Source organism: Eschscholzia californica, unplaced genomic scaffold (assembly GCF_041429995.1).
Source record: "Eschscholzia californica isolate CP2 unplaced genomic scaffold, dmEscCali1.0.p SCAF_3, whole genome shotgun sequence".
In the NCBI taxonomy this organism is placed as follows: Eukaryota; Viridiplantae; Streptophyta; class Magnoliopsida; order Ranunculales; family Papaveraceae; genus Eschscholzia; species Eschscholzia californica.
The window spans coordinates 32,448,736-32,733,787 of record NW_028238420.1 but is presented as its reverse complement, the minus strand read 5'-3'; the positions used below and the strand labels follow the sequence as shown (position 1 = coordinate 32,733,787).

At 36.5% G+C, this 285,052-nt stretch overlaps 27 protein-coding genes, 1 long non-coding RNA gene, 2 other non-coding genes and 6 pseudogenes across 53 annotated transcripts; 17 read left to right on the top strand and 19 right to left on the bottom strand.

Moving 5' to 3' along the window:
- Positions 1–11,180: 11,180 nt before the first annotated feature.
- LOC147549632 (formin-like protein 3) lies at positions 11,181–15,904 on the bottom strand. The gene is made up of 7 exons (XM_086668864.1): positions 15,243–15,904; positions 13,814–14,627; positions 13,286–13,697; positions 12,980–13,179; positions 12,667–12,902; positions 11,615–12,498; positions 11,181–11,523 (listed from the first exon to the last, which is right to left on the bottom strand). Exons 1-6 carry the CDS (start codon positions 15,384–15,386, stop codon positions 11,638–11,640), a joined length of 2,667 nt encoding a protein of 888 aa, XP_086524990.1. The 5' UTR covers positions 15,387–15,904; the 3' UTR covers positions 11,181–11,523; positions 11,615–11,637.
- A 5,138-nt stretch (positions 15,905–21,042) lies between these two features.
- On the top strand, positions 21,043–26,529 carry LOC147549631 (eukaryotic translation initiation factor 2 subunit gamma-like). Its single transcript, XM_086667897.1, has 9 exons — positions 21,043–21,553; positions 21,846–21,982; positions 22,082–22,143; positions 22,715–22,827; positions 22,913–23,015; positions 24,051–24,278; positions 24,419–24,637; positions 25,338–25,598; positions 26,060–26,529. The coding sequence occupies exons 2-9, from the start codon at positions 21,877–21,879 to the stop codon at positions 26,360–26,362; spliced, it is 1,395 nt and encodes a 464-aa protein (XP_086524023.1). The 5' UTR covers positions 21,043–21,553; positions 21,846–21,876; the 3' UTR covers positions 26,363–26,529.
- A 2,378-nt stretch (positions 26,530–28,907) lies between these two features.
- Positions 28,908–29,064, bottom strand: LOC147549630 (U4 spliceosomal RNA). Its single transcript, XR_015239016.1, has one exon. It is a non-coding gene; the product is annotated as a U4 spliceosomal RNA (small nuclear RNA).
- A 1,051-nt stretch (positions 29,065–30,115) lies between these two features.
- LOC147549629 (U4 spliceosomal RNA) lies at positions 30,116–30,273 on the bottom strand. Its single transcript, XR_015239018.1, has one exon. It is a non-coding gene; the product is annotated as a U4 spliceosomal RNA (small nuclear RNA).
- Positions 30,274–34,150: 3,877 nt separating this feature from the next.
- LOC147549628 (transcription factor ILR3-like) lies at positions 34,151–36,486 on the top strand. Its single transcript, XM_086666422.1, has 5 exons — positions 34,151–34,470; positions 35,348–35,410; positions 35,535–35,612; positions 35,704–35,866; positions 36,036–36,486. Exons 1-5 carry the CDS (start codon positions 34,331–34,333, stop codon positions 36,294–36,296), a joined length of 705 nt encoding a protein of 234 aa, XP_086522548.1. The 5' UTR covers positions 34,151–34,330; the 3' UTR covers positions 36,297–36,486.
- A 231-nt stretch (positions 36,487–36,717) lies between these two features.
- Positions 36,718–41,605, bottom strand: LOC147549627 (cysteine-rich receptor-like protein kinase 15). Its single transcript, XM_086666419.1, has 7 exons — positions 40,421–41,605; positions 39,374–39,505; positions 38,895–39,016; positions 38,592–38,802; positions 38,211–38,448; positions 37,790–37,940; positions 36,718–37,238 (listed from the first exon to the last, which is right to left on the bottom strand). Exons 1-7 carry the CDS (start codon positions 41,223–41,225, stop codon positions 36,903–36,905), a joined length of 1,995 nt encoding a protein of 664 aa, XP_086522545.1. The 5' UTR covers positions 41,226–41,605; the 3' UTR covers positions 36,718–36,902.
- A 3,410-nt stretch (positions 41,606–45,015) lies between these two features.
- LOC147549626 (cysteine-rich receptor-like protein kinase 10) lies at positions 45,016–51,103 on the bottom strand. 2 transcript variants are annotated; one of them, XR_015237009.1, is made up of 7 exons: positions 49,935–51,056; positions 47,882–48,013; positions 47,450–47,571; positions 47,147–47,357; positions 46,907–47,001; positions 46,352–46,502; positions 45,016–45,761 (listed from the first exon to the last, which is right to left on the bottom strand). XR_015237009.1 is itself a non-coding variant. In XM_086666420.1 (7 exons), the coding sequence occupies exons 1-7, from the start codon at positions 50,764–50,766 to the stop codon at positions 45,456–45,458; spliced, it is 1,992 nt and encodes a 663-aa protein (XP_086522546.1). In that variant the 5' UTR covers positions 50,767–51,103; the 3' UTR covers positions 45,016–45,455. The 2 variants fall into 2 exon arrangements, 1 of the variants encoding a protein (XP_086522546.1); XM_086666420.1 differs by having other exon boundaries at positions 46,764–47,001; positions 49,935–51,103.
- Positions 51,104–52,877: 1,774 nt separating this feature from the next.
- Positions 52,878–59,247, bottom strand: LOC147549624 (mitogen-activated protein kinase kinase kinase 20-like). The gene is made up of 2 exons (XM_086668357.1): positions 59,052–59,247; positions 52,878–53,419 (listed from the first exon to the last, which is right to left on the bottom strand). Exons 1-2 carry the CDS (start codon positions 59,245–59,247, stop codon positions 52,878–52,880), a joined length of 738 nt encoding a protein of 245 aa, XP_086524483.1.
- LOC147549625 (uncharacterized) lies at positions 56,825–58,852 on the bottom strand. Its single transcript, XM_086666421.1, has 2 exons — positions 57,367–58,852; positions 56,825–57,064 (listed from the first exon to the last, which is right to left on the bottom strand). Exons 1-2 carry the CDS (start codon positions 58,451–58,453, stop codon positions 57,030–57,032), a joined length of 1,122 nt encoding a protein of 373 aa, XP_086522547.1. The 5' UTR covers positions 58,454–58,852; the 3' UTR covers positions 56,825–57,029.
- A 2,249-nt stretch (positions 59,248–61,496) lies between the features above and the next one.
- Positions 61,497–62,505, top strand: LOC147549623 (L10-interacting MYB domain-containing protein-like). Its single transcript, XM_086668356.1, has 2 exons — positions 61,497–61,853; positions 61,939–62,505. The coding sequence occupies exons 1-2, from the start codon at positions 61,497–61,499 to the stop codon at positions 62,503–62,505; spliced, it is 924 nt and encodes a 307-aa protein (XP_086524482.1).
- Positions 62,506–68,309: 5,804 nt separating this feature from the next.
- LOC147549622 (uncharacterized) lies at positions 68,310–77,510 on the bottom strand. Its single transcript, XM_086668355.1, has 14 exons — positions 76,476–77,510; positions 76,206–76,390; positions 75,834–76,041; positions 75,462–75,699; positions 75,199–75,349; positions 74,810–75,100; positions 73,310–73,682; positions 71,447–72,322; positions 70,204–70,326; positions 69,946–70,115; positions 69,660–69,870; positions 69,329–69,566; positions 68,799–68,952; positions 68,310–68,714 (listed from the first exon to the last, which is right to left on the bottom strand). The coding sequence occupies exons 1-14, from the start codon at positions 77,368–77,370 to the stop codon at positions 68,412–68,414; spliced, it is 4,416 nt and encodes a 1,471-aa protein (XP_086524481.1). The 5' UTR covers positions 77,371–77,510; the 3' UTR covers positions 68,310–68,411.
- Positions 77,511–101,608: 24,098 nt separating this feature from the next.
- LOC147549621 (uncharacterized) lies at positions 101,609–106,834 on the bottom strand. Its single transcript, XM_086669776.1, has 3 exons — positions 106,008–106,834; positions 102,216–102,755; positions 101,609–102,132 (listed from the first exon to the last, which is right to left on the bottom strand). Exons 1-3 carry the CDS (start codon positions 106,785–106,787, stop codon positions 102,022–102,024), a joined length of 1,431 nt encoding a protein of 476 aa, XP_086525902.1. The 5' UTR covers positions 106,788–106,834; the 3' UTR covers positions 101,609–102,021.
- A 915-nt stretch (positions 106,835–107,749) lies between these two features.
- On the bottom strand, positions 107,750–109,751 carry LOC147549620 (uncharacterized). Its single transcript, XM_086668354.1, has 3 exons — positions 108,978–109,751; positions 108,014–108,625; positions 107,750–107,857 (listed from the first exon to the last, which is right to left on the bottom strand). Exons 1-3 carry the CDS (start codon positions 109,749–109,751, stop codon positions 107,750–107,752), a joined length of 1,494 nt encoding a protein of 497 aa, XP_086524480.1.
- A 421-nt stretch (positions 109,752–110,172) lies between these two features.
- Positions 110,173–113,432, bottom strand: LOC147549619 (uncharacterized). 2 transcript variants are annotated; one of them, XR_015237615.1, is made up of 4 exons: positions 112,363–113,260; positions 110,956–111,486; positions 110,649–110,866; positions 110,173–110,408 (listed from the first exon to the last, which is right to left on the bottom strand). XR_015237615.1 is itself a non-coding variant. In XM_086669208.1 (3 exons), the coding sequence occupies exons 1-3, from the start codon at positions 113,143–113,145 to the stop codon at positions 110,750–110,752; spliced, it is 1,431 nt and encodes a 476-aa protein (XP_086525334.1). In that variant the 5' UTR covers positions 113,146–113,432; the 3' UTR covers positions 110,173–110,749. The 2 variants fall into 2 exon arrangements, 1 of the variants encoding a protein (XP_086525334.1); XM_086669208.1 differs by having other exon boundaries at positions 110,173–110,866; positions 112,363–113,432.
- Positions 113,433–115,776: 2,344 nt separating this feature from the next.
- On the top strand, positions 115,777–118,505 carry LOC147549618 (uncharacterized). The gene is made up of 4 exons (XR_015238956.1): positions 115,777–115,947; positions 116,033–116,080; positions 116,942–117,022; positions 118,244–118,505. It is a non-coding gene; the product is annotated as an uncharacterized LOC147549618 (long non-coding RNA).
- A 12,677-nt stretch (positions 118,506–131,182) lies between these two features.
- On the bottom strand, positions 131,183–137,246 carry LOC147549617 (autophagy-related protein 18f-like). Of its 3 annotated transcripts, none has more exons than XR_015237121.1 (8): positions 136,549–137,246; positions 135,428–135,862; positions 134,716–135,138; positions 133,817–134,044; positions 132,831–133,640; positions 132,559–132,725; positions 131,711–132,208; positions 131,419–131,625 (listed from the first exon to the last, which is right to left on the bottom strand). XR_015237121.1 is itself a non-coding variant. In XM_086666852.1 (8 exons), exons 1-7 carry the CDS (start codon positions 136,723–136,725, stop codon positions 131,878–131,880), a joined length of 2,571 nt encoding a protein of 856 aa, XP_086522978.1. In that variant the 5' UTR covers positions 136,726–137,246; the 3' UTR covers positions 131,419–131,625; positions 131,848–131,877. The 3 variants fall into 3 exon arrangements, 2 of the variants coding, with proteins under 2 accessions (XP_086522979.1, XP_086522978.1); XM_086666852.1 differs by having other exon boundaries at positions 131,848–132,208; XM_086666853.1 differs by lacking the exons at positions 131,419–131,625; positions 131,711–132,208 and adding an exon at positions 131,183–131,264 and having other exon boundaries at positions 132,524–132,725.
- A 3,477-nt stretch (positions 137,247–140,723) lies between these two features.
- On the top strand, positions 140,724–143,978 carry LOC147549616 (uncharacterized). Its single transcript, XM_086668353.1, has 3 exons — positions 140,724–143,231; positions 143,326–143,416; positions 143,550–143,978. The coding sequence occupies exons 1-3, from the start codon at positions 140,740–140,742 to the stop codon at positions 143,976–143,978; spliced, it is 3,012 nt and encodes a 1,003-aa protein (XP_086524479.1). The 5' UTR covers positions 140,724–140,739.
- Positions 143,979–145,277: 1,299 nt separating this feature from the next.
- LOC147549615 (zinc transporter 2 pseudogene) lies at positions 145,278–147,926 on the top strand (annotated as a pseudogene). The gene is made up of 3 exons (XR_015237414.1): positions 145,278–145,283; positions 146,940–147,312; positions 147,682–147,926. The product of XR_015237414.1 is annotated as a zinc transporter 2 pseudogene (transcript).
- A 6,011-nt stretch (positions 147,927–153,937) lies between these two features.
- LOC147549614 (uncharacterized) lies at positions 153,938–156,526 on the top strand. The gene is made up of 6 exons (XM_086669451.1): positions 153,938–154,207; positions 154,357–154,524; positions 154,647–154,833; positions 155,416–155,581; positions 155,721–156,268; positions 156,450–156,526. Exons 1-5 carry the CDS (start codon positions 154,193–154,195, stop codon positions 155,806–155,808), a joined length of 624 nt encoding a protein of 207 aa, XP_086525577.1. The 5' UTR covers positions 153,938–154,192; the 3' UTR covers positions 155,809–156,268; positions 156,450–156,526.
- A 330-nt stretch (positions 156,527–156,856) lies between these two features.
- On the bottom strand, positions 156,857–161,834 carry LOC147549613 (notchless protein homolog). The gene is made up of 13 exons (XM_086669450.1): positions 161,551–161,834; positions 160,954–161,035; positions 160,720–160,809; positions 159,997–160,122; positions 159,666–159,793; positions 159,069–159,268; positions 158,449–158,512; positions 158,195–158,305; positions 157,961–158,098; positions 157,664–157,806; positions 157,524–157,578; positions 157,342–157,398; positions 156,857–157,253 (listed from the first exon to the last, which is right to left on the bottom strand). The coding sequence occupies exons 1-13, from the start codon at positions 161,704–161,706 to the stop codon at positions 157,173–157,175; spliced, it is 1,431 nt and encodes a 476-aa protein (XP_086525576.1). The 5' UTR covers positions 161,707–161,834; the 3' UTR covers positions 156,857–157,172.
- Positions 161,835–162,693: 859 nt separating this feature from the next.
- LOC147549612 (secreted RxLR effector protein 161 pseudogene) lies at positions 162,694–163,446 on the bottom strand (annotated as a pseudogene).
- A 22,003-nt stretch (positions 163,447–185,449) lies between these two features.
- Positions 185,450–189,354, top strand: LOC147549611 (Chaperone DnaJ-domain superfamily protein). Its single transcript, XM_086668933.1, has 10 exons — positions 185,450–185,743; positions 185,839–185,901; positions 185,991–186,057; positions 186,304–186,363; positions 186,877–186,927; positions 187,033–187,113; positions 188,148–188,266; positions 188,520–188,637; positions 188,813–188,939; positions 189,019–189,354. The coding sequence occupies exons 1-10, from the start codon at positions 185,625–185,627 to the stop codon at positions 189,120–189,122; spliced, it is 909 nt and encodes a 302-aa protein (XP_086525059.1). The 5' UTR covers positions 185,450–185,624; the 3' UTR covers positions 189,123–189,354.
- A 784-nt stretch (positions 189,355–190,138) lies between these two features.
- Positions 190,139–190,573, top strand: LOC147549610 (2S sulfur-rich seed storage protein 2-like). The gene has a single exon (XM_086668352.1). It carries the CDS (start codon positions 190,139–190,141, stop codon positions 190,571–190,573), a length of 435 nt encoding a protein of 144 aa, XP_086524478.1.
- Positions 190,574–190,823: 250 nt separating this feature from the next.
- Positions 190,824–195,404, top strand: LOC147549608 (pentatricopeptide repeat-containing protein At2g42920, chloroplastic pseudogene; annotated as a pseudogene). 10 transcript variants are annotated; one of them, XR_015238178.1, is made up of 3 exons: positions 190,824–192,912; positions 193,863–193,998; positions 194,652–195,404. The product of XR_015238178.1 is annotated as a pentatricopeptide repeat-containing protein At2g42920, chloroplastic pseudogene, transcript variant X8 (transcript). The 10 variants fall into 10 exon arrangements; XR_015238175.1 differs by having other exon boundaries at positions 194,353–195,404; XR_015238172.1 differs by having other exon boundaries at positions 190,824–193,131.
- Positions 194,773–195,207, top strand: LOC147549609 (2S seed storage albumin protein-like). The gene has a single exon (XM_086668351.1). The coding sequence runs from the start codon at positions 194,773–194,775 to the stop codon at positions 195,205–195,207; it is 435 nt and encodes a 144-aa protein (XP_086524477.1).
- A 500-nt stretch (positions 195,405–195,904) lies between the features above and the next one.
- Positions 195,905–208,510, top strand: LOC147549605 (pentatricopeptide repeat-containing protein At5g66520 pseudogene; annotated as a pseudogene). 4 transcript variants are annotated; one of them, XR_015238181.1, is made up of 4 exons: positions 195,905–196,195; positions 204,673–206,231; positions 206,946–207,082; positions 207,444–208,510. The product of XR_015238181.1 is annotated as a pentatricopeptide repeat-containing protein At5g66520 pseudogene, transcript variant X1 (transcript). The 4 variants fall into 4 exon arrangements; XR_015238183.1 differs by having other exon boundaries at positions 195,923–196,195; positions 207,739–208,510; XR_015238182.1 differs by lacking the exon at positions 195,905–196,195 and having other exon boundaries at positions 204,644–206,231.
- Positions 202,014–204,602, top strand: LOC147549607 (polyubiquitin-like). The gene is made up of 2 exons (XM_086670802.1): positions 202,014–202,420; positions 202,775–204,602. Exon 2 carries the CDS (start codon positions 202,775–202,777, stop codon positions 204,374–204,376), a length of 1,602 nt encoding a protein of 533 aa, XP_086526928.1. The 5' UTR covers positions 202,014–202,420; the 3' UTR covers positions 204,377–204,602.
- On the top strand, positions 207,865–208,299 carry LOC147549606 (2S seed storage albumin protein-like). The gene has a single exon (XM_086668350.1). The coding sequence runs from the start codon at positions 207,865–207,867 to the stop codon at positions 208,297–208,299; it is 435 nt and encodes a 144-aa protein (XP_086524476.1).
- A 1,969-nt stretch (positions 208,511–210,479) lies between the features above and the next one.
- LOC147549604 (2S seed storage albumin protein pseudogene) lies at positions 210,480–210,914 on the top strand (annotated as a pseudogene).
- A 2,990-nt stretch (positions 210,915–213,904) lies between these two features.
- Positions 213,905–218,911, top strand: LOC147549603 (succinate dehydrogenase assembly factor 2, mitochondrial-like). Of its 5 annotated transcripts, none has more exons than XM_086670799.1 (7): positions 213,905–213,944; positions 214,727–214,882; positions 216,878–217,191; positions 217,288–217,383; positions 217,462–217,588; positions 218,381–218,449; positions 218,560–218,911. In XM_086670799.1, the coding sequence occupies exons 3-7, from the start codon at positions 217,076–217,078 to the stop codon at positions 218,704–218,706; spliced, it is 555 nt and encodes a 184-aa protein (XP_086526925.1). In that variant the 5' UTR covers positions 213,905–213,944; positions 214,727–214,882; positions 216,878–217,075; the 3' UTR covers positions 218,707–218,911. The 5 variants fall into 5 exon arrangements, with proteins under 5 accessions (XP_086526925.1, XP_086526926.1, XP_086526923.1 ...); XM_086670800.1 differs by having other exon boundaries at positions 213,913–213,944; positions 216,913–217,191; XM_086670797.1 differs by lacking the exon at positions 213,905–213,944 and adding an exon at positions 215,232–216,183 and having other exon boundaries at positions 214,779–214,882; positions 216,326–217,191.
- Positions 218,912–219,151: 240 nt separating this feature from the next.
- Positions 219,152–219,892, bottom strand: LOC147549602 (uncharacterized protein At4g14100 pseudogene; annotated as a pseudogene).
- A 213-nt stretch (positions 219,893–220,105) lies between these two features.
- On the bottom strand, positions 220,106–223,275 carry LOC147549601 (uncharacterized). The gene is made up of 5 exons (XM_086670795.1): positions 223,018–223,275; positions 221,436–222,255; positions 221,026–221,184; positions 220,491–220,736; positions 220,106–220,347 (listed from the first exon to the last, which is right to left on the bottom strand). Exons 2-5 carry the CDS (start codon positions 222,249–222,251, stop codon positions 220,129–220,131), a joined length of 1,440 nt encoding a protein of 479 aa, XP_086526921.1. The 5' UTR covers positions 222,252–222,255; positions 223,018–223,275; the 3' UTR covers positions 220,106–220,128.
- A 9,452-nt stretch (positions 223,276–232,727) lies between these two features.
- LOC147549600 (2S seed storage albumin protein-like) lies at positions 232,728–233,177 on the top strand. Its single transcript, XM_086668349.1, has one exon. The coding sequence runs from the start codon at positions 232,728–232,730 to the stop codon at positions 233,175–233,177; it is 450 nt and encodes a 149-aa protein (XP_086524475.1).
- A 27,194-nt stretch (positions 233,178–260,371) lies between these two features.
- LOC147549599 (protein FAR1-RELATED SEQUENCE 4-like) lies at positions 260,372–262,450 on the bottom strand. The gene is made up of 4 exons (XM_086668348.1): positions 262,327–262,450; positions 261,678–261,982; positions 261,463–261,591; positions 260,372–260,590 (listed from the first exon to the last, which is right to left on the bottom strand). The coding sequence occupies exons 1-4, from the start codon at positions 262,448–262,450 to the stop codon at positions 260,372–260,374; spliced, it is 777 nt and encodes a 258-aa protein (XP_086524474.1).
- An 846-nt stretch (positions 262,451–263,296) lies between these two features.
- On the bottom strand, positions 263,297–263,692 carry LOC147549598 (2S albumin-like cysteine protease inhibitor). Its single transcript, XM_086668347.1, has one exon. It carries the CDS (start codon positions 263,690–263,692, stop codon positions 263,297–263,299), a length of 396 nt encoding a protein of 131 aa, XP_086524473.1.
- A 6,239-nt stretch (positions 263,693–269,931) lies between these two features.
- LOC147549597 (2S albumin-like cysteine protease inhibitor) lies at positions 269,932–270,327 on the bottom strand. Its single transcript, XM_086668346.1, has one exon. The coding sequence runs from the start codon at positions 270,325–270,327 to the stop codon at positions 269,932–269,934; it is 396 nt and encodes a 131-aa protein (XP_086524472.1).
- Between the last annotated feature and the right edge of the window lie 14,725 nt (positions 270,328–285,052).

Below are 285,052 nucleotides of genomic sequence, written 5' to 3'. Positions count from 1 at the left end.
CCCGGTCAATTATAAAGGTGTTTATTGGTTCCTAGGTATTGTGCACCTTTTAGAAAGAAAGGTTGTTATCTACCACTCAAAGCGTGGAGATGGAAGATGACAAAGCAGGGGTATGACTTATTTAAAGTATATGTTGCCATATTTAATGGAAAAGTTTGAGGGCATCTATATGTCCTGCTTGTCAAATGGAATGACATTTATGTGTCCTGCTTGTCAAATGGAAGGACATTTATTGACCGGTTGTCGGTGGAACTATTCTGTATGTTAACACGGTTGCAAGGGATTCATGTTATTAATATTTACTCGTGACAGTAGAGGAAATGGTTTCTTCTTATTATGCGGAAATAATGAGTGTAACGTTTTTGAATAGTTGTGTGATGCGACGAGGAAAGAAACAACGGTAAGTATGTTTAATTTCACTAACAAATTTATATTCCTGCAAGAATACTAATTTTTCACATGTTATGATATGTAGGATGAAATATGTTGCTTATGTTATGAGTGGGACCATAATCTACACAGTTTTCCGTCGGGATTAGCTTCATGAGAATGCACGTGCGACGAGATTTGCTGGGGCAAGGATATTGCTTAGTGTTCTTGTACGAATTTATACCTTTTGATGTTACGTTTTATATATGTACAATTTATTCACAACTTTATGTCGGGGGTAAATTGAAAATAAAAGTTCAGTTCACCTAAGAAAAGATACATATTGGCACATATGCCTATCACTAACTGCTAATCGTACTAATGAACCAAACACATTTCCATATAGAGAAACAATTAATCACCAAGTACATAGGGGATTCTTAAACATCACTATCAGACGAATTTTCTATGAGATTAGGATCGTCTTCGTTGTCAGAACCAACGGTATAAATATCCATATTGGTTCCCAACATAGTTCGGACATAATCCGAAAATGGTCTGTCTCGTTGCACATTGAGTACGGAGAAGACAAATGGTCGACATCTAAATTATCACGCAAATGACCACGACGAAGTAGTCTTAGTCTCAGTCTCATTCGCTCATTATCTTCCGTTATATATAGTAAATCACGATTATAGTCCGTAGCATTGTTTCGAAGATGGACATCTTCACGGAAAATTGGTACCCTAACTCTTAAACAAATGCATTGCTCATGTAGTTCAATCCTAATTCGAATCTCTAAATCAAACACCGTCAATCTATTTTGTCGCCCAATCCCGTTACAAAAAAATTCTTCTTCTTCTTGCAATCTTCGCGCCATTTGCCGTAATTGGAATCTGCGTCTATTCAACACGGTCGGATCGTTCAAGTTGTTATTACCAGAATCCATTATGGATTTGAATTGTTAGTTTCCTTAAATTATTTTACTATATAGTTAAGTAGATGAAGTGGGTAATTGGCTAATGAAATGGCAACGTATATAATCTGAAGATCTACACACAAAATCTTTCACTAAGAAGACAATTCATAGATGTCTATCTGTCAATCAACCTTTTTATGATATGGATAAAATAAAGTTTCAATGGGTAATGCAACAATCAAGTGCCATAAAATAAAATTTGAAGTGATTTGAGTTACCTTTCTCAATGTCACATATGGTACCTGGATTACTCCGACACAACTCATTTGAGTAGTTGCTCGATACATCATACACTTCATCATAAGACCCCCTTACCAAATCAATCGCACGTTCTTTTGACCACCAAGCAACATCGTAACTGATGGTAACGCCAATATCGTTTTGTATGTCCGCCACAATGTCTATGTTTTCGTTTCACTCCTACAAACTTGTGTCTTATTAACTCTCCAATAACTCGAGAAGTTGCTTGTCTATGCACACGGTGGAGGTTGCCAATCTTGCTGCAAGTATGAGTGTCGTCACACTTAGACACCCTAAAAAAATTAGATTCACCAATTTTAATTGCTCGTAAACTCCACTTGCAACCTTCAACTGCACAAGCTATTGGTTATAAACTCTTTGTTGATTTCTTTACTCAAGACTCGAATTTTTCACTGAGAACCCATAAACTCATCTTATCTTTTAATTCACTCTTGCATTTAAATACCTCATACACTTTCACACCCAAGTCTTTCTTTCCTGAACCTGACCCTTCGTCTTTATCTTCATATATGTTACACATAGATTCAAAACTACTCGGAAGTGGTGGTAGATCATGTAAAGGAGGAACAATTATAGGCATGCACCCCAACATCTTCCACAACAAAGTCTTCTAATGACTCCTTACCTTTAACTTTTTCCTGCTCGCAACCAACTCTACCAAATGGATTTTCACTAAGTACTTCAACATCATTAGATGATCCATCCCCTACATCCAAATTAACTTCATCAGAGTATTCCCAAATCTCAGAACAACTCAAATCAAACAAATAATCTTCTTGTTCTGCAGAACAAAAGTCTGGTTTTAACTCTTCTGCGACTTCTTCCTTTACACCGGGAGAACTCAAATCTATCACATAATCTTCTTCATCGACATAATAATGGTCATGTCTAAAATCTTCGGGTTCTTCTCCTCTACCTACCTCAACATTTTTTCGGATCATGGGTTCTTCTGTAACTGTTCTGTTGGTGACGTGGTCGGATAACTAGTGTAGGGAATGTTCAAATCTATCGAGCACACTTTTTCTCTTTGAGGAACTACCTTTGGGATTAGGTATTCATTTTCTACATTTGTAGAGTGTGAACCACCTTCCACAGTAACATACAATGGAATACACTTAGAGAAATTACCTTTGAGAAGTGTCCAGAAAAATGTGAAGTCACGCTCAACCTGAATTTCCATAGGTGAAGTACTCTGAATCGTCCCCGGAACCATAAAGCTCAATTTTGGCAAACTTGTCGTGCTATCTTCACATACTATTTAATTAACAACTTCACGAAGTTCTTTAAGTGTAGTCCCGCCCATGATAGAACTATTCCGGCTTGTTTACCACCAATATACTTTATTTCGTTATTCACATTTTCTAATCTACCACCATGAAATAACCAAATGCTCACGGATTCCATTACAAATTACCCTACAAAATAAAGATAAATTCATTATGTGTACGTACTAAAATTACCACCAACTTCCAAAATACATATAAACATGAGATGAATTTAACATGTAAATTGAAAACACATAAGATAAATTCAACATGATAAATGACAATCAAGCAATACATAAGATGTAATAATGAAAATGAAGTAAGACCAAACTTCATAAAACATGAACAATAATTTGATTCATTGAGGATTATTAACAAACACATGGTGAACATGATTTATGATGTTCTTAGGTCAAATGTTAGTACCTGTTTTAAGAAACAATAGATTGGTAAAAACGTAAAATTCCATAATGAAAATGACGCTTAGTATGAAACTTATTGCTAACAAAACTTCATAACGTCAAAGATAAACAACTTCTAACTACATGGATTCTTTTTACATCAATGGTTTGTTCTCAATGAAAATATAGTGTACTAAAGCGATAAGTCAAAGTAGGCTAGTTCAATTGACATATGTCTCGACACTCGGGTAGGCTCGGATTCTGTAATCAAAGGGTGAATGTATTGGCGCAAAATAAATCGAAAAAAAAAAGAAATAAAGAAACACATATTGCATATTAGAGAAACACAAACAAGTAAAGCAAATAAATTCTAACAAGTGAACTTCTACATGGGTACAGGAGGTAAACTCATATTTCAACCTATAAAGATCAACAATTCCATATCCTTGGACTTCTATTGCAAACATATATATAAGGATTCAATTCCATATGTTACTGATAGATTGTCTATTCATAGTTGATCTAGTATAAATGACCAAGGAAAATTGTAGCGAGAAAAGATCACCAAGTTCAATTTTGGTCTGGTTATGTGATCACCTAGATTAAGAATTAAGGAGCTCAACAAACCCTCAACAAGTCTTCTGTTCACATCAAAATCCAAAGAAATAATTTGGTTGAGGATGAAAAATGGAAAAACACTAATTTCTTCATAAAAGTTACTACAATAATGAATATTATGACAACAACTTCTAATTACCCATATGGGTGTTAATGATTTAATAACCTTCGACTCATATATGCACTCTAACAAACAACAGTAAATTGTTCAACAAAAAAAAAAACCAACAGTTAATGATGAGACATGAAAATGTCCCATCTGAGTCTCTTAATTCAGGTAAGTTAGTCCAGTTCGAGCGGTTACTCTGATAATTTGTTTGATTTTCTGTTCCCAGGTGTCTTTTATGGAGTTCGGCGCGAAAAACAGTTAAGATTGGGAGAAAGACACACACGAGGGGCATTATGGTCATTTGCTGATTCTGGTATTTTGACCGACATTGATGATCAGATGAGAAGTGGGGTCCATGAAGAGTCCGTAGGCGAAACCGGAAGTGAAATCGGAGTTCGGGTTAGAGAAATAGAGGAGGTCAAAGATTGGGGTCAAAATCATTTTACCAAAACACCTAGAGCCACGTGGCGCAGATCTATCAGGAGGACACGAAGCAATCTGACGGTAACAGGAGTTCGTGGTATACTTTCGGGAAGTTTGGTGGGTCTCTCAGGTGTTTTCGGGATGACGTATAGGCTCTGATTCAGTGCATCGCGCTCCGCGTTACTTGGGTGCTTCCTTACACGTGATCTTCTCATCTAACGGCAGGCGCTCATCAAGTTTGATCTCGCGATCCAGAGGCCACCGTCCTACCTGCTTCTTAACTGGCCGCGAAAGACTGGATCATTTTGATCCCTCCTCATCAGTACGTGAAATTTGAAGCTGCTATTATCTTCTCCGTTCTTTCTTGCCAAAACGAAGATACTCTTGAGAAGAGATAAGACCCGAGAGAGAAGGATTGAAGAATAAGGTTGGTTAAGATTGTAGAGAGAGAGAGAAAGCTCGTGGTTAAAACAAAAAGTCGAATTAGAGAGGGAAACCGAGAGAGAATAATGTGAAGATCTTAGAAAAAAAATCAAAACCGAATGGAGGAAGAGATAAGACCGAGAGAGAGAAGGTGAGTGGAATTCGAATTTAAACCGAGAGGAGGAGGGGATAGAGAGGCTGGCGAGTTTATCTCGGAATTGGTTAGAGGAGAGATCTCGATTGGCGTTATTTTGGTCTATAAAACACGGTTTTGAGGAAGAAAACAGGGAGGTTTTTCAGAGAGCAAAAAGAAGAGTAGAGAGAGATAGAACAGTAGAGAGAGAGAGAGAAGGATTATCATCAATTGTCTTTGAGTTTTACTTTTCTTTATCTTGTAATCTATTTCTTAGTGAGAGAGGGATAGATTGTAGAGAGAAGGATAGTACAGAAATAGAGAAAGAAACAGAGCGGTCGGTTTTTGAATAAATCAATATACTCATCTTGTTTTTGATTTATCTTCTTTGCTTTCTGTTTTCTTGGTGAGAGAGAGATAGAATACATAATAGATAAAGAATTTATAGAGAGTTATTACCCAATTAGAGAGAGAAACAGACAGTTAGAGAGAGAAAGTAAGTTGAAGAAAATGAGAAAATAATTTCCTCAGAGAGGAAAATATTTCCGGAAGACGAGAAAATCGTTTTCCCTAGGGGTGCGTTTGGCAGAATTCTCTGAAAATCAGAAGGAAATCACTTCCTTAGGCTTTGTTTGGTGGGAAGATCGCAGAAAAGTTAAGTTTCTTTCTTCTTTTTCTTATACTAATTCAAATATTTATCGTTTCTAGCATGAGTAGCTAAATCTTTTCTATCTAGGGTTTTAGATGAAGTCATAATAATTATTTTCTCGATAAATTTATTAAAGTTTTTACTATTTTAACGAGAAAATCTTCCGGGTTTTTAGACCGTTCTTGGACTAAAACCTGAGTTATATAAAGAACTCTCTAATTAGATCAGAATTAAATTGTCGTTAGAATTGTTAGGAAGACGGATTCGAAAACCCTAGGTTTTTTTTTCTAAATACCGACTTATTTCTTTATTTATTTTTGAGTTTTATATTTTATTTTTATTTTACCACCATCAAACCATTTTTAAATCTCAATAGTTTTAAGGTTAGAATTTAGTTTAACTTAGTCTCTGAGGAACGAACCGGTCTTACCGAGAAATTACACTTGACACCCGTGCACTTGCGGGTGTAGACCTATTTAGGGTAACCTTTTAGGCCCATCAGTTAACTCCTAAACCCTAACTTAACAAATAACCATATCATCACAAATGGCCGAAAAATCAAGAAGAAGAGGACATAATCGATCAAGATCAACACAACAGTTTGCCCCACTATTTAATCCGATGATGGAACTGGCGTTTAGAAGAGAAACAAAAGGTTTCTCGTTTTCTACAAGCTGTCTACAAATTCATCCTTTTATAATGAGGATCAAATATGGAAGTTTATGGCGAAAATAGGATCATTTGGTCAATACTTGGAAATGTAGGTCATTCCAACAAAGTCCACTCAGTCAAGGGTTATTCCACCCAAATTCCCTAAATATGACTCTCACTACTCTTTTACATGTTTTTTCTCAGTCAGTTTTTATAGTTGTTTTCTCTTTATCTATTACTATTTTTCTCAAGATTATCTCCCTCCCAGTTCTTTGTCTCTTTAATCCATATACGCAGGGACGTGTCCATTAATAGGCCAGGAGGAGCCATCACCCCCCCCCCCCCCCCCCCCCCCCCCCCGGCCTTTAAAGAATCTTCTCTACTGCCTTATTGATGGGGCCTTAAACTCTCTCCCTTCAAGTACTTTGGGCCCCCTTTAACACAACTCAGTTTTTAAACCCTATCATCTAGTAAGTTCTAACCACGAGGAGGGAAGTGCTTATTATTCCAATAAAATGTTTTAACTATTGCCTTTTAATTAAAAAAAAAATTTTGATCTCCTCTTAGAACAATCCAAAGCTATCTTATCCACCCATCAACTTATGTACCCAACCTAATTTCTTTTCATTTCTACGGCCACAATTCTAACTTAACCTGATCTCCTTTATTTGAAACGCCCAATTCCCATTGACTCCATTAATAATCGAATTGCCTACCACATTTCCTTCCCACAAAGTGAGTGATCTAATCTAATTACCTTCACTTCTGAGTTCCAACACCCACATCTACAAGTACTCTAAATTTTTATAGGAGTACTATTATTCTTATTAAGAAGTAAATTTATTGGAGATCTTTTTTTTTGTTCTTTGTGTCTATCTCCCTCTCCCTTTAAATGTCTTTGTCTCTCTATCTCTATATATGTTTATATATATTTTCCGTAACTAATGTCAAAAAAATTGTTTTAACTGGAGACAACGTTTCATTTGGCTAGCGAGTGCAATCAAACTATTACATAATCCAAAAATGACATCGAAAAAGTGAATTTTCTGTAAGAGAAAAAACAACAGTTTTTCAAGAGAAAATATTACAGACTAAAAAATCTCCTACAATCAATCATTTTTTAAGAGAAAAATTGTGATGGGACAAAAGAAGTTTCAACTTCTAATACTAAAGATCTAACTGTAGGTGCAACTCTCGATCACATTTTCAAGAGTGGACTAGAATATTTCGGCCCCTCCCCAACAAAAATTCTGGTTCCGTCCCTGCTTATATGTAAATGGTTGTCGCCGGAGATGGTTAAACTATGGTTTTGGTTTCAAATCAATTGATCGAATCTATGTAAAACAGTGTTGTAATAACACATCAATGATCGTGGTTTTGAAATTCACATCTAAGAAGATGTACGAAAGCATTTCCTATAAGAAATTATGTTAAGCTTCACGTGGATACTTCCCTAAGTACATAAAAAGTTATAAAGTTCTATACCACCGCAAATCTAGTTGTGAATACCTACCAAACTCTTCAACCTACTCAAAAAGGAAAAGGGAAAATAATAAATTAAATCATCAACCAAGTATTTCCTACACAGAATAAATTTGTCAGAACTGTGGTTCTTTCAGATCGAGATTACATTTCTCTATCTTCATTCCTTCCTATATTTGATAGTTGATCACATAACCAAAGATGTACGAAAATGACTGCTATATTCGAAAGGCGCAAACTTCCTAGTACTCTCTTGGTCGGTTCATCATCTCGATCCAGGGCCGGCCCTGAGTTTTTGGTGGCCCGAAGCGAGATTAAAAAATGTGGCCCCTTCGAATATAGCAAATCGTAAAATTATATAACAAAAACTTATTAATGCGTATATAATCACTTGAACATTGTTCTTCTTACATTTTTAGATGCAAAATTGTTGAACAATCAAGTGCATCGCCTATATCTTTCTCGATAGACAAAATAGGCAACCCATTAAACTTTTCTTGCAGTGGACCAATTATCTTTCAAATAATTCAACACTTCAATTGGTTTTCTAATCTCCTTTGGCATAAGGCTCCAATTCCAAAATACCATACTCCGGTGGACCTTCAACCTAAAATATTCTTCATTCTGTATTGGAGTTATTGCAATATTCACACATCGAATGACTAGTAATATGTGTTTTTCGTGACTTGAATCGGGAATGCAATGAAGTATAACTGAGAAGTGCTAAACATCTTTAGTTTTTTCACAATAAAATTTTTAGTCTCAAAACCAACTTCAATATCGATTCATTTTGAATTTTGTGACTAAGGTTATGGTAATGCATTTCACCATGTTAGATACGACGAAGGTGCAATTGTAGTACCTCATCAAATTTGACAATTCATTCAATTGTAAAATGTTGATCACTTAATTGTTGAGTGAGAAAAGAGATATGTAGAATGTTGATTACTATGATTGTTAAATATTGAGTGAGAAAAGAGAATTTGATTATAGTGATTTGGATATAAAGATTACAATTTTTTTTGTTGAAGTGATATAAAAATTACATAACAATTGGAAAGATAAAAAACTGATTAAGGATTTGAATTTTGAAGCTAAAAAATAGTAATGACTTTTTTATTTGTGAAGTTGAAGCACGGATAGATTAGAAGGTTAGGGATTTTAGGTAGAAGTAATTTGGGAAAATGAGTTTCTTGAACTTATTAGTTTAGGTTAAAAATAAAAAGGTCTGGTGGGGAAGAATAAACAAAAAAAGGGTTTAATTAAATAGAAAAAGTCAAGAAGGTAGTTGGTGGACCCAAATTGGTTTTAAGACCGTGGCTGCTCGTAAAACTAGTTTTAACACCTAATAGAAATGGAGTGGCCTCAAATTTGATAGCCCAACACGAGCAGGTAACTCATTTAACAGTGGGTGCTTTCAAAATATTTACTTTAAAATAAAAGAGCTCGGTGGCCCCCAAAATTTGGTGGCTCAAAGCGAGGCTTTGCTCGCTTTGGGCCAGGGCCGGCTCTGTCTCGATCTCAACCCACAAATGAGGTCCTAACACTATATGAAGAGAACTCATTTTTTTACTAATTCATTTAATTCCATTATACTAAAAAGAGTAACACTATAGGAAAATGTAGTTTGGTGATGCCTTGAAACAACTTGGCTTTTGGGACTTTAATGGAGTTTTTTTTTCTCATGCTCACCATGTAGTACTGTCATAAAAAATCCAATCATTCTAAAATCTTCAACCTGTAGATTCATAACCGAAGAGTAAAATGGATCGTTCTATCATCATTCCATTTCAACTAGTTTGTTGTTGGCCCCCCTTTTTACAAGGTAAAGTATTTCAGAATGAATTGATTTCTTTTGAGTCACGTACACATTGTCGATAGCATTCGGGTGTCATCTACAAGCATATTAGGGGTGAGCAGCGGTCGGTTTTTTTCGGTTTTTGTTCGAGCCAGAGTCGAACCAATAAGTGGCGGTTTGACTAAATCATCGGCCGAAGTCGAGCCGATCATTCGGCCGGCCGACAAGGTTCGGCCCGGTTTGGTTCGACTCGGTTGAGTTCGGTTGATCGGTTGAACCGAACACAATTTAGAGAGAATGCCAAACTCATGTTGTTCATTTCATTGGATACGCGGAAAATAAAAATTAAGAGTCCATCGTACTTTTCCACCTTACATGTACGGAAAATAAAAATTAAAAATTCATCGTACTTTTCCACCATTACAAAAAAAAAATAGAAGTGCGAATGCAATATCTACATTTTTAAGTTACTAACTAAGAATGAGTTGTGGTACATAGAACATTAATGAAGACTTACCTCTAAAAACCTTTTAATCAAATTGAATAGGTTGTGGTTCACGAAGCCGACAACAACAACTAGGAAAGAAGACAAATTTAGACTTGGAAGATTTGATTATGGTTTTCCTAAATTTTTTCCTTATTAACAAAATTATTATTTCCTCTTTCCAAAGAGTTCGGTCGGTTCGGTTTGGGCGGTTTCTAGAAACCCAAGCCAAGGCCAAACCAAGTCGATTTGGGTTGTTCGGTTTTTCGGCCGAACCGAGTCGAACGGTGATCGGTTCGGTCCAAAAATCAACCGGTGCGGTTCGACTTGGTTTGGTTTGACCGATTGGTTCGGTTTTTGCTCACCCCTAAAGCATATGAGTAATCAAATAACTAAGAAAAGATACTAAAAATGAGTATCCATGTAGTTGAATATAAATATATACAATTTGATCCTCACAATAACATCTCTTCGACTTGTCTCTAATTTACTCATCTACTACATCACTGGTCTTGTTAGCTTCAGACTAGCATCTTGTAACGCCCCAAGCCTTAGCAGTTGCCGATATTGTCCCCGCTTTAACCACCCAGGCCCAAGTCCACACGGGTACGGGGTTTTGTTCTTAGCGAAGGCACCACAAGCCCACCCAAAAGGCCTCGGTACTTACTAAGCTTGAGCTTACACATATAGCCCAGTCTCTGGACACTCTTGTGAGCAATGTGGGACTATTACACGTCTTGTATCGATAAACTAAGTCGGCCAAAAGCAAAATAAAATATTAATTGTTTTTTTCTTATTTCAAATCGAGGATCATTCACCGTTGTAGTATAGAAAAATATTTGAGTCTAAAGCGAGTAGTTTCAGCAGCAGTGGCAGCAGACAAGACAGGGGTAGAAGTTGAAACAGGATCAGAAGCACCAAGAAAGGGTATGCGCAAGAGCGGAACTTAATGCTCATTAGTGTACAATAGAAATGTAGAGCACGGGTGACACCTAGTAATTCTGTAAACGAAAAAACCCTTTCCCAAGCAACACCAAAATAGAAGTTTCGACTTTTGAGGAAGATGTGTTTATTCTGATAGATTTAATAGTAAAAGAAGATGTGAAGAACTTAGTTGCTGCTGACAGCCCTAAGGTGATGACACCATTAGAAAAAAAAATCAGTTATGAGTATGTAATCATTCATATACAAACATTTCATATATTACACTATTTTAAAGAAATCATGGATATTCCTTTGAAGAACAATCTTTGAGTTTCTACAGGTTTTTCTTTCGACGAAGCTTTGAATTCACAAGCTTGGCTTTGCCAAATCAAACCAAGGTATATCATGATTACAACGAAATTCCATCTTAGTACTTGGTTCTTATAAACCTCTCTTTGCAGGTCGGAGTTAGGTAAAGACAGTCAGACAAATAGACATTCATACATCCAAGCAGTATCCAGCCAATTTATAACCGACCGAATTTGTGAAGTCACCTGAGCGATGCCAACACAAAAACAAAATGAATCAAGTTACTAGTCATGAGTTTTTGTGAAATTAAAACGTATTAAAAAGAATCGTATATACCTTTGTGTTTATAGTTAAGGAGATTAGCTTTCCTCATCATCGGAACTAAAATCATCCACTCTCCGCTCAGCGATTGCAGGAAAAATACGCTGGCGAAAATCTGGAGAAGTGGGTTGATGTTGATCTGTAGAACGGGAACCTCCTGTAGATTCCTTAGTTTTCGGAATTGGTGTTTGGGTTTTCATTGATTGTCTTACTTCATTACAAACCTTGTCTAAAATTATTAAGAAATCACGAACAACCACAAACATATGTAAGGCTTCTTCTTTCCCTGAATTCCCATAAAAGTAATCTCCTGTGCTCTTTACTAAGTCAGATATTCTCTTTTCTTCCTCGAGAATCAATGTGATATCGCTCTCAGCTCGCTCTACAAAGCTCTTGAGTGTTCGATGAAATCCACTGTCTTCTTCTAGCTCTTTCATTTCTTTGTTCAGAAACTCCTTACTCTTTACTAATGAATGGCCTAATTTGGATATTGTACTTCTTAAACCGTCAAGATCCACCACTGATGCTTTTCTAACGCTTATGAGCTCTTCACTCAAGCCTGAAACCACCTGAAGCCCAATTCTGCGGTAGTCTTCCCCTGATTCCTGGGCCGTGTCTTCAACAAGGTCCTCTGACCTCACACTACAATTGCTATGGTTTTCTCTGGCAGCACGGGTAGCCCGTAGGCCCTCGGACCGGATTATCTCTTGGACAACAAAATGTAGAAGTGTTGTTTTTCCATCAGCCCCTTTCACATCCACTAACTTCAAGAGTGTGTCAAGCTTGAATGCTTGTGCACCACCTCGAAATGTACCATCGTTCATTCGGTTGCCAGTTTTTAGAACTGCTTCTAAGAGTTTAAGGAACAATCGGTTGTTTCTAACTTCCTTACACGCCACCTGCCACGTGAAAACGGAAAACAATTAGGAATTATAAGTGAAGAAAATGAGCTCAAAGGCATGCCAAGAAGATGGATGTCTTTAATATCAATTTCTCATTTACAAAAATGCGTATGAGATAAAATACATAATCTAACATGATACTCAAGTCATACATCAAAGTTTTACCTCTAAAGTTGCTAATGACTCTTTGCTACCCGACATTTCTTCTTGAAGAGAATTCATGAAAAGCAGTGAATCCATACGCTTAAAAGCAAAAGGTATCTCAACCAAGACTTTTAGGAAGCGCTCGGCAGGTCCTAGTGTCGACAGTTCATCATTGTATAGCCTAAGCTTCAATTCCTCATCTACTGTTGGTGCCATCTTCAATAATGTTTGTAACAATTCCGTAGGAAGCTCACTTCCTGGAATTTTAGTAATTAGCTATATCCATAAGAAATTGAAACAAAAATCTTAGCATGGACAATGAACAAGAAAGAACCTTCTTGGATTGCATCAGTGACCTCTTCTGTCGTAAGGTTCAGTGCTCGTAGAAGAATTGATAGATTTTGCGCCTTTTTGGGATCTATGATCTTAACATATCTTGAAGAGGGATCTTGAGACCACTCTTTCTTCTGGTCTGATTTGTTTTTATCAGGAGCGGCATAACCAAAAAGATTTTCAATCATCGCCTCGTCGCACCTGTAACGATTTGCATAGACATTTTTTTACTGAAACAAATCCATCTTCGTGGGAAATTGATAAACACAATATCACAAACAATCTTGAAATAGTTTTAGAGCCTTACTGGAACGAGCCTGCTTTTATCTGATGCCAGACCATTGACTGGTCAGGGTTTGCAAGAAGTTTGTCCCAGAAGAACGGCTTTAACTTAGTTTTGGGGCCTCCATCTTCATCATTTCCATCCTCACCAGCAGCTGTATTTCCGGAGCTGTTTGGAGGAACCTTCGGCTTTTGAGGACGAGGCGGGACCAAGGAGCCCTTTGGAGGTGGTGGCGGGCGTGCACGTGGTGGTGGAGGTGGTGGCGGTCCAGGAGGGGGAGGAGCAGCCCTTCCAGGGGGAGGTGGTAGTGATGCAGATATGTTGGTGCCTCCGCTAGATGAGTCAGTAGCTCCGGAAGGGTTCTGGCCGCCAGAGTTTTGGGTTGGTAAACCGTGCAACTTATCACTGTTAACTGAATTTTTCAAAGCAGATGAATCTGATAAACACGCAATTAAGGAGAATTAGGATCAGATATGCACATAACTTTTGCACAATTTTTCAGATATGCAGATGAAATATATAAAACAAAATCGAAAAGAGTAAAACACGTACCACCAGAAAAATTGCTAGTTAAATTTAAAAGAGGCTTATCATCCTTTTGTACACTTCCCACAGCATTTCTTTTTCTACATTTAAGAATGCAAAGGAGAACTATAGCAAATAAGAAAGTTCCAGCGACAGATAGACCGATAGCAACAGAAACTTGTTTCTTATTATCATGCTTCTTAGATGGAACATGTGAAGAAGCAGCCGGAGAAGAAGCTTTTTTTGGAACCTTAGCGTGGACATGAGGATTGGGCTTTTTAGAATGGGTAGGTGCTACACGAGGAGACGGCTTTGGAGTATAATTAGGTGACTGAACAGGAGAGGGAGTAGAAGCAGGAGCATGAGAAGGTGTTGGTGACATATCTTGAATCAACTTAGTGTTGAGAACGACGGGGGATGGAGCGGGAGACGATATTGATGACTTAGCACCCAAGGCGAACGGAGAGGGAGCAGGAGCACGAGAAGAAGCAGGAGAAAGTGCTTCTGACGAGTCCTGAGACAACTTAACACCCAGATATCGTCGTGAAGAACCCTGACCAAAACGAGACCCGGAATATATGGAGTACCAAATCTTAGAGACATCTTCTGCTTCAGACAATCGAAATGGAGTATAATCCTCTTCTAAGCAATCAAAAAGAGTTTTCTTTGTTTTAGGAGGCAAGGAATTGAGAGCTTTCTGCATATTCATTTTTGCATCTAGCCATGCCTTCGGGTTAAATTCCTTGGAGGCAACGGCAATGTCCTCCAGGACATGATCAAAACCCACGGTTTCTTTAATCAAAATGGAATCCAGCCTACATTTGATCCACAACTTCTCAACCTGCAGTCGGAAGATAACATCAAATTTACCACTAAAATAGAACAAAATAAAATAGATACCAATGTAGTTCCGAACTTCCGATATGTAACTCGCGGAGATGAAAATCAGGATCAATTCATACATGTAAAAAAGGATCTTATATAAAACAATGGGGGTCCACCAGAGCTACAATCTTTGAATAGCTAAATGAATGCAAGTCGTGTGATATAAAGCAAATTAACGGTGAAGAGCTAAAGTCTAGTAACGCGGAAAAATAAATGGGTTTTTCATAAACATAATGATAGATGGTCATAGCACATTAATAACCTATTAATCATCAAATTAGCAAGCATTTTAACTATAAAAATGAACAATGCTCATATTTACAAACCATATACGGAATTCTGCAATCTATACAATCGGGATTTTGTTTTCTCTTCTCCCTGTTAAACTAGCAATAAAACCCTTCGACTTGTTAGTTTGTAAAAAAAATCCCAAAATGAAAAGAAACACAAATTATAATCCAAATCTAATTTTGTCTAACCTAAAGAATAACCTAAAGAACAAAAATTAGGTCCTTGATAAACAAAAAAAAAAAAAAAACTTTTAACAATGAAAAGAATTGAGGTTTCATACCATTTCATCATCAATTTCGAGAGAAGCCCCATGACTATCTGCATAAAATACATCTAATTTTCTGATAACTTTCACCCTTCCAATTGCGAAAGTAGAATGTAATATAAAAAATAAAATAATAAAACTTGATCGTCTCATCTTCATTCAAAACTTCCTCTTCTCATTTATACATCTCTTTTTTCTTTCACAGGCACTTATAAATCAAAGTGCCTCCTAAATAACCAATTCAAGATTCAAAATTCAATCCTCCCCAAATCAAGAAATTAAAAATATTACGTATTTGAATTCCCCAAATCAATGAAAATATGTAAGGGTGGATGAATTAAAAGGGACAATCTTGTATGGGTTGGAAGATCTATTGAGAATTTAGTAGTAACAAAAAAAAGGAGAATGATTTATTAGAAGGAAGATGTGGAATTCGAGAAGGTGATTAAGGGGCCGGCGGGGGAGAGATTGGGATGACGATCTGGAAGGCAATATTTGATGTCGGAGAATGTCGTGATCTCCAGACGCTTTTGCCGATTAAATTTTTTATTTTGATTTTTGGGTGTGATGAGGGAGGGGGTTGTTTGTGGTGGTTTCACGCGGCAAAAGAGAGAAGAAGGTTTTAGGAGGCTGACCTGTTTGTTTATTTTATCCAATTATATACTGCCAAGTGTAATCACTATTTAGTGCTTTTTCCGTTGTTAAAAAAAGGTCATCTTTTCCATTAGATACTCTTTAACGGAAATTTTATGGTGATACTATTATCGCCCACAATTACTGCTATAGGCACTTCAATCCACATAAATTTTTAACAATTTTTGCTTGCCTAGGGGGTGTATCTAGCACTATCATAGGTCGCTCGTAGCAACATCATACGGTGTCTATAGACTATATAGCACTTCCCTTGTTTCTTGACAAATGGACTGCAAGAGTCATCATTACACATGGGACCGAGGGAAAATCGCGACCGAACCAAACCTAGTCGAACCGGACCGATCAGTTTTTAAGCGAACGATCAATGTTTGACTCGGTTCGGTCAGAAAACCGAACAACCCAAACTGATTTGGTTTGACCTGGCTTCGTTTGGATTTCTAGAAACTGCCTAAACCGAACTGACCGAACCCTACAAACTTTATCATAATAAAATATATTAGTGGTATCTAGTATAGAATGATTTTCTATTTGCATCTATATTTTATAGGATTTTTGAGTGAGAGGCCCAAAAAATGGAGGGTAAATAAGTATTACCCCCAGCCTAAAACAAAAATGAGAACCCAGTCCAAATTGTCAGGACAGCTCACACTTTTCTGGTTTTTATTTTATTTATCCCTCTTTTACCCCTTTACGGGAAATTTCCGTGTTTTTTGACAATCTGACGGATGACAGCGAAGCAATTAATTCTCCGTACATGACGTAATGTCAGAGAAACATTCAGATTTTTTGAAAATTCAAAAATGGCGCCATTTTTTGACGAAATTTCAGGCAATTTTTTTGGATCCTGCCCACTGTATTTTCTGTTCTTTCTCTCATTATTTTTGAAAACATTCACATTTTATCTTCTTCATCTCTTTCAATCTCCAAGAACATAAATTTTCTGTTCTTTCTCTCTCTAAAAGTTTTATGTTCTTATTTTTGGATGTTCATCATTCTTATTTTGCTTCACATTTTATCTTCTTCATCTCTTTCAATCTCTAAAAACATCAAAGTTTCCTGTGTTTCTCTCTCTAAAAGTTTTATGTTCTTATTTTTCTTCTTCATCATTCTTATTTGTTTCACATTTTATCTTCTTCATCTCTAAAAACATCAAAGTACATAACAAAATGGTCAGTGCACAGAACCATTCCCGGTACAGAAGAAAATTTCCAGTTCAAAAGTGTCCAGTATTCAACCAAATGGCCAGTACACGGAACAATTTTCGGTGCACAAGAAAATTCCCAGTACAAAATTGTCTAGTACATACCCGAATGGCGAGTACACAGAACAATTCCCGGTAGACAAGAAAATTCTCAATACAAAAATGTCTAGTACATAACCAAATGACCAGCACACAGAACAATTCCTGGTACACAAGAAAATTCCCAGTACAAAAATGTATAGTACATATCCAAAAAATGGCCAATACACTAAATAATTCCCGGTACACAAGATAATTTCCTTGTACAAATTCAAGAAAAACTACCAAAAATGAAGAAATTTGTTGAGATTGGAAAGATATAAGAAATAAATCTGGAAAAAAGAACGAAATTTGTTGAGATTGGAGAGAGAATTTAAAAAGATTGGAGAGATAAATATGTGTGGGAGAAAATAAAAAAGAAATAAGAAATAAATCTGGAAAAAAGAACGAAAATGGCAAGTTGGTAAATTTTGTAATGGCAATTCTGTAAATTCGTGGGCAGTACAAGGTTTAATGTCAGGTGCGTCAGACTATTTTTCAAAAATTTTCGCATTTCCCGGGAATTTTTCGGTGGCAATTTTGTAAATTTATGGAAAGTACACTGTATGATGGGAGGCGTGTCAGATTATTTCTCAGAAATTTGAGAGTTTCCCGGAAATTTTTCAATGGTCGTTTCGTAAATTTCGAAAAGAAGAAGGGTGTTTCGGAAATTTCACCCCCACCACCTGACCATTGGACCTGCCCCTTATTCTTTTCCTGCAGTGGACCTGCTTCTTGTTTTGGATCAAGGATTGGGCCTTTTGCCCAACCCCTCTATTTTATATCCCCGAGTACAGTTACCAAATTTTTAGTATCACAGACAATAAAGTGAAATTTTATTTGAATAAGTTGCCGATTTAAACTTGCTTTTGCGTTACTGTAATATACAAATTCAACTATCAACTATAAAGAGTACTACTCTCAACAAAAAAAAAAGAAAAAAAACTATAAAGAGTACTATATGTACCTATTAATGGTCTTTAGTTGTCAAGTCAGTAATTGTGTTGGGGAATACATAATAGAACTGGTTAGAGAAAAATAATCAAACTGTATACAAATCCGGCTAAAAGGAAATTTAATATTTCACTTTAACATTTTCTCTTAATTGTGTTCGGTTAAACCGATCAATCGAACTCAACTGATCCGAACCAAATCGGGCCAATCATGTCGGGCTTCGACCGATGATTTAGTCAAACCGGCACTTATTGGTTTGGCTTCGGCCCGAACCAAAACCGAAAAAAAAATCGACGGTCCTCACCCCTAATTACAAGACATTGATGCATCATGAAAAGATAATATAAAGATGCATCCAGATTCATGAACTGAATATGCACTACAACTGCCTGATTGATCCCGAAAGGCCATACACATCTGCCTTAAAGGTCATCTTAAGGGGCCTAAAGCCCATCTAATCTGCCTCTATTTTACTTACATCAAAGTTCAATACATCATGAATTTGCACTTTTATGGGACAAATCTTGAGACTTTCGTGATGCGGAGTAGGTGTCCGTCCACTACACTCCAGTGCACTAATAAGTAGTGTAGTGGACTTCCCAAAATTTATTGACCCTTTAGAAAAACAAAATTATTGACACGCCTGTACACCTCTTCAGGGACTGGTTCCAGGGTCTAACACTATTTGACGTTGCCCCCTCTCGAGATGTGTACATAGAGTTACACCCATCTCTGCATATCTTGTATCGGTCCATCATGATATTAAACTAATGACCTTAGATACAAAAAGAGTCTCAAAAATATTATAATAACAGAAAAAACCAAAATAATATAATCTAATCGTAGTTTAGGCCATCAAATGAGCAGTTTCTGTCGAAAATTTTATTTACCCATCGAGTAATTTTAACATTTTTCTAATGGTCGGTGTTAGGGGAAATAAAGAAACTTTCCAGGTGAAGTTTTGGGTGGAACAAAAAAAAAATTAGAACATTTTGTCTCCCCCAAACAACCAAATCTTTATACTTTTCAACTTCTTCTTCCTTTGACCTACCCACCACCATCTCCGGCGACTTTCACCATTTCCGGCGAACTGCCACCATTTCCGGCGACACCTTTTTTTTTCTTCTCTCCATCTCCGACGAAGGGAAGGAGGGAGCCCCTTCGCTGGAACTCTGATTTCCAGACGAAACCAGATTTGGTTCCGTCTTGAAACCAAAACAGACGAGCTCCTCCCCTTCGCCGGAGACAGAGAGAAGAAAGAGAGAAAAAGAGAAGAGAGAGAAGAAAGAGAAACAAAAGAGAGAGAGAGGCAGAAGAGAAAGAAAAGAGAGAGAGATAGAAGATGATGAAGTCGCCGGCCGACGACTTATGAGGTGCGTTTGGTTCGAGTTTTTTGGGTTTTTCATCGTCTTCTCCGGAAGCTTTTCTACTTTCCCCAAAACGGTGGCCTTTCTAATAATGATAAGTTGCGCTTCTGTTGTGCACATAAAAATAGGTCACTCTGTGCATATGTTGTATCACTTCGGGAGTAGTTGTCCTAGTTTATGCTAAATGTGGTTTAGCTATCAATATAATAGGAGTTTGTAATAGACTTTAAAGTATGGTCTGATGTTGGATGGGTAATTCTGTTATTTGTGGTGACCTAATTTTTTTGTTGTTGAGGTACACGAAAAGAAAAGAACTAGCTAATACTATTATACAGATCTTCAGGGAGATCAGAGGTAGAAAGCCACAACCAGTTTCCCGCGTTCATACGATCCCATTTCGCCAACTGATCTGCTTTATTGTTGCCTTCTTTGGGGATGTACGTATAGATCACTTTTATGAAATTTCCTTCCAGCTGGTGGACCACTTTTATGAGCTTTTCTGTCTGTCAGGAGACCAAGGAATATTCTTTATTTAGTTTCTGTACAATATTTAGGTTATCACTTTCGATATGTAGATAGTCGATTTTCTTTTTAGCAGACCACTCGAGAGCTTTGATGATAGCCCCACATTCGCATTCTTCTGCATTTTGACCCCGAATATTGAATGCCGCTGCCGCTAAAAATTGTGCTTGGTTGTCGAACATGATACATCCAATTCCTGCTAATTCATTCACTGCTATAAAAGAAGCGTCCACATTAATTTTAACAAAAGGGTTGTCGGTGGTGACCATAAAATAATATTGTCCCTCTGTTGCTTTGACCGATGTTGGTTGATGATATTAGGAGAACATTTAATCCTATCTATGATCAGCATCGGGTGGATGTTAACCGACGAAAAGCATTTATCATACCGAGCTTTCCAGATTTGCCAAAGAATTGTCGCAAACAGGCTTCCTAACTCTTCATCTATATCTCTCCATGAAGTAATCCAATCTTGAAGATTAATGATGTTAACCGAAAGAACATTAAAATGTAACCGAATAGCTATCGCCAAATCACAATGTAAGAGGACATGTATCATCGTTTCTGGTTCTAAACAAAATTCACATGCATAGTTGTTTCTAATATACTTACCAATTTTATCCCTGACCGGTAAACTGTTAGTATAACATTTCCATAAAAATAGTTTGATTTTGGGAGTAACTGACATGTGCCAAATGAAAGTCCATTCCTTAGTATCGTAAGGATATTGCTCAGTCCGCAAATAGTAATACATGGATTTAATTGTGAATTTACCTGATTTGGTTAATGACCATCTGACCGTATCTTCCTGCTGTGCCTGTATATTAATACTCAAAATAGCATTGCATAGTTCATTGTTAAAACATTGAATTAAAATATTCGTATCCCAGTTGTTATTGCTGATAAGCTGAGCCACTACAGACAGATGGCTATTATTAGTATTGCTTAACGGAGGTGGATGGTTTGGTATCCAGTAGTCATGCCAAATATTGATGTTGGTACCCTTGTTAATATCCCAAAAAGTAAGGTTGGATACTTTATCGACATGTTTGGATATGGATTTCCAGAGCCACGAATGATGATTTTTCGCCTCTTTAGGTTTTTGATATTTGTTGAAGTACTTAGCTTTAAGGATAAAGGCCCAAGGGGAGCGAGGATCTTTGATGATACGCCAAATAAGTTTACTCAAAGAAGGCTTGATTATCCAGATTAGGAAAGCGAAAGCCAAGCCCGTCCAATTTTTTGGGGAGAGTTGATGGTGTGAATAGATTTGGGGTTTCCCCAATTTGTGGTGACCTAATTGAAAAATTGAAACATTTACCCTATCTATTTGGTCCACTTAGAGAGAAACAGGTCAATCAATTGAGTTTCTCACTTTCAGGCTTCCAGCTCTTTGCTTGGCGACTCCAGATCACGCATAGAACCAGTAAGCAGCACTAAACCACCCACTAGAAGGCGAAAACTTCCCTTCAGGCCTCAAGCTCAGGCAGCAGCAGTAAAGCTGGTGTTCTTCCGTCTCTCAGGCGCCCTATATAGTTGCCCTAAAAAAGGTGTCTCTCTTTCTTCCCTGATTCATTTGAATTGCATCCTCCATGTTTTAGGTTTTTAGAAACTCTTATTACAGATGGGTATTCTGTAGTTCGTCCTTTTTATTATGATTCACTTTCATTTTGTAGCTTGAAACCTTCTTGTTTTACTTAACGCTTTGATTGATTCATTTGAAACTTCAAACCTGATATTCAACAAAGAAAATATTGAAAATCCCAAAACCCTATTATTTTATCTACTCAATTTGTGGTCATCTTGTCAGTTTAGCCTTGTTTTGATTATATGTGTTTACAGTTGGTAAAAGAAATCAATTGAGACATTCAAGATGGCTAGGAAAGGATTGATGGAGCAGGATTTAACTAAACTCGATGTCACGAAATTGCATCCTCTCTCACCGGAAGTAATTTCTCGCCAAGCAACGATAAATATTGGTAACCCTTGATGCTTTACTTCTTGATGGAGTGAATTGTTTGTTTCTGTCATATGTCATTATAGGGGCTGGGGTTTAATGTGTTTGTGTTAATTATTAGGCACTATTGGTCACGTCGCTCATGGAAAGTCTACTGTTGTTAAAGCAATATCTGGTGTTCAGGTAAACGGTAAACCCTTTTGTTCTATTTAGGAGTGTTTGTTTCGTTTCAGTGAGAATATTCATTGTAGTTTTGTCAATCTTGTTATGAAACTAAAGTCATTGAGTGAGCCAGTTGTTAAGTGAGGAAACCGAACACAGCTAATGCTAAGACGAGGGTTCAATTTTGTTGTGGTTAAGCTGATCTTTAATACTCTTAAACATTTATTTACAAGTTTGTGTTTGTCTAGATTCAAATAACTAAAAGTTTAGAATGTATGCTTCAGGTTGTGAATGACCGACAAATGAAACATTACAATGTACTCATTAATATCTATGGGCAAGCATTAGAAACTTATTTCCATTAGGTCAAAAAGCTTATATTATGATGTCCTTGATACTTGATAGAAATAAACTAATAAAATAGTAGACAGGGTTTCACTAGAGTAGCATTACCTTAGTAGCAACTGTTTGTAGGTTTGAGGTTCTCATTCACTGATTTGTCCAATTCCGCTCATGCATCAATTTGTTTAGTTATTCTACAAGTATCGATTATATAAATATGTAGATATAAATTTTTGGGTTATTTGTACAGACTGTGCGGTTCAAAAATGAGTTGGAGCGTAACATCACCATCAAGCTTGGGTATGCCAATGCTAAAATATACAAATGTGAAGATGAGAAATGCCCTCGGCCTTCTTGCTACAAGTATGATTATTACCACTATCTACTATTTCTATTCTGTATATATTTATCCAGATGTTTCATCATCTTTTCGAAAATTTGCTTGTAGAGCTTATGGCAGTGGAAAAGAAGACAGTCCTCTCTGTGATGTCCCAGGGTTTGAAAGTGCAAGAATGAAGCTATTGAGACATGTCTCTTTTGTGGATTGTCCGGTAAGTTACTTTACCTCAGAAACTCATAATACAAAGGTGAAGTGAATAGATATATCTTCTGATAAGGACCATAATGCTGATATCACTAAGTTGCCTTTCTAAATTGTAACTGTATAAGTTCACGAGTGTTGGTTCTGCGCAAGGAATAAAATGTCGACATATTTCGTTCGAAATGACCGAAACATGTCCTAAATTCACAGCACCGAAACGAAATTTCCACCGAAATCTGACACGAAATTTCGAACAGAGATTTAGGTTTAGGGTTTCGAAAGATTCTAAAATCATAACTCATATAATACCTTAGTCGTTTATCTTCTACCTTTCTGTTAATTTGTTCCATCTTTCTTGACTACTTCTCAAATCTTTTGTTCTTCAAGAGATTCTTCTCTTCTTTAGGTGATCTTTAACTTCAGATTTCGATTTGAGAGAGAGAGAGGAAGAGGGAACAGTCGGTTTCGGCTGAGAAGTCTTAGAAATAGGGATTAAGGGGAAAACAATTTTTACTACAAAACAAGTATGTTATGTTTTATTTTTGGTTAGCCCCCTAACTACTACTACTATTATAGCAGATTGGACCCTAAACTAACTGTTTTAGGTTTACATCTGATAAATAATTCAATGTACCCCCTAAACTAACTGTTTAATTGCAGATAAACACCTAACTTAACTGTTTTAGTACTAATAGAGTTAAATAACTCAATTTATCCCCTAAACTAATTGTTTTATTGCAGATTAGTACCGAACTTAATTGTTTTAGAACTGTTTTATCATTCCGCAAATTTGTTAACTTTCCACACAGACCGAAACGTTTCCACGAAACGTGTCCACTTTTGGACCGATCGAAATTTCATTCCTTGGTTCTGCGATCCTTAAAACCGTGATCGGATAGATAATATGCTCGTGGTAGTCACTTCTATTTTCCTTATTTTTCTAAAATGTACTTCGGCAGATGGAAACACTTTCAATTGTTGTTCATATATGTGGCCTCCGTTCATTTCTAAACAGAGCAGTTACATTCCTTTTCTTTTCTAACAGGGTCACGATATTCTTATGGCTACTATGCTGAATGGAGCAGCAATCATGGACGGGGCACTACTTTTAATAGCTGCAAATGAGAGCTGTCCTCAACCTCAGACTTCTGAGCATCTGGCTGCAGTTGAAATCATGCGCCTCCAACACATAATCATTCTTCAAAATAAAGTTGATCTTATTCAAGAAAATGTAGCTATCAATCAACATGAGTCTATTCAGAAGTTTATTCAGGTCAGTTTTCTTTTTTGATTAATTCAAAGTGCTAAAAATAAAAAGTTCAGGGCAGTTTTCAGATACTACTGTATCATATATTTCACAAACTTGTACCAACACAAGTTCTATGAGTTTCTAAACTTCTTTTTTTTGTGCAGAAAACTGTTGCTGATGGGGCACCAATCGTACCAATATCTGCTCAGTTAAAATACAATATTGATGTGGTTTGTGAATATATAGTGAAAAAGATCCCAATCCCTGAAAGAAACTTCATCTCACCACCAAATATGATTGTAATCCGATCTTTTGATGTCAATAAGCCTGGATCCGAGGTTGATGAAATAAAGGGTGGTGTAGCTGGTGGAAGTATACTCAGAGTATGTTTATCTGTTTTTTATTGAGAATCCTGAAGTTTTTTACCTTGGGTTCACAGTTCATCATTTTCTTTTTAAACTTTGATTGAATTAAATTGAAAAAAAAGCAATTATGTACAAAAAATCACTTCTGACTCAGAACTCAGAAGTGTTTAAAGGCTATAACGTTACATATTCTGAACTGTAGCCTCTAACTTAAAAATAAAACTATTACTGTATAAGTTTTGAACTTTGCCCATGGCTGGATTCTCTACTCCAGTGAAACAGGAGTGCTTTATAGCCATGATAGTCTCCTCAGTGGTTCAGTTTATCACACTAATAAAGCACACTGGTAGATAATCATGGATATCATACTAATAATGCATAAACCGATAAATATCTTGGACACCCAGGTGTTTCATAATTCATGGTTGACATATATGATTACTTCAAAAATATATTTTACATGCGTCTCTTACTTTATTGTACTTATCTGTTTGCCCCAAGAAATTTAGTTCATTTCATTGTTAAAATATCCTACCTGGTATATTTGGTTTCTGAAGACCTCTTTGGGCCCCTCTGGGTAGCCTATCTGGTTCTTCTTAATGGGCTAATCCCCATTCTTCTAGAGATAAATTTTTTTTACCATTTAAGTTCCTCGTAATATCCTCTTTTAATTTTGTAATCACCAATTAATAAGGGTTTACCATTTTGTATGATTCAGGGTGTTTTGAAGGTAAATCAATTCATTGAAGTCCGGCCTGGGATTGTAGTAAAAGATGAAACTGGTAACATTAAGTGTACTCCAATATACTCGAGGATAGTTTCACTATATGCTGAACAAAATGAACTCCAATTTGCTGTACCTGGTGGTCTCATTGGGGTTGGTACCACCATGGACCCCACTTTGACACGTGCTGATAGGCTTGTGGGTCAGGTTCTTGGGGAGGTTGGCTCCCTTCCTGATGTTTTTGTCGAGCTCGAGGTAAGCAGAAATTTATTTAAACAGTTACTCTTAAAGATCATTTGCATTTGAATCGTTGTCTTTTTTGGAGATGACACCCTTCCAGTTTTGGCGATCACTTTACATGCCTCATCTGTACGATCTATTATGCTGCTAGTGCTTACCACTTTTTTCATACTTCCCCGTGCTCTTTTATTGTGTTGTTCTTGTTCTGTATGGTGCTATAATTGTTTGGTTATCATTGAATTTAGTTGGTTAGCTGACAAAGACAGTAGTGATCAATGGACACAGCTTATTCATACCACTTAAGTATATCAATTTGGTACTTCAAAAGTGCAGACCTTTTATCTAGGAGCTGCACCGAAACTCTTACTCTTAAAACCGAAATATCAAGAAGCATAAAATGTTACTGTCTGGAAGTCTCATAGTGGCATGTTAATAGTAGAGAATTTCAAAATGAAACTGTTTTTGTTCTTTTACAGGTGAACTTCTTTCTTCTTCGACGGCTTCTAGGAGTGAGAACAAAGGGTACAGAGAGGCAAGAAAAAGTGTCAAAGCTAGCAAAGGCTGAGATTTTGATGTTGAATATTGGTTCTATGTCAACAGGAGCTCGAGTACTCGCCGTGAAGAATGATCTGGCTAAGCTACAACTCACTTCCCCTGTGTGCACTAGCAAAGGAGAGAAAGTTGCCCTCAGTCGACGAGTTGAGAAACATTGGCGTCTTATTGGGTGGGGACAGATTCAAGCTGGAACTACCCTTGAAGTCCCACCTTGTCCTATCTGAATAAAACTTTAACACGCAGCGAAAGACCAACAAAAGGATACAGAGTAAAAGATGTGAGAAGTGAGATGTCGGGAACAATTTTTGTAAGATGGAGAGTAAAAACAGAGATGGATGGTGTTGATCTTGTTTTGTTTTTCTTCTACGATTTAAATGAATTTTTGGAGTTCCTTGAGAGTTTTTAACATTTTTATTGGCAGTTTTGGTTTGCATTGTGGAGTTTAAGGGATCATGGAGTTTCCAGCATCCAATTCAGAGTGTATCTTTGATAATGGCCAGAGTTTGGGTTCTTTAGGCTAGTTATCTTGGACTTATTGTGCTCATTCCAAGCAAGGGATTTTTTTCTCATCCAAATACACTCTGCTTGAGGAGATCTCTTGATCTTTGAAGCATTTTCTGGCGGAATCAACGATATCGTAGTGAGACCACAAATAAAGTCGATGAACATATAGAGTATTACTACCTTAATTATCTACCAGAAGAGTACGAAGATCATCTTTGTTAGTCCCACATCGGGAGGAGATATAAAAGCCACAACTCTTTTCTCAATGATATGTTTTTGGGCAACCCAACTTTGCCAATCCTATAGGGGTCTGGCCAGTGACCATGGCGCCACCTGTCTCCCATTGTGGCCATTGTTGGGAAACACTTAATTCTCCACTGAACAATCCACTTGAGACCTATCGTGATGATAAACGACCCGTATACATGAATAACCACCTAATAAAAACAAGACTTGACACTTGTCGTAATGATAAAGGTCCAGTATACATGAATAACCACCTAATAAAAAACAAGACTACATTAAATGGGGTTATGAAAGATTAAGAAAAAGTCAGATTAGTCTTTGTTTCATTAGGTTTTACCACTTCTAACTTAACTTGTTAAATTTAAATTTGGTATTAGATTCTACTAGTTCTTGAATGACTTGAAGACTCGTCGTAGTAGACTAGTATTTGTGAGAATAGTTCCACATGGAAGAAGGGGTAACTAGCAACCAAAAATATAATGTATATGTCCTCTCTACTCATTACCAATTTGTTTTAAGTTGGATGACCACAAACTTAGCAGTAGTCATTGACGGATCTTAGACTTACCCTGAGACGGTGCTAAAACATAAGATAAATTTATACTAAAATTGATAAGCCAAACCCTAATTTATAGATAAACGAAGGAGAGAAAAAATTGAAATTGCAAACCAACTTTGACTTGATAACATTTACAAAGTTAAATTGTTGTCAAGATAAAGAACTAAAGAAAAAAATGAAATATGGCAAAAAATTCACTAGTGGTATTGAGCTATGAGATAACTAATCATGAGCATATGTCGGTGGAGATAACGTATCTGAAGTTCCTGAAGACGGAATAATGCAAGGGGTTTAAGTTGCCGAAGGGATAAATTTTTATGGCCTTGTTACAAACGAAACCAAGTGTTCGTGGCGGCTCACTTGTAGTAGGGGATTTCTTTCTTACGATCGATCAACCGGAATTTTTTCCACCACCACCACTTCCACCAGTTTTGACTTTTTGTATTTTGAATGTGCAGGGAGTCCAAGCCACTGATGAATGAACAAAAGAACCAACATTCATCAAGCTCACATATCTTCTCCAGTTATATACTTAAATCTGGTTTGACTCTCTTTAGACTTAGCTCACATATCTTCTCCATGTATACCCTTAAATCGAGTTTGACTCTCTTTGTCCATTTCAAAACTTAGCTCCCTCTGATTATTCGAGCAAATATAAATCTTATATGTTTGCAGGTGTAGTTTACTTAGTTTTCTCAAAGGATGAGGCCTATTTTGGTTGTCGAAACTATCCGTATTAGAGGGCTACCTACCCTGTCTGTGAGATCCACTCATATAATACATTATATGAATTGTCAAAGGATATAATATTGGCAATTTTCGTTCCACCTTACAAGTTGTATTCCTAAACCAATATCTCAATTTTTTTGGTTCTACCTCCTTGGTTGCTTGCTGTTCTTTGATATGGTTTTAAATGCTTTTGTTGCTTGATATCATTGAAGTTCGATTATTCTGTATATGCTTAATTTACATTTTCTTTTTTGAATGAATCAGCCTTGCTTTGGTGCTGGTGGAGATTCAAGGACTTCCATATTTGTGAATATTTCGCCTGACCCATCATCCTCTGTGGCCGAATCCCATTGCTCGCTTAGGTTTGCAGCGAGAGTACGTAAATGCTTGTGAGATAGGCATTCCTTGACAACAAACCAACACGAAACTTTAGACTCTCGTTTGAGTTCTGGCTGAGGAAATTAATGACGATGCAGGTTTCTACCTATTTTTTATTTCGATGATTTATACTTATAAAAGCAAGGGGAGGCATATATGTAACTTTGCCTATTCGATAAGTTTGTAACTTTTTTCCCAACTGTTAATAGCATACCTTGAGTTTTTCATCAAAAAAAATACCTTTAGTTCATAAGTGAAGAATGTGGGACTAAACAAGCCATTATGCAAATCCCATTGTAAATGGGATGCCATGAAATTGATGTAACCAAAATTTTAAAGTTTGACAATTGTAGAGCTTTACCCTTGTTAAAGGGAGCTCTTCCAGAAATTCTCGACGGCTCTAGGCAGAACCCAAAGCCGAGGAGGGGGTTTGGAAATAGTTTTCAACCAGCAATTGACGCGCCTCGGTTATTACCTCACTAGCTGCGTCATTGCCCCAAGCGCAAAGATAAATTTTATTCCTCAATCATAGTCCATTTTTATATCACACATCCTTCACTCTTTTCTCACGCTAACCGATGTGGGACAATATTTTAATTTCCATTTGCTATCGTCTTTTTGAACGGCCAATACTGGAATCCAACACATTAGTAAAGTTATGGCCAGCAAAATTGTGTATCCCACAGGCAATAACCTAAGGGAAGTCCTAAAAGCATCCAAGTTAGACTTGGCAAAAGTCAATAGCATCTATTTTCAATTTTTAGGGTTGATGGACATTGGTCATTTGGTTGGTAGTTGTGAAAAAATGTAATTATTTTTCGTAAGATAACTTTAATTAGCATTATCCATAGGACAAAATATAGTTAATTTTTCAGAATTGTTAGGAAACAGATTTAAACAACTGAAAGTTTAATCATATTCTCAAAGTAAGCCGTTCTTAAGTTAATAGTGTAAATTATGTTTTTTAGTCTTTCATTTTATTTATGTTGTTATTTGAACATAAACCATTTTTTAGATAAGTAGCAAAATCTTTTGGTGTTTCCTCACCAATGGTTGAGATTTACAAAATTCAAACACACAGGTTTTTATTGTTACCAACTGACTAACAACAAAGAAAAATATCTTTCTAATTTGTAACCGGCTTAACAAAATCACCGGTGTTGGAGGCATAAACTATACTTTTGAAACAAACAATTTTAATTTCAGACACAAGTTGACTAAATAAATTTTTAATGTTTAAGATGTTAATCATAAACAAGGTAAATTTTGTTAAAAAATGGTATTAACACTTCAATGCAAATGTTCAACTAAATCCGTGTTTGTAAGTATCAGAAGTTAAAATAACGCTGACAAACCTAATCAACATTTAAAAACGACCATTATAACCAAAATAATGAGTGTAGTTCATTTATAATGATGATCTATCCCCTTGGTGGTTCATAATACAGTCCTACCAAAAAGGCTTTTGGCCCTATATTTTTTTAACTAATGAAATTCCATGCCATGGAAAGCCTCGTACAACCCACGTGTGACAAGCAAAATATAGAATTAAGAATTGTAGGACTTTACCCTTTGTTAGAGGGAGCCCTTCCAGAAATTCTCGACGGCTCTGGGCAGAACCCAAAGCCGAGGAGGGGGTTTGGAAATAGTTTTCAACCAGCAATTGACGCGCCTCGGTTATTACCTCACTAGCTGCGTCATTGCCCCAAGCGCAAAGATAAATTCTAATCATCCATCATAGTCCATTTTTATTTACTCACTTTTTGTTACATTCTTAACATTAACCAATGTGGGACAATCACGAAATCATATATAGCCAACAAAATGGAAGCCACTGCCTTGTATCTCTCCTATCTTTATATTTTAGCATCTTATCTTTAACAGTGAGGATCTCCATTGATCGAGGTTCTAAAAAAATCAAAGATTTCCTAAGTAGCCTTCGCATTTATGGATGAATTTTATGAACTCGGTAAAGTTAGAATTGAAGTAAAAGTCCTTTCAATTTACGTGAAAAAACTTGGATGTTCTAAAATAATTTTATTCCCATGTGAAGGAAACCCCATTTTTTCTCATGGAAAGTGTAAATGTTTGGGTCTGGTAAGGTTTGAGAAATCAAACTCTAGTCTTCTACATAAACTCAAAGTTTGGGGAGAGGGGAAAACTGAGCGAGGAAAAAATATGAGTAAATGGCCTAAAAATATCAGCATAAACATCAATTACCCTCTTAACGGATGTTAAGTTTGCAGTCATCCAACAGAAAACCAATTGGCTATCAGTAGAGAGGACCTAGACATTATATTCTTGGTTGCTAGATACTTATTCTCTCATGTGGGACTATTCTCACATCTATGAATGTTATGAATTTAAAGTTTAAAGATATCCTTGTGAAATCTTGATGACCCCATCTAACAATACCTTATCAAAACAAAAATATAAACAAATAAAAACTAACATAATATGTTATATATAACATTCTTTTTTATGACATGAAATACAAGAGTCATTACAATGCATTGTTACATTATGAAGAGATACAAAGATATAGCAAGATTCACATATGCAATAAACACTATTACAACTTGATATTTAAGACATCGCGAAAGATCATATATCAACTCTTAAGAGTCATTATAAGAGCATTTCCAATGCAACACTCAATCTTAAAAACTTTGAGTGTCACATATGATTTTTAGAGTTATTTCTTAAAAACTCTCTCAAATGCAACACTCTATTTTAATCTCTAAGATAACGTGTCGAGGGGGAAAAATAGATATCTCAAGAAGACACTTTATTTCTAGAATGTCTTCTGTATTTTATAAATAACTAATTATTTATTTACAAAAATAACCATGCTACATAAGTAAATAAGATAAGTTTAGAATTTTGAATTGGAAAAAGATTTTGAAGATATCTATTTTCGCCACCTAAGAGTGAGAATCTCAATTGAAACTTGACATATAAGATACATAAAGATTTTTTTTGAGTTTTGCACTGGAGATGCTCTAAGGGGCGTAAAACTCATCGTTTTATTTATACCCTAGTTCAATAAATCATAGACCACAACCTCCTAGTTGCAGATTGGGTGTCCAACCACTACACCAAGACGTGGTGGACTAAATATAACATTTTTGATACCTTTGCAACATCATCTCCATTAAGAGAAGTCTTTAAATTTTTATCTTGCAAATTGTGTCATGCACGAGAAGATTTGAAAACGACTACTAATTTTTTTTATGTAGTTCACTATTGCTTCTTCGATTATGAGCATAATCGAGTAGTTTTTACCTAATTCTATCGCTATGCCTGCTTTCTTCTTTCAATAAGAATCTTTTTCTTCATCAATTAGCGGCCACTTGGTTACTTGATTGTATTTCTTATTAGTTAAACCCTAACAGAAGAGACTGAAAAAAATTAAGTTGTGGTTTGTCGTTTATTAAATTTTGTATTAGAGAAAACATTATAAAACACAAGTTAAAGGGTTGAGCAATGGCACCACTTTAATCGTCATAAGCATATGAATGTGCGCTCTCAACCAATTTCTTATGGTCAGCCAAATCCTTGTTTACTGCAACTTTTCTCATCCAATACCTCATCTTAAATTTGTTAATCCCATTAATACTTTTTGTCCTATATGTCATTCTAGCAATGAAACTCTGAATCATTCAATGTCAGAATGTGTTGTTTGCACTTAGATTTCTTTATAATACTTTGGGAGAGTGCTTTGTAAAAGGTTGGATGATGAAGGTCAACAAACTAGAAACAGACGTGCAAAATAGTAGTTTAGTTTGGTTTCATCTCAAAAAGATCAATGTTTTGAGAAAATAAGAAAAAATTTCGGAGAATAAAATATCAAAGAGTGGAAAACTAAAAATGTTCCCCCATACACACCCTCAATTTTAAGTCGGCGGTATAATCGGCGGCGAAACTTGCCGGAATCTCATCTTTCTACTCTATGTCTTCTCTATCTCCGACCAAAGGGGCCCCGGAGCTTGTCTGGTTTTCAAATCAGACGTGAATCTGGTTCGAAATCGGACGGGAACGAGACCTGATGTCGGCTCCGGCTAGGGGCTCCTCTCCTTCACTGGAGATAGAGAAAAAGAAAAAAAAAGAAAAAAAAGGAGGAAAAAAGAGGAAGATGAGAGAAGTAAAGTGTCACCGGAGATGGTGGAGTTTTTGCCGGAATTCGTGCGGGAGGTCGCTGGAGTTGATGGTGATAGTGGGAAAAGAAGAAGAGGGAAGAAGCTGAAAAATATAAGGTTTGGGTGTTTGGAGGAAATAAAAAGTCCAAAACTACTTTTGTTTCTACCTAAAATTTTGCATCCCGAAAAATTTGTTTATTTCGCCGTTACACCGACCCTCAAAAATTATTATCCTAGTAATGGTACTCGAGAGATGTCTAGGGAAATTTTAAAAGCCCATCACATTTCTTTTCTTCTTCAAAAGGAGGCGGGCAAGGTAATGATTGTAAGACAAAGCAATAATAAAAGAAAAATATGAGAACTTTCAGAACATTTTTTGTCCTTCAATTGGTCGCGCAAAAGTATCATTTAGTTTAAACATATAGAATCACACTTGTGTTAAAAGTCATAGTAAAATTAGGCCGCGACTTTGGGGCACAAAAAATAATCTCTGAGAATAAATTCTCTAGGGAATTCATGTTTTTCTGTACATTCTCGAAAAAAATTTATTTTTTAACCCAAAATTTAACTTAATCAAACATTGCCCCCTAATCTTCATCTTCATCTTCTCTATCACCATCACCACCACAACTACCCACTACCACCATTTTGACTACCATTGCCTCCTCTTCTCTCTCTTTTCTTCTCCTCTCTCACTTACTGTTACCCTCTCTTTCGGCCTCTCCCTTTCTTCTCACTATCTCTCTCTTATCTATGTCTTTCGATCTCCCAATGTTTCTCTCTCAATCTTTCGTTGTTTCTTGATCGATCTCTCATTATTTTTCTCTCTCTCACACACAGACACTGTTCCAGCGAAGGAAACAATTCTCTTCGCTAGGACAGACTTCGAGGAGGGCTTTTGGCAAAACCCTTCGAGTATTTCGTGGACACAAAACGTTTTGTGACCCTGATCACTTCATGGCTACAAAACGTTTCGTGGCCACAAAACTTTTCGTGGCCACGAACTCTGTGATCTCCACAGAGAGATTTATACACACTGCAAGAGAGAGGGCGAGATAGAGGCTGCGAGAAAGAAAGATAAAGACCGCGAAAAAATTAATCTACAGAGATATGTCTACAATGAGAGAGATGGGAGTGATCTACAAGGAAAGAGAGAGAGATCTAGAGTGAGAACGACAAAGAGATATTTAGTGAGAGTGAACGAGATGGAGAGAGAGAGAGAGGATGAAAGAGAGAAGATGAAGATTAGGGGACAATGTTTGATGAAGTCAATTTTTGGATTAAAAGAAGAATATGTCCTCTAAATTAATTTTTGTTGACTAATTCTTTATCTCTGGAGAATTTTCTTTATTCTCCAAAGCAACAAATTTTTTTTATTTTCCCCAAACACGGATCGAAAAAAAGGGGAGTGGCGGGGTTTGTGACTAAAAAGGCCTGGGCTGGGCTATGACAGTTGTAGTACGGGCCGCTCGGCATAGCCCGGCCCTTACACCACTCAATTTAACTGTCGTCTCTAAATTGGAAAGTCCCACACTCCGCAGCTTCGCATTTGTTTTTCAATTCACCTTCCCCTTTCACCTAATTCGCACTTTGATCGGGAAGAATCCCTCCGATCATATAATCTACCGGAAAAAAAAATGGTTTCTCCCGAGAACCCTAATTGGCTTCTCGATTACCCCTTGAACGATGATATATCTGTCCCTGGCGGAGACTTCCCGGCGCCGGTCACCGGATTTAACTGGCCCTCTCAGCCCTTGAACGTCTCTACTAGTTTAAGGTGAGATTAGCTTTAGTTCTTTGTATTGCTTTTGGGAAGTTTTTTTTGTCTGTTCTATGTTATTCATAATTTAATCATCTCAAAAAGCAAAATTTGCCAATTTTTCTCTGTTTTGGGGATTTGGAGGGAAATTTCTAACTGTTTTAATGTATCAATTTTGTTTTTGAGAGCTTGGTCGTGTACTTTGTTAGGGTTTATAAATGCATTTTTATCTGGATGTGTTTATTTTGGTAGTCAAGTTCTTTACCAATTAAGGGTAAAGGGTGTAGATGTTGCAAAAACTCATGTCACTAGAAAATAGGGTTTTGACCTTCTGTAGTTGTTTGGGTGGGCGAGTGTGTGCATCTAGCAGCTTAAAAGTTAGGCTATTTACAGGGAGATAAAAATGGAGGCCAATTTTAGTAATTCTAATTGATGTTGTTCTTTATTGATGATTTGAATGGGAGAAACCTAGTTCAAGCTTCTTTCTTGCACTTTTGATTGATCTTGACGAAGGAGTCCGACATCATAAAAGTTCTTGAAAACGGAAAAGTTGTAAGAGGATTGATGTTTGATGGGGGTTCATTGGTGGGATTGTTTTAAAGAGATTTAGTTTCGGTAGTGTTGATTATTTATTGCTCGGCGAGATTCACCGTCAAGCTCTTGTAGTAGAAGTCTACGATGTAATCATTTCCTTAAGTTTTAACGGGTTTCGTGTCCTCTCTTGTTAGTATAATCGTATTATCGATCTATAAGTGAAAACATTACTTTTTTGTTTAATAAAATATGCCTATTAGAGTTCGCCTTTCCTAATTGTTCCTGGCAATGGTGGATGATAAGCTTCTCTTTTGCTGTAATATTGAATTTCCTTGAACTGATGCTTGAGCTATCTGTTCAGTATGGAAGTTGATTTCTGCTTTGAGGATTCAGTTGGAAACAAAGAAACAGGCTCCCGAAAAAGGTATTTATTCTCCTTATCGATACAGGATTTGATCAATATATGTTTATTCGCAAATTTCAAATTCCTCATTAGATTTGTCATTTGAGATTGTGATTAATGGTTTTCTGTGGGGTTTCTGTAACAGAGGGAGGTCTGAGACATGTGATGCGTCCGGATCTAAAGCGTGTAGGGAGAAAATGAGGAGGGATAGACTGAATGACAAGTACTCTCTCTCTCTCTCAATATATATATATATATATATGTATATATCTTCTTATCTCCCTTCCCCGCACTAACTTTTGAATAATCACTAGGTTTCTGGAATTGGGTTCCATCCTCAATCCTGGAAGGCCACCTAAAATGGATAAGGTTGCTATACTAAGTGATGCTGTACGTGCACTTACTCTGTTAAAAAGCGAAGCCCAAAAGTTGAAGAATACAAATGAAAGTCTCCAGAACAAGATTAAAGAGTTGAAGGTATTTCATTTTCTTGTACCTTCTCTCCAATCTATTTAGTATCACTCAGTGATCCAAGTTCAATAACATGTTTAGAGTCACTATTATTACGAATTTGAGTGGATAGAAGTGGTATCAGCAAGAAATTTTAGTTCTTTTTTTGGTCGATAATGAATAATTGAATATCCAGGTTGAGAAGAATGAACTTCGTGACGAAAAGCAGAGGTTGAAGCTAGAGAAAGAAAATCTAGAGAAACAAATTAGAGCTTCAAATGTTCAACCAAGTTTCTTACCTCACCCTGCTGCAGCTGCTTTCACTTCACAAGCCCGATCAGCAGGCGACAAGCTAATGCCATTTGTGGGTTACCCTGGTGTGGCAATGTGGCAGTTCATGCCACCTGCTGCACTTGATACTTCCCAGGATCATGTTCTTCGTCCCCCAGTTGCCTAAGGAGGCTCAGTTTATCCATTATGGTTTCGTTGTTGACTATGCTATTGAACACATAACTCAATTAGCTGTTCCGACCTGTAAGCTCACGGACATCGGCTAATTTGTAAATGGATTAGAAATAAATGTATCAAATTCGACTTGGTTCCTGTATACTTTTGGTTAGTAATTTTATTGTCTTTCATTGCTAAAATTGCTGAAATAATTAACAGAGGTCTGAAACCTTAAAAATTATACTATCTCTGAAAGGCTTTATGGTTGAACCATGCTTTCACAAGTCTTACAATTAGGGGTTTTCCTTCGCCTCGACATAACCAGTAGGACAAATAAATATGAAACTGTTCGAAGTCTTTGCGAAAGTTCTCCGGATCAGAACTGAATAACTGGAATAAGATAGACAACCCACACTAAGATTCACACGCCCTTGAAAATGAAAAAAAATTGAATCATAGTACAGGTTTTACTCTCACATTTGTTTATGTTCACACATTATCCCCAATCTATCATAAAAAAAGTGGCAATTAAATGGTAGCTTTGCTGAAGTTTAGATCACTAGGTTGAATGTAAGAGCTTAAAGATAACCATATATGATAAAATACTAACTTCTGTTTATCTTGGTTCCAACTCAGTAATTGACACCTCATTTATGGTACTTGTAGATTTGTCCGTTTCGGTTGAGTGTGGCGATTTAAGTTTCACTTTACGCAGGTTTGATTGTGTTGTACTACCAGAAAAAAATGCTGGTTCTGTAGGTACTGGGAGAGTGATAGAGTAGCTGCTGAGCATGAAAACAACTCTATCCATGTTAGGTCTATCGGCAGCGTCATCTTGAACACATAAAAGACCTATGTGGATGCAATTTGTAACTTCATTTCGCGAAAAACGATCACTGATTGTTGGATCTATCAAGTCCAATGGTGTACCACTTTTCCAACTTCTCCATGCCTGCAATTAATCAAAGAATTCTCAATCTAAACATTCAAGTTAGGACCTTAGAGTCAATTAGCTTACATAAGTCCAAATATTTGTAGACCAGTCACTGGACCACTAGCGCGGAAAGTAGTCTAGCCGGGGCTAGATTACAAACAGTTTTATTTGGAGGGGATTAGTTTCAACTTCAATTTCTCTCGAGTTAATCTTATCCCTGGTACACCCAACATCTGGAATAGCCTTTATAAAGTAGTCACCCTAATAGAAAGTGAAAATCGGCAAAACCTCTTAGGCAAAATTTTCTATCGTAAAAAAGGATCCATCACTTTTCTTTAAGATTCAGCTTCATATATGCTATGCACGATTTCACACATTGTGTAAGGTTTGCACATAGTTTACACAGGTTTGCATAGGGTGGGAAAGCCTAGGAAAAATAGTGATATGTCTTTATTGCCAAGTGCTTTCCTTCTTGATCACTTGATGTTGTAGTGCTATGGTTTTCCTCCTTAATTACTGGAAGGCAAACTAAATGGAAAAATAGCATTGAGAAGTATATTCTAACTTACATGGCTTAGAAGGTCCTTCGTGCCGTCTGAGTTAGAGGAGGAATTGTTTCTACAACCGCTTACTATCTCGAGCAACAATATACCAAAACTATAGACATCCGATTTCACTGAAAACTGTCCGTGCATTGCATACTCCGGAGCCATATATCCGCTGCACAAACAAATATTTCTAAATTATTACCAACATAAGGAATAAGAAGGATTTAATGCTATTTAGCTGATAATTGATATACGTAGTCGATACATCCTCGTTATATCAGTTGTTCACTTGCATATATGCAAAATATCCATTATACATTATCAATCAACAATATTTCGTAGCAGATATTTATCATTCATTTTCCTAGGTGTGTCAGTTTCTTTGCCTGAGATTAGATTAATAGAGACGAAAGGTAAGAGTACTTCTCTACTCTATACTTACTATGTCCCAACGACTCTACTTGTGTTTCCTTGAGTTTGATCCATTGTAAAAAGCTTTGCCATGCCAAAATCTGATATTTTGGGATTCATATCTTCGTCTAATAAAACATTATTAGGTTTGAGATCCCGATGAATAATCTTTACTCGAGAATCTTCGTGAAGATAGAGTAGCCCTCGAGCAATCCCTTCAATAATTTTGAAACGTTTTTCCCAGCTCAATTGGGCACGTTTAACTGGATCTGCAAATTCATCCGCATACAACAAGAAGAATCAGCTATGAGAAACTAATATATGCGCATGTATAATGAATTTCGAGCCGTTGTGCCCTGAAAACGCAGATGAGTTGTCCAATGAGGATAAGAGAGGAGAATAGAAAACGAACCAAAAATAAAGTGATCAAGGCTCTTGTTTGGCAGATACTGGTAGACGAGTAGCTTCTCTTCATCTTTATAGCAGAAACCGAGGAGCCTAACGAGGTTTCTGTGTTGAAGCTTGGCTAATAGTAGAACCTCATTCTTAAATTCCTGCAAACCTTGCCCAGAGTTCATAGATAGCCTTTTCACTGCTATTTCTTCTCCATTTGGTAGCTTACCCTGAGGATACACCAAAAGTTTGTATGAGACTCAAAACTTTCATTAGTCTAATAAATTACACTTTTTCGGTAATGACTACACATTTTTATTACCTTGTAAACAATGCCAAATCCTCCTTCTCCAATATTATTACCATCAGAAAAGTTATCTGTGGCAGCTCTTATTGTAGAAAAGTCAAACTGCAGTGATTCTGCAGTTTCAACCTCACCTACATCTTTACAGCAACAGAGTAGAAATTTGAATCAAATGAACCCCAAAATATGAACAAATGCATGGAAAGATATACAAAGAATGATGTGGACCTACACGAAAATTATTTGGAATAGAAAATATCACTAAGGTCGGAAGAGACGAGAAGTAGTTTAGCACCTTAAGAAGGCGTTTGTCATGAAATCTCCAAAAAGAAAGCAGATTGTTTTTTTCTTTTGGATCTTTCCGTACTACACTAAAAACCCGAGGAATTTTTCTTTTTGTCGCTCACATGTTGTATTATGACAATAAAAATTATAAGCAATATCTACTGCAGAATTTCATGTAAAGAAGATAACACACATAAATATTGGATACTCACTTGTATTTTTTCCCTTTCCCTTCTTCTTTCGTGTGTAGATACAAAACACGATTGCGGAGAGAAGAACAAGTGCTACAACTGAAGCAACCACGGCCCCTATAATAACACTCTTGTTTGACTTACCCGCTTTCTCTGCATAATGACATTTTGTCGTAAGCTAAGTAAACAAAGAAATGGGTTACTGAATTTTCACTATACGTTTCGCAAATATTACCGAAACAAAACTTTGCTCGATGATACTGAGGATAATCCCACATTGGGTGTGAAAGGGGACAGCCTAAGACCACTCAACGGGTAAAACATATAACTGGGATAAGCTAGTTTACCGTTCTAGATATTTCTCGAGAAATAGTGAAATACGATCATAAGATTAACTTTAGATGTTATTATGAATATCTAACATATTCATATTCTAACGTGAAGTAACATCACTGATGGTATTGAGCTAGTAAATGGTAAAGCAATTTTTCGGGGCTAAACTATTCGAGTAATTACGAAGTGTTATGACGAAGAACAAACAACCAAGAAAAGAAATAAAGAAAGTAAACAAATAAACAATCACATAGAACACAAGAGATTTACGTGGTTCGGTTCATTAGACCTACTCCGCGGCGAACAATGGCACGATGATAACCACTATTAATGAAGGACAAGTTACAACGATATCTCTAGAGTTTCAGTTTCTATAGCTTACTGGAAACCCTAATCCCGCTGCCTCAGCGCCTATCTTTCTAATTCCGAAAGATACATAGATATACCCACTATAAATAGAAGCATTGCCTTCGGCAGGCAGCGAAGATCAGCCCTGCTTCGGCCGCCCTGAGATAAGCCCCCGGTCTATTTGGACAAACATAAGCAAGCGGGCCGGGCCAATTTTTTCGTGCTTCACATGTCACAAACACAGTTGTATATCGACCCATATTCAAGACACTTAACACCAAGATCAACTAGAATTGAAGTTAGATGAATACTGAATTCACTTAAAACTTTCTACCTAATATTATAATCAAGAATCAGAACAAGAGAAAGAGTATAGGGAATGCTTACCACCAGTTGTAGTTGCATTTGTTGATGAAGGAGGAGATAAAGAAGAACCAGGTGAAGGAGTTGGTGAAGTAATTGCCAACTCATAGAATGGGTAAAGCTCATACCTAATATTACAATTAGGTCTAAGAACTCTACCACCTGGTCTACCAAAACAACAAGTTGGAAGTTGACTAACAGCACCAGTTAAACATCTATTACAATCACTTCCAGATATATCTGGTGTACACTGAACTAACCCATATAATTTCTTAAATGATGTATAATTCAATTCCCCAGTTGCAAATTTTGAATCAGAACTAGCTTTTGGTAAAAGGGTACTCATCAATTGTTGAATTAACCTAAAAAATGGTTCTGGGTTTTCAATACTTCCTGTATTAAGCAAAGATATCTCTGGGTCAGCTTGCAAAACTGAGAAGATAGATGAATTTGAGTATCTTAACATACAATCATCATACCAAGAAATGTATTCTTTATTTCCTGGACAACGTTTTGAGATATCCCCAATTGCAGTTTCAGCACAAGTTTTACAAGCTTCAATTTTAAGATCTCCTTTACAGAGCATGATTGCAAAAACCCTATCTGGGTTTTGACCTATACTATTGGTATAGAATTTTTTTGTTGTTGTGATATTGGACAATAGAGAAGAAAGGGTAAGATTTAGGTTTCTTTGAAATGGACTTTTACTAGTATAATTTGCTCCTTGACAGAAATCATAAGCATAGTTTGGTTGAGCTGAGACTTTACTCAAGTGTATGAGAATTGAAACAAATAGAAAGAAGAAAGATTTGAATTGAATAAAACCCATTTCTAGTTTTGGAAGTTATTTTGCTAAGCTTTATTTTTGTAGGTTTTTGAGATGATGAAATTGGTTGGAGTTGTTTGTAGATTGGTTTTTAAAAGACATGAACTAGTTTCAGAAGAATTATTGAAGTCAAAGTTCATCAGCTATTTTTTTTTTAGGATTTTTGATTTGTCAACTTGGACCAAGTGGTCAAAATGGGAAAGTAAATGCCAAACACTCGATGAAGTTGGAGCTCCCATCCGGTCAAGACGCCACTGTCACGAAATTTATCAGGGATTTTGCTCAACTGCCCCCATTCAAGGGGCACTTTGCAAAATTGTTCTTAGCAAAAATGCTCTCTTTTAGAGTTATCTAATTTTTGCTTATTTTTTCTGGTTTAGTATAAACGGAAACCTAGAAATTCTAGATTTTTATTATTTTCACCCAAAATTCAGTTGAACCTTTTTTTCTTCTTTTTCTATCTTTTGCCAAAATCACCGGTCTGTCTCTCTCAATCTATCCAACCACCTATTACACGCGAATCCTATCCTCCTACTAAAAACGGGTTACTTAAGATTTGTATCACGCGGTTTTTAGTTTACCAAAGCTAGGGTTTTGTAACAACTGATTGCACAAATGTTCTTAATTGTGTGTTTGATCTTGAAATAAACATACAATGTTTGACGAGATTACCTTAGATTTTAATGATCTTAATTGAACTTATTTGGTGCATAGTCAAAATCGGTTGATCCAGGTCGAACATATCAATACTAGGGTTTTTAGTTTACTACAATGAGGCAAACCTTCTTTGGTGGCTATTGTACGTAGAAATTGTTAACGCGAGGCATAAGGGGCATGCTGATATGACGTTATCCTTATTTTCGTCGAATTTGTCACTTGGATTTTGTTTAGAGTTCCAAACTCAATGTGTCAGTTAAAAGCATTGACATTCCGAAGTGCTAAGTCAAATATCTGCCAACTTTGACTAGTTAAGAAGTCAACGGAGTGAATCGATCGAGCAACATGTGCCAAGCCCCTCATTTACACAAGTGAGTTCAATTGAGTCATCAGGGGGTGGACCTAAAAGAATTCCACCACCTGAGCACAACTCTAAGTAAAGAGATTGTTGAAAACTCAGCACGAGTCTCTTATGTACTTTGAGTCCTTCTCAAGCTAAGAGGAAAGTTAGGATGTGGGTCTAAGTCAGCCCTGCCACCAAAGTCCTACTTTGATCAGAGAGACAATGTATAACATGTTTCCTAAATGAGGGATTGACTCCAAACCTGAGAATTCAACTAATTTCTAAACTTGCACATTGAACTGACATGAGCGCTAGAGTGTCTTTTCAGGTACCCCATACACACACCTCCATCTGAAGTCACTGTTACAACAGGAAGAAATCAAACCGAAGCTTACAAGGTTAATTTCATAAGGATACACGGGATACCACTTTCCGACATCATCACTTTGCCACTAGCAGAAGGGGGTTATCAATTAAGCTAACCTGAACATTCGTCATCACGAAGCCAACAATTCCTGAATAATCGATCACTAGAATTCATCATCACTATGCTCCACGATAGAGATTTAGCAGAAGAAGTAACTCACTTTAGAGAAGAAAATAAACGAGATGCAAATCCTTTGTCCGCGGTGCAAACAACTCCTCTAACCATATAAGAGGAGTACCATGGCTCATCATAAGAGAAAATCTTCATGTCCCAAAAAAATCAAAGGCTTCCTCATTTGCGAATATTCTTGTTGATCTGAATACACATGAGCAAGACAAAACTCACAGAGAGATGAAGTTGAAAAAACTCTGCCATGCCAACCCTGACATGCGAGGTCGACACGAGTTTCTAGACACCTTGAGCTCTGTCATGACTTAAAAGCTAGCAAAATGGTGGACAAGAGTCGACTTTACAACCTAAGACGTAGAACGTGAGGTTTGCAGAAGTATGTTTGACACCTTAAGTTCTTATTTGTCAGAGAGAAATTTCAGTTACGCAGAAGGCTAGAAAACGTCGAATATCTGCTTGCGATATCTTATCCCTTATGATCAAAAGATTCTACTAACGACCCTGCCACGTGGCCTCTTTTAAGCTAGTGATCGACCACTGCCATACAAGCCTATATAAACGACACAAGTTTGTCTTGAAAAAGGATCTGATCCTTAAGTCATCAACTTTTTCCAAGAACCGCCCCCACTCTCCAATCTCTTCATCTATAACACATTGGAATAATAAGTCGAATGTACAAAAGTCGATTCTCAGGGTAGCATCCAATATTATCTCATGGGTAAGTCCGTTGTGGTAACTCCTAGATTAAACTTTTATCATCACTATAATTATCTCATACAAAGTTTATTAAAATATCGCTTCCCATGAATTGTACCACTTGTGTATTGGCATAGGCTGCCAACTTGTGTACCTTCATCTTATTTATCAATACTTGCAATTAAGAACTAGTAAATCACAATTAGCTAGGTAGGTCTTCTAACTTATTTGCGCCTAATTAGTAGACAATTCACACTACATTTCCAACACTAATTCCATTTCAAGATGATTTTCCAAGAGATAATTCAAGTCAGAAAGCAGAATCAATTGGGCAAAACAAAGAACATATTTAATTTCCCCACTAGGTCATGTCACATAATATACTGTGAATAATAACATTAAGAATGACTCCATATGATATTATTTTTCTTAAATACTCTACTCTATTGTCAATACAATATGCACGAGTAGATGGAATCATTTGTGGTGGGTCAAAAAGTTCTTATTGCCTTCATTTGGACACGTTTTTATTAGAAAAGGCTTGGCAACTTGTCCAATATATGTATTAATTACACCTCATTAGTCAAGCTTAACCACTAATTATGGGTTAAACAAAGCCGCCATGGCAGTTCTAGCTAATTCATCTCCGCCCTGTCGAGTTGCAAAAGGTTTGATGGGTAAGTACATGTAATAATAATATACCGAACGAGGAAGCTTGATCATCTTATTAATTCTTGTCAAATTCCAAGTTAAAATTGTAAATGTAGAGATAGTCTCTCCAACCAGAGGTGTGGCTTTCTGGTTGTGGTAGATTGGTTTCTGCAAGATCTTAATTTGAACTCATACTCCATGTTAAGTAGTCAACTACTAGCTAATCAAATAAAGGTGCGTCTATAAACACCTATCCTTTTATTCTTGAACTTAGCACCCTCACTGTTAAGTTTGTGGCCATCCAATTCAAAACCAATTGACAATGAGTGGAGATGACCTTTCCTTATATTTTTGATTGCTAGTTACCCATTCTCCCATGTGGGACTATTCTCACACGCCCCCTCACGTGTGGAGTTCTTTGAGCCTAACACGTGTGTTTTTTTCTTCTTTACGGGTGACGTGGAGCACGTGTGTCTTTTAAGCCTATCACGTGTGAGCCTAGCTCTGATACCATGTTAAGTTTGTGGCCATCCAACTCAAAACCAATTGGTAATGAGTGGAGAGGACCTATTCCTTATATTTTTGATTGCTAGTTACCCATTCTCCCATGTGGGACTATTCTCACAATCACAGAATGGAGAATGAGAAAGACCGAAGACACTCGAACTGGGCCTAGTCTGCTGAGCTTAAACAACACGAGCTCAGGCCAGTCCGCTTATACTGCCAAATCCAGGATCTCAGGCTGCTCAGTCTGAGGCCCACCAGGGGCGCCAAGAGAAGGGCGACCCAAGAGCAAAACGACGGGGCGCCTTTAGATGGACTCATCGGACAATGCCAACTTATATTACCGCCTTCTCTTGCACAGTGGCAAGACTTGCCAGACTAGACAAGAGGAACACTTTCATTTTAGAGTTAGGTATTTCAGTTCAATTTTTCAACAAGCTTTTTCCTCGACTTTTTTGACGCGTTTAGTTGAATCTTTTACTAGTTTTCTAATGGCCGACGCTTTGGAAAAATAAGAATATTTTCTGGGGTAGAAAATTTTAAAGGGAAGATGTGAATATTGACGGATTTTCCAGGGTGCAAAATTTGAAAGGGAAACAAGTCATCTTCTTCTTTCTCATCTCTTACAACTAACCTAGGCCACCACCACCAACTCCGGTCACCATCACCAATTCGGGCCACCACCTCTAACTCCGGCCACCACTATTTTTCTCTTTATTTTTTCTCCTCTCCTTCCAATAAAACTATAACCTCCATTTATTTTTCTTCTCTCTACTACTCCCTCTCCTTTTCTCTATCTCCTACTTCTCCCTCTCATCTTCTCTATCTACTTCTCCCTCTCCCCTTCTCTCCCTACTTCGGTTGAGTGTGACGGTTCAAGTTCCAATTTACGCAGGTTTGATTGCGTTGTACTACCAGAAAAAAATGTTGGCTCTGTAGGTACTGGGAGAGTGATAGAGTAGCTGCTGAGCATGAAAACAACTCTATCCATGTTAGGTCTATCGGCAACTTCATCTTGAACACATAAAAGACCTATGTGGATGCAATTCATAACTTCAGTTCGCGAAAAACGATTACTGATTGTTGAATCTATCAAGTCCAATGGTGTACCACTTTTCCAACTTCTCCACGCCTGCAATTAAGCAAAGAACTCTCAATCTAAACATTCAAGTTAGGACATTGGAGTCAATTAGCTTACACAAGTTCAACTATTGGTAGACAAGTCATTGGACCACTAGCGCGGATAGTAGTCTAGCCAGGGCTAGACAACATGGCTAGACAACAAACAGTTTTATTTGGAGGGAATTAGTCAGTTCAACTTCAATTTTTCTCGGGTTAATCTTATAGAAAGTAGTCAATTAGAGTCAATTCCTGGTACACCCATCATCTGGAATAGCCTTTATAAAGTAGTCACCCTTATAGAAAGTGAAAATCGGCAAAACCTCTTGGGCTAAATTTTCTTTTGTAAAAAGGATCCATCAATTTTCTTTAGGATTCAGGTTCATATATATGCTATGCACAATTTCACACATTGTGTAAGGTTTGCACATAGTTTACACAGGTTTGCATAGGGTGGGAAAGCCTAGGAAAAATAGTGATGTCTTTATTGCCAAGTGCTTTCGTTCTTGATCAGTTGATGTTGCAGTGCTATGGTATTCCTCCTTACTTACGGGAAGGCAAACTAAATGGAAAAATAGCATTGAGAAGTAGATTCTAACTTACATGGCTTAGAAGGTCCTTCGTGCCGTTTGAGTTAGAGGAGGAATTGTTTCTACAACCGCTTACTATCTCTAGCAACAATACACCAAAACTATAGACATCCGATTTCACTGAAAACTGTCCGTGCATTGCATACTCCGGAGACATATATCCGCTGCACAAACAAATATTTCTAAATTATTACCAACATAAGGAAGAAGAAGGATTTAAAGCTATTTAGCTGATAACTGATATACGTAGTCGGTATATCCTCGTTATATCAGTTGTTCACTTGCTTATAGTTATATGCAAAATATCCATTATACATTATCAATCAACAATATATCGTAGTAGATATTTATCATTCGTTTTAGTAGGTGTTTCAGTTTTTTTGCTTGTGATAAGATTAATAGAGACGAAAGGTAAGATTACTTACTATGTCCCGACGACTTTACTTGTGTTTCCTTGAGTTTGATCCATTGTAAAAAGCCTTGCCATGCCAAAATCTGATATTTTGGGATTCATATTTTCGTCTAATAAAACATTATTAGGTTTAAGATCCCGATGAATAATCTTTACCCGAGAATCTTCGTGAAGATAGAGTAGCCCTCGAGCAATCCCTTCAATAATCTTGAAACGTTTTTCCCAGCTCAACTGGGCACGTTTAACTGGATCTGCAATTTCATCCACATGCAACGAGAAGAATCAGCTATGAGTAACTAATATACACGCATGTATAATGAATTTCGAGCCGTTGTGGCTTGAAAACGCAAATGAGTTGTCCAATTAGGATAGAGAGAAGGAGAACAGAAACCGAACCAAAAATGAAGTGATCAAGGCTCTTGTTTGGCAGATACTGGTAAATGAGTAGCTTCTCTTCATCTTTATAGCAGAAACCGAGGAGCCTAACGAGGTTTCTGTGTTGAAGCTTGGCTAATAATAGAACCTCATTCTTAAATTCCTGTAAACCTTGCCCAGAGTTCATAGATAGCCTTTTCACAGCTATTTCTTCTCCATTCGGTAGCTTACCCTGAGGATACACCAAAAGTTTGTATTAGACTTGAAATATTCATTAGTCTAATAAATTACACTTTTTCGGTAATGCTTACACATTTAAATTACCTTGTAAACAATGCCAAATCCTCCTTCTCCAATATTATTACTATCAGAAAAGTTATCTGTGGCAGCTCTTATTGTAGAAAAGTCAAACTGCAGTGATTCTGCAGTTTCAACCTCACCTACATCTTTACAGCAACAGAGTAGAAATTTGAATCAAATGAACCCCAAAATATGAACAAATGCATGGAAAGATATACAAAGAATGATGTGGACCTACACGAAAATTAATTGTAATAGAAGAGATCACTAAGGTCGGAAGAGACGAGAAAGAAGTTTAGCACCTTATGAAGGTGTTTGTCATGAAATGCCCAAAAAGAGATCACTAAAAACCCGAGGAATTTTTCTTTTTGTCGGTTACATGTTGTATTATGACAATAAATTATAAGCAATATCTACTGCAGAATTTCACGTAAAGAATAAATATTGGATACTCACTTGTATCTTTTCCCTTTCCCTTCTTCTTTCCTGTGTAGATACAAAAATTGATTGCGGAGCGAAGTACAAGTGCTACAACTGCACCAACCACGACCCCTATAATAACAGTCTTGTATGACTTACCCGCTTTCTCTGCATAAGGATATTTTCTCATAAGCTAAGTACATAAAGAAATGGGTTACCAAATTTTCACTACACGTTTCGCAAATAGTACCGCAACAAAACTGTACTCGATGATAGTGTGGATAATCCCATATTGGGTGAAAGGATACATACAATCAATTTAATATATGTGATGCAAAGCCTCGCCTCTTGAGCTAGCTTTTGGGGTGCAAGAGAGGCAGGGCCGGTCCTGAGATTTCGGAGGCCCGAAGCGAGTTTAAAGAATGTGGCCCACATGTTTTTCACAATATAAAAAAATTTTATACATTGGAACTTCTTCGTTTTCCTTACCTCTAATGTCGAGTTTAAACATGAAACTTACGTTAATTACTATGCAGTATGACTCAAACGGTCTAATCGAGGTACTTGAAAATCCGCTCGGATTCGAAGTCAGTCCTTAATCGAACTTCTGATTCAATGGTTCAACAAGATTTGTAGGGAAAAAAAATTGAGGCATAAGTGTTGTGGTAATGGAGGTTTGATAGTTGTTTAGCAGAGACTAGAGACAAGAAAATTTAGTCACAACTAAATAGCCTATCTTTTTTGTAAAAATTAATTGTGCTCGTAATGCAACTTCCTTGTAGTGATAGCTTTGTCATAATAAGTTAATACTATATAAATTCGAGTCGTTCAGATTACTTAAGAAAATAGTTCGTGTATTGTTATATAAAAGTTATATTGAGTCTATTACTAAATTTGCGAAATAAAAATTTATAGCCAAGAACTAATAGGTAAGTTGGTAAGTATTCTGAAATTCTGGAGCTCCCAAGTTCGATTCTCAGATGTGGAATCTATGGTTCATCGAACTGGAGTTAGTAAAGTACAAATAAAGTAGTTTGATGACCTTTGTAATGATTGTGTAACTAAAATAAAATTTATATTTATGATAATATCAATAATGATAGTTTTTTTTGTTGAAATTCTATAATGATAGTTTTTTGGGTTAAAAGCTCTACAATGATAGTTAGTACGATGATAGTGATAACAATTATAATTCCTTGAATATGTGTCAATAAATCAAATAACAAGCCAAAAAAATAAAATTAATTAAAATATATATAACTAGAGGGAATGTGAGAGATGGGTGGGAGAGAGAAATAGTATGAGACTGACGAGAGGAGAGGGGAGGAGAGATTAGCAAGAGTATAAATACACTGCCGTGGGGTCCATATATGGTTACTTTGTTTTGGATTTAATTAAAACAACATTGTGTGGGTTTGTGGCCCTAATTTCCAAGAAAATACATTATTGTGGCCCTTTCATACACAAAGTTGTGAGTCTGACGGAAGATTTTAAAGGCACCTCAAGTCGAATTCCTCCTAAATGTGGCCCCTAAATTTGGGGGCCCAAAGCGACGCTTTGTTCGCTTTGGGCCCAGGGCCGGCCCTGAAGAGAGGCCAAAGACCACCCCACAGGTAAAAATATAACTGGGATAAGGGTAAGTTTAGATGTTATTATGAATATATAACATTCATATTCTAACGTGAAGTAACAAGCAACCAACAAAAGCAATACAGAAAGTAAACAATCTCACAAAACACAAGAGATTTACATGGTTTGGTTTATTAGACCTACTCCGCGGCGAACAATGGCAGGGTGATTTAGAGATTTTACAAGTTACAACAATATCTCAAGAGTTTCAGAATGATACATAGATACCAACAATAAACATAAGCCCCCGATCTATTTGGGCAAACATAACGTAAACGGGTCGGGCCAAAAATTTCTTGCTTCGCAGGTCACAAACCGGGTTAGATATCGACCCATATTCAAGACACATAACACTAAGATCAACTAGAATTAAGTTGTTGGATGAATACTCAATTTACTTAAAATTATCTACCAAAACTTATAATCAAGAATCAAAACAAGAGAAAGAATATATGCTTACCACCAGTAACAGTTGCATTTGTTGATGAAGGAGGAGATAAAGAAGAACCAAGTGAAGGAGTGGGTGAAGGAGTTGGTGAAGGAGCTTGTGAAGTAACTGCCAATTCATAAAATGGGTAAAGCTCATATCTAATATTACAATTAGGTCTAAGAACTCTACCACCTGGTCTACCAAAACAACAAGTTGGAAGTTGACTAACAGCACCAGTTAAACATCTATTACAATCACTTCCAGATATATCTGGTGTACACTGAACTAACCCATATAATTTCTTAAATGATGTATAATTCAATTCCCCAGTTGCAAATTTTGAATCAGAACTAGCTTTTGGTAAAAGGGTACTCATCAATTGTTGAATTAACCTAAAAAATGGTTCTGGGTTGTCAATACTTCCTGTATTAAGCAAAGATATCTCTGGGTCAGCTTGCAAAACTGAGAAGATAGATGAATTTGAGTATCTTAACATACAATCATCATACCAAGAAATGTATTCTTTATTTCCTGGACAACGTTCTGAGATTTCCCCAATTGCAGTTCCAGCACAAGTTTTACAAGCTTCAATTTTAAGATCTCCTTTACAGAGCAAGATTGCAAAAACCCTATCTGGGTTTTGACCTATGCTATTGGTATAAAATTTTTTTGTTGTTGTGATATTGGATAATAGAGATGAAAAGGTAAGATTTAGGTTTCTCTGAAATGGGCTTTTACTAGTATTATAATCTGCTCCTTGACAGAAATCATAAGCATAGTTTGGTTGAGCTGAGACTTTAGTCAAGTGTATGAGAACTGAAACAAATAGAAAGAAGAAGGATTTAAATTGAATAAAACCCATTTCTAGTTTTGGAAGTTATTTTTCTAAGCTTTATTTTTGTAGGATGATGATGGATTGGCTTTAAAAGACATCAACTAGTTTCAGAAGAATTATGTAAGTCATCATCAGCTATTTTTTCGACCTTTGATTTGTCAAGTTGGAGGTCCGATCTGGTCAAGACGCCATTAACACGACATTTATCAGATATTTTGCTTAACTGCCCCGATTGAAGGGGCGGTTTGCAAAATTGCCTTCTTTCACTCTTTCTTTGCAAAAATGTTCTCTTTTAGAGTTTTCAAAGTTTTGCTTTCTTAGAAATCTAGAAAGTCTAGATTTTTATTATTTTCACTCAAAGTCCGGTTGAACCTCTTCTTTCTCCCTCTCCTTCTTGCGAAACAGGGTCGGCCCTGACAATTTGATGGCCCAAAGCGAGTGGTCAACATGTGGCCCCTATACTTTTTTTTAATATTAACTCACATATACAACTATCAAATCGAAAGAATATGTTTGTGGTTTAATGGAGAGGATAAGTGCTAATTTTGAATGATGACGTCCTGATTATCATTTCAGGGGTCACACCTCATAGTAAATCTTGTAAGACATCGAAAAATGTGAGACTTACTAGTCATCTATTTCTTTCTTTTACTTAAAATATAGTTAGGATCACAAATTTATTTTGCAAATGTGAGGTAAACTTGCCTACCTAAACTCGTGGGAAGAGTCATTCTCATTATGTTTTCAATTATTAGAATCGAATGAACCAACCCCCTATCTGGAAAAAAGTCTCACCTTACACTAATATTTTTTGAGTGACTTACATCAAAGGTATGTCATCTTACACTAGTTATTAAGTGGTCTTTTGAGAAAAATTATAAAATTAGGTCGAGTATGTTTCTATCAGACATCCTTATGTATGTGTCCAAGTCTTACTAGGGTTGGTTTAGGAGCTTTAATAATATAAATAATTAACTATATGGATATAACTATATAACTATAGATGTTTGGATATATAATTAGAGACAATAACTAAAAAAGTTTAACAATATTGAAAGTTTAAATGAAATTTTTTCTCCTTGCATTTTTTGAAGCGAAATCATCAATTAAATGTTTGTAATCGATCTTGTCAAAGAACTCACTTTCAATGCTGAGCAAAGCTAATCCATCCAGTCTGTCTTGCTACATGCTTGATCTCAAGTATGATTTTAAGAGCTTTAACTTTAGAAGCTTCTTTCTGCTGATGCAACTGTGATTGGTATAGTCAATTAAATTCTGTAAGCAATACTACTAGCTGGAAAACAACTCATCTTCTTCAAAAAAAATCTAATACATCAGTAGCTTTCGTAATATCTCTTGGCAAAATAGTTTGCAAGAGTTTCAACTGCACAAATAAATCATCTGCTCTATAAAAATGGTCTCCTGATCAATAAAAATGTCCTGAGATTTTCTAACAAAGGTTTCCTGTACTTTATTCTTCTATCCATCTCATGAATTATCTAAAATATATTGCAGATCAACGCGAGTTTCTCCTGCTGTTAATGGGGCGAATAAAAGAGGACGAGGAGGCAGTGGTGTCATGAACAACCAAATTGTAAACAGGCATTTGAAGGCTTATCACGCAGTGGTGGGAGACATAGCGGAAGAGGCAGAGGATGGAGTAGCCCTGGAAGAGGAAGCGGATATTATTAAACCCTAAATTAGCATCTCCACAAAGATCATCAGTCCTCTAGTGTCTCACCAGAAATTGTCCTTTTTGTTTGAGAGAGAAAGGAAGTTGTACAGAAATATTTACAAATTATGAATGTTTACTTTTAATCTTAAAATGGGGTTTTCTTCAGTTCAGTCGATCATGGCCTAAGAGATATCAAGGTGATGGACTGATAGTGATCACAAAGTTCATGCTATTTATTGGTTCATAACATCTGTAACAACTAACAACCATTCTAAGCATTAAAAAATAAACCCTAGAATCATTTAAAAAAACATGAATGGATAAGCAACTATTGTGATCAATTTGAGCACCAATTTGATTCATAACGAACAGTACGTACTCTGTTATGATATATGTACTAGTTTCATGTTTAGAAAGAATCAACATACTCTATTTCCAAATACAACTAAAGAGGGAGTCAAAATCATAAAGGAATGTAATCATGTCCCTCTGCAAAACTCCTATTGCACCAATACCTTCCCATGCTAAATTTTGACCTACTCACTTCTTCTTCCTCAACTTCATTCATGTCTATTATTTTCCTCCTCTTTACATCACTTGGGCCAATACAGTTAGACTCTGCAACTTTCCCAAGCTTACCCATGGCTTCCATGATCTTCCGCTTTCGACAAAGCAAACAATTTCCATCAACATCATACCCATTGATAACACGCTTTCTCATCAGCAAATTTGGCCGAATATCGTCCTCATACTCATCTATCCGTTGAACAAATGGATGTCTCAATAACATATCAATAGTCCATCGATATTTCGGATCTTTAACTAAACATCTTTGAATAAAACACTTAGCATCACTTGGAATCTGATTTGGTATTAATGGAGTTTCATTGCTATAACCAATTATTTCAAGCAGAGTGTCTACCTCAGTATTTGGTGGGAGATTCCATGGATTTTTACCAGTAAACATCTCTAAAACAACACAACCCAAAGCCCAAACATCACAAGCTAGTTCATATTTGTGAAAAGGTTTACACCTTTGAATAATAAAGCACACTCGAATATAACGAGTGGAGATGAAGAAGGTGATGCTCTCGGTTGATGACCAAGAGAGAGACTATGTCTCGGTTATAACCGAGATATGTGAGAACTCTTGGTGATACCCGAGAGTAGTGAAGCTCGGTTGATGACCGAGTGAAGAAGACAATGTCTCGGTTTGATGATAGCCGAGAGACCGAGAGAGAGTGATGATGATCTTGAATAGATAATCGAGTTGATGAAGAGAGCTTCGTGTAAGACCCGAGAAGGAGAATGGTTGATGGTGATGAGAGATAATAGTTTAGGTAAATACCTTGGTTATATTATTCACTTACAACTTGTACATTACATATGATATGAACCTCTTTATATAGGTTTACATGAGAAGAGTTTAAGGTTATCAAAACTTATCTAAAACTAATCCTAAACTAATCTAAATTACAATCCTAATACCTAAGGAATCCTAGTTGTAGTAGGATTCCTATTTGGACCAAGTCCACTCGGTTTGGCCGAGTGGAGTGGACCTTCCAACACTCCCCCTCAAGTTAGAGCGGGAATGGAAGTAACGCCTAACTTGCCAATAATGTTCTTGAACGGTTCTGCCCCAAGTGGCTTTGTGAAGATATCCGCTAACTGATTTTCTGTACTGGTGAAGCGTGTGGCAATGACGTTGTCTTTAATCTTTTCACGAACGATGTGGCAATCTATCTCAATGTGTTTTGTACGTTCGTGGAAGACGGGGTTATCAGCAATGTGGAGAGCGGCCCGATTGTCACAGTAAACTGTCATCGGGTCAGAGTGATTGATTCCAAAATCAAGTAGTAAATACTTGAGCCATTGTAATTCGCATGTGAGGATGGCTAAAGCTCGATATTCTGCTTCTGCCGAAGATTTTGCAACTGTGGGTTGCTTCTTTGATTTCCAGGAGAGGGGGCTGGATCCCAACATTGTGAAATACCCAGTAGTAGATCTACGGGTTGAAGGACAGCCAGCCCAATCCGAATCACAGTATCCTGTAATATGGAGAGAGCTGTCTGCGGATAAGAAGACTCCTTTATCAAGAGTACCCTTCAAGTATCGTAGAACGCGATGAGCTGCGTCTAAGTGTACTTGGCTAGGTGTTTGCATGAACTGACTGAGGTTGTTTACGGCAAAGGTGATATCCGGCCGTGTAACCGTTAAGTAAAGTAATCTGCCTATGAGACGGCGGTAAACTGACGGATCTGGTAAAGGTGTACCGTCAGTGGGACTGAGACGTAATTTTTGTTCCATGGGAAACTCAGAAGGACGTGCAGCGGTGAGGCCAGAATCTTTTAAAATATCAAGAGCATATTTCCTTTGACATAGAAATATGCCTTGTGATGAGCGAGATACTTCGATACCAAGGAAGTATTGTAGGCGGCCCAGATCCTTTAATGAAAAGGCTTTATTTAGAAATATTTTTAACTGGGAAATAGCATGATCATTATTTCCCGTGATAATTATGTCGTCTACGTAGACGAGGACATAGATTTGAGTGGAGTGAGATCTAAAAGTAAAGAGAGAATAGTCACTTTTAGACTGGGAAAAGCCACGTTCGATGAGAACGGAGGAAAATTTTGAAAACCATTGTCGAGAGGCCTGTTTTAGACCATAGAGAGATTTATGGAGACGACATACTTTAGACTCCCCCTGAGATGAAAAACCGGGGGGTAATTTCATGTAGACTTCTTCATGAAGGTCGCCTTGAAGAAAGGCGTTATTGACATCCAATTGATGGAGAGTCCACCCTTTAATGGCGGCAAGAGAGAGAAGGACACGAACAGTTACTAATTTAGCAACTGGAGCAAAAGTGTCATTATAGTCTAATCCCTCGATTTGGGTATAGCCTTTGGCTACTAGACGGGCTTTATAGCGCTCTATCGATCCATCGGAATTGAATTTAATTTTATACACCCATTTGCAACCGATGGGCTTTTTGCCGGGTGGTAAAACAGTGATTGTCCAGGTTTTATTTTCTTCCAAGGCTGAAATTTCCTTGGCCATGGCCTCCTTCCAATGAGGGGACTTCATTGCTTGAGTGAAGGAGGTTGGTTCGGTAGATGATAAAACCGACGAGAGAAATTGTTGATGAGAGTTTGAAAACGAGTTAATGGAAAAATAGTTTTCAAGAGGATATTTAACAATGTTAGTGTTTGAACACACATAGTCATCTAGATGACTAGGTGGGCGGCGGGACCGAACCGGTCGGCCGGAATCGGCAACGACGGAGTCGGAGACTCGGACGTCGGATGGGGAAATCGGCAGTGAAGAATCACTGCTCGGTGGTGTTGATAAACTGTCTGCAGGCACAACAGTACCCGGGTCCTCATTAGGAATTCCTGGAGGCACCCCTGATGGGTTAGACGGTCCACTGTTAGGTGGACCTGAGGTCGGGTCAGCAGGGGTGTCTGAAGGCACCCCTGTCGCTGATTGCTGACTCCCGGGGACAGGAACAGCAGATTCATCAGTGAATCTGCTGCTGTCCGCCGGTGTAGTGGAATGATTTTTATCGTTTGTCGGAAAGACAAACGTGTCGTCGTCGTCGATAGCGATGAAGGGTTCCGGACGCGAGAGAGAGGGTTGTTCCATCGGTGTGGATGACATCGGAAATCGGTTTTCAATAAACGTCACATCGCGTGAGGTAAAAATACGACGGGTGGAGATATCATAGATTCGATAACCCTTTTGTCCGTTCGGATAACCAAGGAAGATGCCGGCGGAAGAACGAGCATCCATCTTAGTTTTGACCAAAGGAATTCGAGCATAACAAAGACATCCGAATACACGTAAGTGTGAAAGATTTGGAGGAGAACCCATGAGGATTTCATGAGGTGATTTTCCATCAAGAATAGGTGTAGGTAATTTGTTAATGAGATAGACGGCGGTTAGAACGCATTCTCCCCAAAAAGAGAGAGGGAGATGAGCTTGAAGACGTAAAGAACGTGCAACTTCAAGAATGTGACGGTGTTTGCGCTCAACAACACCGTTTTGTTGAGGTGTGTAGGTACAACTACGTTGGTGGGAAATTCCCTTTTCAAGGAACCAACGTTGTAGAGAAGTATTCATAAACTCGGATCCGTTGTCCGTTCGAATTGTTTTAATATTACAATTGAATTGTGTGTGAACGTAATTAGAGAAATTCATAATTAACGTATTTGAGTCCGATTTGGAATTCATGAGAAATATCCAAGTACAACGTGAGAAGTCGTCAACAAGGGTTAGAAAATAGCGACACCCGGAGGTGGAGGGGACCGGAAAGGGACCCCATAAATCCATATGGACTATGTCAAATATACTTGAAGAAGTAGTAGTACTATTAGGAAAAGGTAAGCGACTTTGCTTAGAGAGTGGACATAATTCGCACGGTACTTTATTTGATAAAAAATTAAACTTCATACATGGAAGTCTAGAATTAAAATATTGAAAACGTGAAAAAGATGGGTGGCCAAGACGGCAATGCCATAAAACAAAAGACTCATGACTAGAATTATCTCTAACTAAATTCGAAACTGAAAGGATGGGACGCTCCGTGCGAAGGAAATAAAGGTCATCATGAAGACTACCAAGCCCAATCTCCGTCTTCGTTTTTCGGTCCTGAAAAAGACACAAATTATGGTCAAATAGGACGGTACAACGAAGGGATTTAGAAATCTGAGAGACAGATATGAGATTAAATTGAAAAGAAGGGATGTGAAGAACATCCTTTAAATAAAATCTATTCGTAAAATAGATGGTACCAATATGATCAACCTTGACTCGGGAGTCATCCGGTAATCGGACGTATAAATCCGGTGGTGCAAGGGAATAAGAAGAGAATCTTGAAAGATTGGAACAAATATGTTTGGCGGCTCCTGAATCAATAACCCATGGAGGATGAGAGGAAGAAGAGTACTTACCTGTGAGATTGATGAGTGGATCCTTGGTGGTGCCGTTAGAGTGGTCGGTTGGTTGCCTATTGCGATCTAATAATGCTAAAATTCCTTGAAATTGCTCATGAGTAAAAGATGACGCTGCAGGCACCCCCGAACCATTATGGTTCATAGCCGAACCGTTAGCATCCATAACCGAGGCAGCCACGGGATCTTGGCGGGAACGGTTCCGTCCACGTTGACCGTAGTTGGGTGGATACCCATGTAGTTTGTAGCACGAGGAAACATCATGTCCATGAATTTTGCAATTTTCGCAAAAGGGTCGAGGACGTTTAGTACGTTGTCTATCGGAACCGTTGAATCGGTTATGTGAGTAATCATTGGAACCAACCGCTAGGGCAGCAGTGTTAGAGTCAACATTCATGGGGGTAATGAGATTTTGTTGAACCTCTTCTTGCTTGATAAGTGAATGTATGCGAAGAATTGAAGGGAATGGTTCAATTAACAAGATTTGACTCCGAATTGATGAGAACCGGTCATTAAGACCTTGAAGAAATTCCATAGCTCTATCTTGGTTGGTTCTTTCAACCAAAGAGCGACCATGACCACATATACAAGGCTCGGTGATTAGCAAGGAATTGAGTTCATCTTGAAGAGCCTTGAGATGTGTAAAATACGTTGAAACGTCTAAATTCTCTTGTTTGAGACAAGAAATAGCTCTCTTTAATTGAAAGATTTTAGGAGCATTGGTTTGATGAAATCTATCAAAGAGATTCTTCCATATATCGGATGCCGTCTCATCATATAAGATGGATGATCGAAGAGGTGGGTCTACCGAATTAATAAGCCAACTAGAAACGAGATCGTTACATCGTCCCCATTGTTCTAATTCATTAGGATCGGTGGGTTTAACGATGCTTCCATCTACGAAACCTAGTTTGCCCTTCGCCCTTAAAGCTTTTGACATTCCTCGAGACCATGAGGAGTAATTATCACCGGTTAGAAGTGGTGTAATAAGAATAGTAGTAGGAGAATCCGAATGGTGAACATCAAACGGCCCACTATTGAGAGTATTATGAATTTGAGAAGTTTCCGAAGTTTCGGGATTAGTCATGATTCAAGAGAGAAAAAAAAATTGAAGGCTCTTATACCATGTGAAAAGGTTTACACCTTTGAATAATAAAGCACACTCGAATATAACGAGTGGAGATGAAGAAGGTGATGCTCTCGGTTGATGACCAAGAGAGAGACTATGTCTCGGTTATAACCGAGATATGTGAGAACTCTTGGTGATACCCGAGAGTAGTGAAGCTCGGTTGATGACCGAGTGAAGAAGACAATGTCTCGGTTTGATGATAGCCGAGAGACCGAGAGAGAGTGATGATGATCTTGAATAGATAATCGAGTTGATGAAGAGAGCTTCGTGTAAGACCCGAGAAGGAGAATGGTTGATGGTGATGAGAGATAATAGTTTAGGTAAATACCTTGGTTATATTATTCACTTACAACTTGTACATTACATATGATATGAACCTCTTTATATAGGTTTACATGAGAAGAGTTTAAAGTTATCAAAACTTATCTAAAACTAATCCTAAACTAATCTAAATTACAATCCTAATACCTAAGGAATCCTAGTTGTAGTAGGATTCCTATTTGGACCAAGTCCACTCGGTTTGGCCGAGTGGAGTGGACCTTCCAACAATATTCACCAGAAAAAACAGATTCAGGTGCCATATATAGGTAAGTTCCTTTCAACTTGAAAAAGTTACTCTTTTTTCCTTTATTAGATTTTGTCGATAACCCGAAATCGGCAATTTTTGCAACATTGTTCTTGCAAATCAGAATGTTATGTGGTTTAATATCACGATGAACATACCCACGATTATGAATATGATTTAAACCCATTAAAATACATTTAGTGTAATTTCGAATTTCAGTTTCTCTCAATCCAATTCCATTATTATAACTCTTAATCCGATTATATAAACTTCCACAAGGAGCAAATTCCAGTAAATGATTGAATATTGTTTCATTATTTTCTAATGTAAATTTCCCTCCATAACAATCAATGATATAAGGATTTGATCCAATCTCTGAAAATATCTCTCTCTCCTTCACAAGAAAACAGTAATGTTCAAGTTTACAATCCTTTAACGGCCATTAATGGTGGAAGAGAGCTTGTAGAGTAATAGCTGATAAGGGTTTCTGGGTTTGTATTTCTTGCTAGAAAAACAAGTGCTGAACTTCCTTTACCGATTATTTTCTCTTTCTTCCAAAACCCACCATTGATCTCCATTGTTTTAGTGAGATATGAGGATGAATATGGAATGAGAAGTGAATTGACTTCTTTAATGAGACTCTTTTTATGAATATCGAATGACTCCAAGTCAACTGATTTCTTTCTTTAATGAGATTTGTTTATGAATGTTGGAATGAATCAAGTGTTAATATTCTAAAATTCCAACTAGGGTTTCGTTGGTTTTAGATTTCTTGAAGTTGGAAACTTTCTAAGTTTTTGATTAGGGCTTAACAAAGAAAATTTAGGAAGTTTCTAATTAGAGGCCAAAAGGGACCGTTACAAGAACATTTGGTGTTTGTTTGATTTCCTCATAAACCTACCTACAAACGGACATATAACCGTTGAAGAATATATGGGTGAAGTGGATTTCAAATTCAAAAGTATCAAGGTTTGTGAGGTAAGTGCCTATCTAGTCTACCCAGGTTGGTAAGCCCTGAACTCGAATTAATGTATTCCAACTCCGAGCCAAGGTGATCAAAGCGCCTCGCCAGGTTCTGTCTGTCTGACTCTCTCCCATTCCAGTGTCCAGGCACACCTGAGATGGGAAACAGACCGGACGGACAGTATGCAGTCACATTCCCTTCCGGTCCGCACGGAACGAACCAATTTTCAATCTATCTGCTCGGGCAAATCTGGAGGTCACATGAAAAATTTTTGATGTCCGTAGCCTTTAGCCCGCCAAAATGAGCGGGCCCTTCAGATTTCCAACATTCCGGCCAACATGGCCACAACTCAAATAAAGGTGCTCATAACTAAGGTGTCGTTTGGCAACACCGAAATAAGTTACTTTTTTACTTATTTAAGTAGAAAAGTAGAAAAGTTAGTTTGGTAATGCATATAGGTGTGACTTTATTTAAGTTAAAATCTTACTTTTTTTCAAAGTAAATTTTTTTTGCTTATGACTTGAAACCAAAGCAACTTTTTCATTTGGAGGGAAAACTACTTCCCAATGTCCGTGAAAAAAAAAGGAGGGAACAAAAGACGTCTTTTTTGGGGGGAAATTTCAACCCTTTTTCTAGGGTTCTCCACTTCTTCTCAACATCCCCACAAAGTGCCTAGCAGATCCTCCATAGCTCTCCTTCATCTATTTCTTCTAAAAACAAAAGGTAAGATTCCTATTTTTATATGTATTATGTATATGTATATCTTCTCCATAACTCTTCTCTGTCTTTTATTTAACTTTATCATGTTCTTGATTAATGAAGGGTAAATCATCATGGTATTATTAAGAAGCCATAAAATTATTCTTTCTGCCTAAGAAAGTAATAGTTAACTACTAACACAATGAAAATATGAATGTTTGAGTTTATTAGGATTTTCTTGTTTTGTGGAGATGATGTTTTACTAGTTACAGAACTTCATATTATTCATGGATGCTTGATTTTTTCTTTGGTGTGTATTCTTAATTTCAAATCTGAAATCATCAAGGTATTATCATTGTTACCTAAAACCAAAGTTGTAAATTTAGTGGAGATGGCTTATATCTGGATTAGAATTTTTCGATTTACCGTTTTTGCAGTAAAAAAAATAAATCAAAACAAAATGTTGGCAGTTTTTTGTAGTCAGAGGTCTTGAAGCTAGAGAGATGGCTTATATCTAGCTTCATAGTTTTTGTCTGAGAATTTCTTTTTAATGTATTTAGGTTGTGATTCACCTAATTTGATTGTTGTATCATTATTACATGAGAAACCTTATACAATTAAAGATTTTGGTGCTTAATCATAGAATTTGTCAGCGAGACACAATTTATATTTCTCTCTTTTATGTTCTTCAAATTTTACCAGTTTAGGAGGTCGATTACTTATACTTTTAGCTTTGATAATATTACAAACTAATTTATCAATTTATATTCTAGATGAGTTTCAACCAGTCTACGTTGCCTCCTTATGAGAACGCAATTGCAACTAATGCCTCTTGGTCCCAAGTAACCGAGGCGTATTTTATAGATTTGATGGCTGAAAAGGTAATCGCATCTGGCGAAAATAGGGTTATAGGGACATTCTCCAAAAGTGAATGGGCAGACATTATGAAAAAATATTATCAACGATTCAGACTTAAACATGATTTAAAGGCTTTTAAAAATAAGATGACGATCTTGAAGGACAGATATAAAGACCATAAGAAACTCGTTGAAGGAAACACTGGACTGGGTTGGGATTCAGTATTGTGTACTGTGAGTGCTACAAATGAATGGTGGGACAACTACGTTAAGGTAACTTTTGTTCTTCTTAGGTTGTAGTTTTATCTTTAGCATAAAAGACAATCCAGTTTAAAATTCTTTACCTTTCATTCAACAGACACATCCGAGGGCAAGTAGATTTCGCAGACAAGGTTGTCCAGAATACGAAAAATTAGCGATTATTTTTGGAGATATTGTTGCTACTGGACGTCTAAGAGGATCACATGATAGAGATTTTGATTCGTCTGATGGAGAAGATGGCCAAAATCGACGACGATCTCGTAGTCCTCGTGGTAGCTCTGAAAGAGGTGATGAAGAAAATGAAGGTTATGAACATGTCAGAGATGAGACACTTGAAGAAAATGTTGATGTTACAGCTCCACCTCGTCCTAATAGTACTAGTGGCGTAGCTCGGCGCCCACGAAGAGACAATAAAGGCTTTGAGATAAATGAGACATTAAAGATACTAGTCGAGTCTTCCAAAAGTAGAATAGATGAAAAAAATAAATTTACGATGACAGAGTGCATTGAAATATTAGATGGTATGGGGACGTTAGTTAACAACGATACGTACATTAATGCTCTAAAACTACTTAAAGAAAAAGAATGGCGAGAGGCTTTTATCCGCATGCCTGACCATCGAAGGATGGGTTGGATAAATTCTATTGAAAATGGAAACCTTTAGGTGCATTAGATTTCTATTTCTTACTATTTTTGTTTACAATTTTATTTTATATTTGAGTTCTTTCGCTTCGATATTTGGATGATTAATTATTTTAGGTACTTTTTATGACAATTATTTAATAAATCATTTGGTAACTTGTTTTTGTTACTTGATAAAATTATAACTATAATATGTCTGCAGGTTGGAGGGTTTGAAAAATGAGTTCTGATAGTGAAACAAGTACAGACAGAGAAGACAATATAAATGAACTAATCACAATACATTTTCTTCAACAATATAATTCAAGATATTTTTTAAAGCAGCCGTATCGGAATGATTCATTTACTGGAAGAGAATATGTATATAACGTATTGAATGGACATGTAGACCGGTGCCCAGATATGTTCCGTTTGAAGGCAAATGTATTGTATGACTTATGTGATGCACTTAAAGCTCGTGGGCTCGTGAAAGATACTCTTTACGTCAGTGTAGAAGAGCAATTGTGCATATTCTTGTACACGATTGGGCACAATGAATGCAACCGAAATGTTGCAGATAGATTTCAACACTCTCAAGAAACGATATCTCGTCACTTTGGTTCAATTCTTAAAGCAATTTGTAAGTTTGCGAAATATGTTATCCTTCCTCCAAACTTTCAAACAGTGCATCCCTACCTTAAGAGCAAAGGAGACAAACATTGGCCTTGGTTTAAGGTAATATTCATATGTTATATTATTATTGATTTAGGAGAAGTAAATATTAATTTTAATTGTTTAACTTTCAGAATTGTATTGGTGCAATTGATGGGACACATGTAAGTGCATCTGTACCAGCTGGTAAAGCACAAATACCATACCGTGGTAGAAAGACTTTACCTACCCAAAATGTCATGTGTGCATGTGATTTTGATATGTGCTTTACGTATGTCGTTGCTGGTTGGGAAGGCACAGCAAATGATTCAAGGGTGTTTATGGAGACAATTACTGATGAAGGAATGAAGTTTCCTCATCCCCCGCAAGGTAAATTTATTTAAAACCACGTTATTTTCCACAGATTGTATAATTTTTAATCAATTCTTATGTCACAGGAAAATATTATTTGGTTGACTCGGGATATTCTAATGTCACTGGTTTTTTAGCACCATATAAGGGAGAAAGGTATCATCTAAATGACTACAGAGGAAGTAGTAGAGCACCTCGATCTGCCAGAGAGCAGTTCAATTATGCTCATTCGTCGTTACGTAATGTGGTTGAAAGATGTTTTGGTGTGTTGAAAGCTCGCTTCCCAATTTTAAAGATGATGCCTCGTTTTAGTCTTCGGAAGCAAAGAAATATTGTAATAGCAGCGTGTGCACTGCATAACTATATTAGAAAGCATGCCTTAAAGGACGATGTGTTTAGAACCTATGAAAGAGAAGATTTTGACATTTCTAATGAAAGCAGGGAAAATGAGAGTCGAAATTCGAGGAATATCGAAACAACTCAAGAAGGACGAAGAGAAATGTGTGCAATGAGAGACATGATACGCCACAGTATGGCTGCACATTATAGATTGCCTTTATAGATTAAACTATGGTTATGTCTTATTTTAATGCTTATAATGTGAATATGAATGGATTATGAATCTAGGATTTGATTCACATATTATATTTTGTGCTAGATAGACATTTTTTACTTATTATAAGTCTAATTATTTTTAGATATGACAATTTCAATTTTATGTCTCATCAAGTCGATAACCTTACCTTTTGGAATGTGAATTAGTCGTATTATAGAGTGACTCAATTTCGTAGAGAACATAAAAGAAATAAGAAGATGAATGTGCCTTAAAGAAAAATTAAAAAAGTCAAAAAATATTACCAAACTAATTTTTTGACTTTTTGACTTATAAGCAAGTGTCTTGCCAAACTAACTTTATGTTATTTTCTACTTTTTAAAAGCCAAAGAACTTTTATCACAAGCAAAAGTACTTTTACTTTTGCGTTGCCAAACGACACCTAAACAAGAGCTCAAGTTCAACAAAAAAGAAAAAAGGCAAGAGCTCTTGTAATTCGGCCCATGCTCAAGAAGAGTGTGTAGTTTGCTGCAGAGGGAGTGGCGCTTATTGTAGAACCCAAACCTCCAAGCCTAATTGGGCGTCTCTAGTAATAGCCCACATGAGTGACTTACTGACTTGTACTTTGGTGGGCCAGCCATGCCACATAGAGCATCCTAACACGACCTGTTGATTATTTTATCTTTCACAACTCATGAGTTAATCATTTCCCACATATGTATTACAACACCCACAACATATATATATATATATAGGGGTGTTCGTTGGTTCGGTATCCGGTATTTTGGCGACATCCGTTACCAAACCACTAGTGATTTTTCAAACCGTTACCAAACCGATTAGAGTTTGGTTCGGTTACTAACCAAACCATCATAAGCGGTTTGGATACTACTGGATACCAAACCATTCATAAAACGCAATTTGTTCTCCATGAAAATCGACGAATCGAGTTACTTTCTTCATACATTGACGTATAAAATCAAGACAACACTCCTGAAAAATCTGGAGAAACAATCTATTATAATAAAACAGGTCGGTCGGTTATCCAGGGGACAAGTCTGGCCGTCCATTTTATTTTAGAGATTTGGTTGGAGCCTGATCCAACGGACGATAATTCATGAATAAAAACCGTTTAAACACATTTTTGTAATTACATAAATATTTTTGGAGAAATTAAGTAAAAGTAACCCACCTTTAGAATAGAGAGAAAAAAGGGGAGGTTGTGCCCTCAAATCTCTTCACTAATCTTCACGGTTACTCTTCAAGAGAGGTAAATTGGTTTTGAAATTTGGTTTTGAAACTCCCTATATTTATGTCAAAATTTATTCCAAAGATTCTAATATTAAAAAATTGTTCACGAAGAAAATACTTTTCCAAAAAAAATTTTCACCATTAATTTAGTTTAGATTGTTTCTGTTGGACTGAAGAAAATAAGAAATATTCGATCTAACGGCGTTAGCCAAGAGGGACCTTCCCCGTATAGGCATCGAATGTATATATATATAGAATGTATATATATATAGAATGTATATATATAGAATATATATATATACATTCTATATAGAATGTATATATATAGAATGTATATATATATATATATATATATATATATATATATATATATATATATATATATATATAGAATATAGACATAGAATGTATATATAGGCATAAAATGTATAAGCGGGCGGATGGCCAGACAACTAAACGGGCGTACTAGGACGGTACGCCGGATAAAGCATGGTGTCCGTGTTCGTCCACTAATTCTAATCGGTCGGTCGGAAAAATAGAGCCCAAGACGAAATCGAAGGCGAAAACAGAAGTCAAATTGGAATCCGGATGAGAAAAATAGAGCGGGTCAAAGTTTCAGTCAAAATCAAATCTTTTTGAACACGTGGCGCAAATCCAGAACATAAATTCGAATATTTTGGTATGAAACCGGGCAAAGTGGGACGGCGCTCGGGATTTTCTGTGAAATATGATTCTGTGTTCGCACAATAAATCTTCAATGGTTCGCAGTAGAAACTGACAGACAAGATACATGGCAGGTAGATCAAATGGTTGGCGCATCTTCTTTCGGTAGTCCATGATACACCGAATCATTCTCTTTAAATCACCAACCAATTTCACGAAAAAGGGTCCAAATTTTGGAAAAATTCTTTCTCCCTCTACATTCTCTATATTTCTAAACGAGAGAGAGAAAAGATCAGCGAGAGAGATATTCAAAGAGAGACAAGCGTGATTGAGGAGAAGATTTGAACAATGACTGATTGATGAAAGAAAAAGAGTGATTGAGGAGAAGAAAAGAAACAAGATGCAAATAATTTGTCTATGGTGCAAACAACTCTTCAAAGAGCACAAGAGGAGGACCATGGCTCATCATAAGAGAAAATCTTCATGTCCCGAAGAAATCAAAGGCTTTGTCATTTGCGAATATTATTGTTGATCTGAATACACATGAGCAAGACAAAACTAACAGAGAGGTGGAGCTGAAAAAACTCTGCCACCTCAGTCCTGACACGGGAGGTCAACACGAGTTTCTAAACACATTGAGCTCTGTCATGACTTCAAGACTAGCAAAAGGATGGATCTGAGTCAACTCTACAACCTAACACCTAGAACGGGAGGTTTGCACAAGTATGTTCGACACCTTAAGTTCTCTATGCCAGAGAGAAATGTCGTTTACGCAGAAGGCTAGATAGTGTCGAATATCTACTTGCCATATCTTGAGTTACAACCATAATTATGATCAAAAGATTCTACCAACGTCCCTGCCACGTGGCCTCTTTTAAACCGGTGATCGACCAGCGCTATGCAAGCCTATATAGATGACACAGGTGTGCCCTGGAAAGAGATTTGATTCGTAACCTTTGATTTTTCATTGACTTTCAACTTGCAACTCGGAACTGACTTGAACATCGAAGTGTGTCATGCAAAGTTCATGAAAATACAGCTGTCCATGAATTGTACTACTTGTGTATTGGCACCGGCAGTGTAACTTCAACACTTGCACTAGTAAACCACAACTAGCTCCTTAACAAAAAAAAAAGTAAACCACAATTAGCTAGGTAGGTCTTTTAACTTATTTGAGCCTAATCAGTAGACCATTCAAACTATATATGTCCAAACACTAATTCCATTTCAAGATAATTTCCCACAAAACAATTGAAGCCGGAACACGGAATCAATTGGGCAAAGAATATATATATATATATATATATATATATATATATATTTCAAGTCAGTACAATATGCATGAGTAGATGAAATCATTTGTGGTGGGTCTAAAAGTTTTTATTGCCTTTCATTTGGACACGTTTTTTATTAGAAAAGGCTTGGCAACTTGTCCAATATATGTATTAATTAAATATCATTAGTCAAGCTTAACCACTAATTATGGGTTAAACAAAGCCGCCATGGCGGTTCTAGCTAATTCATCTCCACCCTGTCGAGTTGCAAAAGATCTGATAGGTAAGTACATGTAATATACCAAAAGAGGGAGCTTGATCATTTTATTCATTCTTGTCAATTCTAGGTTAAAATTGTAAATGTAGAGACAGTCTCTCAAACCAGAGGCGTGTCTTTCTGGGTGTGGTAGATTGGTTTCTGCAAGATCTTGATTTGAACTCATACTCTATGGTAAGTAGTCAACTACTAGCTAATCAAATAAGGGTGCGTATAGAAACGCCTCTCCTTTTACTCTTGAGCTCGCCGTTTCTATACGCACCCTTATTTGATTAGCTAGTAGTTGACTACTTACCATCATACAATCGCCTTTAGAGGGACCCATCATACAATGACATTGATACATAATGAAGATGTGATAGGCACGATAACCGTCTAAGTCGAACCATTAATGAAAGCTGTCTAAAGCCCAACAAATTTATTACATTATTATACCCTTAATAACTCAAGTTCAATAAACCATGGATTCCACTTCCTCTAGGAATCGAACCTGGGACCTTTAGGATTTTAGAGTTTATGTCGACACTTTCAGCCGCTTTGGCAAACAAGTGTCGAAATTTCCAACTTATATTACCAGCTTACCGCTTTCTCTTGCACAATGGCCAGACTAGACAAGAAGAACACTTCTCATTTTAGAGTTAGGTATTTCAGTTTAATTTTTCAACAAGCTTTTTCCTCCCCTTTTTTGAGGCATATAGTTGATCCTTTTACTAGTTTTCTAATTCTTCCAGTAAGTTTCAAATTTATTCCTCTCACAAGTTTCATTTTAAAAAAAATAGTAAAATAGCAAGCAAATCTAAAGTGGGTTTGCTGCAACACACCAAAACTAGGTAAGTTAAAAATAGCAAACTAATATTTCAAGTAGTTTTTCTTATGAACCAAAATTCTTTTGGAGCGAAAAACCACTTTCAACGACCCGAAACATTAGAAATAGTAAGAAGATTTTCACTAGCTGAACTTGTAGATTGACCCAACACAGTTGCAAATCCCCTTACCAAAAATGCTGGTCTTCTAGGTTGAGGAAGGTTTGTTGATTCATTACTTCCTAAATAAACAAGCACAGATGACATTGTTGGCCTATCGTCGGCATCTTCTTGTACACACAATAAACCAATATGTAGACATCTTAATAACTCTTCTTCGGGTGCTGATTCAATCAAGAAAGTGTGAATAAATTCCATTTTTCTGCCTTCATTCCATAAACACCATACCTGAAAATTTAAGTAGATAATTAGAAGTCCAAATGTGAACAAAGGAAAATGTTAATTTCTTCAAGTTAAGATATGATTACATACATAAGAAAGAAAGGTTTGGCCATGTTCTGAAAGCAGGTAGAAACCTGTACTTCTTTTTCCACTTAATATCTCAAGCAAGACAACTCCGAAGCTATAAACATCAGATTTTACCGAGAAGATTCCTTCCATTGCATACTCCGGAGCCATGTAACCACTGTTTTTAATTCAAAATTTAAACGAGTTAACGTTAATTAGGGAGAGGTAGTGTTTCACCACGACCGTGCTGTGGCCCGTGGGCCTATTTTCGTGGCATGGCGAATCACTGCCCATGACCAGGCCGTGTCGTGCAAGATGTATCATTTGGACGGGGCCTGCCACATCAGGATGGGCAACATTGATAAGCATTAGATCTTCCGAGTTTGAATAAACAGATTGTTTCACAGTACTTGAAGTAGAACAAAAGACCTATTCTCTTTGGTACCCTAGCGTGACAACTACACTTCGTTCTTTCATTCTTTGGTCGTCCAGACTAGAAAATGAGAAAAAGAGAGTAAGAGGGTAAAAGAGAAGAAGAAAAGTTGTAGACTTACTGAGTTCCTACTACTCTTACAGTATTAGCATGACTTTGATTTTGGTCGAAAATTCTAGCCATACCAAAGTCTGAAATCTTGGCATTCATCCCATTATCCAACAAAACATTGTTAGGTTTGAGATCTCTATGAATGATAGTAAGTCTTGAGTCTTCATGAAGGTAGAGTAAGCCACGAGCTATCCCGACGATAATGTTGAAGCATGTTTTCCAATCAAGTTCAAAGCGTCTCGTTTCATCTATACCAAACCGAATTCGATATTAATAAGTTCATAATATCTCATGCAAGTTCCTAAGCAAAAGCAAGAGTATATCGAAAGAGAGAAGAATACCAAAGATGAAGAGATCAAGGCTTTTGTTTGGCATGTACTCATAGATGAGCAACTTTTCTTCTCCCTCTATACCATAACCCAATAGCTTCACAAGATTCCTATGTTGAAGTTTTGCGATTAAGACAACCTCATTCCTAAACTCTACTAGACCTTGCCAAGATTTTCTTGAAAGTCTTTTAACAGCTACATAATTTCCATCCATTAACCTACCCTGAAAGACGTCGACACAAACGTTAAACATGTCCTTGCCAATTTCTAATTTAGTTTCAAACACAAAATTCATTACCTCATAAACGGTGCCAAACCCACCTTGTCCGAGCTTATTTGAATCCGAGAAGTCATCTGTAGCTGCTTTTATAGTTGATAAGTCCATAAATTGCAAATCTTGATTGTCCATCTGATTTTCGTCATGCATTACCGTGTTCCTCAATGGGAGTTCGATAGGACTTGGACCCCCTAAATCATGGAATAAAACAATTAGGATATGCAAGAATCTTTAGTTTGGTAGTACTAATAGTTTGGACACACTTTTGTTATAATTTACCTCTATTTGATTTCTTCTTATGGTACTGATAGAAGCAAGAACCCATCAGAGTTACTAGTACAAGTACTAAAACACTAGAGATGATTATCACCATAGTTCTCCTTTTGGACCCTTTCCTTGGACCTGTATTGAAGCATAAATGCAACTTAGATTTGTGAATGTGGACTACGATTTACGTTAGTTTTTTTTTTTGGAATTCGATTTACGTTAGTTATTACATACATTGATACATCATCAAGATGTAATGAGCACGATAACTGCCGAAATTAAACTACGAATGACAGAGGCCTAAAGGCCAACAACATATGAAAGAGGCCTAAAGTCCGACAAACTTGTTATTAATACCTTTAATAACCCAAATTCAATGACTATGGATTCCATCTCCTATGAGATCAAACTGGGATCGACCTCCAGGATTTTGGAGTTTACGTCAACACAATCAACCAATTGGGCTACCAAGTGTTGAGGCAACTTAGATTTGAATTAGTGAAATGTACCTCATTAAATATAGATACCCCAATTTGGTTATAGGCACCTTCGAGCGTCTTTGACTTAGAAGTTCAGGCTTCACAATTTGTTAATTTAGACGGAGGCCAATGAAGCGGGTACCCTTTACTGGACCCCCTTGAACCGAACCAAGCCAAAGGTGCTCGGGTATGCCTATAGAATTTCCCTTAGAGTACTTACTACTTAACTAGTGACATAAATTTAATATTGCGCTTAGAAAACGAGACGACAAACTGTTTCTTTCCTACTCACCTCAAAAGAAATAAAATGAAGAAAAAGGTCAGAGATGAGATGGATTAAAGTTACCACTTGGTCATTTCTCGACTATCATGTGACTCTACTTGGTCAACAGACAAGTAATTCGTTATGTTTCTTCCCCATAAATTGATTGCTAGATTTGGATTGAGTCAAGTGGATCTTGATTGACAAATCAAAAAATTTCTTTGTCTTTGCCTTGCCCTAACATGAGAAAACCCAAAACTTTCAAAACCCTAGCCTCAATTAGTCTACATATGTTCCCTAGCCCTTTCATTTTCCACTGTCAACCAAAGGAGTTTTTTCTTTTGAATTGTCGGCGTGCCTCGAACCCTTGACCTTTAAGGAGGAAGATTAAACATCTTATAACTCCAACCAAGGCTTGTTGGCGTCTAATGATGGGTTGGATAAGTGAAATTTGAGGGAAATATTATACAGAAAAATTGAAATATGAGTAGTAAATTAAGATAAGAATTCTTACTTGATTCATAAAATTGATAAAGTTCGTAACGTAAGTTACAACTGTTGTCGACAACGAAACCACCTTCTTTATTTGAACAACATCCAAAAATATCCCCAGCTTCTCCTGTTAGACATGTAGAACAATCATCTCTAGATATATCTCTACTACACTGTCCAAGACCATACATTTTATGTGTACTAGTCAAACTATCTTCCCCAGTGGCAAACATTTTCGGAGAATCGAAAGCAGCTTCTTTAGATATTTTTTTCATCAAATCTGTCAATTTGACAAAATAATCCCCATTATCTAGTATCGTTTGGTTAGTATTCCAGCTACTGTTTGTATTCGTTGAGGTTGTATATTTTCCTGCGTAAACCATTCCTGAAAAGAAATTCTTGCCCGAGTATCGTATTTGACAAACTTCTTGAAAAATACTTGCTTCTTTACCATTTGGACATTGTCGTACTATTTCTTGACTGGTTTTATTTAGACAATCTTGACAAGCATCTGGAGTAATGTCGCCTCGACAAAGAGCTAGCACGTAAACGGAGTCATCTCCGTTGGTGTTAGTGGAAGTGTTGTAGTAGCCTCCCGCAAGAGAAGCTTGAGAAGGTAGAGATTTGAGAAGTAAATGAAGGTTGGTTTGAAATGAATTGTTTGAGGTGTCATTTGAGCAAAGATGATAGAGAGAAGCATTAGCTGCAGATCTAGTAGTAGTGAGTGTAGAAAGGAATAAGACTAGGAAGAAAACTTTCAAGATTAGGACCATATTTCTATAAGTAGTAGTAGGGTTTATATTCTTGACCATGTTATAAAAATACATCTTACATAGTTTAGAGTTTAGAGAAGTTGAGAACAAATAAATGTGATGAGGTGATTGAATGAGGGTTAGAGCTTGAGAAATTTGGTATGGCTTAGGGCTCCATTAATGTATTTTGGTTGGTTTCCATGGTCAATGAATTGATATTTTAAAAGTCAAAATATAATTATAAAACATTATATATACATTATATGGGATCATTAAAACTATTCTAATTGGTCTAACCTAAAATTATTTAAATGCTTAGAAACATATTGTAGTTATCTTTAAGAAGATAATTTGAATTAGTCTACCAATAGAGTTCACATATCTTCTATCAATTATTTAGAGGTTTATTTATGGGCCCCTTGTATGTCGTTTAAAATTGCAAGTTGTTTATCCTACTTGCAAGAAGTTATTCGATTTTATTGGGTAAAGAAAACACAAATCCGTTGAACGATTTATCAGTCAAACTGACTAATATAAATAATCAAATATATATATATATATATATATATTATGCTCATATATTATTTAGCAGATTATTACTAATTGTAAACTGAAAATCTACACACTAAAACATTTTAATTTTCCAGCTCACATCCTTAATTACTTTTTTTTTTATGAAGACATCCTTAATTACTTTAAAATAACAAATATTAAACTATTCTGAATGAAAAGTGTAATTGTCTTTTTACTTTCTAGGATGCATCTTCATCACTTCATGTCATCATGTTTAAAAAGAAATAATATCTCAAAAGTGAATCATATTACATATTCTGAATGAAAAGTATTCTGAATGAAAAGTGTAATTGTCATTGGATCTATGTTTTCTTTATTATTTACGAAATGTTTTTTTTTTTTTTTTTTTTATTAATCAGCAGGATTTTAAGGGATCCAGAACCTTAACAAGAAAGGGAAGTCAGCCAAAACAGCCAACAAACAAAACCCAACCCATACAGAAACCCAAGCAACCCAAAAGAAACATATAGTCCCAACAAAAAATAACAACCATCAAAACACAAGAAAGAAGAAAGAAAACAAGAGACAACTCAATCATTTCCTCCTCATCCTGATCTTGCCCAATCTGTCATCACTAGCAATGGTCTTCATTTCCTCACTGAGCTCCCCAGCCCCAATAATGTCAATCCCTACTGCTCCTCTAGCTTTAGACAAACAATCTGCCAATTGATTAACTTCTCTAAACACATGCTCAATAGTGCAGACTCTAAACTTTCTCATATTGCATTTGATACTTCTCCAAACATTCAAAGATTGCCAAGGGGGAGCAGCATCTTGCTTGGTCAGCAGCTCACAAACTGCTTGGGAATCACAGGCCACCTTTACCTTCTCATAACCATGAGCCAAAGCTGTTTGAAGACCCATATCAATGCCTTGAAGCTCATGGTGGATCACACTGACAGGAATATCACCACCTTGAACAGCCAGCAGAACCTGTCCATTAAAATCACGCAAGACACAGCCAAAGCCAGCTGACTCTGGACTATTTACGAAATGTTGCCCTGACATTTTCTTTCTTGTTGAAGGAATCATATTACATATTCACATGCATGGTACTAGCAAAAGTGAATCTAATATCTCAATTATCATAATAACAGTTTTAATATTCATTTCTTTAATAAAAAGAAAAGAAAAAAAAAAAGCGAATTCTTCAAATATTTAAAAACGATATTTTGAAAGAAAATAATATGGTGTTTGGGTACGGAAAAAAAATATGCATTTTCTCATTGTTAACGATATGCCCATATTATCATTCTTTAAATATATAATAATGCTAAAAACAACTTAATTAATTAACTTCCAATTTATAAAAGACACAATCAGTCTTTTTATATAAACATCAACCAAGTTGCATGGACTTCTGTCTTATTGCCCAAAGAAACAAGCCTGAGGGCCATTACGATAGTGACTTATGTCTAAGATATTTAAATCGATAAAATACCAATAAAATAATCACAAACACATGCAAGTCTGTGTAACGATAATTATTTTTCTAACTTTACCACGTTTCAATGATAAAATTCTTTGGTGTAAGTGGGGAGTCGACCATAAGGGTTAACATTTTCACCCATAACCATGTGATTTTCAAGAAAAAAGCGAAAAAGGAGAATCTACAACCAACAAACTATAATAATTATAATAATAATAACAATATTACGTAAGATTCTATTGGTCTATTATTATTATTATTATTTGAGACTCTATTGGTCTAATTAATCTATCTTATTTGAATAATCCTCTATAATTTGGTCGTTATTGGAAAATGAAATGGGACAGATACCTAAATAATCATGTACCTGCATTTTCCAGTTATTTTAGAGGTTTTTTTTATACGGTAAGATTCGAACCTTGATATCTACACACCAGGAACCCAATATTTTACCACCGAACGACTTCCCAAAACATAGTTTATGAACATGTGAGCAAAAATGAACTTACATTTATGAGAGTGTAATGCTATAAGCCCAATGAAAGTGGATATCTATTTTTACAAATTCAAGTTCACAATGTAAACTTCTTTAACTATGATGTATTCTAAATATCAAAGATTTCTTCGATTATCGAGGAGTAATGGTGGAAATAGTTAACCCATTTACAGAGTTCTTATTACATTTTTCAGCTTTATTGCCGACTCTCGCAGCCAAACCTGCAGGTTGTTGAGGCTGTGGAAGGACTAAAGATTTGCTTCCTAACATCACAACAACTGATGACATATTAGGCCTAACTGCTGGATCTTCTTGAACACATAACAATCCTATTTGAATGCATCTCAAGAACTCAACCTTGTCAAACTCTACTAACAATTGATCTTTGAGCTCTAACCCATAGCCTTCACTCCATAATCTCCAAACCTTAAAAAAATATCAAACAATTTCGTGTTAGTCTGAATTATGTACTAAAATCTCGAAAACGTTTCAAAAAGGGCTTGTAGGTGAGTAATGAAACCAACATATGCTACTAGACTTGGAGCTAATTGGGAGAGATGAAATCCGACACTCTTTTTCCCCGTGATTATTTCAAACAATAGAACTCCGAAGCTGTAAACATCAATTTTTGTCGAATAAGCTCCCTCCATTGCATATTCTGGTGCCATATATCCGCTATTAGTGTCAAAACAACAAGAATAATTCGAAGTGAGTAAAACGAGCAACTAATTTTGACTACAATGCTAGTTGAAATTTAGTTTAAAATATAAGGAAGAGTTGGACTTACTATGTTCCCACAATTCTATTAGTACTTGCTTCACCTAGATTTCCTAGGAAAATCCTTGCCATGCCGAAGTCTGAAATCTTTGGGTTTAAATCGTGGCCCAACAATACATTGCTAGCTTTAAGGTCTCTATGAATGATTTTAAGTCTAGAATCTTGATGCAGGTAAAGAAGTCCTCGAGCAATTCCGATAATAATGCTAACTCGTTTTCTCCAATCAAGGTGTCTCCGTCTAGATGGGGCTTGCCAAATGAAAAAAGAAAAGAAAAATTTAGTATGTAAAGTCGTCACAACTGACAACTTCAAAGTATTCATATAGCAATGAAGAAATTAACATGAAGTACTACTGAAGGATTAAGGTTTTAAGCCATCAAACCTAGGAGAACATCAAGACTACTGTTCGACATATATTCGTAGACGAGAATCCTTTCTTCTCTTTCAGTACAGCAACCGATAAGCCTTACAAGATTCTTGTGTTGAAGTTTCATTATGAGTAATACTTCATTCATGAATTCCTCTGATCCTTGCTCTGAGTTACTCGAGAGCCTTTTAATAGCAACTTCTCGTCCATCGGGTAATCGACCCTGTACGAAAATATACTCCATCTAAGCAATTAGTATATCTATCATATACGCATATCAATCGTGGACTAGTTCATCTATTTCTATTATATCCAATTATAAACTTAAATTCTAATGATATTCTAGCAGAAAACTTGAAATGAACAAGAACGAAAGCTAAATTTTACCTTGTACACAGGGCCAAATCCACCTTCACCTAGTTTATTTGAATCAGAGAAATGATTTGTAGCTCTTAGTATATCAACAAATCTGATCAATTCTTGAGGATTAATCTGATTTTCTCCATGCTGGCTACGATGTGAAAGTACACTATGTAGCGAATCGATATGGTTGCTAAGGTCAGATCTATCTGCTTAAGAAAAACAAAAGTACTACTAGTCAAATGAAAAGATACTATCTTGCATTTTAGTTTATGCTATTAGGTCCTTTCGATTTACCTGCTTTCGGTCTTCGTTTCTTCACAAAACAGTAGCAGCTTATACCACCAATGACGAAAACGCCAATGAACACTATCAAAATAACAACAATTAGGGCAGTCGATAGGCGAGCACGGGTACTTGGGGTACTTGCAGTTTGTGTAGGAGAAGAACTCTTGACTTCATTAAATGGGTACATTTCATACCTTAAATAACAACTTCTTAGTAAAACTCTTGCACCTCTATAAAAATAACAGCAACTTAGTATCTCATTAGTGGCAGTTTGAAGACAATTCTTACAATCATTTTGAGATAAATCTGGTGTGCATTGAACAAGACCATATAAAGTTTCAATACTTGAATAATTTGATTGACCAGTTGCTACCATTTTTGTCGAATTTCCTGATACAGCCTTTTCAGTAAGTTTACCCATTAAATCCTTCACAGTAGTAGTAAACTTTTCCGGGTCTGAAATATTTTTCATGTTAAATAGAGGTTCATATCCTGTTTTATCTAAAACACCGAAAAAAGATCGATTTGAATAACGAATTTGACAATTTTCTTCCCATGTTATTGCTTCTTTACTTGATGGACAGAGTTTTTGAATATTTTGAGCTGCTGTTTTAACACAAGTTTGACAATCTTGAGGAGAAACATTAAGTAAGCAGAGGAAGTTTCCGTAAATTCGATCTTCATCCTTACCCACTGTTGTATAATTGAAGCTTGAGATTGAAGCATTTGATTGTAAATTGTTGAGAAGATTGTTTAGATTACTTTGAAATGGAGAATTAACAGCGAAATTTGGTGAAGATGAACATAAATTATATGGTGGATCTGCTTGAGTAAGAACATGAAGGACGAAGAAGATGGAACCGAAAAAGAGACATTTCGATGGAGATTTGTTCATTTTTGCCATTAAGGTAAGTGATTAAGCTCTAGTGGAGATTTGTTCTTGTGATTATTGATGAAAAGTATAAGAGAAAAATAACTAATTGGAATTAATGAATAAAAAAGACTGAACTTATCAAAATACATTGTAAGACTAGAGAAAAGAGTGGGTTGGATGAAAAATAAAAATATTTTTATAGTGAACAAGTTGGAAGTCAATGAGAGGAAATTTCAACCTATTCGAGGATAAGAAATCATTTGTGGCGGTCTACAAGCTAGTATGTACGTACAACCCTACCAGTGCCTCAAATGAGAGAGTTGCCCACTGGTTGAACCCCAAAACATTGCTTTTATGTGAGAGGATTTTTTCTACGTCCTTCGACTTAGATAGTAGCTCTCACATAAAATAGATCAACTACATTAACTTGTAAGTATTAAATTACGAAAATACATCTCTATAATTTTGAGATATTCTTTTAGTTTTTTTTTCATTCGTTTAATTGTGAGAGAAAAAATAGAGTTAATTCGAGAAAGAAAGTAAAGGGGGGGAACAAAAAGAGATGTATTGTGAAAATATTCATTTTGGTAACAAGTCAAGTTGCAACATGCATAAAGTGCAAAAGATATATCTTTTTGTAGATCAAATTTAATTTTCATTGTTTGATCATTTTGGAAAGCTTCACTTATTACTGACATGCAGAGTTTGTCCAAACCAAAGTTATAATAGAAAAAGTTGGTGGTAGTATTTTGGTATAAAAAATTGGGTTATTTTCCTAATTGCCCCAAACTTTGTGATCGGTTTCCTGCCTAGCCCTCTACTTTATCAAAAATACTCGGATAGACATCTTTTTCAGATTCCGTTATAACATCGTTAACTAGTCATCGCCTCTCTCTCATCTAACTTGTCGCCTCTCTCTCATCTAACTCGTCGCGTCTCTCTGTCACTTCATTTTCTCACCACCTCATCATCTTCACTGGCGACCTTCAAACAAAAAAATATTTTTAAACTCTCTTCTCTCTCTCCAAAAAAAAACTCTCCCCTCTCTCTCTAGATTTGGTGAACCAGAACGGATATGGTTCACCAGATCTAGAGAGAGGGGAGAGTTTAAAAAAATATATATTCTTTAGAGAGAGGGGAGAGTTAAAAAAAAAATATATTCTTTAGAGAGAGAGTAGAGTTTAATTTTCTTTTTGATGTTTGAAGGTCGCCGGCCGGAAAATTGGCCGGCCGGCGACCTTCGCCGGTGAAGATGATGAGGTGGCGAGAAGATGTGGTGGCAGAAAGAGACGATGAGTTGGATGAGAGAGAGGTGATGACTAGTTAACGATGCTATAACGGAATTTGAAGAAGGGATCCATCTAGACATTTTTTGATGAAGTAGGGTGTTAGGCAAGAAACCGGTCACAAAGTTGGGGGCTATTAGGAAAATAACCCTAAAAATTTATAAAAATAGGGAGATGAGTATGGTGGGTATTTCCAAAAATATTACAATGTCTAGACAAAATTCCAGTTCACCTTTTTTTTTTTTTTTTGTTGAAATAGCTTTCATTAATTAAACCATAATGTTATTACAATACTTAGCAACAAGCATAAAAGGTACATTCTTCCAAACTTTACTCATATTCTTCTTTCGCGCTCATTTGGCTAAAGTGTCTGCACTGGAGTGGAGATTCCTCCTTGTTTATTGAAATTTCACCTCTTCGAAATCTTTCCTTATTTCCTTGATTCTCTTCACATGTATCAGAGATTGCCAGTGTAGCTTTACATTGTGAATTGGCGAAGAATGTATGGTTTAAATACAATATCATTTCTGCTAAAGTGTCTGCACGGAAATTCCAGTTCACTTTACCCAAAAGATAAATAAGTGGTTTCCTTTTTATTGGTACAAGAGAACCACAACACTAGTTCAACAAAAAAAAAGAACCACAACACTAGTTCAACAAAAAAAAAGAGAACCACAACACTAGTTCAACAAAAAAAAAAGAGAACCACAACACTAATACACATTTCGTTTTCATGGTTAAGGGTTTTTCTAGAGTAATTTCAATTATTGTTAAGACCAAGAATTAATATTTAGAAAAAATTACAGAAAAAATAGAAGAGATATATTATTACTATAGGTTTTCAAATTTTGGCATGCCCTAATACACAATGTAATAAACTTAACTCATGAAAAGAGAATGAAAAAACAAATCCCCATCAAATTATTATTGAATTATAATGCAATTTTAAACTATTCCAACAAAAAAGAATTAATCTTCAACTGTCGTAACACAAAAGATCTCATCTTTCTGAATAAAATCTCTAAATAAATTCATTTGTTACTTCCAAATAATTATGAAAACGTTAAAAAACAAAACAAACTACAAAATCAACTTATGTTGGGAATCAAATCTTGGACCTTCAAGATTTTGAAGTTTATGTAAACGCTTTTCACCATTTGGCCGAACAAGTGTTGACAATTGTTTTACTAGAAGTTGTATCTAATAATTTCTAAAAAGAGTTCCAACTTCGTATTTGTCTACTTTTCCCGCATCTAAGAAGATGGATTAGAGTCTTCTGCCAAAGTCATTTGACCTTTCACCATTATTCAGTTCCCTACTTTTCCCGCATCTAAGAAGATGGATTAGAGTCTTCTGCCAAAGTCATTTGACCTTTCACCATTATTCAGTTCCCAATGACTTTATTTCAATAAATACACATAGTCCCACCCTATTGAAAACCAATTAGGGGTACATGATTAATTCTTCTTCTCCACATTCTCGAATAGACATATGGTGATATGGAGTACTTTATCCTTCAAAGAAGGTAAAACATCACAACAATGTCGCCTCGGTGCCTACATCTGATATGTATTTAAATTTGATTATTAGACTAAAACAAAAAATCTTACAAAATACATTTTAATAGATGAATAACTTGTACTACCTGTTTTGTTTCAAGAACTAGCTTATGAGAGAACACTCTGGTTTCTTCAAGTTTCTTTGATGAACCCTTCTTTATCAAGCAATTTTCAGAGATTCTTCTCTTGTAAATACTCTCCACTCCATTCGTAGTAGAAAAAGACAAATGATCTAGAAAGAAAAGGGTTTTTTGGGCTTACCCCCTCAAAACTAATCAGTAATTGATTTTACCCCCTTCAATAATTAGTAATTGAGCTTACCCCCTTGAATTTAGTATTTTTAGCAAAACTACTAAGGACATGTTTGACATGGGATGATAAAATCACAAATCACAACCAAAATCAATCTTTACTAATCTTATTACCGACCAAATCAAACAATAAAAGTAACGTGTAATAACTACGAGGAATCATATTGAAGGATAATTGTTCTTGGTAGTCATATTTATTTCACGTACGCCAAACACAAGCTTTGTGTTTTTGTCAAAAATAGTAAATGTAAGGGGGTAAACTCAATTTCGCATTATTGAGGGGGGGTAAACTCAATACCAATTAGTGATGAGGGGGTAAACTCAAAAAACCCGAAAGAAAATGGTGGGTCTCGTACAAGGGTCAGGGTCGAGTTCACGAGTATTAAACATGTAAAACTTTTAATACGAAATGTTCTCTTTTCTCTATAATTTGAATGTATTTTTAATCGGAAGAAGATCAGACGACATGTACCTACAACCTTACCAGTGTCTCAAATGAGAGAGTTGTCCACTGGTTGGACGCCAAAACATTGTTTTTATGTGAGAAGATTGTTTCCACGCCCTTCTACTCAGCTAGTAGCTTTCAACCACTCCTTCTTGTGTTCATATCTAGGGTTTCTTCATAACACAGTGGTTCTCCACTATCTGTAACCATCACATTCTCGTGTGGAGGATACTTGGTAGATTGTGCTCTCTCTCTAGTCGATCTTCTCAATTCAGCTGGTGGTTCATGTTGAACTTCCATTCCTTGCTCAACATCATTACCCATAGGAACATCTTCATGAGCTTCATCTTCATGATTTTGTTCTTCACCTGCATTATCATGCATAACCTTAGAAAAGATATGTGGATCTAGATCAATGAGATCATTACTATGATTCTCATGCTTCTCAACTTTTCCGAAGTCCTCAATAGTTTGATCTTCAAAAAAGACCACATCTCTACTTCTAATAATATTTTTATTGACTGGATCCCATAACCTGCACCCGAATTTCTCATCTGCATACCCTAAAAAGATGCATTTCTTGGCTTTATCATCAAGCTTTGTTATTTGATCTTTAGGTATATGCACAAAAGTCCTGCAACCAAACACCCTTAGGTGTTCATAACTGACTTCTTTCCCATCCCACACTCTCTCAGCTACATCTCCATGTAATGGTGCTGAAGGTGATAAATTGATTAGATAACATGCAGTACGCATTGCTTCACCCCAGAAGCTTTTAGGCAACTTAGCTTCCGAGAGCATACATCTTATCCCCTCCACAATAGTGCGATTCATGCGTTCTGCTACACCATTTTGTTGTGGAGTTTTGGGAACTATCTGTTCATGTCGAATACCATGGGTTTTGCACTATTCTTCAAACGACCCGATGTATTCTCCTCCATTGTCAGTGCGAATGCACTTCATTGATTTTCCTGACTCCCGTTCTACCATGTTGTGGAATTTCTTGAAAACTTTAAGTACCTGATCTTTGGTCTTTATGGCATATGCCCAAACTTTCCTGGAAGCATCATCTATAAAAGTAACGAAATACAAAGCACCACCAAGTGTTTTGACCTTTAAAGGTCCACAAATGTCAGAATAAACAAGCTCCAAAATACTAGATTTTCTTTCAGATGCATTCCTTTGAAAGGAAACTCTGTGTTGCTTTCCTACTAAACAATGAGAGCAAGTGTTTAAATTTATACCTTTCATGCTCGGTAAGTCTTGTCGTTTAGCAAGGATTTGAAGTCCCTTCTCGCTCATGTGCCCAAGTCTTCTATGACAAAGATCAGTGGAAGAATCTTTTTCAACAGCATTCAATTCTCCTTTACACAGTTTTACTTGAGTCCTGTATAAAGTACAACACTTTTTCCCCCTTGCTATCACCATTGACCCTTTTGTGAGCTTCCACTTTCCATCACCAAAGTGACTGTGATACCCTTCATCATCTAATACTCTTGTAGAGATTAGGTTATATCGAAGATCTGGTATATGTCTCACATTCTTAAGAATCAATGTACTCCCTGTGCTCGTCTCAATTTTCACTTCTCCAATTCCTACGATTTTTGATAAACCTAAGTTTCCCATCCTGACTTTGCCAAGGTCACCAGTTCTATAAGAGTTAAAGAAATCCTTACATGGAATAACATGATACGAAGCACCTGAGTCAACCAACCATGTTGTTTCTGGTTCTGACTCAGTCATACTTAAGCAAGTGTCTCCATAACCTGAGAGTAAGATAATGTCATCACCTGATGCAACTGCCACAACATTATCTTGTTTTTCATCGTCCTTTTTATTTCCCTTCTTTGGTTTCCTGCAATCACTCTTATAATGACCCATTTTTCCACAACCAAAACATCTAATTTCTTTCTTTGGTTTTGATCTCCCCCTTGACTTATCACGGTTATGAGGTTTTCTACTTTTACCTCTTCCCCATCTTTCTGTAACAAGTGCCTCCGAATGAGGATCGTCTGTCGATGATTTCCTTCTTGTTTCTTCATTCAACAAACTACATGTTACGTGATTCATACGCATTATGCCAACAGGAGCAGAATGGCTAAGAGACACCACCAATGTCTCCCAACTATCAGGTAAGGAATTTAGAAGAAGTAAGGTCTGCAACTCATCATCCAAAACTAACTTCATTGCAGAAAGCTGATTTACTAGACTTTTCATCTCATTCAAGTGTTGAGCAATTGAGGTTCCTTCTTTATATTGTAATTTTCCTAGCTTTCTGAACAAGTAAGCCTTTTTGACAGCAGTCTTCTGATCATATAATTCTTCTAATTTCCTCCATAGACTAAAAGCGGAAGTCTCCGTCGATACATGATGAAAAACACTGGGTTCTTCCCATTGTCGAATAAATCAAACAACCTTTCGATCTAATACCTTCCAGTCTTCTTCATCCATCTTCATCGGTTTTGTACCGTGATTTTCAATGGGTGCAGCTAAGTCTTTGCAGTATAACAAATCTTCCATTTTTGCTTTCCACATCAAATAGTTTTCTCCATCTAAACTAATCATGCGATTAGTATTCACGTCCATATTTCTGAACAATAAATCCAACCTCAGCTTTGGTACCACATGTTAGGAAAAATAACCTAATTAACTTGCTCAGGAATATGAAGATAAACGATGCGAAAGTAAAAGCAGAGACACCAAGATTATTTAACGTGGCAAAAAACCCCTCCAAGATGGAAGGTAAAATAACCATGGGACCTAGTCTAGAAATCTTCCACTATGATTAAATAATGGGTTACACAAATCTTCTCTAAAGCAATAGGGGATTAACCAATTCTTCAAGATGTGTAAAAACACTCTTGGACAACAAATCTTCGCCAACATTATGGTGGATAAACTGAACAAAGAAACAAAGAAATAGAAATCTCTTACTCCTTAGGATTTGAACAAATCCTAGATTACTAAAGGTTGAAGAAGATAACCACAAACCAAATTGCTTCACAAGATTAATAATCTTCTTTTCTTCAAACCAATATTCTTCTCTTTCAATCTCTCTTGAAAGATCCACTTCAGAAATCTCTCCTTCTCTGACTTCTCTTTGTTCTGGAAGTTGTTGTGAATAATCTCTTCCCTTTCATTCCCTTTTATAATGATAAATAATGAGGTTTACCAATAGAAATAGGAATTCCTTTTTAGGCTTGAAAAAATAGAAGTTTCTATTTTTTCCCCAAACAAAGAATAAGAGAAATCCTATTCCAACTAGGAGTCCTTTTATTATAAGGAGGGACCCCAACAAACAATTGTTAGGTTAATCCCACATTGGTTGTGGAAGGGGCAGGGTGTGCGTTAATAAGTGTGGGAGAAGCCTTACCTCTTGAGCTAGCTTTTGGGGTAAGAGAGGCCCAAGACCACCCAACACTGGTATCAGAGCCCGGGTAATAACAAGCCCCGGACCAATAACTATTGAAGTTAAGAGCCAATGTGTGTGGGGGAGATTGTTAGGTTAATCTCATATTGGTTGTGGAAGGGGCAGGTGCGTTAATAAGTGTGGGAGAAGCCTTACCTCTTGAGCTAGCTTTTGGGGTAAGAGAGGCCCAAGACCACCCAACAAAAACAAATCCGCATCAAATTATTATTGAATTATAAAGCAATTTTAAACTATTCCAACAAAAAAGAATTAATCTTAAACTGTCATAACACAGAATATCTCATCTTTTTGAATAAAATCTCTAAATAATTTCATTTGTTACTTCCAAATAATTCTAAAAACGTTAAAAAACAAAACAAACTACAAAATCAACTTGTTTTGGGAATCAAGTTAGCACCTTCAAGATTTTGAAGTTTACGTAAACACTTTTCACCACTTGGCCAATCAAGTGTTGACAATTGTTTTACTAGAAGTTTTATCTAATAATTTTCTAAAAAGAGTTCCAACTTCGTATTTGTCTACATTTCCCCCATCTAAGAAGATGGATTAGAGTCTTCTGCCAAAGTCATTTGACCTTTCACCATTAGTCAGTTCCCAATGACTTGACTTCAATAAATACACATAGTCCCACCCTATTGAAAAACAATTAGGGGACAATGATTAATTCTTCTTCTCCACATTCTCGAATAAACATATGGTGATATGGAGTACTTCATCCTTCAAAGAAGGTAAAACATCACAACAATGTCGCCTCAGTGCCTACATCTGATATGAATTTAAATTTGATTATTAAACTAAAACAAAAAATCTTACAAAATATATTTTAATAGATGAATAACTTGTACTACCTGTTTTGTTTCAAGAACTAGCTTATGAGAGAACACTCTGATTTCTTCAAGTTTCTTTGATGAACCCTTCTTTATCAAGCAATTTTCAGAGATTTTTCTCTTGTAAATACTCTCCACTCCATTCGTAGTAGAAAAAGACAAATGATCTAGAAAGAAAATGGTGGGTCTCGTACAAGGGTCAGGGTCGAGTTCACGAGTATTAAACATGTAAAACTTTTAATACGAAATGTTCTCTTTTCTCTATAATTTGAATGTCTTTTTAATCGGAAGAAGATCTCAAACGACATGTACCTACAACCCTACCAGTGTCTCAAATGAGAGAGTTGTCTACTGGTTGGACGCCAAAACATTGTTTTTGTGTGAGAGGATTGTTTCTACGCCCTTCTACTCAGCTAGTAGCTCTCATAAAAAGATCGACTACACAAACTGGAAGTATTAAATTACGAAAGTACATCTCTATGATTTTGAGATATTCTTTTAATATTTTTTTCTTTTATTTAATTGTGAGAGAAAAATAGAGTTAATTCGAGAGATAAAGTAAAGGGTGTGGGCTTGTGGGGTGGGGGTACCTTTTTTTTTGTTGAAATGTGAAATTCTATTATTCCTCACAAACGTCTTTTGTTTCATAAATCGAAGGCAATTCATTAACCATATGCTTCACTTATAGTAATTTCAAGTTTCCATAGTTCAAGTGTCCATACTTATCATGTCACAACTTGCAAATTCCATTGTTATTAACAGTTGAAAAACAAGACTTGCTAGCAATTTGGATTTCAAGAGGAAACATATTATTTGGTATTAGTCCAATTTTTGTAACAAGTTGGTCTTTTCTTGATAAGAAACAAGTATTCTCATGAAAATAAATATCATATCATTTCCTTAACAAATGACCACTACTAAGAAAATTATTTTTCAAGCCAGGATCATAATAAACTTCCGACATTTTTTGAATATTGTTAGATTTTGTGGGAAAAGATATTTCACCAATACCTCTTATTTTATAGGTTCTAACATCTCTAATTTTCACTTGTCCACTGTCTGATTCAATTAATTTTGAGAATAAATTTCTGTTACCTATCATATGTTTGCTAGCTCCACTTTCTAAATATCAAACATGACCAGTTACATCAGTATCATGATAACATGCAAGTTACAGAGTTTCTGGAAAATCTTTTTCATTTGCATCATCATTACTTTCATGCATAAAACCAAATTCATCATAGTTATCTTGTTGTTTATACCGACATTCTTTACCTGTATGACCAGGTTTGTAACAGCTATAACATTCAAAATAGCCTCTACATCTTCCTCTTTGATAACCACGACCTCTACCTCTATTGAGATACTGAGTTTTAGTAACTTCTTTAGCTTCATTGTTGTTTGAGTAAAAATTACCTCTTCATCTACCACAAAATTCTTTACCACTACCACGTTAAGAACCACGGTATCTCATATTTGTAATTTGGGATTTAAGAGCTTGGTTGGGAAGAGTGGGATTTCTTTGGTTAATTATAAACTCATGTGTTTTTTAAGTTCCCTGTAAATCTTCTAAATAAATTGAAGAGTGGTCTCTTGATTCTTCAATAGCCACCACTACATAATCAAATTTATGTGGTAAACTACGAAGAATTTTTTCAACAATTCTTTCATTTTTCAAAATTTCTCCAGTAGATGCCATTTGATTAACGACATAATTTACTCTTGTAAAATAATCAGAAACATTTTCATTTTCATTTTCATTCATTTCCAATTTTTCAAAATTCCGATCTCAATGTTTGAAGACGTACCTTTTCCTCACCTTTGTATGCAATTTGAATAATCTCCAGTGCTTGCTTTGAAGTTTCAGCTTTAGCAATTCTTTCATTCATCGACTTCTCAATTGCTTGATAAATATGGGACAATGTTTTGTTATCTTTTTTTTTTTTTTTTTCTGTATTCATTCAACATGTTTTTTTAGACTATCGTTAGAGCCGCTTCATTATCTGGAATGGTGAAAACTTCCTCAACAAAACTCCATAAGTCAAAGCAACACCTTTAAATTGTTGCTCCAATAATCATAATCATCTCCATTGAAACGAGGAATTGGTTGAACCATGTTGTTTCTACTACTTGCCATCTCTCACACAACATTTTCTCACAATTTTTTCGAACTTCACTCTGATACCACTTTGTTCGAAATAAAATTTAGACAAGAGAAGAAGGAGATGGCTAAATTTTTTACTTCTATTAACTTTCTTTCTCACTTCTTGCTTGAAACAAATTACAAGCTTGGTTATTTATAGATGCATGCCCAAGTTAATTCTAAATTACTTCTAAGTAAATGGAAAAGACTCTCGACTTTCTAAATACCTTAACATAAGTAACTACTAATATAATAATAGTATGACTTAAATATTTTAATTTAGTGCATAATAAAAACACAAAACTCCTCTTGTTTCATCGTCCACCATTATCTTCGACTAAAAGCAATTGATTCCAAACTAATTTGCTTTAATTTCCATCAAGCGCCAATGAACACTATCGAAATAACAACAATCAGGGTAGTCGATAGGCGAATACGGGTACTTGCACTTTGTGTAGGAGAAAAACTATTGACTTCATCAAATGGGTACATTTCATACCTTAAATAACAACTTCTAAGTAAAACTCTTGCACCTCTATAATAATAACAGCAACTTAGAATCTCATTAGTGGCAGTTTGGAGACAAATCTTACAATCATTTTTAGATAAATCTGGTGTGCATTGAACAAGACCATATAAAGTTTCAATACTTGAATAATTTGATTGACTAGTTGCTACCATTTTTGTTGAATTTCCTGATACAGCCTTTTCAGTAAGTTTACCCATTAAATCCTTCACAGTAGTAGTAAACTTTTCTGGGTCTGAAATATTTTTCATGTTAAATAGAGGTTTATATCCTGTTTTATCTAACACACCGAAAAAGGATCGATTTGAATAACGAATTTGACAATTTTCTTCCTATGTTATTGCTTCTTTACTTGATGGACAGAATTTTTGAATATTTTGAGCTGCTGTTTTAACACAAGTTTGACAATCTTGAGGAGAAACATTTGTTGGAATCGGAGCCGATTTTGGATCGGTTAAAGTCGTCAAACTCAGAAACGAAGCATGCCATTGCGTTCGTCTCGTCGAGCTCTTAAGTTTAGACTCAAGAATCACTCAAATCCGATTCCGGATGAATGAGATATTCAAGTTTGAAGTTTGATCGATTTTTTGGTTAATTTAGGGACTAAATCGCAATAAGGAAAAGTTGGTTTGGGGGCCATTTACGCAAAGAGAACACGTCCAGATCGAACGGCACGCATTCACTCCGCGCAAATGCACCAGATCTAACGGATCACATTAAGCCAGTGTCGGGCACGAGGTGGGATCATCCCGAAACCCCATCCAACGGTGGATCTCCTTCAATTTCGGTACAAGTCCATTAGATCTAACGGAGGGCATTTTCTCCGCGCTTTTGAGCGAGATCTGATGGTCCAAATCTCAACCGACACGAACTGTAGGGAATGAAGTGATGCGTCACTTTATTTCTCAACAGATGCGTCCCTAAAACCCAACAGAAGTGTCCCTTATGAATGCATCTATTCGAAACCTATTTATAGGACCCAAATCAACTCCAAATTTCAATCTGTTTTTTCCAGAGTGTCAAACATTGTTAGAAGATCATATTAGAGTGTCTAAGAGATAGATTTAGCAGAGTTTTCAAGGAGTTTCATAAGCAAGAAGTTTGGTCCATTTGCATAAGTCAGAGGTTAGTATACTTTCAAGTTCGACTGCTTTCTGATTCGAAGTACCATTGAATCGAAAGGTTAATCGTTGTATCCTGGGAGACAAACGCCGGTAACTGTTTGGTACTATACAGGGCGTCAATTGTCTTAAGGAAAGAGGAATACCTCGCCTCGATTAAAAAATTATTCTTCTTCTAATCCTCTGATTTTCTTTTTCTTTTTAGTCTATCTGATTTCTTAATCAAAGACATTCTGATTTTCCAAATCAGAAGTGTGTTGATTTTTAAAGTAATAAATCAGTAAACACAGAAGGATACAATTCCTCTTTCCGATCTTAAATCGATAGTGAGATTCGACTACGAATCATCTGTTCTGGATAATAGACATTATCGGTTAGAAATACGAAAGATATTGAGTTGTTTTATTCCTTAGTTTTTCTCCATTAATTTGGAAAGAAAGTGTGTTTGATTGATTTACAATTAAAATCAAAGTAGTAACCAGTTTCACCAGTGATCCGGTTAGAGACTCGTTGAGTCAACTCGTTGAATCGGTACACCGAAACCAACAACATTAAGTAAGCAGAGGAAGTTTCCGTAAATTCGATCTTCATTCTTACCCACTGTTGTATAATTGAAGCTTGAGATTGAAGCATTTGATTGTAAATTGTTGAGAAGATTATTTAGATTACTTTGAAATGGAGAATTAACAGTGAAATTTGGTGATGTACATATATTATATGGTGGATCTGCTTGAGTAAGAACATGAAGGACGAAGAAGATGGAAGCGAAAAAGAGAAATATCAGTGGAGAATGGTTCATTTTCGCCATTTCGAAGGTAAGTGATTATTGATGAAAAATATAAGAGACAAATAACTAATTAGAATTAATGAATAAAAAAGACTGGACTTATCACAATACATTCTAAAGAGTGGTCTGGATTAAAAATAACTATTTTTAGACGGAACAAGTTGGAAGCCAATGAGAGGAAATTTCAACCTATTCAAGGATAAGGAATCCTTTGTGGCGGCTTACAAGCTAGTGTGTACCTAGAACCCTACCACTGTCCCAAATGAAAGAATATCCACAGGTTGGACGCCAGAACATTATTTTTCGTGAGAGGATTGTTTCTACTCCCTTCGACTCAGCTAGTAGCCAGAGGCGGAGTCAGGAATTGATTGAAGGACGGGCTGATATCTACATAACATCTAACCATACGAAATTTAAGTTTTCAAGTTTATAATTAACTGAACGAGGTTCCAATAGAAAATATGATCTATATTATTATAATCGTTATATTGTATATATACGTATATCGGCAAAATAACTACCATATATCTATCCACGTATGATAGATATGTACACCAAAAAAGAGCAAAAACTATTCAAAAAAAGTCGACGACACTACAACATCAGTATATAACAAAAAAAAGTCTATAACTATAAGACTATAACAGGAACTTACATAAATCAACTAGTTTCAATTGGTCGCGGCTTTGGGGAATAAAGAAACCTCTCCGGGGAATAAATACCTAGTCAGTCAAGGTTGACTTAGGGAGAATATTTAGTTTTTAATCCAAAAAATTCACATGATTGAACTTCGCTTCCTAGTCTTCATCCCATCTCTTTCATCTTCTTCTCTCTATCTCTCATGCTCGTTTTACTTTCCTTCTCTCTTCTGAACCCCTAAAGGGGATCTGAAACCCTAGAGGAGATCTGAAACCCTAAAGGAGATCTGACTTGCCAATCCAAAAAGAGAGAGAAGCACCAAGAACTTTAGCAGAAAAGGCGCATAGAACGGCAAGGAAGAAACCAAAGAGTAAAGAAGCTCCATCTTCAAAGAAAACAACGTAAGGCAAGAGAGAGGGATCGCCCAAAACCCTAATCGATCTGATAAATCTCGACAAACCTGGACAATTGCATCTTTATCCAATCCATATTGTTTGCTAACAGCTTTGGAGATACCCAATATTGCAACGATAACGACAACTGTTAATAATCGCCCCAAGTTTCCCATTTTCACCAATTGTTCAACAACTGTTAACGATTATCCAAGCAGGTCACTAAGATAAAGGGTAAAGTCTCTTATCTGAAACCCTAGAGGGGACCTGATGCGAAGGAAGAATTGAGAAGGAGGAGAAGAAGAAGAGCTGGAAAGAGAATTGTTCATCTCTTCACTTATTTTTTTATGCAATTTAGGGTTTGAGAGAGAGAGAGAGAGGCCGAGAGAGAGAGAGGGAGAGGGAGAGAATGAGGGAGAGAAAGAGAGAGATGGAGGAAAAGATAAGAGAAGAGAGAGAAGAAGAGTAAAACAAGCATGAGAGATAAAGAGAAGAAGATGAGAAGCGATGGGATGAAGATTAGGGAGCGAAGTTCAATCCTGTGATTTTTTAGACTAACAGCTAAATATTCCCCCTAAGTCAACGTTGACTGACTAGGTCTTTATTCCCCAGAGAAGTTTCTTTATTCCCCAAAGTCGCGATCTTTCAATTTTGAACCAATTTCAGTCAAGAGTATAAGAGCAACTCCAAGGGGGAGGGGTCCCGGGCCTTTAATTCAAATTAAGGGCCTAGGACCCCGGTCTCTCCCCTTGGAGCAAGGGTGGGCGGGGACTGAGCCCCTACCCACAGCAAGAGCCGTCCCTTATTAGGGGCCGACCCTTGCTCCCTAACAGACCGTTGGGCAGCTCCCAACGGTCATGTTGGGGAGCAAGATCCCACCGTTGGATCACATCCAATGGTGATACAACGGTGGGATTATTATTATTTTTTTCTTTGTTTTTAAAAACAAAATAAAAATATAAAAATTACTCATTAATTTAAAAACTTAAAAATTCATTAAAAAACTTAAAAAAAACTTAAACTTAAAATAATCTAACACATCCAATCTTAAATTAAGAATCCCTTGATCCCCGCTGCATCCAATATTTCAGTGAATTTGGGGTTGTATTCCCCAACAACAACTTTGTATAATCAAAAGTTCGAGTTTCATTGAAATAGTCTCTCATAATGGCTCCGTGACAGAGTTGTCGATTACGATCTACTGTTCGATGACCCGAAACAGAACCAACATGACGAGTATGTTTTTGTTTAGCATTCTTTTTTATTTGTTGTAACATTAAGAGATCATCATCATCATCTCTTTCTACAGTCCATGCATCTTCTTCAACCATCATGTTGAATAAAAAAGAACAGTGTTGCATTGTAGAAAAGATAGAGGGTATAAGAAGAGAGTTTGATAAGTTTGTAGACAAAGAAGAAATGAAATTGATTTGAGTTTGTAGAGAAAGAGAGTTGTATTTATAGAGAAAAAAAGTTGATAAAAAATTTAATATGGTGGTCGGAAGGGTAAAAAAGAGATAAATTCAAAATTCAAATTTAAGGGCCCGGGACCGCTCACCCTTGGAGTTGATCTTGAGGGGCAGAGCTTAGACCCTTAAATTTGAATGAAAAAGTGAAAATAAGGGTCCCGGACCGCTCACCCTTGGACTTGCTCTAAGACTCTGATAGTAACTTAGACTATGAACAATGAACTATAAGTGACAAAAAACAATCCCAAGATTTTGCCCCATCAATACGCGTTCAGCCCAAACTCAGACCGAAATGCGTTTTAGGTCCAAATCTCAGGGACAGCTAAGAGTTTTCTGTTTTTCAAAAAAATTATACCTGTTTTGCCCCTCCAATGGAAACACTCTTGTTTTCTGTTGTTTTCTGACGTGTTGTCAGCGTGATGGAGAGGGAGCATTTAATTCCCATGCTGGATTTGACGTTAATTAAACCCCCAAATCTCTCAAAATCTTTATAAATATCTCTAAATCCCACAAAATACTCTGTTTTCTTTTGTTTCTCTCTCTAAAACCTTCTCAAAACCGAAGATTCTTACCTATTTCGTTCAAATTTTGAAAATTTTGGATAAAGTTTTGGCGAAATTTAAGCCTCCCGCCCAGATTTGTGAAAGATTTCATCTAAAGTAATTAAGCCTCTCGCCAGATTTTTGAAAACTAAGCATCCCACTGATTATTCTTCCATATCTCTCTAAATTAATTAAGCCTCCCTCTCTCTCTAAAATTCTCTCCCTCTCCGTTGAAACTAATCTTAGGAAGTTGATTATCTTCTTCCTCTCTCTCTTTCTAAAATTTTATTAACTTCTAATCTCTCTCTAAAAACAATTCTCTAAATATTTTTAGAAAAACAGAGGAAGAAGATATGTAAATTTTCTCTCTCTATATAAATATTTCGAAATCGATTATATTCTCACCTCTTATATTCTTGCCATCTTTATCTTTTTGAGAAAAAGAAAGTAGTAAGATTGAAAAGAGAAAATTCTGGAGAGAAAATATGAAAAAGGAATAAAATTTAGAGAGAGGGAAAATAGGAAAAATCTAAATAGAAATTCGAAAAGTGTCTAGTACACAAGAATATCCCCAGTAAATTAAACAGTTTCTGGTAAACCAGAAAATTCCTAGCACAAAAGTGTCTAGAACACAAGAAATTCTCAGTAAATTAAACAGTTTCTGGTAAACCAGAAAATTCGCAGTACAAAAGTGTCTAGTACACAAAAAAATCCCCAGTAAATTAAACAGTTTCCGATAAACCAGAAAATTCGTAGTACAAAGGTGTCTTGTGCACAAGAAAATTCCCAGTAACTTAAACAGTTTCCTGTAAACCAGAAAATTCCTAGCACAAAAGTGTCTAATCTTTGTGAAAATTCCCAGTAAATTAAACAATTTTCGGTAAACCAGAAAATTTCCAACACAAAAGTGTCTAGTACACAAGAGAAATTCCCAGTAATTAAACAATTTCCGGTACATAAGAAAAATCGAAATTAGTTAGAAATTGGTTACAATTTGAGATAAATTAGGAATTGATTAAATTAATAAATATGGAAAGTTGGAGCGAAAAAACAAAAATTTGAACCAATCTGGAAAAATTCGAAATTTGAACCAATCTGGAACAATTCGAAATTTGAGATAAGAAACAAATCAGGGAAAAAAAAGAAAGAATTTTGAACCAATTGGAGAGAGTAATTTAAAGAGAAATATTTGTTGAGATTGGAGAGAGAATTTTAAAAAGAGAAGAAGTTGTTGAGATTGGAGAGAGAATAGGAATTGGAGAGAGAAAAAATCCTAAATTTGTTAGAAATTGGTTAAATTAGGAGGGAAATTAGGATTTAGTTAAATAAATAAAGAGAAATAAATCTGGAAAGAGAATTAGAGAGAAAGTAAAAGAGTAGAGAGAGAAAGTAAAACGCGGAGTGGAGAATCCCGTGATTTTTCAGAGTGACAATTCCGTAAATTTCTGGGTGGCAGCTTTCGTAAATTTGATGGAAAATCGAGGGGTTCACGGTAATTTCCAGTGTGTGTCTGACCCTTTGGACTGGGTTTACATATTTACCCAGTAATGGACTGGGTTTATATTTTGGGCCCAACGCTCATTCCCTAAAAAATCATTATTCAAACAATTTCAAATCTTAGTTTTTATACTGGATTCAAGGGTTCACACTTTGATACCTATTTTGATTCAATGAACTACAAGTGAGAATTAAAGAAGTTTATCTTTTATAATCATCAATCAACTAGTTTCACTATCACATTATTCTAATTTCAAACAAGGTTTTGAAAAGATAAGAGAAAAAAAATATTAATGTACTTGGTGGTATGAGAGAATTAGAAGAATAAGAGCTACTATCATACTTGATTTTTCATCCCACTAAAAGTCTAGAACACCCCAAAATCAAGAACTTGTGAAAGGCGGTTGGTGGAGTTAGGCGGTTTGGTGAGAATTGCTAAATTTTGGAAGTTACTCAAAATTTCAAATTGGAATTGGCGGTTTAGGCTTATGGCGGTTTCAATTTAGGTTTTGGTTTCCAATTTTCCCACCGGCTTATAATAATATAAAAATGGGGTTAAGTGCTTTGTAACATCAAACACAACTACTCAACAACAACTCTTCTTTAGAGAGAGCTGGAAAGAGAGCAAGTGAGAGAGAAATTTTGTTCATAGTTCTGAGCGGTGTTAAATTTCTCGGTCGTCGAAGATTTAGTATAGAAGGTTATTGTCTATATGGTACCATCTTGGGACGAACTTGCGGGTTGTGTGAGTCGTCTTCATCTATCCCTTAATAAAGATTTCTTGTTCGCCCGAGGACGTAGGCTTTAAAGCCGAACCTCGTAAATTCTGTTTGCATATTTTGTTTTGGCTTAGCTTTTCGATTAATTTTCAGAATCAGATCAATTTCTAGGATAGGTTCGATAGCTTCCGTGATTTTTAGTTCTAACAATATTTCTAGGATAGGTTCGATAGCTTCCGTGACTTTTAGTACCAACAATTGGTATCAGAGCCTTGTTGAGATTGAACGAAGAGAAGATGGGATCGAGAAGTGGTACGGTCAAATCAGGAAAATATGAGATAGAGAAGTTCAATGGGAAAAACGATTTTTCTTATTAGCGGATGCAGATGAAGAATCTGTTAATCTCGCAGAAATTACACAAGACGTTGACAGGAAAGAAACCAGGAGATATGTCAGATGAGGATTGGGAAGAGTTAGATCTCGAAGCACGGGCTACCAGTATGTTGTGTCTTGAGAGGGATGTGGCGTTCCTAGTAGACGAAGAAACAACAGCGGCGAGTGTGTGGTTAAAGCTAGAAAGCAACTTCATGACGAAAACTTTAACGAATCGGGTCTACTTAAAATCCAAATTATTCACATGTAGAATGGAAGAGGGTTCTTCTATTCAAGAATATGTGAATAGCTTTGACAGGATTATCTCAGATTTGAAGGATATTGATGTTAAGGTTGAGGATGAGGACCAAACCCTCATATTGTTACTTTCATTGCCTAAATCCTATGAGAACCTTGTTCAAACTTTGATGCTTGTTGGTGACAGTCTAAGCATGGAAGAGACGAGAAATTCGTTATTAGCGGATGACCTTCGTAAGGTTGCTACTAGCAGTATGACGTCAGGTGGAGTAGACAAGGATCAAGCACAAGGGTTGTTTGTAACGAGGGGGAGGAGTAATGAAAGGGGAAAGGGAAAGGGCGGGAAATCTAGATCCAAATCTAGAGGCTCTTTCAAGAAAACGTGCTTTAGTTGTGGTGAGCTTGGCTACTTTAAAGCGGCTTGTCCAAAGAAAAAGTTGAAGCAAAAGAACGCAGGCTACAAGGGGAAACAAGAGATGCAAGAGGCGGGATATGTGTCAGAAGACCCTGACGAATGTTTCTCGGTAACAGAGGTGTCTGAGAAGATCTCCGATAAGTGGATGCTTGATTCAGGGGCATCACACCATATGTGTCAAAATAGAGAGTGGTTTACTTCCTATAGGAGTATAGATGGTGGTACAGTTATACTGGATGATGATAATATATGTAAAACTGTGGGACTCGGAACAATACGTATCAAGATGCACGATGGAGTGGTGAGAACATTGACGGACGAAAGACACATACCCGATTTGCGGAAAAATCTAATTTGCCTTGGTGTGTTAGAGCGGAACGGCTGTAAGATAATTATAGAGAATGACTCCATAAAAGTCGTTAAGGGTTCTTTGGTTGTAATGAGAGGTACTCGTTACGGTCATTTATACAAACTTTTGGGGACAACAATTACGGGAGATGTAACAATAGGAATCAATGGAAGGGATCCAACGGCTAGTACGAGGCTTTGGCATATGCGCCTTGGGCATATGTCAGAAAAGGGTCTATCTTTGATGTGCGGGAAAGGCTTGTTGAAGGACATGAAGAAGCCTTGCATGGAGTTTTGTGAGCATTGTGTGTTCAAGAAGGCACGCAGGGTGACGTTCTCTACAAGCAAGCACAGGAGCAAAGAGGTTTTAGACTACGTACATACCAATGTCTGGGGACCGGCAAAGTTACCTTCCAAAGGTGGTTCCAGGTATTTTGTTACATTCGTTGATGATCATTCGAGATTTGTCTGGCTTTATTTTCTGAAGCATAAGAATGAGGTATTGAACATGTTCCTGGTGTGGAAAGCAATGCTTGAGAACAAAACTGGTCGAAAGCTGAAGACGTTAAGATCGGATAATGGGACCGAGTACACGAATGGGGCATTCAAGGAGTTTTGTAATCAGGAAGGCATTGTGAGGCACTGGACAGTAGTAAACACACCTCAGCAGAATGGAGTCACAGAGAGATTGAACCGTACACTACTTGAGAAGGCTAGATGCATGCGCTCCAATTCGGGATTAGGCGTAGAATGGTGGGCAGAATCTGTTGCTACAGCTTGTTATATTGTGAACAGGTCTCCACATTCTTCTTTAGATGGCGACATACCTTACGAGGTGTGGTCAGGTGAACATGGAGATTACGGGAGACTTAGGGTTTTCGGTTGTACGGCCTATTACCATGTCAAAGGTAACAAACTGGATAATAGAGCAAAGAAGGCAATTTTCTTAGGATATGCTACAAAGGTCAAGGGTTATCGGCTATGGTGTACGGAAGACAAGAAGTTTGTAATCACCAGAGATGTGGTGTTTGATGAGTCATCTATTGTAGCTATGGCGAAAGCTACGGTGCCTAGTTGTGGTGATGTTGGGTCTACTAAAGCTCAAGTAGTGGAAGTAGAAGCCGAAGACTAACGGGTTTCTAGGAATCATGATCAGGTGGAGCATCAGGATAATACTCAGGATGAGAAAATTGATGAACCCGATCATGAGGAGGTTCAAGGAGTAGGTACACAAGTTTTACAACAACAACAGCAGGATGTTTCGGTACACACTAGGCCGAAACGGTTATATAAGCCGGTATAGAGGTTAGGGTCAGACAAACCTCTTAGGCATTATGGGCAGGCAAATGTGGTTGAATATGCACTCTCGGGGGAAGACGACGAGCCGGTCACCTTCAAACAAGCTATTACCGCGGAGAATAGAGAGAGTTGGTTGGTTGCTATGCAAGAAGAGATGGAGTCTCTTCACAAGAACAAGACATGAGAGGTTGTCCATTGCCCAAAGGAAAGTCTGTTATTGGTTGTAAATGGGTGTACAAGAAGAAAGAGGATTCTTCTGAGATCAAGGGTACAAGGTATAAGGCAAGACTAGTGGCCAAGGGTTATGAACAGAAAGAAGGGGTCGACTACAATGAGATTTTCTCACCGGTCGTGAAACATACTTCTATTCGGGTGCTATTGAGTATTGTTGCTCACAGTGATCTTGAGCTGGAACAACTCGATGTTAAAACCGCCTTCTTGCACGGAGATTTGGAAGAAATTTATATGGCTCAACCTGAGGGATGCAAGGTTGAGGGTAAAGAAAATCAAGTATGTCGTTTGAGGAAATCTCTTTACGGATTAAAACAGTCCCCTCGCCAATGGTACAAAAGATTTGATTTTTTCATGCTAAAGCATGGTTTTCGCAGAAGTGCCTATGATTGTTGTGTATACATCAAGAAGCTTCGTGAAGGTGATTTTATTTATCTCCTTTTGTATGTGGATGATATGCTTATTGCTTCTCGAAGCATTGTGGAGATAGATAAGTTGAAATCTCAACTCAGTCAAGAGTTTGAGATGAAAGACATGGGCGCTGCAAAGAAGATACTGGGAATGGAGATTAAGAGAGAGCGGTCAAGTAAGAAACTGTACTTGAATCAGAAAGGTTACATCGAACGAGTAGTTTCTCGGTACGGGATGCAGAATGCGAAGGCGGTGTCAACACCTTTGGCACCACACTTCAGGCTCTCGGAAAAACAATCTCCCACTACTACGGTGGAGAAGGATCATATGGATCGTGTACCGTATGCTAGTGCAGTTGGCAGTTTGATGTACGTTATGGTGTGTACTCGTCTGGATATTTTACAAGCGGCCAGTGTGGTTAGTAGGTTTATGGCAAACCCGGGGAAGACACAGTGGGAAGCTGTGAAGTGGGTCTTGAGGTACTTGAAGGGTACCGCTGATACGGGTTTGTGCTTTGGTGGAGACACATGTCAGGTAAGCGGTTATGTTGACTCGGATTATGCTGGTGATCTAGATAGAAGACGATCTACTACTGGTTATGTATTTAGGGTACATGGTGCTCCAATTAGTTGGCGATCGGTGTTACAATCTACAGTTGCGTTATCTACTACGGAGGCCGAGTATATGGCTATGGCCGAGGGTGTGAAGGAAGCATTGTGGTTGTGGGGTCTTCTGGATGATCTAGGGCTTAAGCAAGAGTGCCTAGATTTATGGTGTGATAGTCAAAGTGCGATCCACTTGGCGAAGAATCAGGTTCATCATGCTCGCACTAAGCATATCGATGTCAGGTATCACTTTGTACGAGATGTCATAGAGGAAGGTGATGTTTCTCTCATAAAGGTACACACAGATGAGAATCCCGCGGACATGTTGACTAAAGCAAGTTTCAGCATTGCTTGAAATTGCTACAAATCGGCTTGTGTTAAGTTGCCCGAAAGGGCGTAATGGCGACAAGGTAAATTTTATGTGAAGGATTGGTAGAACTACGGTAGGCTTGATCCTATAAAAGGGTACGTAGGCAGCCATGGTCATATGATGCAGTCGGATGAAGTTACAAGAAGCAGATATATATTACAAGGAGTATCCTGGTGTTCGTCCAAAATTTGAAGTATATCAAATTGTGTACGAGGTGGAGAATTGTGAGAGGCGGTTGGTGGAGTTAGGCGGTTTGGTGAGAATTGCTAAATTTTGGAAGTTACTCAAAATTTCAAATTGGAATTGGCGGTTTAGGCTTATCGCGGTTTCAATTTAGGTTTTGGTTTCCAATTTTCCCACCGGCTTATAATAATATAAAAAAGGAGTTAAGTGCTTTGTAACATCAAACACAACTACTCAACAACAATTCTTCTTTAGAGAGAGCAAGTGAGAGAAATTTTATTCATAATTTTGAGCGGTGTTTAATTTCTCGGTCGTCGAAGATCTAGTATAGAAGGTTAATTTCTATACGGTACCATCTTGGGACGAACTTGCGGGTTGTGTGAGTCGTCTTCATCTATCCTTCAATAAAGATTGTTTGTTCGCCCAAGGACGTAGGCTTTAAAGCCGAACCTCGTTAATTCTGTTTGCATATTTAGTTTTGGCATAACTTTTCGATTAATCTTCATAATCGGATCAATTTCTAGGATAGGTTCGATAGGATTTTAGTCATTTTCCCTTTTGGAAGAAACATTGTTGATACATAATGTGTTATGTATGACACATAAAAAAATGAAATAAAATATGGAACTTTATTTCATGAACAGAAAAACGCTGTAACTTTGACATCTAAACATACTTTAACTATACTAAATGTGTTTTATTGTAGAAATATACATAATTTATACTAAGTAATGTGTATATTGCGAAACAGATCGTAAGTTTGAAATCAATCGAAAAATTTGAGGAAAAAAAGAAGACAATGTTAGAGATTGGTTTCCAAAAGTGGTTTTTACTTATATAAAAGGTTATAAAAGGTATTGTGATTAAATAGAAATAATAAAGATCTGTTTTTTTCTATAAAGATGGGTCAATTTGGACTAAATATCCATTATAATTATTATTTTGACTTAAGATTCTATATTAATATTAGAGTGGACTAAATGTGTGTTTAGGTGTAGATTTTTTGACTAGGAACGCAAAAAATCTTTTAGAAAGCTTCACATATATTTACTGACAATGCAGAGTTTGGCCAAACCAAATTTATACTAATAAAATATTTAGTATGAAATTTTGGAATATTATTTAATTACAATTTGAGTTGTTTGGTATTTCATGTTATTCTATGGAATTTTCACTTCACCCAGGCCCGTGGATGGGCCAGTGCGGGCCCTGCCCGCACTGGGTCCACCACGACAAGCGGCCCATTAGTTCTCTATCTTGTCTAGTTAAACGAGTTAATAAAATAAGACTACTATTACATCACTTGATGAGTAGCTCAGTTGGTAAGTGTGTTTTATTTGTGCATAGGAGGTCTTGGGTTCAACCCCCGCTAAAGACAATTTTTTAACTTTTTTATGTAAGTTATGACACAACTCTCTCACTCTCTAGACCTCTCCCACTTTCAAATGTGTATTTGTTATTACAATTTTTTTTAATCAATCCATCTTTCTAAACTTCAATTTTAGATTGTGTGATAAAGAAAAGTCGAAACTCTATTTTTTGTAAAATCCAATACAAATTAGAATACTTTTATTTAGTTAAGATAATCACAGAGCACACCATTAATTGGGGCTCATCAATGATTTATTATAACGTTGTACAAGTAAACTGTTTCAAATTTTACTTATTACTTCGCGTGTAAATTTTTTTCCTTTGGAATTTGTGTAATTGGGTCTCGATTAAAGTTTGACACTGGGCCTCAAAATTGTCAGCCACGGTCCTGACTTCACCTTAACCCAAATGATATATAAACGGTGCATGCCCTTTTATTGGTACAAGAGAATCACATCTTGTCAACAAAAATAAAATAAAAAAGAGAATCACATCTCTAATACACATTTCATTTTCATGGATAAGGGTTTTCCTGGAGCAATTTCAATTATTGTTTTCAAATAATATTATTTAAAAACTTTGAAGACCGAGAATAAATATTAGAAAACTACAGAAAAAATAGAAGAGATATACTGTGACGGAAGGTTTTCAAATTTTGGCATGAACGTAAATAGCACAATGTAATAAACTTGAATCATAAAAAGAGAGAGAATGAAAAAACAAATCCCCATCAAATTATTATTGAATTATAAAGTAATTTTAAACTGTTTCAAGAGAAAAAAAAAAAGAGTCACTTTAGATTGTCATAACACAAAATTTTATCTTTCTGAATGCAATTCTCCAAATAATTTCGTTTGTTACTTTCAAATAATTTTGAAAACTTTTTACAAACAAACCAGACTACGAAACCAACTTATCTTGTATATTTGTTTTACCGGAGTTGTACTAGAAGTTTTATCCAACAATTCTCTAAAAGGAGTTACAACTTCATGTTTTACTTTTCTGTCACATCTAAGAAGATGGATTAGAGGCCTCTCCCAAAGTCATTTGACCTTTCACCATTAGTCAGTTTCCAATGGCTTGGACTTCAATAAATACATATAGTCCCACCCTATTGAAAAAGAATTAGGGGTACATGATCAATTCTTCTTCCGCACATTCTCGAATAGACATATCAAGTACTTCATCGTTCAAAGAAGGTAATACATCGCAACAATGTCGCCTCGGTGCTTGCATCTGATATATGTTTAAATTTGATTGTTAGACTAAAACAAAAAATCTTAGAAAATAGATTTTAATGGATGAATAATTTGTACTACCTGTTTTGCATCAAGATCTAGCTTATGAGAGAACACTCTGATTTCTTCAAGTTTCTTTGATGAACCCTTCTTCACCAAGCAATTTTCAGAGATTCTTCTCTTGTAAATACTCTCAACTCCATTTGTAGTAGAAAATGATAAGTGATCTAGAAAGAAAATGGCGGGTCTCTCACAAGGGTCAGGGTCGAGTTCACGAGTATTAAACATGTACAAATTTGAATACGGAATGTTCTCTTTTCTCCATAATTTGAACGTTTTTTTAACCGGAAGAAGATCTCGAACGGGTACATTGGACTCGAAAATTTGAATAGCATAACCCCATGAGATTGAAATTGTCCATGGAAATTTTTTGTTATAACAAATTGTTTGTTGAAGAATTCTTAGAGGATCAAATTGTGATGCTTTGAGTAAATGTTGGAGTGATTGAATAGTTGTTTTGTTTGGAAAAATTGGTTGGACATAATCTAAGTGATGAAGAGATAGTAAAGGGGTTAACGGATGAGCGGCTAATAACCCAAATAGATCGCCTCTGATATCAATCTACACATACATATATATCAGTATTTTATTGAGTTAGAAACTGAAGAAAACAAAATAAATGATCTAAAGGCTACACCGAGTCAGTACATTCCATGTCCACGAGTTAGATTTTAAATCTGAATAGAGACATAAACTTTGAGAATAGTCCCACATGGGAGAATGGGTAACTAGCAACAAAGAATATAAAGTATAGGTCATCTCCACGGATGAGCACAAACTTAACATGAACAAACCTTACTACCTTAGGTTGTGGATGGTTTTATCATTTTTGGTGTAAAAGGCTCATCTTGGCCTTGTCTGGGTGAGACTCAGTCAAGTAAGAACTAAATATTTGTTCCAACTAATACTTCCAAATTGACTTGTTGTAGTCCTGTAGACAAGTCAGAGCTTCAGATAAATCAAGCTCGGGCCAGCTGAAGTCATCATATGAGTTTGATTTGAACATCCCAAAAGAAAGCAATCCTAAATTTAGGTTTGGTTGGTTTTGCTAGTTCGAGATTCTGACTCAAGGTCCAAGTAGGCCCAAGTAAGTTTTAGATTATTATTGGTATGTTTTTTTTTTGTTGAAATATTAGTATTGGTATGTTTAGTTCCAACAAGTTGAAACTGAGTGACTCCTTTAAACGTTTGATTGAAGCTGGTTGTTGAAATATTTAACATAGGTGAAATTTTATTCTTTATTTTTTATTTGAATACAAGTCAAATTCAACCCATTCAGGTTCACCAAAAAAAAAAAAAAACAAATTCAACCCATTGAGAATGAAATATCAAAGTTCAAATAAATAAAATTCCGTCTAGGTCAATGACCATTGAGTGCACACAGTCATAAGGCATCACGAAGATGATGATGAAGACATTCTCTCTTTATTTGTAGTTTGGGGTTGTTTAGAATATTTTCGTAATAACAGTTGTGACGTTCCTAAACTGATGACAACATTAGATGTAGTTCAGTTGGTAAGAGCTGGAGTGATGAATTTGGTTTACTCTCATACATCACGGTTCCAGACCCTTAGTTGTATTGTTCTCGTAATGAATGATTTGGTTGAGCTATTTGTCTTTATGTGTTAGTATCATATTGATTGATTTGGTTGAGCTAATGATTCGTATTATCGCCAAATTTAATAAATCGTGAATTGATGTAAAACTATGAAAAACGTCTCACATAGGAAACTCATTGTTTAAATAGATTACAAATTGTCGAGGACAAAAATTTGATTTTCTTAATAAAAATATTATTTCTCAACCAAAAAAAAAGAAAAAATTAAATTAAATATTATAAATATTTGTTTATAAGTTAAAAATGCGACATATAATATAGAAGATTTAAAGTTATCGTTGAACTCCATAAATCTTCTTTTTTACTTTAGTCTCCCCTAAACATTAATCCTGAATCCGTCACTGATTGTGTATATCGAAGATGCAGAAGATATCACTATGTTTTATCTACATATGCTTTTGATTATGTCAAAGATGAAGAAGATTTGTGCTTTTGATGAACAATGATAGAAGACTACAATCTTTGCGTGCAAAAATGATTGTGCACAACAACAAAACCATTTATGGTTGATCACAAAAGACTCACGGATGATAATGTGCAATGTAAAAACGTTTTTGTGCACTGATAATTTATAAGTAAACATGCACGAACAACCGCTTATCCAATTGGTTATGCATCTCCTCTGAAACTGGAGGTCGCGAGTTCAATCTACGATGTAAGTGGAATCTATCATTTTTTTTACTTGTGTTAAAGGGTATAAATAATGTGAAAGTAGTAATGTGCTTTGATGCGTGTCAGAATTGGCCCCAAGATGTCTATGATGGTAGTTATAGGGCTTATCTGATTTAAAGGAAGCATGAAAAATCCAAAATCTGGACCCAAATAGGAAAAAAAACCATCCGAACAATTAATGTAAAAAACCGTTTTTAAAACACTTTTTAAACTGTTGACAACATATATGATTACGTTTTCACAAGAAAGTCTTATTTCTCCATAATCCCTGTTTTACCCTTCTATGTTGACGACATATATAAATATGTTGTTATAAACTATTACCAACATACATGCATACTAATGTCCAGACTTGTTATAAAATGTTGACAACATATATAATTGTCCTAGCCGGTTATAAAATGTTGACAACACATATAATTTTGTTTTTAACAACATAGACAATGCATTAGCCAAAATATTATTTTTCTGTTAATGTGTTTGCAAATACAAAGGATAATATGTAGACCATTTTAGTTTTTGCAAGACAAACTAAAAAATGCATTAGTCTAAATGTTTTTTTGTCGAAAGCAAAGCAAAAAAATGCGGGAACTATTTCTTTCTTCACAAGACAAATCGAAAAATGTTTTAGTCAAAATGTTAGTGCCAGACAATGTGATTGTCAAATGCAAAAGAAGAAATGCAAAACATTTTTGAGCAAAAATGTATTTCTTTAGAAATTTACAAAATTGTTGAGAGCAAACTGAGATTTGTTCGAAAATTTTCAAAAATGTCTTTTACGTTGATTTGAGTGAGAAATTTCATTTCGAGAGTAAAGTTGTATTTTTACGAAATTAACTTTTTTTTTCAAATATTATTCAAGTTTGGACCTAATTTCTTATTATCTCCCAAATTTTGGATTATTAAAATTATCCTCCCTATTTACTTCATGTATTTATCATTACGTGTTCATATCATATTAAATGTAATGATTCTTGGAATGAAGGAATGAATCAAAGCACCAAATAATTGTATTGAACTTCATAAAAAGTTCAATGAAACTTACCGAGTTAGTTATGAAGAATACAAAGATCAAATAAATTTAGATAGAAAAAACCTAAGAAAGATGACGCTATACTCGGTCTCCTTGATGAATCCTAGTCGGTTGACGTGGTCGACCAAGATTTAGAGAACCAATCAAAATTCCGACGAAAGAAACAAGAAATTTGACACTCAAAATATTTTTGCAGATCAATCAAAATTCCACATTTTTACGTACGAAATTATATTTGACGATTTCACCAAATTTTTCACTTTTTTTTTTGCCTGCAATGGCTTGCACGCAAGTATGCAATAAAGTCATTGGACATGTCTTAGTTTTGGTTCCATTGTCTTTATGACACATTTGCTGACGGGCCAGGACTAAACTCATAAACTAACAAGTCACACCGGGCTTCTAAATTGTCAGCCACGGCTCTGGATTAGGACTTCAAAATAAAGCACGGCCCTGGATTAGGACTTCAAAATAAAGCATGAAAGCATACCTGATGAAATCCGAGTTCATGAGTCAATCCAACGCCAAGCTCTGCCAAACAAGAATAGATCCTAGCATCACTTCCATAAAGATGTGGGTACCGATTCAAACATGAATCCAAAACTTTAGCTAGAACTTTTCCTAATGGATAACTAATAGCAAAGCCTCCTCCTCCATACCCCATTTCAAACGATGATAAATCGTTATCGTTTTGAATAAATGTTTCCGAAATCGACCCAATATAATACCATTGATTATAATCATATTTGGAAAGTGTTTTCGCTAAACTTTCCGCGAAAAAAACTGTATCATCGTCACCGAAAACAAACCATTTGACATCTGAGTGATTTAAATTTACAGTTTCCAAAACTGCACGTGCCACACGAATGGCCGACCGGTCACCTCCTTTAAAACTATATGGAAAATGCGAAGTATCCCCGGATATACATATAGGAGGAAGCAAAGAACTATCATCATTTTGGGGTACCATTTTTTCAACAAATACGCATCCTCTCATTTCTTTAGGTTTCCACCATAATCGAACGTATTCTTTTCGTCTTGGCCATGATTTTACACTAGAAGCAATACCAAAAACAATATTGCTTATAGTAGTCTGCGAAGAAACATCATGTAATTTTGTGAACCATATGTTATCGAACGTCGAAGAATGGAGTACTGATATCGATACAAGTAGATAGAGAATACAAAGGAAGGTGAAGAGTAAGAGGATGATTTTAATGGGAGATGAAGTTTGGAGGGATTTATCAGAAGAAGACATTTTCATCTTCATTTGGAGATGTAGAAAGCTTATAACTAGAAATGTATAGTTAGATACAAGTCCACATCTTAAGGTTGAATCCTAAATTTTCCTTGGGTAAATTCAGAGATAGAGTTGACAATAAACCAAACTTGATGGTCAAACTTTCTATTTTTTAATTGGAACTTCATTTGTAGGTAAAGTTACACTCTCTTCTGTCACCTTGAGAATTATGGCTTCATTCTTACTTAACTTTCACATTATATATTAACTACCAATTTTTTTTTGGAGGTTTAAATGCTTGGAATTTCTAAGAATTTAGAAATAGACGACCGATAATGTTATTCATTTTTGGTGGTAAATGATAAAAAAAATATTTGTAACAACATTTCTTTAAGGGAAATACTAAATGTACAAAATATCGTAACTTACTTCAGCAAGTCAAAATTCTTTCTGTACAAATATATTTAGATGTAAAACACCTATTTGGTGGAGAGAGAGGATGTTACTATGTTAGTTTGGTCTTATTCCACATTGTCAGTGAATTCTTATATGAATAAGAAGAATTTGTGAATACTATATAGTCGTTTTTCGAAAATGAATACATTTAGGTGAATATTTGACAAATTCTTAAGTAAAAGGTGGAGTTGGTAAACATCCATTTATAATGGGGAAAAACCATAGGTTTTGGCTGAAATTTAATTTGAGCTGGTATAAAGTGGAATGTTGTTTAGAAATTACTTTCTCTCAAATTCTTTTTCTCATATTATCAAGAAAGACAAAAAATATCAATCTCTTCAATCACCTTTTTTTTGTTAAAAAATGGATTCAATCACTTGGTTCCATCATCCATGTCATCAAATCAGTTGCTATTGCTTGTGTTCTATCTCAAAAGTGACTAACTTTTTAAAAAGATGGTGTACATGAAAATTTTGACTTACAATAAATTCTACATACATAATGAGCTCGAAAGGAAAATAATGCGGTTAAATTTACTAGTGCATAAAAGTCAATTCATCTTCTCTACATTCTCTAATGGCCAAATCGAGCTCATCTATATCACTTGAAGAAGGTAAAACATCACAACAATGTCGTCTTGGTGCCTGCAACGAAAAATATTGGCATAGTTAACAATGTTTAATGACCATGATTCATATGAAAATAAAACTAAAAATAAAAGTGTCTCAAGTCTGACTCTGGTAGCTAAAGTTAGACCACGAGTCAGATTTCAGATCTGAAATGAGAAAAACACGACGTACCTGTTTAATACCAAGATCTAGCTTATGTGAAACCACTCTAACTTCTTTTAATCTCCCAGATGAACCCATCCATAGAAAACAATCATCTTTAGAATCATTTCTCCTGTAAATGCTTTTAATAATACCCCAATCTTCATTAGAAGTAGATGAAGAAGAAGAAGAAGAAGAAGAAGAAGAAGAAGAAGAAGAAGAAGAAGAAGAAGAAGAAGAAGAAGAAGAAGATAAACTATCTAAAAAGAATGTAGTTGGTCTTGTACATGGGTGTTTATATACTTCTCTTGTTTTAAACATATATTGTACTTGTCCTTTATTCCATGGTTTAAATGTTTTTTGAACATTAAGAATATCCGGAACAAGAATGTTTTTTTCGAATATTTGAACAGCATAACCCCAAGATATCGAAATTGTCCACAAAAACCTTCTCTCATAACAAATTGTCTGTTGTAAAATTCTCTGAGGATCAAATGCTATTGCTTTGAATAAATGTTGTAATGCTTCATTTGTTGTCTTGTTTGGAAATATGGGTTTGATGTAATCCAAGTGATGAAGTGATACCAAAGGCGATAGTCCGTGAGTCATTAGTAACCCAAATAGATCTCCTCGAACGTCAACCTAGTAAATGTTTAAAATCTTTTAGAAATCTTGAATGAATTTCTATATGATTTTTTATGTTAGATGAATGATGTGAGCCGTTTTCCACATGAATTTCCCTCGCATTAGGCGTGGGATGGTGGGTTCGATTAAAATTAGCCCACACGGCCTCTAAGCTTCTCTTAGAAGGTGTAAGTGTACAGACGGGTCAATGTTAGTCTAGCCAATATCGGTTGATACTGGGGTCTACATATCGGTTGATACTGGGGTCTACATATCGGTTGATACTGGGGTCTACATATCGGTTGATATTATATACCAGGTCAATATCAGTTCCATTTTACCATATTGTAATGGGTAGTAGAGTACCTACCTGGTGAAAGCCTGGTTCATGAGTGACACCGACCCCTAACTCGGCCAAGCAAGAGGAAATCCTAGAATCACTGCCGTAAACATGTGGATACCGAACCAGACATGAATCAAGAACCTTAGCAAGAACCCTTGCTAATGGATAGCTTATTGCAAACCCACCTCCTCCAAATGCCATTTCAAACGAAAAGAAACGATTTTGAGCATAAGATTCTGAATTACTCCCAATATAATACCACTGATTATGATCATACTTAGAAAGAGTTTTCACCAAATTCTCTGTAATGAATAAAGTATCATCGTCCCCGAAAACAAACCATCTCACATCTGAATGATTTAAATTGACAGTTTCTAATACAACTCGAGCTACACGAATGGCAGATCGATATCCTCCTCGATAAGTATATCGAAAATGAGAAGTGTCATTCGAGATACATATTGGGGGAAGAGTTTTACTTTCATTTTGTAGAGATGGCATTCTCTCAAGAAACACACATCCTTTCATTTGTTTCGGTTTCCACCATAACTTAACATATTCTTTTCGCTTAGACCATGACTTGTTATTAGAAGCAATGCCAAAAACGATATGTTTTAATGACGTCTGTGACGAAAAATGCTTGGATGTTGTAACCCAAATGCTATCGAATGAAGGACGGATAAAAGAGAAGCAACCAAAGAGAGAGAATATACAGATGAAAGATAAGAGTAAAAACAAGATTTTCATGGGATGTGAATATAGAGTCTTGAACTTATGTAGCTTATCAGAAAACAATAACATTTTCATTAATGGTGTAGGTAAGGAATCCCTCTTTGAAAACTGTTGATTCCAAATTTGAGATCTGAAATTTTGTTTATGATCTCAAATACCCATTTCAAAGAACTTTAATGAAATAACTTGAAAGTAAACTGGATTTAAGTATGAAAATTAATGGATATTGACTGTCGAAAATTATATTAGACTCAAATTAGGTTTGCAGTTTTTATTGTAAGAAGGAAGGGTAACTAATCTACAGTTTTTCTTCCTTAATGTTCCAAACTTATACTAAAACCATGAAATAAATTATGAAAATTTAATGATAGTATTTATTGGTATTGCAAGTTAGAACTCATAAATGAAAAGTGCAATTTGCTTTTTTTTTTAACTGTCGAATTATAGAAGACTGAATCAATATAAGATTTCAGATTGTAGAAGATAAAGTGGAACAAAATGGGCATCAACTATTAATGCAATATAAGAGAATCAAGGTCATGGAAGAATCAAAATTCAAACCAAATAATACATCAACCCCAAGTATAACTTTGCTGTTCATATGCTACAACATGGGTCTCTTTTGCTGTAGTTTATGTCGACCCTCTGTTACGGCGAATAAGCTGGGAGGATGCGTGGATTTTCGAGGTGTACTGAGGGAAGTTAACTCAGAGCGATTAGCTTGGCCTGAAATGTGTAGATTAGCTAAAGAATGAACTATGTCGATAATTTAACAGTCAAAAAATGAGAAGATTTCAATAGACAAGAATGTTTCTATGAACTATGTTGATAGCTAGCTATGCGAAGTTAGATGGTTAACTGCAGATACTAATATACATATAAACTTATGGAAGGTAAAGAGAATGTTTCTATGATCACAATAGGTCTAAGTAAGTTATCATCGAGGCAAAAATACCTTATTATTACCTCTGGAGTTCTTGAAAATTCGAATTCCTTCGGAATCACTGTTTTTTCTCTTCTATACCGAGAAACGCTTCTTCAAGTCCACCACGTCTATGTAAAATGTGCTAGTATTTCGCGGCTATCAGTTCATCGTTTCTGCATTCTCTGATACCAATCTCTAGTAGTTTTTTAGAAGAAGAAGAAGGTAAGACATCACAGCAAGGACGTCTTGGTGCCTCTAACTGCAACAAAAATTATTGAAGATGGTAAATATCGATACCAATGGTCAAGTACTTCATCTTAGAAATTTCAAGACATTGTAGGTAAATACCTTTGCAGCATCAAGTTCGATTTTCCGAGAGAACACTCTGATCATTTCAAGATTCTTTGATGAACCCTTTCGTGGACATTTCTTGACAGAATGTCTCTTGTAATTACTTCTTGTCCCATTTGTATCAGAAATGACACTTTCCATGAAAAAAGTTACAGGCCTTTTACATGGATCTTTGGGAAAATCCCTTGTGTTGAACATATATGGAACAGAATTAGGGTTTACACCTCTCTTCCATGGCAAAAATGTTCTTTGTAAGCGAAGGAGGTCAGGAAGAAGTTGCTTACTCTCAAATAACTGAATAGCATAACCCCACGAGATCGAAATACTCCAATTTGGGTCACCATAGCAAACAACTTGCTGCAAAATTCTCTCAGGATCAACTTCAACTGCTTCAAATAAGCGTTTCATAGACTGAGAACGATTCATCCCAGGGAAGATTGGATCCATGTAGTCTAAATGATGAAGAGATACTAAAGGTACCAATGGATGTGCAGCGAGAAGTCCAAACAGATTGCCTCGCATATCAACCTATTAAAAATGCAAATAAAGAGGCTACAATCATTTATATATGCGATGACCTATTTTCGACAAACATGTTAATTGTATTTGAGAGAATCCAAGAATTTAGATTTGAATCTCAGAAATGAAATCTGCATTGTTCGGATATAGTCACAAGTTAACTCGATTTAATAAGTCAATCTGGGTCTCTGATGCTAGGAAACAAATACCACTAATCCAACTAAAAAACACGGCAAAGAAGAACAAGTTCTATACTTCAATTAAACAGATGTAGTTGGCTTAGAAGACACAGTCTATACGAAGATAGCTCAAGGAAGACCTACTTGACATTGGTTAGTAGATTTTACTCTGCAAGCCATTAGACAAATGCAACAGGCTACCTCAAACTTCCAATCAAGAAGACATTATGATATTAAGATTACGTATCAAAATTAAGTCGTTCGACTCATTTGTACGTTGTAATTAGTCCAATATCTAAAACCTTCATACGGATTCGTGAAGAACAAAACTAATGCGGGTATCACATGAAGATTTATCGAGGACAGAGGACTAATTTGGTGCCTTTTCCAAATACTCTTTACATTTTCACATTATATTAGCCTAACAATGTACATTTTAGAACAACTTATGGCAATTTAATCGCCGACCAGATGTCAAAACTAACCTTCAACATTAAAAAAGGCATTGGAAAGTTTATCGAATCCAGAACTAACGGTATAAAATGTTACTCCTGTAGAAAGTATAATACCCCTAATCCATCAAGTTATGGGACAAAAAACTAAACCGTAATACTTTCGCAACATTTTATATGATTCATCAAAATTAATAGAAAAACATGAATTACCTGATGAAATAAGATCAAATCAACAAAAAACAAGAATGTACCTGATGAAATCCAGGTTCATGGGTCAAGCCAATACCAAGTTCAGCACAGCAAGCGAAAACTCTACCATCACTCCCATACAAATGAGGATACCTCATCAAACACGAATCGAAAAACTTAGCCAAAACCCTAGCAAGTGAATAACTAATAGCAAACCCACCTCCACCATAAGCCATTTCAAATGAATATTTAGAATTTTGTTCAAAACTTTCAGAATTACTTCCAATATAATACCACAAATTATGATCATATTTTGATAATGTCTTTACTAAATTATCAACAAAAAAAACTGTATCATCATCTCCAAATACAAACCATCTAACATCCGTTAGATTCTGATAAAAAATTTCTTTAACAATTCGTCCAATTCGTATAGCAGATCGTAACCCACCTCTATAAGTGTACGGAAAATGAGAAGTATTACCCGAAATCAGAATCGGAGGAAGAAAATCATTACTACCATTGACAGAATTTTGATTTCCAGGAGGAGGAAAACGATCTAGGAAAACGAAACCCCGCATTTGTTGTTGGGGTTTCCACCAAATACGAATGTAATTGTTACGTTTAAACCAGGTTTTGGAAGAAGAAGCAATGCCAAAAACGAGATGATGAGGGGAATTATTAGATACCCAAGAAGTTTTTTTAGTGAGAAAATGGATTGGTTGAGTTTGATTGAGAGAGAGAAGGAGGTAGAGATTACAGAGAGTAGAGAAGATTAAGATGAAAGTTGTTAATGATGAATAAGAAGAAATGGGTTTAGATGGGGAATCGAGAAAAGATGGCATTTCGATCTAGATTCGCCTGGTTAATCGCTAGAGAGAGAGAGAGAGAGAGAAGAAATTTAGAGAGAGAAAGTCTTGAGGAAAAAAAACAGAAACAGAGGAGAGCGAATAACAGTGGGAAGAGGTGGAGGGAAGGAGAAGAAGAATCTTTCTGAGTTTTTAGTTGAAATTACCATATAGTCCTTACCCAACGGGTCATTTATTATGCCTAAAATATTGGTCATGGTCAAATTTTTATCCGAAAATTTCTTCTCTCAAAACTTTTCCTACTTTCTCTTCATACTTCTTTCTTCTCTCCATCATCTATGGCTTGAGTTGTTGCACTAATATTTTTAGAGCAAAGGTAACAGAAGTTGCAAGTTAAGAGTCTATTAAAGACATAAAGGAAATCAACTCTCTCAATTTAGAGACGGTAAATGTTCTTTCTGAGTCAATTTTTTTTCTTTCTTGATGGACGTTTTTTTCTCTAAATAGACGGTAGATACATATTTAAATCTGCGAAATGTATACATTTGTAACATTTTTATTAGAATTTTTGGGCTTATAGTCCAAAAAACGGGTCCTAATAGTAGATATAATCCTCTCTAAACCTATAAAGGGTTTTAAAACCAAAAAAATAATATAAATGGATATCTAGTCCATTTGGTCTCATCTAGAGAGAAAACACAAATCTCTAGAATAAATATTATTTCATAATCCCTAATCTATCCTTTCCATATTTTATAGCTGATTTATCTTCGAAATCTATGCATATCTTTTTCCATATTTATCTCTCATATTTCTTTCCAATAATGTTTCTAATCAAAGTAAGGATATCTTCATTATTATCTCCCATATTTCTCTCCAATCATGTTTCTATTCAAAGTAAGGATATCTTCATTATTTTCAGTAACGGAAACTCTTTATTTGATCTCTCTAAAACCGATTTAGTTGACAAACCTCCATTAACCTCAGAAAATCTTCTTCTTCTACATTATATTGCTGTCCAAATTCATCATTTATCAGGTTTAATACTTTCGAAATCTTTATAAACACCATTGTTAATATCTAATATTTCTTCTTATAACTAAAACCCTAATTATTTCGCTCTATTATAAAACGTATCAGATTTATGATACATATCTATAAGATCTGTTTACTAATTCATTAACTTCGAATGAATGATGTTTATTTTCTCTCTCTAAAATTTTCATAACTGTTTAAGATCTTTATGTTTATTCCGTATTCAATGATTCCTTCAAAGTTAGTATGTTATGTTTGCATACAGTGATAATATCATATTTCTTTAGATCTATGTTTAATCTTCTATTGTTTCTGATATTTCGTGAGATCAGATTATCAATCATCAATCGAATGTTTGATGTTTATTTTCTTTCTCCCTCTTAAAATTTCATTTATGTTTTTGATCTTGATGTTTAATCCTTCAACTCGAGTTTGATATTATTGCAATCAATCATTATAGCAGATATCTTCTGATTTGTAGTTTAAGCTTAATGATATTCTCATTTTTTTTCTTCAGATCTGGTTTTCAATCCGTACGGATTTATGAAACATTTGTTCTTTCGTGCGGGTACTCATAACAGAATTTACAGTACATGTACTTTATCGTAAATTACCACAATTTATAGTAAATTATGGGTAATTTATAGAACATTACCCGTGCTTTAACACCAACACAGTACTCATTTCATTAATAGAAAAACTTCGTTTTACTATCAAATCTCGTGTACTTTGCAATAAAGTATATATAATTTACGTATATCTTCATGTTCTTACCATTATGTATATAATTTACGTATAAGTGCACATAAATTGTGTATTATTTATTTACCATTACGTGTACTTTTCACCCAAAACAGTAGCCTTGATAAGTTTACAAACTACTCAAAACCTTCAAATGTTGTCAAATTTGACAAACATTATATATAATTTACGAAACTGTACATGTAGTTTAATACAATATATGATTTTTTTTCTTTAATATATGTGTATTTATGTGTGTAGATTTGATATACCAGATGAAATTTCAAAGAGAATCATCAAATCAAAGTGAGTCAACGAAACTAATGGAGAGTACATGGATGGACACCATTTTTGAACCAAAGAAGATTTTGTACTTTTTTTTTGTAACAGAATGTAAAGGATGTGTAATGTAAAAAAAATTATGTGTAATTTATTGAACAAGACCTACATACATTTGATAAATTATGTTGTATACTTGACAAATGATGGTTTCCTCGTCATAAATAATACATAAGTTACGTATTTGTTTCATAATTTGTATTCTATGTGTATTTATGTATGAGTAAAAACGAAAACATATGTTGCTTTAATGTTCCCAGAAAAATATACTATTTCCAAAACTGAAAGTTAAAAGAGAGAAAGTGATATATATGTTTTGTATATTAACCCCCAAATCACGCTAAATTGATCCTAGAAAATATAATATTTCCAAATCTCAAAGTTCATTTGTAACATCCCACGATTTGAAGTTAGATGAGGGACCATTCTGGATTCAGACTAAGTGAAATCAGGGACTAGACATGCAATCGGGTAATAATCAGGGGTCTTTTCGCAATCCGTACTAAATCAGGGACTAAAAATGAAATTCGGCTGTTTAATGGGAAAAATATCAGAACCGGGTTTTCTTTCATCTTGCAACCGAGTTCAAGAGTGGTGTTGGGTTTTTGGAGTAGGAAAAATTGGTCAAAGAGAAGATTGGGGTAGAATTTCAAGGGGGAAATGCTTAATTTGTTGATTCAAGGATGGAAGATGGGATTTGAGCTAGGTTTTATGGAAGCTTTGGTAAGAATTCTTACTTTCTCTCTCTAGGTGATAATTGTGAGATGAATTAACTAGTTTTAATGGAGGTTTATTGTTGCATGTGTAGAGATAAAGAAGTGATGAAAGAAATCAAAGGGACAACATCAAAGAGAAGGTAAATGATGTTAATTTCACCCAAATTGATTTAATTGATCATGTTCTAAAATCTAGGGTTTATGAGTATGAAATTTAGGGATTTTTCATAGTCAATGGAATTTTAAGGTTAATATGGAAGGGAATTAGTTAATTATGAGATTTAAATGATGTTGGAGAGGTTAATGGTGTTTGATTATCGATCAAACAACTGTGTGAGGGACTGTTACGAGCAGTCCACTGTTTTAGTATTTCTGGCCTTGTAGATTGTTCGGACGGATTTTCCGGAAACACGAGACTCGTAGATTAGGATGTTATCTTTCCGAAATGGTGTGGTACATGTTATTTCGAGTTTGTATGAGAAAGATATGACCGTTAGAGCACGCAGCGTACGATCAGTGAAACTGATGCACTGTTGCGTACAGTTTGTGGTTTTCGGAGATGTTTGAGGGGGAATTAAGAGAAACCACCTGAAAACAAAACATTGTAGATGAGATAAACTTTCCGAAGACGAAAGAATGGACTGAAACCGATCAGCGATGAGAGATTTATGACTGTTATAGCGCGCAACGCGCTGTTAGGAAATTCAGATTTGCTGCTGTTTGTATTTTGCTATTTCGAGGACCGTACACTTTAAGGTTGACCGAGATACTAAGTAATGAAATGTTAGATATTGAATTAGCTTTCCATGTATATATGGTATGACCGAAACCGATCAGAGTTAAAATGGGAATGAAGCTAAGACGTGATAGAGTCACTCGGGTTCTTCCGACGTTAGTGCGAGTCAAGTCTTATTTGTATTTCTTTTTCTTATGGTTCTTTCGGAGTTATTTGTGTTATGTTAGGATTCTTCTCGAAGAATCTAAGGTTTATCTTTGTCTAGGGTGTCAGAAGGAAAGCCGAAATGAGTTGAGGGCGAGATGCTCGAAGCAGAGCGGATGAGGACGGAGTCCTGAATCGCTAGGTAGGGGTGATCTCTTGATTTATTTTATATTATTGTCTAGATACATGCTAGATTTAGGAGATATGCATGCATCACTATCTGTAGACGGTAGGCGAACATATATGCATGATTTAAACCCTTGATTTCAATGATAGTTGTATCGTTTGTTTTATTACTGGTTATTGATGGTGTTAATGATTTAGACTCTGATTTCGATGAGATTTGTATCGTGAACGTTGCTTTATTGATACGATGGTTTTATATATGCAAACATGTCTTACGAATGAGTTCTAGAGAAATGGTTTTTGAAACGGATTGTAGAATCGATGTTTTGAAAACATATTGATTTCGTATGCTGTGTGTGATTGGTGAAGTGGACTGAAACGAGTCATGAGGGTCTTGGCAGTTGTAGTGCTCCACTCTCTGGCCAGGATTCTAGTTTAGGTTGGACTCTCGAGGCTCAGGGATTTGCTACCCTTGACCGCTCGATTGGACTGTAAGCCTGTTTGTTCTTACCCTCGGGGCTCAGAGGCTGTACACCTCTGACCGCCCGACTGGTTTGGTGATTGGGATCCCTCTGCACGTTATGATATGACTCTTGGTTGTGCCACTTCTGTGTGTGATAAGATAAGTAATGTTTTAAAAAGCCCATCTCAGTCGAGGGCGTAATGGGTGAGTTCCGAATCTGCTGAGATTGTGGGTGAAGGATGTTTTCGCAAGAAAAGAGTATTATTTCGGCGGTTGACACAATAAATACTTTTCCAAAACCAGAAGAAATAGTTGCATGCTAGGGTATCGATGAGAATATGCTTTTCGTCCCAACACGAATACTGGAGGGACGACCTGACTATTCGACTTCGGTGAAGCTAAAACGTATCTAGTTAAGCTAGGTGTATATATTTATCACGAGGTTAGCTTTTCAATGACTGTGGAGTCGCCTAGTGGGAGAGGGGCTTACCTACCTAGGGGTAAGCCACTTTCTCGAGAGAATTTGAGTACCTTGGTTAGTGCCGGAAATGGGACGGTACTAGCCAAAGTGCTATAGAATTCTCTGGGTAACTCTCTGTTAATTGAGAGGCATACCAAGGGTGGGCAGTTAAGTCTGCTATTGTATGCTAGTATTAGGATAAATATATATTTATATGTGTGCATGTGTTACTCGAGAAAAGGCTTATCGTAGTTTTGTTTTGGGACGCCTCTACCAGTTTAACTCGTGTCGGTGAGTTACTGACCCCCTATCAGTTCTTAGTGTGCAGGTTCTTAGTTGGAATCATCTGCAGTGGCTGGGTTAGCAGATGGATTGCAGTGGTTGTGGCGGGGTGCCACTTTGGGTGTTATCTCTTTTCACTTTGGTTTTCTTTAGCTTCAAGTTATATTTTATTTCACGAAGAACCAGATAACATATATATGTATCACATAAGTTGTATAAGGACGTATGGATTTATGCAGGATGAGTTAAGTGAGTTCTGGTGGTTCGGTTTTGAACCAGAGTCTGTTAGTTTAATTTTAGATTCATTTTAGCTTTCGTTGTGTTTGTGTATGCGAATGTATGGTTTGCATGACAGGTTATACAAGTGCGACCGGTTCGATTTACAGAGGAGATGCTGCCGAATTTTCGGTTCGTCTGTGAATTGCCGGGGCGTGCTCGTGCCTAGTTATGGGGCACGGGGCGCCACATCATTGAGAGAAAATTGATTTGAATCGAAAAAAATTTACATAGTAAGAGAGAGAAAATTGATTTGGTTTGCAAATCTATAAAGAGAGAGAAAATTGATTTGGTTACGATTTTTGTTTTGAATTGATTTGGAAATAGATTTGCTTTCCAAAACAGTTAGAAGATAGAGAAAAATCAATTTCGGATTTATACGTTAGTTGCTTTAAATCCTCTAAATCACGCCCACATTAGAAACATTCCAAATTCACCCTGGAAAATTAAAAAACCCTTGATTTTTGTAAGAGGGACATGGACGGTAGTTCTCCCATAAAGAATGGGTTATTAATGTAAAAGGACTAAATATCCATGTTTTGAGAAGATTGGATCATAAATTTTTTTTGAATATTATTTTTGTAGAAGTACTTCAATAATTTTTTGTAGTTAAAATTTTTATTTTGTTGTTTTCGTCACATTGTAGTAGAAAATGTATGAAATTAATCATGAATATATAACTTTGTTTTCAAAATTGAAGGCAGAAAGTTTTCTAATAGTAAAGATGTTGGAGAGAATATAAAAAGTGTTGGTGGTGTCACAATTGGAACAACTAGAGCAGAAATTTGGTAGAAACAATTTGGGAAAAAATTCATAATTTTTGCTCCTCTTCCTCTTTCCTTCCAAAATCTATATTGTAAATTCTATGTTAGATGGCTTATAGTTAAGAATAGATCACTTGTGTGTGCAGTGTGCTAGCAAGAAGTCAATTTTTGCTAAATGAAGTCGTTGTCAGAAGATATAGCGTCACTAATATTACATTACCGAACCTGATTAACTCAACTTACTTTTGAAACGTATCAATTTTGACATATTTAACAAGATTACATGGCCCATACGGAGTTGATCATGCCTTTTTGATCAATTTGTTATGCACTCTAACGACTAAACCTTATAAAATGTGTTCGATATGAAGCACCAAATTTGCCATTCCACCAGGCCTTTAAAGGTCAGTTGGCCAAGCCACATAATATTATACGCCCCCGACAGTTAACATGTATGGCTAATATTTCTCGTGTCCCTTTTTCCCCCCTAAAGGCAAATTTTATGGAGTCATACGAGGAAAAGAGCGCCAAGAATAGTTGGTGAGCAGCCAATAAACTACCTAATAATAATCCTTGGTAGGACTAATTTTCTTTAGAGAGATCTTATATGTTTTCACCGTTTTAACCAACCACAATCATGATTATTCGCAATCACGGCTTTGATATACTTTTATCGTACAAGTAGAAACTAATACAAAGTATAAGAGATTTGAGAAAAACAATTTTTTTTAGTAATTATTGTGTATACAGCAGAAGAAGTTCTTCCCCTTATATAATTACAAAATTTACATATATAGAAGATATCGTAAGAGTTATTTAGTATATCCCATATCTCATATGTATCCTATATTTAGTATATAGCCGATATTGAGGGAATATATACTATATTTTGTATATATCCTATATTGAGAGCATATATCCAGTATTCTGAATATATCTTATATTAAGTATATCTTATATTTAATACTCCCCCTCAAGATGAAGCATAGATGTCAACCATGCCCAGCTGTCAATCACTTTGTTAAATATTTGTCTACAAATTCCTTTCGTAAGAATATCTGAAGTTGATCTTCCGACTTTATGAACGGAAAACATATGCACCCTTTGTCAATATTTCTCTGATAAAGAACCGATCCACTTTAACATGTTTCATAATTACCGCTTTATTGTCACAATGTAAATCCATTGCTTTCTCAAGTTTAAATCCAAGATCCTTCAATATATTTCGTGTCCATAGTAGTTCACATACCCCTTGAGCCATACCTCGAAACTCAAATTTTGCACTTGATCTAGCAACAACATTTTGTTTCTTAGCTCAAAATGTTACCATATTTCCACATACAAACGTAAAATATCCCGAGATCGATCTCTTGCCCGTTATATCTCCTGCCCAATCTGCATCGGTGTATCCCATTACTTTCATATCACCACCTTTCCGGAATAAGAGACCCTTTTCCCAGATATTTCTTCAAGTACCTCAATATTCGAAAGACTGCATTCATATGTTCTTCACTAGGATTATGCATGAATTGATTCACGACGCTAATAGTATATTCAATATCTGATCGAGTATGAGAGAGGTAAATTAGTATCCGCACTAAGCTTTGGTACCTTCCTTTGTCATGTGGAACTTGATCTAAAAACATTCTCAAGTGATGATTTGCTTCAATTAGTGTATCAACTGATTTGCAATCTAGCATCCCAGTATCAACAAGAAGATCTAATATATACTTTCGTTGAGACATGAAAAATACCTTGACTTGATCTTGCAACTTCAATGCCTAAGAAGTATTTTAACTGTCTCAAATCTTTGATCTCGAATTCTTGCGACAAATAATTCAACAGTGCCTCCATTTCTATCGAGTCATTTCCAGTAACAACCATATCATTAACAAAAACAATAAGAGCAGTAAGTTTGCCTAACTTCTGTTTCATAAACAAGGTATGATCAGAGTTACTTTGTCTATATCCAAATGCCTTCATGTTCTTCTTCGTAAACCTTCCCAACCAAGCTCGTGGTGACTATTTTGACCCGTACAATGCCTTCTTTAATTTGCATACTTTTCCTACTTCAAAATTCATGACTCCAAGTGGTAACTCCATGTATACTTCTTCTTCTAAGTCTCCATTGAGAAATGCATTCTTCACGTCAAACTATTGTAATGGCCAACTTTGACTGGCTGCAAGAGAAACGAGTGCACGAATACTGTTTATCTTTGCCACCGGGGCGAAGGTCTCACCATAATCAACACCATACATCTGGGTATACCCTTTGGCAACAAGTCTAGCTTTATACCTATCAATACTTCCATCTAAATTCATCTTTACAGTAAAGATCAAACGACACCCAATAATACGATACCCGTGGGGTTTATCTCCCAAGTGGAATTCTTCTACAGTGCATTCATCTCTTCATTCATGGCTTTCTTTCATCGTTGACCTGATAGTGCTTCCTGCAAATTACTAGGAATAGATACAGAGGATAATTGATTCATAGTGCATGTAAATGACTTTGACAACTTATTGCTGGACACATAATTAGAAATTGAGTATTTGGCTTTAGAATTATATTTGGTTCATAAGTAGACTTTTGAATACCTTTAATAGGTCTTTCTGGGCGTCTAGGCTGAACATCATTAACAGTGGTAGGATCGGGTGATACCTGAGGTTCGGCGTTCTGAGGCAGGTCTTCGGGTAGATGGTGTTAGAAAGTTGGAGTCACAGGTAACGTCTACTACTTCAGGTTGATCCCCCCCTGTCGTCTGATCCTCTCTATTCCCATAAAATTCATCTTCAATACCCTAATCCCCCTATCATCTGATCCTCTTTATTCCCATTAAATTATCTTCAATACCCTGATCTCCCCTTATCGTTTGATCCTCTCTATTCCCACTAAATTCATCTTCAATACCCTGATCTCCCCCCCTATCACCTGCTCTATTGCACTCCCCTTTCCATCATCGGTTAGATTATTATGCCTATTCAAATTACTTGTCAAATCCTCTAGTTCTTGAAACATATCTCCAATAATGGGGAACTTTCCTTCACCATCATTTTATTTCTCCCCCTGAATGGGAAGATCCCATAAATTATGCCTCTAATTTTCGAAACAAAATCTCTAAAGAGATATACACAGGATCATACCAGGGATAACCCTTTTGGAAATCAGCATATACAAGAAACACACACTTACGAGCACAATCATCTCATTTTCCTCTTTGATGTTTAGGTACATGAAAAAAGAAAACACGCCTAAAAACACGTGGTTCTAGGTTTGGCGTTGCAAGGATGGTGATAAGATCATGGAGTTTTTTAAAGGGGTCTTAAATGACCCGAGATGGTGTCCAGTTTATCACGTAAGAAGCATATTTTAACGCTTCTCTCAAATAATTCAATGGCATATTCATTCTGAAAAAAGATCCACGAACAACTTCTAACAGTTGTCTATTCATTCGTTCAGCTAACCATTCTGTTGTGGGGTATAAACATTAAAGGTTTGATGTCAAATGTCATTATTTGTTAAGAACTCTGACATGTCATTACTATTAAAGTTTCCTCCATTATTAGATTGATAACCTGTTATCGTCCTCTGGAATTGGGTCAAAACCATTGAAAAATATTTTAAATACTTCAAAGACTTCACTTTTATGATTAAGTAGCGATACCCACGTCATACGAGTACAATCATCGATAAAAGTTACAAAGTAACGAGTATGTAATACGTGTTGGACCCCATACATCAGAGTGGATAATACTAAAAAGTTCTGAACTATTATTGAAACTTGGAGAGTATGTAATACGGTGAATTTTAGCAAGTTCACAAATATTACACTTAAATTCTGAAAATAACCAAAGAGAGATGACCCAATCTCTAACATTAGCTTTTGCTTCTTCAATTCCTCCAATTTTATTCACCTGATGAATCTTCTGCTCTCCCATTAGACAGATCAAAATAGTAGAGATTTCCTTTTCTAACACCACACCCAAGAACCTGCCGAGTCATTATGTCCTGAAAAATACATAATTAAAGTCAAAACGTCATAGTACATGCAAGTGGAGCAATAATCCTACTGACCGATAGGATATTGTACTCTAGCGGGGGAACAATAAGAACAAAGTTTAATGTCAGAGATTTTGATACGTTAGTGGAACCTTCTCCAATTACAGTAGAGGAACCACCCTTTGTTGTGTATATAGAGGCCTGAGTTGAAGGAATATAGATGATAATATGCTAGTGTCATTAACCATGTGATCTGATGCACCAGTATCAATTAACCTAGTACTGCTTTAAGAATTTACGGATAAAACACTACCTCTAGTTTTCATACCTAACTAAGCAACATTCACAGATGGAGGAATTATAGCAGCATCCTTCTTCGCAATATGGTCTTCCTTGGTCGCTTTGTAAAACCCCAACATCCCGGATACCCAATGACTTCATAACACTTTTGTTTGTGTGCCCCTTATCTCCACAGTGGGTACACTCAAGATCAAGGCGGAGGGGTCGAGTCTCTTTGTGAGAATTCCAAGAACCTTGAGGTTGTCTCTTTTAATAGTTGACTGCCATAACTGAAGAGTCAGTTACAAATGTTTGAGTTCTCATCACCTTTTTGTGAACTGACACCCTTCATACTATTTGGTCAGACTGGTCCAAAGTAAGTGGAGGGTCTTTTCGAAGAATTTCACCACGTACCTGATCATACATACTATCTAATCTAGAGAGGAACATGTGAACCCTAAGACGTCCTACATATTTTTGTAGGAGAGCGATACCACTTTTTCCTTTCATCGTGTTGCGTTGGACAATCTCTTGAAAAATTGTTGTCAATTCATCATAATAGGTCGCAATAGATCGACCTGTTTGTTTTGTTGAGAAACACTTCCTATGTAACTCAAATATTTGAGCTTCTGAAAATGTGTTTGTATACATAGCTTCAAGAGACTCCCAAACTTCTTTTGCAGTTTCCAAACAAACATACTTGTTCATTAGTGTTGTGGACATTGAATCACACAACCATTCCTTCACTTTATCATTCTCCCAGTACCAATTTTTATATTCTTCACTTCCTTATGCAGGCTTCGTTTGAGTGCCACTAATGTATTCCCACATCATCCGACCAGTACTACGCATTTTCACGACCTTTGACCAAAGGGTGTAATTGTTCCCATTCAGGGTGTTACCAATTGGGAAAGGTGCATAGATGTGGTTATGAACAATGTGAGGGTTTTATAATACCATTTTTGTATCATCATTGGAACCCATTGAGCTTTCAATTCGAGATTCGCAGTAGTTCAATTCAATCCAAAAGAATCGGTTCAATTATCGAACCTTCTCCTGAACCAAGTATAAACTAATATAAAAAATAAGAGATTTGAGAAAAACTTGTTTTCTTTTAGTAATTCTTGTGTATGCAATAGAAGAAGTTTTTCCCTTATATAATTAAAAAATTTACATATGTAGAATATATCATAAGAAGTATTTAGTATATCCTTTATGTCATATATATCCTATATTCAGTATATATCCCATATTGAGAGAATATATCCTATATTTTGTAGATATACTATATTCAGATAATATTCTATATTCTGTATATATCTTATATTAAGCATATATTATATTCAATTGTACACTCACGTTACTTAACAAAAAAAAACAGTACACACTCACTTTCTCTATACACACATTTTAGTCAAAAGTCTTCTGACCAGAATTTCAGAAGCATACCCAAATAGCAATTCTGTGTATCTCTCCCCCTAAAACCAGTCGAACAAAAAATTAAAAGTTAAAGCTTCAACTTTCAATTTCTTCCTCAATATTCTTTTCATTCTTTTTTCCTACTTCAAGATTTGGTTAGTGTATGATAGGCCTAAAATAGGTGTATTCCCGCAAGTATACGGGATCAAGTTATAGTATTTTAGTAAATCGGAAAATCGTCCCAAGGGATAAGTAGGCAATTTCGGATATTGACGGCGAGTTTAGGCCAATAATCAAAATGTCAATAGCTAACTTAGACTAACACACGCACCCCACTTTATAAGTTTGATGATTGATTGGTAAGAAATAAGAAAACAAATAAAACTAACTAAATTATCTAAGAAAGAGGTAAGAGGATATCTAAGGTTATAAAATCCACCGCATAATTTCACTTTATAAAATAAGCACTTAATTACTTAAATCTCTTATGTATTTACTCGGGATCCAACATAATGAACTATTTGGATTCCGGATGATGTTCTAGATAAAACAATTTTATAATTACTAATTCTAATTGTCTTCCTTATAAAGATTCGGATCACTTAACTATTATTCATCATCTAAAAAGCATACTCCATCTAACAACTTAACGAAAGTATGAAATATCTAATTATGAGGCATGAGTAATGAAAAGAAAATCCAATCCATATAGATAAACAATCAATAGACATTAAAGCACATCAAAGGATTTAATTAATCAAGAACAAGTATTATAAAGATCCAAAATGGGTTTCATTCACAACCTTAGATTGCTAAATTAACTATACATGGAATCTAGAGTGACATTCATTGACATTGTAAAATAAATGAAAATACTAAGAAATTAATGGAAAGAAATCACCAAGAATGTTCAAAATCCATATTCCCAAGTATCTCCATTTTATCCAAGATTTGCTCCATTTGTGTTCAAGAATTGTACTCCAAGAAATCCAAGTAATAGCTATTTTATAACCCAAATAAGAAAAAGAAAGAAAAGGAAGAAATTAGATGTAGATAGAAGTTGGAAAGAATAGATGAAAGGGGATAAAGATGATAGAAGAATATGGAAGAAAGAAGGAGAAGACTATTAATGGAAGAAAGAATAGTGGTATAGAAGAAGTAGTAGTAGAGAAAGATGGAAAAATAATGGAGAAGATAGATTTAGTAGTAGAAAAGAGAGAAAGAAATAGGTGAGAAGAAGGATAGGTTGAGTAGAGAAGAGGAATATTGAGAGGGTTTGCAAGTCTCCTTTAATGGAGGAACAAGAGATTTATTTATAGAGTTGGGTTAGGGTTTTGGTTGGGTCAAATGGTAAAAGGTGTGAAGATAAGGGTTAAAAGGGTAAATAGAAAGGTTTAAAAGGGTAAAACCCTAGTTGGGCTGGCGGCTAGGGTTTAACTTGGGAATTCGGTTTGATTTGGTGTGGCCGGAATCTGGAGTGACGATACAGGGCCACGTGTCTCGGAGCACGGTACTTAAACTGCTTCGGGTGCACGGAATACGCAATAAAGCATGGGACACACAGCAGCCGCCCGATCTCGATGACGCGGAAGATTGCGGCCAAGATTATAACGTGGGAGCGGGACTACCGGAGCAAGATGCGACGCGCTACAGCGGATCATACTCATAGGTCTCGTTTTGTTGCTGAGCGAGAATACGGGAATTAGATGGACCGGCCTCCGGAGAGCGCCACGTGTTCCTTTGTGTACCGCGTGCCAGAATTTCTACCGAAAGTACCCCACCAAGTCAACAGCATTTGACCCAACTTTGACCTTGGTTTATTCCTTCGTCCGGACTCCGATTTGACTTCTGTTTTCTCCTACGGACTCGTCTCGACCTCTACTTTTCAACCACGCACTGACCTTGGACAAATTACCATAATGTCCTTGACTCCAAATGACCAAAATACCCTTCATGCATATTTTCCTCGTTTTTAACCGTTTTTCACACCTAACTCTGCAAAAGACACCTAATCAGGAAAACCAATCATGTTATTATAATAAAGACTCGAAACCGACTAACTTGGCTAAATTAAACGACTCAGATGGGGCATTTTCATGACCCATCAGTATACAAGCACTAAGGATTTAAATTTACCGTCAAGATTCCACTTCAAAGTTCAACTATTCGATCTTTTTAAGATTTTTAATTCCTGAAAATCTTTGAATTATTAGGAATGATTATGAATAAATTTAATGTTTGTGATATGGATTTCTTGTTGTTGATATGAGAACCGTTATTGATGCATCATGATTACTAGCTATCGATTTTTCACCGGTAAGACGATCGTTGACGACATTTGAACAAAATAAAAAATATGTCTCTAATTGTAACATCGAAAGTAACATTTTAAAAGGGGAGTGATTTTCCGCCTGTAAGACGATTGCTGACGTCGTTTGAACAAAATCGAAAAGGTGCCTCTAATATCAATATGTGACCGTTGGTACTCATCATATGATCCTATTCATAGAAAATCAAGAGTAATATTTTAAAAGGGTAACTTTTAGTTTTTCACCGGTAAGACGATTATCCACGTTGTTCGAACAAATTGGTAGTTTCGGGACGATTGGTAATGTAACATATGGGACTTCCGCTCCGTAACTACCAATTTGAATGAAGTTTTTGTTTTTTGGTTTGATGATTTCAGAAAGTAGCTTCCCCGATATCTATAAGAAAATTGTCCTTGTATCCTTTTACCCAATGGTTATTTCTTATTATCGATGACTTAAGAAGGGAGGGGGTACTTGGATAGACACTCCAACGCCCAAGTCAGTTCACTCTGTAGGTTATGAGTTTAATGAATCTCAGGAAGTAAAGATCAGATATATTTCCAGAGAAAACTTATAGTACTTATATAAGTTTGCACGTCGGTAAATTATCACCAACTGTGATTTTGTGGTGGTCATACAACAGCTTGATTATAGCCACATAGCTTGGCCATAAATAGAACATTCCTAATCATGATTGCATGATCGTATCTTTTTGTATGGAAGGCAGATATTTGGCTTTATCTGTCATTTAACATAGTTCAATCAAGATGAGCAGAGCTCAAGGTGTCGAGCATAATTCTGCAGACCTCCCTAATCCAGGGCTCAGGTGATCAACGGATTTACGCGGGGTTACCTTCTGCATGCCTTCATAGAAGGACAGATATCTAGGTGCCCCCTATTCCTTTGCAGGATGAAGAGATGCGAAGGAGTAGAAGAACTCCTATCACAACTTCTCAACCTGTCAGAATTAGTCATGCATCACAATATCGATAACACATTAATTCTATTAAAGGTGGTAAATCATACATTTGGTAGAACAATGAACAATCCTCTACTTGTAGTTTCTAATTCTGTAATGGTTTATCGCGGGCCAGAGTTGTCAAACGCAATAAATTCTCGAAAATGATAAGTCAAGTGCCCATATGGTAAGAACTATAAACACTACTTCATATGAGTTCATGATACCACTGGTCTCTCTTTGGTAGATGTTATCTCGACAGAGCTACATTCTAATATCTACTTTGCCAAAAAAACTTGGGACGTTTACTCTTTATCTTTACCCCCTCCTTGAGCCTTTTGCTGAATTACTTTCTTACACTGCCAGTCAAAAACTCGCCTTGAGACCAACCTGGCCGTGTCTTTGCTAATACCCGAGCATGCAGTACCGACCCTGACTTTTGGGAGGCCTTAGGCGAACGTATCGACGGGGGGCCTACACTTAAAGCGAAAAAATATAGAGTTGAGATTTTTTAATAAAATTTATAGTTGACTTATTAGTAACCGATGGTCTTACGACTTTGCGGAGACATGTGTTTTTGGTAAACAGTTGTCCGGGCCTAGTCATTGCAACCCCTTTTGTGAGGAGGCACCCCTTCTCCTGAAGTTACGGAGCTATTTTGTCGAGTTTCTTAGAGAGAGTTGTCTCGCGCCCCTAGGTATTCTTTAGGTACCCTTTTTTCTCAACGAATTTATCTATAGCTCCGCTTGTGTAACCAAATCTTAAAGTAAATTTTTTTTTTTTCGGAGCCACATAAATACTTTTTTGGAGTCATAACAATCGAATGACATAATAACAAAATTATACTAATCAACATAAGATTAAATGTTATGACTTTGTCTTTTACATTTTTTTTATTAATTAGGGTGTCTTTAACACTTTAAATTTAATTGGTTTTACTTCACCACATATTAGTATGGTTTGAAATTTAGAATTTGGATAGGCTTTGCTATTTGATGTCTACGTTTGTTCTTTTAGTGTTCCCTTTAAAGGAAAGGGTTATCTAAAATTAATGTAACTCGATCATAGGAGTTGAACCTTTGTTCTCAAACCAACTACTCTACTATCCAATCAGACTTGATATATGTGCGCATAAAAGAATACATATAACAATACTATCTATATATGATGTTATAGAAATTTGGAGCCCCCTGAACTTGGGGGCCCTAGGCGGGTCGCCTAGGCCCAGGGTCGACCCTGTGAGCATGGTATATATCTCTCATTCTGCTTTCAATTGATGCATTCTTTGTCTTCGACTTTTTCTTTTAAATAGGTTATTTGGCTTCTTCACTCCGACATGGCGACCAATCAATTCTTGTAGGAGCCTCCCGACTTTCGTGGACTTTACATCGACAACTCCCTTCTTTTCGTATTTTTGATGGAATCTCAACTCTAGAAGCAAATATTTTGAGACCTTGCTTCCCATTATTATGACTTGTTCACTAACCTATTTCTTGTTCAATATGACCTCCTCCACTGATTTTGCGGAAATGGTTGCTCTAACCTGTACTAGATTCTGTTTTGTACATTCACCATAAACAGGCCTTTTGGTTCTAGGAGGTGGATTAGAGTTCTGTCAATGGACATCTCCAGAAGTCTAAGGGTTTCGAATATGACATTATCTAGGTCAATTATCGAGTTTCTATTTGGGAGATTTGTTGTTTGGACCCTCTGTCGTATAATTGACTTGTTGTTTGGACTCCCTTTTGATGAAATCACCCGAGAATATTCCTCTAAAGTTACATTTTAAAAAATTCTCAGTTTACCTTTATATAATCAATATTACATTTTCGACCCCCTAAATATATTTAACTCGGCAAGATGATGGCTGCCACGTATAAAAAGTTTAGGGTCAAGAAATTCGGCCCATATCCTTGTACCCATGCCATTAGTGGTGATTAGATCAAACGACTGAATTGAAGAATCGGTAGCTGATTTCTACTGCGAAGAAGAACTTCATTGGGAGCTTCATAAATTTCAGAGAGAAGATTAGTATGAAGGTTTCCCTCTCTAGGTTGTGATTCCGGGGGAATGTGAATCACAAACCTACCTCCCAGTGGGTTTGCTATTACCCCTTTTTGAGGGAATCACATTCCCGGATCCACACCATTTTCGCAAGTCAAACAGCAATCTGGAATGTGATTCCTGAGAATCACATTCCATTCCCACGCCATTCCCGCGCGCCGAACATGGCCTAATTGTCAATAAGAAATGAAATCTTTAGAGCCCCTAAATCCTGATTCATATTAGGAACTTTCTTGTAATCTCTTAATAGATTATCCCATTTATCATTACACTGATTCTGACTTCTCATACACCCATCTTTCCAGCAACAATTATCTACCCTTTTCCACCGGAGATCTGCGATTTCACATGAGGTCGAGCCATTCGTGAGGAAGAAAATGGGGTGCTAGCAGTGGACTTGGTTCTTCTTTCGTAATCCATCTTCTTAGCAGTGATTAGGACAAGTGTTTCATGGAAGAATATGAACTTCGATGGATACCATTTAGTATTTTCAGGGTCAGCTCGGAGGTTGTATACTTGGGTTTAATTAATTTGTGATTAATCACTTATGTTGGATCAGTTTAATTAGAGGGTAAAATATTATTTTCTCATCTGGTTAGGGCAAAATAGTATTTTTCATCTCCAAAGTATTTTTGAACTGTTATATTTAACTATTTTTTAAAAATGGGAGTTCAAACTACAACATTAGAGAAAATGAGTCCAAACAGCAAGTCAATTATATGAAAGAGGGTCCAAACAGCAAATCTCTCTTTCTATTTTTGTACCCATCTCTCAGGAGATGTCCTAGTTTTGGAGGAAGATTCTGCAGTGTTGAAGGGTACATTGAAAAAGATCTGATCCACTAAGGACTCGTGGTTTTCCCCTCACCTTTTTCATGTGTGAAAGTCATCTTCATTGCATTATTTCTTTTCTCCTTAAAATCGTGCAATTTCTTCTATAGAGATTTTCTTTTTCTTTGCCTAGTACTCATTTACTTGTCATTTTCTATGTAACAAAACTCTAATTATTAATAAAAACTTCATTTATCAGTCGTTATCACAACTGCTCTTGAGAAGATATCGGCCGTCAATATATAGCAATTACAAGTCAACACAAAGAGAACAGTATAATGCAAAAGAGCTGCAATAAAGACTACAAATTTGCGAAGATATCAGACAATTTATAGACTATTTCATTCCAATGCAACTGTTTTCTATATACAACTTCAAAGAAAAAGGTCGGAGACAACATGTTCATAGTTATAAGTTATAACTCTCTTTTCTCCTCCCCGTAAGCATTAGAGAACAAAAGAATATAAGCATGCCCTAGAAAGAGGATAAACTGCACTGCAATTCACACCATTTCCCTGCACATCTCAATTATAAAATACATATATCAACATCACTTTCATCAAATCTATTCTTAAGTTCTCAACTCAAAGAGATCTATACCTTCAAGTAAATAGCACCCAAATAATTAGATATACATCTTCATGACGTAACTATAAAAAAACAGCCATGATAGAATGCCCGACTACAACCCCGGCCGGGGGTATGTGGTCGGCTGATATCTAGAGAGAGAAAGTTACCTCAAACATTATCCATTCTCCAAGTGACTTTCAATGTTCATGATCTTCCTTGTTATTTACAGCCTTGAGGTGGCTTTCCCTTTCCTTTATCTCTCTGTTATTTACAAACTTATGTGGAGTTGTTATATCAGGATTGTCATTTTTATTTACAAATCCTGCAGGTAAACTTGTTGGATTAGTAAAACCACAAACATTATTTTCAGTTGGGGTATTTTGATTCTCTCTGGCCGTACTATTATCATCTTCCAAATTTCCTTCGAAAGAGCTACCATTACTTCTGTTTGAAAGCATTGCGTCTTTATAAATGGCAGACTCCTGATGCTGCAATAACCTGGAACTAATGCTATCTAAAGAAGTATCCCTGAATATAGAGGTAAATAGGTTAGATTATCACAAGGATATTCTGATAAAAATAGATTAACATAGAAAGGTAGTGTAGTCTAATTGTAGCTAAATAAACAGCGGGTTTCAGGGTTTTGTTTTCTAGACATTTTGTTGCTAGTTTTCATGTGTTTACCAAATTAGGCAACCAGGTCGGGTTATAAATTGAATGTGCACCAGACACGCCAAGTAGCAAACACCAACAGTGAACAACCCAAGTCGTGGTTTAAATAATCGATAGAAAAAGTCAAATGGTTAGGCTTTCAAAATATCTGGAGAAAAGCATGCAAAATACTTGAAAATATAGCAGCAATCAGGATGAAATCACACCTTGACTGTTGGATACCGGGACCTTGTAGGTATCCAGGTACTGGAACTAAGCGTTTTGATCTAGCTTTAATCGTGTTAGTATCAAAGCTCTCAATTAAAATTTCCCCTGCTGACAAACTTAGACTCTCCACTTCTATGTCATCCATTCTTATGGATTGAAAGTATATCTGAAATCCAAGAAAATACAACACAGAATCGTAACATGAACTAAATGGTGTTCGATACTGTGTTAATAATTAATCTGTTTAAATCAATACTGTGTGACAAGATACCTGAGATTTCGCCCACAATGGTGATTGAGAATGATGTGTCTGAGTTTCAGATTCTGAAATATACGAATGATTTTCCTCAAAACTAGTTTTAGTGTTTAACAATCCACCCCTATCAGTATGATACGTACTCTTCCCCATTGTCACTTCAGGAAAAACTTTCCTGCTACTTACATTTCCATGTTCACCATAAACGTCGACATTATCTTCTCTTTCTCTTCGGTTTTGTTTCTGACAAATATCCCACTTCTGGAGTGGTTCAACTGCTAACTTTTTGTCAAACTCTATACCGGACTCTAATGCAGTTATTAGTTCAGACCCGAGCAGACCAAAATCTGGCCCATTTGGTAGACGAAGAACATATTGTATCACACAACCAGTAGGAGAGAAGATCAAAATGTGATATTTCATCCCTGATGCAGAGTCATTCTGACAGATATCATTGCAATTGCAGTTGTGGAAAGAAGAAGCAATAGCCCCTGAAAATGAACTGAATTTGCCCGTTGCAGCAGCAGCTGCAGCTCCACCGATGGTGCCTCTCCAAACTGAACTACCATTTCTTATTCTGCAGATAGCAGACAATATACCAAGGGATGCAGGTGAAGATAAGCACTGTTGATTGAGATTTTCTGCTCTAGTACCAGGCGAACCATTAACTTCAAACTTGGTAGTTGGGCCTGTATTTGGTGCTCCATTAGATTGAAGAGTTTTAGTTCCTGCTGAAGGGGATATTTGAAATAAATGACTTGTTCCCTTGGAAGAACTGATCATAATCAATTGGCTGTCACAGCTGAAACTTATGTCCTGTATAACCTGACAAAAGTAGGATACAATTTCCATTAACTTAAAAATAGCGAACAAATAAATGCTTTATGCATGTAGGTGGAGTCAGAATTTATAAAAGATAACGGGGTTTGAGCCCTCCCGTACCCCCTCCAAAATCCAAATGACAAACAAAATGTAGAGTTAGTAAGAGAAAAAATCTTTACTGCATCCGTAATTCCACGCTTCAGCCTGTAAAGATGTGTACAAGATCCATCGAGATCGGATCCCGATAAGGATGAAGGTGTTATTCTGAAAACATTGATGTTGTGTCCACGAATTGATGCTGTAACCAACAGTGTACCGCTGGGATCAAAACACAGTGCAGAAATAGGACTATTATGTGCCCTAAATTGAGCAATAACAGATTTGGAGACCATATCTCTAACAATAACCTGCAGGAATCAAGAAAAACAGTAAAGATTGTGGCTTGGACAAAAGAGAATAAATAAGGGTAACCGGGTGAACGTTACACCACCGAATCAGGTGAAGTTATATGTTAGTTTGGCAAGACGAAACATGGAATTACGACGCAATTAGTGCGGGATTTGAAAACCAGCTGTTTAATATATTAAAAAGATCGGATCCAGAATTATCTTAGGAACTCCAAGTATCTGAACTAAAGGAGTTCCACATCCAACCTCTCATCTCCGGGTTCTGAATTCCCTAGTTTTCTCTTGGTGTGAGATGACTTCAATATTTTAATGAATGGTGGAGGATGACTAAAGATTATAATTCTTCATCATACCTCGTTACTAAAATTTGGAGAATTTCACTCAACCCTTTGAGAATATGCCCATTTCTGCAATCCCTCCATTCACTAAAACCCTCAGTAATTTCAGTACACAATGCTAAAACTTATTCGCTACGTGTGAATTAGCTCAAGTAATAATCTAGTAAGCAAGTGCCTCTCAAATTATAGCAGATGCACAAGAATAGAGCAAGTTAAGCGGCAACAGGAACGGATGACTATTCTTTTATACTACAGCAAACAAGGGAACTTTGCATCAAATTATACTTTTAACAACAACAAAGCTTACATTGGAATTATGGATAGGAAACATACCATTCCAACACTGACTGAATCTGGCAAATGACTATGGACGATTCCGTTCCTTTTAAAGCTGGCAACTCCTAAACTTGGAGAACTATTGTAATCAGGCCGGACCTCAGAATAGTACCTGTAGAGCCTCTGATATCCCATATCGCCTAAGGACAATATTCCAGACACAAGTTGCTTGCTCGACTGTTTGGCATAGCATGCAATCATGCTCCTGTTTGTAAAACCAGAAACTCCAGAAGTGTGTGCCGTATGTTGGGGGATAACACGAATAGTATTTGATACTACTACAGGACTTCCTGTGTGAGCCAACCACCTTGGGCCCAATGCAAGTGGACCATAGCCTCCAGAACCAAGAGAATCCGAAGTTATAGGGTATGTAAGGATAGTATATTCTCGCTCCAGTGTTAAGGCATTAAAACAATGAATCTGCATAGGAAGATCAATTTTTTTTTTCAGTCTTGAATTACTCTAAGAAGCTTAGGTGCTGTTGGTTTTTTATGTCTGAATTTGACTCATCTAAGTTTGACTTGTCGGTATTCGAGTGAGGGGCATAATAGTCAATCAGTGAGTCCAAGTTATTTTAGACAAAAGGCTCCTAATATATACTTACTTTATGTATGACTCAAATGGAAAGGACCTTAATACATCCCGAAGTCAGTGATTCAGACTAGCCAGACCTACAAGTCAGGTAATTAACAAAGATTCTAAAATCTACCTGAGCTTCTTGGGAGATGGCTACAATTCGAGAACTACACCTTACTGAGTAAACAGCAGATCTGAACTTCAGTACGTGCACATAAGAATGGGAGTTCAACGAATAAAACCGAACAACTGTGGGCATGCTGTCTTCATTTCCTTCCTCATCCAATTTAGAAACATTTTGAATCCCATCACCTCCAGAAATCAGTGCATTCCCAGCTACTGCCAGAAGTGGACGCGCGTCAGAAAACTTGTCTTCTGATTTCTGTGATGAAATAGCCTTTTGTAGCACACGTATCACAGAAACAGGGCCATCGTGCCTGGATACTAGCTCATGAACATTATCTGCTTCTTCAACATCCCAGACTTGGAAACCAGACTGGTAACATAGCAAGAGAACTTGACGAGTCCTATCCTCAAATTCTAACTTGTCAAATCCAGCCCAACGCACCTTTTTATGCACGCGAAAGAGTGATAAAAAGAAATGGGCTTGTCAATTTTACTAACATAAATCAAAATACAAATCTAACACACCATATCAGGCCACTGATTAATAATATACAACAGAAGTATCAGATCTCAAATGAAAAGTAAGTCCATAACTCCATATGAAGAAGAAAATACAACAAACTTATAAAGAAGTTAGTACGATTTTTTTCACAGACGATCTATGTCTCCAACTACGAGAGAACATTATGAAATTCAATACATAAATTCAGTGGACAACCCACTAGAAAGGAGTAGGACAAGTAGTTAACACTGACAAATTCCAGCTTTCCTCTTCAAATTTTCATTTTCAGAAAGTTTACTTACACAATCTTTTTATTCTTAATAGTGTACTTCATAACTACAGAATCTAAACACGGATTACCCGACTTACTAGCTAATCAATATAATACAAAATATCGTGATAACTAATTCAATCCCTATTTAGCAATAAAAATTTATTCAATGACAATGGAACAATGCAATCAATAAAAATGGCCCCAAAACTACGGGGTAGACGAATTTATATGCACATAGTATCGAACTAAACCATATAAACTACGGTTAGATTTATGAACAGGTTTCAGTGTTGAACAATAACAAGATAGCTCAGTTTGAAAATTCAAAAACTCTGATAATTGTTGAGGTTACCTGATCACTACTAGTATCATCAATTCTATCAGCTATAGATGAAGCAACTGACGCACCAGCCGAACGAACAGTGGAAGCAACACTAGAAGCTCCAGAAGACACAATCCTCAAATATGTCGAAAACCCACGGATTAATCCATTACTCTTCACCAATTTCTGCCCATCACTCTTCATCATAAACCTCAAAAGAGATTAACAATTAAAAGCAACAAGTTAATCAAATACTGAAAACCCTAAATAGTTCTTCTTTAAAACTTTCTTCCGATTATAACACCAGGGTGTTTCCTTAAGTATCAGAAGAAACAGCCCTAGCTCTTCAATATCAAGTCAAATATCTCTCCATCTTCACGGATTTTTCCCAAAATCGATAAAAAAATATAGTATATTGAAATTCAATATATAACAAAACCTTCGGTATTCTAGAAACCTTTTGCCTTCAAATTACAAACCCTAGAATCCTAGATAGCCTGATCAAAACTGAACATAAATTTTTTTCGCGGGTTCGTGCCGGTTGAGATTGGGGAATTAATTGAATAGTAGTACAATATGAAATTGATTCGTTGAATGTTAAGAACGTAAGAATCAAATTTTAATCGAAATTAATTAGAGTACTAAGAAAAGATTACGTTTTTTAGATTGCTTTTTGGGCGGATCAAATAACGAATTGAATTGTCATTTCGTTTACGTCTCCTTCCTTCAGAAACTCCACTTCAAATTTGTCTCGAGGGAAGCGCCTATAAAATTTATAGGGGGCGCTTTTAAAACCTTTCATAGATTTTGGGTTTAATTGTGTTTTGACCTTCAATTATATGACAACTCACCGCTTTGACTAGTATAAGTATACGATAGAATACTCTTAAAGGGTCGAAATGAGTCAATTTTAATTATGTAAATTTATTTATATATCTAAAATTTGAATTAAGCACAAATCTTGAATATAGAAAGTTAACTAAGACAAAGATAATGTTAAACAAATATCACATATTTTTGTAAGCCAGAAAAATTTATTTGTTGCAAATTACATGAGAAAAAGACGTGTAAATTAAAGTTTGGGTCGGTTGTTCATCAACCCTGTCTGACAATCAAAAAAATGTTAGTAGTCGAGCAACATAATTACATGGAGAAAATAATATGTTTTCAATAGATGAATAATGTATAGAAAAAATAACAAAAAATAGTATGGAGTCAAAAAATTTATCATGATTCATAGAGTTTTTACTATGTTGCCCGTAGAAAAGCCAGAACCGGTCGTAATAAACTTTTAAAGGGTTCGTAATCTAAAATAAATTTCAAAATAAATGAATTAGATCCAACCAATTATTACCAACTTCAAACAAAAACAAAAGAATAAACTCGCATAACAAAAAAAAAAAGATAGAAACATAAAACTACACTTCATATTTAAGACAAACGTTAAACTTCCCTCTACTAAAAATGAAGAAGAAAATTGCATAGAATATCAAACAACATGCACCACAATAATCAGATAGTCACTAAGAAAATAAGAAGATTTGTTGGTTAAATGAGAGAGATTGGAGAGCAAATTAAAGAAAGTAATAGGAGGGATAAGTCTAATCGTTCATTTCTTGTTGATAGTTTGATAAAGATTACATCCAACAACTGATGTAAAATCTTATTCATGTAAACTGATTCAAAATAAAAGGGTATTAATGTCAACAATTTAATTTTTTAAATACCCCAAATCGTTTTCAATATCCTTCAAGTAATTGTCCTCACCCTTAATTATCTCCAATCACCTTCAATTTTCTCTACTCTCCCGATTAGTATCTCTCCACTATTATATTTCTCTCCTCTCTCCTCTTTCCTCTCTGCAACTCTCTTTCTTGTCTGTTAATTTAGGAATCTTACACATCAAAGATTAATGAAATTATTGAAGTTGTTAATTTGCAGGGAAGAATGTGAGAGTGTTACGGCGTTAGCTGAGAGGGATCTACTGCGTCTTACGGACACGGCGGAACCCTAGTAATTGAAATAAAAGCAGAGTTGTCGTTCAGTGGTGATGTTTTTGTACTGTGCTTCCAAGGTTTTTTTAATGACCGGGCTTCGAAGGTTAGGTGTTCAGTTCTCTTGCAAAACCTTTCTGCCTTTTCTTTTGCTCATTCTGTTCTTGTAACTAAAGCTAGTTTTGGTTTGTCCTTGTGTTATGACTAAGGCTGAGAATTATGCCCATGAGCCCAAACTCGCCCACAGGCACCTGAGACCATGGACGCTCGCGCACGTCTCTGGCACAACCGCCCAGCCTGCCAAGTTTTGGTAGGCGGACACGGTGTAAAACCTCTACGGTCGCACCAATCCATGCCTTTAAGTGTCACTCAATGATAACCAACCAAATTAGATCAACATTTTGGGTTGATGAAGCCCAACAATCCATGTTGCTACGCCTAGTTGAGATGGTAAACAATATGTTTAAGGACAATAACACAATGTATTGTTTTGCAATGGCCCAAGAGATTTTCTAGTGGGTTAGTGAAATAGTGTTTGGTTTTGATGGAGCCAAGAGTAGGATACGTTTATATTATCACAATCTCGTGGAATTCTTCATTAGTTTTCAATGTGGAATTAAATTCTAGTTTTAGTCTCATGTTGCCTTCTTTAATTAGGAAAGGTGTTTGGAGACTTATAAATGGAGAGGAAGAAGTGAGCTTTTTCAAGTCATGGGCTTACCCGCTACCCACCTGCCCATATTCGAATCACCCGAGCTTCTTAATGGGTTTGGGTTGGCAACGGACAAGGGGAATTTCAAAATTGTCCGCCCGATTAACCCGCTAACCCTAATAGCTATTTAAGTTTGGTGTCTGACCCGATGCTTCAAGTGTCTGTGGACGTCCATACCCGCCCGTTTCCCATCCCTAGTTACGACCCATTCACAAAAATGACTTCCATATTTTGAAAACTTCTAAAATAACCCCTTAAAGAACATTGTTAGTTCTTTTCTTTTTCTGATATTGATTACGTATAATTTTAATATCAATTTTACCGTTTATTTTTAAATTATGAAAGATAAGTATTATTGAGAGGGAGAACGAAAGTTTTAATATTTTTTTTATCTTGTCTCAGTTTTCCCTCATACCTGGGGTTGTTATCTCTTCTTTTTCATCTTTCTCTGGAGAAGACGAGACTCGTTTGTAGAGATGGACTAATTCTTCGGTGTCGTTTTCTCTTTCTTTCTCTCTCTATGTATCCTTCTTCAAACTACTTTTATTCTACTACAAGTAAAAAATTATCAAGATAATTGAATATGTGCCTAACCATCTGTGAAATTCACATATATATATGTTATTTCCCTAATGGCCCCCTACTTTGTGACCAGCTTCCCGCCTGGCCCCCTACTTTACAAGAAATACCCATATGGCCCCCTAGTCGCCATTACCGTCAGAAAACCGTGAAATCGCACATTTCACTTCCGTAATTGCCCTTTCGTGTTGTCAGACGTGCCTGGCAACCACGCTCCGTCAAATCGAAACATTAAATGAACGCAGCCCGTCAAATCGACGCATTAAATACCAATCCCCATCAGGTTGCCTTTCCCCCATGCCCGCCGTTTCTTGGGAAGACAACGACTCCCCTTCGCCTTCACCTACCCACCCAGCATTTAACTTCCATCTTCTTCTGGTTCATTCTCTCTCTGACTCTAATCTTTTCTCTCTCTAAAACTTTGCTTCATTCACCTACTTTATTCTTCTTCTTCTCATCTGATTTTCCCTAAAATTCTTCCATGGACGACAAATACGAACCCCTTTATCCAGTAGAAGATCTGATCGATGTTCAGGTTCACTATGGTGGTTATTTTCCTGAGGGCACCGATTAGAACCATATTCACTACACACAGTACATTGGTGGAGATGTAGTTATATTTCAAGACATTGATGTCCCTCTGACGAAGGAGTGGACGCTCCTAAAGTTCCTTGACGCCGCATGCAAAGGGTTTAAGTTACCAGAGGGAACGCTTGTGCTTAGTTTGTGGGCAATTGTTCAAAGCAAGTCCTTTATTGGTATGGTCTTAGACAATGAAACATTGAACCTTTGCTTTCTGAAGGCTAGAACTTTGAGAAGGGGCGGTGGATATCTCCATTTTTTTCTTGTTGTTGAACATCCAGAACCCCCCCCCCTCCCCCCACACCACCATGTTTGTACCTTGAATGGCATGGTGAATGGCATAACCCCCCTAAAATGAAGAGGTTTAAGTCGAAGGGTGGGCATGGGCTGAGGGAAAGAATTGCCACAAAAGGGTTGAGGTTTCTAGAAGAACAGAGGAAGGGAAAAAGGATAATGTTGACTAGAGGAGCAGTAAAAAGAAGACCTAACCTGATCATTATTGATTCTGATGATGAGATTGAACAGAAAAGAGGTGATTTTGCTAGCGGGTCTGGTAGTTGTCCACAATCTTCAGGGGGGCGAATGGGAGATGCTTCATCATCGACATCAACAGATTCATCATCGACATCAACGAATTCGTCAGATTCAGGTTCAGAAGTTAGACAACCAGACATTAACCAGAACGAACAAGATTCACCATGCCAGCAAACTGAAATTGATCAACCAGATATAGATTTTGGGGAAGGCACAGAGATTGATGGAATGAAGGAAGACATAGGTGGAGATACTGAGGTTGATACGATGGATCAAGATTTGAGGGGTCAAACGGGAAACAATCAAATGGAAGAAGATTTTGGGGGTCAAATGGGAAACAGTCAAATGGAAGAAGATTTAGGGGGCCAAACAGGAAACGATGAAATGGAGGAAGATCTAGGGGGCCAAACAGGAAACAATGTAATGGAGGAAGATCTAGGGGGCCAAACAGGAAATAATGAAATGGAGGAAGATTTAGGGGTTCGAACAGATTCAAACCAAGTTGAGGATGATTTAGGGGGTCAAACAGGAAATGATACTGACTGGGCCAACTTTGATTGGGATCAGTTTATGTCTAGTGATGCTGATACATGGAGATCGATACTAAGACAGATGGTGGGGGCAGAAGAGGTCATAGTAGGAGGAACTGAAGGAGGGGAAGAGGATAACCCTACTGAAGAAGAGGAGGGTTGTAACTTAGATGAGAATGTCGATCCTCAAGAAGGTTATCAGAGTATGGATTCATCAGAGGACGAAGATGATGAATACGATTTAAGATTTGATGAGTATTTAGATTTTGTTGAAGAGACTCAGAATATGTACATGGCAGAGGAGGCAGGGGCCGAAAGAGAAGTTGGGGAGCAACCACTGGTGGCAGGCATGATGTGGCCAACCATTAATGAGGCCGGATCATTCATGAGGTCATATGCCATCTCTCATCATTTCACATTCAAACAAGTGAAGAATGAGAAGAAGAGGTTGAAGTACAAATGTAGGGAACCGAGTTGTCAGTGGAGGGTTACCATTGCTCTAATGCCTGATGGCAATACTTATAGGGTTGGGGGAAAATGTAATTTTGTGCATACTTGTGCCGCGGATGCTGAAGATAAAAACCCAATGGCTAATTCTCAGTGGATAGCACAGGGTCTGATAGAGGAATTTATGAGAAACCAAGAGATGACTGTCGATACTATAATGAAATGGGTTAGGGCAAATCATGGGGTGAATGTCACGTACAAAGTTGCCTGGAATGCTAAGAATATCATGTTGGAGAAGGTTAACGGGAATTTTGAAGAAGGGTATCGTCTCGCACCAGAAATGGCAAGACAGATACTTCTGTCTAACCCAGGTAGCATTGCAACTGTTTCTAGGGATGACAACAGTGGCAATTTCACAGGTATGTGTGTCTCTTTCAAATCTAGTATTGATGGGTTCTTGAATGGTTGTAGACCAGTATTGGGTCTCGATGGGTGCTTTTTGAAGGGTAAATATGTTGGTGTATGTTTGTCTATAATGGCTCTCGATGCTTGTAATGGCCTTTTTCCAATAGCCATATACATCTGTCGAAATGAGTGTAAGGAAACCTGGACTAGGTTCCTTGAGACTGTTGGAGGTCATCTACAGAGACACCCTCAACCTCTTACCCTTATTTCAGACCGACAGAAAGGGTTAGTAGATGCAGTAGATACTGTATTTGGTCCTGGTAGGCATAGGTACTGCTTCAGGCATATGTACAAAAACTTCAAAAGGGTCCACCCTGGTCTGCATCTTGAAGAATTGGCTTGGAATGCAGCCAAGTCATATACCAGGAGTGGGTTTGATAGATGGATGGGAGTAATGGAAAGTACCAACTTAGTCGCCAAACAGTGGCTTATGAGAGAAGACCCAAGTACATGGGCACGATCCCATTTTGATGAATCTGCTAAGTGTGAGTACATCACCAACAACTTCTCTGAGAGCTTCAACAGTCAAATTTTGAAGTTCAGAGACAAACCTTTGTGTAAGATGATTGAAATATACTGGATGATGGTTATGTCATCTATATATAACCGAAAGATGAAGGCCAGGGGATGGAAACAGGATGGATTGGTACCAAAAGTGGAGAAGGAGTTGACAAAAAGGAAGGAGAGCATTAGGGACTACATTGTATCACCATCTGACTCAACTCTTTGGAACGTTTCTATACCTAATAGGGCTAGGTGGCAAGTAGATCTGAACTTGAAGACTTGCACCTGTTGTGCATGGCAGATCTCTGGTTTGCCATGTGTACATGCACTGGCTGTTATAGTGCCTAGGCGAGAAGATCTGACTAAGTAAGATTTATTTTCCCTATTGGCCCCCTTTCCTTATGTTGTGATTTTGGACAAAGTGACAATTTATACTATGTTATCTTCTGTTCATATATAGGTATTGCAGTCCCTTCTTCACTTTTGAAGCCTTCTCGAAGACGTATAACCATCGAGTTGTTCCAATTCCTGATGAATCAGTGTGGGGAGAGGTAAATTTTTCCTTTTTGCCCCTTTTCCTTTTTAGCCCCCTTTTCCTATTTAGCCCCTTTTCCTTCTTAGCCCCCTTTTCCTATTTAGCCCCTTCTCCTATTTAACCCCTTTTCCTTCATATGCCTTATGCAGCCCCAATATGTAGTAAGACCTCCTGTACTTGCAAGACCTCCAGGCCGACCAAGGAAAGAAAGAAGGAGAGATCGGGACGAAGATGGTCGTTACATCTGCACAACTTGTGGTAACAGAGGCCACAACAAGAAGAGTTGCAGAGGAGCCCCACCACCAAATGCAGCAAATGTAGGAGAATCATCTTCAGGAGGTCGAACTCAGAGTCCGCAAGGAAGAGGTAGAGGAAGAGGCAGGAGAGCCGCTGGATGGGGTCAAGGAAGAGGAGGTGGACGGAAGAGGGGGGGCAAACTCAGACTCGGCAGGGAAATCAACAGAGTGAGCAGACTCAGCAAGGAACTCAACAAAGTGACCATACTCAGCAAGGAACTCAGCACAGTGAGCAGACTCACCAAGGAAGTCAGGAGCAAAGTCTACAACAAAGTGGTGTAGCCAGTCAGCAAAGTGTAGTCGGGCAGCAAAGTCAGCAAACTCAATCGCGGCCTTACACTAGGCCAAGGTTAGTAATTCCTGGGAGGCCCGACACACAGCCCATCTTCATCGAGCGAAGGGGTCGAGGAGGACGACACACAACCTTTTTCAGTATGAGCCGAGACCCGGGCGGCCTGTGATAGCTTTTGAAAAGTCTTTTGACGTTCGTGAATGGTGTTTATTTGATATTTTGGACATGGTATGAATGATGTTTTACTTAGTAATTCGATGTGTTTTGAACTTAGTATTCTGGATGTTATGAATGATGTTTTGAACTTAGTATTCTGGATGTTTATGGATGTGTTTATTTTGAACATATCAATTTCCTTAATGTTACGATTTAGTTTGAACTTAGTATTATGGATGTTTATGAGTGATGTTGGATGTGTTTTGAACATTATATTTGAGCCTTTTCCCATAAGGCCCCATTTTCCCATATGCCCATTTCCCATATGACTCCATTTTCCCGTAAGGCCCCATTTTCCCATATGACCCCCTCACTATGTGATACTGATCTATCCACTCAAATAACAACAGGTAGAACAAAGATGGGCAAAATATAATGAAATTCATACTCAAATAACAGCAGGTAGAACAAAGTTTATAGGTTACATAACATTCTTCTTCATAAAATCCTTACAGAACTCATCACAAGGCACCTCACTACATACCATCTTAGACTTTCCTTTGGGTGATTCAACCTTTTCAATCCATTCCGCGACCCAATCGAATTTGTTGCAAGTACCACAAGTAAAGAATTTTCTCCCATAATTTTGAGTCGTTAAGGAAGTTCGGATCACCCTCCTACTTGTGCAATGTGGTCTCGGACAAGATGTATCGGACCATGGGCATTCCTTAGCCCAATGATCAAGCTGACCACAGTTGAAGCAGGGTTTAGGCAAATCTGAAGCAGTTGAGCCATTTCTTGAAACCGGTGAAGATTTTGAGACACTTGATCCAATTTTTACTTCCTCCTTCGCCTCATCAAGCCACTGGAAGCTAGGGCATGTAATAAACTGACAAGCTAGGTATTTTCGAACTTTACCTTCCCTGTTCGTCGCAGCAGAAACACATCGAATGCCTATACATTTTGTAGCTTTGCAGGGACTGTAGATCCATGGACAATCTAACCCGTAATGTGTTTTTTCATCACAAATTTGACATATCTAGAGAGAGAAAACGTAAAACCAGAGAAGTTTTAAGGGGAAAAATTGGGGAAAAAAATGGGGGAAAATGAAGATGGAGAGAGAGTGAAGATAAATGAAGGTATCTTACCGTAACTGTACTTTGTTGTTCATCGCCACCACCCATATCTTCTTTTTTTTATCTTCTCATGAACCAGTCTTTAATGGTGATGAAGATGGAGACAGAGAGTTAAGCTTGTTGTTGGGAAAGATGAACTAAATAGAGAGAGATAAGATGAAGAATAGAGGAGAGAGAGGGACTAAATCTTGTGTTGGAATTGACAAAAAGGTGAATCTGGGCATTTAATGTTTCGATTTGACGGGGCGTGGTTGTCAGGCACGCCTGACAACACGGAAGGGCAATTACGGAAGTGAATGTGCGATTTCACGGTTTTCTGACGGTAACGGCGACTAGGGGGCCATATGGGTATTTCTTGTAAAGTAGGGGGTCAGGCGGGAAGCTGGTCACAAAGTAGGGGGCCATTTGGGAAATAACCCTAATATCTATTTGTTTGATTTACAGTATTTAAGTCTGCTCCGACTGTCTGAAATTCTAGTTCCGCCCCTGATTCCAGTGGTCATTTGAATCATAACAAAGTGACATAGATACGGGGTATTGTGCCTCTCAACCCCTTGTTACAAAACATATGTATATATATGGTGATCTAAAACATCCACCATTCCAATGACCATTGGATTTGGAATCATAACAGATTTCTTAAGTTATGAAAATGTTTCTGATCAATCAGGCTAACCTTAACATTATTGATATGCAAATTTTGAATTGTATACGAAAAGTGGGTCGGATGCCCTTATAGTTTAAGATGGCCACAAAAAAAAGGGAGATTTGCTGTTTGGACTCCCTTTCGTATAATCCACTTGCTGTTTGGACTCCCTTTTTCCAGAGTTGCACTTTGGACTCCCTTTTGACGGAATCAAAAGGGAATATTCCGTCTCTGAAGTTATACCTTAAATAATTCCCAGATTACCCTTGCATAATTGATATTGCAGTAAGGACCCCCTAGTTTAATTAAGTCAGCAAGCCGATATCTGCCACGTGTATGGAGATCAAGGGTCCATTTCTATTTAACTCGGACCCGTTGGGCCAACCCTTACACGGGTTAGTGAGCTGGTCCATCTCTATGTGGGACATTTCTATCACCATAGTGAAGGTTCTTCACCATTTTCACCAGGTTCTTCACGAGTTAGTGATGGCTGAAGAGTGAAGAATGTAGATCAGTGAAGAATCAATCATAATGTAATCTTTTATCTGATGCAATCTCTCGTTCTAAATTTTTTTCTTTTTATCTGCCCTAAAAAATCAGTGATGAATCTCTCTCTCTCTCTCTCTCTCTCTCTCTCTATATATATATATATATATATATATATATATATATATATATATCTAAACGCATATTAATCTCAAACCGAGTTGAGATTTCTGTTAATCGGTGAAGAATCTCTATCTCTCTATCTAAATGTTTTGATTTCTCTTAGGATAATGAAGTCTCTAGGGTTTATGAGTTGATTTCAATCATAGTAAGAGAAATTAAGGTTTTTTTTACCTATTAATGTTTATAATCACTGAAGTCGAAAAACGGCTCTGGTACAACCTCACCATAACAACTTCGGGTGAGCTCCTCTAATGTGTTTGTGACTTTTGATCGAGTTAATTTTCTGGAAATTGAGATTGGTTGGTGTAAAAGCTAAAACTATGTTCATTTGATTGCTTTGATAGGTCGAAAACAGAAAGGATACACATACCCACTTCGGAAATCCTTCATTTATCTTTGCTACTTCATTAGGAGATAGCATCTTATTGATAGTTGCCTTGTGTTCCCACTCTGTGTTCGAAGGCATAGCCATTGGAGTTGCAGAAACAAAAGATGATGCTTGGAAGGCGTTATGGACATTTAGCTTACACAAAGTATTTGCTGCAATAGCAATGGGAATAGCTCTCTTACGTATGATCCCTGACCGACCACTTTTATCATGTATAGCTTATGCTTTCGCATTTGCCATTTCGACCCCAATTGGAGTTGCAATTGGAATAATTATCGATGCTACAACAGAACGAGTCATAGCAGATCAGATCTATGCCATATCAATGGGTATTCTTCTTATACTTTTTCTCACGTCTTTCACAAATTTCTTTAAGCTTGAGATTCCTATACAAACATGTAAGAACCTTACATATCACTTTAGCACACGTTGCGTACGAAACCGTATCCAAAAAAGTATTCAATTGATCGTTTTTTACATAACAAAATTTGGCCTAAGAGAGTTTTGGCCGAAAATTTGACCTATGGAGTTTTCACTATTAGCCTCACTGTTATTAGGATTTGGATTATAAACCGAGTCTAGCTCTAGCCCGGCAACTTAGATCATGTCTCGAACTCTCGAAGCACCACTATCAATTTGAAGTGTGGATTAATCCCTCGAAGTATTTGTAATTTTATATCTTGTTATTTACTCCACAGGGATTGCTTGTGGGGTTTTCATCTATGTATCAATGAACCATTTGCTCTCCAAGGGGTATACACCACAAGGAATAGCTTCATTCAACACACAACATCACAAGTTCTTAGCTGCGGCTTTGGGTACTGGAGTTATTTATGTAGTAATGATCTGGGACACTTTCGACAATATGTTAAACAAGAAAACAAAGAGCTCATGGTTCTCCATATCAGCACTTTCTTGTGGACTCCTAAATGAATATAAATGAGTATTTTTGGCTTGAAATCTAGAGAAAGTAAGAAAGACTTGAAGTTGAAGATGACATGATTTTGGAGTGTTATAAGTTATATATCCTTAAACTAAAATGGCTATAAGAAAACTATAAGAAAGTATTTGGATTATATAATAACAAATCAATGTATGTACATAACTGAATGCTTCAAATCAAATGAGAATAACTACTCGAACTAAAAAAAAGTAAATACATGATCAGATAAAGCATCACTAGCAGCGATATACATCCCAACTAGGTTGGCACCTATACCACTACTACTATCATCTCCAAGGGTATATACAACGCAATATCTACAGTTTCAAACATATTACTTCTCAACTTCTTAGCCCGATTCAGCATTTGGTTTATGTAAATGGTATACCAACATCATTGAGGAATGCTTTGCCAGTCGAAGTGTGTCAAACTGATAATGATTTATTTCACAGAACTTCAGAAAGGTCTCTCGGGTGTCGAAAATTTTGCTCTTGATAGTGCCATCTTCATCCTCGGTGTCCAAATGCATACTTCCCGACTTCAAATTCACTACAATGTAGTTATCCTTCTTCTTGACTATAGATTTCCCCAGCTGTATAACAAAAAATATAGTCGAACAAGTAGATTAGTCGGACGTATATAACAGAAGAATCAAATAATCATAAGAAATCGGTATACATGAATAAAAATATGAATACTGATTCAATATACTTACTTCTTTCATTAGCAGAGCATCAGTGAGGGAAATCTAATTAGACTCTTTGTTTTGAGCAGACATCAAGTAGATTACATTACTTGGTTTTCCTCGCGATTTCATTCGGTCCTTTGCTGCTATATTTTTCAGCAAATCCCCAGCCATACGCGGACAATAATCAATACATATTCAGTAAGTTCTCTGTTTTCGTGTCGACGTTTTCCTTGGCTAAGAAAAATGAAATCAATACATATTTAGTATTCTATCATGACATTCTATCATGAAATGTCTATCACAAAATTGAATGAACCCTAAGACTAGAACATAAATATCTATACAAGAAATGTTATTACAAGAAATGAAATTAATACATATTCAGTGTTCAAAATTGAATCAAACCCCCAATTGAAGGTTTCGCCCAATTTTAAGAACCCTAAGATTAGAACAGACCTAATTTTAAAAAAAAAAAACAATTTTCAGAAACCCTAAATATTTGAACTCAAAATTGTATGAAGCTCAAAATTTGTAGAAAGGTGAAAGCTAAAAAGAACTTACAGCTTAGTTGAACTTGTTATACACATCTCCCAATCGATTTCTGCAAAAAAGAAACTCAAAATTAGAGCCCAATCGATGTCTGCAAGAAAAATACTCAAACTTTTAGAGAGAGAATGAAAGAAGATGGAGGAGATAAAGCTCGATTTCTTTCTCACTCACTCACTCAGTGATACTCGGTTTCCTTGTCCCACTCGATTTTGGTTCCCAATTATACAAAGAGAATGGAAGAAGATGGAGGAGATCTGCTTGATTTTTTTCTCTCTTCTTTCTGCCAATCGATTTTTTTTGTTTTAGTTGGGCTCGGGTTTATTCTACCAGGGTTTGGTCTTGCGGGTCAATGTTAGGGTTAGTTAACTTGTGGTTAAAAAAATAGGTTGGGTTAGGTTATGTAGAGGGTAATTTAGTATTTCTCATATACTTAGGGTAAAATCGTATTTTCATCTTCAAAATATTTTTAACCTGTTATATATAACTGTTTATTTGAAAAAGGGAGTCCAAAATGCAACTCTGGAAAAAGGGAGTCCAAACAGCAAGTGGATTATACGAAAGGGGGTCCAAACAGCAAATCTCCCCAAAAAAAACCACACATGAGGCGTGTGAGAGTTACGAAAACAGAAATGTAAAGATTATGAGAGCACGCGGCAGCACGGTGTCTCTTTTCCCTTATTATAAAATACTTATCTCTGTGCTCTGCTCCTCACTATCTTTTTCTCCACTTTCAAATTCACATGGTTTGATACAAAATTAGCTTCTCCTTTTCAGTGACATTTACATTCTCTTATTATTATTGTATTACTTTTATATCTTAGTTTGATATACCTTTCTGTTCCATTATATTTTTCTAAGTTTACTTTTTATGGTAATGAACTCAAAATCCTGTAAAAGCAAAAGAAAGGAGAACAAAAGCTGAAGACTTGCCATTATTTCTTGTCTTACTCTCACGCCTATTCTTGGTGGAGTGAAAGACCCACTTTTGATCTGGATATGTTAACAGTCTAGGGTTATCATATGTGATTCTGCATCTGAGAACTAAGATGTGAATCTTTTATACTCTCTTTTTGTTCTTGTAAATAGGACTAAATATTATTATCTTATTGAGGCGGGTTTTTTCTTTGTTGTCTGGATCTGACTCTACTGAGTGAATCTGACTTGTCTGGATCAAAATCCTCTGAATCTCACTTATTTTGGTCATAAACAAAAATAATATTTTGAAGTTATTTTACACAACGAGCTCTTGTTGCAGTAATTCTTTTTGGTTCATATGACATACTTTCGTCTCGAGACAGGTATTCAAACGAGTAAGACAAAAGATAAACCTAATTCGTATTGCATGTTTAAATTCTGGAAAGAAAAAACAACCACCGAAGAATCTACTCACTAAGCTGTCGTTGTGGCAAGGACGACGTTCTTTGTAGTTCTTGTTGGTTGGATGAGTTGGATCTATATTTGATTCTTTTTTTATTGTCAGGTTTGTGTGTGGGGAAGAATTGTGTAAGTGTCTAGATAAACACTTGAAAGAAAACTTGAAATATTGTACAAAAATAGACCCATAGATGTCCCATACTCGGATAATAAAACAAACGTTTGATTTAATAGCTAAATTATTTTTGAATATATCTCGCATTATTATCTCAACTACCCTTAACTTCAATAATTCACATAACATTGGGTGACAGAGTCGTGAAAGCCTTGTATATAAGTATCAAATGAGTTGAAAGATCTTGCTTCGAAATTTGTTGTTAATTGAGTCTAAAATATGTTCTTTCCTCAACTATTCGAGTCGTGCAAGTAAAAGAATTGTAGTATCGCTACTATTTACATTTTTCTGATATCTCTCTGGTTTTAGTGACAATTATAACGTATTTCTCATCATGTTCACTTGTTACTTTAATATAGTAATCTTCTTTTTAATCATAACAGTCCCATTAGAAGTTATTTAAATACTAAAAATTTGACAAAGCAAATGATGTTTTCAACAAATGCAAAACAAATTCTCTTCTTGACTTCATTGTTGATGGTCTAAGATTCATACTTTTACTAGTGATGTGGTTGAGAAGTTAGGGTCCGTGCAGAAAAATATTTGGAGCCCCTTTTACGATAATGTTTCGCGTAATTTTTGTACAAATAACATATTTAGCAAAACTTTCAAAATAATTGAATCAAGAATAATTTTTTTTATCTAAGAGGAATCTATGTTTGTATTATTTGCTCCTAAATATTTAAGCAAGAACCACATACACATTAAGCTAAGTGGAGAAAAAAAAAATTAAACAATAAACATTGAACTTCATAACTAGTCTTTAAGCATACAAACTAACCTAAAATCTATAACTAATCGTCATTGTTACTACTAATTCGAGATAATAACAAGTTGAGAAAATAATAAAAGAAAAGTTTACAAAAGAGAGTAATGAACTTGTGACCTTATACTTATTTATTTAACAGGACATTGGGTCGAAGATTCAGTTTTAAATTTTTTTATTTAAAAAGACAAGTTAAATTTTCTTTTGTTAAAAGCCAAAATTGTGTATTTTTTGGTTAAAAATCGAAATATTTATAGTCTGTTTGGTTAAAAACTCAATATTATTTATAATGGGGTTGCAAGGTGTTGCAAGACATTGCATAGTTGTTTTAAAGTGTTGAAAGACGCTCCAAAACTGTTGAAAAACAGTTGCAAAGCTGTCGCAAGGTGTTGCAAATTAAAAAACTACTGAGAGAGTTGAAGACTAACAAAAATTGGCTAATCCTTTTTAACTAAAGTCTAAATTTTTTACGAGGGATTTTGACCAATTTTAGTACAAGATGTTTGTTTACAAACTAAATTTTGAATTATTTTAGACATCCAAATTAGTAAAACTTCGACTTTATATTTAGGGCTTCTTGCTCTTTAAGAAAATTTTGTAGTTCAAAAAACAGGAAATTGGGCCGAAGGCCCAATTTTTGTTTTATTTGTGAAAAATACATCTCATCTTTTTAAAGAGCTAGGCCCCATATAACTTTTCAAAATGTTCTTGAAGGACAATTTTGTAGGCACTCTCATTTTCAGGGTCAAAAATACCCTTTGTGTGATGAAAAATACAAAAAAAAATCAATTTTTTCATAAATTAGGGAGTTTTTTTTTCTACTCATGAAAAAAAACGAACGTGGGAAATTGGTGGATTTCTCCGAGCTGATTCTATAGGGTCGATCTCCTTATGTTTTGATCATCAATCTATTTTAGGTTTTTGTGATTGAATCTCTTACTTGTTGTTAGAAGATGATTTGGAGGGTTTGAGTTAGTTTTGGTGAAAAATTCTATAGAGAGAAAGTTGCAATTTCCAAATTTCGAATCTTTAAGGTCAGGGGCGGCCCAAGTTGATTTGAGGCCCAAAGCCAATTTAAAAATGGGGGCCCTTTTAGGTACATAAGGAAAAGTAAAATACAAAAAATTTCATCTTGCTTGAAAGCGTTTTCGATCCTCTGCCTGTCACCACAGAAACTTAGTTCCAACCAACTGAGCTATAGGTTGTTTTTTATCTGCAGTCTAGTTCTAATTTTATCTACTTAGTTGGACAAGCCTATTGAACTTCGAAGTAAGAGGCCCTCAAGTATGTCGGGGCCCAAAGCAGCCGCTTTGGCTGCTTTGGGCCTGGGCCGCCCCTGTTTAGGGTTGAAGTAAATTTTTTGCTATGTTAGTTTTGATGTTTTGTTATTTTTGATGTTTATGTTCAAACTTATTTGTTGAATTTATATGGAAGTATAGTTGATGCAAGGAATGTGTTTGATAAAATGCTTGAAAAAAATGTTGTTGTTTGGAATGCAATGTTGTTGGTTATACAAAATCTGGATTGGTTGAAATAGCTCTAAAGTTGTTTGATGAAATTCCTTTGAGAAATGCTTCCTCTTGAACTATCATGATAGGTGCTTATGTTCAAAATAAGAATTTCATGGAAGTTTTTCGAAGAAATGTCAAACGATGGTGCTAGAGTTGCTAAAATGACAACTATGAATTTTTAGGATATTTGGCTAATTTTTTGATAAAACATTCTATCAATATAACAATTTGTAACAATTTTCATGTTAAATCAATTCAAAAACTAATTTGCAAACCATTTGCAAGGTTAAACAAGTTACTTGTAAGGCACTGCAAGCGCATTGCAACGCTCTGCAAGGTGTTTGCAAGGTTATGCAAGGTGTTTGCAAAAGTCATGCAAGGTGTTCGCAAGGCTCTGCAAAGGGTTTGCAAAGCTCTGCAAGGTATTTGCAAGGCAGTGCAAGGTGTTTGCAAGGCTATCCAAAGTGTTTGTAAAAACGATGCAAGGTATTTGTAAAAATCATGAAAGGTATTTGCAAGGCTCTGCAAAGTGTTTGCAAGGCAGTGCAAGGTGTTTGCAAGGCTATCCAAGGTGTTTGTAAAAACCATGCAAGGTGTTTGCAAGGCTCTACAAGGTGTTTGCAAACTTTGTAAGGCTCTGCAATATTATGCAAGGTGTTCGCAAAAGTCATGCTAGGTGTTCGCAAGGCTCTGCAAAGTGTTTGCAAAGCTCTGCAATGCAATGTAAGGTTATCTAAGGTGTTTGCAAGGTATTTTCTTATACTAGGGTTAGGTTGGTCTTTTCACTGAAATATAAAATTACATAATTGCCACTAGGGAGGTGAAGCCTAAAAAACTTTGATGAATCTTTTATAACCAAAGTCATAATTTAGGGAGTTTTGACCAAATTCCGGGTGATTTAGTACGTACTAGAATTCCTATAAAATTATGAAAATGACTAGTGAGAGAGGAGAGTTAATTGTCGAAAATTGTAGAGCATCAATCACTATAGGTCTTTTGAGCCCTATTTAATGAATTCAATCACGGGCTTCATCTTAAACTACCAAGTATTCCCAATAGAAGCCAAAAACTTTAAAAACTGGATCTCTTTATCTGCTTGCTTCCCATTTTTGTCTAAAGTCCCCCTCTTCACTGTTAACTTTCTCTCTCAACTCTCCCTCTCAACTCTCTCTCTCTCTCTCTCTCTCTCTAGTGGCAGTCTTAATGGTGGAAAATCTGGTAAATGTCTAACTTTCAAAGTTGAAACTGTTTTTCTTTATTTCTTGAAATACTTGGTTGGTCTAATTGTGTAACTGTTTTATTCAATTTCAATTGATAACTAACTGATCATACTTTCTTTCTTTCTTTTTCTCTCTTTCTCTCTCTAGGTTTCTCCTCCTCCTGGTGCTCTCATGAATATTTCTTCCAAACTTGAATTGGGAAAAATGGGTACCCAGAAAAATAACCCATCCGATCAAGAACAAGGTTTTGTTGTAGACATTGATAGTTTGTTTCATAACATTGATGAAGATATAACAGCAAATTCCAGAATTACTGTAAGAAAATTCACACTTACTAACATCTGGGTCAGATCATTCTTTTTGTTAATCTCAATTTTGATGAAAGGAATTCAAGACTAAATTACTCTGTTTTGGTTTTGTGGGTTTTGAAATTGTAGTTGCAGAAAAGTTATTCAAGAAAATTTAGCCAACATGAAGAAAATAAAAATACTTACCAAGGAGATACTGTTCTTGGTACTGTTGGTGATAGTAATGGTGGTGGTGGTTGTGCTGCCAGTGGTGGTGTTGCTAGTTCTGGTGGTGGTGGACCTGGAGCGGATGGTGGTTCTGATGGCTCACTCAAAGGTATACTTAATTACATTAATTTGATACCTATTTTAAGAATATTAAACTAATCTCAACAACTTAGGTGGTGTTTGTTTTTTTATGTTTTAATCTTATTACTCAATCCTACTTTTATGATTCTCAAACATTTGTAATTTTAGTTGTTTTACATTCTTTAATCTTAAGATCTTAAAGGAAGTTATTCAATTTAAGAAAGACATGTGTGGATTTGAGAAGAATCAGTTGATGTATGAATTTATTAGAGAAATAAAAAACAAAACACCACCTTCGGCAAAAACAAACGTTTTGAAATCAGCCAGAGTTATATGTAACAAGTCTACATGACCCGCTTCCTCAGACTCCACTTGAACCGCTTTTGAGAGAAACAAAAATTTCTTTGTCAAGTGACTGAACATGTGACAGGAGAGAGAAACTCTTGTTTCTTTCACAAGCTGTTCAAGAGAGAGTCCAAGGAAGCGGGTCATGTAGTTTTCTTTATTTTGTTGTTTAATATTTAACTACTAATCAAATCATGGAGTTTTCTTTATTTTGTTGTTTAATATTCTCTGGTTTTCACCATTAAAATGATCATTGTTTCTGCAGTCAACATTGAAGAATTAGGGAAGACAGAGCAGATCATAAGTAGTGAGAAATCAAAACAGATGATTATCACATCGAACTGCAGCAAAACCCTAATCAAATTCAAGAGAACCAACCGGAATCGTCCTTGGATCGGTCCTAGACGGATCTTTCTCTTCTTTGCTACCTTGTAAGTTGCACATCTTAACTTGTGTTTCAAAATACACCAGAAGTAACCAGGCAAAACATAATTAGGTTTAAGGTTTTGATATCCAAACTAGTTCTGGTTTGTTCCAATTCAAGTTCTTAACAATTTTGTATTTTGACAGGTCGAGCATGGGAACGATATTACTGATATACTTCACTTTGTCTATGGGAAAAGTCGGTAGGAATGATAGTAACATTTTCCTTGAGTAAATATTTGTAGAATGTAAATTAGTTTTGGGTACTACTTCGGAACTGAGTGATACGTCACGATATATGCGTTGGTTTTGGTCTATCCGTCACACTCTCATTTTTCTTGTCAATCGCATGTTTGATTTTGACCTTATTGTCAGTGGGGATTACAAACCTTCTTCCATGAAGCTTATTTCCTAGATGTAGCTTCGACACTAACTTCAACAGAAGGAGTGCAGTAATGCTCTTTGGCGCTCCAGCCGATAGAGAGAAAGTCAATATCTAAGCAAGAAAGAAAGAAAAACAAAATCAGACTCGTGGAAAAAGAAGAGATGAAGCAAAGGTGAGATAGAGATACCTGCTCCAGCCGCAGATGGAGAGAGTTCTTCAACATAGAGACAGAGAGAGTAAAAGTCGAACTAATTTACTCAACAAGTTCACAACAGAGAGAGCGAGAGCGAGAGAGTGCGAGAAACCGGGAGTGCGAGAGAGAGAGAGAGGGAGAGAGAGAGAGAGAGAGACAGAGAGAGAGAGAGAGAGAGAGAGAGAGAGAGCTGCAGATAGAGAAGAGAAAGGGGTCCGTGCGAATCAAGTATAGCTAAAGAATGGAGCTAAATGTGGCACCAACTTATATAATCTATTTATAACGACTTAAGTCAGAGGAACCCTTATCAATATTCTATGTGTAAAGGCTTTGTTCTTGGCAGCTGTTACAAATAGAACGTAAATATTCAGTGGTTATCTAGAGCAACTAATCTTGCCTCATGTTGATCAATAGAGCCGTCGGACTTCAATTTAGTACGTAGATCCCATACGTCCATACCAACGGGGCTACGAACTTGTTTCTTTAAGGCAGGCATTTCTTCCTCCATTACTATATGTATTAGGAAGTCATCATCCATTGGATCAGATCCAAAACAAATTCCAAACAAAAACCAGACGATCGGACGTAAATCTCCAATAACCAAATGAGTTGTTGGAATTTTATGTGAAGAAATAGAGAAACAAAATCACATCCCCCAGCCTTCATCAAAAAAAAAAAAAATCACATCCCCCATAATATGGAGCATTTAACACAAAGCTCTAGAATCAATATCAAAAACCAGAAAAAGATAATACAGAAACATCTCCATCCAAAATTTCCAATACCTTAACAAAAGCATCTCTCATCCATAATTCCCATGCTCCTAACAAGAAGAGCATATAAATAAATACATCTTCACTCAGTATTTCATATATCTTATAACCTAATACGCCTAATAATAACTACTTATACGGGGAACCTCAAAGTTATGTCACAGTTCGAGTGATTCATTTTGGAACTACTATTAGATTCGTCAGAGCCGAAATAATAGCACTCTTCTCTGAATAGCTTGGTGTTTCTACTACATCCATAATTTCATCACTCTGTCCCTGCCACCTGAAGCTACCTTCTCGCCGTCTGGACTCCAGTCCACAGCAAAGACCTTCTCCGCAGAAACAATCAGTAGCATTAAATATATAACAACAACCAAATTGCAGTGAAATTATAAGGGTATAGCAAAATGATGATACCTCGTCTTCATGGCCAGGTAAGTCTTGCTTCAATTTTCGCTTGTGGATATCCCAAACCTAGAGAAGAATCGAACGGTCCAAATGTGTTAGGTGAAAGTCGAATATGTGAAACTTAGCGAAACGTGTACCAACATAAAAACCAAAGTAACAACTCCATTGTTAATTAAATGATTGAAATTTACCTTCAGCGTAGAATCTTTGCTCCCACTTAAAAGAAGTCTGCTATCAGCAGACCAGCTGTGAAGCAACAAACATTAAGCTCAAGTGAAACTGTGAGATACAAAAAAAGGGAAGTGAGGGAAATATAAATGCCGACACAAACCTAATCTGGTAGACAGGCCCAACATGCCCGCGAAAAGCTGCAACAAACGTTCCCGTGATGCCATTCCATAACTTGACTGACTTATCAAAAGAAGCACTTGCTATCCATTGCCCGTCGGGCGAAAAGTAGACGTGGTTCACAAGCTGTAAACATGAAACTAGTTCTTCTGAGCAACTTAAATAGAATAACATTCGCATTCGTATAAAATTGTATTTCTTTTACCCGGTACTAGAAAATAACCTTGATTAACTCTCCATCATAGGAAGATAAAAAGAAGTAGGGCTCAGAAACTCTTACCTGTTGATGACCTGTTAAGCGGGCTTTTGAGTGCTTGCTGACAGCAGGTTCCCAAAGGAACATGGTGAAATCATCGGAACCTGATACCAGTCTTTCTGGGGCGTTTCCTCTCATTTTGTTGTATCGCTCTAGTGCTACCTGATATATCCCAAAAAGAAGTCTTCAATTAGAAATGATAAAATATGTATTTAGAAAGACTCATAGGCACAATGAACTTAGCGGGGGAAAAATGACCTCTTTCATTTCCTCTGGTGATGCATATTGTTTTCCTGTATGATCAAATGCTCCAGTACGAAGAACATATTCCGTACTCAAAGCAAGAGAGTTCACCCAATGTCCGTGACCCTAAATAAAAAACCATAGAGCTCAGATCAAGAATATGCAAATAAAATAATTCAATCAAGAAATGGAAAGATCATATCTGGAATATAAGTTTGAGAATGTACAAACTGAAGTATGAATCAGTGATAACAAAGAAGTAAATCTACCTTCAATTCCCGAATCAACTTCCCTTGTGTGGTTTCCCATACTTTAATTGTACAATCCTGAGAGCTGCAAAGAAGTAATTGAGAACGTAAGAAACAGGTCTTATCTAGAACCCTTCAAAGCTAGATCAGTGTGTATTTTTTTAGCTCCTTTCGGCATAACTTATACTTCCTCTATCCTTCAGTTTGAAATAGAAAATATAAGCTTCGAAAGAAATCAAGAACGTCTTTCCAAAAGATAAAAGGACATACTTTATTAAATAAAATGCCAAAAGAAACCCTAATTCTGAACCGACTTGGCGATAATTGTGAATTAACAATTGAACATAAATAATGTTGGGTAATTGTGCATAAACCCATGCAGAGACATTGAAATAGTATCATACTGAAACATGCTTATAGCTTTGTCAAGTCTAGTGAAGTGAAGAACGTGTGCGGTGTTCCATAATAATGCTAAAAGATGTGTGTTCCCAAGTTAGCTAGAGGCTTATTGAGTAGACACATTTAGCAATATCACTTTCATATTACTCAACAACTCCAACATCTAGCGATTCTCGCCTCAATTTGTCAAACGAAATCATCACAGCTGATACTAAATCACAACTATCACAAAGCGTGATTACCCTGTATATATCATGCCATCTCCACCCCATTTGACACAAGTTACTGCAAGTGTGTGTCCAGTTAAAGAAATAACAGTCTTCCTTAAAGAGACGTCCCAAATACGTGCATCCCCATCTTTACTTGAAGTTACAAACCGACGGCAAGGAGAACTTAGATGCACCGGCTCCCACGAAATAGCAGTGATCCACTTCTTGTGGCCCTGGAGAATTTCTTAAAATTAAATATCACCTCAGAAACAAATAAATACTACAAGTCTATAGTTACTAATTAACTTTCCGCTTTCAATTGAGTAGCATAATTCTAGATGGGCGCAATGCAATAGAACCCACAGTTAAACCGTATTTATGGTAACATGTAATATGGAATTATTCATGCCTGTCCTAGGATGTTATTTTTTTAGTACATTTTGCAGTCTACCAAACCCAATCTCCAAAGGTTCCTTTAGTTTTGAAAATAGCCAAGTAACATCTTCAAGTATTTGGTCTTAAACCACTTTCTACAGTAGGCAACTTATTAGTAATTGTAAAGCTGAAATGTAAAGAGAAATAACCATCTGTGGCATTGCATTGAACAAGATAAGAGAGTGACCCTTTTACCATGAGGTGATTGCCCAATGCCTTTCCAGTCTGTGGATCCCAACTTATCAGTTCTCCACTCTTGCTACCACTTACAAGATGCTTACCATCAGGTGACCATGCAATACACAAAACCCAGTTCTTGTGCCCTGAATAAAGTGCGAGGGAATAATGTGAGTATGATATATCAAGGTAGTGTCACAATGACATGAATTTGTCGATCATCACACGCAAATAATTCCCAAGAGATAAAAATGTAGAACAAACATCAAACATAATTAAGCCACATCTAAGATAAGTATATAGTATTAATCAGTAAAAACTAAAAAGTCAGGAAAATTTTAAATCCAACCTTCACAGGTGTACATTGGAGTCTGAGTATTGAGGTCCCATAAACGAACAGTAGTATCACCAGAACCACTAGCCAATTGACGCCCATCAGGACTAAAAGCAACTGTAAGCACAGCCTCAGTATGACCTGTATGACAAGGTTATAGATGAATAAATATGTAAGTTAATCAATCATGATAAACTCGATAAGAGATAAAATGCTTTAATTATACAAATAGTATACAAGATTAAAGATAAAATAAACGAAACCGCAACTGGACAAACCTTACCACACTGAATTAGACATTTAATTTATAGGAAAAGTTTAAAAAATTATATTCATGTTTAACTAGTAACACAACAAAACTATCATAATTTGTCACCTTGTTGGAACACGGAATTCTATGTATTGACCGCTTTTTATTCAGAATACTTTTGTTATTTCGATGACTTGTAGTTCAAGGGTTCTTACCCAATACGAAACATCGGTTAAAACCAAATTATGCTACCCTCACCACACAATGTAGAGCATCAACCTCTTAAAACAAGTTTAACCCACACAGCGCCATATTTCATTACTAAGCCTCCACTAAAATCTGGTTGAAGCTATGAACTCTGGAACCAAGGGAACATCATATCATGACGTGGAGTCAAAATATAGATGACTGTAGTATCAGGCTTGCGAAATAGACGTAGAAATACAGACGGAAAATAAGAAACAAGGGTCTAATATAAAAATATGTACCTGCGATAGTAGCAGAGCAGCGATTGACAGGACGGATGCGAAAGATGGCTTGAGGCTGGTAAACAATGCGTACTACTTTCTCCACAGAAACTGCAATAGGTTTATTTCCCAAGGAAACTCAAAGTTCTCAGTATTTTATTGTTAATTGACGGGAAACCAAATATCATAAGAAACTAAAACGAAATCAAACTATTGAAATGAAAATTACATATACTATTAAGTTTTTATAGTGACCTTTATTTTTCTGAAGATAAGCTCCAAGCTGCACTAAGAGCTCCTGATCTGATATGTAAAAAGAATATGGAAACCTTTCCTCCTACAAAAACAAAAATCACAGCAAATTCTTGATCAAAGAAGATGACCCACATGATATTCAAGAGAATTATCAAGGAAAAACTCGGTTACACAACTGAATTCATCGACTACGGATTGGACCAACAAACCGAAAATATTTTCGAAACAAACCCAACAAGTCTTTCCATTTACAACCATGATATTCTCAATTCCCCACCAAGCCTTAATCAATGTGGTTCACAAACCCAACAAGTCTTTCCATTTACAACCATCAATTCAACACGAAACAAAACGAATTGATAAACAATAAAACTATCATGGTAAGCACAAATAATGGTATAATCCCATATCAACCAAATACCTTACTGTTCTCAAGCAATTTAAGTATAGACAATCAAACAAGTAAGAACAGGAATATAGCTTTAAACCTGACTATATGAAAGAACAAAGTAAAAATTTCTTGTTTTTCTTTGAAGTAATCAGCAAAAAAAATAATAAAGGAAGGATTTTATGTTTGAGTATTAGTCTGGGTCTTACATTCTTGAGGAGTTTATTGACAATTTCTTGAAGTTGTAGAGGACCAGTATTCTGTGGAAGAGAAATTGGAGCTCCCAGAGGGTTTCCTTCTGAGTCTGTTAACAGACACATCACAGTTTTATTGTTCATCTCTTCTTCCTGTTCTTCTAACACCATGATTGAAATCCTTCGACTGAAACTAAAAATTAACAGAGGAAAAAAGGAAAATCAACAAATAGAACAACAGTCAAGAAGAACCCTAATAAAAGAAGAGAAAGAGTGATGAGTACTGACTTGACCTAAACGACGTTCTATAGGCGCTACCCGTTATTGTTAAAGGCGCCCAAATTTGAATTTTGTGTGGATTTAAGTAGGAAGGGATAGGGGTGGGAATTTTGCTAATGAGCCCGAACCAGCCCACGGGCACCCGAGCCCAACGAGGACCATGGACGCCCGCACCCGTCTCGGGCACAACCCGCCCAACCCGCCAAGTTTTGGTGGGCGGGCATGGGATAACAACACACCCTCCCAAGACCACATCATAGTAGAGTGAATCGTGTTGATAACGTGTTGTGAAAATTAACTAAAGGAGAGAGATTAGAGATGAGAGAAAACTAAAGACTAAGAACACCATATATGTACCTTAAGATTGTAGTATAATATTCTACTAATTTGTTGTGCCCATTACATTGGGTTAGAACTCCTTTTATAGACTCTACAAAGTAAGTATATTCATGAACATTTACACAAGGGGTTACATGCATACACATGAATGTGCCTTTAAGTTATAGGTTACATATGACTACATTAGTATAGATGTTACACATTATAGTAGTGGAACACAAAGCATTAGAACACTCCCCCTTGGATTCAACAACATAGGTAACTGCCTCATTAAAACCTTACCAGGAAAATTCTATGGGAAAAACCATGGTAAAGGAAAAAAGAGTACAATGTTCTTTAATATCTTCGATTATGTTAGAAGTACATAAACTTCCTCATTAAAACCTTGCTATGTGAAAACCGTAGCTAAGGAAAAATAGTACAATTCGAAGATTTACAATGTAAGATACATTTTCACTTTGTCACTAACCTTCTTAATTAACTCCCCCTCATAGACGTTCAGACGGTTGAGATTGTGAATGATCACTTTAGCCGACACATTCATATGTTATAGACTAATTTCTTGGATGTTGAAGTTGGTAAAGCTTTAGTAAATAAATCTGCAAGATTATCACTTGAACGTATTTGCTTAATTTCTATGTCACCATTTCTTTGCAACTCATGAGTGTAGAAAAATTTAGGAGATATGTGCTTCGTCCTGTCACCTTTGATATACCCCCCTTCAAGTTGTGCAATACAAGCTGCATTATCTTCATACAATACTGTTGGTGTATCCTTGATTGAGAAAAGTCCACATGTTTCCCGAATATGCTAGATATCAGACCTTAATGATATACACTCACGGCTTGTCTTGTGAATAGCAATTATTTCAGAATGATTGGAAGAAGTAGCTGTTATAGTTTATTTTACCGATCTCCATGATATGACAGTATTGCCACTAGTAAATAGATACCCTTTCTGTGACCATGCACTGTGAGGATCAAAAAGGTATCTGACATCTGCATAGCCACATAATTGTGATTTTGTTCCTTTCGAGTAAAACATCCCCATAAGGATGGTTCCTCGCAGATACCGTAGTATATGCTTGACACCATTCCAATGTCTTTTGGTAGGTGCAGAGTTGTACCTTGCTAATAAATTTACAGCAAATGCTATATCTGGCCGGGTATAAGTTGCTAAATACATAAGAGCACCAATTGCACTTAAATATGGTACTTCAAAACCAAGAAGATCTTCATCATCCTCCCGAGGACGGAATGGGTCTTTCTTTTCATCAAGTGAACGAGCAATCATAGATTTACTTAAAGGATGAGCTTTGTCCATGTAAAAACGTTTTAAAACTTTTTCTGTATACATCGATTGATGGATAAATACTCTATTTTGCAAATGTTCATTGTGTAAACCAAGACAAAATTTAGTTTTGCCAAGATCTTTCATCTCAAACTTTTTCTTCAAATATTCAGCCGTCTTAGTGAGCTCTTCTGGAGTCCCAACAAGATTTAAATCATCTACATAGACTGCAATAATGGCAAATCTATTTTATGATTTCTTAATGAATACACGTGGACAAATTGCATTATTAATATATCCTTCTTTCAAAAGGTATTCGCTAAGGCGATTATACCACATCCGTCCCGATTGTTTCAATCCATATAACAATCTTTGTAACTTGATCGAGTACATGTTTGATGATCTTAACTTAGATATGTTTTAGGCAAGTTGTATCCATCGGGAATTTTCATGTAGATGTCACTATCAAGTGAGCCATACAAATATGCAGTGACTACATGCATTAGACTTGTTTCAAGACATTTCCATGCTGCTAGACTTATCAAATATCGGAATGTTATTGCATCCATTACAAGAGAATGTGTTTCTTGGAAGTCTATACCCGGTCTTTGAGAAAAACCTTGAGCAACGAAACGTGTTTTATACTTGACAATTTCATTTGTCTCATTTCTTTTGCGCATAAATACCCATTTGTATCTTACAGGTTTTATATTTTTCTGGTGTTTGAACTACAGGTCCAAATACCTCTCTCTTTGCTAAAGAATTTAACTCAGCTTGAATAACATCGTTCCACATTGGCCAATCTTTTCTTTATCGACATTCTTCAATATTTTGTGGTTCATGATTATCATTATTTGCTATTACATCTAGAGTTATTGCAAATGCAAATTTATTGTCAGGAATGGTTTTGTTTCTTTCCCAACATTCTCTTGTACTAATATAATTAGTTGATAATTCTCTCACATTAGTTTCTTATGCCTCTTCTGGGGAAGTGAGTTCCATATTAGTGGATTGATTGATCATTTCAGGTACATGTGTGCTTTGTGCCTCTTCTAGAGGACTATTTATGTTTTCATGTTTCTTTCTTTTCTGCGGAGTAGTATCTTTTGCATCAACAGGTTTGCCACGCTTTAACCGTCTTTTAAATACATTTGTATCTTTAAGTTGATCTTTAGGAATATCAATATGTGTTGGCGTATTAGCAGTTGGTATATGTGATTATGTTACTTTCATTGAATCTGTATAAACATCTAGTAATTGGTTTGCAATCTTTTGTAAGTGAATGATCCTTTGAACTTCAAGTTTGGACTGGTTAGTGTGAAGATCTAGATGAGGTAAGGAAGATGTATTCCAAGAAATTTCACGTTTTGCCTCATTTTGTGGCTTATCTCCTCTTAACAGTGGAAATTTTTCTTCATCAATATCACAGTCGGCATGTCGTGCAGTAAATACATCACCCGTAAGTGGCTCTAGATCCCTTATTATTGAAGGTGAATCAAAACTAATGTAAATACCAAGACGCCTTTGAGGACCCATGTTTGTTCGTTGTGGGGGTGAAATTGACTCATATACAGCACAACCAAACACTTGAAAATGTGATATATTTGGTTGTTGTCCAAATACAAGTTGCATTGGAGAGTATTGATGATAAGCAGATGGTCTAATACGAATTAGAGCTGCAACATGTAATATAACATGTCTCGTGCCGAACTAGGTAATTTAGCTCTTAATAACAACGGTCGAGCTATAAGCTGTAAGCCTTTAATAAAATATTCAGCTAATCCATTTTAAGTATGGGTATGAGCTACTGGATGCTCAATTGTAATCCCAATTGACATACAATAATCATCAAATGCCTTTGATGTGAACTCACCTGCATTATCGAGACGAAACGTCTTTATTTAGTAGTCAGGGAATTATGCCCTTAACCTTATTATTTGAGCAAGAAGTCTAGAAAATGCAACAGTGCGAGTTGATAATAGACAAACATGTGACCATCGTGTTGAAGCATTTATTAAGGCTATAAAATATCGAAATGGACACAAGGTACATGGATAGGTCCACATATGTCTCACTGAATCCGTTGTAAAAAAACTAGGTGACTCGATGCTTATTTTTGATTGAGATGGTCGAACAATTAACTTTTATTGATAATAAGATGCATATGGATAATTTTTTGGTTGAAAAATCTCCTTGTTTTTCAACGGATATCCATGTAAATTTTCTATTATTCGACACATCATTATAGTACCTGGATGACCAAGTCTATCATGCCAAATTGCAAGAGTCATTGAATTGAACTTCTGGTTCATCAAATAATTAGACTCTATAGTTCTTATACTTGTATAGTATAAATCTGAAGCAAAAGCTGGAAGCTTTTCTAGTATCAGCTTTTTGTTTGAGACTATATAAGTAATACAAAGGTATTCTTTCGTTTTGTCACAAGTTGTCTCAATATGATATCTATTATGACGAATATCTATAAAGCTTAATAGATTTCGTGTAGATTTAGTAGAATATAAAGCATTTGGGATATCAATTTTTGTACCATTTGATAGTATAACAATGGCTTTACCAGAGCCTTCTATCAGGTTTGTGGGTCCTAAAATTGTGACCACATTAGCCTTAACTAATTATAGTTGGAAACAAGATTTCTTGTTTTGCAGAATAGTATATGTCGTTCCACAGTCGATAAGACATTCATCCCCACAATTTATTTTGCAATCTTTAGGAACCTCCATGCTAATCAGAAACTAAAAGAAAAACATAGTAAATATTTTATAATAAAAAGAACATAACGAAAAAACAATTGTCTGGAAAGCAAATGACAAAAACAAAAACATAGTCTAAGAAAAAAATATATCTTCCCAAAAGCATATTAAAACTAGAATTTTAGCAGAGATTCTAGTTAACCTTTCCATTGTTAAGTAAAACATCAAATTCTTTGCCACTTGGATCTGTAAAAAAGTTTGAAACATCCACATGAGTTAGATTTATTGACTTTAAATTCTTTGCCACTATAATCTGTAAAATAATCAAAAATATCCAAAGGAGTTGTGTTCCTCGGTACTTCAAATTCTGCCAAATTGACTTCTATTTCTTTTCCTTTCGCCTTGATGGAATTTTGGTAAAGGTCACCAAATGTTTAGCAGTACGACAAACACGTGCCCAATGCCCCTTCATACCACATCAGTGACAATTATATTCACGAAGATTAGATGTTTGTACACCTTTTCCTTTCTCGTGTTTGTACTTGGTATTATTCCACTTCTCGTGGTTTGATGCTAGTTTTTGTTCACTTGAAGGCTTAATAGGAACACCACGTTGTCGATTATTATATCGACCTGGGCCTCGACCACGCCCATTACCATGTTTGTGTTCACGGTTAATTGATGCAACAACATTCACTTCTGGGAATGGTGAAGTCCTAGTGGGATGAGCATTATGATTTTTCATTAACATCTCGTTATTTTGTTCAACAACAAGAAGACATGAAATTAGTTCAGAGTACTTTGTCAACCTACGCTCTCGATATTGCTGCTGCAGGAGCATATTCGATGCATGGAAAGTTGAATATGTTCTCTCTAACATGTCATCTTCAATTATATTCTCTCCACATAATTGTAGTCTAGATTTAATTTTATACAATGTTGAATTGTACTCACTTACTATCTTAAAATCTTGTAAACGTAAGTGCGTCCAATCATAACGAGCTTTTGGGAATACGACAGTCTTTTGGTGTTCATATCTTTCTTTTAGATTGGTCCATAAGACATATGGATCTTTTACCATTAGGTATTTAGTTTTGAGACCTTCACGAAGATGATTACGAAGGAAAATTATTGCTTTTGCCCGATCTGGTGGGGATGTTTCATTTGCAACCATAATTATATTTCCAAGATTCATAGCATTAAGATGAATTTCAGCATCTAAAATCCATGTTAAGAAGTTTTTTCCAGTAATATCAAGAGCTAATTCCGAGTAGAGTGAAGAGCTACTCAACCTCGCAATATTGAAACGAACTCATTTGATCTCCTGAGTTCAAATTTTACAACCACTAGGGATGTCATCAGGAAGTAAACCTTTCTCTTGTAGTCTGAGAAACTTGAAAGCAGTGTTAACTAGAGGAAGATAGGAACCTCACCCATCATTTAGAACCCTGAGAATAAGGCATGAAGCAAAATGAAGAGAATATTACCAAGGAAAGAATAATGTGAAGAAAGTAGTATTTGTATTATGAGTCGTAAAAAAAAAAAAAAAAAAAAAAAAAAAAAAAAAAAGAGAAAAGAAATAGAAAAATCAAAGAAAAAATGTTTGTTTAGTTTAAGTGTTTATCCTTCGAAGAAATTCTTGAAGATTTGAAGACGTCAAGTTCTCAGGAGTTCTGGTTCACATTATCACTAGTTTCTATTGACCTTTAGGAAACACTGTTAGATAGTAGATCAGGTGAGAAGAGTAGGTTAGCTTCCCCATCCCGTATTAGTGGTTGTTTCCTTCCTATGAGATCAGTCGTTCACCAAACTTTTAGTTCATCTTTTGTAATGTGTTGAGTTTCTGTCACACTCATACTCGCACATTGAGTGAACCATTGCTGAGTTACTTGAATTTTGAGTGTATGACCGTGAGGCAGTAGTCGAGGCGAAATGTATCGAGACGGTAATCAAGGTCTTGTCTTTTCAGAACCGAAATGATACTTATATTGGCTGGTCACGTGCACTTCGAGTCTTTATTACTAGTGAAAATATTTTTAGCATTTGTATGGTTTGGTTGACTTGGATTTTATTTTTATTAACTTTCGAAAGTTTACCGGATAAACATTTTTAGTCCATATTATATTTGGACCCTTCTGCATTTTTGAGATTTTTGAATTTTGTGGGTATATTCACTGCAAACCCTCACGAGACAAAACTCGTCCTCTAGGGTAACCTAGAGGTTTAACGGCTTGTTGCACGTGCTAAGTGCAATCGTGATTCCCTACGAAAGTGGTGAACTGGGCTTAGTTTTATTTTTCTGTTTTGCTCGAGGACTAGCAAAATCTAAGTTTGGGGATGTTTGATGAGACATGAAAATGCCCCATCTGAATATCTTAACTCGGGTTAGTTAGTCCAGTTCGAGCGGTTACTCTGATGATTTGTTTGATTTTCTTTCTCAGGTCTCATTTACGGAGTTCGATGCGAAAACATTGTGATAAAGACATACTTGAGGGGCATTTTGGTCATTTTAATGACAAGGGTATTATGGTCAATATTAGTGCTCATGTGAAAGTAGAGTTCAAGACGAACTTGTGGGCGAAAACGGAGTTCGAATCGGAGTTCAGATGAGAAAGTTAGCCGAAGTCAAAGATTGGAGTCAAAGGCGATTGACCATGTTCTAGATGACACGTGGCTGCAGATGGGGACGTTTGTACAAAGTTTCGGTACAATGGTCGGGCTATAGCAGGGAATTCCGGTGTACTTTTGAGGCCTGATTCCATGTATTGAGTTGCAAGATACTAGTATGGTCCCGAGTGCTCCACACCGCACATGAAGTGATCCGACGGCCACTGAAGCTCCCACCATGAAACCGTGAGACATCACCAGCTACATGAAATAAATTCAATCTTCTCTCTCTCCCTCTCATCTCTATCTGCTCGAATAAGAGAAGAAAGGAAAGAAAGCCGAGAAGAGAAAGAAAGATGGCTGAAGATTTCTTTCCAAAATCATTAATGGAAACCGAGAGCTCAAGAAGGAAGGAGATTTAAGAATTATAGAGAGAGAAGGAAAGAAAACCGAGACAAAGGGTAAGCATTGGTGTCTCGGGTATAAGAGCTGGGTTAGGTTGATCATCATAGCATCACTCGGTTATAAGAAAAACAGAGAAGGAGAGTGAGAGGACAGAGGGCAGGACTCCATTATCAGAAGCTTAACTTATCCATTGTTTTATCTCGGGATCTCCACTGCTAAAACAGAACAGAGAACTAACTCTCGGTGTAGAGAGAGAAAGAAAACCGAGAGCTAGAGGGTAGAGAGAGAAGGTGAGTGAAAGAGCTTCTTCATTCTTGTCTTTTTCATCTTCGAATCCTTCTCTTTGTGAGAGAGAGAAGGTTAGAAAGAACGAGTCAAGAGAGAGAGAGGTACTGTAAAGAGAGAGAGAGATCTCAGATTAATAAAAATCGATTTTTGATTATATCTCTTCTTCTTCTTCTCCTTTCTTCCTTGTTTCTGTTAGAGAGAGAAAGAAAGATCTATATTATTGTTTATAGAGATAAAGAGAAAGGATTGAGTGAGAAAGAAAGAGAAAACAGTAGAGAGAGAGAAAAACCAGAGAAGGAAAATTATTTTCTCACCAGGAAACCGTTTCCGGGAAGACGAGAAAGTAATTTTCCCTAAGGTTTTGTTTGGCAGAATTCAGCAAATTCAGAAGGAAAATACCCTTCCCTAAGGGTCTGTTTGGCTGCGCAGAGGGAAAATTGCGAAAAAAAAGGTTGTTTCTTTGCCGATTCTTTATCCCTCTCTTATTTTATTAATTTTTATCTCCCCCACCATGATTATGATGAGTAGCTAAACACTTAGTTTAGGGTTTTGATGACATTTTTGTGTTATGCATGATTATTAGATAATTATTTCGACAACTTAGGTGCTTAGATATATTTCAATTTCTTTTTAAGTCTTTCATTATTTATACTTCGTTAGTCTTGATCCATTATATTTAGATTAAGTTCTTTAATATTGGATACTTGATAGTTGATAAATAATAGTTAGAATCCTTAAGAATTGATTATTAGCTTAGTCACCAAAAGGCAATAGATTTAAATCGATGTTTATGCATGATTAAAATAGATTCAAAACCCTAGACTTCTCCTCATTTCATCCGTTAGCCGTTATTACTTATTCACGTTATTTTAATACTTTGCTATTTAATCGTAAAAAAATCAAAATCGAATTCAAAAATCCAAGTTAGTTTTAGGTTTAAGGTTGAGTTTGACTTAGTCTCTGCGGATCGACTCCGGTCTTACTGGGTTTACTACTTGACACCCGTATACTTGCGGGTAGTGACCTATTTAGGAAACTTTTTAGGCCCATCACTCACTCCTGCCACTGATGGAAAGAGTTCTTCAACAGAGATAGTGCGAGAGATGGCGAGAGTTGTAGAGAGAAAAAAGAAACATGGTCAGTTGGGGGTTTAGGGCTTCTCTCAATTAAAATGGCCCGGACGATAACAAGTTGTTACAACTAAAATTATATGTAACAAAAATGATAGGGGAACCGACTAGTTGAACAGACTCTGGGCGGACGGCCTACGCGGCGAAGCCAACGTCGCTGCCGCGCTATTTTCAATTCTTATGTTTTTCTAACAGTTTAGTCCCACTATTTTAGTTTCTTACGTTTCGCCTCTGCCTTTCGACTTAATCTGGGTTGTTGAGTTTATTAACAGTCAATATGTGAATCAAACAAAAATCCTAAATCTTGGGCAGTTGAATCCCACAGTCCCTCTTCTTCCTCTTTTCATCGACATAAAGTTCTTCTCAAAACCACCATTACAATCTAGGTTTTCAAATATCTTTTACAAATTGAGGTCTAAAGAGGGAGAGTGGTGACAGAAGGTTTAAAAACGAGGAATTAACATCTGGACGAAGGTTCAACTTCATCTCACTAACCAAATCGATCTAGTCATCTTGAGGTAACCTGTGAAAGATAAATTTTGGGTAAAAACTGCTAGTTTGTTACTGTTTTGAAATGTTGTTTTCATCTTGAGTAAAATGCTGGTTATGTATATTGTTTTGATTCTTATTCTTCTCTAATGGTATTTCATCTCTTAAATTTATGTATTTCATCTCTAAAACTTATGTATTTCATCTCTGAAGTATTGTATATTAGTTTGCATTTCATCTATGAAATTTATTGAATATTGGTTTATATTTCATCTCTGAAATTTTTCTTCTCTGGATATACTGGTTTGTATTCATCTTTTTTTTTTGAAGATTTTTTCTAAGAAACGTGATCATCTCTGAAATATTTATTCTTTACTTGTTTGTTATTGATCTTTTTGTTGTTTTGAAGTTCTATTCATCGTCACTGTTTGAGACGAGTTCAGAAGAAGAAGATGTAGCGAAGGAATCAACTGAAGTCGAAGTACCTAGAGTTGGGATGGAGTTCGATACTGTTGAAGACTTGTACGATTATTGTCTTTGTTATGCCAAACAGACAGGGCATCCAGTGAAAAAGACATCAATGAAAAGTGTTCATTGGATTCTTTGGTATGTTATGGTAGCATGTGGTAAGCATGGAAAATTTAAACCAAAAGGAACCAATCTAGTTGGTCCCCGACTTAGTGGTATAAATGGATGCAAAGCCAGAGTTGTCGCTAAGTTACACAATAGCGGAAAATGGGAGAATACTATTGCGTGTCTAGAGCATAATCATATTCTTAGTCCTGGGAAAGTACGTCACTATAAATGTGATAGGGAGATCGATCCACATGTGGCCAGACAACTAAAAATTTGTGATATGGCAGGAACTAAACCGAGTAGAAGTTATGGACAACAAGTTATAGCAGCGGGTGGACACAAAAATATTCTATTTAATTATAGAGAATGTAGAAATTAAATCAAAAATACAAGGATGTTACGTGTTGGGGAAGGAGATAGTGCAGTGATTCAGGAGTATTTTTTGGCTCAACAAAGAATAAATAATGGTTTCATTTTCAGTATAAAGTTAGATGATGATTGTTGTTTGCGTAGTATATTTTGGGCAGATCGTAAGAGTAGAGAAGCATATAAAAAAATTTGAAGATGTTGTCACATTTGACATGACATACTTAACAAATAAGTATGGTCTACCTTCTGCTCTGTTTGTCGGAGTAAACCACCACGGACAGTCTATTCTTCTGGGTTGTGGTCTAACGAAGACACAAATACATTTACTTGGTTGTTTAAGACATGGCTTGCTTGTTTGGATGAAATAACTCCATCTACCATTATTACAGACCAATATAGAGCTATGCAAAATGCAATTGCGATCGTACTCCCCAGCACAAGACACTGATGGTGTCTTTAACATGTAATGAAGAAAGTACCAGAAAAACTTAGAAGCTACAAAAGATTCGATGAGATAAGTCACACTCTTAGTGAAATTGTATATGCAACTCTTAATCAAAAGGAGTTTGAACTTAGGTCATTATGTGGAACTTCATGATTGAAAAATATGAATTACAACGGAATTCTTGATTGTGCTCCTTGTACAAGGAATAAAAACGTTCGGAACCAATTTATGTGAAAGATAAGACTTGGGGTGGAATGTCTAGTACCTAAAGTAGTGAAGTATGAATGTTTTTTATATGGCTATGTAGGTCCGAAGACTAGTTTAAAGCTTTTTGTTGAGCAATATAAGTTGGCAATGGAGGATAAAGATGAAAATGAGGCACGAGAAGATTTTGAATCATATCATTTACAAATCCGATGTGCGAGTTTGTTCACGATAAAAAACAAACGAAGGAAAATTAAACACTTTTAAATTTCAAGAATTTCAAAAAGAAATGACTGGAAAGATGGCTTGTGAAACGAGAGATTGTATAGAGTTTGGTCCCGTTTTTTAATACGGGTTTGTTTTTTTTTTGTTAAAAAGACAACCTATATTTTTAACCAGCTAGGGCCCAAGTAAGATTTAAAAATAGTCTTGAAGGACATTTTTACAGGCACTCACTTTTTAAAAGTAAAAAAATACCCTTTCTTCAATTAGAGATACCTAGGCTCAATTAATAAATCAGGAAGTTTAATTTTCTGAAGGACCGAACCAAGCTAAGGGAATTGTCGACGCCGAGCTGAATCTCTAGGGTTTGAATCGATTTTTGCTATAATCTTTTTTAGGTTTTGGTGATATAATCTATTTGCTTGTTGTTTGATTTAAGGGTTTTGATTTAGTTTTTGGTGCTAAATTCTATAGAGAGAAAGTTACAATTTCCTTCATAATTTGCTAGGGTTTCAAAAGTTTTATATACTTTCAATGGAAGGAGAATTTCATAGTGTTTCAAGGTATGATCCATCTTCTTCATTGTTTTTTTTTTCATTGAACAATAGTTTATGAGTTATGAATGATAATTATGAGTTATGAATGATAATTTGTTTCAAAATAATGCTTAATAGTTTCTGAATTATCTTTAATTTATGTTTTAAAATATGATTATGCTTGGAAGAGGTTTACATTGATTTTGCACTTCTTTACAGTGTTTTGCAAATATTGATATTGAGTTTTTTGTTTTGTTTTACAGTTTAATGTTGCCTACTGTTATTGGAGTCTTTCAATATCAATGTAGTTTTGCTTGTTTCAAGATTGGAGGTGATAGTATTATTCTTCAATTGAAGGAATTTTTAGGGCAATACGACCGTCATCCTCGACGTTTGAGGTTGTTGATGGTAGATCTTTTCGAGTGGACCTTGAAAATCGTATATGTAGTTATGGGTATTGGAGAGTAAACGATTTTCCTTGTTATCATGCTCTTTAATGTATTTCAGGTGCAGGTTATGGTCCATATGACTTCATCAGTGATTTCTATCATGCTTCTCATTATCGTGCGTCGTATGAGAAGGTTATTGAACCTGTTATTGATTATGACCTTCCGTATCATCATCCTAACAAGCTTATTGTTTTACCACCGACTGAGAAGAAGAAACTTGGAAGACCAAGACAAAAGAGGATACCAAAGAGTGGATCAAAGTGGAAGAGGTCAATAAAGTGTAGCGTGTGCCATAAACGTGGTCACAACAAGAAGACTTGTAAACTTGATTTTTGAATAAGTTCTTATATTTTACTTTCTGCCAAGAATACTTGCCAACTTAATTTATGAATTAGTTTTCATATGTTTTCACTTACTATTGTCTTCATTTTTTTGATGAATTATGTTTATGTAATTGTTTGTGACAATAGGTGAACTTTAGACGATTGTGGCAGCAGTTGTACATAATTGCAGACTCTGCAAGGTGGTTGCAAGGCTCTGCAAGGTGTTTGCAAGGTTATGCAGGGTGTTTGCAAGGCTACGCAAGGTGTGTGCAAAAGCCTTTTAAGCTCTAACAAACCATTGAAAATTTTTCTTAGGATTGATCAAAATCAGTTGAAATAACCATGAACTCTATTCACATCATTTTCGTCTTCTTTTTATGGGGGTTCTGGGGCGAAGCCCCCATTTTTTTGAAGCAATTTATATGTACCTTTATATTGTAATTTTTGTTGACTTTCTATTTACGAGGGTTCGAGAGCGGAGCCCCCCGTTTTTGTGAAGAAATTTTCAAAGCAATTCATACAAAAATATGTAACTTTAGAATTTATTCAAAAAAATAGTTAAATGAATAAAAATATAACTTTAAGAGTTCGACATTTATATTGTAAATGTTGTTGACGTTCTTTTATGATGGTTCAGGGTGGAGCCTCCGTTTTTTTTAAGAAATTTGCAAAACAATTCATACAAAAAATATGTAACTTTAGAAGACATTGCAAATACTTTGCAAGGTGTTTGCGAGGTGTTTGCAAGGCACTGCAATCACTTTGCAAGGCACCGCAAGGAGTTTGGAATCTATTCAAAACATGTAAAGACAATATGAAAAATAATAATACACAAACATTGTTCAAAATGTAATTATCATATCCAACCCATCGACAAAATATTAAAAAAAAAATATTCATTCATCAAAATATTCATATCCAAGAGACAAATTCAAAATTTCTCTTTTTTGGCCAATAGTAATTATCATCTCCGAATTGATACTTTTCTTTCTGCGATTGCTTTAGCATTTGATCCCTTTCGTTTTTTGTTTGTGTCTGCTTTACCCATACTGTCCATCAAAAGAATTTCATGGTTAGTCAAGAGATTAAAAACCTTACAAAGATATTATAGGATTGCCTAATTATAGAAAATAAATTAAACTTAACAAGGTGTTTGCAAGGCAGTGCAAGGCAATGCAAGGTGTTTGCAAGACAGTGCAAGCTCATTGAAGCATTTCGTCGAGCACGTCTTGTGCATCATTTAAACGACCCGATTTCAGCAAAACCTAAACAAAAGTCGTGCAAGAGAGCTGAATAGCATCATAAACTAGAGCTTATTGACTTAAATACAACAAACATAATGCTAATCCACAATAACAGTAGCTAAAATCAATATAGGTGTTTAATACATCAAAACTTCTGTGAACAATAACTAAAATATTACTGAAATGCTAAATATCTATGAAAATAACATCTATGAACAAAACTAGATGGTTTCAGGGTTTGGGATATTAGGGTTCGATCGACTGTTACTGAAATCAACATGCTTAAATCAAGAGAAAGTAATGCTAAACCTTAGCTTTTATGAAAATGTTACTGAAATCAACATGCTTAAATCAACAAAAAGTAATGTTAAACCCTAGCTTTTATCAACATGGTTAAATCAACAGAAAGTTGTGGTAAACCTTAGCTAAAGTCAAAATGTAAAACTTAAAATGCTAAAATCAAGAAGAAAATGATAAAACATTTAATTTTACTGACCTTAGATGAGAGAAATGATTGAATCATGAACAAGGATTGAAATGTTCGGTAGTTTTAGTGAGAGAAAGAGTAAATCATGCGTGGGTTTATAGAGAGAGAGGGAAACTGTAATCGGGGGGTTAGAGAGAAAGAAAAGTGTAATTTCTTAGACTATGGTTAGGTTGGTCTTTTCACTGATGTAGAAAATTACATAATTTCCACCAGGGTGAAGCCTAAAAAAGTTTTATAAATCTTTTTTAACCCAAGTCATAATTTCTTTGGGAATTTTGGCCAAATTCCCGCCTTGTCGAATGTGAAGTGAGGTGCAATTGTTTATTGTTCGAATATAAGGGGATGTTGTGTTGGCGCTCAATTACCGCCTTGTGTAGAAACAAAGTTAATGTTTTTCCATACAAATAAATCTTACAGAGATGGAGGAAGGATGTAACAAGATCCGATACAAAGATTAAACCCAACTAAATGGATTGGAAAACATCACCGGAGATAAAAAGCTAGGATGTTTTGTCTCGTTCTTTCAACGGACTAGCAAGTGTTGCTTCTGAAGATGAAAGATCAACAGAACATTTACCAGATTACCTTGTTAAATATAAACCCAAGTTGTTTCCTAAAGATAAATTCAGTAGTTTTTCTGGAACAAGTAATCCCAAAGGTTATACTGTTGATTGTGAAGATAATGCACAAGAAGACGTTTGTGCTACGTTGTCATGCAAGGCTAAAGGTCGACCTTGAGAGACTACAAGAAAACCAAATACAAGTCAAAGAAGCATGTCAGAATACTTGAACTTGATGATTTCTTATGTTTCTTACTTATATTGATTTTACCTGACTTGTGTTTTATCTTATATCTAGTGTAACACGACATAAGAAAGTGTATTGCTGATAATGCTACACAAGAGAACTTGTTCTACACACCTTTGACATCTATGGTAATTTAGCGTGACATTTTTCTACCTGAATTGATTTTTTTTTTTTAATCTTAGGCCACGTTTGGTAGCTTAAAGAAAAGCTAAAAAGCCAACTTTTAGCTTTTTTGAAGCGCTTATTGGAACATGTATATGTTTGGCTAAAAAAAGCCCCAACTTATTTTAAGCCCCAAAAGCCTTTTTTCTCTGAAAAGCAGAAGCCGGATTTTCTGGCTTCTGCTAATTGCGTTTTCGGAAAGCAGTTCACGGAACATCTCTTTGACTTTCCTTTCATCTTTTTCTCTCAAAATAAGTTGCTTATTTCTCTCCCTACACAATTTCTTTCTCTTTCTCTATCTCTAAGATTAACAAGTCTCTGTAGTGAAAATATAAACAAGTATTGCTCAACCCAAGTATAAAAGTCTCGATCATCAGGTTCAATCCAACTTCTCATATGTCATGACCACCGTTGTAAAACCCTAATTTCATCTTAATTTTTTCTTTGATTTTGGTCATAATTGTTTAAAGAGGGTAAGAGTTAAATTATTTAAAGTATCATTTAAGTTTATGGACTCTTCTTTTGATCGATTTGATTTTGAAAAGACAAGAGTTAGAGATCAATATGGTTGATCTGGACTGTTACTTGGAGGACCCTTCAAATTTGGGAATGTCTAGAGAACTTCAATTTACTCCTACTTATTGTTCATCTTCATTCTTTTTTTCAATCAATTGGGTCTGGTTATCATTAAACATTGAGTAGCAGTCACTGGAGAAGTAATTGTCTTGGTACTATAGTTTTTTTTTTCAGGAATTCACATTCTAGAATAAGTGAAGCAATTAACGCCATTTTTCAAGTACACTATAAGATATGAATTGCAAAACCATTTACGCCCCTTATATGGCAATTGGTATTTGGAATTGAAGGGTTTTGGTGCCATTATCACTGGTAAAATAGTGTGAATTACTTGATTCACTATCCAAAAAAAATGAAACAAGCATGTCACTAGATTTTTCAGAAAAATAAAATAAAAATATGTCACTAGATGAGAAGAAGGGCATTTAGAGGGACTTGGAACCTGATTATGCTTGAGGCAAATTTAATCAACATAGAGAATAGGTCGTGATTTATTGTGTACTACGTAAGGATCAACCAATAGAAGACTATACATTTAGCTTATTTTTACCAAATGTCGTGTCATAGGTTTTAGAGATATAAAAGAGTTTTTATTATGATATACCAAACAACTAAGATAGCTTGATGCAAAACCCTTTTACTTAAGCGCTAATAAAGAATCTATTGAAATAAGCTATATGGGGATCCAAATGAGGCCTTATTTTTTATGCTAACTATAATGGATTCACTTGTATATCTAGTTTGACACTTCTACAACCACATGTGATCCGAATTGGAATTTTACAGCCACACAAGAAAGTACATTTGGTGATAACGTAATGCAAGAAGATATATTTATCAGACCTCCCATACAAATGGTAATACTTTTTTGTTACCGTTTGATTAGCACAGATTAGGTATATGTATAAAATTATTTGTTTCACTTTTTTCAGTTATTCAGTCACATATGGCGTTATGGACGGGTATGTATGGTCCTCAATATTACGCCCAACCTGGAACATATAGCGGATATGGAGGTAGCAGATATGGAGGCATTGGACAAGAAGATGAAGCATCACATGAAGAGAATTTATTTTATTGATGTACCATGTCTTTTGACACTTTGTATCATAAACAACTTAGAATTTCATTTTGTTTGATGTTGATTCGAGGAAAAGCAAAACTAATTTTACTAGTCAACAGTTTGAATATTTTTATTAGCTTAGAAACTTTGTTTTGTACATGGTTTGAAGTTCATTTTTAATGGTGTATCAAAATGCAGCTTTAATAGAGTCTTGGTTTGAACTTAGTTTTGCACTACATTTTTACAATGCATAGTATCAAATACACATGGTCTGCAAAACTGGTGTATTTAAATGCAGCGGTAATAGTCATTAAACCTTTACCCACCAGACTAATCATAAAAGTGCAGGAAGTTAATCATCAAAGTGTTTGAGAAGACGATGTTCTTCCTCATGGAGTCAGGGTACAAAAATGAATGAAAATGATAATATCTCTGAGTTTGAAGAAATCTGTAGTTGGAACTATATTCATGTAGATTTCATGTTGATGTGGTTGAGGCTCATCAATAGCACAAATGAACACAGCGCTGCAGTTTTTGGACTGCAATGTGCATCAATATGGATTGTGCAGTAAAAAAACCACAACCCGAATTTCAAACAAATGAGATCAATTTACAAAAATTATAAAAAAAATCAAGAGACGTTACATTGGTAATTAAAACTAAAACTAATATTACATAACTTGTCAAGTCTTTCGGAAGTATTAGTTTTGTTTAAGACTGCCGGTTGTGTAATATGAGTTTACATGTATTTGAATAGATATATAATTAATAAGCCAATGCAAGAGATATAGATGATCCTAACAGCTCCTTGGTCTTTTCAAAAAAATAAAATAACAATTCCTTGGTCTGTTTAACAATCAAGATGATGATCAGTAAACCAACGCAAGAGGCGTTGACAGATACCGTACATTTGGACGCACCAATTTACCTGCATTTTCCATCACTTTTCACCATCTGATGACACATAAGTTTTGACAAATACCACTGAGTTAATAACAAGATTCTAGTGAGCATTTCAATGTCATTATGTTAAATACAAAACATAGTTTGGTTTCTTTATTTCTAGAATCAATATAAACCAAAAAGAATTTCTAGATGTTGTTGTAAAAAATATCAGGCTAAGGGTGTGTTTGATTGAAGGTTTCCCGAAGAAAATAGAAACAGATTCTCTGAAAAATTAGATTTTCAAGTGTTTGTTAAGATTTTTAGGGAATCTTAAATTTTCACTCACGACCCTCTTTTCCACCTTCCATAATTATCTCAACAACTTTGACCCACCTTCATCTCTGTATAAACAAACTTTACCTGAGATTTTCATAACTCTTCTTTAGTCGATATTTACAAAAGCTCTTCCTCAACCGATATTTACATAAAGATTTTTCAGTAAAAAAATTGAGAATAATCTTCAAGATTGTTCAGCTCATCTTGCAGTAAGTCCTCTACTTGTTGTCTTCTAGATTAATTTTCCCACTCCCTTATTTCATTGATTTGGTTGTTCTCCCATTCTTTGTATTCCATTGTTTTGGTTGTTTTTTCATATGTATAATGGTTGAGAGAAAAGTATGAAGTCATAAAAATGTTGATACTATAGAATTTTCTTCGACGTAATATAAATGATGTAAAGATATTGGTTATTTATCATGACTTTATTAAGTTACGATCACATCTATCTTGCATTAGTTTTATAATTAACACTTTATATTTTGTAGGCAAACTGTTTGATGAAAGGTCAAGAAGAGTAAACTAGTTCCTATCTATATTTTTTGACTTATTTTTGTTGTTTCATACTTCATCTAGCATATGTTGTTTTTATGCGATTAGTGTATTTAAGGCTTTAAACATGAACTTAAAGATTTAAGTATAATATTCTCTATAATTGCAAGAGGCATGTATTATCCATCATTCTCATTGTTATACATGTGAATGTCTAACATTAATTCTCAAAATCAAATAGTATTCTCTATAATTCTATAACACCCACACATGTTATGTTTCAATAATTTTAACAGAGAACTCTTACCACTTAAAGTCACTAGTAACACCAACTTAATTTGGTAATAGCCTCAACTCTAGTAGAGACAAATGAATATCATACCGAGATTGCTACCCATGCACACACCCACTTTAAAGGATATGGTCTACTTTTAGATCTTAATTGACATGTTCAACTTAAACTGAACATGTATTTGTTGGAATGTTTATGAAATGTGATTTGGTTTTGATAAATGTTTGTAGTTATTCATGGAATACTTGGCTTACCCATTGCCTCCAACAATTTACTTTTAAATCGACATTATTATTTAGGATGCATTTACATTTAGGATATCAATCAAAGGCTAGAAATTTACAGCAAAGTTGCTTGAATTAGAACTTTTTAAAGATATTAATGAAACATACACTAATACAAGTATTTACATCTATATAAATATGAAGGTCAACTATCAGTGATTAACGGAATTTGTGATGTTTAAATAGATCCAAGAATATCAATGGTTTCATAGTTGTTTTATGTTCCTTCTCCATTTGAGTGGGATAATAATGGTATAATATATAATAATGATACTTTATTTTTCATTTTTATCAGTATTAGTTCTAGTTCAGTCGACGGTGTATAATGCTTACGAGAAAGTTGCGCTTAAGGGTTGCGTGACTGATGATGGTTATCATCATATATGCGTACTTGAGTCATCGTCATAGAAGACATGTTAATATCAACAAAATGCCTTATATTAATCGAGACCAAGAGAGAAATCGTGTCTTATAGAGAATGTATTTAGAGAGTGGTCGATATTGTCATGAACAACTTTGAATGAAACGGAGTCTATTTCAACGTTTGTGTGCTCACTGGAATGGTTATGGGTTAGTTGACAAACGCCAAAGGTAGCAGAACAAGTTACTATGTTTTTAAATATTGTTGGCCCCGACCAATGTAATCGTAATTCAGTTGTTCAATTCATTCGATCTAGAGAAACTGTGAGTAGGTATTTCCACCTAATTTTAACACTTGTACCTAGACTCTATAAAAATATTGTAAAACCAGCAACAGAAGCAAATTCTCTCGCAGATGGAAATCGTCGAAAACCTTGGCATGTCTACTTCGAGGTTAATTTAAAGTATGAAACAAACTAAATTAGTTGAAGCTTTTATTTTTAATTTGTTTTAATTGACACTATATGACATCATAGGATGTTGTAGGTGCAATTAATGGTAACACATGTTACCGTAACACACCGAAGAACTCCATAAACAATCTTCATCGACGTATTTTTCACTGGATGTCTCGTCTGTTGGCGTAACGCAGACAATGATCGAACGTGTCTTCAACACTGTGGAAACTTATCCAAACTCTAGTTACTTTGACTTTCGTTGATTCCTTCGCTGCATTTTCTTCTTTCGAACTCATTGTCAACCACCAACGATGATTACAACTTCAAAACAACAAAAAGATCAATAACAAACCAGCTTATTAAATTAATGTAAATACAAAACAGTATACAGAAGAATAAAAATTCCGAGAATACAAAACAAGTAAGAAGAAATATTTCAGAGATGAACATGTTTCTTTAAAAAAATATTCAAAATAAAAGATCGAGATAAATACAAACTAGTATAGAAGAATAACAATTCAGAGATGAATACAAATAGTATACCTATAGAAGAAAATTTTCAGAAATCAATAAAAACTTTCAAAAGAGTATAATACAAAACAAAATTTACCTAAAACAAAATTTTAGTAGAGAAGAAAAACAGTATTGAGTTCCTTACTGGCAAACAAGAAACAAAATTCTAGCTACATATATGTCTATAAAAAATCTAAATGAGGATTAAAAAGAAAATTTAAAGTAATAAAACAAGGTTATTTCCCAAACAACCCCCAACTTTGTGACCAGCTTCCTGCCTAGCCCCTTAATTTATGAAAAATACCCAGATGGCCCCCTTTTTGAGTTACCGTTATAACTCCGTTAACCAGTTATCATTTCTCTCTCCTCCATCTCATACCCTCTCTCTGCCACCTCATCGTCTTAACCGGTGAAGGTCGCCGGTCGACCAATTTTCTGACCGGCGACCTTCAAACATTAAAATAATAATAATAATAATAATAATTTTTCTCTCTCCTCTCTCTCTCTAAAAAATTTTGTTTTCCCTCCTCTCTCTCTCTCACTAAACACTCTGGCGAAGGGTGACCCCTTCGCTGGAGTTCAAGAACAGACCCAGATCCGGTCTGTTCAACGAACTCCGACGCAGGGGTCTCTCTTCACCGGTTTGTTTAGAGAGAGGAGAGAAGAAAAAAAAAAATTAGAGGGAGAGAGGAAAAAAAATAATTTTTTTTTATGTTTGAAGGTCGGCAACCTTCGCCGGTGAAGACGATGAGGTGGCAGAGAGAGGTTATGAGATGGAGGAGAGAGAAATGATGACTGATTAATGGAGTTATAACGGTAACTCAAAAAGGGGGCCATCTGGGTATTTTTGATAAAGTAGGGGGCTAGGCAGGAAGCTGGTCACAAAGTTGGGGGCTATTTGAGAAATAACCCTAAAAAAAATTCAGAGCTTGATGCATGAATACAAGAAGATTACTCGGTTTGAATCCCTAAAGTAACAAACCAACATTTTACCAATATTTCAGTTGTGTGGTTAACTATCAAGATGGCTCGATTTGGGTTAGTGAGATGTGAAGAAACCTTCGGCTGACGCACTAATCCTCGTTTCAAATCTTCTGTCACCTCTCTCCCCCTCTCTAGATCTCGATTTGTAAAAGAGATTTAGGATTTTTGTTTGATTCACATCTGAACCGTTAATAAACTCAGCAGTCCAAATTAAGTCGAAAGGCATGGGCAAAACGTTAAAAACTAAACTAGTGGGACTAAATTATAAGAAAAACGTAAGAACTCAAAATAGTGCGTCAGCCCGACAAGACGCTACGTCGGTCGTCAGCCCAGGATCTGTTCAACTAGTCGGTTCCTCTATCATTTTTGTATTTGTAACGCCTTAATGGGCAATACAAGTTACACCTATGTTATTGACCCAAATATTTTGCACCTGTTATTTGGGTATTTGTAATTATCCATAACAGAGTCGTTACAAAGACCCAAATATAGCTAAAGAATAACGAAAAAAGGGGTGCCAACTTATATAATATATTTGTAACAGTTTCGAAAGCGAATTAGATGTTGACAGTATAAGGCTCAAAAATGGTTATAAAGACTCGACGAGAGCATCCCTTTAAACAAAATGCACGTGGCAAATGCATGATTAAGGAATATACAGATAGATAACAAAGAGATCATTAGTTTAAGAGAGTAACCCATCCCAACAAAGTTGTAGGACGCTGTTCGAAAATGGTTTATTCGGACTAAACCTACAGTCCTGAATCGAGTACGCCTTAAAACCTAAAAATATATTTATAATGATAAACTTTTTATTTGCTTGAAATGGGAAGAGCCATTAAGTTCTTCTACCCTTTAGTCGAACAGGCTTAATCGGGCTCAACCTATAGTCCTAGCTCTAATACAACTTAAAAACAAAAAAATTATTTATCATGATAAATTGTTTATTTGCCTGAAATGAAAAGAGACAGTAAGTTCTTCTACTTTATAGTGTTTCTCTTTGTTCGACTAAGGAGTGACGGAACTCGTGATGATCTAAATACTAGTCATCAGTTGCCCAAGTCAATAATACAACAAAAGATTAAGAATCAAACGGGTCAACTTGTGTCCACGTCATCAAGGAGGTGAGTCTGGAAGAGTTCTGCCACCTAAGCCCAGAATTGGAAGGTCGACACGAGTGTCTTATGCGCCTAAAGTGTTGTTTTGGCTCTTAAGCCTACCAGGTCAGCCGTGGTCATAACCTTGCTCTAGATTTTGGAGTGGTAAGGAAGGTATTCAGAAGTCAGCTTGACCCTTAAGCATGTCTTGCCTTTAGGCACGGGAAAGCGAATCCTAGTCTTGATTTATCCAACCTAAGCCCTCATGATCTAAAGTCTGGGGCGGAGAAATCGACGGGATTAAGAAATCAGTAGGATCTAAGTGCCGTGAAAGGCAAGAATGCGTGAGAAAGCTAACTTTCTATATACAATCTATACGATTGCCAAGAAGATTTATCAAATACGAAGGATACGCAAAAAAGGAAACTTATCCTTTTTCATCAAAGCATGGTTTAATCGCATCATCTCATTCGCTCATCAGAAGTCGGCTAACTGAGCCTATATAAATAATAGGTTTGTCCTAATGAATCATAAATGGTTCAACTTCTGAATTCAGACTTTCAATTCAATCTTTCACCTACAAAAACACTATACTGACTTGAGCATCGGAGAGGTTTTTGAGTTTTTGCAGGTTCTGTCCCTGGAATCACAAAAAGATAATCATTATTTAGATTGTTGAGTCTTCATTACTTGAGTGATAACCTAAATCCAATTTTAGACATCTTCATCTACCAGATTCTTATCTCCTAACATAGTGACGATAAATTGGCTCAGATGTATTTGGGGATGTTAGACTTGTAAAAACTAATGTATGGGGTTGCTTATTTAGCCAAAGTGGTGATGACGGAAAGAGGCTTCTCGGAAATCGTAATGTTAATCGTCCTTGTACATTCGACATATTGTTCTTACATGGGGCTCGAGTTACTTGACTCAACCTATACTTTCACAAACTGAAATCCCGCAAACAAAACCTAATACATTTGAACGGTCGATATTGAAACTAGAGATCTTAGGAATTGATCGATCGTATTGAGTCAATGAATGACAAACAACCAATCGAACGTAATAGACATGCGGGTTCCTTTAAAGGCACCCTGCCTTTTTGTTCAGACCCACCCTCTCTGCGGGGTCTAGGACTGAGCCGTCTGAGGCACTCGGACTGGCTTGAATCCGTGTTGTTTAAGCCCAACACAGATTACGCCAAGTTCGAGTGCCCTCGAATTTGCCTAGTTCGTGGGAGCGCCAATAGACGGATTTGTGCCATTGACATTTTAGTTTCTTCTCGTAATTTTGCTTACCATAGGAGGGTAACATTGTCATTTTGTCACCTAGCTCTAACTACATAAGGAGTCATAAATCGGAAAACGTTTCTTCCCTTTCAGAAGCGATGGCGCCATCAGCGAGACGTTGCTGGGCTGCAATCGCTGCTCTCATTTTCTGTCTTCTTCTTCTTCCTTCCTCTTTCGCTATCTACTGTGAAGAAGATGATTGCTATGATCTTCTAGGGTAACTTATATTCTCAATCTTCTTCATCATTTTACCTCTTGATTTTGAACTCTTATTTGATCTCACCTGAATTTACCAACTTGTCCGTTTTCTAGGGTTACTCAGAGTGCAAATTCTTCCGAGATTAAGAAAGCTTATTATAAACTTTCTTTGAAACAGTAAGTTTCTGATTTGAAATTCAACTGTCTTTTTCTTTTTCTATTTTTTTTTTCTTGATTTGATTTCTGATTTGGAAAACAAAAATCAGTCATCCAGATAAAAATCCCGATCCGGAATCACGGAAGATTTTTGTAAAAATTGCAACTGCTTATGAGGTATAGATCTTGTCCTTAAACTGTTCATTCCTCAAATATTCTTCTAATTTTTGCCTGATTTGGTTTCTTAGAGAAGGAATAATTTTGGGTGTTTCTTGAGAAGACTATCTCAGTTTAGGTTGTAATTACTTTCAAGATCTTTAATGCTGTAACAAATGAAGTCCTCTAACAAGTCATATAACTATATATCGCCTTCCATTTGTTGTTCTTGTTCTAACAAATGAAGCTGAATTTTCGGAATTGCAGATTCTGAAAGACAATGCCACAAGGGAGCAATATGATTATGCAGTTGCCCACCCAGAGGAGGTAATTACAGTTGCCATTATTCAGTTTGTATAACTTGCCCTTAGTTCATCCACCCATATATTTTAATTTGAGCAAACCTGCTCCTAATATTTGAATTGATTGTTGGACTCAGAAACTAAGAAACAAGTTAACAAATAGTAGAACTTTTTTATGTCTTCTAGGTTTTGGACAGTCGTATAAGACGTATAACTTCCCTCTTCCTTTAGCTCACAAATAAAATAATCCCCAAACACCCAAATATTGCAGAACTTTTATGCTATGCTAATAAATCCTTTATACTTGATTTTCTATGATACGGAAGGTCAATACTTAATTCCGTCTATTCAAAGCATTGGCATAAGACACCCATGGTTGCAGTTTACACAATCGTAACGCTAATGCGTTTATGGTCAAGCCTTGGGTTACATAAACAACACACTGTATCTTATGCCATCTTGCTAAATGTGGGAACGGATAAATATTTGTGCTTTCTTAAATTTTTTAAATATATTGTAACTAGCTTTTCTGTATCAGGTATTCTACAATACAGCTCGTTACTATCGTGCTTACTACGGGCATAAAACGGTGAGACTTGCTTTTCTTCGTATCAGTAATTGTGTAATCCAAAATTCTGATCTTATTGTAGTTCTGCTTTGCGGATGTATTTGAACCTTATCCTCTCGCTTGCAGGATACACGTCTTGTTATTGTGGGTCTACTTTTGATTGCCTCAGCATTTCAGTACCTAAATCAGTGGACAAGGTATACACAGGTATCGAGATACATCCTATGTGAACTGAACATGCTAGTCAATTTATAGTTCCCGGTTATGGTTTAGTTCTGTTGTTCGAGGTAACTTGTCTCATGTGTGTAATCCTAAATTAGTATTTTATCACTTGTATTTTTTGACTATAGATCCATTATCAAACCTAGTTTTGATTGTGATATACATGGTAGAAGTATTTATTATCCATGGCTGCATCAGGCCTAGCAAGTAATAGGCACACCAGAATCATCTCTATGGCAATGTGCTCTTATTAGCTTGAGTAGAAGTTTTAAGTCTTGAATCTCTTGATGAAATTACTATCCTGATGCATTCTTCATATTGTTTCAGAATTTCGACAATACATGCACTAATTGAGAATATGCATCAGTATTTGACTCTCTTAGTAGGGCAAACAGCACCCTTGATCTATGTTGTTTAAGTCGACACTCCGTGCCTCTGTTCTATAATATACTGATACTAGGGTATAGCCCGTGCCCGTAGGGCACGGAGTTTTCTATAAGTATTTTACGTTAAATTATCGACATATGTTTTGGTCATTAAGAAATTTTCAAGTCGATAAAACAAAAATGATAATTGTAATAATGTGAAATTTAAAGAAAGAAGAGAAAAGAAAAAGACTCGTGAAAATTTAAAAAGATAGGAAATAGGGAGAGAGAGATAGTGTGAGATTTTATAGGAAGTGGGTAGTTTATTTTGATTTTATGTCTTTATCTTTTAAAATGAAGGGCCATGATTTACAAAAGAAAATTGTACGACCGAGATTTATAAACCAAAGTTATGACATGGCACCAAAACCTATGTCATTTGTTATATAGATTATCCCCAAAGTCTTATTAATTTATTATGCATAATGTAAATTAAATAGCAATAAGTTACATTATGGAATGTAATACACAACATATCTATAGAATGTAGGCCCCTCCCGCCCCGCTTTCGCTTGATGACCTTGACTTGATGTATGACTTCCTGAAATGGTAATTCCACAATCTGAGGCAGCCAGTTGTGTTTCTGTTTTGCAGGCTATAGATATGGTCAAGAAAACACCCGCTTATAAGAACAAGCTACGTGCACTTGAACTCGAGCAAAGTGGAGGGACAACGAACAAGAAAAAGGGTTACAAGCATATAAACAAACCTGGGTTAGTCACAACTTCACATAAATCTTCTTATTTCCTAACTCGACATAAATTACTTAATTAGCTCGGGGTTCTAAACATTTTAGAATAAACTAATCAATGAAGAATGATTTTTGTACCAGATCTTAAGTTCTTAACCAGGGTTCTTATGTTCTAACATAGTTCCATACTTCCATTAAATATGGATCAACAATCTTGTGCTATATTCTTTCCGCTCGTAGTTCTTACTCTAATAAATTATCTATTGACATTCCAGGAAGACAGATGAGAATCTTACCAAAGAGCTTGACCTGCAGATAAAGGGAGCTGAAAAGCCCTCTCTTTGGGGACTTCTTATTATCCAGTTTCTGCTCTTACCGTACACTCTTGGCAAGGTTAGAATGCTCTTTCCAAGCAAATTATGCTAATCTAGCTCGACAGATCCAAAACATTGATATATATATATAATGCATCTTTATGGTAATATTTTATTTCGTTTTCCTGTGAAATGTCGCTGGTTACAGTATTATAGCTCTAGGCAGTAGTGTGATCTTTGTTGGTCTGATGCAGATTTTGTTGTGGAACGGGTGTTGGTTCTGGAGATACAGAGTAAGAAAAGCTCCATATGCATGGGAAGATGCCTGTTACTTGACACGAAGATGTCTGAGAGCGAGTCTTGATGCATGGTCAAATATTGGTAAAATTCTTTAACCTATCAGTAAAATTTTAATTCAATTCAATTTTTCCTTCCCTAATTTGTAGCATGATTTTACAAGATGAATGGACAAAGGATGATCTTGTTCGAAGACGTTTATGGGAGAAACCAGACTTGGAGACTTACCTTGCAGATATGCGCAAAGAGTCCAAGAGGAGAAGATGAAAAAAGATGGGCTTTAGTTTAAGATAGAATTGACAGTAATCTATCCCTCCTATATTATTCATTTATAATATTTTACAAGATTTTCCACTGAGAAATAACTCAGACTGTTAAATTGAATAATATGTTTTCCGAGTTTAGCTGTTTAGGTCCCATTTGTAGTCTGGAACAGAACTTTTGATGGTTGTATCCAAGAAAGATAATTTAAATTGAAATTGAAATTTTACAGAGTCAACTCAATTTATTAGGGTTGGATTTAACAAATATATCCTGTCTGTTTTGGTTATATGATCTTTGTCAAGATTTATACTGTGTCTTTGAATAGTATCATCACTCTCCCATCCCTTTCATTCTGGAGCGCTTGACGGCTTGAGTGTGTTCTATTTTCTCATTGAAATCAGACCTAAATTTGTGCTCGGGAGATGATTGTTCACAAAATTGACCTAAATTAGCCATTCGGACGAGTCAAATAAAAATAAACAATCTAAATCTTACTTGAGTCGACTCGTACTTCAAATCAGTTTTCATAGCTAACGTGGCCTTTGGGAAGGTAGAGTTTGTGTAAGGCAAAGATCTACAAGGAGAGATGGTTTTGGCAATCAAATGTTTCTTTTTGTTTTAGGTTATCAGCAAGACATGGATTAAGGAAGTTAAGGTTTCAGATTTTGAGTTCAAATCCTTAGCATTAGGTTATATTTTCATTATTAAGTGATATAATCAAGAAGATAACAACATCATTATGTAACCTTTGAAGGGAAAATTCATTCAAAATACAAAATGGATAGGAAGGAATCTCAGTATACAAACAAAATCAGTTACCCTTTCCCAGCTTAAAATGAACACCTAATTAGTCTAGCCATGACAACCTCTTCCACTTGCCTTTCTTCTTCTCTACAGGTACTTGACATGCAAACCCTGGAACTCACTATAAATACACCCCACCTCCTGATTCTTCTCCATCACCATCTCCATCTTTATACAGTATTCCAAGTTAAATCCAAATCCTCAAGACAACAACCATGGCTGAGTTTAAAACCATAGCAGTTCTTGTATTGGTACTATTGGCAGTAGCTGAGGCTTCCATCTACAGGACGGCGACAACAGAGATCGAAGATGATTTAGAAGAAGGGAATCAGTCGAGGCAGAGGTGCCAAAGAGAGATGCAAGGGATGCAGATGAACAGATGCATGCGGTACTTGGAGGAACAAGCACAATATATAATGACTCCAAGCAGCAACCCAACACGCCTAATGAGGCAGCGATGCTGCAATGAAATGAGGCAAGTGAGCGAGGATTGCAGGTGCGAGGCTGTGAGGGAGATGATGAGAGACATGAGACAAAGCGGTGAGTTCCAGGGCCAGGAAATGCGAGAAATGATGGATACCGCAAGCCGACTTCCTTCTATGTGTGGAATGAGGCCTCGAATGTGCACCATCAGCGGTCGTGGTTACTGAGCTTGTCCACTCATGCATAGTGAGAATAAATAACTCACCCTTCCTAAGTGGTCTCAAGATAGATGTTAAATTATAGTACAGTTAGGAACACATCATCGTGTGTCTTTCTATCTGCCTTCGGTTTTAGTTTACTTCTTTCTTGTAGGCTTTATTTTCTGCTAAATAAATAAAAGGGTGACTCTTTTTAATTCCTGCATGCTTGACGTCACTTATGATTACTCTTTTGATAAAAGAAAAAAAAAGATTCATTAAATGACCCAACACCGGGGTAGTAATGACATGATGCCGCGATAAGTATCTTTTTTTTGGACGAATTAGGGCTTAGCTTAGCCCCAACCCTGTCCATTAGGCGAACGGGTGGGCTCGAGTACCCATGAGAGATACCATCGCAAACATTATAAATAGGTTCCGGGTTAAGGGCCAAGGGGCTTACTTCCCACAAAGTATCTTTGTCGGTACACACCCAACCATGTAGTAGCCAACCCTGATCGTGCGTAGGAACCAGAAGGGTGGGTATCCTGAGTCGAGTTTCGGGGTCGATGAGTGACACGGACTCGAGCATCACTCACTGGGTTTCGGACCATGGGACAACCTTACCCAAGGGTTTTGTACACAATTGCCTTTACAAGACTTTATGGTGAACTTTGTAGTAGAAAGAAAGCAGTGAAACAGAGTGATACTCTCTCCTCGACAGAGATGACAACATTTAAGCAACCATTTCTGATATCAAACGCATCATCATATCCATTCTCTTCTCTCTCTCTTCAATGCAAAACCATTAAACAAATCCAACAATTTCATGCTTTCACCATTAAAACTGGTGAATTCCATGAAAACCCTTTGACTCTCACAAGAATTCTAGAGTCATGTTGTTCTTCTTTCTTATCTTCTCATTCTGCTAAAAAATGGGTATCAATCAATGATGTTAATTACGCTCTTTGCCTCTTCAATAATCTGTCAACTTTGTATTCTTCATTTCTTTTCAATACCCTTATTAGAACTCTAACCATAGTTTATCAACCTGAACAAGCTTTCTTACTCTTCTATCAAATGCTCTATGAAAATCCTCTCATTCTCGACAAATTCACATTCCCTTCTGTTATTAAATCTTGTGCTCAACTTCTTGCTATTGAAGAAGGTGAACAAGTTCATGGGTTTGTTTTGAAAACCCAATTTGCATCTGATTTATATGTACAGAATTGTTTGATTCACATGTATGCTAAGTGTGGAAAGGTTCAATGTGCTCGTAAGGTGTTTGAAGAAATTCCTAATGAGAGCAAAAATGTTGTCTCTTGGAACTCTGCTATCAATGCTTTTGTTAAATCAGGTGATGTTGATTCTGCTCGTAAGTTGTTCGATGAAATGCCTAACAGAAACATTGTTTCTTGGAATTCTATGATTGCTGGATATGCTAGGGAGTTATTACCAGAAGAGGCTTTTGAGCTATTTATTGAGTTGCAGGAGGTTTCTGGCCTAAAACCTGATGAATCTACTCTGGTGAGTATTATTTCTTTGATTTCTGATTTGGGTCTTCTTAGTTTGGGCAAACGACTTCATGGGTATGCGATTCGTCATGAATTCTCAATAGAGGGCGATCTTGGTTCAGCATTAATTGATATGTACTCAAAATGTGGTAACATAAACCATGCCTTGCAAGTATTTAAAGATATCGGGGTTAAAAATGTGGGTCATTGGACATCGATGATTGTTGGATTTGCAATTCATGGATTAGCAGAGACTTCTCTTGAACTGTTCTTAGAAATGCAGAAATCAGGGGTGAAGCCTAATTCAATAACCTTCATAGGCGTCTTGAGTGCTTGTCGACACAGAGGTCTAGTTGAAGAAGGTCTAAAGCAATTCAAGACTATGAGAACGACATATGGGATAGAACCTACAATCCAACATTGTGGATGTTTAGTCGATCTTCTTGGTCGTTCTGGTTTTCTAAAAGAAGCTAAAATGGTGATTGAGAATATGGAGAGTGAACCTGGACCTGTAATTTGGGGCACATTGCTTGCTGCTTGTAGGAATCATGGAGATATTGAGATTGGAGAGATAGCAGCAAAAAAATTGGTTGAGCTAACACCAGATTATGGGGGAGGGTATGTTCTTTTATCTAATCTCTACGCAAGATCAGGAAAGTGGGAGGATTTCGGACGAACAAGGAGCATGTTAGGAAGGAGAAGGTTGGAGAAGGTATCTGGATTAAGCTGGATAGAAGTGGACAGTGAAATCCATGAATTTCTTGTCGGCGATAAATATCATCCAAGGAGTGATGAAATCTATAGGGTATTGGATGGAATAGAATGTAAATTGAAATGGGCAGATATTTAAACCAGGTAAAAAAACAGATAATTATCATCAGTTCTGAATATTCGTCCTAGGACATGAAATAGTGTATGTTCACACATGAAAATCATGTGTAAGTTTTATAACTAATCCCAATTGAAGGGTTGACTGCATTTGTTGTCATATTCATATAATTTAATGGAAGGTGGACGAGATATGTATGATGTTGCAGTACCAGAATTCGAAGTTGTACATTCATAACAAAAGAGGTAAATTATATGTAAATAATTGTTTTAGATTTCATAGAGATGAATGATCTGATTCCAGTTCGGACTAGTGGATGCAAATTATATTTGAGAGTGCTTGTATGAATCTTTACTATTTGAAAACAGGAGTCAGGTTTTTGACCATCCATCTTCAGTCGTTAATAGTTTACTTTTTCTTATTCTATTTTCTACGTTCTTATATCACCCTAGTGATATATATATATATATATATATATATATATATAAAGTTTCAATTGAAATCATTAGACATAGTTTCTTTGGGAATAGAAGAGCATGAAAATGTCTTTTTAATGCAAGGTTCTTTAGTTTGGCTACTCAAAAGGCATTTTTAGTATGATGAAGATAAAGAAGATAAGAAAGAAAAGAAAGAAAAATGTCAGACTAAAGATTAAGAAGAAAGAGAAGTAAGAAAACAAAGACAAAACAGTCGTTGTAGATCGTAGAAATTACAGCGATTCATAGAAGAAGAAAAACTGAAATCTATAAGAATATTTTGTTGTATTGTTCCTTGGCATGTCAGTTGTTATTAGATTGATAACTGATATTTGCTGGTCTAATCCAGCTTTGGTTGTGGAACTGGTGTTGGTTATGGAGATGCAGGGTAGAACGAGCTTCATATGCATGGGAAGATGTCTGATGGATAAATTCTTTAACCTGTTCACTTAAGCTCTTTTCTTTTTCTCGTTTCCTAATTCACAGCATGATTTTATTAGATGCATGGAGAATGGATGATCTTATTCAAAGTCTTCTATGCGAAAACTCAGACTTGGAAGTGACCTAGCAGATATGCGCAAAGAGTCCAAGAGAAGAAGATAAACCGGTTCCAGTTCAATCTTTGTAAAACCCGCTGTAAGTAATTTAATTGTACTGATTTCGGTAGACTCTTTGGAAAAAATTGGGATTGAGTGTGGATATTGTTTATGTTGAAACTTAATTAAATCAAATCTGTTTTTGAGCAACGGATCAAATTTTGCAGTTCGAATGCTCAAATTTTATAAATAACCCAACGGGACCAAAACCCGTCGGGGTTGATGGACATTCCACTCCCTCTCCCTCAAAATAAAAAACTTCATAACATTTGGACAAAATTAATTTTCTAACTGATATTCTCATATCTTCAAGTTTATACGAAAATCTTGTACATAGATCTTTTTAGGACAACTTTTTCACCAATATAACCACTCGTTCTCCTAACTTTTTCAGATGGTTTCATTTTGTTTTGAGTTATCATCAGCAAGACATGGATTAAGGAAGTTAAGCTTTCAGATTTTGAGTTTCAAACCCTTAGCATTAGATTATATTTTCATTATTAAATGATATAATCTAGGAGATAACAACATCAATATGTAACGTTTGAAGGGAAAATTTATTTAAAATACAAAATGGATAGGAAAGAATCTCAGAATAAAAACAAAATCAGTTACCCTTTCCCAGCTTAAAATGAACACCTAATTAGTCTAGCCATGACAACCTCTTCCACTTGCCTTTCTTCTTCTCTACAGGTACTTGACATGCAAACCCTAGAATTCACTATAAATACACCCAGCACCTGATCCTTCTTCATCACCATCTCCATCTTTATACAGTATTGCAAGTTAAATCCAAATCCACAAGGCAATAACCATGGCTCAGTTTAAAACCATAGCAGTTCTTTTAATGGTACTATTGGCAGTAGCTGAAGCTTCCATCTACAGGACAACGACAACAGAGATCGAGGATGAGGTAGAAGAAGGGAACCAGTCGAGGCAGAGGTGCCAAAGAGAGATGCAAGGGATGCGGATGAACAGATGCATGCGGTACTTGGAGGAACAATCACAATATATAATGACTCCAAGCAGCAACCCAACACGCCAACTGAGGCAGCAATGTTGTAATGAAATGAGGCAAGTGAGCGAGGATTGCAGGTGCGAGGCTGTGAGGGAGATGATGAGAGACATGAGACAAGGCGGTCAGTTCCAGGGCCAGGAAATGCGAGAAATGATGGAAACCGCAAGCCGACTTCCTTCTATGTGTGGAATGAGGCCTCAGTACTGCACCATCCGTGGTCGTGGTTACTGAGCTTTTCCACTCATGCACACGTACAAGCGTGCATAAATAACTCACCCTTCCCAAGTGGTCTCAAGATAGATGCTAAATTAGGGTACTGTTAGAAACACATAATCGTGTGTTTATAACTGCTTTAAGTTTTAGTTTACGCCTCTCTTGTTGGCTATATTTTCTGCTAAATAAATGAAAGGGTGACTCTTTTTAATTCATGCATGCCTGACCTCATCAACCACTATTCTTTTTTTAAAAAGGAAAAAAAAGTAGATTCCATTTCTATAACAAAAAGATGTAAAACAAACTTACAATGGATTTTTCCCAACCACCACCATAGGAATGACATGCTACCGCGACAAATATCTTTATTGGGAAGGGTGAGAAATTAGCTTAGCCCGACCCTGTCTAGTAGGCGGAGGGTGTGTTCGAGTACCCACAAAGATACCAACTCAAACATTATTGAGATACCAACTCAAACATTATTGACAGGGTTAGGGGTCAAGGGGCGTACTCCCCACAAAGTAATGGCACTATCTTTGTCGAGACAGACCCGACCACGTAGTAGCCAAGCCTGATCGTAACATGAGTCGGGTTTCGGACGTCCATGAGTGACACAGACTCGAGCATCGCTGTCGCGGACAGGGTTTCGGGCCATGTGGCTTACTTCCCAACCTTACCTAAGGGCTGTACACAACTGCCTTTCCTGGACTTCATAGTGAACTTTTTATTAAAAAGAAAGCAGTGAAATAGAGTGATACTCTCTCCTCCACAGAGATGATAACATTTAAGCAACCACAAATAAATCTAACCATAATATATCAACCTGAACAAGCTTTCTTACTCTTCTATCAAATGCTCTATGAAAATCCTCAAATCTTTGTGTTCTCTCTAACTGATATTCTCATATAACCCACAAACAAATCTTCAAGTTTATACCAAAATTTCGATAAATATCTTTCTAGGACAACTTTTTCACTAACATAACAACTCATTCTGCGCAGTATCTGTGCTTATTTTGTGTTCCAAATGCAACAGTTGATGACTTCGTAAATTTTTTTTTTTTTTAATTTCATGTATGTCGATTATGGAGAAAACAGAGATAATACAAAAATTTCACAGCATGTAGGTAATATCAAATTAAGAGTATTAAACATATTCATGTTCTGGATTAAACCAAATGCTATAGGGTTTTGCTAGTCTTGGTAAGACATTCTATGCCAACCAACTAACCATTATAGCTCGAGTAAAGTAAATGTGGGTGTAACCGATAAATTGCTCAACAGTGGTCCCAACTCCCAATGAGGCAATGATTAAACGATATTTTAAGCTGAGAGATGCGTATTGTTTCTCCCACGAAAGGTGAAAGATGATAAAGCTAAGAAAGAAAAGATGATAGAAACATTTCATATTTAAGAATACAATATTTTAGTGGGATAAAGTTCGATTTTCCTCACAAATTACATCGTTCTAAATTTGTCAAATAAAAAAGAATTTATAGCCCAAAAAACGGGTCCTAATAAGACATTTAGTCCTCTCTAATTCTATAAAGGGTTTCAAAACAAAAAAAAAAACAATATAAATGGATATCTAGTCCATTTGGTGTCATCTAGAGAAAAAACACAAATCTCTATAATACCAAATAAATCATAATTCCTAATCTAACCTTCCTCATATATTATAACTGATTTATCTTCAAAATCCATAAAGATCTTCTTCCATTTTTATCTCCCACACTCTCTCTCCAATCACGTTTTTAAACAAAGAAATATATATTATAACTGATTTATCTTCAAAATTCATAAAGATCTTCTTCCATTTTTATCTCCCACATTCCCTCTCCAATCACGTTTCTAAACAAAGAAACGTGATTCATTATTTTCAGTAACTGAAACCTCTTTATTCTCTCTCTCTAAATCTGATTCACATACCAAAACCTCCATTAAACTCAGAAATCTTGTTTCATCTTCATTAGATTGCTTTTCAAACATTCGTCTTCTAATCCAATACACAAGCTCAGAACTCCATTTCTATTTGGGTTATTTCCCTAATGGCCCCCTACTTTGTGACCAGCTTCCCGCCTGGCCCCCTACTTTACAAGAAATACCCATATGGCCCCCTTCCATTATAACACCGTCACTCTCTCTCCTCCATCATGTTTTCTCTCTCTGCCAACTCACGCCACATCATCTGTTACGCCACCTCATCACCTTCTCCGACAGAGGTCGCCGGCCGGCGACCTTCAATTTTTTTTTCTCTCTCTAAAAAAAAAAAAAAATTTATTTTTTTATTTCTTCTCAAATTTCCGGAAATTTGGCCGGCCGGCGACCAATGCCGGAGAAGATGATGATGTGGCCGTGATAGGTGACTTGGCAGAGAGAGAAAATGAGATGGAGGAGAGAGAGTAACGGACAGTTAAAGATAACGGAAAAAGGGGGCCATATGGGTATTTTTGCTAATTTAGGGGGCCAGGCGAGAAGCTGGTCACAAAGTAGGGGGCCATTAGGGAAATAACCCATCAATTTATAAGTTTTTGTGATTCTATTTCAGTTTATAGTAGTTGATTCTCTCTCTCTACATCTTAATCTACTGAAAATCTTCCATTAAAACAAAGAAATTGTTTCATATTCATTAGAGTTTTTCAAAATCAGTTTCTTAATTGTTAATCAGGTAAACAAAATTCTTCTTTAATGATTCTGTTTCAAATCGAGTATGTTATTATTGTATTTCTCTCTCTAAAGTTTCTTTAATGATTTCGATATTGATGAGATAATCCTTCATTACTAATTCCTATAAATCGAGTATACTAATTGTTGCAATCAATCATCATATCAGATATCTTTAGGTATGTAGTTTAAACCTAATGATATTCGTACTTTTTCTTCAGATCTGATTTTCAATCCGTACGGATTTATGAAACGTGGTTTTTTCGTACGGTTCCTCATAACAGAATTAACAGTACATGTACTTTATCATAAATTACCATAATTTATAGTAAATTATGCAAACATCTCCCGTACGATGTTTTTCAAAATGAGAACATGATATATGTATTTTCCGACAAATTATATATACTTTATCACGAATATTATATGGAACATTAATTATGCTTTAATCTCAAAAACAATACTCGTTTCATTATTAGAACAACTTCGCTTATATATGTAAATCCCGTGTACTTTGAAATAAATTACATATAATTTACGTAAATGTTCATGTAATTTATTGTAAATAATATACTTTTTTATATAATTTATATGTATTAATATCTCTCTCCATTTGTTATCACAGATGGAGTTCCAGGCAGAATCATCAAATCAAAATAAGCAAATCAAACTTGAAATACCCTTGTTCTTGTTACTTGACTTTTTGATTGGCTCCTCGAAATATTTCATAAGAAATGCACACTTGAATGGATCTTGATCATGATTCCTTGGAAAAGCCTCATATTCGGCCCCCTCCATTAGCATTCCAAGCAATAGGACAACATGGATGGGCACCATTATTGAACCAGAGAAGATTTTGTACGTTTTTTTTGTAAAGAATGTAAACGATGTGTTATGTAAAAGAAATTATGTGTAATGTAAAAGAAATTATGTGTAATTTACTGAACAAGACCTAAATACATTTGTTAAATTACGTTGTATACTTGACAAATGATGGTTTATTCGTCATAAATAATACATAATTTACGTATTTATTTCATAATTTGTATTCGATGAGTATTTATGTATGAGTAAAAACGAAAACAAATGCTGCTTTAATGTTCCCAGAAAAATATACTATTTCCAAAACTAAAAGTTAAGTGAGAGAAAGTGACATATATGTTTTGTATATTAACCCCCAAATCAAGCTAAATTGATCCTAGATTATATACTATTTCTAAATCTGAAAGTTAAGTGAGAGAAAATTGTTTTGAATCGAAAAAAAATTTACATAGTAAGATAAAGAAAATTGATTTGGTTTCCAAATCTGTAAAGAAGAGAGAGAAAATTGATTTGGAAATATCCGTGGTGATGACGTTTTGGTTTTGGTTAGGATTTTGGTTTCTGATTGATTCGGATAATAGGAAAGAGAAAATTTGATTTCCAAATCTGTTTAGAGGAGAGAGAAATTATGATTTGTTTATATCCATTTGTTTATAATAAATCTCCATATTTTTGGCTAATAAATCTCCATATTAAATCTGTAAAGAAGAGAGAGAAAATTGATTTGCAAAAGTTTGGATTTTGTTTCTAAACAGATTATAGAAGAGAGAGAAAATTTCGTGAGAATCTATCCGTTTTTTCCTAAATTTATCCTAAAATCAAGGTACATTAAACCGTTTAAAATTTTTGTCCGTCCCCACATATTAAAATCCCGCGAAAAATGACCGGGACATGGAAGGAATTATGTAATATATATTAAGGATTTTTAGTCCTAAGAGCAAAATGACTAAAAATCCATTTTTTGGGAAGATTGGACCCTAAATCCTTTTTGAACATTATTTTGGGCTATATACCCACGGACCCAATAAAAAAGGTTATTTTGACATAACCATGTATTTTACTATACTGGGCGTTGTTCCCATTTCAAAATACGACTTTGCATTCAAAGTTGTATTTTTTTCGCTAAATTCCGGGTCCTTATTCAACTTCACTAATGAACTATACCATTTTCGAATACTAATTTAAAAGGGTCGTTTGATGTTGGCCCCCTAATTTACTGATTTTTGACATTATCCCCATTTTAAAATGTGAATGGATTGCATAAAAATAAAATTTGTGTTTTGCTAAGTTCTAGTAAAGTGGTCGTGTAGCAATGACGAAATTACCTCCTTTTATATAAAAGACTTCGACCCGAATCATTTCTTTCATTGTCAAACAACACCTTCACCACGACCATGTTAGACGGCAGGGGCGTGGGTGAGGGGGTGCGACCGGTGCGGTCGCACCGGGCCCCCTCTTCCCAAGGGCCCCATATCTGAAAATTCAAATTGAGTAACCTATATATAATTTAAAAGTCAATGTAATACAATAGCAGGTTGGCTCAGATGGCTTGTGCCTTGCCCCATGCTATGAAGGTCTCGTGTTCGAGTCCCTTGGATTACAGTGTATTTTCTTTTTCTTTGTCTTTGTGTTTTATGGGGCAACAAGACTTGGTTTGGACCGTGATGTCATAAGGCCCAATATTAATATTTTGTAGCCCCCACATAGATATTTTAGGTAGATATGGGGTAAGTTGGTTCCACCAAGACTCTAACGACATGTCATTATTATTTCATAACACATGTTTATTTAGATGCGTTAGATAGCAGTAAAACTAAAAGAACAAAACTAGATATATAATGTTTCAATTTTTTTTCCTCTCTTAATGTCATCTTTATTTTTCTTACACTCCTCCTTTCTTAAAGACTGAAAGGCCCCTAAATCTTAATTAAGTCTAATAACAAAAAAAATATAAAATGATTCAAAAAGTGAATTGTAGCTTAGTTAGTAAATATTTTGCACAACAAGTATGTCTCGAGTTCGATACACTCCCCCCTTATCAATTTTTTTTGTTTATTATCTCAACGCATTATTCTCCCGAACGATTAATAGTAATAACAACTATTAATCATAGATAAATCACTAGTTTTGTTTAAAGACTAATTGTGAAGTATGATACTTATTGTCATTTTCTTTTCATTGAATAAATTTAGTTCTATGTGTATGATTTTTTGCTTAAAGAAATTTTAGGGAGAAAAGAAATAGACAACTTAGATTCATCCGAGATAAGAAAAAAATTTCTAGTTTAATTTATTTGGATTTTTGCTAAATGCATTATATTTGGAAACGAAATTTGTTTTTTATCATTATCGGAGAAAGGGCCCCCAATATTTTGTCGCACCGGGCCCCGAATTCTCGGCCACGCCACTGTTAGACGGAAATTGCCTCCCTTTATACAAAAGATTTTAACCGAAACCATTTCTTTCAACGTTAAACCTCACCTTCACCAACCACCACCTTCATCTTCTCCTTTATCGAGCACAATCAACATCTTCTTAATCTTCCTCATCATGGTGGTTGTCGTTGGTAAAGGAGAAGATGAAGATGGTGATGAAGGAGAAGATAATGGTGGCGGTGGTGGTTGAGGTAGCAGTTGATGGCGAAAGACATAGTTTTGATTGAAATTGTCCCTATTATCAAATGTAATTTTATCATTGCTCGCATTTGCCATAGATATACACGCCACTTAACTTTGTTTAGAGTTCAATAAGAAATACTTACTAGAAGTTTAAACCAAAGATATTTTCAAAGTATGTGCTCACCAAATATTGTAGGATATGCTAAAATAGCCAAATTTAAAAGGACAATAATTCATGCCCACTAAGAAACCCTAAATCCTATTTTATTAAGGCTAATACCAATTTGATATTTGTGATTAATTTGGAATAGAGTTTCTTTAGTTGCTCAACATTGTAATTTAATCCACACAACAATGATACTCTGTATCAAAGTTAACATTGTTTTTCTTTTTTTCATCATTCTTTTCAAATTATTTTAGTCAGTATCTTTTTTTCTTTCGTCTCGTTCGTAAAAGTGTCGGTAAACAGTCATCGATCTCTAATGTAATTTAAATTTTATAAGTCAGAATTACTCACAAATGGCCGATAGATCATCAGCTGACAAATTTTCCAAGCGAAAAGAAACAGAACAGCGAGAAAAAAAACGTTGTGCAAGAAAAATAAAAGAAAATATTAGTTGTTAAGTTTAACTAATTGAATTATAATTGTAGGAGTGAAATTAGAATGCTGGACAAATATAGGACCGAAGTTTTCATTAGTCACAAATTGGTGGCCTATTAGAATTAACCATTCTTATTAAGAAAAACCCTACTATTTTATTTAGTGGTTGGATGGTAACTTCATCCGGTCCATTCTCTCTCTAATAATGGTCTAGATACATTATTGACCTCCCATCCGCTCCTCTCTCTCTCTCTCTTTATCCTACTTTCCCTTCTTGAAGATTCCCTGCCGTTTCAAAGTTTGGGTGGTGTTGGACGAGCCCACGTCTCCTTATCATATTAGGTTTAGTTTTAGCAAGTCTTTGGCGGTTCCGTCACGGGCGGGGCTTACCTTCCGTGTTCAACCATCCAACCCTAAATCTATAAATTCAAGTCTTCCGATACTTCCTTAACCCATTCTCATCTTTGTTCTTGTTACCATCTATCCCAAAATTCTCTCTTTTGCTATCCTAATTCAGCCCCTCTCAAGGTAAGCAAGAATTTTCCCCTCTCTAGTTTCTTCTAATTCTTATTAGGTTAAATTCTTTATGTTATCTAGGGTTTTTATTTGGGATCGCTTGATTCGATCAAAATCATCGTATAAATTATTCTCGTCTGGTCTATTTGTTGATTTCTCCCTTATTTGGTTTCAATTTTATCTTCATTATCATCTGTTCTTTATCTCGATCATCGTAACTGTATCTGTCTGATCTTGATTTCTCTGTTTGATTGTTAGATTAATCGCAATTGTGTTCTTGATTTCTTCAGATACTTCGATTAGTTTGTTTGATTGTTGTTTTGGTTGGTCAAAACCTAATTATTTTGTGATCTTGCTCTGTTACAGATGCAGATCTTCGTGAAAACATTGACCGGAAAGACAATCACTCTTGAAGTCGAGAGTTCCGACACAATCGACAACGTTAAGGCTAAGATCCAAGATAAGGAAGGTATTCCTCCAGACCAGCAACGTTTGATCTTCGCCGGAAAACAACTAGAAGACGGCCGAACCCTAGCCGACTACAACATCCAAAAGGAGTCGACTCTTCATCTTGTCCTCCGTCTCCGTGGAGGTATGCAGATCTTCGTTAAGACTCTCACCGGAAAGACAATTACTTTGGAGGTTGAGAGCTCTGATACCATCGACAACGTCAAAGCTAAGATCCAGGACAAGGAAGGAATTCCACCGGATCAGCAGAGGTTGATCTTCGCCGGTAAACAACTTGAAGATGGCAGAACCCTAGCCGACTACAACATCCAGAAGGAGTCGACTCTTCACTTGGTTCTCCGTCTTCGTGGAGGTATGCAGATCTTCGTCAAGACTCTCACCGGAAAGACTATTACCCTTGAAGTTGAGAGCTCTGACACGATTGACAACGTCAAAGCCAAGATCCAAGACAAGGAAGGTATTCCTCCAGACCAGCAGAGGCTGATCTTCGCCGGAAAGCAGCTTGAGGATGGCAGGACCCTAGCGGACTACAACATCCAGAAAGAGTCAACCCTCCATCTCGTTCTTCGTCTTCGTGGTGGTATGCAGATCTTCGTCAAGACCTTGACTGGAAAGACCATCACTTTGGAGGTGGAGAGCTCTGACACCATTGATAATGTCAAGGCTAAGATCCAAGACAAAGAGGGAATCCCACCAGACCAGCAGAGGTTGATCTTTGCGGGAAAGCAGTTGGAAGATGGTCGGACTTTGGCCGATTACAATATTCAGAAGGAATCGACCTTGCATTTGGTTCTCCGATTGAGGGGAGGTATGCAGATCTTTGTTAAGACCTTGACAGGGAAAACCATCACTTTGGAGGTGGAAAGCTCGGACACCATTGACAATGTCAAGGCTAAGATCCAAGACAAGGAGGGAATCCCACCAGACCAGCAGAGGTTGATTTTCGCTGGTAAGCAGTTGGAAGATGGTAGAACCCTAGCTGATTACAACATTCAGAAGGAGTCCACTCTCCACTTGGTTCTCCGTCTGAGGGGAGGTATGCAGATCTTCGTCAAGACTCTCACCGGAAAGACAATTACCTTGGAGGTTGAGAGCTCTGATACAATTGACAACGTCAAGGCGAAGATCCAGGACAAGGAAGGAATCCCCCCAGACCAGCAGAGGTTGATCTTTGCCGGTAAGCAGTTGGAAGATGGAAGGACTCTAGCTGACTACAACATCCAGAAGGAGTCCACTCTACACTTGGTCCTTCGTCTTCGTGGTGGTATGCAGATCTTTGTGAAGACGTTGACAGGGAAGACAATCACCTTGGAGGTAGAGAGCTCGGACACTATCGATAATGTGAAGGCGAAGATCCAGGATAAGGAAGGGATTCCACCAGATCAGCAGCGATTGATCTTTGCTGGGAAACAGTTGGAGGACGGAAGGACTCTTGCTGATTACAACATTCAGAAGGAATCAACCCTTCACCTTGTTCTTCGTCTTCGTGGTGGCAACTGAATGTTTGAGTTTCTGAGTTCTTGGTCTGTCTTGGTTAGTAAGTTTGTTTCTGGTTGGTTATGTTAGATGGTAATGGCAGTACTTGAAGTCGCCAAAAACTATTGTCTATGTTCTCTTTTTTTTTTTTTCTTAATGTTTGGTATGAATGGTTTGGTCTGGTTGCAGCAATATCAGTAGATACTTGCTGCTATGTTTAATCTGATAAATAAAATTTGGAGTTTTAGTATGATGATCAATAGCTGTATATAGATTAGGTTTTCTCAACTTCATTGAAGCTAAACCTCTGAAGGGAGGAGTTTGAATCACCTTAGGTGGTTTTGGGGTTTGAGCTCTTACTCTTCTATCAAATGCTCTATGAAAATCCTCTCATTCTCGACAAATTCACATTCCCTTCTGTTATTAAATCTTGTGCTCAACTTCTTGCGATTGAAGAAGGGGAACAAGTTCATGGGTTTGTTTTGAAAACCCAATTTGTATCTGATTTATATGTACAGAATTGTTTGATTCACATGTATGCGAAGTGTGGAAAGGTTCAATGTGCTCGTAAGGTGTTTGAAGAAATTCCTAATGAGAGCAAAAATGTTGTCTCTTGGAACTCTGCTATCAATGCTTTTGTTAAATCAGGTGATGTTGATTCTGCTCGTAAGTTGTTCGATGAAATGCCTAACAGAAATATTGTTTCTTGGAATTCTATGATTGCTGGATATGCTAGGGAGTTATTAGCAGAAGAGGCTTTTGAGCTATTTATTGAGTTGCAGGAGGTTTCTGGTCTAAAACCTGATGAATCTACTTTGGTGAGTATTATTTCTTTGATTTCTGATTTGGGTCTTCTTAGTTTGGGCAAACGACTTCATGGGTATGCGATTCGTCATGAATTCTCAATGGAGGGCGATCTTGGTTCAGCATTAATTGATATGTACTCAAAATGTGGTAACATAAACCATGCCTTGCAAGTATTTAAAGATATTGGGGTTAAAAATGTGGGTCATTGGACATCGATGATTGTTGGATTTGCAATTCATGGATTAGCAGAGACTTCTCTTGAACTGTTCTTAGAAATGCAGAAATCAGGGGTGAAGCCTAATTCAATAACCTTCATAGGTGTCTTGAGTGCTTGTCGACACAGAGGTCTAGTTGAAGAAGGTCTAAAGCAATTCAAGACTATGAGAACGACATATGGGATAGAACCTACAATCCAACATTGTGGATGTTTAGTCGATCTTCTTGGTCGTTCTGGTTTTCTAAAAGAAGCTAAAATGGTGATTGAGAATATGGAGAGTGAACCTGGACCTGTGATTTGGGGCACATTGCTTGCTGCTTGTAGGAATCATGGAGATATTGAGATTGGAGAGATAGCAGCAAAGAAATTGGTTGAGCTAACACCAGATTATGGGGGAGGGTATGTTCTTTTATCTAGTCTCTACGCAAGATCAGGAAAGTGGGAGGATTTCGGACGAACAAGGAGCATGTTAGGAAGGAGAAGGTTGGAGAAGGTATCTGGATTAAGCTGGATAGAAGTGGACAGTGAAATCCATGAATTTCTTGTCGGCGATAAATATCATCCAAGGAGTGATGAAATCTATAGGGTATTGGATGGAATAGAATGTAAATTGAAATGGGCAGATATTTAAACCAGGTAAAAAAACAGATAATTATCATCAGTTCTAAATATTCGTCCTAGGACATGAAATAGTGTATGTTCACACATGAAATTCATGTGTAAGTTTTATAACTAATCCCAATTGAAGGGTTCACTGCATTTGTTGCCATATTCATATAAGTTAATGGAAGGTGGACGAGATATGTATGATGTTGCAGTACCAGAATTCGAAGTTGTACATTCATAACAAAAGAGGTAAATTATATGTAAATAATTGTTTTAGATTTCATAGAGATGAACGATCTGATTCCAGTTCGGACTAGTGGATGCAAATTATATTTGAGAGTGCTTGTATGAATCTTTACTATTTGAAAACAGGAGTCATGTTTTTTGACAATCCATCTTCAGTCGTTAATAGTTTACTTTTTCTTATTCTATTTTCTACGTTCTTATATCACCCTAGTGAAATATATATATATATATATATATATATATATATATATATAGACTATAGTTTCAATTGAAATCATTAGACATAGTTCCTTTGGGAATAGAAGAGCATGAAAATGTCATTTTAATGCAAGGTTCTTTAGTTTGGCTACTCAAAAGGCATTTTTAGTATGATGAAGATAAGAAGAAAAGAAAGAAAAATGTCAGACTAAAGACTAAGAAGAACGAGAAGTAAGAAAACAAAGACAAAACAGTCATTGTAGATCGTAGAAATTACAGTGATTCATAGAAGAAGAAAAACTGAAATCTATAAGAATATTTTGTTGTATTATTCCTTGGCATGTCAGTTGTTATAGATTGATAACTGCTGGTCTAATCCAGCTTTGGTTGTGGAACTGGTGTTGGTTATGGAGATGCAGGGTAGAAAGAGCTTCATATGCATGGGAAGATGTCTGATGGATAAATTCTTTAACCTGTTTACTTTTTCTCGTTTCCTAATTCACAGCCTGATTTTATTAGATGCATGGAGAATGGATGATCTTATTCAAAGTCTTCTATGCGAAAACTCAGACTTGGAGAGTGACCTAGCAGATATGCGCAAAGAGTCCAAGAGAAGAAGATAAACCGGTTCCAGTTCAATCTTTGTAAAACCCGCTGTAAGTAACTTAATTGTACTAATTTCGGTAGACTCTTTGGAAAAAATTGGGATTGAGTACGGATATTGTTTATGTTGAAACTTAATTAAATCAAATCTTTTTTTGACTTTGAGCAACGGATCAAATTTTGCAGTTCGAATGCTCAAATTTTATAAATAACCCAATGGGGGCCAAAACCCGTCGGGGTTGATGGACATTCCACTCCCTCTCCCTCAAAATAAAACACTTCATAACATTTGGACAAAATTAATTTTCTAACTGATATTCTCATATCTTCAAGTTTATACGAAAATCTTGTACATAGATCTTTTTAGGACAACTTTTTCACCAATATAACCACTCGTTCTGCTAACTTTTTCAGATGGTTTCATTTTGTTTTGGGTTATCATCAGCAAGACATGGATTAAGGAAGTTAAGCTTTCAGATTTTGAGTTTCAAACCCTTAGCATTAGGTTATATTTTCATTATTAAATGATATAATCAAGGAGATAACAACATCAATATGTAGGTTTGAAGGGAAAATTCATTTAAAATACAAAATGGATAGGAAGGAATCTCAGTATAAAAACAAAAGTTACCCTTTCCCAGCATAAAGTGAACACCTAATTAGTCTAGCTATGACAACCTCTTCCACTTGCCTTTATTCTTCTCTACAGGTACTTGACATGCAAACCCTAGAATTCACTATAAATACCCCCCCAGCACCTGATCCTTCTTCATTACCATCTTCATCTGCCTACAGTATTCAAAGTTAAATCCAATTCATCGACAAAACAACAACAATGGCTGAGTTCAAAACCATAGCAGTTCTTTTAATGGTACTATTGGCAGTAGCTGAGGCTTCCATCTACAGGACAACGACAACAGAGATCGAGGATGAGCTAGAAGAAGGGAACCAGTCGAGGCAGAGGTGCCAAAGAGAGATGCAGGGGATGCAGATGAACAGATGCATGCGGTACGTGGAGGAACAATCACAATATATAATGACTCCTAGCAGCAACCCAACACGCCAAATGAGGCAGCAATGTTGCAATGAAATGAGGCAAGTGAGCGAGGATTGCAGGTGCGAGGCTGTGAGGGAGATGATGAGAGACATGAGACAAGGCGGTCAGTACCAGGGCCAGGAAATGCGAGAAATGATGGAAACCGCAAGCCGACTTCCTTCTATGTGTGGAATGAGGCCTCAGTACTGCACCATCCGTGGCCGTGGTTACTGAGCTTTTCCACTCATGCATACGCGCAAGCATGCATAGTGAGAATAAATAACTCACCCTTCCTAAGTGGTCTCAAGATAGATGCTAAATTAGGGTACAGTTAGGAACACATCATCGTGTGTCTTTCTATCTGCTTTCGGTTTTAGTTTACTTCTTTCTTGTAGGCTATATCTTCTTCTAAATAAATGAAAGGTGACTCTTTTTAATTCATGCATGCCTGACCTCGTCAATCACTACTCTTTTTTAATAAAAGAACAATTGATCTACGACATACCCTCTAACCTTTGGTAATGTAAGCTAATCCAATAATAGAACTACAGAATCTGTAGCATGTTTACCCCCCTTTGGATAATGCATCCAATGGAAGAAGGCTAGCTCTCGTTAGGGAATTTCTCATCACAAAAGGAACAAAATAGATTGATCGAAGATAAGAGAGAGAGGAGAAGCCCATACGGGATAATATGATAGTATTTTATAGCACAGTTTACCTGCCATTGATAGGGGCTCTGGTATTTTGGTTGAGCAAGTAAACAACTACCTTGATTTCAAAGCACAACCGCTGTTCAAAGAATGTCAATGCGAAAAAAATAGATTCTATTTCTATAACAAAAATATGTATAACAAACGTACAATTGTTTTTTCTACATAACAAACAAGATTCAATAGTCAACTAGAAATTCATTAAATGACTCAACACCACGACATGATACTGCGACAAGTATCTTTATTGGGAAGGGTGAGAGATTAGCTTAGACGTCTAGTAGCCGGACGGGTGGGCTCGAGTACCCACAGAGATACTCGAACATTATTGACAGGGTTAAAGGCAATATTGACAGGGTTACAGGCAAAGGGGCTTACTCCCCACAAAGTAATGGGCTAATCACACTATATTTATCGAGACAGACCCGCCCATGTAGTAGCCAAGCTCGATCGCGCACGGTAACCAGACGGGTTGGTATCATGAGTCGGATGTGCATAAGTGACAGACTAGAGCATCGCCTGACAGTGTTTCGGGCCATGGGGCTTACTTCCCAACCTTACCCAAGGGCTGTACACAATTGCCTTCCAGGACTTTATGGTGAACTTTGTAGTAGAAAGAAAGCACTGAAATAGAGTGGTACTCTCTCTTCGACAGAGATGATAACATTTAAGCAACCATTTCTGATATCAAACGCATCATCATATCCATTCTCTTCTCCCTCTCTTCTCTTTCAATGCAAAACCATTAAACAAATCCAACAATTTCATGCTTTCACCATTAAAACTGGTGAATTCCATGAAAACCCTTTCACCCTCACAAGAACTCTAATCATAGTTTATCAACCTAAACAAGCTTTCTTACTCTTCTATCAAATGCTCTATGAAAATCCTCAAATCTATGTATTCTCTCTAACTGATATGCTCATATAAACCACAAATAAATCTTCTAAGTTTATACAAAAATCTTGTTCAAAGGTTTCATTTTGTTTTGGGTATCAGCAGGACATGGATTAAGGAAGTTAAGGTTTCAGATTTTGAGTTTCAAATCCTTCGCATTAGGTTATATTTTCATTATTAAATGATATAATCAAGGAGATAACTGTTAGAGTATAAAGATCGAGATGAATCGAGATCCGTAGATATCCGTATCAACCGTCCAAGATATATGAAGATATTATTTATACTTATCCTAGATAGAGTCCTAGGAAAATAAGATAACGGAATCACTCTATAAATAGAAGTGACCTCTATGTAAAATACATAGAGGTCACTTCTATTTATAGAGTGATTCCGTTATCTTATTTTCCTAGGACTCTATCTAGGATAAGTATAAATAATATCTTCATATATCTTGGACGGTTGATACGGATATCTACGGATCTCGATTCATCTCGATCTTTATACTCTAACAATAACAACATCAATATGTAACTTTTGGAGGGAAAATTCATTTAAAATACAAAATGGATAGGAAGGAATCTCAGTATAAAACAAAATCAGTTACCCTTTATCAGCTTAAAATGAACACCTAATTAGTCTAGCCATGACAACTTCTTCCACTTGCCTCTCTTCTTCTCTACAGGTACTTGACATGCAAACCTAGAATTCACTATAAATACACCCACCTCCTGAATCCTTCTTCATCACCATCTCCATCTTCATACAGTATTGCAGGTTAAATCCAAATCCACAAGGCAACAACCATGGCTCAGTTTAAAACCATAGCAGTTCTTTTAATGGTACTATTGGCAGTAGCTGAGGCTTCCATCTACAGGACAACGACAACAGAGATCGAGGATGAGGTAGAAGAAGGGAACCAGTCGAGGCAGAGGTGCCAAAGAGAGATGCAAGGGATGCAGATGAACAGATGCATGCGGTACGTGGAGGAACAATCACAATATATAATGACTCCTAGCAGCAACCCAACACGCCAAATGAGGCAGCAATGTTGTAATGAAATGAGGCAAGTGAGCGAGGATTGCAGGTGCGAGGCTGTGAGGGAGATGATGAGAGACATGAGACAAGGCGGTCAGTACCAGGGCCAGGAAATGCGAGAAATGATGGAAACCGCAAGCCGACTTCCTTCTATGTGTGGAATGAGGCCTCAGTACTGCAGCATTCGTGGTCGTGGTTACTGAGCATATCCACTCATGCACACGTACAAGCGTGCATAAATAACTCACCCTTCCCAAGTGGTCTCAAGATAGATGCTAAATTAGGGTACAATTAAGAAACACATAATCGTGTGTTTTCTAACTGCTTTAAATTTTAGTTTACGCCTCTATTGTTGGCTATATTTTCTGCTAAATAAATGAAAGGGTGACTTTTTTTAATTCATGCATGCCTGACCTCATCAACCACTATTCTTTTTAAAAAGGAAAAAAAGTAGATTCCATTTCTATAACAAAAAGATGTAAAACAAACTTACAATGGATTTTCCCAACCACCACCATAGGAATGACATGCTACCGCGACAAACATCTTTATTGGGAAGGGTGAGAAATTAGCTTAGCCCGAACCTGTCTAGTAGGCGGAGGGTGTGTTCGAGTACCCACAAAGATACCAACTCAAACATTATTGAGATACCAACTCAAACATTATTGACAGGGTTAGGGGCCAAGGGGCGTACTCCCCACAAAGTATGGCACTATCTTTATCGAGACAGACCCGACCACGTAGTAGCCAAACCTGATCGTGCACGGCACCTAGACGGGTGGGTAACATGAGTCGGGTTTCGGACGTCCATGAGTGACACATGCTCGAGCATCGCTGTCGCGGACAGGGTTTCGGGCCATGTGGCTTACTTCCCAACCTTACCTAAGGGCTGTACACAATTGCCTTTCCTGGACTTCATGGTGAACTTTGTAGTAAAAAGAAAGCAGTGAAATAGAGTGATACTCTCTCCTCCACAGAGATGATAACAGTTAAGCAACCACAAATAAATAAATCTAACCATAATATATCAACCTGAACAAGCTTTCTTACTCTTCTATCAAATGCTCTATGAAAATCCTCAAATCTTTGTATCCTCTCTAACTGATATTCTCATATAACCCACAAACAAATCTTCAAGTTTATACCAAAATTTCGATAAATATCTTTCTAGGACAACTTTTTCACCAACATAACAACTCATTCTGTGTGCTTATTTTGTGTTCCAAATAAGGAGTATTAAACATATTCATGTTCTGGATTAAACCAAATGCTAAAGGGGTTTGCTAGTCTTCGTAGGACATTCTATGCGAACCTACCTAACCCAACATCACATAATAGCTCGAGTAAAGTAAATGTGGGTGTAACCGATAAATTGCTCAACAGTGGTCCCAATGAGGCAATGATTAAACGATATTTTAAGCTGAGAGATGCGTATTGTTTCTCCCACAAAAGGTGAAAGACATTAAAGCTAAGAAAGAAAAGATGATAGAAACATTTCATATTTAATAGTAAAATATTTTAGTGGGATAAAGTTCGATTTTCCTCACAAATTACATCGTTCCAAATTTGTCAAATAAAAAGGTTATTTTGACATAACTATCGTATTTTACTGTATTGGGCATTATTCCCATTTCAAAATATGACTTTACACTCAAAGATGTATTTTTTCGCTAGATTCTGGGTCCTTATTCAACTTCACTAATTAACTATACCATTTCCGAATACTAATTTAAAAGGCTCGTTTGAAATTGGCCCCCTAATTTACTGATTTTTGACATTATCCCCATTTTAAAATATGAACGGATTGCTTAAAAATTAAATTTGTGTTTTGCTAAGTTCCGGTAAAGTGGTCGTGTAGCAATGACGAAATTACCTCCTTTTATATCAAAGACTTCGACCACCGAACCGTTTCTTTCATTGTCAAACACCACCTTCACCACCACCATGTTAGACGAAATTGCCTCCCTTGATACAAAAGATTTCACCTTCACCAACCACCACCTTCATCTTCTCCTTTATCGAGCACAATCAACATCTTCTTCATCTTCCTCATCATGGTGGTTGTCGTTGGTAAAGGAGAAGATGAAGATGGTGATGAAGGAGAAGATAATGGTGGCGGTGGTGGTTAAAGGTGGTAGTTGATGATAAGACATAGTTTTGATTGAAATTGTCGCTATTATCAAATGTAATTTTATCATCGTTCGCATTTGCCATATATAACTTTGTTATTTTCAAAGATATTTTCAAAGTATGTGCTCACACAATATCACTAAATATTGTAGGATATGCTAAAATAACCAAATTAGAATAATTCATGGAACTCCTTAATCCTATTTTATTAAGGCTAATACCAATTTGATCTTTGTGACTAATTTGGAATTTAGTTTCTATATTTGTTCAACATTGTAATTTGATCCACACAACAATGATGCCTTGTATCAAAGTTAACATTGTTTTTCTTTTTTCCGTCATTCTTTTTAAATTGTTTTCGTCAGTGTCTTTACTTTTTCATCTCGTTCGTAAAAGTGTCGGTATACAGTCATCGGTCTTTATTTAATTTAAATTTTATAAGTCAGAGTTACTCACAAATGGCCGACTGATCATCAACCGACAAATTTTCCAAGCGAGAAGAAAAAGAACAGCGAGAAAAACATTGTGCAAGGAAAATAAAAGAAAATATTAGTTGTTAAGTTTAACTAATTGAATCATAGTTGTAGGAGTCAAATTCGAATGCTAGACAAATATAGGACTGTATTTCATCAAAAAAAAAAAAGACAAATATAGGACTGAAGTTTTCATTAGTCACAAATTAGTGGCCTATTAGGATTAACTATTCTTATTAAGAAAAATCCTACTACTATTTTATTTAGTGGTTGGATGATAACTTCATCCGGTCCATTCTCTCTCTAATAATGGTCTAGATACATTATTGACCTCCCATCGTCTCCTCTCTCTCTCTCTCTCTCTCTCTCTCTCTCTCTCTCTCTCTCTCTCTCTCTCTCTCTCTCTCTCTCTCTCTCTCTCTCTCTCTCTCTCTCTCTCTCTCTCTCTCTCTCTCTCTCTCTCTCTCTCTCTCTCTCTCTCTCTCTCTCTCTCTATCTCTCTCTCTCTCTCTCTCTATCCAACTTTTCCTTCTTGAAGATTCCCTGCCGTTTCAAAGTTTTGGGTGGTGTTGGACGAGCCACGTCTCCTTATCAAATTAGGTTTAGTTTTAGCAAGTCTTTGGCGGTTCCGTCACGGGTAGGGGTGGGAATTTTGCCCATGAGCCCGAACCCAGCACACGGGCACCCGAGCCCAACGAGGACCATGGACGCCCCGCGCCCGTCTCGGGCACATCCCGCCCAGCCCGCCAAATTTTGGTGGGTGGGTATGGGTTAAAACCTCTACCCGCGTACCCGCCCATGCCCGCACCCACTTAACCTCACCCAATGATAACCAACCAAATTACATCAACTTTATGGGTTGATGAATCCCAGTTGTCTATGTTGCTAGGTTTTAGTTGAGATGGTAAACAATATGTTTAAGGGCAATCACACGAACCCAATACATTACTTTGCAATGACCCAAACGAATTCCTAAGTAGAATAACTGAAGTAGTCTTTGACTTTGAGGAAACAAAGAGTGGGATAAGTTTATATTATATCTCATGAGAATTCTTCATTAGTTTTTAATGTGAGATTAAATTCCTAAAAGGAACAACACAAATAACGTCTAGTTTTAATCCCACGTTGTCTCTTTAGAATCAGGAAAGGAGTTTGCAGATTCTATAAAAAAAAAAAGGAAAAAGTGATATTTTTTTCAAGTGATGAGATTACCCGCTACCCGCCCGCCCATACCCGAATTACCCGAGCTTCTTAATGGGCTTGGGCGGGTAATGGGCAAGGCGAATTTCAGAATTGCCCGCCCAATTAACCCGCTTACCCCTAATTAGCCATTGAAATTTTGTGCCCGACCCGCCCAGCCCGATGCTTCAAGTGCCCATGGACGCCCATACCCGCCTAATTCCCATCCCTAGTCACGGGCGGGGCTACCTTCCGTGTTCAACCATCCAACCCTAAAGCTATAAATTCAAGTCTTTGGATACCTCCTTAACCCATTCTCATCTTTGTTCTTGTTACCATCTCTCCCAAAATTCTCTCTCTTTTGCTATACTAATTCAGCGCCTCTCAAGGTAAGCAATAATTTCCCCTCTCAAGTTTTTCTAATTCTTATTAGGTTAAATTCTTTATGTTATCTAGGGTTTTTATTTGGGATCGCTTGATTCGATCAAAATCATCGTATAAAATATTTTCGTCTAGTCTATCTGGTTGATTTCTCCCTTATTTGGTTTCAATTTTATCGTCATTATCATCTGTTCTTTATCTCGATCATCGTAACTGTATTTGTCTGAACTTGATTTCTTTGTTTGATTGTAGATTAATCGCAATTGTGTTCTTGATTTCTTCAGATACTTCGATTAGTTTGTTTGCTTGTTGTTTTGGTTGATCAAAACCTAATTATTTTGTGATCTTGCTCTCAAGGGCGGAGCCAGGATTTGAATCTCTACCGGACTAGCCTAAAATTTCCATAAACCAAATTTCTTCGTATGCTAGATATATGATCGCTAAACAAACGAGTAAAGATCATTGTTGGTGTCAAACTGAAATTTTGCATCAACTCATTATAAATTTTCATTTACCTCTTAAAAAAAATCCATGTAAGAAACACGAATCAAAAACTTCCGATTTGTCATCTAAGAAATCAAAATACCATGAAATTAAAGACTAACTTTTGAAAATTTTAACATCATTTGAAATTGAAGTTTCATGAAAGGAAAAAAATACATTCTGAATATTAAACCATTCATGGAGTAGGTTTTCCACTACTAGTCTGCCCATATACAAATGCAGTTCCTTCAAAACATTATGAGCATATTGTTTTGCTTTTATTTCCAATTAAAATAAATTTCCATCAATGACCGTGAGAGATCCGGAGCAGCCCATAAAAACCCTAATTTATATTTCTTGAGTGTAGCAAAAAAAAAAAAAAAAAAAAAAAAAACCCAAATTAAAAAAAAAAACGAAAAATATAGAAATAAAATGAGTTCTTTCATCAAGCAATTTCTAGAGTAAAATTGAAGTATTAGAAGCTTTAATAAGAACAAAAAATAATCGGGTATAAACATTACTTACATAGATTAGATAACAGAGCCTTCGATCCCTTGATTAGTTGTTAAAAAAAAAATAGAAGATGAAGAACTCAAGAACCCTAGATTTTACTTCCAGAAAAAAAAAAAGAACCCTAGATTTTACTTTAACTCTTAAATTCATAGAAGCATTAGAGAGAGATGATGATGATGATGTTAGAGAAAGTGAGAACTGGAAAGGAAAATTTGATAAACATCCAGATTCGTAGTTCTTCTCTCTCTCTATATCAGATTCAGCAGTTGTGTTTGGGACTTTCTCTCACTAGTTCTTCGTTCAAACAAGAAAAGTGAAAAAGATGAAAAAAAAAATAGAGACCCCGGGCTGCTTTTACAAATTAACCCTATCTATATGAGATATTGACGAAACTGCCCCTGGCTGCAGCCAGGGGCAGTCTCCATGTGCCTCCGCCCTTGCTTGCTCTGTTACAGACATAAATTAAAGTGTCAAGAATGTCTAAAAAAAAAGAAATTGACGAAATTGACGAAATTGCTTGAATTTGCTCTGTTACAGATATTGACGAAATTGCTCATGTTCAATTAAAGTGTCAAGAATGTCTAAAAAAAAAGAAAATGGTGTCAAGAACTTTTTTGTTTGAATTTGCGGATCTGTTGCTTTTGAATAACAAAATCAGAGACGATATTAATAATTGCTAAGACCTGGAGCGTCATAGCCTGCACTAAAATTGCTTTGGCAGATGGAAAGTTGCTTGGGCATGAACCTAAAACAACCAAGATGAATGAATTTATCACGAGGTCAACACTTGATTGTCCAAGTAGTTAATATTGTTAACAAAATCCTAGACATTTTTCAGAATCGATTCTCAAAGAAGGTGGAATTTATAGTTATTGAATTTGGATAAAGAAGGTGAAATTCATGGTTATTGAATTTGGATCATTAAGTTTAACTTAGACAGTCATCGTGTTTATCACATCTTATGATGTATCAGTGTCATGTAATCACTAACTTGGTAGATTAAACAGTCCAACAGTAGTCATTACTCCATCGCCCCATGCAGTTGAGAACTCGGGTTGGTGATTGAGATGTTCGGGTCACCCAATTTCTTATGCCAACCGACTTTTCAATTTTAGCCCATTGGATATGAATTTGCCACGTATTTTAACCTTCGTTACAAAATAAAACCAAACACACCCTTGCTTTCTTCCATTTCCCCTCCAAAAATGTCTGCCATTAGAAGATCTCTGCTTACCCTCCGTCAAACCCTAAACACCATCTCTCGCGCCAATTCTACCTCTTCCGTTTCAATCGTCCCCCTTCCATCACAACCCTCTCTCAGGTATCTTTCTCTCTCTAGAAATCTAGGGCATTTATCTTCTCTCCTAACATCATCATCATTATTATTATTATTGTTATTAATTTTGAATTTATACAGGTCTAATCTTGGATCGGTGTATCGCTTTTGTTCCAATGTCAATTCTTTCGAAATTGATCTCTCAAATGAAGAAAGCAAAAGGCCTATTTTCAATAGGTAAACTATTTCCTTCGTTTTTTGACTCATTAGTTCTTCTTAATTGTTGCATAAAGTTTGTTCTTTTATTTTTGTTAGATTGCTGTATCGAAGCAAACAAAGAGGGTTTCTTGAATTGGACTTAGTTTTGGGGAAATGGGTAGAGGATCATATCTCTTCCATGGACGAATCTGGAATCAAAGCACTTGTTCATGTCCTTGACCTGGTATATACATACATTCATTAATCCCTAATTTGATTTGGTTTACGTGTTTCGGTTTGATGCAATTTTCGCGTTTAGGTTTACGAATGTGATATGCTCATCAAGGTATTTACTTATGTCATGCCATATTACAAACTTGGCTAATTTTTAGAATGAATAGATTTACTACTTTGTCATCTTTCGCCTTTATCGTTTTGACGCCAGTATTTAGATACGAAACATGATAACAACTCTATTTCTTGAGAGACAACTAAATTATATGGCGAACCTTTATATTCTCCTTATTCTTTGCATTCATTGATGTTAAAACCATATGATTCATGACCTGAATCATACAATTTAAATCGAGTTGCAAGGAAATTGATCTGAATCAATGAATCGGTTACTGGGTTGCCTTTGAGGAAAACTCGTAGAATATTCAAATCTGAAACTTATGAAAATCGCCATATTGTGGGATTCAAGTTGAATCCCATGATTTATATGGTTACCGATGACGAAGAGAATCAGAAGCGAAAAGTTGGCACTGTGCTGGTTGGGATTATGTGAAATTGTTAAAGATTGAAATTGACGGTGATATATGGTTACTGATGACGAAGAGAATCAGAAGCGAAAATATGGCACTGTGCTGGTTGGGATAATGTGAAATTGTTAAAGATTGAAATTGATGGTGATATACTGCTAAAGCCACTCAATTTCTCTTTAACTTTTGTGTATATTCTGTTGTTTCATAAGAATTTTTTTTTTCTGATTTTGTACTTCACATAGTACTTATTAGTTGACTACATCATTCTGCAGGAAAATCCAGACCTGTGGAAGTGGCTTACTGGCCAGGAACAACCACCTGAGACTGTTAACGATAATCAGGTGATGTATTATAGAAGATAAGATAGATGCCCAATCACACCTAAATGGTTTAAGCACCGTTCTTGCATTTGAGCTACGTTTTTTTTAATCAAATTTTGTGATGGTTCCAGGTGTTTTCTGCTCTTCGTGAAAAGGTTATGGGCAACCTCAACAATCATGCTTCTCCAGAGACAAGGGCTACACCAGGACAGCCATGGGTAAGAGGATGGGATGATTTGAAGAGAGCAAGGGACAGCCCCATCTCTGGGAACCAGTAAGAAGGTAGCATCACTTGGACTACCTTACCTTTGTAGTAGGAGGCTCGGTCGAAAATTAATTTATATCTAGTAAATATGATGAAATAATAAACCGGGTTTATCAATTTATGTAAAACTTTATTTAAAAGATGTTCGTTGATTTTGTACGATAATAACTTTGTTTTCAAAATAAAAAGGTCATCAGGAGATGCTATATTTGTGTCCATGAAATATGCATTTTTAACATTCTTTGATTTTGTTACGTGGTTTAGGATTGTGGGTTTTGTTGAATAGCTTAAATACTGTGAGCTAAGTATATTAGTTACCAATAGATTTATTGCTTTGTTATTTGGCTCATAGAGAGGAAGCAAGCATTTTCACCTAATTTTGATTTTTGAGGGACAGAGTATATTTGAACATATAACCTATTCATAGGATACCTATACAAATAGGAAGAAGCTTTAAACTAGCCAGACATCCATTCCCTTTTTGTATCATCTCCTCTCGACGAGTTTGACAAATTTGACAGTCGTTTTTGCTCCTTTGGGTTGAAACAGTAAGCAGGGGCTTGGACTTTGGCATCTTCAAGCTCTTTGCCGACCTCGTAAGTGATCACACGGGTAGATATTCCTGCATATTATTCATAAAGGCATGTATATATTATTACAAGGATCGACTTTATCTACTAACAATGTTTTAGTCCAGAAGTCGTATACATACCATTATAAAAATCCCATCTGACAGGTATCTTGGTGGTGACTTCTTCATAATACCAAATAAATTCAACCTTCTCCCACACATTACAGTTGAACCCATCTGTGTATCGAGTGCCAAGATAAGTCGCTCCATCGAGCCAACCAGGGCGAGGTATTCCTACCTCAAAATACATCACCTCGCACTCGCCATTACCACCAAGGGTATAGTAGAAAGAGGTGCCATTGTTCCACTCCACATCGTACAAAAGCTTGCCTAGTTGCTTTTGGATGATATTTACGTTTCTCCCCTTAGACCAGTCATACCATAAGTTCGTTATCTGTAGTCGACCGTCTGTTAGGTTCATGTAGAGAAGAGCATGAAACTTTTCAGGCCATGGTGATGGCACCGGACTGTTATTATTAGTAGTGGTATGTTGAATTGCTAGAGATTTTGTCAGAGCCAGTTGCATCAAGAGAGATAAAGCAGCTAACTGGATTATCTTCTTAGCCATTCTCTCTCTTCTTTCCTCTGACTGAAAGAGGCATAGTTTTCTTAGTAATTGATAGAGCTAGCAGGTAGGAAGAGTTTTCCTCCACTCAGTTAAAATGATGGTCCTTCCTCCACACATACCATACCAAAATGGCTCCTAATTCCACCCCTCGGCGATATGGTCATCTGAAGTTGCCCCTTCTTGATTAGTAATTGGATGTACCCCCTCCACTTAACGATTTCGAAGACCTAGTTAAATTATTCGATTATTCCATCGTGCGACAATTTTTTTTTTTTTAAAAAAAGGTCAGACCCAAATACCCTTAGTACTTTCACTAATTTACATAATTGATCATTTTCTCTCTCTCCTTGTCCTTCACCTCTCGGCTTGTATCCAACACCCACAAAAATTGCTATTGCAACTCCAACAAAAACCAACGGCCATGTATAGTTAGACAACTTGAAATTTCGATTCATCTGCATAAACCGAGCATGTATTGTGTGAAAATTATAATCAAATTCAAACAAGTAACTTTTCCACATAGAGTAGCTATAAAGAGCAGTAGACGAAATTACGCATACATGTAGGGGAAAAGATAGGAGAGATCGGAAACTCATACATGTTTCTCCATGTGAACTGGCTCCGGTAGTTGTTCAGCAACCAAAAGGTAGAAGAGACCCATCACACCTGTATGCTTTTGGGTGCTACTATAATTGGATTCCAAAACCACAGTCTCCCCATCAGATATCTTGATAGACCCGGGTTGAGGATAGCAAGTCGACATCCCCACGATATACCCCGCTTCATTGCCTGCTTCACTGCCTTCTCCATATGTTGGTATAGAAGAGCATATGACCCGGCCATCCTATATCAATTCATCGTACACGAAAATGCAAACCGTATGTTAACATTTCCAAGAATTCTTATACGTAAAGTATGAAGTAAAAAATTATAAATTGAAGATAACCAATGGAAGAAAAGGATGCGCAAGAAGAATTAGAAAGCAACAAGATATTGATTAGATATTCGATCATAACCATTGCTCTTTTGGGTATTTTTCAAGAAGCTATATAAGAAGGTTGGAGATTGCCCTCACAGGATGGGCTTTAACCAATGTTATTACTAATCGTTTCTTGTCTGTGTGCATAGTTTACCTCTCCATATAGAGCTGTCCCTATTCCCCCTGTATGCTGGTGGGCAACACCATATATAACATAGCCACCTTTCGGCATAACCATGCTTGTCTTTTTGTTATCTATACACATATTACTAGCTATGGCAGTCTTACTGCAAACCTCAATATCATATTCCACCTGCATTAAAGAATTGTTCATGGGCAGCTCGATATTAGATTTTCACAGGAAAAGCTCTCTACTCCGCAGGTATTTGATTTTCCTGGATCAATTCTATTTGACTATCACAAAAATCAAATCATTTTTGAGATAATCAAATAGATTATCAATGGATTAGCATAGCAACGGTTTTGGTTGGTTATGTTTACCTTTTTGATTATCTCAAAAATGATTTGATTTGGGTATCCCACATGAAGTAAATAGTTACATACCTTACAGGAATCTGTAAAATCATTCTGTATTTCCCGAGTAAAAGTGACATCGAGTATGTAAATTTTAACAGGCACAATTGTGCGTTTCCAATCGACCCACCTCGCTGTATATTTCACATATAGGTTTCTCTTAATGCTTCCATGTCCTGCTCTTAACCGGCATTGCGCCTCATCGTGGCAACAACGTAAGCCCCCAGTATAACCTAACGGCAAAGGTTGGCCACTCCGACCCTTAGTAACATTGTAGAGATCACACTTGCACTCTGTGCATCCTAATCGATCCTCCACACTTCTTGTATCAATAGCATGAATGTTTAATAGCCATCTCTCCTCATACCCATCTGGAATAGAAGTCGGATCCCCGATTTCTATCCCGTAAGGATCTGGCACACGTGTAGCAGTTCGTCGTGTTTCTGATCCAAGCCCGTAGTACTGACCAAGATTATCGCATATTCCACTATTTCTGACAATGATATTCTTTGAATGGTTAGATTCCTTATGACCATTATTCTTAGGAGCATGGTATCTTACAATGAGCCAGTGATGAATATAAGTTTCATGAAGAGGGACAGATTTCCCGGCTTCATCAACTATTTCAGCATTGAATTCCTTGAGAGCAATATGACCTTTCGGAAAATCGATATTGTAGTAAAATTTATTGTCCACGGACCCTGGTCCGAGCACAAACATAGGGGACAAGAACACAGCAGATTTCTCCCCATTCTTGTGTCTGACTACCGATTGTGAAGCGTGAACATATAATGTCAACACAAATATTTCAAATAGAAACAGCAAAGATAAAAGACGGCACGCCATGTTCCTGTGGAGATAATAAAGAGATCTGGTTAACCACTGATTCTGCTGAAACTCAAGCGCGTGTGCACATACCCACACACAATGATTATGTGAACGAAAAAGTAAACTGAAAGCCAAGGTGGACGGCCCCATTTCGCCCTGTTTTCGTCTCTTGGTTGGTCAGGCAAAACCCACCGGTCCACCTCGAATTTCGGCCCACTTTTCTGGCAAACAGACAATTGTGGTTCATATACCCAATTAGGCGTGGGTGCGCGCGCACACGCGCACACACACACAAACATCAGTGAAGAACAGAACATGAGAAGGAATTAAGTTGGTTGTGCATTTCATGTCTTAGGTTACTTAATTACTGTTATCTTCAACTTGGGTTAATTAATCTTCTAACAACATGAAGCTAACATGAACAAAGGCACAGATTTATTTGTTAATTAAAATCTGTGGTTTTACTTTGAATTCAAAAGCAAAGACATATATATAAAGAATAAAAGAATGAATTGGAAAAATAACATGAAAAGTTCAATAGAATTGATATATTTAGATAAGTTATACTCCTTATTAGTATGGAAGTAGTGAGTTTCAGGTTTCTTCTTATTACATTGAAATTATGCAGAGCAATAAGAGTGGTATGGAGATACCATTAATTTGACCTAACCACTCTAACCAGCTGCTGAGAACATTAAAAATTAGAGAACATAAGAAAAATTGAATCTACCCAAGAATTCGGATAGAAATTAGAGATAGAGAGGGAGAGAGATAGAGAGAGTACCAAAGGAGGGTGTGCAGTTGCAGTAGCAACTGAAAAATTGGAAGCTGATACCTTGTTGTTTATACTGTAGTATTAATCAAGGGATGAGTATGAAAAGAGATATGTGGATGAAACCAGAAAACCATTTATGAGACTGAAGACATTTTGTGTTACCTCCAAGAGTCCAAGATCCCTTCGCTTGATAAAATTGACTTCATCCTCTGCCCACGCCATTTATAGGTTTATTACGTATGTGCGCACGCATATCATTTTTGTGTCAAGCTCCGAAATATGCTTTAATAGTTTTAAATTGCCAGCGCTTTGGGGAAAGCTAAATAGTTTCAGGGGTGTGAAATTTTAAAGGGAATATGTAAAATTTTGAAAAGTTTTCGGGGAAACATATTTTATGGAGAATATGGTTCAAAATAAAAAACTCTCCCCCTCACCTCCCTCCACCTCACCTCACCTCCCTCCACCTCATCTTCTCTCTCCACCTCATCTTCTCTCTCTCCTCTCCGATTAGGCCAGATCTAGTCTGTTGAAGAACATACCAGTTCCGGTCTGTTCTTCAACAGGCCGGAACTCCGGCGAAGGGAAACCCCTTCGCCGGAGTTTCTAGAGAGAGAGAGTGAGTGACTTTTTTTTTTATCTTTTCATGGTCGCCGGCCAAAAAATTTTCCGGTCGGCGACCTAATCGGAGAAGAGAGAGAGAAGATGAGGTGGAGGGAGAGAAGGGAGGTGGAGAGAGAGAGAAAGCTGAGGTGGAGAAGCTATTTTGCTTTCCCCTAAATAAAATTGTCAAACAAAATTGACCAAGTCTTCACACCCCGGAAACTATTTAGCTTTCCCAAAGCGCTGGCCTTTTAAATTGATGTTGAAATAAAATAAATTCAATGAAGTTTTAAGGGTGTTTTTAATATCACATATTTTGATAGAAATAAAATATTTTGATACAAGTAAAAGAGTTTTCTATATTTTGAGAAGTTTTAAAGGGCGCTCCCGTTTTTGTTAAAAGATCTCCTCTCGTGAATTTGGTGCGAGCCCACCGAATTCACAATTCGATACGCATCCATCGAATCACAAAAATAGGCTACTGGAGTGAATTTCAGTGGGCTCGCAGCCTCGCACCGAATAGGTTCTTGTGAATTCGGTGGGCTCGCACGAATTCACAAGGAGGGGTCTTTCAACAAAAACGGAGGGCTCTTTTAAAATTTCTCTTCTATTTTTTTGGAGTACAAAGTTTATCTCTATGTTGTGGTGTTTAAAAGGTAGGTTTATTTTGTGACCGGGTCATATGGAAAACATGTCAGGTTGACCAGGGTTCCTATCTAGTCCAGGCCTGGGCCTCTGTTTTTAAGCTTGACTGGCCCGATCTCACCAGACAAAATCCGCGTTCGATCCATTTTTTTTTTGCTTTCTTTTGCTAAAATTTCATAGATTTTGAAAATTTTATTAAAATTCCTCTTTTTAAGCCATATGAATCCTTCAATTTAAGAACTATTGAATAAAGATTCCTTACAAAAGATGTCGTCCACAAAGTCGTCCGTAAAATCATTTCCAAAATATGTTTTCTAAATCATTTATGTAAATCATGTCATATTAATTATTTTCATGCCCTATTAACTATTCTCAATAAATCATTCTTAAAGCCATTTTCAAAAACTTTTCTTAAATTTATTTATTAAATCATGTCCTGAGAATTAATTAGAGTATCTCTCATTGAGTGTCATATGTGATTTTTAGAGTTTTTTTCTTAAAAACTCTCTCCAATGCAACACTGTATCTGGATCTCTAAGATAACGTGTCGAGTGGAGAATAATGATATCTCCAGAGGACACTCTGGAAAGTATCCTCTTGGGATATCTCTAATTGTCCAACTCATCAATATTTGACTTTCAACCTATCGAAATCGAGTCTTCTATATTTTCTAAATAACTAATTATTTATTTGCAACTCTGGAAAGTATCCTCTTGGGATATCTCTAATTGTCCAACTCATCAATATTTGACTTTCAACCTATCGAAATTGAGTCTTCTATATTTTCTAAATAACTAATTATTTATTTGCAAAAATAACTATGTTACATAAGTAAATAAGATCAGTTTAGAGTTTTGCATTGGAGATAAAAAAAAATTGAGGATTTTTGTTTTCGCTACCTAGGAGTGAGAATCTCAATTGGAATTTGACACATGAATACAGATTTTTTGAGTTTTGTTTTGGAGATGCTCTTGTTCCCAAAGTCATTCCCAATTTTTTTTCCCAAAAAACCATTCATATCTTATTAATTATTCTCAAAAGCTCATTCCCAATACCATTCCCAAAAAATCTTTCAAAAAACCATTTCTAAACTATGGATTTATATCTTTCAAAATAAACCACATATTTATAATTTGTTATTTAAGAATTTAATTAAAAAAAATCAAAAAATCGGTATGGCTTGCCCCGTCTGGGATCAACACGGTCTGCCCTCATCCGGGTCAGATATGGTCCCGAGTACAACTAACGCGGCTTAAGGCCCAGTCTGGGAATATTTCAACTCGGGTTGGCTAGGCCCGACTCGTAACCTGACCCGACCTTTTAAGCACCTTATGGTTTCTATTTTAAAAATCTATATTTCTATGAAATACTTTACTTTTAATTCTTTCATCCTTTAGGATTAAGCTTCCATCGAAACTAAACAAATTGTTTCAATATATCTGGATACTTAAAAAATATATTTATTTTTATATTTTCGTCAAACAAAACCCTAATGTTTATCTTCATGTTTGCTTCACTTTTATGTTTATACAAACAAATTATTAATTCACCCTTCATCTTCTAAAGCTATTGTCTGCTCTAAAGAAGAAAAGAAAATAAAAAGAAAATATTAGACTTCAAAACAAGTAAGTTTATTTTTTCTTTTCATTTTCTCTACAGCATCATCTTCGTGTTTACATATCGTAAATGAAAATTTAAAAGATATCAATATCTCATTAGCTATAGCTTATAAAGATACTAAAACCAAAAGCTTTTTAAGAATTTATTTCTGTTTGTTATCACAAACTTATAAGACCAAGTCGGGAAGAAACAACAACCTAACAACTTGTGTACTTCAGAGAGAAAATCGACAAGAATAAAGATTTGGTAGAATCAAGTGGAAATCCAACCCACTTTTGCACTTACCGTTGTATATACCTATTATTCACTTAGTAATTTGTTAAAATAGGAAATGATTATTTAGGTAGTAAAAGATTTCATAATAACTAAAAAAAATAAGTATGTTTTCTTATTAACTAAATGAATTTTTGGACTTATAGCCCAAAAAACGGGTCCTAATAGTAGATATAATCCTCTCTAATCCTATAAAGGGTTTTAAAACCAAAAAAATAATATAAACGAATATCTAGTCCATTTGGTCTCATCTAGAGAGAAAACACAAATCTCTAGAATAAATATTATTTCATAATCCCTAATCTAACCTTTCCATATTTTATAACTAATTTACCTTTGAAATCTATGCATATCTTTTTTCATATTTATCTCCCATATTTCTCTCCAATCATGTTTCTATTCAAAGTAAGGATATCTTCATTATTTTCAGTAAGGGAAACTCTTTATTTGATCTCTCTAAAACCGATTCTATGCATATCTTTTTCCATATTTATCTCCCATATTTCTCTCGAATCATGTTTCTATTCAAAGTAAGGATATCTTCATTATTTTCAGTAACGGAAACTCTTTATTTGATCTCTCTAAAACCGATTCAGTTGACAAACCTCCATTAAACTCAGAAAATCTTCTTCTTCTACATTATATTGTTGTCCAAATTCATCATTTATCAGGTTTAATACTTTTGAAATCTTTATAAACACCATTGTTAGTATCTAATATTTCTTCTTATAACTAAAATGCTAATTATTTCGCTCTATTATATAACGTACAGATTTATGATACGTATCTATAAGATCTGTTTACTAATTCATTAACTTCGAATGTATGATGTTTATTTTCTCTCTCTAAAATTTCCATAACTGTTTAAGATCTTTATTTTTATTCCTTATTCAATGATTCATAACTAAAACCCTAAAATTTTCATAACTGTTTAAGATCTTTATGTTTATTCCTTATTTAATGATTCCTTCAAAGTTAGTATGTTATGTTTGCATCCAGTGATAATATCATATTTCTTTCGATCTATGTTTAATCTTCTGTTGTTTCTGATATTTCGTGAGATCAGATTATCAATCATCAATCGAATGTTTGATGTTTAGTTTCTTTCTCTTTCTTAAAATTTCATTTATGTTTTTGATCTTGATGTTTAATCCTTCAACTCGAGTTTGACATTATTGCAATCAATCATCATAGCAGATATCTTTAGATTTGTAGTTAAACTTAATGATATTCTCATTTTTTTTCTTCAGATCTGGTCTTCAATCCGTATGGATTTATGAAAATTTGTTCTTTCGTACGGACTCATAACAGAATTTACAGTACATGTACTTTATCATAAATTATCAAAAATAGTAAATTATGGGTATTTTATAGAACATTACCCGTGCTTTAACACAAAAACAGTACTCATTTCATTAGTAGAAATACTTCGCTTTACTATCAAATCTCCTGTACTTTGCAATAAAGTATATATAATTTACGTATATCTTCATGTTCTTACCATTATGTATATAATTTACGTATAAGTGCACATAAATTATGTATTATTTACTTACCGTTACGTGTACTTTTCACCCAAAACAGTAGCCTTGATAAGTTTACCAAACTACTCAAAACCTTGAAATGTTGTCAAAATTTGACAAACATTATATATAATTTACGAAACTGTACATGTACTTTATAATACAATATATGATTTTTTTCTTTAATGTATGTGTATTTATGTGTGTAGATTTGATATACTAGATGAAATTTCAAAGAGAATCATCAAATCAAAGTGAGTCAAAGAAACTAATGGAGAATATGATGAGACGTGAAAATGTCTCATTTGAATCTCTTAACTCCGGTTAGTTAGTCAAGTTCGAGCTGTTACTCTGATGATTTGCTTGATTTTCTTTCTCAGGTGTCTTCTACGGAGTTCAGGGTGAAAAACAGATGAAATCGGGAGAAATTGATGTCAGGGGTATTTTGGTCATTTTGTGATTCTGATTTCATGATCAGTATTAGTGCTCGGATGGAAAGTAGAGTCCAAGAGGAACCCGTAGGCGAAAACGGAAGTCAAATCGGAGTCCGGATGTACGAAATAGAGCTAGTCAAAGTTGTAGTCAAAATCAGGTCAACCTAGGGATTTCAATGACACATGGCGCACGAGATGGTACCAGATCAGACGGTAAAGACGTTAAGTGGGCTATGTTCGGTCATCTGTGGTGGTACGTAGGGGTTTCCCGGGTACCATTCCCCAGTATAACAAAGCGCATAATCCCGTGTACCCGTGTGCAACTTTATACCATGCTTCCAGCTCGTCCACCGTCCAAATCCATTCTCTTGGAATCCGACGGCCACTGAAGCTCCACAACCTACCGGATATGTATCTCCCTCCTCTTTTCTTATCTTCAAAATTCAAAATAAATGAGAAAACAGAAATAAAGAGAGAGAAGGAGCGGGAGATTAGAAAGGAAAGAAAGATATTGAGAGAAAGGAAAGAAGAAGCCGAGAAGGAAAGGGAGAGAGATAAGAAGAGGAGACACTCGGCTATAATAAAAGAGAGCAAGAGACCCATGGAGGATATCTTCTCCAGAGCAGAAAACAGAGACAGAGAGGAGGACCGATCATCATCATCATCTTCTATCTTTTTTCTTTTTCTTTGGATTGTAATTTTTTAGTGAGAAAAGAAATTACAGAGAGAGAGAGAGAAAAGAGAGAAAGAGAGAGTTGTAGAGAGGGAGAACAGTAGAGAGAGAGAGAGAGCCGAGAGCTTGTTTAAGTGAGTTTCTTTTCGAATTTTGTTTGATTTTCCTTTTTTCTACTTCTTAGTGACAGAGAAAGAGAGATTAAAGAGGAAGAGAGAAAAAAACAAGAGAGAGACAGAGAGATATTGTAGAGAGAGAGAGAGAGACTCGGTTTTTAGAATCCATTATCATTTCAGTTTTATTTTTTCTTCTTTTCTTTCTTTTTGGTTCCTGTTTCCAGTGAGAGAGAAAGAGAGAACATATAGAGAGAGATTAGAGTAAGAAAGAAAGAGGAAACAGGAGATTTAGTGAGAGAAACAGAATCGGAGAAGGTGAGAAAATTATTTTCTCTCAAGGAAAATATTTCCGGGAAGACGAGAAAATCGTTTTCCCGGAGGGTGCGTTTGGCAGAATTCAGAAAAACAGAAGAAATTATTTCCCTTAAGCTCTGTTTGGCTGAAACCCGGAAAAATAAAAGGAAAACTATTCCCTTAGGGTCTGTTTGGTTTGGAAAAAGCGAAAAAGTTAAGTTTTCTTCTTCCTCTCTTTATTTAATTTTCCAATTTATTTTATATATTATCCATGAGTAACTAATTTTCCTATCTAGGGTTTTAGATGAAGTTTCAATAATTATTCTAATGATAAATTTATTACAGTTTTTATTATTTTAACGATAATATCTTCCGGGTTTTTAGACCGTCCATGGACTGAAAACCTGAGTTATACAAAGAACTATCGAATTAGACCAAATTAAATTATCCTTAAAATTTTTAGGAAAACGGATACGAAAACCCTAGGTTCCCTTTATCTGAATATCACTTTAGTATTATTTAATTTTAAATTGCTATTTATCTTTTTATTTGAAAAAAAATATATTACCCATCAAATCATTTCTTGAAAACCTAATAGTTTTAAAATTAGAATTGAAATTCGACTTAGTCTCTGAGGAACGAACCGGTCTTACCGGAATTTTACAACTTGACACCCGTGCACTTGCGGGTGTAGACCTATTTAGGAAACTTTTTTAGGCCCATCAAGTTTTTGGCGCCGCTGCCGGGGACTTAGTTTGAATTAAATCTGATTTTATTTCTATTTTTGGTAAGTTTTTATTTTTGGACACTTTGACTTGCTTTTCCATTTTTGGTGTGTAGAACGCTAAGGAGCGAAGGAAAAGGCGCAACAAGGAGAGGAACTCAAGAAGGAAAATTTACATTTTATTTTTAGTAATTTTTTATTTTTGGTGAGAGAGAGACTTTTTAGACTTTCTAGTTTTTATTTTTGGTATTAAAGTTTTGACCCTAAATTGGAGGGCTTTAAAAATTGTAACCGAAAACCAAAATCGAAGCCTCGGGTTGGAACACTCAAGGGGAGAGTGGCCCGGGTCGTCTGCAAGGGTCATCGCCCGTCTGGAACGGGAGGTAATTTCTCTAATCACCCACGAAGCCCCTGTCAGTGGGCAATTGCGTGTTTCGTGTGCCTAATTGTTTTGATCGAATTGCTTAGTGTAAGCATTCTAGTAAGGGCAATAACCCAATTGAAAGATAGGAGACGGATTTCATCACCGTTCTCTTGCCCAAATAGGTAACAACATTCACGATCCCAAACTTCACCTAAAAAAAAAAAATCTAAAATCTGATTTAGACATCAGCCCCTAAGATCTCGAGCTCATAGGATCTTTGACACAATTCAAGGACTTAATTTTTATTTGGGCATTCCTAAAGGGAAAGTTCATTCAACTCTTTATAAGGTCACCTCGAGAAGAGGAAACGTTACCAGGTAGGACGGCTATCAAACGTTTATCGTTGGTCGTCTCCGGGAGTTGTTTGATCGTAGTACTTGGACGGAGTAACCCTCATAAACTTTATAGTTCAAGCTTTGTTACAAAGTAGGAGTTGTCTATATTTTTAGGCTGAAATCTGACAACCCTGTCTGTCGTCTAGATTTTGTTTAGGTTGCTTGGTGGAGTCAGACTGATTGTGTTTGCTTTCCTCTAGGGTCTTCGTAGTGATTCATCGGTTTCATCCAAAAAAAAAAAAAAAAAAAAAAATTGTTGAGAATATCCTTGGTCATTGGGCTCTAGTTTATGCCCGATAGATATCGTGATAAGAGAGGTCGTTTCATTAGTAGAGAAACTCATCTAAGTAATCTTCTAGCCAATCTCTCTTTGAGTGACACTATGGGTGAAAATCTAAACCAAGCCAGGGAAGGAAATCCACCTATGACACTCAGGGATTATATGAACCCTACTAGAACATGTCAACCATCATGCATACAGTTACCCCACTCCACGACTCACTTCGAGTTAAAGCCGAGCATTATCCAGATGCTCCCACTCTTTCGTGGAGTTGAGAACGAGAATCCCTACCACCATGTTAGGGATTTTGAAGAAATCTGTGGGACTATAAGATTCCCCAATATGTCTGATGAAATAGTGAAGCTTAGGTTGTTCCCTTTCTCTTTGAGAGAGAAAGCAAAATCTTGGTTGTATGCCTTACAACCTCATTCCATCACCACATGGGAAGAATTAACCAGTTTATTCCTTCTGAAATTCTTTCCCAAGCACAAAACCACCGCTTTAAGGCAAAGTCTTAATAATTTTGTGCAACAAGAAGGAGAGTCTCTCTACAAATATCTAGAGAGATTTAAAGAACTGGAACTACAGTGTCCACACCATGGTTATGAAAAGAGCAGACTAGTCCAATTTCTCTATGACGGACTAGACTATCCCACTACATCCATGGTAGAGTCATTCTGTGGTGGCGGATTTACTTATAAATCCGTTGATGATTGCATGGCTTTTCTAGAAGATTTAGCTGAGAAATCCCATCAATGGGAAGCTTCTAGAGGACCTCCTACTAGGGCAAACCCTACTCCGAATAAAGGCGGCATCTATAGAGTTGATGACTCCGAACATAAACTCGCCGCCATGACGAGAAGGATAGAAGCCCTAGACGGTTAATTGAGCTTGATTAGGCTAATGGTTTGGTTTATTGAGCTTGATTGGGCTAAAGATTTGATTAGACGGTTCAATATGATAATTATACCCTTGAAATTTTCCAGTCCATCTTCATCCTTCACACTTCTCCCACCACCACTATTGACTTAACCATCGCCACACAAAAGAGAAAGTCGGCATAAACATCTAAATCAATAAGTACCTAACAAAAATGTAATAAACTAATCATATATATATATTTGCACTAATGGTTCCAGTTGTTATGCCTAAAATAGTGCCGCAGAATTGATTTTCGTAAGAAATTTGATTTTGAGGTTTTGATGAGGTTTCGAAACAAGTTTAAAAGAAATACCCACAGAAAATGTCTGAAAACTGTTTTTCCACCCTCTTCTTTATATCCGTTCCTCTCTCTCTATACCTCCCAAAATCTCCATCTCTTTTAATTCTAGGCAGCAAAATCCCAACTAGCTAAGGTGAGCAATTCATTATCCTAATTGATATGGCCGTTAATGCAGATAAAACCCTTACAACCCAAATTCTGATGATCCAATCTCAAAATATAACCCAATCTCAAGTTTCTTGAAGAGGGCTTTGATCTATTATCCTAATTGTTATGGGTTTAATCTATTATCCTCATTGAAGAGGGAAGTTTATTTATTATTATTATAATAATACTAATTAGGATAGAAAGGAATCTCAGTATAAAAGCAAAATAAGTTACCCTTTCCAAGCTGAAAATAAACACCTAATTAGTCTAGCCATGACAACCTCTTCCACTTGCCTTCTTTTTGTGTCCAGGTACTTGACATGCAAACCCTAGAATTCACTATAAATACAATCATTACCATCTCCATCTGCCTACAGTATTCAAAGTTAAATCGAATTCATCGACAACAATGGCTGAGTTCAAAACCATAGCAGTTCTTTTAATGGTACTATTGGCAGTAGCTGAGGCTTCCATCTACAGGACAACGACAACAGAGATAGAGGATGAGGTAGAAGAAGGGAACCAGTCGAGGCAGAGGTGCCAAAGAGAGATGCAGGGGATGCAGATGAACAGATGCATGCGGTACGTGGAGGAACAATCACAATATATAATGACGCCCAGCAGCAGCAACCCAACACACCAAATGATGAGGCAGCAGCAGTGTTGCAATGAATTGAGGCAAGTGAGCGGGGATTGCAGGTGCGAGGCTTTGAGGGAGATGATAAGAGACATGAGACAGGGCGGTCAGTACCAGGGCCAGGAAATTCGAGAAATGATGGAAACTGCAAGCAGACTCCCTACTACGTGTTTAATGATGAGGCCGCCTCAGTACTGCCAGATTGCGGGTCGCACTTACTGAGCACCTCCTGCGTGCCTGTACACATGCTCCCATGATGACAATAAATAAAATCTACCCTTCTGAGTGGTCTCAAGATAGCTGCTACTAAATTAGGGTTTTGTTGAGGACATACCATCGTGTGTCTCTCTCTCTATGTTCTCTATTTTTGTTGGCGTCCTTCTTGTAGGCTGTATTTCTATTAAATAAATAATGGGTGATCGATCATTTAAATCATGCATGCATGAATTCATCTTCTCTATTACTACTACTAAGGCTAATTGGACAACCAAAATGATAAACAACAATGCAACATGCTGAAATTGAGTAAATTGGTCAAGGTGAAATATATATTGATGTGGCCAAATCCATCAAGCCTCTACTATGAATAATTTATAATACCATGTTGTCATACACATGTTAGTAGTAATACTTGAATCAGTTTATTTTTGAAACACTGGAAAAGCTAAACCGTGAAACATACTCCCTTTACAATAAATTGGAGGGATTAATGAATAGAAAGGCAACCTTCATGACATCATGCTTAGAGCCTCATGCTTAGAGCCTCATGCTTAGAGCAAGTCCAATTGTAATGGGAATTTTCAGTCCTAGCCCCAGTCCTCCAACCGGTTTCTCTTTGGCCTGAGCTTAGGTCGAAGCCCAAAGAGAAGCTCAGTGGACTTTAGCTTTAGAGGCGACTGAGCCCATTTTGGGAAGGGCCAACGAACATATGTTGGGTCAAATCTGGTCGTTGGATCTGTTCCAACGACCATATTTGATAAAATTGGACCGGCGGGGCAAATCTGACGGTCCATACACGACCCACACAAGCCTCTCTTAATTTTTTTCATACTCTCTCTTTCTCGTTTTCTTTCATTCTCTTCCATATTTTTCTCATTCTCTCTCTAGTTTCCTCTATTTCTTCATCTAATGGATCTTCAAGATAATTTCTCTGAATTTTCCGTCCGTTGAATTAGGGAATGATGATACCGATCAAACATCACCACACATGTCAGAAACTCCCAATGAAACTTGTGATGATGCTTATGACCCGATTACAACCAAAAAAGCTTCAAGGGTGTCTATACACAAGAAGAAGATGCCACTCTTCTCCATTCCGATTTGAAACTCAGATATGATGCGGTGACCGGAAGAAATCAAAAGTTTAAAGTTTTTTGAAAAAATTACCGATGACTATAATGCAAAGGCGGCCCGAGAGCGTACCTTAAGAAGTAGTAAATTTCGTTGAATAAACTCTGAATGTCAAAGCTTTATTTCTATTTTCAGACTAGTAAATAAAGTATAGAAAATCGAGGAAAACGATTACATTCGGGTAATAATTCAAACTTATGATATAGTAAATTTATGTCATAACAAACTCATAATTTTTATTTTTATTTTTACAGTTGGAAAGAGCACATGGGATTTTAAGAAACTCAACGAAAGAGAAGGCTTTAGATTCGAACATGTCTACAAAATTTTGACGAGACACAATAAGTGGATGTCAAGAATGCCAAGTGAGAGAATATCTGACAAAAGAGATTCTAGTTCCAATTCAAACGCAAAAATACCCTCTTCGGATCCATCAGAGGGAAGACCAGTTGGGCGAAAACAAGCCAAAGCAAGAGTTGGAGAAAATTCCATAAACTCTACTACTAAAGATAAAGAAGTTAGCGGTTCCTTAAAAACTCTGGTTGATGGATAGTGGGAAGCGAGAGACGATGAACCACGTCGAAGAACAATTGCAATGGATGAAGTTGTGAAATTACAACGGAAAAATGCTCAGATACAATAGGAATCTCTATCAACAAGAAAATCTACGAGTGCAACAAGAATAGAAGAACCACAAAAGGCAATATACAAGAGATCAATATGGTGTGAGCTTAATGATGATTGATTCTATGACTCTGGATGAAGATGGTGCACGGATGCTTAAGGCAGGTAGAGAAGTTTAGAATGAATACTTTTCTGGCCTAAGCTTCTACATGGTTGGACTTGCTCTTCGAGGTTGAGACGGAGGCTGAGGCAAGATTCACTTTGGGGGGCTAAACGGAAAAGGAGTATGCATTCCTCTTCACAAGCTTTGGTCCAGTTGAGACGCTACAATGCCTGGTTTAGTCATAATCTGTCTTAGCATGCATGAATTCCCCAAACTCCAATTTAAAGAAGGGTCCATGGGTTTTAGGCCCAAAATAATATCCAAAAAGGGAATAGGGTCCAATCTTCCCAGAAAATAAGATTTTAGTCCTTTTGCCTTTTGGACCCTAATACCCTCTTATACATTAACCATTTCCATTCATATCCTAGAAATATTCCCCCTCAAATTTATAACCCAACAGGACGAAATGGTAAACAACCTTAACTCACCGTAATATTAGGATTTTAAAAATGTAAAGAATATATTATATTCTCTCTCCTATTTTCAGATTTAGAAACTTAATATCTCTTTCTCTCTCTTCTGAAAAAAGCAACGATTCTCTTAAAACCCTAGAAACCGAACAACCATAACTCTTCATTCAATCGTTTCTTCTTCTTCTTCTTCAACCGTCACACAGAAAGCTTCAGGTGAAAAGATGAACGAGATCCCCACATTTTTACTGAAATATTGATAGTTTGTAGGAAATTGGTGTTTGTTACACATCAACTTCATTTTTTTTTTTACTGAAATACATATAATTTATTAGCAAATACCTAAAATTTCTTGATGTGCAGACGAGTAAGAATGGCACCTAAGTCAAAAAGTACAGTTAAATCGACAAAGGATTTTACCCCAACAAGGAAAAGTCCTCTGAAGAGGAAAATGAATATTGAAGAGGATGTGCTTAAGAAGAAATCAAAAACAAAATCACCCTCAGTTAATGAGGTATATTTTTAGATGGCTACTTGGCCTAAAGGCCTTCCTTGCTATGTGACTTCTTTGGTCGATGATTTTCCCCGTTATTTTCAAAGCGAGGTATCTCGGCTTGCATTCTCTGTTTCCCTGTTTTCTTCTTCCTTTCTTTCGTTGATGTGTTTGTACTTTTCTTCTTCAATATTCCTAAGTTAATTATGATGTTGCGTCTTATTTGTCCACGATCGAACGTTTGGAGGCTCAGCTTCCGAGGGTGGAGCGAGAGGCTTTATCTTGTAAAGCCGAGGCTGAGATCCTGACCAACGACTTGAAGATAGCCTCTGCCGAGCGGGACTCATGGAAACCGGAAGCGGAGCAATCTCGGGCCAGCGCTGCTCTCCAGTCCTCTCAATCTGATGCCCGCGTTTCTGCTCTGGAAAAGCAGCTCGAAGCTCTCAAGGAGAAGGAGACCGCTTGGTTCTACAAAGAGAAAGATAAGGTTGCCTTCAAAGTCGCGCGCCGAAATGTTTTCGAACTTGCTGAAGCGAATCGGGTGAAGATGATATCTTCTTTCAAATGTGGGGATGAATTCTCGGCCATCAAGAGGAAGCAGCGCAAGTTGGGTTTTCAGGTAGCTTGGGAGGCGGCTCGTCACTTCTATGCCCCCAAGGATTCCTCTCCTCTGTGTCATATTGATAAGGATCGGGCGGCCATGTTCGTTAATGTTGTGTCTGCTGATTGGGGCTCCAAGGAGGACTTCCCTTTCAGTGATGACGAATGGGACGTCGAGGCTGCTACCTCTGTGGTTCTGGTGGATGATGACTCTGATGAAGGTTCTACTTTCTCGTTTCTCCAGCTTGGTTCTGGCAGTCAGCCTGATCCTTCTCCTTCTGACGTTCAGCCATGACTTGTTATGATTTTTGTTTCGTATTTTAGATGTTGATCTTCTTTTTCTTTGCTGCTTGAACCGTGACCTTGTCGTGCTTTGTTGCTATAATGGGTTGGTTTTATACTTCTGCTTCTTTCTTGACTTACTTCCAACTGCTGCATAAACGAAAACTCACAAGCAAGATATTTATTATAGTTAATCCACCCCTAACTTACTAATGCATTTCTAAGCTTACTACGCATGCTCCGAATGATCGTTCCTGCAAAATAAAACTTTAGACTTATTCTAGCATGACCTAGGCTTACTAATTCCCTCTGCAAAATAGAACCCACGTTAGTGTAACTGCATAGATTATAGTGATTTTCGAGTCGGGATTTTCCCCCTTATCATGGCTGTTGCTTCCAGGGCTGTCTTTCATTGGGTTTTCTTAATCAGTTTAGCTAGGACTTCTCCTTGGACCTCTTGTCGTAGCTTGGGCTACCAGAGCTGGTTTCATTGGCTTGAGCACAACTAGCTAGTTTGGCTAGGACTTCCCCTTGGACCCCTGGTCGTCGCTACCGGGGTTGGTATCGTTGGTTTGAGCACAATTAGTTTTCGCCGGGATTCCTCCCTTATCCGTGGTCGTAGCTTGGGCTACCAGGGTCGTTTTTTCTGCTTTCGCATGACTAGCTCCGCAAGGACTTCTCCTTATACCTCCGGTCACCTCTGCCAGGGCTGTAGGTTAACTAAGACTTCTCCTTGGGATCCTCAGTGGGGACCGCGTTTTACTCGAGTAAAGTTAGTTTAACTAGGACTTCTCCTTGTAAGGTTTCCGGTCGTTGCCTTAGCTACCAGAGCTGCCTAATTTACCGGCTTGAGCACGGTCAGTTTGACTAGGACTGCTCCTTGGGACCTTGGTGAAGGGTCAGTTTTACTCGAGCAAAGTTTCAGTTTAACTAGGACTGCTCCTTGGGGTTTCTAGTCGTTGCCTTAGCTACCAGTGCTGCCTGTTTTGCCAAAGCAAAGTGAGTTTGACTAGGACTCCTCCTCTTATAACATCGTTTTTTGCTAAAATATTTTGTTTATTAATAAATATGTAGCTTGTAGCGCTACTTCTCCTGCCTACCGACTTTATTCGCAAAATAATATTTGGGAAATAAAAATTAAAGGGGAGATGAGGTGGTAACCTGTGCGCCTTTATTCTTGCATGTCTGTCGCGTGTTCTCGATTGGCGGCATCTTTTTCGCCCATGGGGGTTGGAACCGTTGCCCTTCTCCTGCAGTGTTGGGCCGAGACTACGTAACACTCTCTGGCCATTGCCTGGTCTCCTTTCACCGTGCCCACGCGGCTTGTTCCCGGAATTGGGAATTTTATCATCAGATTATTCATTGATATTATAGCTCCTGATTCTCTCAAGAAATTCCTCCCCAAGATGATGTTATATGCATGCAACTTGTCGATGATCACGAAATTTAACATCATTGCTCTGCTAGTCGTCGCCTCCCCAATGAGTACGGGTAAGGTGACCATTCCATTAGCTTTTACTTGATACTGTCTGAAACCCGTTAGGCAATGTTCATAGATCTCGGTGTAGTGGGTCCTTACCTGAAGTTTTTGGAGGCATGTCCTGCTTATCACTTCGCTAGAGTTGCCGATGTCTTTTAAGATGCGCCCTACGTTCCAGTTAGCCACCAGTGTTGTTATCACTAGTGGGTCTGTGTGAGGGTTGCTTACCCCTCTTAAGTCCTCATCGTTGAAAACTACGGGGGGCGTCGCTTCGTCGTGTAGACTCGCGAAGTCAACTTCGTTCCCTTGCTCGGTATCTGCATAAACTAACACGTTTAGATCAAGCGAGAAAGACAAAACAAACCCCCCACAGCGCCAAACAATAAATGCCACTCACTAGTGAGTTTCCATCCCAAAGGCATCCACGACACGACACGCCCATCAAACAAGTTGAGACTCTTTGCAAAAAAGTAGCGGTTATACCATCGCCTCTCGCTGGAGGGCAAGCCTAACACCACCTGGGTCCTCCCATGTCGGATTCGAAACTGATACCGACCTTTATCAAGTTTCAGGAGATAGTATGCGGATACGTCCTCTCCGTGCAATATCCTACCTGGCTTAGCCAACTGCTCAAGACATAACAGGATTCTCCAAGCATTGGGCGTCAACTGGGATGGGAGAATCTCGAACCGTCTAATGGTATCATATACCAAGGAAGGGATTAGAAGCCAGAGGCCGCTTTCGAAGCTATGCTAATACAAAGCAACCCAACCTGGGTTGTCAACTGTCTATCAATTCTGACGGGCCAGGCGCACTAAGTTTCACGTCTTTGGGTATCTTGTACTTCTTCCTAATTTTTTTCAAACAGTTGTCGGTGATAGCAGATGGAGGGTTTATTAACACATCAGGCCGCCAACAGGAGCACGCGAGCTAGCTCTGCCCTGTGTCGAAGCCCTAGTAGGCCCACTGGAAGAGTCGTCTACCCGTTCATCCATCCTATACGGAGCACACGTCTAAGTAAGAATAGGCTACTCCTAGCAAGGATATGGCCTAACCCTCACGACCACCAAAATCCAAGCCTAACCGACATAAAATCCTCTCTACTTGAGACTCACACGTATGGCTACCCTAACCCACGCGAAATTTTGGGAGCGCACAAGAAGAATGGGGCTTGGTAGGGGTACCCTAGCCCTCAAGGTTGCGGTAACAAAGTCCTACCCTAGCTTACATGGCAACTACAAGCCTAGCATGATTCTACCCCGTCGTTACACATTTTCTGCCTAACATGATTCTACCCTGCCGTTACACATTTTCTGCCATGCATATGTTAAGATCACTATATTAACATGGCAAGCAGGAAACATAACTTGGTGGAATCCTACACATACTATAGGATCAAAACAAGGCGAACATATGGCTACCCTAACCCGCGTAGTTATGGTATTAAAGTCCTACCCTAGCTTACAGGGCCACTATAAGCCTAGCATGATTCTACCCTGCCGTTACACATTTTCTGCCATGCATATGTTAAGTTCACTACACTAACATGGTAAGCAAGAAACATAACTTGGTGAAATCTTACACTACCATAAGATCAAAATATGGAAAACATGCTACAATTTTTGTTGAAAAGATCGAAACATAAGTTTTTTTACCAACATACGAAGAACGCGAAGAACACTGAAGAAAAATTTGAAGATTACCTCAAGATCTTCAAGTTTCTCTCTCCAATCTTCCTACCAGAAAATCCTCTACAAAATCTCCTCCAAAGATGACTCTAATAAATAGTTGCAACCAACAAGGGTCCAAGACCCCTCACCTCCTTATATATGGGTGCCAAAGTGAATTAAGTGGATCATGTCATCCGACACATCTCGTCGACACATCTCGTCGACACACGGCTCGTCTACAACCTTTAAAAATGTTATGGACAAGGTGCCGCCAAAACAACATCGGTGGTCGTGTTGCCGAATCAACTTGTTTGTCGAATCGAACCCTAGATTCAGGAGCAAAAACTTCAGGTAACCCTGACTAGTATACATACGTACACTACACATATAAGTTTAACAATTTTTGGGGGGTATTTCTCTAATATATTTTACTTATATCCTCTAGAAATTAGAGTTTTTTACTTTAAGTTCTCCTTTTGCTGAGCCATTTCCCTCAGTGGAGGCATTGAGGGAATAATGATTTTTTAATTATCAGAACAAGGTACTATATATTTTTTCGCATCACTCCTAATTTTCAGCCACACCACTGATTGAATCTGGTAATGTTGTGGACATACCACTTCGTTGATGGGATTTCACAAGGTGAACTCTGGAGGATCTTTTTTGACATCCCAAAACGCTTTCAGCAAACTCTTAATGCAATTTTCCAACCCATTTTTACTCATGCAATTGGGTTCAATACCCTCTTAAAAAATAGATCACATGATCGTTTAACAAATCACAATATCTTTTAACACAATATATTGTAATATTATATAAAGAAAATCTCAAATACTAGCTATGTAATATTACAGGCAATTTAGCGAAACCCCCTAACCACTAATGTCTAATTAGAGATAGCCCTTTTTAAATTGGATATTAGTGAAACCCCCTTTTTTACACTTGAAAGTACGAAAACACGCTTATGCTTATTGTTTTATCTATCTTTTTTCTTCGATCTCTTATATCTCTTCGATGCTTTGCTGACGTATCTTCATTTTTCATGTATATTTTTTTTTTCTCTTATTCATCTTTTTTATACTTTACCATAACATCTATAAAAAAAATTTAAAATAATAAATCACATTAATTCGAAAAAAAAAATCGTAAATTCTAAAAAAAAAAAAAAATTAATTTCTCATTTGTTCTTTGTTGTAGTTAAAATTAATGTTTTCAAGTAATCAATTTGAAAAAGACCTCTTGATGTCTGTTATTTATTCTATTAATTTTAACTCTTATACTTTCAAAAAATAAAAATGCAAATTAAAATTATTAATTGAACGAAAAATTGAAATGTTAGAAGAGAAATTATTAATTGAACTTGCATATTAAATAGAAAAATTCATGAAAAACTCGAAGTTTGAGTGTTAAGTCTGTAGGGATTTACACCCTTCTACTAGTGTTTATAGCGGAAATATGACATCTAATGTCTACACTAGTATTCCCAGGATCACATGCAAAACTAGTAATTAATCTAATGGAGATAGTAGATTACCTTAATCGCTTTTCCCTCGAACTAGTTGAATTGATTGAAGAAGACCAAGAGCTTCAAGTGTAGCTCCTCTACTTGGGACACGAGCAATCAATTTGATCTCCCACCTTGTTGTATAGCTAGCACACCAATGGTGGTTGGATAGAAGAACACCTTCTTCTTTGACTAGATAGATAGTTAATGGGAATTAGCTCACTTTCTCCTCTCTACTTGATGTGGTAGAGTAAGAAAGCTTAGAGAGAAATTCCACACCTTATTCTCTGCCCTAAGAGTTTTTATATAGAACCCTAATAAGAATCCACCTCCTTTTAGGTTTCCTAAAACACCCTTTAGAATAAGATTTAGGGAAATAGTCGAAAATAGCAACTATTGGTATTTTCTCAATTCCCTAAGGAGGAGGTGCCCAAACACCACGAAAATTGGCAGATATAATGTTTATTATATCAGCAACTAACCCTCCAAAATTCAGCCCAATCCGAGTCCTAGAAGTACCCGAACCGGTCTAGGCCCCAAAACCCTATTTTTGGCCTTTTTGTACTATCTTTGCCTAATTCCTTTTTAGGCCTATGAGATATGTTTATGGGACACTCCCATGATTATATCTCACTCCCACTAGTCATATCCTAGATCAATTTGTCACTCTTATGTGTAACCCGTTGTAGGATCCGATCGAAGTTAGCCGCGAATTACTTCGTAATTCGACGATCGTAGTTGGTCTCTAGCTACAACTCTACGATCCCTAAATCAATCGGACTTGATGATCTTCCACATCAATTGTCCTATCCGACAATTTGTTCGCATTGTCACCTTGGTCGAAGGACATCTCCTTCAGACTCCCACTTGGACTTAGAACAAGTGCAATGCCTCGATTCCCGTGTCAATTTAGTATCCCATCTGATACGTCACGTCATTCAGACTTTCTTGATATCCGAGTACAACTGTAAAAGACAAACGATTAACTTTAATCCGTTTGAGCGCGGCCACGCATTTTCAGTTGCTACTCATCAAGTGGCCTTGAGACACTTTGTACCTAATGTGATTAGGGTGACACAATCCATTCTTGCGCTCCCACTTAACTTCATGTCTATCCTGTCCTTCCCAGTATCCGTCTTTATAACCTCCTTTTACGGCGCGGCGTTTAACGGAACCAAAGTCGGGCATTCCTTACATAAGATGAGTGGAGCACTCATGTTTTGAGGAATCTCTCCAATTGTCTTTATGAGAAGTATTGACGTTCATCACGAGTGATGTACTTCTCATTTGAGGGTTATCCAGTGTATAAACCTTTTACACACCCACGTAGTCGAATAGAATATACTATTCATATAGCCCATGAAACTGCGCTATCCCATCGACTCCCGTGCTAGTCTTCGTGAGTCATTGTTGTCCATGCAATGACCTGGACCAGGGATTTTTGATAATAATTATTCCAAGTTCACTTAATAGGGTTTCATTCATCAGATCACGTATCTGACAAACCTATTCGGAACGTTTTATTATCGATGGACTGTCGTTTAAACACTAAACCAAGTTTAGACGACTGGTGAAATAATTCTTATTATTTCTGATAACGAGAGTTGTAAATCTGAGCCTTTTCCGTAAAACTCCTTTTACCCACTCAGTTTTACTTGTCGAGGTTTAAAATTATACCTCATGCCTTAGACTGTGTATGAATCTCATACTATGTCTAAGGTGACAGTTTAGTTTGACTACCGTGGTAGTCGGTTTTAAACTTTGCTTATTATCAATTAATTTGAAGATTACTATCTTCAACCTTGATAATATCTAGTAATCTTTACTAGAGTTAAGGCCTTTAATTCTTTGTGTAGTATTTGCAACATTTCCCGGCTTAAAACACTTTTAGCCTACTTTCCTTCCATGTCTGGAAGTTTGCTACGATGACATGTTCAACTTTGTACTACTTCATCCTTTAGCCTTCTAGGATGTACTAAGTAGTGTTTCGGTTTTCCAATCCGAATTCGGATGTTTAAATGCTAATCATGTCCAACATGATTGACTTTATGTTTTCGAACATAAATGTCTCTCTCATGCGTGCTAGCTCATCGGTGTCTTTTAGACTCCGAGTTTTGCAACGCCCTCTGTCATGAGTTTTTGGGTCGAAATTCTTTTAGACTTTCCGAGTCTTAGATTTTCTGTTTCGGATCTCAAGCATCTCAGCGTACTGAGTCTCTCTAATCCTATCATCCTTTTGATCTATGCTTATAGATCTTCAGATGCCCAAAATGGCATTTTATCCTTTTGTGTGTGGTCCTTTATTGAGTCAGTTCGTTACTGTTATATAACACCTTATGTCGTACTCAATCTTTTGTATGTACTCTGCATACGGACCCGGAAGGTTTGTTTACTCCCACTTACCTTCTTGAAACTCGTGATTCAAGATTTTCTTCATTCTCCAGGAATCAAATTTCTCTGATTGCCTTTTGAATCGAAGATTCTAACTCTTGCGTGCTTTTAATCCGTCGATAGATTTCTGAAGCATGCTTGTGGACATAACTTGATTGGAAGAATCTTTATTCTTCTTGTCTCGTTTCGGGAAACACGAATGTTTCCATCCTTCTCAGTTTTCTATTTTGGAAAACCAATTTAGGTCTTTTGTTGACTTAAATTATCAAGCTTCATGTCTTGACGAGATATGGATTCCACGATGATTTTGGGTTCTAGCCAAAATCTAGAGTCAGTTTCCGTTTCTGCGCAGGTCTTTTATCTCTTCAGAAATAACCTTTGTTTTCTGTGTCTTTGAGATTTGACCTTTTAGGGCTTTTGAACAACAATTTGGAATTTTCTCAACTACTTTGAGATATTCCTTTAGAGACACTTTCACTTGTTTTGAGAGTTCTCCGGCGAATGACATTCGTCTTTGTGCGGTGGGTTTATAAGATCATGTCTTTAACCTTTCCTTTTCCGAGGAGCCGCAGTTTGTTGCTCTTGGTCGAATTTAATCGACTTGTACAAGTTTCATGATTGTTCTTCATGACCCTCCATGATTTTTCTCATGATCGAATTAAATCGACTTGTACTTTTCTCCCACTTATTCTTTTAATAATTAGTGTTTTCTCCCAGACTACTAGGTGTGCTAATTATTAGAAGAATACTATCATGAGCAACAAACACTTTGTTCTCTTGATTAGTTATGGAAGAAGCCCAAATTTCTTTTAAAAGAAATTGCGTCAGATATTAGCTAGTTTTGTAATGCTTTTACAAGCTTAGCTGTTAGACGGAATTTTGGTAGTTTTGTGAGAAGCTATGTCTAGACTAAATGGATTTTGGAGGATAGAGTTTGATTCGTGTTCTTCATCTTAATCCTTTTGGACACTCCAAATATGGATAGGTTAGAAGTACGTTTGAAGATCAATCTCTGTTTTTGACTCAAGGCTTTCTTTCTTGTCAGTTTGATTCATGTTTTGGTTATAGTGGACTTGTTGTCCTCATCCCTTTCGATTGGGATGAACCTATCTTATAGGTTTTTGACCAAGTTTAGAATCTTTTGGTATAGTTTGTTAAACTTAGCACTTATTAACATCTCAATTTAGAAATAAAACTCTTTATTGATTCTCCATAATACTTAGTACAGAGATGATGTTAAAAAACTAGAAAAACGATTAATCTAGAATAGTGCCTAAAGTAGACTTCGATCCCTTTCAGCATCCTTAGCAGTCGAGGCTTCTGCTCCCTCTTGGATCTTGTCTTCCTTAGCCAAATACTCAGTTCCCAGCTGCGCCTGTACATTCACAATGAAAGGGCAATTTTAGGTATTACATACCATAATTTGGGAATTTTACAGTATTTGATAAGTTAACTGTTTATACCTGAATTGGAAGCTACTGTTCCATTCCTTTTGTCCTCCAAGAACTTAGGGCAGTTTCTTTTCCAGTGGCCCTTGCCATCACAGTAGAAACATTTGGTGTCAGGAGGAGGACCTTTGTCTTTAGGTTTGGCAATTCGTTTGCTTTTACCTTTTGACGCGGTTTTCTTCTTCTGTTTTCCACCTTTCTTGAACCCTTTGTCCTTTTGTACCATAAGAACGTCCTTCTTAGTCTCCACTATAGCGACGTCCGTTTCGGCTGTTAGAAGCATAGAATGAAGTTCCTCCAACGTTTTATCCCATCCATTCATGTTGTAGTTCATCTTAAACTGATTAAAACCACTATGGAGGGAGTGAAGGATAGTGTCGGTAGCCGTTTGTTGGCTATAAGGGAAACCTAGTTTAGCCAGCTTGCCTATGAGCCTGATCATTTGGCGAACATGAGGCCCAACTGGTTTTCCCTTTTCAAGGCGCATGTCCATAATTGCTTTAGAGGTTTCAAACCTCTCAAATCTCGACTGTTTCTGGAACATTTCCCGAAGTTGTCGCATCATGGAGTAAGCATCCATGTCTATGAACTGCTCTTGCAGAGTCGGTTCCATGGTTGCTAGCATTAAGCAAGTTACGGGCTCTGCCTTTTTCCGCACACTCCTTTCTTCATCTATCTCTTCTTTAGTCGAATTATCATCCAATACAGGAATTGGAGTTTCTAGTACATGTTGCTTTCCTTCCATCCTGAGAACTATTCCTAGGTTCCTTTCCCAGTCAAGGAAGTTGTGCTCATTCAGCTTCTCCTTGTCGAGAAGTGAGCGGAAGTTGAAAATATCTTTTGTCATCTTTAAACTACATAAAAGAAATGGCAAAGTTTTAAAACTCGTTATCGTTTTTGAAAAACATTAGTTTTTCCACATTATTCAATAAAAATCGTCCCCGATTGAATAAGTGATTCCAAGACCCCAGTTCTTCGAAGTAAAGCGGACGAAGGCCCTACCCTTTGACTCCGTCGTTCCGGGTGAGTGAACTACTTCACTGATCATACCTTATGACTCTTGGTTGATAGATTTCATTAATGAATGACTAATCTATCCTTTTGCCTCGAGTATCCAAGACTCTCTTGCTGATCTCGTTGAGTAGAACCATTTAGACGTGTAGGCCTCTTCTATAGGCCTACCCGCATTGTCCCAAGGTAGAGGAGGTACTCTGCGAAGGCCGACCCACCTTCCTCGAACAATGGCGCAACGAGTGTCTTAATCTGGATAGGCGATTACTCAAGATTACTTTTGGGGACTTTTACGCTAGTCTGGCGTTTGTTATAGTGAACTATTTAGCCTAACTAACATCCACGACATAAAGCGTAAATAAGTAAGTAAATGCGCACGAGAAAGTAAATCAAGCAGACATGGATCCTAGTATGGCCCCTAACCTAGAAGATCTAATCTCCCATGGTTTTCTTCTTGTTTCGCCTTTTGGTTCGTCTTGGATCGCCATCTTTGAACCTCCATTGATTTCTCCCACTCGCCTTTGGATTTCATCCTCGAGTTTCTTCAATGGACTCATAGACCCTAAACTCTAATTACAAGACTCTAACGATTCGCAGATCGTATAAACTTGAAATTAAAATTAATTACAAAGCATGCACCCATCCGTGCTTAAAACAAGAATAAGGAAATAAATCTATGGCCATACTAGTTTCCCGCATTCACATCACATGCAATCATATAATATATCAAGGCTAAGAATTATATATGCATGATTATCTTGGGAGATACTTTTGTTGACATCACATGTCACATGACCTACCTTAAGTCTAAATTCGAAGAATTCGACTAATGGTGCGTTCTCGTTTTATCTTTTTTGATTAAAATCATCTTTTAGAAAAACTCCGTTTTGGGCTCGAGAAAGCCCGGGTCAATTTCGGAAAAAATATTGGTTCGATTCTTAATGATTTCATAAATCAATTTAAAGAGAAATCCGTTTTGGGCTCTTGGATGGCAAGGATTGATTTTGGAATTATTTGGTTGGAATCGGAAAAAAAATTTTGGCAAAAACTCCCACTCGAATGATGGTCCCTTTTCGTGGTCCGAAAAGCCTTGAAAAAGCCCGGGACAAGTCCTAGACAAGTCCCGGCCCAAGCCCAAAAAGGGGCTCGGACAAGGTCCGGACATAGCATGGCCCATAGGGCCGGCATGTCCTGGCCGAGGCCTATCAAGGCCTGGTCTCGTCCTGGCCGGAGCCAGGACGCTAGTCCATGTACCAGACGCGTTCTAGACGTGTCTGGTACTGGACCGGACCAGCACTAGGTGTCTCGGACTAGTCCGAGACACCCAGAACCTCCCAGACGCGTCTCCAAGACGCGTCTGGTCGAGTGCTCTGGACGCGTCTAGGACGCGTCCAGGAAGCTCCTTCGCAGCTGCTGGTCGCGTCTTAGACGCGACCTTAGTAGCTGCTCTGGACGCGTCCAGAAGCTTCTGTCGCAGCTGCTGGTCGCGTCTTCAAGACGCGTCTCAGCAGCTGCTCTGGACGCGTCCAGAGGACGCATCCAGGAGCTTCTGGTCCGGCCAGGAAGCTTCCTGGCCGGACACTAGGGTTTTTCAAAACCCTAGTTTCCAAAAAGAAAATTATTTTTTTTTTCTTATGCAACTTTAAGTTGCTATTTTCCAATTTTAAAACTTTTCTTAAATTTTTGAAATTCCTTTTAGAACACTTCTAAATTTTTTCAAAACTTTTAGAAACTTTTTAAATTTTTCCAAATTTGTTTTGAGAGTTTCCCAAACTCAAAACTACTCCTTTTAGAACACTTCTAAAATTCCAAATCTTTGTTTTTCAAAAGTTTCCAAAATTTAAAAAACAACTCTTAATCAAACCAATTTTGGATCAAAATCTAGGTTTTTGAAATTTTTCAAAGAACAATTTTGAAATCAATTTGAAAAATCTTTGAATCCAATTCATAATTAATCAAATTTTATGTTTAAAACCTTTTTAAATATAACTATCAACATAATCAAGCATGGATTAGTTTGAAATTCAATGAAATTGAGTCTTTTAAAACACTTTTAATCATCAATTTGATTCTCAATTTGAAAATTTATTGAATCCCATCAAATTATGAGTTTAAAATACTTTTAAAAACATCTTTTAAAATACTTTTATAAACTCAATTTTCAAACTATTAAGCATATTAATTAGTTCGATTCTTAACAAAAACTAGTTAATGGCAAGAGGCTCTGACGCCACTGTAGGGATTTACACCCTTCTACTAGTGTTTATAGCGGAAATATGACATCTAATGTCTACACTAGTATTCCCAGGATCACATGCAAAACTGGTAATTAATCTAATGGAGATAGTAGATTACCTTAATCGCTTTTCCCTCGAACTAGTTGAATTGATTGAAGAAGACCAAGAGCTTCAAGTGTAGCTCCTCTACTTGGGACACGAGCAATCAATTTGATCTCCCACCTTGTTGTATAGCTAGCACACCAATGGTGGTTGGATAGAAGAACACCTTCTTCTTTGACTAGATAGATAGTTAATGGGAATTAGCTCACTTTCTCCTCTCTACTTGATGTGGTAGAGTAAGAAAGCTTAGAGAGAAATTCCACACCTTATTCTCTGCCCTAAGAGTTTTTATATAGAACCCTAATAAGAATCCACCTCCTTTTAGGTTTCCTAAAACACCCTTTAGAATAAGATTTAGGGAAATAGTCGAAAATAGCAACTATTGGTATTTTCTCAATTCCCTAAGGAGGAGGTGCCCAAACACCACGAAAATTGGCAGATATAATGTTTATTATATCAGCAACTAACCCTCCAAAATTCAGCCCAATCCGAGTCCTAGAAGTACCCGAACCGGTCTAGGCCCAAAAACCCTGTTTTTGGCCTTTTTGTACTATCTTTGCCTAATTCCTTTTTAGGCCTATGAGATATGTTTATGGGACACTCCCATGATTATATCTCACTCCCACTAGTTATATCCTAGATCAATTTGTCACTCTTATGTGTAACCCGTTGTAGGATCCGATCGAAGTTAGCCGCGAATTACTTCGTAATTCGACGATCGTAGTTGATCTCTAGCTACAACTCTACGATCCCTAAATCAATCGGACTTGATGATCTTCCACATCAATTGTCCTATCCGACAATTTGTTCGCATTGTCACCTTGGTCGAAGGACATCTCCTTCAACTCTTTCAAAGTCGATCGTGAACTTACAAATTAGATAGAGAAATTCATGGAAAGACCGAAGTTAGAGAGTTATGTCATATGAAAAGGAAAAAAATACAATAAGAGTAGGGATATTTTCATATTTTTAAGTGTAAAAAAAGATGTTTCACTAATATCAAATAAAAAAAAGAGTATCGCTAATTAAACATTAGAGGTGAGGGTAAACATTAGAGGTGAGGGGGTATCGCCAGATTCCCTAATATTTATAAAAAAGGTTTCTCAAAATGATTGAATTTAACTTAGTTAATAAAATCAAACATTTTGTGTAGATTTAGCAAGTTTTTTAGGCTGACTACGACCAAAAGATGTTGTGACTGGTCCAATTAAACATATATTTTCTCTTTTTTCATGGTCTGACCAATTGGGACTTGCCTTTCCGGCCATGGTCAGCCCCAAAAATCAGGTCATCTAACATTTCTATGACAAACTTTTGCTTCTTGAAGTAAACACAAAATGCCACTCGACCATGCGTTCTTTTACAATTCTGTTTTTGTAAGAAAAGAGAATTGAATTGAATTGACTTGATATCCCTAGCTATCTTCATAAAGAGTTTTACAAGAGACAAGTTTTAACAAAAAAGCTATATAACTATTCTAACATTCCCCCTCGAACGAATGACTTTTGCTAGTGAAAATTCATGAGATTGTTAAACACAAATTGTAGATTTTGACTTGTTATTGGTATGGAGACATCATTGTGAGGTTGCTATAAAAAATTGTTGTTTGTTGTTTGTTGTTGTTGTTGTTGTTGTTGTTGTTGTTGTTGTTGTAACTTGCTATCTTGCTATTTTGCTTTCTATCTTGTTTGCTAACTTGCTGCCTATCTTGCTGCTGTCTTGCTTGCTATCTTGTTTTCTATCTTGCTTGCTATCTTTTTTGCTATCTTGTTTGCTATCTTGTTTACTACTCTCTCCGTCCCATTTTGTTTGTAGTTTTGGGGAATTCAACTTATTAAGCAATGGGATTTATTGTTGACAAATATAAAGACTTCCCCTAGACTACCCTCATTTAATATATAGTATTTCGTTAAATACAACATTGGTAGAAGCGTAGAACCAATTAGAACATTTGAATGGTATTCAAACTAAAGGGTAGTCTTGGAAGTTTCATCATTTTAATAATTAAATGAATGTTATAAAAGGAAAGTGACCAAACATTTTGGGACATCCATAAAAGGAATAACAACAAAACAAAATGGGACGGAGGGAGTATCTTATTTGCTATCTTGTTATCTTGCTATTATTTTTTTTCTTTGTTTCTAATAGACCTCACACATGTTTATTACTCCAACATCATCAATGCAATAAACTTCAAGCCTTTGATCTACTTGATTTTATTCTTTGATAAACATAAACACTAGCAATCATCGTTCATGCGATTTCCCCCCACTTCTATTCTTCTTTTATACTCTTTCTCTTATCTCCTCCTCGTTTGATCTTATTGAAAAACTAACAGAACAAAGTAGCTTACTAAAGGAACAAACATTTGAGAGTTCTCAACTTGGATATAAGAAGTATGAGCAAATCAAGCAAGAGGATGGACTCGCTTGTTATTAACGAACACACAAATATGTTTACAAAAACATAAAAAACAAATCTTCTTTGAGAATACCATCATTTCTTTCACCCATTCTATCGAGCACTTGGTGTGCATCCTTTAGTAAATCAAACTTGGGAACACTATGAGTGTAGTTTCAAGATAAACATGGGGGTAAATATAGTTTTAATAATAAACTCATGAATTCTTTCCCCTCTCTAATAGCTTTCCAGTTTCTCTTTATTTGAACAACTCAATTAGAACTTCATTTAAATGACTGTTGATGCACATAGGTTTCATGTCGTGGAGAATTCGAGGCATTTGAAATGCTTTGATCATTTAAGAGCTTATCTTTTCATTTCTTCAACAAATCACTCTTGTTTTGATCTTTCTTCCTCTTGTTAATCTTCATCATTTTCAAATACTATTGAGAAAAGTATTGAATAACAATAAATCTATAAAGACCGCCCAATTTGAACCGTATTGGAACCGTCCTCCACTTTGGACCAAAGGATAAAACTTTAATTAAGTCCCACTCATTCCAAATGCTTTTCAATTGCACGAGTTGCTGAGTCAATTTAACAGAAGGGAGCACGCCGTTAAAGCAAAGTCAATCTCAACCATTGGGTTTCAATGGTTGAGATTTAAATTCCAAAAAGAACTTTTATCTCTCTACAGTCTAAACACACCATTTACTTTTAACTTTACTCATTCACTCGTTCAGTAAGAAATTTTTCTTCTCCGAAGTTAGTAACAAACCCTAGTGGAGAGATTAATCAACTATTCTTGGAGTAACACTTACTTGCATCAATTTCTCGAAGGTTAGTAATAGTACTTGAAATTATTGCAGTACCTTTCTAGATTTAATGTCTGAGATAATTTAGGGTTCCTTAAATTACAAAATCATATATCTTTCTAGATTCAGGGTTAGAAATATTTTTGAGTTTATGCAAGGCCAGCGCTTTGGGGAAAGCTAAATAGTTTCCGGAGTGTGAAATTTTAAAAGGAATATGCAAAATTTTGAAAAGTTTACGGGGAAACATATTTTATGGGGAATATGATTCAAAATAAAAAACTCTCCGCCTCACCTCTCTCTCTCTCTCTCTCTCTCTCTCCACCTCATCTTCTCTCTCCCTACCATTCTCTCTTTCTTCTCCGATTAGGTCGCCGAAAATTTTTCCGGCCGGCGACCATGAAAAAAAAAAAATCACTCATTCTCTCCCTCTCTCTCTCTAGAAACTCCGGCGAAGGGGAAAATTTCACTCATTTTTTTTTCCCGCCGGAGTTTCTAGAGAGAGAGTGAGGGAAAATTTTTCGTCCGGCGACCTAATCGGAGAAGAGAGAGAGAGAATGGTAGGGAGAGAGAAGATGAAGATGAGGTGGAGAGAGAAGATGAGGTGGAGAGAGAGAGGTGAGGTGGGGGGTTTTTTATTTTTCCCTCTAACAACTTACAAAATAAAATTGTCAAACAAAATTGACCAATTTTTGACCAAGTCTTCACACCCCGGAAACTATTTTGCTTTCCCAAAGCGTTGGCCTTATGCAATTACTAAGAATTATGTATCTTTTAGTACTAGGTCTGAACTAATTTTGGTTTATGAAATTACTAAGAATGATGTATCTTTCCGGATCTAGGTTTGAAAAAATTTTGGGTTTCTGAAATTTCTAAGAATTATGCATCTTTCTAGATTTAGTTTTGAAATAATTTTGGGTTTATGAAATTACTAAAAATTGAAGTTTGCACCAAAGGTAGTTTTTGTTATACAAAATTTAGACTAATTTAATTTCTGCTTAACAAATTATAAAGTGGAAGATACAGCTGATGAATATAGAGTGGCAGATGAGTATAAAATTCTAAACTTTCTATTTTGTCATGACCATAGCCGCTTAAATTACCAAGAATTATAGTTTTCTTCAAGTTTATAGGCATGGAGGTTAAGACAGATATATAACTAATGTATCTAAATATTTGCAGGTTGCACAAAAAAGTGAAACATGAGTGGATTCAATCATGGTTTATGCTATAGTTGTAAGAGATCCCGGACATGATCTGGTTTCATGTCCGAGAAAGAAAATGTGTCCGCAATGTGAAAAAGGTATAGTTCAATGGTTTAAGGTGAATAAACATTCTAAAAATCATGGTAGGTATTTCTTCAATTGCTCACGACATTGCAAATATTTCGAGTGGGATGAGAGTGAGGCATCTGGAACTAAATAAATAATGATGAAAAGATATCAGTTGAAACATAAGCAAAAGATGGCGAAACTACTCAGCTGGAGCGTATATTTGAAAATCTAGCTCAAATAGCTGAAAAGAAAGATTTGAAGATAACAACAACCGTCACAAAGATCGTAGTGTCAATGAAAAAATAGTAACTCGTAAAGCTTGAAAGTGTATTAGTTACCTCTAATGTGTTTGAAAGTAGTTTCAATGTAGTCTGAATGGTGGTGTGACATTACTTGAATGTAATCTATTCGTAAATTAACGTCTTATTGTTAAATTCATGAAGTCATTGCATTTTGTTTGTTATTAAATTCATGAAATCTCTGTATTTTTTCTCTAATAACAAAAGCCCATGAAACAAAGTTCATGAAAAAAAACATCAAGTCTTAAACAAAGGTCATGAAGACAATGGGTTTTGTTTGTTAACAATTATTCATGAAGTCACAGTATCCATGAAGTTCATGGAACAAAAACTCATGAAACAAAGTTCACTGTACTCATCAGTCTTTAAACGAAGTCTATGGAAAGAGCGGCAAAATTCATGCTAAAACGTCTTAAAACAAAATTCATAAACAAGTCTTAAAACAAAATTCATGAAATCTTGAAAGTTCACCAGTCACTGGTATGAATTAAAATATAAATGTTTCAAAATATGCCAAACACATAGATTTGGAATTCTCTACCACCAATCTTATCCTTCTTGGAACACTACCATAATCATAGATTTGGAATTCTCTACCACACTATTTAGGATGCATTTGTCTCAACAACTCTCCAAAATTATAAAAAGGAGTCGTGGTGAATCCTACATTTTTAGTGACATCGAATCCTACATCTTGAGTGACATTGAATCCTACAACTTGTGGATCATAATGGTGACTTTCTTGAGTGACATGGAGTCCTACATCTTGTAGATCATCACTCATCTAAAATAAAATAGTCTTTAATTAATATACTGTTGGAAAAAATTGCTAACAAGTTTGAAATGGAAAATCAGAAATATATGATGTTGTACACGAAACTTCAAAGCTCGATTATATCGATTCTTTTAGACAGAAATTCCCCCCTTCTGGTAAAACCACGAGTACACAACAGGAATGGAATTTTGCCTTCAGGATACGATGAAGTCTTTACAACTATCTCGGTTCAAAGTATGTACGCTTTAACCAAGATCAAGAACACTCCGAGAATTAATTAACTGATAATACCAAAAGAAATCAACACCGAAATTGCTAATTAACTTGATAGATAAACCCAAAACAACCTTTTCTATTTATAAGTAAATGGGACATATGAAAGCAAGAGAGAAAAAAGAAATTCACGTTGGATCAAAAAGGTTATTTTTTTTATATGTTGTGGGATGGTGAGCAAACCCTTTTATAAGGCATCAAGAGATGCCTTTTTAATGGATACACATCCATTCACATGGGATGTGTTTATTTGATGGAAACGTGCATCCACCAAGTGGGTATTATACCTATTCCTCGGTACTGTTTGAGGCTCCAAACATTTCAATTTAAATGTTGAAAAAAATCCAACATTCCCCCACCATTTTCAAAATTTAAAAGACACAACAAAACAAGATATTGAAGACAAAATAAAATGAAACTGACATTGGAATAAAAAACAATTTCTTATGGCATTATCGTAGAAACTTGTACATACATGATAGGTATCTTATGGATTTGAACCTTCACTTAGTGCAAACAACTCAAAGCTTTATCTGAATGCTATGGTGAACGTATCTTGAACCAAGAATCCTTTAGTGATGAAATCGGAGCCATCGCACATACTTGTTTCGGTGAATCAGAGTGTTCATACTCCGCACATTAATGGCCATGTGCAATATCCCTTTCATGAGTCTTCTTCGGAAAACGGTCTTATCTTGTTAGGAGACGGCCTGATCTCCACACTCACTTAGGTAAGTCCACTTGAGGTGTTTCCGCGAGGCACCACTTAAAGATTAGGACTTATTAAGGATTTATCATCCATCCTTTGTCTTGCGAGAAAACCAATACTAGCTCAAAAATGGGAGAATATAAATTGCTAGTATTCCATAATCGCGAAAGCTTTAACTTGTTGGTACCCGTTGAACTTTGCCAAGCTATTTCAAGACATAAGTTGGGTTTCCGTTAAATGCGATCAACCTTCATTCACAGACCTGAGTCCCATTTCCTTATTCTTAACCGAGACCATTACTTTAGGAAGTCCTTTAGTTAATGGGTCCGCTAAGTTTTTCTTTGTTTCTACATAGTCGACTGTAATTACTCCTCTCTTGAGTAATTGTCTCACAAATTGATGTCTGAGACTCACATGTCTCGACTTGCCATTGTAGGTCTTATTTGCAACGTTATAAAGTGTTGCCTGATTGTCACAATTTATCATGACCGGTGGAGATGGCTTCTTCCATATAGGGATTTCTTCTAGCAAATTTCTAAGCCATTCCGCTTCCTTGCTTGCATCTGCTAATGCAATTAATTCTGACAACATAGTTGAATCAGAAACTATGGTCTGCTTCTTGGATCCCCAAGACACAGCAACACCACCTAAAGTGAAAATCCATCCAGTGGTAGATTTTGACTTTGTCTCAATACTATTCCAACTGGCATCGCTATATCCTTCTAATATAGCGGGCTATCCTTTAAAATGTAAACCATAATCGATGGTTCCCTTCAGGTAATTTAGCACTCTAGAAATAGCTTTCCAATGCTCTGGTCCTGGATTACTCGTAAATCGACACAGTACACTGACAGCGTAGGCTATGTCAGGTCTAGTGCAGTGCATCGCATACATCAGACTACCTATAACACTAGCATACTCAAGTTGAGCTTGGGCACGACCAGTATTCTTTAGTAATTTAATACTAGGGGTTATTGGAGTTGGACCTGGTTTATGATCGAAGTGATCATACCTTTTCAGAATTTTCTCGATGTAATGTGTTTGACTTAAAACCAATACATTATCCTTTCTTAGAATTTTAATTCCTAAGATAACATCAGCTACCCCAAGATCATTCATATCAAACTTTGATGATAAAAATTTCTTTGTTTCTTCGACAGAAGATAGATCAGATCCAAAAATGAGCATATCGTCAACATACAAACAGATAAGTACACAACTAGACTTATTTACTTTACAGTAAATACATTTATCTGCATCATTAGCGACAAACCCATTTGATCGGACAATACGATCAAACTTTTCATGCCACTTCTTAGGCGCTTGCTTCAGACCATAAAGAGATTTTACCAACTTGCAAACTTTCTTTTCTTGGCCTGGAGAAATAAATCCTTCAGGTTGTTCCATATAAACTTCCTCCTCTAAGTCACCATTTAGAAACGCCGTTTTCACATCCATTTGATGAATAACTAAATGGTGAACTGAGGCAAGGGCAATCAACACACAAATTGAGGAGATACATGCCACTGGTGCATAAGTATCAAAATAATCAATACCATGCCCTCTGTTTAAAGCCTTTAGCAACTAATCTTGCTTTAAACTTATTTATGGAACCATCAAGATTTAACTTCTTCTTAAATATCCATCTACATCCTATAGGTTTAGCCCCAGGAGGTAAATCGGACAATACCCAAGTTTGGTTTGATAAGATATAATTCATTTCATCATTTATAGCTTCTTTCCAGAAACTAGAGTCTCTAAAATTCATAGCTTCAGAAAAGCTAATTGGAGCATTATCAATATTCAAAACAAACTTTGTAACGTCTGTTACTTCACTTCTATCACCTTCTATGAGATAAGTGATGAAGTCAGGACCAAATGAACGTTCAGTTCTAGCCCTCTTACCTCTCCTTGGTTCTAATTCAGGAGGTTCATGAGATTTTGGATGTTCATTCATATTAGTGTCAACAATGGTAGACTCAAAACTAGACAAATTTATGGGATCTACTAAATTATGATCATTAGCACTAGATCTCGTCAAATTCTCAAAAAATTCTACGTCTACAGATTCTATAATTTCAAAAGTGTCTAGATTTAAGAATCGATATGTCACACTATTATGCGAATAACCTATAAAAGCACACTTGTAGGCTCTAACACCTAATTTTGGTCTCTTAGGGTCTGGTTTCCTAACATATGCAAGGCAGCCCCAAACTTTTAATCTACTAAAATTAGGTTTTCTTTTAAACCAGAGTTCAAAGGGAGTCACATTTTTATTCTTTAAGGGAATCCTATTCAAAATATAACATGCTGATAATAATGCTTCACCCCATAAAGATAATGGTAAGTCAGAACTAATTAACATTGCATTGACCATCTCAATCATAGTCCTATTTTTCCTCTCTGCAATACCATTTTGCTGAGGAGTGTAAGGTGCAGTGACTTGGTGAACAATTCCATGTGTTTGACCGAATTTAATAAATTCATTTGGATAGTATTCACCACCTCTGTCAGATCTTAAAATTTTAATCTTAAGACCAAGTTGATTTTCAACTTCCGCTTTAAATATTATGAATTTTTCAAAGACCTCATCTTTACTTTTCATTAGATATACGTAAGTATATCTAGAACAATCGTCAATGAAGGTTACGTAATATTTGTTGCCACCTCTGGTTATGTGATTTTTTAAATCACCCACATCACTATGAATTATGTCAAGCAAATTAGAATTCCTAACAATAGATTTATGGGATTTTCGAAATATTTTAGCTTGAACAGAAACATGGCATTTAATTAGTAGTTGAATTTAAATCACAATTAGAAATTAAGCCTAATTTTTCCATATTTCTAAGAGAACCATAATTAACATGACCTAATCTACCATGCCATAAATTAACGGAATCAACAATGTAAACCGAAGAATTATTATTTATTAGATTCAACTTAATCATTCCGTTACAAGAGTACCCCTGACCAACAAACGTGCCCCTTTTAGACAATACAAATTTATCAGACTCATACACCATCTTAAACCCTTTCTTATTAAGACGGTCTCCCGATACAAGATTTTTAGTCACATCGGGCACATGATGGACATTTTGAAGAGTTAGAGTCTTCCCAGATGTAAAGAAGAGTTCCACAGTTCCTAATCTCATGAGTTTAGAACGAATATTATTGGCTCCTTTAATATCGTTTCCGTCACCGCCAACTTCGTAAGTCTTGAAAAGATTACGGTCATTGCAGACATGGATAGTAGCTCCTGTGTCGTACGACCAACCATTGTCGGCATCTACTGTATTGGCTTCAGAAACTGTGTCTATAAATTTTTCTTCGACCATGTTTGCTTGCCCTTTAAGATTTTTCTTTCTTGAGCGACAATCACGAGCATAATGGCCGGGTTTGTTACAATAGTAACAAATTACCTTCTTCTTGTCCTTTGGAGTTTGTTTCTTAAACTTTTTATCCTTCCTAGGCTTTAGAGAATCTTTCTCAGATTTCCCTTTTTCAACCACATTAGCCTTAGGTTGATAATCAGTTTGGGTCTCTTTTAATTCTCGAATACGAGAATCTTCTTCAATACGAAGGTGACGTTGTAAAGAATCTAATGAATAATTTTCTTCGTCATGCTTGAGTTTTTTCTTATAGTCGCTCCAAGATGGGGGTAGTCTAGAAATGATAACCCCCACCAGAAAAGCATCCATAAGAGAAATTCCAGCGTTTTTAAGATTGCTAACAATAAGTAAAAATTCATTAACTTGAAGCATAACAGACTTATTGTTAACCATCTTAAAATCCATAAAATTACCAATTAGAAATTTTTTATTACTTGCCTCTTCAATGCGGTATTTGCTGTCCAGTGCTTCCCATAATGCTTTGGCAGAATTAATTGAACGATGAGCATTGTAGATAGAAGTAGACAAAGAGTTCAGTATATGACCACGACAAAGAAAATCGTCTTCCTTTCGCTTCCTTCGTTTTTCCCTTAATTCAGTCGAGTCTTCAGGAGTCTCATCAGGAATTTTATCGACTACCCCTTCTATTATATAGAATAATTTAATAGAAGTCAGAAAGAACCGCAACTTTTCTTGCCACCTTGTAAAGTTTTCTCCATTAAAACTTTCAAGACGTGTGTAGTCTTGATTCATAACGCGAAGAGATTGAGTCAATGCTGTTGATGCTTCCATTTCAAAACTAAGCGAGAAATTTTTGTCTAAAAATTGTTAACAAGTTTGAAATGGAAAACCAGAAATATATGATGTTGTACACGAAACTTCAAAGCTCGATTATATCGATTCTTTTAGACAGAAATTCGCCCCTTCTGGTAAAACCACGAGTACACAACTGGAATGGAATTTTGCCTTCAGGATACGATGAAGTCTTTACAACTATCTCGGTGCAAAGTATGTACGCTTTGACCAAGATCAAGAACACGCCGAGAATTAATTAACTGATAATACCAAAAGAAATCAACACCGAAATCGCTAATTAACTTGATAGATAAACCCAAAACAACCTTTTCTGTTAATAAGTAAATGGGACATATGAAAGCAAGAGACAAAAAAGAAATTCACGTTGGATAAAAAAGGTTCTGTTTTTTTATATGTTGTGGGATGGTGAGCAAACCCTTTTATAAGGCATCAAGAGATGCCTTTTTAATGGATACACATCCATTCACATGGGATGTGTTTATTAATGGATACATCCATTCACATGGGATGTGTTTATTTGATGGAAACGTGCATCCATCAAGTGGGTATTATACCCATTCCTTGGTACTGTTTGAGGCTCCAAACATTTTAATTTAAATGTTGAAAAATTCCAACATATACATGTCAAAATACATACCTAAAAATCAAATATGCACAATAACTAACCTTATTTTTCTTCTTGGTAGACATTTTTTTCTCTTTGATTTGGTGTAAAGTGTAGACTCTAACCGTTTTGTACGAGGTCGCCCCTTACGCTTAACACAATGTGGATCAAGTAAAGTGTCTTTATTAACATTAGCACTTTAACTACTACCTAAATTAACTCCCGACATTGAGGGCGGAACACCCTCTTTAATCAGAGGTATAGATTTTTTTTCTCATTCTCAACCCACTCAATATATCATTCGCAACGCTGATCATCATCACACGATAAGGCGGTAAGTTCAGTAAATGCACGACATAGTCGATCATAAGTACGAAGATTTTCACTTAAATCCCAATCATCATATCCAATTGGGACCTTCATATGTGCTTTTGTAACATCATTTCTCCATCTACGAAGAATATATTGCTCTGTAATGAAGTCAACACCAAGATCCTGCAACACCATATAGAATGCCTACACAACATACCCGAACACTCGAACATAAAACAACTACAGTGTATACTACCATTTGTCTGATTGTAGTAAACCTTATACACCATTCTTTTCTTTTTACCATCTCCAATGACAATACCAGACCGTATGTCATGTACGGTATGCATGCCATCTTGATAATTATGTATGTCTTTGCAGTATAATAATTCAATCAACTCTTGCTGAAATACTTTGAATTTTTCAGTGGTTTACACTTGTTGGGTTTGTTTCTAAATGTTAAATCTAGTCACACATGGTGTCTTGTGTGCGTATGACCTAAAGTCCGCCTCTGCTTCTTTTTGAGCTTTATCTCTTAGTGCACGACTATATTGTTCAACAAATTGTGATAGAGTTGTTTTAGCATGAACATAACCATCAAAAAAGGCGTTCACACTTTTGCTTCGTTGTGTATTTGACATGCATGCCCAGAAATTAGTTTTAAGATAAATTTGAACCCAAAGGTGTCTTTCCTCGTATAATTTATTCAACCATTTGTGTTCATGTAAACCATACTTGTCAAGCATTTTTATCCACCCTTCTTCAAACTCTCTAAGGTCTTGTGAATCATACACTAAACACTGCAATGTAGAACTAATTTAATCTTTTTGTTTATTGCTACCAAATTTTATAGGCAACTTCTTCAGAATATGCCACAAACACCATCTATGTCTAGTGTTAGAAAAGACTTCCACAATGGCATTTTGCATTGCCTTACATTGATATGTGATTATTCCTTGAGGGTGAGAATCATCCATGCAAGCGAGCCAGGTCTGAAATAACCAAACAAATGTGTTTGTGTCCTCATTTGAAATGAGACTACATCCTAATAAGATCGTATGACCATGATGATTTACCCCGACAAATAGAGCAAAGGGCATTTCATACTTGTTAGAAAAGACTTCCACAATGGCATTTTGCATTGCCTTACATTGATATGTGATTATTCCTTGAGGGTGAGAACCATCCATGCAAGCGAGCCAGGTCTGAAATAACCAAACAAATGTGTTTGTGTCCTCATTTGAAATGAGACCACACATCCTAATAAGATCGTATGACCATGATGATTTACCCCGACAAATAGAGCAAAGGGCATTTCATACTTGTTAGTCAGGTAAGTCGTGTCAAATGCTACCACATCCCCAAATTCTTTATAAGCTTTTCTACTCTTCCTATCTGCCCAAAACACATTTTTCAACCTACCCTCTTCATCATGGTCCATACAATAGAAAAAATCTGCACTTTGCGATTGCATTTTCAAGAAATAACGTTGAAATGCAACTACATCACCTTTACCAAGGCGTAGTCGTCTAACTTGATCTTGGTAGTTTTGGCAATCTTTCCTCGTCGCAGTTAGGTTTTCATATCCATGGGCATCTTCACAATCGTGCGAAAATTCTTACATGGTCGAATTCCTGCTCTATCTCCTATTTTTAAATCTCTTTTTACTGATGGTTTGATGTTTCTATTTCATTTATAAAATCTAGATTTACTAGGACTGAGAGGGTGGTTGTGGTCAAGAAAAGACGACGTTACTTTCCATTTATCATCTCTTTCAAGCGTTATTCTAATCTTGACTTTACAACCTGTCTTGGATGAGGGTCTCGGTTCAAGCAATAAAAAAGCATATCTCGCAAAAAGTTCAAACACAATATGAAGATTATTGTGTATTGTTCATATCTTTAGTAGTTCTAATAATTCCAATTTGTTATATTTCAAACAATTGACATCGATTTCACTTTCTACACATTCTTCTTCTCTTTCACAATCATCTTCTTCACAATCGTTTTCAGAATCAATATCTTCCATAGAATCTAAACTATAGTGTATAGGAAGTCTTTCCATATATTCCTCAAACCAAACAATAAAAAATGATTAAAATATACACTAACCTTCAAATATGGAGAGAAGTGTGTGTGTCCAATAACTTGGTTGGGGATTGTTGAGGAAAACTCAATTTTTTAATGAATATTTCTTAAGGAAGCCACCGACAAGATCAAACTTCTCCACTAGGGTTTTTACTACAGAGAGATAAAAGTTCTTTTTGGAATTTAAAAGTTCTTTTTGGAATTTAAATCTCAACCATTGGTTTTCAATTGAAAATCAATGGTTGAGATTGACTTTGCTTTAACGGTGTGCTCCCTCTTCCGTTAAATTGACTCAGAACTCATGCAATTGAAAAGCATTTGGAAAGAGTGGGACTTAATTAAAGTTTTTTTTCCTTTTGTCCAAAGTAGAGGACGGTTCCAATACGGTTCAAATTGGGCGGTCTTTATAGACTTATTGATTGAATAATGACATGATTTAAATAATAGAAGAGAATTACTCTTGTTGAAAAAAAACTAAACCAAACTAAAAATTCCAGCCAAAGTCCGACGGACGGTAGTCATTAATGAGACTATTAATGAGACTACTGCCGCCGGGTAAGCCGCCGAGTAAGCGGAAGACTATGATTGACTAACTACTCCCAAGAAAGAAAAATTAGGCTCTTATACCATGTCAGAAAAGAGAATTATATTGAATTGCCTTGATGTCCTTAGCTATTATATAAGATCTTTATAAAGAGTTTTACAACAGACAAGTTTTAACAGTTGCACTATGTGGGGCTACATAACTATTTTACCAGATTTATTGTAGTATTAATTAACCAGCTCTTGACGATCGTGATGTTTTAAGAGAGTTCTAGTTTGATCAGTGATCCATGCTTCCACCAGCAGGAATATGGCAGTAATTAGGTCTCATCCTGCATAGAGAAAGCAAATTACTTGCCCTAGATCTGAAAAACTTCCTAGCTTGCTCATCATGGGCTATACCTCCTTGAATGATTTCTTGAGCCATTTCCCTCAATGCCTCACACCTACAATCTTCACTCACTTCTCTCATCTCTTGACAGCAACTCAATGGTATTTCACGTGTATACCTTCCTAAGAAAGCCCTACACCTCTCCATCTTCATTCCTTCCAATTCTTCTTCACACTTCTCCCTTGACTGACCTAGATTATTTTCTTCTTCCAGCCCAAGCTTTGAAGCTGCTGCAGCATTAATGGCAAAGATTACCACTAGGAGAGCCACAAAAACTTTTGCCATTATGTAACTAGCTAACGATGAATTTGAGAAGTTAAATTTACTGTTCTCAAGTAGCTGGAGTTGGTGATGACGATGGAGAAGGTGGTGGGTTGTAATTATAGTGGATTCTAGGGTTTGCATGTCTTGTACGTGGAGAGAAGATTAAGGGCATTTGGCATTAATTGTGGGGGTGGGTGGATGTTAAAGTTACCTGGTTGGTAGTTTTGTTTGCACTCTCCTGTCAAGATTCTCATCTACCCTCAGTTAATTATTTGATAAGGTTTGGTAAAATTATTTACTCCACAACACCATTTGGTTTTGTTAAATTACCAAGTCACACTTAGTTTGTTTTGTTGGTGTCACCTAACAAAAAGTATTATATTATGATTTTTTTGTTGGAAATATATATTGTAGGATAACTACAAACATAATTAGAGTTTCTAGTAGAAAAATTTACATCAAATCTATTTTTATACATAACTTTGATAGATTTTTATGGAAAAACAAAATAGGTCAATATTTTAGGGAAATTTATATAATAAATCAGAAGGAAAAACGCTGATTTGGGCAAACATTTATTTTTTTTAATAAGGATATTGTCTAGAACAATACTATGGGGGCGACTCTAGAAACAGTGGGCTATAATTTCGTCACATTTAATTGTACAATTGTTCGCGCCTTGGACATGGGATATACCCTAGTGAAAAAAAAAATCGGGAAAGAAAGTTATGGGTGGAAACAAAATTGTTTTGTCTTCACTAAACACTACCAATTTTTTATTGTTTTTTCTTCTTCCATCTTCCTTCCACTACCATTAACACCGACGACAATAACTCTGACCGTCATCTCTTTCTTCCTCTCTTTTTCTCTTCATATATCTATCTTTATCCCTCTTTCTTTTCTCTTCTCTCTCTCTCTTTTCTCCCTCTCTTTCCCTTTCATTCAACTCTCTCCTAAGTTCCAGCAAAGGCTCTTCTGAAAAACTAGCCTAGATTTAGACTCTAGATCCAGATGAAAGATTCCGACTAAAGGATCATTAACTTCACCGGAATTTAGAGAGTGAAGGATGGAGAATAGGAAAGGGACAGAGGAAAGAGAGAGACAGACATAGAGATAGGGGGAGAGAGAGAAGATGGGAAGACAATATAGTCATCGGTTGTCGCCGACCATCTCCAGCGGGCAAGTTTTTGTCGGCAACTTGTACGGTGCGAACCCTAAAACCTTTTTTGGGTTTTCCACCTTTTTCTTCGGAAACTTTTTTTGTTTCTTCATAACAATGACTTTTAGGGTGCGTCAGGTCAATTTTTTTTTTCTTTGATTTAATATTTTTGTCCAAAAAGAGAAGATGAACATATTCCTCGATGAAAAGAATCTCGTAACAAAAACTTGGAAATAGTATGATTTCAAGAAAATGATGAGTTATTTTGTTCCGTTAAGTAAATTTTTCCATACGTACGCAAATTTCGAAAATAAAAATGAATTAATTATTACGAAATTGCTTACTAATTAACTACTCGAAACTTGAAGGCATTTGATTTTTGTAGTTATTAAGTGAATTCCATTTTTGTAAATCCGAAACTTTAGGACGTATGTTGTTTCACTTAGGAAGTGACAATCACGTATATGTGGTGGCAAAGTAAGTGAAAAAGATTAAGCTTTAACTTGGGTAATTGAGTTTACCTCCTTAGATTTGCTAGTTTTGACAAAATACAAAGGTAGTGTTTGGCGTAAGTGAAATAATTGTGACTACCAAGAGATATAATGTGGAGTCAGGCGAAGTTGACTCTGGTCAGCGATGTCCATTGACCTCAGACGGTTTAGTTCCGGGTTGGACAAAACCGGGATAGAGCTAGTCGGCTGGAACTAGAGCTGGGAAAACGGTCTGAGAACCCGAGACCCGACCTTATACCCAAGAACTCAAGTTTTGAGAAGAAACCCCAAGGAATTTTTGTTTCAATTGGGAGGTCGATACCCGAGTGGCACTCAACCCGAAAGGCCTGAGACTTCTAATAGGCTCAGGCGTGTTATGGACACCCAACTCGTAAAATAATGCCCGCTCGATAGGTCCGATAGACCGTAACAGTCATTAGGTTGACTTACCCGATTCGCCCGAGTTTGAAAAAAAGAAGCCCGCTGACTCCCGAGCCCATTTGATTCCCACCCATTGCTGGAACGGAATAGACTAGATCTAGTCGTTTTTTTGTTCCAGAAATATTTTTTCTTTCTGTTTTTAAAAAAGTTTCAGACCTATTTTGCGTCTAAAAAAGTTGAAAAAAAAATGGAAAAATAAAATATTAAAGTAGAACTGACCTTTGCTTAGGAGGAAGTCTTTGGTTCATCTTTGATGAGTAGGAATAGAAATACAAGAAAATGAAGTCTTCTCTAATACGTTGTTGAAGGAAATAGCGGAAGCAAAAAAAAAATCGATGATACGGGATTTGATAAATCCTCTCATCTCATGAGAATCACAAGATTATCTTGGAAAAAGATATGGACAAAGTGATTTACAGATTACTTAATCACAACGACAAAAAAAATCATCGAAAAATTGCGGAAGCTTAAATCAGGATTAACAACCTGCTCAGATACCATGTTATAATTGACGATTATGTGATAATCGAAGATAGACAATGAAATAAATGACACGATAATATAACATGGTTCGGTCGAATAATTATGACCCACGGAGAAATAATCATTTCATTAATATTCACCGCAACTCGTGGGTTTGATCGGTCACATTGGTCAAACATAACTCGATAATATAATTCCTAGAACTCATCTCTTATTTATAGAGGAATTTATAGTTTAGGGTTCCTAGCTAGTTTCTCTTAACTAAAATAGGAAATAATATAATCTTTAACTAAAGAAAATGACAAGAGATCCTAAATACACGAAACTAAATATTTCTGGATTATCATATATCTTTGACTCTTCTTGATCGCCGGATATCTTCATCTCGATCAGTGTCATATCTTTTACATCTTCCATATCTTTTATACTAGTAGTCACCACAACTATATACCTCCCATATCTCAATAGATTCTATGTCATTTTAAAAGAAAATCCTTGGTATTGAAGTGAAGCAAATGGAAAATGGTATAATTATTTCTCAAAGTGGATATGCTAAGGAAGTTTCTTAAAGATTTAAAATGGAGTCATGTAACCCGGTAAACACCCCTCTTAAAAGTGGAGTAGAATTGAGAAAATGCACGAGAAGAAACGATGTGCATCCTACATATTTCAAAGGTTTGATTGGCAGTCTACGTTATCTTACATGTCCAAAACCAGACATTCTTTATGGAGTTTGGCTAGTGAGTAGGTACATGGAGACACCAGATGAATCTTATCTTAATGTTGCAAAGAGGCTCCTTCGATATATTAAGGTACGCTCAATGATGATTTATTTTTCTCTTGTGCACTAGATTTTAAGCTTATTGGTTATTCCGATAGTGATTGGGGTAGAGACTTGGATGAAAGAAAGAGTACATCAGGGTGAGTACATCAGGGTTTTATTTTTCATGGTTATACGACATTTACTTGGTATTCTAAGAAACAACCTATTGTGACGTTATCTACTTGTGAAGCGGACTATGTAGCCGCTAGCTCTATGGTTTGTCATGCCATTTACTTAAGAAATATGTTGAAGCATCTTCAATGTCCTCAAGTTGGTCCAATCGAAGTGTTTCTTGATAACAAATCGGCTATTGCTCTATCGAAGAATCTCGTTGGTCATGAAAGAAGCAAGCACATCGATACACATTATCATTTTATTCTTGAACATGTTAAAGAAGGTGATGTTGAAGTGATGTATTGCAAATCTCAAGTTCAAATAACGGATATATTTACGGAGCCTTTGAAGCATGATGTCTTTGCAAGATTGAAGTGGATGTTAGGTATGAGAAGTTACGGCAATTTGGTTTTATGGGGGATGTTAGGAGTTGAGCCTAAACCAAAATTAAGGTTCTACTGGGCTTGGGCCTGGTTTGAGTTTTTGTCCAATATGAAAGAAAAGGGTTAGACAGTGAAGATGGTTTTAATCGAAAAGTTCAGTAGGTTTTCTAAGTGAGTGTTCTTGGTGGCTTCTTTGAAAGGATTTTTGTTATTTTAGAGAGAGAAACTAATAGAACAAGTTTCTTGAGTTTAATGGTGGATTTTGTGCATTTCCAAAGGTACGTAGTTATTTGAAATATGATAAAGAACAAGAAAATCCAGAAATACTCTAGACATACATCCTATGTGGCTTGACGTGATTCTTTGCTAATGAATTAGATTCATCAAAAACACGACTCACAACCCACATAGAATGTATGTCTAGGGTACGTTTGGATTTTCTCGTTCTCTATCATTTCTCTAGTTATTTTTGGAAGTTTAACTTTGTTATTGAGAAGAGATTTGAGCACATATTTTTAATCCAAGTATGATGAGATTTAGTTCATTGATATTATTGGGCCTCATATATTGCCTGTGGTTTTTGTGGTTATATCTTTTAACATCAAACAACACCATTTTCCCTCGTTGATTGATAGTATTGGGCCTCATAATTTGAGAATGATTGTCGGGAATAGTGATTATCAAATTATCACATACAAGGTCCCATATTTTTTTTTCGCACCATGCCTCCTAATTTTCAGCCACACCACTGATCGAATCTGGTGTTGTGGACAAACCACTTCCTTGGATGATTTCACATTCCTTGGATGATTTCACAAGATAAACTCTGAAGGGTCTTTTTGGACTTCCCGAAAAGCTTTCTGGAAACACTTAATGCAACTTTCCGACCCATTTTTATTTATGCAATTGGGTTCAATATCCTCTTTACAAATAGATCATGGCATCATGTGATTTATTAACATATCACAAAATCTTTAACACAATGTATTCTGTAATATAGCTATAACAATATGTATATAAAAAGTTCCTCAAATTGCAGTGGCATGGCTGATAATTCGGGGGCCCGACGCGACAAAAAATTGGGAACCCTTTCTCCGATATCATTAAAGCGTAAATTTCTATTTTAAATGTAACATTTTTAGCAAAAATAAAAAAGTACTACGTTAGAAAACATTTTCTTTCCTCACATGAATCTAAGTTGTGTATTTTTTTGTCCGAAAATTTTATTTAAACAAGAACCAAACGCATCGAAGTAGACTTATATTCTATGAATGAAACAAGTATTACACTTCACAATTAGTCTTTTAGCTCTACAACTAACCTAAATCTACTGGAACAAAACAGAATAAACCTAAATCGACTTGAATATCTACTATTAATAGTTTGAGATAACAAGAATTCAGAAAATAAACAAAAAAAAAACAAAGGCAAGGGAGAGTTTTGAACTTGTGACCTTGTAAGTTGCTTACCAACTAAGCTGCCCATCTTTTTTGAAACATTTTACATTGTGTCTAGCTATTAGACTTGTTTCGAAATTTAGGGACCCCTCGGACAAAGAAAACATGTCGTAGTTTGAGGAGGTGTCGAACCCCCTCAAACACGCCCTGTCAAATTGATTGAATTCAACTTTTTCAAAAAATAATTTCTATCTCTCAAATTTTGGGTTTTATAATTATCCTCCCTAATAATAATCTAACATTTTGTGTAGATTTAGCAAGTTCTTTTTGGGTTGATTACGGGCCGAAAGTCAACAGTTGGTAGCCTAAGTGGTTCCAAGGTGTTGACATAAACTCCAGAAAGCCCTGGAGGTCCCAGGTTCGAATCCCAGAGAAGGTGGAATCTTTGGTTATTTGAATTGGGATTATTAGGGTGTAAATAATGTTGTTGGCCTTTAGGGCATATTCTAGTTGGGCTATAGGCCCGGTCCTGTTAGTGTTTGAGTGGGCGGTTATCGAGCTTATCACATCTATGATGTATCAAGTGCCAAATGTAACGACATACGTAGATCGTAGTCGACTTCCAAAAAAAAAAAAAAAAATTACGGGCCGAAAAGGTATGTGGCGGGCCCAATTAAACATATCTTTTCTCTCTTTTCATGCCTGACCAATTGAAGCTTGCCGCTTCACGGCCCATGGTCAGCCCCAAAAATCAGGTCATCGAATTTGCTTCATGAAGAAAACACAAAATGTCACTTGACCCCTCTAATTTATTTATAAACACATCACGAACTACAAAAACACAGAAAAAAAACCCTAATAATCAGTAAAGAACACACGACCATGCGTTCTCTTACAATTCTGATTTATTGTAGTATTAATTAACCGGTTCTTGTACGATCGCGATGCTTTAAGAGAGTTCTAGTTTGATTAGTGATCCATGCTTCCACCAGCAGGAATATGGCAGTAATTAGGTCTCATCCTGCATAGAGAAAGCAAATTACTTGCCCTAGATCTGACAAACTTCCTAGCTTTCTCATCTTGGGCTCTACCTCCTTCAATGATTTCTTGAGCCATTTCCCTCAATGCCTCACACCTACAATCTTCACTCACTTCTCTCATCTCTTCACAGCAATCCAGTGGTATTTCACGTGTAGGCCTTCCTAAGAAAGCCCTACACATCTCCATCTTCATTCCTTCCAATTCTTCTTCACACTTCTCCCTTGACTGACCTAGATTATTTTCCTCGTCCAACCCTAGCTTTGAAGCTGCTGCAGCATTAATGGCAAAGATTACCACTAGGAGAGCTACCAAAACTTTTGCCATTATGTAACTAGCTAAGGATGAATTTGAGAAGTTGGTGATGACGATGGAGAAGGTGGTGGGTTGTAGTTATAGTGGATTCTAGGGTTTGCATGTCAAGTACCTGGAGAGAGGATTAAGGGCATTTGGCATTAACTGTGGGTGTGGGTTGATGTTAAAGTTACCTGGTTGGTAGTTTTGTTTGCACTCTCCTGTGAAGATTCTCATCTACCCTCACTTCATCATTTGATAAGGTTTGGTAAATTATTTACTCCAAAACACCATTTTTTTTGGAAATTTTTAGCGAAAAACCCACAGACCCAAACAGAAAATTAGGCCCACTCAAAAATAATATTATAAAGAAAACCGTTTTGTACCATTTTTAAATGTTGACAAGAAATATTAATATGTTGTTAACAAGACAGTCTTATGTTTCTCATAATCTCCTTTTTATGCTTCTATGTTGTTATAAATGGTTGACGACATATATAATTTTGTTGTTACAAACTGTTGACAACATATGTTGTTAACAAGACAGTCTTATGTTTCTCGGAACCAACACCAATTCATGATCACGAACTTCTACGGCTGCCCATATAAAACGAATAAAATGAGATCTTGGGACGAATTAAAAAACCATACTCTTGACCATAACAACCCGTGAGTGGTTATAGGAGACTTAAACAGTATCCTACACCGTTCGGAAAAGGTTGGAGGTAAGGAGGCCCACCCGACCCACTCGGTGAAAATTAAACAAGCTATTAATGAGTTGGGCCTTCATGATATCGGTTATACTGCCACTTTCACCTGGTCTAACAAGAAGTTTACCGGCACCTTAATCCAAGAGAGACTTGACCGAGCCTTGACTAATCATCAATGGCTTCTGGACTTTCCTGCTTCTCTTCTTACTCATGTGTCGGGCATTAGCTCATACCACAAACCCATTCTTCTCACCACCAAAACCAACTCTACCATTGGTCACAAACCTTTCAAATTTACCCGCGCTTTATTGTCCCACCTTAAGTGCGCTCGATTCATCAACAACAACTGTATCAATACCCAGACCTAAATACAATCCAAACTCAACTCGCTAGCTATTCAGCTTTCCGAATAGAATAAGTCTGTTTTTGGGCACCTCGATACTAAAATCAAGCAGCTCACCAAAACTATCCAAAATGTAAATGATCTATACCTACTAGGTGATCTACTCCCAACTGAAGGAACTCTTACATCAGCAAGAGAGCCTCTGGAAAGAGAAGTCTCATAATGCTACCATCAACTTGGGTGATTGCAATACCAAATACTTTCACTCCAAAGCAAGCAATAGAAGTAGGAAAACCATATCAGCTCCATCAAAAGAGATGATAACACTTGGACTAATGATACGACTGGAATAGCAAAATATCTTCTCCTCCCACCTCATAAATTTCTCTACTTCTGCGGGTACCAACATCCCGGAAGATCTCTTAAACATGTTCCCTAACCATCAGTAGTGCCCAAAACTTATCCCTCACGTAAATCATTCCGAGGAGGAAATCAAAAATGCAGTCTTGCCCCTGAAACCGGAGGCGACTCTCGGTCAGAATGGATACCTCTCCTTTTTCTACCAATCCAAATGGGATACGGTTCAGAAAGATATTTTCACCATGGTTACCAATTTCTTCCACACCGCTCATCTCCCTTTCCTCTCTAACCATACTCACATCTGTCTTATCCCTAAATCTACTCAAACACCGGCTGATTTCAGACCTATTAGTCTTCTCAACACTACTTACAAAATTATCACCGAAATTCTGGCAAATCGTCTGAAAAAGCATATGCCTGAACTTATCTCTCCTTTTCAAGCTGCTTATGTTCCGGGCAGGCAGATTACGGATAACATCATAATTAGTCAAGAACTGGTCCATTCCTTCAATAAGCTTCGGGGATGCAAAAGCTATTTCGGACTTAAACTCGACATGTCCAAAGCCTTTGATCGCGTCGAGTAGAACTTCCTAGAGAGCATTATGGCTAAGATAGGCTTCTCTAATCACGGGATCAACTCATTCACTCTTGTCTGACTTCCTCTTCGATGGTTGTTCTTATCAACGGTCGTCCGGGTATGACTTTTGAGGTTAGCAGCGGTATAAGACAAGGAAACCCCTTATCACCTTATCATTCGCTCTCTTTTCCTCTGATTTCAGGTGGAACCCTGAACAGGATTTCAGCATTTCAGACCCTCAATCAAGGGTTCAAAATCTACTAGGAGGATTTCACCAAAACCCAGAAAGACCAAAAGAGAAAAGGAAGTGGTTATGATGGTTGGTGCTTGGTGTTTAGTGGTGATGGACAGATGGTGATGGAAATAGTTTGGAGAAAAGAAAAAAGATTGATGAATTTTAAAACGACTGCCCCTAAATATATTTGTCCACATAAAATATCATAATTTAAATAGTTGGGGCATCCCGTGGGCTAGCATGTGGGTTACGCCAACTTCATAGCCGATGTACTGCTCGAGCTATATCCCTTGAGCCCAGTTGTTTTATTTCTCTAAACTCTCTGATTTCATTAGTTTTATCATTTAAAATATTGACTTGACAGTTAAATTACATTTATATCATATTTGATCATTTAAAATATCATTTTAAATGTATTTGACCTTCGAAATCACGTTGATATATTGGACAAACTAAAACACAATGTTGATCAAAGTGGACTCTGATCCTCATTATTTTGTGATACAAAGGAATTGTTCGAGTTATTGAATGTATAAATAAAAACCATGGGGCTGTGGGTGTGTCACTAAAGAGGTCTAGGCTCGAGCTGCGCCATGATATTTGTTTCACCTAAAGGCCTAGCCCGACAAGTTTTTTTTTTTTTGTTGAACTATCCTTACATTAATTAGAATAAACGTTATTACAATATTTATCAACTAAAATACAAGGAACATTTTTCTATTTTTTGCTTCTATTCTTCTTTCTTGCCCATTTTGCTAACTTGTCTGTTTGCGAGTTGATTTCTCTTCTGGTGTATTTGAATTGAACTATTTCGACCTCTTCTGGTTTCTCGAATTCTTCGGATATGGATCAGCGATTGCCAATGCACTGTATGCCTTCTATTATGGATATGCTTGATGAGATTCATGTTGTCGCTTTCTATAATTATTGACTTGTAATTCTGTTCTTTCGACCATTCCATGCCATGTAAGATAGTCATAGCTTCACTTTCTTCACTATTTCTTGCCCTTGAGGATTTCACTTGAGCTTCTATAAATTTGGATTCTGCCTTATGTGCGATTAAGCTAATTCCAGTATTGGATGTTATATTAATAAAGGATGCATCAACATTTATCTTAATGAAAGGGTTTGTAGGCGGTTGCCATTTTCCATGGGGTTTTTGTTTATTTTCCTCCGGTTTTTTGTTGGATTTTGGAAATGTTTTGATCATTATAATGATTTTATTAAGGTCATTTATCTCATGCTGGAAACAGTGGTCACATCTCACTTTCCATAATATCCAAAGAATGCTCACAAAATGAATATCATCACTAGTGTAACATTGTTGGGTATTGTCTTGCCACGAGAAGATCCAATCAGAAATTGATGTGATGTTCTCAGATATAATATTAAAACTAAACCAAACATTTTTTGCCATTGCACAGTGTAACAGTGCATGCTCATTGGTTTCAATATTCATGCAATTTGGGCAAGTGATGTTATTGTCAATGTATTTTCCTATTCTCTCCCTCACCGGGAGAGCTTTAGTACAGATTTTCCAAATGAATATTTTTATTCGCGGAATAGTAGGAAGAGACCAGATGAAATTCAAATTAGGCGAATTTGGAGTGTGGGTGTTATTGTAAGTGTTCAGATGTTTGTACATAGATTTAATTGTGAAGTTTCCGGATTTGGTTAGCCTCCATTTGAGCTGATCTTTACCTACGCTATTCACAGGGAAAGCCTTGATCAAATTTTGAGTCGGAACATCAAAATTGGCGTGGAGAACCTCATTGTTCCAGTTGTTATCCGTAATAAGTTGGGCCACCTTTGTCAGACTAGAATGATTATTGTTCGGAACAGCTCCATTAAATTCAAGGATCCAATTATCATCCCAAATGTTGATATCCTTACCAGAGTGCACTTCCCAAGTGGCAAGATCATTAATGAGATTGTAGTGCTTTCTGATCGTTTTCCAACTCCAAGAATGATGAGGTTTCGCTGGACCAAGTTTATTTGTGTGAGGGAAGTATTTAGCTTTGAGGAATTTAGCCCACAGAGCATCTGGTTCAGTTTTGAGCCTCGAGGCAAGTTTAGAGAGCAAGGCTGTGTTGTCCAGCTCTGGCAAGTGGATCCCTAAGCCTCCGAGATTCTTCGGCAGGCAGATATATGACCAGGCTTTGGTGCATATACCTTTCGACTTACCCACCAGAAAGTCCTTTGAACGGACTTGATGCGTTTGTTCACTCCTTTGGGGATAGCGAAGCACTGCATCTGGTATCGGGGTACGGCTGCTGCAATGGCCGAGATGACCACTGTGCGACCAGCTTGGGAGAGAAAGGTGTGATTCTATTTATTGAGCTTATTCTTGATGTGATCGAGGATATCATTGAAAACTTTGGTTTTTTGAGCTCCAATAAATAGTTGAGCACCCAGGTATTTCTCAAAAGTGGAAGCATATTTGACTTTGAGAGTACGCATGATAAGGCGTTTGAATTTAGGATGAGACTTCTTAGAGTAGAAGATATTGAATTTGGTATTGTTAATCATTTGCCCCGAGGTCTCACAGAATTCTTTGAGGATATTCTTAAGATTGTGAATGTTATCGATAGTGTTCCGGCCGAAAATAATGCAGTCGTCGGCGAAGAGAAGATGGGAAATCTCAAGATCAGAGTTGTTAGTAGGAAATCCCAAGAATCCGTTGTGACTGTTATTCGACATCAGCTTACGGCTACGGCCTTCCATGGCAATCGTGAAGAGAAAAAGGGAGAGCGGATCGCCTTGTCTAATACCTCTGGAGGGGTAGAAAACCTTACCCGGCCGACCATTAACAAGAACTGACATCGAGGAAGAAGAGATGCACGTATGAATCATCTTAATCCAATGCTCGTCATAGCCCAAACGTCTCATGATGTCAGTAAGAAACTTCCATTCAATTCTGTCAAAAGCCTTTGACATGTCTAACTTAAGACCAAAGTATCCCATCGCTCCTTTCATCTTCTTGAAAGAGTTGATGATTTCTTGACCCATGATGATGTTGTCGGTAATTTGTCTGCCAGGGACATAAGCTGCTTGGAACGGAGTGATGATGGGGTTCAAAGTGTGTTTAAGTTTGTCAGCCAACATCTTGGTGATGATTTTATAGGTAGTCTTGAGAAGGTTGATGGGATGGTAGTCAGCAGGGGTTTGAGGAATGGGGGTTTTAGGAATTAGACAAATGTGTGTATGGTTAATCTCAGGGGGGAGGTAGGCTGTCTTGAAGAAGTTCTGAACCAGATCGTAGATATCAGCACCAATCGTTTCCCAGTTTGATTGGAAGAAAAAAGGGGGGGTAGCCATCCAGACCCGGGGCTGCCTCCTTCTTAAGACTCTGGATAGCTTGATCTATTTCTTCTTTACTAGGGATGGCTAGCAGGTCTTGATTTTGCTCATAAGTAATCACCGCGGTGAAAAGGTTGAGAGTAGTCGGGTCTTCTTTGGGATTGATAGAGGTGTTGATGTCGAGGAAATGAGAAGTGAGGGTGTTTTGGATATCCTTAATGTCTTCCTTCTATTCTCCATTTTTATCTTTAATGGCGCTGATCTTGTTAGTTCTGTTGCGTTGAATAGCTTGGGAATGAAAATACTTGGTGTTTTTATCTCCTAACGCAATAAAGTTATTCCTCGATTTTTTTTTCCATAGGCTTTCTTGTTGGGTGTAAAGATCTTCAAGCTTGATATTTAGGCGGATGTGTTCCTCTTTGGTGGCACTATTCTGGAGTTTCTTAATGATCTGGTTGATATTATTCTCAATGTTACCGAAAATCATTTTGTTCCAGGTTGTGAGCTTTTTGCTAAGCTTCTTGAGATCTTGCTGGATATTGTTAGGGTTCAGGTTTTTTTGATGTTAGTCCAATTTTCAGCAATAAAACTGTGGCAGTCTGGGTGGGTCATCCAAGTGCGAATGAACTTAAAAGGTTTAGGGCTAAGCTGGTTGAGGTCTCTGTTGTCTAGAAGAATAGGCAGATGATCTGACCCCACAGCTTCCAGATGGGTAACTCCTGAGGATTGAAATTGTTGAAGCCACTGGACATTAGCAATCGCCCTGTCTAGTCTTTCTTGAATGAGGTGCTATCTGAACTGCTTGTTACTCCAAGTATACGACTTACCTTGGTAACCCAAATCCAGTAAACCAAGGTTGTTGATAATGTCCAAAATTTTAGGCATGTGGGATAATTGGAAACACTAGAGCCCCCACTTTTCTTAAGGGGGTCCAGAATACAGTTCATATCCCCTATCACTATCCAAGGGTTGTCATTATCCGGGGTGAGCTGGTTAAGGGTTTTCCAAGGTTTAATTTTGTTTTTATGGTAAGGGGAGCCATAAAAGCCAGTGTTTATGATGGGATTGGTTGAATGAGCAATGTTCATCTCCGCATGAATGATACTATTGTCAGTGTACTTGATGTTGATATTCAGATGATGTTTCTAGTACAGGGCTAACCCCCCAGCTTTGTTAATCGGGTCAACAAAGTGGCTAGCGTATGTTTTACTGATGGGAATGTTTTTGTTCATGATATTGGATTTGTTTTTTGTCCCTGAAAGGAAGACAATATCAGGTTGGTTTTTATTAATAAGTTTGAGTATATGTTTTTTGGTGAGGAAAGAGGAGGCTCCCCTCACATTCCAACTTAAGATGGATGGGCTTTCAGTGGTGGGGGTGCTATTATACATGAAGAGAGATAAGTGAGACAACCCTAGGCACCTAACAAGGAATTAATCGACCTAAAGCCCAACAACCCAGTCACAAAAAGCTATAAACACACTCTATTAAAGATAAACAGAGAGATAAAGCGGATAACAACTATAACAGTTAAACAAAATAAACAACTACCAAGGACACTATTCTATCAGCTTAATAGAGCCAGAACGAAAGCATCAAACCTGAATCACAACAGTATATCTAACTAACTGGCAGAAGAAAATATACCACAAAAGGTCTAACACAACTATCTTATACTAGTCAGAGATAGAATTCTGCTGCGAAACCAAAAGAGAACTATCTAACAAACATCAAACGTTTCAGATGATAGATGCAGAAACTATAATCACAAGGTTATCCCAACTATCATTAGCCCAATACCAGAAAAAAGTAATATGATATTTAGCTAACAGACTCGTATAGAATAAACATCAGAACAGTCAAATGACACACCATTAATAAATAAGACTGGATATAAACCAACCCTAGAAAAGAGAGCTAAAGATCACAATAGACCCTACTAATTATATATACATCATTGCCAAGCCTAAATCAGAGGAAGAGTTGTCTCCAACTCGATATACTAACACTAGAATATTATACACAACTTAAAAGCTTATCAAGAGACAATATATTAATTTAACTCAACTACAGGTAAGGGGACAGCAGTGAGGAATAAGAAAAAATAAGAGGTAGAAACGCTAAAGACTAGAAGTACTAATAAATCCTTGATGTGGCTGTGAAGGAATTAACACAATATAATATTTAATATTCTACTATTTCCATGGCAAGGACAAAATTGAAATCAACCTCATCACCTAACAGGGAATTTAGAACATGAGCCAAGAGCAGGTAGGCAGTTGAGAAATTAAAATCAACAGTCCTAGAATACAACAAGTAATGTATAAGGACTTCCCTAGCTTTTATATGTCCTTGTCTATGGCAGCTTCTCCATTTTCTCACATGCAAAATTTATTTTAAGTTGAGTCAGATCCTTTGCCTTCTTGGGGGTGATTTTTCTTTTTAATTCGAGAAAAACTTAATCGGACTAAGAGTAGTCACCACTTCATGATGAAAGTTTAGATCTAGGTTTCAGGGGTTGAAATAGATGAACCAGAAGATGAAATTTTGAGATGAGATGATCTGGGTAAGAGAGAAGATATGAGGGTTTAGAAATTTTGATTCTAGTGTGGAGATTTCTATTTCCTGATGTTGATGTAGTTAAGAATCAAGATGGAAGTTAGGGTTTAGGTGGAAAAGGAAAGAGGGAAAACTCGCAATAGGATGACGTCACCTCAGACCCTCTCTCTCCTAAAAAAACGGACTTTCCATCAATCGTCAGTTTTTAGTTGCCCGACAAGTTTGATACCCCTATGTATTAGGGTCCACGGGTTTTAGGCCCAAAATAAAATTCAAAAAGGGATTAAGGTCAAATCTTCGCAGAATAAGGGATTTGTCATTTTCTCTTTTGAAAGAAACATTGTTGACATATAATGTGTTATGTATGACACATATAAAAAAAATGAATTAAAGTATGAAACTTTAACAATAAATGACACGTTATTCATGAAACAAAACAAGAATCAATAATAGTCGCTCGTAATGTATAAGGTATCTCTTGAAGTGTTTCAATTCATATATCTTTAGATCTTCTATTAATTTTGAAAGTATACATACTTATTAAGTGGGTTTTTTTAGAGAGACATGTAGCATCCAACTGTTTCCTTTCCCAGATTCCGGTGTCGGATTAAGTCGGTCTTGAAATAGAAACATTTATTGAGACAACTTGACTAATGTATGACTAAAACATTATTGAAATAATTAAACATAGTGGAATACGAGAAATATTATGTACTTCTCGTTTATAGCGTGTTGCAATGGATATATTATCATCTCCTTGAACATTGCACATTCACTTTAGAGTGACTTCAGGGGGTGGTTAAAGTCTTCAACCGAAGCTTGAACAATTTTCTTGCGCACTGGGTGCCTATCTCGTAAGAAGGTAGAAACATATGGAGGTTGATTTCTCACGCTGATCAGTCGCCTATTTGGAAAGAGAGAAATAAATAAGGATTACTGAACATGTCAAGTTGGGGGCTTGATTTTTGCTATTTCTTTTCGTCTAAGAAAAAATAGTGGAATTTAGGAGCATCTTATAGGGATTTCAACTTAAACTGAGAGGGAAATTATTTCTACCTCTTAAATCTTTGTTAAGTTTAGATTTGATTTTCTATTGTTTGGGCAAGCACCGACTGGATTTAGTTGTACATTCGCCGTTCTTCACTATATATTCTTTTTTCCCTTCTTAAAAGAAAAAAAAGTACCAAGAGAGGAGTTTAGAATTTATAAATACTTTTGTGTCGCAATCTTGCATGTGGTCCTCTCATGAATGACATTTTCCCAAGCAATAATTCTCACTTATCTTACATCGTCATATTTTTCAAATTGTGGAATATTATAGCCATCTAATCAACTACCATACTTTGTTTGTTTTCCAATCTACTCAACAGGGAAACAGGAGGGAGACACGATTACTGGGCATTTTATCCTTCGTGCACAGTACAGTATGGAAAGTTTTATTTGGGAAGGTATATTCATTCTTTGGGCCCTCCTTTCCTCTGCGCAAAGTGCTTACGTAGTACTGATAGAAATAGTTTACAGCTAGATGGTGTAGGCTTTTAGTGTTAAAAGTTCTCCCTCTGATGCATTTGCATGCTTACTTTAACAAGTAAACACCGTTTGCTTACAAATGGCTTAGTGATGGTTGTATGGCTATATGATCAATTTTTTGTTTGCCTGACAACAAATTAGACCGACTCCCTTGTACTGTAGTTTTATACAAGTATAAAATTATACAAGTATAAAAGAAATAAATGCTTGAATCATGATCATGACTCTTGTTAGGGATACTGCTACTTGTAATGAACATATGCGAGTTGTACTTACCGTAGTGATAATGCTGATAAGTAACTCCCAGCTTTGTTAAGTTTTGGAAGTTTGACAGATATCAGGGCTTACTATTCCTTTAATTTCTATGGTCTTGATAGAAAATAATCAACCTACTTAATAACTTCTCTGTTTGATTTAATAATAGGTAGCTGACTCACTTGAGAAAGGCACGGAGCATGAAGACGAGTACATGATCAGTGAGAAAGAGCTCCTTGTGAATCGGTAGATAGTTTTGTCCCTTAGTTCTCCAATCTCTCTCTGTTGAATCAATTAAGAATCATGTTGGTGCCGGTTGCTGATGATACTTCCTTTTATGTAAGGTTTATATCTGTTCCGAAGGACATGGGAACATTTAATTGCGGGGCATCTGTTGCTGGAATAGTAAGGGTGAGTTCGTTGACTTATCTCCCTTCACTTCAACTGATATTCTGGTGGTTAAGATTCCTCTCACAGGCCTATCGGCTTTCTTTTCTAGGGTGTCTTGGATAGTCCTGGCTTCCTAGCTGTAGTAATTGCTCATTTTGTACCAATAGAAGGTCAACAACGACCACGAACCACTATCTTGATAAAGTTTGCTGAGGAGGTAATTTACAACTAACCTCTGTCCACGCTATGTTTTTTCCCGATCTTGAGGCAACTTTGCTACATTTGCAGGTCGAAGTTTCATTTAGTTTTGAACAATATAGGAAAATTGCGATTTTCAAGACACCTTTTGATTCATTTCTTGTACCCGGAACAAGATCCAACCTTTAGCTATGGAAGATGATCCTCTCCGTAATTGAGGGGAAAGTCATATTTTCCTTTACAATAATATACTGAGCGTGCGAATTCTAGGACAAACCTTGATCATATGATTGATTTGCCCACTAGTTTCTAATGGTTTGACACTGATAAGAAGTAATAGATTCCAAAATCATGAATTATAGGATATCTACCTTTCGATTACTTATATTCTTTGTAACATGAATATTCCTTTTTAGTAGTGTGTCCCTTAGTCCTTACCGATTCAGAAAACAGGAAAAAAAGGAATAACTTTTAATTGGACAAATATATGAATATGAATTTCGTGTTTCAGGTACTTCGAAGGGAAGCAAGATTGGGTTGAAAGTTCTGCAAAGATTGATTGGTTTTTCTTTCGAAGATATCATTCTACACCCGCATGACTGCAATGTATGATACATCAGTTGAAAGTTTGCTGTAAACGGAAACCCTATCAAGTTCTTCATGTATTTAGGGCAGGGTGTTTTATCTTCATGAATCTATAAAGAGAGACCTAAATATTCTTCATATTTGGTGTTATTAGTATTAACTGATGGGTCATGAAAATGTCCCATCTGAGTCGTTTAATTTAGCCAAGTTAGTCGGTTTCGAGTCTTTATTATAATAAAATGGTTGGTTTTCCTGATTAGGTGTCTTTTGCAGAGTTAGGTGTGAAAAACGGTTAAAAACGAGGAAAAGATGCATGAAGGGTATTTTGGTCATTTGGAGGAAAGGACATTCTGGAAATTTGGCTAAGGTCAGTGCGTGGTTGAAAAGTAGAGGTCGAGACGAGTCCGTAGGAGAAAACGAAAGTCAAATCGGAGTCCGGATGGAGGAATAAATCAAGGTCAAAGTTGGGTCAAACACTGTTGACCAGGTGGGATATATTCGATAGAAATTCGGGCACGCGGGATACAAGAAGACACGTGGCGCAATATGGAGGCCGGTATATACGATTCCCGTGTTAGCGTTGAGCAGCGAAATGAACCCTTAAAGTCTGATCCGATACAACACGTTGCAAGTTAGTTCGGTGGTCCCGGTTCCACGTTTTAATCTCATCCGTTGGCTTCCGCGTCCTTCAGATCAACGCAAGAGGTTTCTCTGCCGGTCACCGATCCAATGTGGCGCGTTTTAACTAGCTTCGGTAGCCCCATCTCCACGTTTTAATCTCAGCCTCTCGCTTCCGCGTTTTCAAGATCCGACGGCTTCGGATGATCTTTCTCTTTTGCTCTAATCCCGTGCGAACCGAAGCTGTTTAGCTTACTTGCTACCGACGCGTGTCACTCTCTTAACAGCCCAGATCCGCGCGCTTACAAATCCGACGGTTTCTGTGGCCGATTCACCTTGTTAACTAATACCCGGCTACACCAAATCATCTGAAACCCCAACCAAACCCTAGCCGCCGACCAGATTGTGCTTTTAACCCCTAAAATTCCAAAACTAACCCCCATTTTTCCACTTTTTACCATTTAACCCAACCAAAACCAAAACCCACCTATAAATAAATCCCTTTCTCCTCCATTAAAACCTAGACTTGCAAACCCTCTCAATATCCCTTCTTCTCTATTCCAATATTCCTCTTCTCTACTCAACCTATACCTCTTCTTGCCTATTTCTTTCTTCAACCTAATCCATCTTTTCCATTCTTTTTCTATTTTTCTCTACTACTACTACTTCTTCTCTACCACTATTATTCTTCCATTAATAGTCTTATCCTTCTTCCTTCCATATTCTTCTATCATCTTTATCTTCTTTCATCTATTCTTTCCAACTTCTTTCTACATCTAATTTCTTCTTTTTCCTTCTTTTTCTTATTTGGGTGGCAATAAAATAGCTATTACTTGGATTTCTTGGAGTAACATTCTTGAGCATAAATGGAGCAAATCTTAGACAAATTGGAGATACATGGGGATATGGAATTTGAACATTCTTGGTGATTTCTTTCCATTAATTTCTTAGTATTTTCATTTATTTTACAATGTCAATGAATGTTATTTTAGATTCCATGTATAGTTAATTTAGCAATCTAAGGTTGTGAATGAAACCCATTTTAGATCTTTATAATACTTGTTCTTGATTAATTAAATCCTTTGATGTGCTTTAATGTCTATTGATTGTTTATCTATATGGATTGGATTTTCTTTCCATTACTCATGCCTCATAATTAGATATTTCATACTTTCGTTAAGTTGTTAGATGGAGTATGCTTTTTAGATGATGAATAATAGTTAAGTGATCCGAATCTTTATAAGGAAGACAATTAGAATTAGTGATTATAAAATTATTTTATCTAGAACATCATTCGGAATCCAAATAGTTCATTATATTGGATCCCGAGTAAATACAAAAGAGATTTAAATAATTAAGTGCTTGTTTTATAAAGTGAAATTATGTGGTGGATTTTATAACCTTAGATATCTTCTCCCCTCTCTTAGATAGTTTAGATAGTTTCATTTGTTTTCTTTATGCTTATATATCAATCATCAATTTTATGAGGGGTGTGTGTGTGTGTTAGTCTAAGTTAGCTATTGACATTTTGATTATTGGGCTAAACTCGCTGTCAATATCCGAAGTTACCTACCTATCCCTTGGGACGATACTCGATCTTATTTTCAATACTATAACTTGACCCCGTATACTTGCGGGGATAGACCTAATTTAGGCCTATCAAGTTTTTGGCGCCGCTGCCGGGGATAGGTTTAGTAGTTTGGATATAGTTTGTTGGTTTGTTCATTAGTTTAGTGTTAATTTCTTACTTAGACATTTTTGCTTTATTTATTTTTCTCCTTTCTTAATTGTATTTTTATTAGGTACCATTTCAAGGAAATAGCCAGAAGAGACATAGGAGAGAAGGAAAGGAAGGAATCGGAAGTAAAGCAAAAAGTCGATAGTATCGCATTTTATCTCTTCCTTTTTACTTTTGTGCGATTGTTTAGTTCTATTATTGTTAATTCCCATTTTGTGATTATGTGCTATCATCTTTGAATACTGTTAAATCATGGCCCGTTCTTATAACGGTTAGCCATTCGATGTTGATGATGATGAGCTTATTTCGAGGATTCCCCGCACTAACCGACCTGATATGACCTTAGGTGAATACCAAAGGATGTGTAGGGATGCTCCGATTAGTGAAGGGAATAGACCATTTGAGCCTGACCGATCTCGTATGACCCTAGGAGAATACCGACGGATGTGTAGAGACGATCCAATTAGTGATAGATATGGTCCGACATCAAATATGTATGAGAGACCTTACATTTCACATTATTCTGAGACCAATGATTTTAGAGGCAGGTATGATCCTAGTATGTACGGTGGGAGTTATTATCAAGAGTCTTCATTTAATTACACTTGTGAGCCTTATCACGAAGAGACTCTTGATGATAGATCTCAATTAGAGTCTGTGAGTCGTCTGACTGAAATGATGTTACAACTTGAAGAGACACAAAATCAATTTGAACAGACGCAGATTCAAATGCAACAAAAGTTACATCAGAGATTTGAGTCTCTAAATCATCAATTAGAGTCTCTAAATCATCCATTAGAGATGATGATGTCACAGTTATTAGCCGACGAGGAAGGGGTTTTACCACCCCAAACTCAAGAGGGTACTAGGTCCGATGGCGAGGGTAATACGTCTAACCCTAATACTAAGTTAAATATCGACGAATCAACTGAGAGGACCCAAGAACTTGAACCTGATAACCTTGTTGTCTCGTTTCCTCACCATGTGTCGTCTCATCATGTTAGAACTATAGTAGACTTTGAGATTCAGGATGATGGCTCTATAAACAAGTTTGGGGATGACACTATTTTGAACTTTCCAATTTTCGACACTTGTAAGGAGTCAGTCTTAGATGTTGTACATGAGGTTATAATTGATTATGAAGCTCCAGATGCCTTTGAGGATATTGATGACGTAGTAGTTAGAGACATGTTGGATAGTTTGTCAGACTATTTACCTAAGGAAACCATGGACCCTGACTTGGTCCCCGAGCCTATTGCCTTACCCTTAGAGTCTAGTTCGACTTTCCACATGATCTCAAACTCGGTTGTTGATCCCTTTTGGGACATTTCAGACGTCTTCCTGACGTCAATGGACATAG

Bases quoted from the DNA above. Each gene is read 5' to 3' on its own strand.
- LOC147549628 (XM_086666422.1), top strand. From the start codon at position 34,331: ATGGTTTCTCCCGAGAACCCTAATTGGCTTCTCGATTACCCCTTGAAC. The intron at 35,613-35,703 runs GTACTCTCTCTC...AATAATCACTAG, and splicing joins AGGGATAGACTGAATGACAA to GTTTCTGGAATTGGGTTCCA. The intron at 35,867-36,035 runs GTATTTCATTTT...TTGAATATCCAG, and splicing joins ACAAGATTAAAGAGTTGAAG to GTTGAGAAGAATGAACTTCG.
- LOC147549607 (XM_086670802.1), top strand. From the start codon at position 202,775: ATGCAGATCTTCGTGAAAACATTGACCGGAAAGACAATCACTCTTGAA.
- LOC147549597 (XM_086668346.1), bottom strand. From the start codon at position 270,327: ATGGCAAAAGTTTTGGTAGCTCTCCTAGTGGTAATCTTTGCCATTAAT.
- LOC147549609 (XM_086668351.1), top strand. From the start codon at position 194,773: ATGGCTCAGTTTAAAACCATAGCAGTTCTTTTAATGGTACTATTGGCA.
- LOC147549600 (XM_086668349.1), top strand. From the start codon at position 232,728: ATGGCTGAGTTCAAAACCATAGCAGTTCTTTTAATGGTACTATTGGCA.
- LOC147549603 (XM_086670799.1), top strand. From the start codon at position 217,076: ATGTCTGCCATTAGAAGATCTCTGCTTACCCTCCGTCAAACCCTAAAC. The intron at 217,384-217,461 runs GTAAACTATTTC...TATTTTTGTTAG, and splicing joins AAAAGGCCTATTTTCAATAG to ATTGCTGTATCGAAGCAAAC. The intron at 217,589-218,380 runs GTATATACATAC...ATCATTCTGCAG, and splicing joins TTGTTCATGTCCTTGACCTG to GAAAATCCAGACCTGTGGAA.
- LOC147549614 (XM_086669451.1), top strand. The intron at 154,525-154,646 runs GTAAGAAAATTC...TTGAAATTGTAG, and splicing joins CAGCAAATTCCAGAATTACT to TTGCAGAAAAGTTATTCAAG. The intron at 155,582-155,720 runs GTAAGTTGCACA...GTATTTTGACAG, and splicing joins TTTCTCTTCTTTGCTACCTT to GTCGAGCATGGGAACGATAT.
- LOC147549616 (XM_086668353.1), top strand. From the start codon at position 140,740: ATGAAGAGGTTTAAGTCGAAGGGTGGGCATGGGCTGAGGGAAAGAATT. The intron at 143,232-143,325 runs GTAAGATTTATT...GTTCATATATAG, and splicing joins AGGCGAGAAGATCTGACTAA to GTATTGCAGTCCCTTCTTCA. The intron at 143,417-143,549 runs GTAAATTTTTCC...TGCCTTATGCAG, and splicing joins ATGAATCAGTGTGGGGAGAG to CCCCAATATGTAGTAAGACC.
- LOC147549626 (XM_086666420.1), bottom strand. From the start codon at position 50,766: ATGGGTTTTATTCAATTTAAATCCTTCTTCTTTCTATTTGTTTCAGTT. The intron at 48,014-49,934 runs GTAAGCATATAT...ATCCTTATGCAG, and splicing joins AAATGCAACTGTTACTGGTG to AGAAAGCGGGTAAGTCATAC. The intron at 45,762-46,351 runs GTAAGTTAGAAT...GCTTAATTGCAG, and splicing joins CGAAGGACCTTCTAAGCCAT to GCGTGGAGAAGTTGGAAAAG.
- LOC147549624 (XM_086668357.1), bottom strand. From the start codon at position 59,247: ATGGGTTTAAATCATATTCATAATCGTGGGTATGTTCATCGTGATATT. The intron at 53,420-59,051 runs GTGAATATTGTT...AATATGAACTAG, and splicing joins ACCTGAATCTGTTTTTTCTG to CTTGTGATGTTTGGGCTTTG.
- LOC147549627 (XM_086666419.1), bottom strand. From the start codon at position 41,225: ATGGGTTTTATTCAATTCAAATCTTTCTTCTTTCTATTTGTTTCAATT. The intron at 38,803-38,894 runs GTAATAAAAATG...GTGTATCCTCAG, and splicing joins GATTTGGCATTGTTTACAAG to GGTAAGCTACCAAATGGAGA. The intron at 37,239-37,789 runs GTAAGTTAGAAT...GATTAATTGCAG, and splicing joins CGAAGGACCTTCTAAGCCAT to GCATGGAGAAGTTGGAAAAG.
- LOC147549620 (XM_086668354.1), bottom strand. From the start codon at position 109,751: ATGTTATTGTTTTCTGATAAGCTACATAAGTTCAAGACTCTATATTCA. The intron at 108,626-108,977 runs GTAGGTACTCTA...AACATTTACTAG, and splicing joins ATGAACCAGGCTTTCACCAG to GTTGACGTTCGAGGAGATCT. The intron at 107,858-108,013 runs GTACGTCGTGTT...TTTTCGTTGCAG, and splicing joins TAGATCTTGGTATTAAACAG to GCACCAAGACGACATTGTTG.
- LOC147549619 (XM_086669208.1), bottom strand. From the start codon at position 113,145: ATGCCATCTTTTCTCGATTCCCCATCTAAACCCATTTCTTCTTATTCA. The intron at 111,487-112,362 runs GTACATTCTTGT...CATTTTTAATAG, and splicing joins ATGAACCTGGATTTCATCAG to GTTGATATGCGAGGCAATCT. The intron at 110,867-110,955 runs GTATTTACCTAC...TTTTTGTTGCAG, and splicing joins TCGAACTTGATGCTGCAAAG to TTAGAGGCACCAAGACGTCC.
- LOC147549621 (XM_086669776.1), bottom strand. From the start codon at position 106,787: ATGAAGATGAAAATGTCTTCTTCTGATAAATCCCTCCAAACTTCATCT. The intron at 102,756-106,007 runs GTATGCTTTCAT...ATGTATGTGTAG, and splicing joins ATGAACTCGGATTTCATCAG to ATTGATATCAGAGGCGATCT. The intron at 102,133-102,215 runs GTAGTACAAATT...AACATATATCAG, and splicing joins TAGATCTTGATGCAAAACAG to ATGCAAGCACCGAGGCGACA.
- LOC147549632 (XM_086668864.1), bottom strand. From the start codon at position 15,386: ATGAAGATGAGACGATCAAGTTTTATTATTTTATTTTTTATATTACAT. The intron at 13,698-13,813 runs GTACGTGTTTTA...CGTGTTTATCAG, and splicing joins AACTAGCAATTTTTCTGGTG to ATTCATCTGCTTTGAAAAAT. The intron at 12,499-12,666 runs GTAAAACTTTGA...TTCACGTGGCAG, and splicing joins AGTCATTAGCAACTTTAGAG to GTGGCGTGTAAGGAAGTTAG.
- LOC147549613 (XM_086669450.1), bottom strand. From the start codon at position 161,706: ATGGTGTTAGAAGAACAGGAAGAAGAGATGAACAATAAAACTGTGATG. The intron at 159,269-159,665 runs GTAAAAGGGTCA...GAAATTCTCCAG, and splicing joins CATTGGGCAATCACCTCATG to GGCCACAAGAAGTGGATCAC. The intron at 158,099-158,194 runs GTCATTTTTCCC...GGGATATATCAG, and splicing joins CACCAGAGGAAATGAAAGAG to GTAGCACTAGAGCGATACAA.
- LOC147549599 (XM_086668348.1), bottom strand. From the start codon at position 262,450: ATGGAAAGACTTCCTATACACTATAGTTTAGATTCTATGGAAGATATT. The intron at 261,592-261,677 runs GTAAATCATCAT...TGGTTATTTCAG, and splicing joins CCTTTGCTCTATTTGTCGGG to ACCTGGCTCGCTTGCATGGA. The intron at 260,591-261,462 runs GTAAATCATCAT...TATGTTGTGTAG, and splicing joins CCTTTGCTCTATTTGTCGGG to GCATTCTATATGGTGTTGCA.
- LOC147549617 (XM_086666852.1), bottom strand. From the start codon at position 136,725: ATGATGAAGAGTGATGGGCAGAAATTGGTGAAGAGTAATGGATTAATC. The intron at 135,863-136,548 runs GTAACCTCAACA...GTGCATAAAAAG, and splicing joins ATGATACTAGTAGTGATCAG to GTGCGTTGGGCTGGATTTGA. The intron at 132,209-132,558 runs GTGTGATTTCAT...CTCTATATTCAG, and splicing joins CCCGGTATCCAACAGTCAAG to GGATACTTCTTTAGATAGCA.
- LOC147549623 (XM_086668356.1), top strand. From the start codon at position 61,497: ATGAGTTTCAACCAGTCTACGTTGCCTCCTTATGAGAACGCAATTGCA. The intron at 61,854-61,938 runs GTAACTTTTGTT...TTCATTCAACAG, and splicing joins GGTGGGACAACTACGTTAAG to ACACATCCGAGGGCAAGTAG.
- LOC147549611 (XM_086668933.1), top strand. From the start codon at position 185,625: ATGGCGCCATCAGCGAGACGTTGCTGGGCTGCAATCGCTGCTCTCATT. The intron at 185,744-185,838 runs GTAACTTATATT...TCCGTTTTCTAG, and splicing joins GATTGCTATGATCTTCTAGG to GGTTACTCAGAGTGCAAATT. The intron at 186,058-186,303 runs GTATAGATCTTG...TCGGAATTGCAG, and splicing joins AAATTGCAACTGCTTATGAG to ATTCTGAAAGACAATGCCAC.
- LOC147549622 (XM_086668355.1), bottom strand. From the start codon at position 77,370: ATGGCAAAAATGAACAAATCTCCATCGAAATGTCTCTTTTTCGGTTCC. The intron at 76,391-76,475 runs GTAAATCGAAAG...GTTTTTCTTAAG, and splicing joins GAAACGAAGACCGAAAGCAG to CAGATAGATCTGACCTTAGC. The intron at 75,700-75,833 runs GTTTGATGGCTT...TCATTTGGCAAG, and splicing joins TAGTCTTGATGTTCTCCTAG to CCCCATCTAGACGGAGACAC.
- LOC147549601 (XM_086670795.1), bottom strand. From the start codon at position 222,251: ATGGCGTGCCGTCTTTTATCTTTGCTGTTTCTATTTGAAATATTTGTG. The intron at 221,185-221,435 runs GTATGTAACTAT...TCTTTAATGCAG, and splicing joins ATTTTACAGATTCCTGTAAG to GTGGAATATGATATTGAGGT. The intron at 220,737-221,025 runs GTAAACTATGCA...GAATTGATATAG, and splicing joins GGACAGCTCTATATGGAGAG to GATGGCCGGGTCATATGCTC.
- LOC147549631 (XM_086667897.1), top strand. From the start codon at position 21,877: ATGGCTAGGAAAGGATTGATGGAGCAGGATTTAACTAAACTCGATGTC. The intron at 22,144-22,714 runs GTAAACGGTAAA...TTATTTGTACAG, and splicing joins AAGCAATATCTGGTGTTCAG to ACTGTGCGGTTCAAAAATGA. The intron at 22,828-22,912 runs GTATGATTATTA...ATTTGCTTGTAG, and splicing joins CCTCGGCCTTCTTGCTACAA to AGCTTATGGCAGTGGAAAAG.
- LOC147549625 (XM_086666421.1), bottom strand. From the start codon at position 58,453: ATGACTAATCCCGAAACTTCGGAAACTTCTCAAATTCATAATACTCTC. The intron at 57,065-57,366 runs GTAAGTACTCTT...TGTCTTTTTCAG, and splicing joins TCCACTCATCAATCTCACAG to GACCGAAAAACGAAGACGGA.
- LOC147549606 (XM_086668350.1), top strand. From the start codon at position 207,865: ATGGCTGAGTTCAAAACCATAGCAGTTCTTTTAATGGTACTATTGGCA.
- LOC147549598 (XM_086668347.1), bottom strand. From the start codon at position 263,692: ATGGCAAAAGTTTTTGTGGCTCTCCTAGTGGTAATCTTTGCCATTAAT.
- LOC147549610 (XM_086668352.1), top strand. From the start codon at position 190,139: ATGGCTGAGTTTAAAACCATAGCAGTTCTTGTATTGGTACTATTGGCA.